The sequence below is a fragment of the Myotis yumanensis genome, unplaced genomic scaffold, assembly GCF_028538775.1.
Source record: "Myotis yumanensis isolate MYYU_CA2020_CCGP unplaced genomic scaffold, mMyoYum1.0.hap1 SCAF_4, whole genome shotgun sequence".
In the NCBI taxonomy this organism is placed as follows: Eukaryota; Metazoa; Chordata; class Mammalia; order Chiroptera; family Vespertilionidae; genus Myotis; species Myotis yumanensis.
Window position 1 is genome coordinate 54,894,906 of NW_027223755.1, and position 288,358 is coordinate 55,183,263.

General features: G+C 38.8%; 3 protein-coding genes, 1 long non-coding RNA gene and 1 pseudogene across 8 annotated transcripts; 3 read left to right on the top strand and 2 right to left on the bottom strand.

The window, feature by feature from the left end:
- Nucleotides 1-7,320: 7,320 nt before the first annotated feature.
- Nucleotides 7,321-109,836, top strand: LNPEP (leucyl and cystinyl aminopeptidase). Of its 2 annotated transcripts, none has more exons than XM_070412374.1 (18): nt 7,321-7,400; nt 45,570-46,410; nt 51,273-51,411; nt 53,964-54,095; nt 65,994-66,114; nt 66,993-67,147; nt 69,162-69,275; nt 70,775-70,906; nt 74,350-74,481; nt 75,162-75,322; nt 75,855-75,943; nt 82,954-83,137; nt 84,272-84,428; nt 95,325-95,509; nt 97,000-97,161; nt 100,038-100,178; nt 100,823-100,904; nt 101,533-109,836. In XM_070412374.1, the coding sequence occupies exons 2-18, from the start codon at nt 45,593-45,595 to the stop codon at nt 101,662-101,664; spliced, it is 3,036 nt and encodes a 1,011-aa protein (XP_070268475.1). In that variant the 5' UTR covers nt 7,321-7,400; nt 45,570-45,592; the 3' UTR covers nt 101,665-109,836. The 2 variants fall into 2 exon arrangements, with proteins under 2 accessions (XP_070268475.1, XP_070268474.1); XM_070412373.1 differs by lacking the exon at nt 7,321-7,400 and adding an exon at nt 11,349-11,436.
- An 8,883-nt stretch (nt 109,837-118,719) lies between these two features.
- On the top strand, nt 118,720-153,686 carry LOC139008777 (uncharacterized). 3 transcript variants are annotated; one of them, XR_011471212.1, is made up of 4 exons: nt 118,720-118,770; nt 121,779-121,824; nt 123,301-123,466; nt 152,958-153,686. It is a non-coding gene; the product is annotated as an uncharacterized lncRNA (long non-coding RNA). The 3 variants fall into 3 exon arrangements; XR_011471214.1 differs by lacking the exon at nt 118,720-118,770 and adding an exon at nt 119,152-119,215; XR_011471213.1 differs by lacking the exon at nt 118,720-118,770 and adding an exon at nt 120,149-120,289.
- On the bottom strand, nt 144,709-191,422 carry LIX1 (limb and CNS expressed 1). Of its 2 annotated transcripts, none has more exons than XM_070412376.1 (6): nt 191,105-191,422; nt 172,672-172,835; nt 156,745-156,885; nt 154,562-154,657; nt 147,584-147,661; nt 144,709-145,442 (listed from the first exon to the last, which is right to left on the bottom strand). In XM_070412376.1, the coding sequence occupies exons 1-6, from the start codon at nt 191,184-191,186 to the stop codon at nt 145,155-145,157; spliced, it is 849 nt and encodes a 282-aa protein (XP_070268477.1). In that variant the 5' UTR covers nt 191,187-191,422; the 3' UTR covers nt 144,709-145,154. The 2 variants fall into 2 exon arrangements, with proteins under 2 accessions (XP_070268477.1, XP_070268478.1); XM_070412377.1 differs by lacking the exon at nt 191,105-191,422 and adding an exon at nt 190,297-190,385.
- Nucleotides 191,423-195,450: 4,028 nt separating this feature from the next.
- Nucleotides 195,451-195,957, top strand: LOC139008125 (large ribosomal subunit protein uL24-like; annotated as a pseudogene).
- Nucleotides 195,958-201,670: 5,713 nt separating this feature from the next.
- On the bottom strand, nt 201,671-220,192 carry RIOK2 (RIO kinase 2). The gene is made up of 10 exons (XM_070412378.1): nt 220,062-220,192; nt 216,527-216,665; nt 215,678-215,794; nt 213,536-213,711; nt 210,860-210,948; nt 208,412-208,603; nt 206,589-206,681; nt 205,293-205,811; nt 202,989-203,085; nt 201,671-201,952 (listed from the first exon to the last, which is right to left on the bottom strand). Exons 1-10 carry the CDS (start codon nt 220,125-220,127, stop codon nt 201,788-201,790), a joined length of 1,653 nt encoding a protein of 550 aa, XP_070268479.1. The 5' UTR covers nt 220,128-220,192; the 3' UTR covers nt 201,671-201,787.
- Between the last annotated feature and the right edge of the window lie 68,166 nt (nt 220,193-288,358).

A 288,358-nucleotide genomic window follows, 5' to 3' on the forward strand; every position in this document is an offset into this window, starting at 1 on the left:
ACACTGTACCATAATTAGGAAGCCAGCAGTGTAAACAGTCATTTAGTCAGAACTTAAGTCAGGAAAATTTCCAATATTCATAGAGAGAAATGGTTTAGAAAGTCTAAGGAATATAGATTTACTAACAAGATAGAAAAACATTTCTGTCTCAATCACTTCTGCAAACTTTACTTTGCAACTGTAACTTCAAGATCTTTTGCTAATTTGTTCTTTCCCTAAAAGTCCTCATCTTCTATCATGTTCCCAGATAAAGAAAAAAAAAAGTTTTCTGTTCTCAGTACATGACTCATTAATTCTCATTTTTAGGTATTTAGACATATCAAAGTTCTTGCCTCCCTCTGTGGAATTATGCCATACTTCATTCTTTTAATACATTTCAGGTTCATGCTCCTGTAAGGACTACCCATGTAAACAATCTGGCATATCCCTTTAATCATCCAAACAATACCTCAGTCATAATTACAAATCTCATTTTAAAGTAAGCAGAGTAAATTGTCTTAAACAAAAAATACATTAAGGACATTGTGTTTTGAAACCTTATTCCCCTTTAAAATTATTTTCTAGTAAACTGAGTTTGAAAATTCTCACTCCTTTCTAGTATGTTGAGTTGGAGTTGAGAAAAGGATGGATAGGACATTTTAAAAATTCAAATATGGAAATAAGTGGATGGGGGTGGGGGAACTTTTTCTAAAAAGAAATAATTGTCTCCATGGCATAAAGCTGTTGGCATGTAGACTCAAAGACTAAAAGCAGGAATCTTAAAAGGCAAATAGAACTGTTAGCATATAAGGGTAAACAGGCAATGATAAGGTCAGGTCTGAAAGAGCTCTGCACTATCTGGGTCAACCTGACACAGTCCACAGGAGTCAACTCAGACTCAGGGGCTGAATTCGGGTCATTTCAGCAACAATGAGTAAGTTGTTGGTTAATGAAAGAGGATGGAAAGCATTTAAAGGTTTATATTTGTTTATTTTTATTCTAAGTTGTGCCTTATCTCTATATAGATAGTAGTCATGATGCTACTGATCAAAGCACTGTTTTGATAGCTAGTGTGGCTCAGTTAGTTGGGTGTTGCCCTGGGCATCCACAGGTTGCCCGTTGCATGCAGGAGGCAGCCAATGTTTTGCTCTCACATAGATGTTTCTCTCTTCCTTTCCCTCTCCCCTCCTCTCTCTCTCTAGAAAGCAATTTAAAAATCTTTAAAAATAATAAATTGTGTGTGTGTGTGTGTGTGTGTGTGTGTGTGTGTGTTCTATATTCTAGAAAAGCCATTACCAAATAGGAAAAACATATTCTTGTTTCAGATAACTGTTTCTTTGGGAAGCCTAGCTTTAAGGCCAAGGGGAGTATACTGTTGGCTCCTATGTCTCACTTGAGGACCTAGAAAGAAACAACACCTGCTCTGTTGACCTTGCAAATCCAAATTTAAAAAGTGCTGTCTGAAAAACAGATCTCATAGGTTTTGTTTCACAATACATCTCTCCTTATCCAGTTGCCTTTTCTTCTACCATTTTATCATTACAGATTCATTCCTTTGGGCTGAGAACATTAAAATATTAAATTACAATTTATTAATCATGCTTTAGTGTGAGTTAAAAAAATTTTGTTTTCTCTATTTGAGAAAAGGGCCTTAAAGGAGAGAGAAAAGACCCCGAGCTGGGGGAGAGGACTCGGGTGGGGGATAGATTCTGGAATGAGGGCAATACCTAGGTAGAAAGTTCTGGAGGGTAGTATCTGTCACTTATTCTAGGGTGTGCATACAGATGGCATTTGACAGATACTTGTTGACTGTGTGAAGCAGCATTTAGAAATGAGGGAGGAAAATAAAAAATGGGACCAGAATAACTCAGAGATAAGCCTACTTGGCAATTTTGCCTCAGGCTGGTCCTGCTAGAACGTGATTGTAGGCTCCTGTGGCATGTCTTATGCATTATGTGTAAATCTCATGTGCTTGTCCTGACTGGCCCAATGCCTTGTAAGTGCCTTAAAAGCAAAACTTCAGCTCTTGTTTTGTTTTTTGTTCTCTTTGGTGCTCTGTACACCAAAGGCATGTCGCAAATGTTGCTGATTGACTGACAGCCTGTGCTGGCAGGTATCAGCCAGGGGGAGGGGAAAACATCTGAGTCAGCCCAGAAGCAGCCAAGAATCACAGTCAAGTGTAATTTTCTGCATAAATATTATAGGACTTTCTCATGCTCAAAAAATGGACAAAAACCTGAAGGACACATTTTATGGCAATGAACCTTAGACAGGCTCTATTTCAGGATAGATGTAAGAAATAAAGGGAAATGAAAACTGAATCAGTATCTTCAGGAGTGGAAATGTCAAGAATTCCAGCTAGATATCATTTCTAAAAATATCTTTTATTCCTCCTGACTTTTATGCGAGAGGGCCTGTGATTGGTTTTCCTGGCTGGAGCAGAGCCCACCTTCCCTGCCTCTTCCTGGCCCAGCGAGGCCCCAGCTGACACAGGGCTTAGGCATCCGCTTGGCACCAAGAACTTGGTTTTCTCAGGACTTCATTATTTTAAGCTCTCAGGTTGGAACATGTCGGCATTATATAAATTTGTTTGCTCTTGCATTATACTTTGTGAGTCTAAACTTTTTTGCATGTGTTGGGTGTTTCCTTCCCACGTCCTGCGTGGGTCAGGGTTCAGGAACTGGAAGCAGAGCCGCACACAAATGAAAATGAAAAGACAAGAGATAATTTGGAAATATTGGGGGACCAGGAGGGCAAGTCCAACTCAAGGGGAAAGACTTCCACCTGTGCTTAGGCCTCACCAAGCTTTTATTGATCTAGGATGCACCCATAGCATAGCCCTTAGGCAGGCGACCCCATTAACAGGCAGACTAGCCCATCAGCAAGGATTTACATAATAATAAATGGGAGAGTAGTTTCAGCTACCACTGTCTGGACAAACAGAGGTGGTGCCTAACTCCGACCTTTGCTAGGGCTTCAAAGGCACCCAGCCTTCGGGGGATTCTCTGTCTATGCTTATCAGATAGTGAAGGCAATAAACAGTTTCCTACAGCATGTAATCTACATGGCACTGAAAGTTTCACAATTCACATTTAAAAGTACTAGCAAATCCATTTTTACAGCTTATTTTGTGCCAGTCTCTGTTCAAAGTACTTTCAGTGTGTTTATTCATCTTTTCCTCACAATAACCCTAAGATGGGGCACTTGTCCTTAGTTTATAAAAGAAAAAATAAAACCCTGGCAGGTTAAGCAATTTACCTAGTCACAGAGATGATGATTTTTAGCATCTTCACAGAGTTATGTACCTATCACCATGGTCAATTTTAGAACATTTTCATCACCTTAACAAGAAACCTGTACCCATGAGCAGTCACTTCTGATTCCTCCCTACCTTCTGTCCTAGGCAACCACTAATCTTTCTGTCTCTATAGATTTGCCTCAGCTGGATATTTCATATAAATGGAATAATACAGTCTATGGTCTTCTATAACTGGCTTCTTTGATGAACATTTACGTTGTTTATACTTTGTGGTCATTAGGAATAGTGTTGCATTAACATTCATGCATAAGTTTTTGTGTGGACAGAAATTTTGGTATGTACATAGGAGTGGAATTGCTGGATCCTACAGCAACTCTATGCTTCGCCTTTGGAGGAATTGTCAGACTATTTTCCAGCACAGGTGTGCCATTTTATATTCCCATCAGCAGTGTATAAAGGTTCCAATTTATTTACATCTTTGCCCACATTTATTAGTCTCTGGCTTTTTTATTCTAGCCATCCTATACCTGTGTGTAGCCATACCCTGAAGTGGTACCTCATTGTGGTTTTGATTTGCATTTCCCTCATGGCTAATGATATTGAACATTTTTTTCATGTGTTTATTGGCCATTTATATACTAGTATATTGCTTAGAGAAATGTCTATTCTGATCCTTTGCCCATTTTTTTTTATTATTTGTCTTTTATCATTGAGTTGTAAGAGTTCTTTATATGTTCTAGATACAAATTTCTTGTGAGATAAATGATTTGCAAATATCATCTGCCATTCTGTGGGTTATTTTTTTTCACTTCTTGATGTTATCCATTGTAGAGAGCGCCTGGGAAGGCATATGAACATTTCTTTAATTATTGTCAGCTGAATCCAGTGGCGTCGGCAGAGCCACATCCTGGAAACACACCTTGCCAGAGGCAGGTGTGTTGTCAGCCTGACCTTCAGCACAGGCGCCAGGGGGTGGGTTTCATTATCTAAATCCAGCCATGCACCAGGAACAAACACGATTATCCGGGCCCACCCAGAAGTGACGATTACAAAGAAGCTTCAAGAATGCACATAATCTCCTTTGTCTTGCGCTTTAGTAAAACTTCCTGGTATTTTGCTGTATAAGACAAATGCGCTATATCGGCTCTGGGTCACTGTCTCTCCATCAGAGGACAGCTGTCCCACCCGGCCCCAGCTTTTTCCTTCTATCTTTGTGTCTGTCTGTTTCTTTCATTTTCTTAATCCCCAGAAGCCCTACTCAGGAACCGACTGCTCTCTAGCCACGCTGGACATGGAAAAGAAAAACATTTACATTTGGCGCCCGGATCCAGGGACTTGAGTACAGGGGAACTCTCAAAAGTCAGGCAAGGGGGTCACTTCGAGAAGTGCACCGTGCAACAGGTTAAAGAAGTAAGGTAAGGATGGGATTGTTATAAGGTGTATTAGCTGGGTGTAAAACATGGGTAATTCAGGGTCTCAGGAAAGAGACCTCTATTCTCAAATGCTTAAAACTATGCTTAAAGCTCCAGGATGCTCTGTTAAGTGTAGTCAGATTCTTGATTTCTTACGTTCTGTTAATGAAATTTGCCCTTGGTTTCCTGAAGAGGGAACCATCAACTTCCAAACGTGGGAAAAGGTCGGAAAGCAGATGCATGACCGATACACAGCAGAAGGTCCAGAGAAGATTCCTATTCCTACATTCACACTATGGTCTTTAATTCGTGATTGCCTTGATCCAGCACAGGGGAGTTTAAGAATGTCTAAGCAGGGTGTAGCCATGGCTTTACAGCCTATAGTGGAGGGGTGAGAATCTCTAAAAATACCACTTCCCACCTCTGTGCCTCCTCGGCCTCCACCTGTCGCTCCTGCGACCGCAGTCAAGAGCCCACCTGATAAAGATTTACCTCATAATTATGAGCAGGAGCTAGAGTTTGAGGCAGAGCGGGACAAGCATCGCTGTGAGCGGGATGACTCGGTCTCAGACGATAAGAAAGGTTTTGCTCACAGCTGCCCAGCCTTTATGGCTGGATGCAGGTGCTCAGCCAAAAGTGAAAACGACTTCATATTTCATTTGCTGGAGGCTCAAACTCCCTGCACTGGGCTGAACCAAGTAAAAAGGAAGGATTAAAGGAATTTCTCAGCAACTGCCAATAATTCTTTATCTTAAAAAATCTTTTTCTTTCCTTCCCAGGCCACCAGAAACTCTTAGCTAGTTAAATTTCTTTCTATGTGTCTGTATTGTAACTTTAATTTGCTTTTCTCTGATTTATGATTTTATTGTGCTGTGTTAAAATTTTAAGATTCTAAGATTAATTTGAAAGTGTAAAATCTGTAAAAATTGCAATCCAGGGAAGTTTAAACAAAGGCCAGTTAATTCCAAGCATGCCTGTGATGCATAAACTCGCACGAGCCATGTAAATGGATGAGCGGTACACGGGGCTGATAACACAGGTTCTAAGAAAATTACCTTACCAGTGGTCGGCAAACTGCGGCATCCATTTTACAGAATCACCAAAAGACTATCAATGGGCTAGGGCCTTTTTTAGTTACTTCCTTCTGTCTAGGTCAGTGGTCGGCAAACTGCGGCTCTCGAGCCACGTGCGGCTCTTTGGCCCCTTGAGTGTGGCTCTTCCACAAAATACCGACTTCTGTGCATGGGCCACAAAGTTTCAATCGCACTGTATGTGTGCGCCCGCACCTGGTATATTATGGAAGAGCCACACTCAAGGGGCCAAAGAGCCACAAGTGGCTCACGAGCCACGGTTTGCCGACCACTGACCTAGACAGAAGGAAGTAACTAAAAAAGGCCCTAGCCCATTGATAGTCTTTTGGTGATTCTGTAAAATGGATGCCCACTCCCAGGAGTGTTATTTAAAGTCTCATTTTGCCATGTTTTTATTTCCCAGTCCATCATTTGAAATTTGGATAAATGAGACATTTCTCACAATTTAGGGATGTGTCTGGGATTTCTGTACTCATGACGAGATAAAGGCTAGATTAAGAGAAATGGCGCACCCCACCCGATTTTGGGTGGCTCTTGAACTGAGCCCCATATCTCTTCACGGATGCTATAGAACAGTGTTTCTCAACCTTCCTAATGCCGCGACCCTTTAATACAGTCTCTCATGTTGTGGTGACCCCCAATTTCATTGTTACAAATTGAACATAATTAAAGCATAGTGATTAATCACAAAAACAATATGTAATTATATATGTGTTTTCCGATGGTCTTAGGTGACCCCTGTGAAAGGGTCATTCGACCCCCCAAAGGGGTCGCGACCCACAGGTTGAGAACCACTGCTATAGAATAAACCCAAGACAGTTTTTCTTTAAAGGATGGCAAAAATGACACAAAGAAAATATACAGGCTGGACTTAGGCAAAAAGATTAGTGTTTCCATAATAATGGGTAGCTCTTGAATAATAATGGACCGCATTCCAAGGTTGCCTCACAGGTCCCGGGCACTCCTGTTTTTATAAAGGAAAATAAAGTAAAATAATAAAGTGACTGAAAGTCAGTAAGTTATCTCTGTTATAGAATTGGCCAAAGAAAATGCCTTGGATAATAATAATTGGCTTTAAAATCTCAAAGTTGTTAAGGCCGGGGTTCCCGGTGCCTGTGGGTGGCGGGGGTGGGGGTTTGGGGTGGGGAGTGAAGGGGGGGAAGCTGGCCTGGGTTCCGAGTGCCTGCTGGCGGCTGGAGGAGGGAAGCAGCCTGGGTCCCGGGTGCTGGAGGGAAGCCAGTGCTGGCAGCCGGGGTAAGGAAGGCCTACTCTTGCACGAATTTTCATGCATCAGGCCTCTAGTATGATATAAGAAAACTGATGCTAAACTCAGCACTCCTAAACTGCTTTGTCTAAGAAGCGGATCATGGTAACCCTGCTTTCATTTCCAGTGATTTGCTTAGAAATGTACAAAATACAGTTTTGGCAAATAAAACCTAAAGAGAATTCTAATGGGGCATTTCTGAGAAAAGTTTCCTCACTCTTAAGAAAGAGACACCAGAGAAAAGGTTCCTCCTTCCTCCCTCGATGCAGCCTTTTTGGCCGAAGGGCACTCAGTCTTTCAGAAAATTGCTCACAGAAGAGACAGAGCGAGAAGCTGAGATCTTGATGAGGTTGGGGAGCGGTGCCTGGAGTCTGCCTTATCTCTGGACTTGTCACGTGAGCTGATAAATTTCCTTATTTTTTAAACCAGTTTATCAGCATTTTGCTTTTGTGTTCCAAAGCATCCGAACTCCTATAGAACTATTCTTTCCTGATAACCTTTCACTTTATTTGGCTGAATCTTTTTGCTAATGTCTAAGCTATACAAGAACTCTGTTGGATAATTATTCTGTCGTTTTTTTTAGAGCTCTAAACATTGCTTAATTTGGTATAACCTCAAAAATCACTAATAGATGCTGAGCATGTCTGCTGCAAATGGGTTACAGGGTAATGAGATGCTGACTCCTTTGGTTCTTGGGATGGCTGAGTAGAGTCTGGTGTAGCTGGAAACCTCTTAGTGCTCGTCGTGTCCTGGCAGCAAACAGCATCCTTCATTTCCTTAAGAGTCCTGAACAAATATTTTCAAATGTGTACACTGAATGAATGTATTGTTTATTGCTTATTTCAAAATAATTAGAAAGTTTATTTAATAATGCTAAACCTAGAGTTGACAGGGAATATCAAGAAATTAAGTTGGAATATCAATTAACTAATGGAATAGCTGTCTAGTACTAGCCTGAAGTTAGTTGTATTTCTCTTTACTCCATATCCGTCTCACAGATTATTGTCATTGATCCTAATGTCCCTGTGGAAATAGGGAAGCAACAACAAACTTCAGAGCTCTGGTTTAGAACACAGACCCCCTGAGTTCCAGGCAATGTCTGCCACTGGACTGTGAGTAAATCCTCCAACCTATCTAGACTTCAGTTCCCTCACCAGGCAAAGTGAGGCTTGGATTAACTCATTCATGGCATACCAATTGCTTTATTTTGATGGGGAAAAAAGTTCCTATATTAATTGATTAGCAAGTCTGTTGCTTTTTTAAAAAAATAAATGTGGTTTGTTATTCAGGGAGCTCATATTTTTCTTTTTATGCTATTTATTATGTTATACTTAGCCTTCCAATTTTTTTGGTTTTCAAATCTTAAATGGTAAAAAGCAAGGATTCTGAAATAGTAAATGGGTATAGTAGATAATGTCTCTCTATTGCCTCTGATAATCAATAGTAACTTCTTAATAATTTAAAGTATTATGCCCTTAAACTAAAGAGGAAGTTCTGTGTGGGAGGATTGAGGCAGTTAAAGACTGAACCATGATAGGTTTCAGTAGTGAAATTGGCTTTATGAAATCAAATGTAAAATGTTATCTAAAAAAGAAAAGCAAAAACCATAATAAAACAAAACAAAATTCATTATTATTTGAGGGGAGGTAGAATCCTGAAACATTTTAAGTTTTTATACTTTTATCTCCAATTCCAAACCACAGGTCTTTAAATGCTCCTTAATCTCTCTCTCTCTCTCTCTTTCTCTCTCTCTCTCTCTCTCTCTCCCCTCCCCCCCTCTTTCTCCTTCCTTCCTTCCCTCCTTCTCCCTCTCCCTCTCCCTCTTGGCAAAGAGGGAATAAAGAAATTATTGTCTCTTTGCCAAAGAAATCACTGAAAGACATGATTATCCACCTATATTTACTAGTGCTATGATGAAGCATTTTTATCACAAGTCTCTGCGGAAATGAAGTATTTGACAAAACTCAGGATAAGGTGTTCCACACTTAAAAGCATGATAGACTCTCACTTACAGGCAAGGTGAGGGGATTTAACAAGCGGTGGAGTTTTAAATATCTCTGATACTAAGTACTTTGGTTGCAAAAATAACTCCAAAGGGATATGACATGACCTTAAATACAGGGGAAAGCCTCGTATCTAAACAATTACAATGTGTGGGGTACTTTTAACAAAATCCAGCCCTGCATATACTATGTAATATCTGAACACTGATGCACCACCTGGTTCACTTCCTATTTTCAGTTAAGTTCCCTTAGGTGGGGGTTGGGGGAAGCCTAAGGGCTGAGATGATCTTTAACAGCGGGGAGAGAGCAGCTTTGAGGTGTCATTTGATGAAGACACCTTCCCTGTTCTGATCACAAACACATCGTTCAATATAGAGATGTTCTCTGGGAGGGCGTTCCACATTGCAGGTGAACTAGAACTCTAAATACTGTTGCATCCACTCCCATATCAATTCGAAAACTATTTGCAGTTATCTGGGAAAATTATTGCAGTTATCTGGGAATACAACCCTTATACAGATAATGACCCTATCTGTTTCATGCCGCTTCAGTTCTTGAGAGGGAGGCTGATAATAATTAAGCAACAAACAAAAACATTGTTTTACAGCGTAATGAGTGCTCTAAGGAAACTAAGCAGTAGACCATGTTTCTGCTTAATTTCGATTGTGTGGTCAGGGAAAGACTCTCTGCAGAGGTGACATTTGAGGTGAGACCTTAATGACCAGAAGGAACCAGCCGGCAGAGTACCAGGCAATAACAGTTCTTGCAGGAGGAGCATGCTGGATGGAAGTTGGCTACTTCCAGGAACTGCAAGCAACCCTTTGTGGCCAGAGCAGCGAGCACGTGTAGGAGAGATGAGGTCCCAGGGCTAGAGTTTCGCTTTTATTCTAAGCGCAATGGTTAGCCACTGGAGGTTTTAAAGTGGAGTGGAAAGTGCGTGAGTGGATACAATTGACATGTCATAGGCAATATTGCACTTCGATTTTTTTACTTCTTTGACATCTAATTTCTAATTCCCGTGCGGGGCCAGGGACAGCCAGCCGCCCGTGTACCAGGCTGGCTGCGCTCCCGCCGGCGTGTGTGCAGCCCCGTCCCGCGCCACGCGGCTGACAGCCCGGGCGCAGCCGGTGACAGTTGGCAGGCGCCGTGAGGCTCCGCCGAAGCCAAGCTGCTGCAGGGGCTGGGGATGCTGAAGAGGAGGGAGAGGAGGTGGTGGCAGCGTCTGGAAAGGCCGAGGCCTCCACCGCGAGAGTGGCGGCGATGCGCATCCCGACCCAGGGATGAGGGAGCCGCCCCGACGAGCCTCGCCGGGGCTCCCGGGGCCCCCAGTTGCTCCATCCCCAAGACTTGCCAGGTCTGCTCGGATTTGACATCGGAAACAATGGTATCGAGGGGCCGGAGGCAAAGGCGCGAGTGCCGGGGGGCAGGGGTGACGAGGGGAGCTTCCGCTGCTCGGGTCTAGCTCCGCCCGGCCCGGCGGCGGCACCCCCGGAGCCGCAGGTGTTGATCTGGGGCTCGGCTCCCACAGGCCTCCTGCCCACATCCTGCGGCGACCGCAGGCCTGGAGCCTCCAGCGCCGGGTTTTGTGACTCGCCGGCCAGTAGGGGCCGCTCCCGAACCTCAGCCCGAGGGCTGGATCCCAGGGGTCCCCGCCTCCCCTGTCTCCGGGTCCAGCCTCTGGGGACTTCTCCGCGGGGGGCGGGCAGCCGGGCTGGGACGGCCCCAGCGCCTGCTCGTCGGAGCCGGGGCGCAGTGCGCTCCCCGGGGCCCTCTCCCCTCCTGGGGCCGCTCTGCCTTTCAGACCTGGGCGCCTCGAGCGAGGCCTCTGCACTCACCATCGAATTAGCTAGCGACCCCTCACTCTCCCCCCCGCCCCCCGATCGTATGCTCAGCGGGCAGTAATTCCGGTCTCGGGGCCTCCCGCGTTTGTTTGGAGTCTGCTGCCGGAATGTCCGCCCCACGAGCGATGCCCGCATTTTCCCGCCGCGGGGCCGGGTTCCCGGCGCCTAGGACCGCGCAGCGCGGACGCAGGAGGCCAGCACGTTTGCTGAGCGATTGACTGCGGTTCCAGCCCAGGAGGGGGGGGGCTGCCTCCTACCGGGCGTGGCTGCACCCCGGCCCTGCAACCGCCCGGGCCCTAGCCCTCCGCTCCCCCCCATTTGGCTGCGGGCTGCCCGAGCCTTTCCCTCCCGCCCCACCCCCACCCGCCCCGCCCCTCCCCCCGCCTGCTCCGCAGCTCTCGCAAAAACCCGGAGCGGCGGAGCCCCCGAGCGGACGGGCGCCGCCCCTCGCCGCCTCTCCGCACTGGCCCCGGGCCGCGCTGGGCATGCTCAGTCGGCAGGGCCGCCTCAGCTCTCGGAGTAGGAAGCTGGGGCGCTCGGGCTGCGAGGAGCCGGGCCGGGGGGGAAGATGGAGCCCTTCACCGGTGGTGAGTGGGCGGACGGGGGGCGGGGGCCCGAGCTCTCGGGGACCCCGAGGATCGGGGGCCGTCGGAGCCCGAGGGGTCGGCGTGCGGTCGCCCGGCCGCGGGTTTTCTGCGAGGGTTTGGGGGCGGGGAGATGGGTCTGGGGGAGGCGGCTGGAGGCTGGGGGGTGGGGATCGGGCAGCGGCCGGCGCGGGGTTGGGGGCTGGCGTGAAGGTCGCCGCCTGCCCCAGCCCCAGCCCGAGGCGCGGGGAGTGAGCGGGCGGCCCGCCCCGATGCTCCGCTGCGCGGCCAGGTGGGCGAGAGGCAAAGTTTGGGCTGCTGTTCGCAGAGGAGGGGGCCGCGGGAAAGTTGGCAGCTCGGGTGTGCCCCGCAGAAGGCGGTGTCCGCCGCGGCCCCTGCGGAGCCCAACTTGTGCGCGCACCGGGGAGCTGTCTCCCTGCCCTTCAGCGAGTGGCCGGCGTGACTTTTCCTAATCGGACGGGTGGGGGCGGGGAGCTGCCGGTTAATTGCGTGGAAGGAAGGGAAACTCGGGGGAGGCGTGCTGGCCCCGCTCGGTGCCCCGGAGGTGCCTGCCCGCGCGGCTACCCTCCCGCCGGCGGCCGAGGCACCGCGCAGGGCGCTCAGGCTCCCTTTCCCGGCTCCCGATCGCAGATTTCCCGATGAAGGGTCCTTAACACCGAGGGCCCGTCAGCGCGACATCGCTGTGACTTCCGAGGGGGGCGTCGGAGGGGGGGCCTGCAGGATGCCTTACCGGCTGCCACGGCCCGCCCCTGACGGGAGGGAGAGAATAAACCCCACCCCGATGTAGAGGATGGCTTTTGTGTGGAACACAAGTGCCAGAGTCACAATGGAAGGGTGAGATGGCTAACCTTTTTTGCGACGTCGAGTATATGGATTCTATTTGGGGATAGAAAGTAGGAAAACTGCCAGTAAGGGGTAATTTACTCTTAAGTTAGAGAAAATTCATTCTCTAGTTGACCTGTGTCTTCCTGCCGTGGTGGATGACTTCAGGTAGATGGTTTGTCATATTATTAGAAGCCCAAGTCTACCCCCCTGTTTGGGTGGGTCGTTTGTCACCCGAAAGACGGACATGGTTCACTAAATCTCCCAACCCTCACCCTGACTTTGTTGTATGTTGGGATTCATTCACGGGCCTGCGAACTACGTAATGGTCTTCTCCCTGTCCCTGGTTCAGGATGCTTTATTCTGCTGCCATCTTTCTGTCTGTACAGTTGAATCAGGTTTAACGATGACCACTTTAATTCTGAATCTTCTCATTCAGGTTCGATTTGTAATCATGAAGGCTCTAAGAAGAGTCTAGGAAAGTTACTAAAGCAATTAAGATTTGAACAGAAAGGGGCCTTAAAGATCATCTAAGTACTTTGGGTTAAATATGTTTCATATAAATCATTAAATCCTTTCAAATGATTATTTCAAGGCCTTTGTTCTAGTTGAATGCTTGGAGCTTCCATCTTTGTAGGATTTTGAATGTGAAATTTCATTTAACGAAAAAAAAAATCCCCACAAGGCTGAGTCATCATTTGGTCAAGATCATTGCTAGCTAATTGGCTGAACCTGTGTCTACAGAAATAAAGTACATTTTCAAGTCTTAAAAATTGGGGCCTTTTCTCCCCTCTTAGAACAGGCTCCCCTACATATGAATATTTAGGAATTGCCACATTTGGGAAGGAAGTGGAAAAGTCTTAGAAAAACAAAAAAGAAACAATCCTTCAACTTTCATGTGAAAAATTGGATTTCTGATCCTTTCCTCTCAGATTTTGAAAGTCTGTGTTGGAGATAGTTTGGCAATGCATCATTTTACTTAATGTTTTAATCACTCCTTGGAGCCTTAGCTAGCATTCTTTAACAAGGAGAATAGAAAGTACAATGTCTAAAGTCAACATGAAATTAGCTTTTTAGGTTTAAGGTGGACTGTTTTTTTATTTCAGAACTTTTGAAGGATAGCTGTAGAATTTTCTAGTGTCTTCAAACAGGACATCTTTATACTTAATCCTTTTGAGTACAAAGCATACGTTCATTTAATTCTTCTGCCATAGACCTGGGCGTTCTGATACAGAGTATTTCATTATCCATAGAATTTATGATTGCAGGAATTATTAAGCTTGGTATTAACTCTTGTTACAAATTCATGCTCTTTTAATAAAACCGTCACCACTTACACTTTCTCATAGATCCCGGTATATGGAAAGAATCGTGAGAACTTAACAAAGACAGTTTTAGTAATTCAGGACAACATATCCTTCAGTTAAAATCTTGTCAATGGTTTCACCACCCTCTGACCTATAAATTTGTAAAGGAGGCAAGTTTAGTTTCTGTTTTGTCATTCTGGCTTTCAGTACTCATCTAGTCCAGTAGGGCTTTCTGTATTTTCCCTGTTAAAACTTGCTGCTGGTATGGTTCATTTTTCTTGATCCCTGCTCTCTGCCTGCTGCTGATCATGTGAACATCCTATGTTAACCTGTCCAGGTAAGACTGCCGGAACCCATTTAATATGCACATTTCCAGAAAAGACATACAGAGGAACCTTAGTGCCAGGCATTCCCATTTGGCTCAGGTCTTGCCCTTGGGAGGAACTACTGACTCTTATGCCCAAGACTGGATATCCATTCTGGCTTTGGATCTTTGGTGACTTTTTTTATGGGGAGAGAGATGTGCTAGACCAACACTCAAGATTGTTTTAACAGTAATTATTATGTCCTGTTAGGCAGGTAGAGGTGAAACTATTAGGAAGTAGTGATTTATATTTTACCATAACAAACAAACAAACAAACAAACAAACAAAAGTGACGTGATAGGGCAAGTAGTTACTTGATGACTATCCAGCTTCATTTGTCCTCATGTGCTTGTAGGGTTGGGGTATTTCAGGGCAACTTAAATTCTTGTTAAAGTAATGTAAATGCCAGGATTCAACCCCAGAATCTGATTGAGGAGGTCTGAGGTGTTGGGCCTAGGAATCTGTGACTTCGTTTTGAGGATGTTAGAAGTATTCACCAGAGGGAGCAAATTCAGAATTTGGAGGCATATTGACAGAGAAGGACTTCTTGGCCTGCATGTGCCGTGTGTGTGTGTGTGTGTGTGTGTGTGTGTGTGTGTTTCCCCCTGTGCTTTCTAAGCCTGAAGGAAATCTAGAGAATAAAAAAGCATTGATATTTTGAAGCCCCAGAACTGAAAACATAACAGTTTGTCATTTTTTTCATATGAACGAAGCCCCCAGAAATCACTGTAGTACTGCCAGTATAACCTGGTACATAATCAAACAGGGGGACTTTCCTGTCTTACAAAATTATTTTTGTCGTGCTTTTTTTAAATTGCAATCCAATTGGAAGTATTTCCCAACTTCCAAAATGAGAAGTCTGTACAAGTTAGATATTCATGGATTGTAAGGCAGTATAAAATTGTGATTTCATCTTTTCATGTTATAAATAATAATTGTCCTACGGTATACATTTTAAAACATTTTTAGCATCATCTATCAAAAATGTGAACTTACCACATTTTGTTTATATATTTTTTTCTTTTTTTCTATGATAAATTACCACATTGAGAGAAAACCCTTAAGAAATGGAAAATCTGAGTGTTTTTAGTCTGTGATGGAATATAAGTTAAATTCTGTTTTTAATCTACCTGTCTTAAGTTTTTATTTTAGTAAAGGGAAATAGGAGCTATTTAGGAATTGAGTGTTAACATCATTTAATAGTCTGAGGTTGAGGTTGTAACAACCTCCAAAACAAGAGTGTCTTGAGACAAGATAAACAACATATTTTACATGCAATTAAAACCAATGATTATCATTTATCTGTAGATGATCCTTGAGAACTCAGCCTGAAAGCTATATAACCAGTAAGATTGGTTATGAAGAAATCATCATATAGAAAATAAGCAAAGGGTGATTTCCTTCTCAGTAATTCAGATGCTATTTTTCGAAAGCCCATTACAAGTAGATTTTCTGTTAGGCACAGTTTTAAAAACCCCACAAACCTGTCAATAGATAATGCAAACCTAAATGAGAGAAATGAAATGGAAGAATCTAATTTTGTTTTCATGCTAATATAAAAATACAGAAGTAAAGAAGCAATAAAACTTCAAGAAAGTTTTCTAATTATGAAATAAATGTACAGGGTTGTCTTTATAACCTGTTCATATAACATCTGTCACCAGTAATTTCACATTTCTACTGTGAATACTCCTGTTAGAAAGCAGTAGCATTTTGACCCTTTCCATGAAAGTGTTAGGAAATCCCAGAAGTTGGGATGGAGCTAGGTTTGACCCCTGGTTCGTGGTAGTTGACATGAGGACGGACAGCAGTGCAACCGTATTCTGTAAATTTGTTACCCAATGTCTTGAAAACTGCAGGAGGTTGGAGGTGACAATAATACAACTAAGCCTTTCCATAATACTAGAGGGACAACTAGAGAAAGTTTTTCTTTTTTTTACATTTGAATCCATAGATATGCATATAGCCTGATACATAATACAGATAAATGATAATATGAGTGTTCACAAAAAAAAAGGATTGGGAATGGAGGGAAATTTAGGAGCCCTTTTGATGGTACAGTTCCTTGTATATCTAGTGGCCTTTGTAGAGAAGGCTGCTCATTGTCCTAGTGTTTCTGTACAGTGAATGTGACAATAAGAGTTCCTGTGTCAATGGAAGAGTGGTTAGGATTCCCCTGTAACCTGATTCATTATTGGAATCCATTTGTGATTGTCCTGGGAGTTCCTTAGGACTTCAGCTGTAAAGATCTTTTGGGAAAATTGGGACTTAAAAGAATTAATGATGAAGATGCAAGCAATGTTGAGATGTAAGGTAAAGGAGGAAACTGATGGGCAGAGATTTTCAAAATGGTCATACTTTGAACCTTGCAAATCTTTTGTTCAGAAATGAGCCTGGTTTAGGGAGCATGATACTGTTGTGTGAGGTTGAAAGACAGAATTAGAGTTGGAAGGGGGCAGTAGGTGGATCTGGTCAGACAAAAGAAATGGAGGGGTGAGGGAGATAAATGAGTTAAGATTGGCATTTGGAGGCCGTAGAAGGAAATAGAAAATATTTGCCATGAGTTTAAACGTACGATGTACTTCTCTTTTTCATAGTCAGAAAAGTTATAGTCACTTGTAAGGTAGGACTGTTCATTTTCATGAAAGTTTTAGATTTCAAGAAAAAAAATTTAGAGGACTGTAGAGCCACTGGCCTTGTGGAACCTTCCTGATAGCAGTCATAGTTCTTTATTGCCTGGTTTTACCTCACTTTTGTATACTGATGCTTATGGTTGAACAATGAGCCAATTAACTTTTAAAAATTCCAACCTCAGCATCTAAAGCAGTCCATTTGCCAAGTAAAGAAAACTCAGGCTCCCCAGGGAGTTTGGAAACAGTGGAGAATCAAGTTCAACTGTAGAAGATCCTTTGAAGTTCTTTTCCGTTTAGAGTATTTTTCTTAATGAAGGGCTTCCTGGTCATTCCTTCCATGTATTTAAGAATGCAGTCACCAAAACATAACTCAAGCCACTTGTCAGGATTTCTGTAGGTTGGGGGGCTGGATGGTCCAAAGTCTTCTCCAGTCCCCCTGTGCTTTTGAGGGAGGCCAAGCCAGTGATCTGAAACGAAGGGAGTGAAAGACTTCCTGATGTTTCTGTGAGGAGAACTTCATAAGCTGTGCGAACAGGAGAATGGGAAGTGCAGTGAGAGAATTGTTCTCTGTGGTTGGGTGTGCTCCTTTTCTTCCTGGATCTCACAGCGATGATGACCAGGACTATGTGGCAATGTTTCCCAGACAGCTATTTTAGGTGTCATAGAGGAAGTTCTGGTGGGCAAGGAGGCCTTGGGCCATAGTATTTCTCACAGCTGAAACTGTTATTTATCTCCCCCCCCATATTCGTATTTCTTTATTTATTATTTTTTAATTGTTTTATTGCTTAAAGTATTACAAAGAGTATTATATATGTCCCCCCCCCTTTTTTTTCTCCCCTTGACCTTCCCCTAGCCTCCTGTACCCCCCAGTGTTTTGTGTCCATTGGTTATGCTTATATGCATGCATACAAGTCCTTCGGTTGATCTCTTACCCACCCCCCCTGAAACTGTTTTGTGTTTTTTTTTTAAATATATTTTTATTGATTTCAGAGAGGAAGGGAGAGGGAGAGATAGAAACATCAATGATGAGAGAGAATCATTGATTGGCTGCCTCCTGCACGCCCCCTACTGGGGATCGAGCCCGCAACACAGGTATGTGCCCTTGACCGGAATCGAACCTGGGACCTTTCAGTTCATAGGCCAACACTCTATCCACTGAGCCAAACCAAACCGGCTAGGGCAACTGTTATTTTTATAAGATTTAAAACAGTTGTTAGAATATTCATTAACTCAACAGCATTGTATCATCTCAAGATTCTCTTTAGAGGAAAAATGCATGGAGATTAGTGGGAGTGATTGAGTAGAGTAAATGTTTTAAAAGATCTTTCTTTAAGTTGTTTTTGGTCATGTGATTTGAAAATAGAAAGTAGTGTAGTACTTGTCTAGTTTCTTCTTCTCCTGTAATTGTTGAAAGGGCCTCGATGGTTTAGTAAGAGAGGCTGCTGTGGACCTTGGGGCTTGATGGGAGAAACTAGTGTGTCTTAGGTTTATCAAGATTATGTCCATGAGTTAGGGATGGTTCCCCCTTATATGTATTAGCAGTAGTTTTTCTGCTTTCAAAACTAAATTCTAATTCCTAACTCTTTGGGCCACTGGCATTGTCCTTGGCAGTACCTAGATTGGGTGGCTAGATTAAGAAAACAACTCAGAGCATAGGGTATTGGGTGTTAAGGGGAATAAGAAATGCATTGCTCTTTAAAACAGCAACCTCACTGCCATCTGCATCAATCCAAGCTCCAGTTGGAGGAAGCACACAGAGAAATGATTGAATGTAGAAAAGAGGGTCTAGTCCAGGGGTGGGCAAACTTTTTGACTCGAGGGCCACAATGGGTTCTTAAACTGGACCGGAGAGCCGGAACAAAAGCATGGATGGAGTGTTTGTGTGAACTAATATAAATTCAAAGTAAACATCATTACATAAAAGGGCACGGTCTTTTTTTTTTTTTTTAGTTTTATTCATTTCAAACGGGCCGGATCCGGCCCACGGGCCGTAGTTTGCCCACGGCTGGTCTAGTCTGACGTGGGGTTTAGATAATAAATATAGCGTGTTGAGTTAGACAGAAATAAGCACACATTCACTAAAGTGTAGCTACCTTTGTTTGAGTGCAGTTATTTGTTGCAGTTGTGTACATAGTTCTGTTTTAATTAATTGCCAATTTGGGAAATGCCGTAGAGCAGTGGTTCTCAACCTTGGCTGCACATCAGAATCACCTGGGAATCTTTTTAAAATCCTGATTTCTGGGCCTCTGGATTTTAAAAAGATTCCCAGGTAATTCTAATGTGCAGCCAAGGCTGAGAACCACTGCTGAAGAGAGAAAGATTGGAAGAAATCATGCATAGAAACTTTTCTTGACAGATAGTCGAATGACAGTGGTGATTGGTAGAAAAAAATGTGGTTATAGTCCCAGACTTTTGGATAATCATCACTATTTTTTTTTAAATGGGTTAATAATAAACTGACCCTTAGTAAGTTGTAAATTGATGGCAAAGTTTTTGCTATAGAGATTTAATACTATCATTTACTTGTGTTTTACCAGTTTGATGAGATCAAGTCTAACAAATATATTCACCAGTTGAAGTACTTTCTAACTCATAGCATTCTGTATACATTGAAGGGTTCTTATAAATGTCTTTCAATGATATACATTCTCTACTAAATCACTTATAGGTATTCATTAAACCTAATGCCATTTTCATTTTAAATAAGGTATTACGGTAGATTGAGATTATTTTGAAACTATATCCAGATAGTGGATGGAATTAAAAATAAACTTTTTAACTAGTTCTTTAAAAGGTATTTGCCTGAGAGATTAGTGAGCATAAATATTTAGGCATCATTGACAATTTCAATTGCTTTTTTTTTTTTTAATATATTTTATTGATTTTTTACAGAGAGGAAGGGAGAGGGATAGAGAGTTAGAAACATTGATCAGCTGCCCCCTGCACACTCCCCACTGAGGATGTGCCCGCAACCAAGGTACATGCCCTTGACCAGAATCAAACCCGGGACCCTTGAGTCTGCAGGCCGACGTTCTATCCGCTGAGCCAAACCGGTCAGGGCTCAATTGCTTTTTATAGCTAAATCTTTCTAAGCGGTACCATCAGGATTGTCAAGGACTATGGGACCTATGTTATGATGATTTTTAAAAATATTATAAACAAGTTTGATATAAATATTAGGGTTTTGTAATTTAGCCTAGGAAAAGCAAAGAAAATGGAAAATTAAGCTCAAATAATTTTATTTTGCCCATGAGGCTATTGGCTAACTTTTAAGTGAAAAAAATGGCATATCTGATCATTTTCATAATGATAAATATAAGGATAAAGGAAGCAAATGCTCTTAGTAGTCTTTACTGTTTGGCTGTATTCTTTAGTCCATGGAATATTATGTTCCACTTGTTAACTTGATGCTTTTTAAGTACCCTCTAGCCAGAAATTTAACTAGTGTATTTTTTTTCTGTGCAATCTATAATGGTTTTGAATGCCGACTGTAGAAATAAATGGTTGTTATTAGAACTTTGTCCATTGTTGTAAATTTTATCCTTCTTTTGATTCTATATTAATTCGATTGTGGATAACAACCAGAGAAAAGAAATGCAGAAATATGTATTTATTGGGATATATTGTACAAAAGTTTTTTTGAAAAGGAATGCCTTGGGCTCAGTTCTGTTTTATTGAAATCAGATAATAATGGGGTTTAAGTCTACTTAATTCTGTTTTTTTCTTCTTTTCCTCAGTTTTGTTTTTAGCTTCTTCCTTTTTCAACCATGCTAATAGTTTTTCTTTAGCTCTTATTTTTTTATCACCACGAGTAAACATAGAACAAACCAAAATTAGTTTTCATGTCGCCTTGCTCTATTTTTCTGTTGGGGAATCAGGAGTAGGGGGTCAGAGAAAAAGCATAGAGTGAATAGTTTAGTACAAATTCTTCTTGCATAACATTTTAAACTGCCTCAATTAACAAGTATTTTTTTTATTTGTTTTTGACATGTCCCCACTTACCTCTTTTTTAAAAGATAATAGTTTTTAAAAAGATCGCACCTTCAAATAAGTACATTAAAATACACACTAACTGTATGCTAACTTGTGCCAAACTTTGTTCTTAAAGCTGGAGTAAAAATGTGAATGCAGCATGGTCTCTGTTTTTGAGGAGCTTATAGTCCAGCAGAATTAATTTTTTTAAAAGATATACAGACATACAAAATAGTGCATTCTATGAGAAAATGGCCTGGCTTCCAGAAGCACAGGTCCCATCTTCTACCACTTTCCTTAACTCTTGGTTTTGTACTTTTGTTTTTTCATTTTGTAGATCTGTCATGATGATCTATCTATCTACCTATCTGTCTGTCTATCTATCTAACTGTCTATCTCATTTTGTAAGACTACTGCATAGTGTAGCATAATAGAGAAGAGCAGTTCAGATGGCAGCATTCAAATCCTGGCTCCTCACAAACTAGCTCTGTGATAGTTAATTAAGGATATTAGCAAGATGTTTTACTATATTTAGTTTAAAAACTAAAATGTGCATAGAAACTCAAACTCTTCATGTTATTAGCTGAGGTCAAAGATACATGGTGGTTTGACATTCCAGCCATAGAGATTTTCAAAATTGGAGAACAAATGGTATTTCTTGCATCTTGTTTACTAAAGGCTTGAGGCTAGTATAGAAGGATTCTTTCCATTTCATATTTATTAACAATTATCATGCACTTGTAACACTTTCAGGTAGGTGTTGTGTAAGAGTAGAGGAACTATTCATTTCTATATTCAATCTGATTCTGGCTTGGATGTGTTTTTCTGGTTCTTTAAGCAAATGTAATATGCAACACCTCATTATTCATACAAGTAGAACTTGTTTCAGTCTTAGATTAGGTATTAAATACATTTTGTCTGTTAGGTGGGGTTGAAGTAGTTAGGAATTTAATACAAAAAGAGGTAGTGTTAACATGAAGATATAGAGTAAGGTTATTTCATTAACTGGTACAAGGCCTGTATTTCATAGGTACCAGGGATGCAAACAAATACGTCTGTGTTTAAATTCATACCTATTTTGCTATGTTTTCTCACAGTAGGCTTAATAAGTAGCTAGTTTTACTAGTGAATTTGTATTTCTGCTAGTGACTGTGACAACCTTATTTTATTATTATTATTTTTGCAGAAGGATTGTAACTTGCCAGCAGCTTTTGGCTCTGAGAATCTGTTATGAATTATGGCAATTTGCCTGCTTACCTCCACCCTGCCAGGAGTCTCCAGAACTGTTCCTTTTTTTCCCCTCGCTAAGATAATACTTTCAACTTCTAAAACATATCAGGCAGTGATTTTGACCAAATAGCAAGCTGAAGAATGTAAGGAAAAATCATTCAAGTGGCTCTATGGAAGGATTGCATGGGAACAGAGTAAAGGCATTTCTCATCTTGGGCCTCATTTGTTCCTGGGAAACTTCAGGGTTAAGAAGATAGTGTTTTTCCACAAGAGTAAATTATTGGAGCCCATATTTCTGCCCAAAGATGCCCAAAGAAACATAAATGGTATGTTATGAAAGCAAACGTACCAGTTGTTTAGGACTTCATTTTCTAAATGGTTAAAACCACATTTTGACTTGTGTATAAAGAATGTATATATTTATTAGCTAAAAACCACCAATTACATAAAATAAAAACACAATTCTCTCATATTTGGTTGCTACTAGAGTTGCCACCTAACATAGTGTCCCACACATATTAAATGTTCAATAAATGTTATCTGAGGCTAGTATTACTTCAAATAACTCCGAAACAAATATTTAAATAACAATTTTATTTGTTTTAAGTTAGAGGTTTTTCTCTCCCCCCCCCAATAAAGTTGAATTTCAGTCCTCTTTTCCTTTTTCTATAAATTTCTCAATAGCAACAGAGTAAATTCAAATCACTTTTTTGGGGCAATATTCTTATCAGTGTTCATTCAGCTTCCCTTTTTACTGAAATGCATTTTGAGTGTTTTCTGTGTTTCAGACACAGCAAGTGCTTAGCACTGGAAAGATTGTGCTGCATAAGAAGTGGCCTTAGTGTTTGAGGGGAAGAAGATGATGGTTAATAGGAGGGAATCTCTTACTCTGAAGCATTTTCAAAATCAAAATTAAAAATGGCTTCACATTTCTCTCCTTTCTTCATAGCTAGAGAGCTGCTGTGCAGTTGAGTCTAATATGGTGCTGTTAAATCAATTTCTCTCTAGCAGTGTGTAGGGCCTTCTGCTGACCTGCTATTGGGGAACTTTTGCCCTTCTTTAGCCAAAAACAATTCCCAAACCAATTAGATTCAACTTTTAAAAGGGAATTTCCTAATATCCCAGAATTGATAAGGCATTCATTGGTCATACATAAGCATTTGTGTGACCTTATGGAAAGAGTAAAGGAGGTGAACTTACATCATTGCTGTCAATTAGGCAAAACCATTGAGAGGCAAGATTCTCTATTAGTTGATATAACAGAATAACTAATGGTATGAATTAGTTACAATATGAGCTGGAATATGAAAGCATGAAACTAACCAAGTGGGAAAATGTAGATGTTTCTGTTCTAATGTTAATGAAAGAATAAAAATTAAATAACATTTGGAGAAGAACAAAACCAATACAACTCTTTAGTGGCCATGTAACGTAAATTATGGTGTGTGAACTGTGAAGATATTAATTCAGTATTTTTCCCCTTAAACAAACAATCAAAAAACCCTCCATTTTCCCTTCCTCTCACCCAGTATATTTGTGAAGTACTTATATGGAAACAGGATATAGGCAGTGTATTAGTCAACTCAGGCTGTCATAACATAATACCAACAGACTGAGTTGGGTAGCTTAAACAACAATAATTTTATTTCTTTACAGTTGTGGTTTGGAGGTTAGGTGTTCAAGATCAAGGTGCTGGGCCTGGTTGGTTTCTGATGACTCTCTTCCTGGCTTGCAGATGTCCACCTTCTTGCTCTGTCCTCAGATGCCTTTCCTCTGTGCTTGCAGAGAGAGCTATGGTGTCTCAGATGCCTCTTCTAAGAACATCAGTCCTATCAACCTCATCCTTATAACCTCATTTAACTGTAATTATGTCCTTAAAGGCCCCTATCTCCTAATAGAGTCACATTGGGGCCTAGTGCTTCAACATAAGAATTTTTGGAGGGCGTTGGGCAAGGGGGCTCAATGCAATCCATAACAGGCAGCTTTCTTTATGGATAATTTGCTTACCTTTAGGTAAAGATTATGTTTTTCCATAGGAACAAAATATTGGAGTCTATGTTCCTGCCTGAGGATGCTCAAAGGAGCATATATTGTTAATTTAACTTCAATGATTTATTTTTGGACCCAGAAATCCAGGATGATCCCAAACCCCTTGTCCCTTCCTGCCCTATTAGAGAGTGATTTAAACCTCCTATATTTATTTTCCTTTATGTATTTATATACTGTTTCAAACAATATACTGAAACTTCCATTCTTGAATCAAGATGTCTGGAGAGTTTGGGAATTTTTTCTTTATATTTGAAGGCAAAATTATGCTTCTCAAACTTTTTGGTCTCAGAATGCCTTTAATACTCTTAAAATTATTGTGGACCCCTAAAAGTTTTTGTTTATATGAGTTCTATTTCTAGATCTTGGCTGTGTTAGAAGTTAACACTGAAATAACTTTTAGAATATTAGTTTATTACATAACAATAAAAAACTTTTACATATTAACATAAATAATATTTTAATAAAAAGTAACTTTTCCAAAACACTTAATGAAAGCATTGTTTTATATTGTTGCAAATCTCTTCAATGTCTGGACTAATAAAAGACAACTAGATTTTCAGATTTGCCTCTGCATTCATTCAGTCTGTTATATCACATGTCATGTATCTATGGAAAACTGCACTGTATACTCATGAGAGAATGAAAATGAAGATGTCAAATAACCTCTAATTATGAAAATAGTTTTGACCTTGAAGACCCGATGAAAGAGTATACCATACCCATACCACATCTTGAGAACTGTTAATTTAAACATTTAATCCTCCTTTTACAGGGACTGGAGAGGAATACCTTAGGAGTCCTCAGCAGGTAGAAAGTGGAGCTGTTGGAATTGGGCAGCAGGTTTCTTAAGATAGATCTAGGTCACAGGAGAAGGAAATGTTCTAGCCAGGCAGATCTGACAAACCACGTATCAGGTGCCTTGGTTGTATGAGGATTTTACAGTTATTTATTTCAGCCCTGGGTAGTTTTAAACTAGAGAGGACACAAAATTTTAAAAAGTGATTTAATTACCTTGAAAAAAGAATTGAGTTTTATCTATTTTATGTTTAAACCTGAAGAGTTTTCAATCTGCTGCCCCTCTTTCTTAAACCCCCTCCCTCCAACATTCACATAATATGGATACATCATTTAACTTCTCAGCCCTTTAGTGATTTCTTAGACTTATTTTAATGAATTCAAGGCCTACATGGTTAAATTCAATTATTTTTTTTACAACTTATTCTGACCTATGGAGTCCAGAATGATATAAAACCCTCTGTCCCATATCTGTACTACCTGCCATAGAGGGATCTAAACCTTTAAGAGAACTAGAATCAACCCCCCTTTTTTTCTAGTTCCATGAATAACTAGTATTGATCTACTTAAAACTGTCTTCCCCTTGAAAAATGTCTGTAGCCCCTTGTTCATAGCAGCATTATTTGTAACTAGAGGCCCAGTGCATGAAATTCGTGCATGGGTAGGGTCCCTAAGCCTGGCCGGCAATCAGGGCCAATCGGGGCTTTCCGGCTGCCGGCTGGGGCCTCCCTTCCCCAGCTGGGGCCTTCCTTCGTTCCGTGTCATCCCCTGGTGGTCAGCGTGTGTCATAACGAGTGGTCGAATTTCTGGTCTCCCAGTCAAACTCGCGAGGGGACACTTTGCATATTAACCTTTTATATATATAGATAGCCAAGACATGGAAACAACCTAAGTGTCCATGTTGCAATAACATGAATGGACCTTGGAGTCATTATGCTAAGTGAAATAAGTCAGAGAAAGGCAAATACTGTATTTGTCTTGCACTTGGAATCTAAAAAGAAAAAATAACACTGAAACTGCAAAAACATGCCAAACACATAGATAAAGAGAAAAGATTTGTGGTTATCAGAGGCAAGGTGTGGGGAGAGGGGCAATTGGAGGAATGTGGTCAAAAGGTATAAACTTCCAGTTGCAAGATAAATTAAGTACTAGGGATGAAATGTATGACATGATGACTGTAGTTAATACTGCTGTATGATACATAGCAAAGTTGTTTTAGAGTAGATCATAAGAGTTCTCATCACAAGGAACATTTTTTTTTCTTTTTACTGTATCTGTGTGAGATGATGGATGTTAACTAAACCTATTGTGGTAATCACTTTATCAAACCATCATGCTGTATACCTTAAACTTATACAGTGATGTAGGTCAGTTATAAGTTCAGCCAACTGAACTCATGTTCTATAAAAGTAGGTCACATACCCAACCATCCTAATTCATACATTTAAAGTACTTTGAAATACTAACATTATAAAGAATTAGTTCTTTACTCGGTTGGTCTTCATAGTAAGTGCCAGGAATATTTTTAAACAAGACCATTTATGGTTCCTTTGTGTGAGTGAACAAAAAGTAATTATGGAACAAAGGCCTGGAGTCTGGCATGTGAATGTACAGTAATTGTTCAAATGAATAAGCCTCTCAAATTGGCCTTTGTCTAATTAAAATCAGTGTTGCATATTCCTGATTTTGTGTTACATTTTTTAAACTTAAAGTCAAAGCAAAACAAAAAAACTACAATTTATCCCTGCCTCTGTCCCTAGGCAACCATTGACCTGCTTTCTGTCACTATAGATTAGTTTATGTTTTCTAGAATTTTATATAAGTGGAATTATCTAGATTTTATGTAAATAGAATAATATACTATCTTTTTGGCCTGGTATTTTTTGATCAGCATAATAATTTTGAGATTTGTCCAGGTAATATCAATATTTACTATTTTTTCTTTTTGCTTTTTTTAAATTGCTGAATAGTACTCCATTATGTGTATATACCATAATTTATTTACCCATTCACCTCTTAATGGAAATTTGTTTGGGGGTTATTATAAGTAAAGCTGTTCTGAACATTAATATACAAGTCTTTGTGTAGACATTAGTTTTTGTTTCTCTTGGTTAAAGTCTAGGAGTTGATTAGTTGGGTCATCTGGTAGCTGTATGTTTTAACTTTCAGAAACTGCCAAGTTTTTCAAATTGGTTTTACCATTTCACATTCCCATCAGCACCATAAAGCAGTACTTCTGCACATCCTTGCCAAGACTTGGTATGATTAATCTTTTTAATTTTAGCCAACCTAGTGGGTTTGTAATAGTAGCTCATCCAGTTTTAATTTGCATTTCCCTAAGAACTACTAATGTTGAATATCTTTTCATGTTTTGTTTGTTTGTTTTTTGCCATTAGTTAATCTTCTTTTGTGAAGTAGCTGTTCAAACTTTTTGCCCATACACTGAGTTGTAAGAGTTCTTTATGCATTCTGGATTCAATTTTACCCAAAGATATGTATTTGTGTAATGTAAAACATGTGTATTACACAAACACATATAGTTATATAATATATATGTCATCTCTATATATTAAAGGCTAAACGACCATCCGACTGTCTGACCGGTAGCTGTGATGCGCAATGACCACCAGGGGGCAGATGGTCAACACAGGAGCTGCCGAGCTGCAGTGACTTGGCAGCAGCAGTTCTCCGGTGACACACCCTGAACCAGAGAGGAGGGAGTCAGATTCCAGGGTGCATCACCAGAGAACAGCCCACTCGCAATCCGGGACCCCTCAGGGGATGTCGGAGAGCTGGTTTCGGCCTGATCACCGAAGGCCAGTCTGAGGGATCCCACCTGCAAGAGGGACCCAGCTCACTCCACAGACCTTCGAGCTGTGGCTGCTGGCCAGGAAGGGACCGAGGGAGGTTGGCTCCAGGGCATGTCTGGCCCGACTTGCTCAGTCCCCCCTGCTGGCCACCTTCTAATATGTTGTTGTTTTTTCTAGCTGGTTTCAGAGGGTTTTTTTACTTTTTGTTTTCAGCAATTTAATTTTTTGTGTCTTGGTTTGGTTTTCTTTGGGTTTATTCTTTTGTTGGGTTCGTTGAACTTCTTGAATCTGTAAATTTGTATCTTTTACTATATTTACAAAGTTTTAGACCATTGTGTTTTTTTTCATATAATTTATCTGCCCCAATATTATTTTATATGTACGTTAGTCTTTTTGATAATTGTCCTATAGGTCCTTGAGGCACTGTTCATTTTTTCTCATTCTTTCTTTTCTCCTTGTTATTCAATTTGAATAATTTCTATTTATCTTTAAGAAATGATTACTCTCTGATATGTGAATCATAATTAAAATTGAACATCAGTTGAACTTAGAAATCTCCTGAAAAATAGCTGTAGTAAACAGCTGCAGTGAAACTTGTTTTCAATGAAACACTGGTTCAATGAATAAATCTAAACTAAAACTGAAAAAAAAAATCTCATGCATTATGATTTGCTGTTAATTTTAAGTTGTTAGTTTAAATGCATTTAAGCAAATTGGCCAAATCCTAGGGTATAGGGTGCCATTTCCTATATTAGTACTCTTAACAGCCAAGACACTGAGTTCTGTGTCCCAGCAAGTAGCAGTGTAGTTATTATTTTTCAATGATAACCATACGTTGAGACTATTCTTTGTAAGAAGATGGGAAAGTAATAAAATTTCTTAGAATATTTGCATCAAAAACATTTTAAAAATTAGCAAATAAACTTTATCATTCAGCCAGAAAACTCTAATATTAATAATTATACAGATTCTCTCATCCTAAGTGTGACATTTTACTGTACCAGGATTCAGCTAGTACTTACTATAGGGTAAAAAAGGAGACAGCAGATACTTTTTTTCTCAAGAAATCAGCTATCATACAACATGAGAAATTTCTTTAAAAATAATAATTTTTTAATTATATCTGGTCTCTGTTTTGTCCAAGATCAGAATGGAACCATGTTGCTCAGCACTGAACTGTCAGTTTGCAATGATTTTTATTCTTCTAGTTTAGTCTTACAGTCTAGAGAATTCATTTTACTATAAAATGTAAAAACTCGTTTTTTAAATTCATATTATAGCTCTCTTTGCCCCTTTTAAAGGAAAAAAGATAACTAGAATAGAGTAATAACTTGTAACATAGATTTGCTATTTCAGTTGAGTGCTTGGACAATGCTAGGATGTTCTACTATCTGAAGAAGACTCATTAAAAAAAAAAAAATTGTCTACCACGGTGCAAGAATAAGTGACTTCTCTGAGGTTACTTAACCATTTCCTGTAAGTCTGAGAGAGTAGTTGTTTTCAAAATCACCGAACTGAATTCGGGGAGAACTAAACTTAGCTGAGCGATTCTGTGGGTAAAACCCACTCATTGTTTCATTTCCATCTTCCTGTAGAAAAGTTAAGATTTTAAAAAATCTCCTTGGTTCCAGTCACTTTTACTAACCAGCTGGATAACTTTAGACCAAAGTTAATTGTTTTATCTGTAAAATATAAAGGTGCAGTGGTTCTCAACCTTCCTAATGCCGCGACCCTTTAATACAGTTCCTCATGTTGTGGTGACCCCCAACCATAAAATTATTTTCATTGCTACTTCATAACTGTAATTTTGCTACTGTTATGAATTGTAATGTGAATATCTGATATGCAGGATGTATTTTCATTATTGGCGACCCATAGGTTGAGAACCACGGGAGAGGGTCTCTAGAAAAGCTGATAGTTTTCTAAAATAGCAAAAAATAAAAAGTTTCAGTAAAGTGGACACACACTGTGTTGTATTTGGATAATTTCATAATCTTAATGAGAAAGGGGGAAAGTCCAACTTACTGCCCATGATGGGGTAGTAATACAGTGAATGTAATTGGTCAATATCAGGCAGCACCTTTTGAATACCTACTAAGTGCCTGGCTGAGAGAATTGTGGAAACCGCAGTGTCAGTGTCTGACACAATGTGGTAGTTGTTTTAATCTCTGAGGCCATTCTAAACCTCCCTGCACCTCTTCAGTTCTGACCTACAGGTGGGTCTGTGACCACCCCTCCTCTAGAGGCTGTGAAGACATGAAACATTTGCCTAGCAGGAAGGAGGGGGCCTGGTTTGACACTCCTGGGCTATTTTAAGTGATATCATATGTTGTTGGAGAGTTTAGCTACTACAGTCAGAAAAATGTGGGTTTGGAACTGGGTTGTGCTACTTACTAGCAAGTTCTTTAACCTCAGACACTCTCACTTCATCCATAAAATGTTATAGGGATTAAATTAAATAAGTTCACACATGTAAAATGCTGATTAATAATACAGAAAGCTAATAATTATGAGCACTTAACTATGTGGTAGGCTCTGTTCTAAAACTTTTATACGTATCTCATTGAATTGTCTCAATTCAATGAGAGAGGTACTGTTATTATCTCCATTTTACAAAAGAGCAAACTGAGCTTAGAAAGGTGAAATAATTTGCTCAGGGTTACACAGGAAATGGCAGGGAATATCTCTGGTTCCAGAGACATTCTTAACTACTCTGCTGTGCTTAGCCCATTCTTAGCACATGCTAAAGCCCTCAGTGAGTGTTGGTTTTTATCATCACTTTCATTGGTGGTGGTATTGAAATGGTAATGGTGATGATGAACTTGGGTTTTACTTTTTCCAATGTCTAACCTGGTCCTCTTCTAGGAACCCAGCAGAGAGCATCCTTACATCCATTGATGAGGGAGGTAGAAACTATGAAGTCATGTGCATCAAGGCACTTGAGCTTTGGAGGAAAAGCCTACAGCTGCACAACAGTGTTTGTATAAAGAATGCAAAATGTGTTCCATTCTCTCCTAATGTGTTTGAGTTGAAGTCCAAAATAACCGTGAGACCCTGCATGTGTTTTAAAGATGCCACAGAATCATAGAACTGGTATCTATAGCATATATCAATTTTGTCTTAGGGGATACATTTGCCTATAAGAATAGTAGACACACCAGAATATTAAAGGTATACTGTATGGATGATGGATACATATCAGTCATCTATTGCTGCATAATAAATCACAAAACATAATGATTTAAAACAAGTGTCATTTTATTTCCCCATGCTTTTGTAGGTCAATATTTTGAATTGGTCTCAGCTGGATGTTTCTTCCACTGATTTTTGTCTAAGGTCATTTGTAACAGCCATCACCTGGCAGGTTAACTTGGAGTTAGAAGATTTAAGATAGCTTTGCTCACCTATCTGGCAGTTGGCGCTGATTGTTGGCTGGGCTTGTCTTTCCTTGTGGTTCCTCATCCTCAAGGAGACTAGCTCAGATTTCTTCTCATATGACTCTCAGGTCAGCAAAAGAGAAATGGTGAAAGTTATAGGCCCCTAAGCCTAGGATTGGAAATATTACCTCGTCACTTCTGCTGCATTCTACTGATTAAAGTAAATTGCCAGGCCAATACAAGGAGTGGAGATAATAGGCTCCACCTCTTAATAGTAGATCTCATGGGAGGTTAATGAGCAAATTCTGTCCTGGTATCAGGTTTTCTGAGCTTACTGACCAGGACCATTTCTAAGACATACCAACATTTGATAATTTTTCATTAATTTATTAACTTTACATCTTGAACAGATTAAAACATGATCTGTACATGTTTGAGTGTTTTCCTATTATTTAACATTAAAAAGAAAATAATAAAAACATCCAACATACCCACAACTTCATCTCAAAGAAGTATTAACATTTTTAACACTTTTATTTACAGTGTGTACATCTAGACAAATATTTATTTATTTAAAAATATATAGCCTGCCTCTCAATACTATATTTTGAACAACTTTCCATGTTTAAAATATATGTAAATAATTTTATGTATGCATAATATTTTATTGGGTATGAATATACCTATCCCCTTTCATTATACATTTAGGTTGTTTCATTTTTCTTGCTATGTAAACAAAACTGCTATAAACCTTCTTACATATAGGAGGGGCAAAAATTGGTTTACAGTTATTTGTATGAAAAATAATACAAATAAACTCAATTTCATGTATTCACAACTATAAACCTGCTTTTGCCCCCTACTCTGTATATAATTGTAGATTCACAGGATAAATTCCTCTTGTGGATTTACTTGGCCAACGGAGTTTCTTAGGCTTTTAACATGTATTGATGAGACATGATTTTTAAATTCATCAATGAGTATAATTTTGCAGAGCTAGGTTCTTAAGTACTTTAGTAAAATTATTCTTCAGACATGCACTTGTAAATGTACTCATTGTGCTTTTTGTTTGGAGGAACTTGGGTGTATTCTTTTGACTGTCAGGATGAACTCTTAGGTGTGGTTTACATTAGTTTCCCTTTAAAATGGAACATAATACTCTTTAAAACCTAGGTGAAAATGGAAACCATAAAAATACATTCCTGTAGCATTTCAAGTCAAAATGTATAAACTTAGTTGATAATATCATTTTATGGACTGAAGCTTTTATTTTCCATATGGGCCCACTGATTAGAGATCTACATCTTTCTTGTATATGATATGTGCTGCCCATGATACATCTGTAATTTCTGGGTCCTTTTTCTTCAAGTGGTTTGAGAACTCAAACACTTTGAAGCCTGGGTGCAAAAATCCTTTTAGAACCCTTGTCCCCTAATCTTTTTGCTTTTCTGGCTAATACTTAATTTGGTAGCAGTGTTATTTTGGGGTCTTACTTTTGTAGGGTCTTTCTGATACATAACCCAATTTTCATAGAAACTATTCATTTTTGTATTTTTTCATTTAATGTAATAATTATTACATAACTACAATTATAATTTGCACTAGCATAAACTGGCTTATTCTCGGTAAGAATGCAGCTGCTCTGCTGGGGGAATAAGTGCTTGGACCTTAGAGTAACTCTTTAGTTGTAGCATTCACTGAGCAGTTGGCATCAGAAAATGTCTTACAGAGGAAATGGAAAGCATTGGTTAGTTTGGAGGTTTGTTAAAAGAACATCCACCTTGTTTGTTGAAATGAAATATTTCCTTCCTTTATTGAAAGAAATGACTCCTCCTTTATTATTTTATTATTGTTTTAGAAGTTAAGGTTTGGATTAAACTGCAAGTGTTTGTTTCACTCCTTGATTTTTGACATTAAACTCTGTATCTGAAACATTTTATGCAGATTCTTTATGTAGCTACAGCTCTTGTTTTTGTTTGATACTCTCATTGGTCATTGACATTCTCTAGCAGAATGCCTCCTTTTCCTCTTAAATGTTCTTCTTGACAGATATTTAACACTTGGAGTGGGGGAAACGAGTTAAGTCGGCTCGCGTGAATTGCGCGTACTCCGCGGGAGCCGTCTTAACTCGGTTCATATAGATTTGCGGTGGAGTGCGGGAAACGTGTAAACTCGGGCCGATTGTAACTGCGTATTACCAAATATTTGTTTGTTTGCCGTTCACAAAGATACCTACCTGCGTATGCGAACCGTTTCATACCCATTGGGGTAATAGGTATCATAAAAATCCCTGATTTTGCGCGGGAAACCTAAATAATTGCCCGTGCCATCTTATATTTTGGCGGGAAATTCACCCCACACCGGAGTGTTAAAATAATATGCTTCACATCGACAGATTGTCAAAGTTTAGTGGGAAGGCAGGGGAGGGAGGCGGTTAGAGATCAACTAAAGGACTTGTATGCATGCATATAAGCATAACCAATGGACACAGGCACTAGGGGGGTGAGGGCATGTGCGGGGGGAAGGGGGCGTCAATGGGGGAGAAACGAGACATATGTAATACTATATGTAATACTTTAAACAATAAAAAAAAATAATGTGCTTCAAAGCTACAACATCAAACTAGCAAGTAGTTCATCTTCTTTGCGTCTTCCTCCCAGCACTAAAATGTTGATTTTTGCTCGTAGGAATACAGAACTGCACAGAAAATAGCAGCTGTGATTAGACAGAGTACATCTAATGCAGCGTAGAATTTGAGGATGGTGGAAAATTTATTGACTGAGTATTTTAGTTTGGTAAGGTAAAATCAATGTCTGTGTAAGGCTGCCCTTTAGGTTATTTCAACTAGAAAATCTTGAGCATTTTATACATTTAAATTGCCGTCTTAACAAATTGTATCTGTCATTTAATATGTTTTATTGTGTGAATGCAATTATAGCAAATGAGCATAGCCCTTAGATACACTAATCCCTAGGGATATTTTGAAATAGTTATAGTGTCTTTATAGTCAAGACAGCTATGGACAAATGTGTTAGAAGTCAGGTGACTTAAAATGTAAAACCTGTATATGAAAAGCTCTGAAACAGAATTATCTGAAGTTATCTTGTTCCACACTGCCTGAAGTCCTCCATGTACACCGCTGGTGCTGATTCTAAGAGACTTCAAGAGGCCAAACTTGTTGCCTGTGTTATCATTTGGTATTTATGGCGCAGAAGACAAAATGAGGTTTCTGGACTCTTATTTTATGGCTTTATCTACTGATAAGTGCTGTGAGCAACATTTAAGCATCATCTTTTACAGTTAAAGTTGTTGGAGGAAATTTTTCTGATGGATCTTAAAGAGAAGTACTAGTGTGCTTGGCTGAAAAGTAAAAGCGTTTGTTTGCTTATGATTTTGAAGCTCCTACCCTAATTATTTAATATATTAGCAATAAATTCTTTATTAATGTAGCACTAGTTTGCAAAGTGATGTGACCCGCTTATTGGGCAATGATAATCTAATAACTGGCAAGCCAGTTATTATCCTCATTTTAAAGTGAGAAAACTGAAGTTCCAACACACACTTACGTGGTGGTGCCAGAATTAAAATCCCCAGGTTTCTATTTATACACTTTATGCCTCCTAAACCATAATGAATTTAAATTATATATTGACTTTGAGAAAAGAAGAGGAAATGTAGTAAGAAGTCTGAAGAATCATTGTTCACTGGTGATGAAATGAGGCGACTCAGAGCCCATAATCACTGAACTAACTACTACACCCTGCATCACAGTAGGTGTTAGAAGGACTTTGATAACCTCATAGCTAGCATGTTAATTTTAACTTATGCAGATTTCAGTGAACCTGGGTTCAGCCCTGGAAAATTTATGAGCAGACGTGGAGATAATTTTCATTAATTAATACTGCCTTTTAATGTATTGGGTATTGCTACTTTGATTTCAACTTTTCAACACTTGTTGCAGGCTTCTTCCCCGCTAGGTACCAGAGATACAAAGAGGGATGAGACAAGAGCCCTGCCTGGAGGCATTGTCTAAGTGTGAAGCAAACTTTATAATTGTAGTTTACTTATGCAGAAATTCCCTTTCCTATGGTATACTGGGCCTTGAAATTTTTCTAAACCTCTGTCCTTCAGATTGTAATTCTTGAATAAGTGAAAAGTTACTAAGATTAAAATGTACCCATTAGTCTAGAAAAGTATCTGAAGCAGGTTTTGGAACTTAGTATTTCATCGTAAATGTGAAAGACTTGTATGAGCATGTAGTATGCACAGCTTCCATTTTCCAGGTTTCAGAGGCTGCCAGTGAGTGGTGTGTAGTGTGGAGAGAGATGACTCATAATTGGGGAATGACTGTTTTGATCTCTCCTGGTAGTTTCTGTAGAATATTGGCTGGGCAGCCAGCACAATGAACACTGCACAGTCTAATTATAAACACAGCTCTGTGGACAGCGGCTCCCGAGAAGCAAGCCTGCACGGGATAATTTTCTAACTTGGCAGAATTACTTTAGAATAATGACTAGATAATGTCAAGTTTACTCTAAATCAGGCTTTTCCTAGATTGTCCAAAGAGTTATCATAGGGAGGAAATAATATTTGTGATGTCTCACTGGGTTATTTTTTTCAGGGCCCACCTAAGCATTTATTTATTGCAGTCCTTCTAACTTTTTCATCCTCAGACAATAGATAGGCTTCTTAATGTTTAGGGGAGAGTAGTAGAAAGGGTCAGAGTGGGACCTTTTTTCAATAATAGTTGAATTGATTTTTAAAAGGTAAAAGAAACTAGGGATTTCAAACCATTACATTGGATTAGTATAATTAAAGAGGGAGAAAAGACAAATCTGTGGGCTGAGGAGAGTGAAGATGGTGGGATAAGGGTATGATGATGAAGTGGTCACAGCAGCCATGCATGCTTGAGAGAAACAGAAGTTTATAACATGTGTGTGGTCTCATACTAGTCAGAGGCAGAGCAGGCACTGTGTGTGATTGTGTGTCCTTTGGGATTTGCAGAAATGTGGCTGAGAGCCAAGGACTGATTTAGTTAGTTTATATATAGGTTTTGGTCATTGGGTCACTGAGATTCAGAACAGAGGTGCTAGCTGTGGAGATTGATTTCATATAATTGTAATCTGATCTATTGCAAAATGGTTGTATTTCTGCAGAATGAGCCTCAGAGTTGTGATTACCCTATGAAGTAAGCACTTTAATTCAAATGTTTAAAAATGAGGCCTTTTTTTTTCTTTTAGATTTTTCTGTTGAGAATTACTCGGTTAAAATTTTATATGAACACTTAAAATAAAAAGCGTTTTTCATTTTTTAAAAAATATGCAAAAATTTAAGTACAGAAATAGATGAGTTAAGTACATTTTTTTTTCTTAGGAATACTTTTTTACTTTTGAAGATATCATAATGAGGTTTCAAAGGAACCTGTCTGGTTCATTTTAAATACTTGCATTTACAAAACAAAAAATTCCCTAGATTTTTATTTAAGAGTACGGGGAGAAAATATGTATTTCTAAATTTGAGTATAACTAGCATTATCACTAGCTAAATGATTTTGTGTTTGCCAGATAGCCTTGAAAGAGGGACAGATAAGACTGTTGGGCTTGTAAAAGAGAGATTCTGTCTGTAGCCAAGGAATCAGTTCTGATTTGTCTCTTTAATGAACCTAACTAAATTTTTGAGGAGATATGAAAAATTAGTCTTGGAGATCTGCTATACTTGTTTTATGTGGACTTTTAGGCCAGTTTCTAGGAGAATATGATTTAGAGCCAATAACACTGCCTTACTGTCCTCCAGAAGCATTTTTTGTTCAATTAATTTTTTGTTGTTTCTCTGTTTCATTAATTTCTGCTCTATTCTTTATTATTCCATTTACTTCTATTTAATTTGCTGTTCTTTTCTAGATTTTTTAGGGTGGAAACTTATATCATTTATCTTAAACCTTTTTCTAATATCTGCACTTAAAGCAGTAAATTTCTCTCAAATTTTGATTTATTTCAAATATTTTTCTAAATCTCTGGTGGTTTATTCTTTGACTCATGGATTATTTAGACATTTATTTTTTATTTTCAAATATCTAGGTATCTAGATAATTTACTGTTATGATTTTTTTGTTTCCATTGTGTTTAGAGAAAATAGTCTCTGAAAAAAGCTAGGTTTGTCTTTTGAAATTTATTAGATTTATATTATGGCTCAGCCTATAATCCATATTAGTGAATGTTTTATATCTCTTCTATAGTTATTTGGTATAATGTTCTATAAATGTCAGTTAGACCAAATTGGGTGATAGTATTGTTCGGATAGCCTATGGCTTTACTTATTTGTTGTCTACTTGTTCATGCAATTATGACGATAGAGATGATAAAAATCTTTAATTATGGTTGTGTATGTTTCAATTTCTCTCTTGAGTTTTACCATTTTCTGTTTTATAAAATTTGAAGCTCTATTCTTAGGTACATTCTTATTATTTAAGATGAGTATCTTATACTGATGAGTTTCTTCTTTTATCATCATAAAATTTCATTCTATTTTAACTTATTTGTATATTTAAATTTAAAATGTATATCTTACAGCTAGTACATGCTTGAGTTTTGCTTTTTTTCTAATCCAGTGTGACAGTCTCCATCCTTTAGTTGGAATTTTGATCCACTTAGTTAATGTAATTATGTGGTTGTGTTTAAGTTCATCGTTTTGATATTGGTTTCATTTATTCCTTTTGTTTTTTATTCTCTGTTTCTCTATTAATGCTTGGGTTAATTGGGTGTTTTTAATATTTTATTTTATTTCCTCTATTGGCTTCTTAGCTATACATCTTTTAAATTACTTTTTCATTGGTTACTGTAAGGCTCATGATATGCAGTTTTAACTTATTAAAGTCTGTTTATAATCAATATTGTACCACTTAACATTTTACACTTGATCCTTCTCACTTTCTACTTCTCATTTTTCCTTCTCAGTTCACAAATACAATTTAATATAATTCCCCTTATTCACCCTCTCCATTTTTTGTGTTCTTGTTGTCATTTCTTTTATTTTTATATATGTTAAAAACTAACATGTTATTATTGCTTTAAGCAGGTAGTTTTAAAATATAGTCTTTTAAGGAAATTTTAAGAAGAAAAAAGAACATAAACTTTTGCCCTGGCAGGGTAGCTCAGTTGATTAGAGTGTCATCTCAATACACAAAGGTTGGCAGTTGGATCTCTGGTCAGGGCACAATCAATAAATGCATAAATAAGTGGAACAACAATGTTTTGCTCTCAAATCAATCAATAATTTTTTTAAAAGAATATAAATTTTATTCATAACAACTTATTTGTAATTTCTGCCATTTTTTTTCCTTCCTGAAGATCTGAATTTCTTTCTGGAATCATTTCCCTTATGCCTAAAGAACCTCCTTTATAATTTTTTTATAGTACTCATATGCTTGAAATTAATCTTTCAGCTTTCATTTATTTGAAAATGTCCTTATCTTGTTTTATTGAGGGATATTTTCATTTGGTATAGAATTCTGAGTTGACAATTTTTTTTATTCCAGCCTCTTCAAAATCTGTCTAGTGTTTTTTCATTACATTCTTCTTTTTTATATACACACTGTTTTCAGGCTCCTTTAAAGATTTTTCTCTTTCTCTTTGTTAGCAGTTTGACCATGATGTAACTAGGTATGATTTTCTTTGTATTTATTGTTTTTGAAATTTGATGAGTTTTTTGGATCTGGTAAATAGTGTTTTCATCAAACTTAATACAATTTTAACTCTTATTTCTTCATCTTCTTATGTATCTGTTAAGCCATCTGATATTGTCCCAATAATCCCTGATGCTATATTCATTTTTCTTTAATCTCTTTTTCTTTTTGTTCCTAAAATTGGTAATTGCTAGTGACTAGTGACCAGTCAAGTTCATTGACTCTTTCTTCTGCTATCTCCAGTCTTCTGCTAAGTCCAATTAGTAAGTTTTTCATTTTAGTTATTGAACCTTTCAGTCCTATGATTTTAATTTTTTTTCTTACCTTTCTTGTTGCTGTTGTTTGATTTTGGGTTTGTTTGTTTTTTTTTAGTTTTAGTTTCTCTCTGAGATTCCCATCTGTTCATATATTCTCTTTTTTTGTTGTTATTGTTATTTGAACACATTTTTCTTTACTCTTTGAGACATTTCTAATAGCCACTCTAAAGTTTCTACTAAATACAATGTCTGGATCAACTTAAAGCCTGTTTCTAATGACTTAGTTTTTTTCCTATGGATCACATTTTCTAGTTTCTTTGAATGTCCAGCAATTTTTCATTATGTATTGGACAGTGTTGATGATACATTATTGAGATACTGAATGTTTAAAAAATTTTCTTTCTAGAGTATTGGGTTTTGTTTTAGTAGGCAGTTTAGTTACTGGCTGATCAACTTTGTGTAAGCTTGGTTCTTTGTTTTATTAGGACAGATCTGTGGAAGGCTCAAGGTTTTTTCTCAGGCCCCTCTAATGTAGCAAGACTCATCCTCCAAAGTCTGTATCCCCTATGAATTTTATTAGGGCTTGGTTTTAAACTTTGTTAGTGTGGGGCTAGAGCAGACCTTATTATTGGGTGTGCTTTTGCTCCTAAAGTGAAGCCTTTCTAGTGTTTCAAGTTGATGCCCAGAGTGCTAATGAGTTCTCTTTGTTCAGTCTTGGGGTAGACTGCCAGTGTATTCCTGTTCTGCTTGACTTTTAGCTTTTCTATTCTATATTACCCTTATTACAGCCACCATTTGGTAAGCCTCATGTAGTTATGTCCTGCATTGATCAAGGACTCTCAGGATTCCCATGTACAAACCTTTTATGGTCCCCCCTCTGCACAGTTCCCTCCTCTCTGGTGCCCTGTCTCTGCCCACCAGCCCTACAGTTTAGCTCACTGTTCTACAATTAGGAAATTGTCCTTAGGCAGAGAATCAGAGAAAATATGGGCTTACCTTTTCCTTCTCTCAGAGGTCACATTCTTGTGCTGTCTGTTATCCAGTACCTCAAAATAGTTGCATCGTTTTAATAGTTGTTTACAAGAGGAGAAACTGTCTGGTACAGGTTACTCTGTCATGTTGGAGGTTCAAATCTCCAACAGTATTTTTATATGTGTTGTAGTGAACCATAGGGGTTTCATAAAAGGGAAAAATAAATCTTAGTCTCTCTTATACTAGTAACTGAAGAGAGTAAAGTGAGCTTATGGTGCTCATGAACTGAATCTTTTCTCTCTGATCTTCTTGCCTCTAACCCTCAGTCATCCATTCACTTCTTTCTTCAGAAGTGGGGAGAGGGGAACAGAAGAGAGAAAGACCTTACTTGAATCCTGGGTTATGACCTTGGGCCTGTCAACTGGAAAATATATGTGGTTTGTGAAAAATAATTATATTTTAGGGGTAACAGTAGAAATGCACACAAGACTTTCTGTGTTTGTGTTTTATGATACTGCTTATGCATTGAGATTTAAGGAAACAGGATGTGGGGGAAGGGACTACTTAGAACATCTTCAAAACTTAATGACTGCCCTTCAGATTCTGATGAGATGATGACATATCTAAACTTGTAACTTAATCATAAGCATTGGGATTGGGGTGGGTGGAGAATTTTTTGTCAGATTAGAGCTGTTCAAAAAAGTTACCTCCTTTTGTTCTAAATTGTAATCTTTTTCTTTTCTTTTTAAGCTTAAATGTCTTTAAAATAAAATCTCTTTTTGATGAAAGAAGATTGCTCATAGAGTGACATAGACAAATAGTTACTTTTTTTGGTAATTAGCCATCACTTCAGAAATTTAATGAAGTTTCCATTTGGAGATGATCTAGAAGATTTAAATGCTGTCTCAGGCTTGGAGTTTTTAGCTCTATTTAAATGTGTCATTGGGGCCTCAGAAGACTAATCTTTTATTTTTAGAGCCTAATTTGGTTGCTGTATTACCTAATTAAATATAGTAAATCTTGTATCGCCAAAGAAGCCTTATTTTTATTAGCCCTATTCTTGTAAAATTGTTTTTGGCTTATTGATTTGGAAATACACTCCATTTCATTTTCTCTGAAAATATGATAGTAATTTGAAGGAATTAAAGTCTGTTGGAAGTTTGCTCTTTTTAATTCAAATTCTTCACCATGTTTGCCATAGCTTTACTTTACTTTTACTTTTAACAGTCCTTTATAGGTGAGGAAAGTGAAACTAAAGCATATTTGGTAACCTGTTTGAGATCAAGCATTTAGTGAAAGAGCCAGGATTTTAACCTCTGTCTAAGTTAGGCCTTTAAAATAAAATAAAATAAAATAAAGTTAGGCCTTTAACTCTGTAATATGCTATTAATCAAATACCTTCACTTGGCTATCTGACAGATATTAAATATGTTATGTCCCATGTCCCATACCAAATACCATCTCATACTCTGTTCTCACTATCGACCCCCCCCCCCCGCCCCAATAAAACAAGAGAGAATGAAAACCTATATTTTCCAATCTCAGTGAATGGCATTCCTTCTTTCAGTTATCCAAGCCAGAATTGTATAGAGAATTGACATATACTTACCTCTATCTCTTCACCCTATAGGCTCATCCAGCCCAAGCTGGTGTCAAACAATTCCTGTGTAATTCTCCTTCAACACGACTTGTCATGTTCTCCTTTTTACTTCCACTGCTACTGTGACAGTTTGAGGACTTTATATCGACCTGGGTTGCCTTTATTGCAACAATCCAACTCATTGCTTCTCACATTATCTAGATGAAGAACTAAGGTTTCTTTTTTGTTTTTAATCTGTTGCAGAAATTTTGTAGGCATATAAAAAATAAATCCTTGGAAAACTTAAAATGAAAAAAGACATGGAATATAAGTTCCATTTTGAATTTGACAGATATAAAATTACTCTGAAATTTCTGTAGAAGTTTTCAATACTAATTTTCTATGTGTATCCTGTCACAGACAGATAACAAACAATTTGTGGATTGGCCCTGGTCCATAGACAACATTGAGGAACACCAGTTCATAGTATCTGATGAAAAGAAATGTCTTCAGCTTTCTCAGATTATAACCACATGGGCCTATGTTATTTAAAACTGAAATATTTCAACTAGGACATTCTTTGCTCTTGGCTTATGGAGAGCTTGTATATGTGGATTTAAGAGGTTTTACAAAATTTCCTGTTTCTTTAAGACCCCTTCTTTCAATGTGAATAAATCCCATGTGAGCAAGGGGTAGTCATGTGTTACATTATAACTTAATGCTAAGATCAAAGTTTACAAACTTCAGAATCTAAAGCAACATTTTCTTAAATAGGCTTAAAGTACAATCTTCATGGGCTACCTGTAATAAAAGTGATTTCCCCTCATTTGATATATTTAACTTGATATGATGGCACACATATACAAAAGTTTGTTTCTAATGGGCAGTAAAATACAGCAGATGGGTTGATGTGTTCCATTTATGAAAGATTAAAATTCTATATACGTATTAATCTGACTGGGTGATAAATAATAAAGTTACCTGGATTTTGACAGGCATCTGACTAAGTCCTTGTCAAAGTTTTGAAGTTGATGAATTGTGGACAGGAGATGCTAAAATGGTCAGACTGTGGATTATCCCTTGACTTGAAACAGGGCATGGCTTAGGAATCCAAAAACCCAAAAACGAAGTTCTAGAGGGATAGATGAATTCAGAGATAGAAATGCTCTAAATACTAAGCTGAGATCATACCTAGAGTTAGTTTAGAAATTTATTAAATGAAATCATACTGCCCAGACCCCATTATTGTCACAGAACAAAACACATGAACAGATGCCTAAGAGAACATAGTTTTCCTATGTGAGTTTTTTTAAAAAATCATAAAAGAAGGTCTTTTAGACATTTTAAAATGAAAAGGCAAATTTAAGCAACTAATCTGTAGCATGGCCAGGTACTAAAAAATTACCACAGAAGATTCTAACCATTAAGTGTTCGTTAAGAGTTAAAAAAAATTTTTTTAATTCAATTACAGCAATATTTGCTGTCAACTAGACTCCCAAACACGGTAAACTATCAAAACAAAACAAAACTTTGTCACAGAAATTGGGGTGTTATAGGAAGTTTATGAGACTAAATTCCCAAAGCAGGATGTTATAACTATCATCCTTCTTCCATTTCCAGATCATTCACAGGAGGTGGTTAGATGGCAACTTGCTAAACCCACACCTAGAAAGTGATTAAAAGTTTTATTCAAAGAAAACTTTTAAACTAGCATAGCTTTTGTAAAGTTGAGGTTGGAGAGGAGGGAGGAAAAGGCAACCTAATTGGTATTTCTATTAGTTATCCACCTCCCAAAGCAAAAACAGGGGTGAGATAAAGTGAAAGAATATGTATTTTAAAAGGTAATAAAGAAAAAATAAATAACTTGTTAATTTACATTGTAGCAAGTGCCGCTGAGTTATGGAATAGAGGTGTTCACCAGGTGGACTGGATGGAAAGGAGAAATGATGACCTTGTAGGCGAAGGGAACAGAGAGGAGAGAAGGCATGTGGAGGACAGCATGAAATAGCAGCCTGGCTTGTTCTCAGAGTAGAAAGCAGTTTGGAATGGCAGGAGCTCACCCAGGCATGGAGTGACTAGTGTCTCGCTCGGTGGTTCTCAACCTTCCTAATGCCACAACCCTTTAATACAGTTCCTCATGTTGTGGTGACCCTCAACCATAAAATTATTTTCGTTGCTACTTCATAACTGTAATTTTGCTACTGTTATGAATCGTAATGTAAATATCTGATATGCAGGATGTATTTTCATTGTTACAAATTGAACATAATTAAAGCATAGTGATTAATCACAAAAACAATATGTAATTATATATGTGTTTTCTGATAGTCTTAGGCGACCCCTGTGAAAGGGTCGTTCAACCCCCAAAGGGGTCGTGACCCACAGGTTGGCGACCCACAGGTTGAGAACGGCTGGTCTAGCTGATCATGGAGAAGGCTTACACCAGGGCTTCTCAAACTTATGGGCACTTAAATCAACTGAGGGTTTATTAAAATTCAGATTAAGGGAAGGGACTTGAGAGTCTGCTCTTCTAAAAAGCTATAATTTTGAGCAGCTAGCCTATAAATTTTGTCTTAATATTTATTGATACTTTGTTTCATGGATTATGAGTTGCCACTGTTTAGTTATTTAGTGTTTGTTGAATAGCACAAAATACAAGGCATTTCTGTTAAGCTAGATATTAAGTAATTTTATGTAAGTTTGCTGTGCTGATGGAGAAATAATACTCTTAGCAATTTCATTGACAAATACAAAATAAATAATTTATATAAAGCTCTCATCACTTATTGAATTAGTTGAGTAAGGGAATGCAACATTATAATGGAAAGAATCTAAAATTTGGTATCAGATTTTTAGAACTAAGCTCCAGTTTCAGTTTTGTGACTAAATAACTGTGACTGTAGGAAGATAAATTAACCTAACCCCTCTTTCTATTTTTTTCCCTTCTTGTCTGAAATAGGTATAATACTTTCCATTTCATAGAATTATAAGAGAAATGATATGTATAAAGTACCTTATAGGAAAGTTTAATGGGGGTTTCAATGATCAAACTTTTGAGATCCCTTAAAAGCTAAAATTGTGTGATTCTTAAATAAAGAACATTGAATGGGCCTAGCCAGTCCCGGGTTCAATTCTGGTCAAGGGCATGTACCTTGGTTGCAGGCTCCTCCCCGGCCTGGGACATGGTTGAGGCTCAAGCAGGAGGCAACCAATCGATGTGTTTCTCTCACATCAGTATTTCTCTCTGCCTTTCCCTCTCTCTTCTACTCTCCCTAAAAATCAATGGAAGAATATCCTCAGGTAAGGATTACAACAACAAAAAATAGAACATTGAATGTTCTGATCCTAGGAATTATTGATCTATGTGTGATTATTTACCCGTCTACTTTTTGAGTCTGTTTTTTTTTCTCAGTGACTCTTAGCAAGTTGGAGACTGTGGTCCTTTGTAGTTTATAAAAGCTTTTACCACTACCCAACCCCAAGATCCACTTATACTCATGGCGTATATAAAATGGTTGTTACAGAGGGGTATATGTTGTACTTCTGAATGTTCTGGAAGCATGAGCAAATAGGTTGGATTACAGTTTTATCTGATTATTACCATTCTTTTGTTTTATTTTTAGTATATCTTCATCATGGAAATTTTCTATATAATTTACCACTTTCAGTTTGCTGTGGAACAGGAACACTCTTCTTCCAGGAGGAAAAAGTAACCCAGCCTTTTGCTTAGCCATTATCTAAGTCTGTAAATGGCACATCAGTGATCCTCCGTAGGGAGTCAGAGAAGAGACCCACAGAGGCCCTAGACGCAGGGATTCAGGATTCTGGTGCCAGTACCCCCAGAAGGGGGACATGGACTGTGGGTGGGCAGGGCACATCTCTTTGATCTTATTGACTCCTCACCCTGGGGGGCAGGCACAGCCAGAGTCAGGCCAAAGCAGGGCCCTCTGAAGTTCAGGACAAGGGCCCAGGTTGTTGGGCAGGAGTGTATGAAGGAAATTAATATTTAATCTCAGTTACCTTTTTTTGATACTAACCTTTGTATTTAGCTTTCTTGTTTCATGACTTAGTATACTTTATTTATGCCTGTGTTTTTAATGGATACAAGAAAATTTAGCATCTTATTTAGTTCAGTAGCTCTGAGACGGAAATAAGTCTTAGTGATAAAAAAAAATTCTTAGATTAAATGCAGTCTTGCTAATAGACAATTTATTATGAGCTTTTCTTCCTAACTCTGTGCCTTGTCCTTATGTTTTGGTTTTTTAGATCGGCTTCCACTCCCCAGGAATATGATTGAAAACAGCATGTTTGAGGAAGAACCGGATGTGGTGGATTTAGCCAAAGAGCCTTGTTTACATCCTTTAGAGCCTGATGAGGTGGAATATGAGCCCCGGGGTTCACGACTGCTGGTGCGGGGTCTGGGTGAGCATGAGATGGACGAGGAGGAAGAGGATTATGAGTCGTCTGCCAAGCTGCTGGGCATGTCCTTTATGAACAGAAGCTCAGGCCTTCGGAACAGTGCAACTGGCTACAGGCAGAGCTCAGATGGGACTTGTTCAGTACCCTCTGCAAGGACCATGCTGGTCTGTGCTTTTGTCATTTTGCTTGCCATTTCTGTAATAATGGTGATTTATCTACTGCCCAGATGTACCTTTACCAAAGAAGGCTGCCATAAGAAAAACCAGTCAATGGGACTCATCCAGCCCCTTGCAACCAATGGAAAGTTGTTTCCATGGGCGCAAGTCAGGCTTCCCACTGCCATTATGCCTCTGCACTATGAACTCAACCTGCACCCAAACCTAACCACAATGACATTCAAGGGTTCTGTGACGATTTCGCTTCAGGCTCTTCAGGCCACATGGAATATCATTCTTCACAGCACAGGCCATAACATTTCAAGAGTGACCTTTACGTCAGCAGTTTCAAGCCAAGAAAAACAAGTTGAAGCTCTGGAATATCCATTTCATGAACAAATCGCCATTGTTGCCCCGGAAGCCCTTCTTAAGGGGCACAATTATACCTTGAAGATAGAGTACTCGGCAAATATATCTAGTTCTTACTATGGGTTTTATGGTATCTCCTACACAGATGAAAATAATATCAAAAAGTACGTAGCACTCTTAAGTAATTCTGTTTCTTTGCTCTGTGAGACTTCTGCAATATGGATTCCTTTGCCCACCCCCGAGACAGTAACTACAATTCTTTAACATTTAGGATGTTATGTGTGAAAGAGTAGTATGGTGATCTGGAAAAATGCTTTTTCTTTCTTAGTCAAAACCTTGAACATATATGTCATGGTGGGGGTGGGGACATGCTGATGGAAGGAAATAGATAAAGATTATACCTATTACAGTCTTTAACACAAAACGTATATTATTTTGAGTTTTTATATCTTATAAGATGAACCTAGTTTTCTGTCGCCTTACAGGATCTCTGTGGGAAGCAGAGTAAAGAAGAGTATGGATTATTCTTTAAGACCTATTTTCCTTATGTGCGGAACTTTTAGGAGGTGCTTAGTGAGATGAGAAAGAGAGTGTTAAGATGTGTGTGGTTACATATGTGATTTTTAGTGTCTTTAATCTTTGCTGGTTTTTTTGTTTGTTTTTCTTTGCTGTTTTTTTTTTTTTTTAATCCACTGGCTATTTTGAATTTGACCGAAATTTTTTTTAAAATCTAGGAGAGACTTAATTTGGTTTTTTAAAAAAATGACTCAAGCTTGGCCAGGTGTGGCTCAGTGGTTGAGCATCGACCTATGAATCAGGAGGTAACGGTTTGATTCCCAGTCAGTGCACATGCCCAGTAGGGGGCATGTAGGAGGCAGCTGATCAATGATTCTCATCATTGATGTTTCTCTCTTTCACTCTCCCTTCCTCTCTGAAATTAATACGAATATATATATATATATATATATTTTTTAAGTGACTCAAAACATAAAAGTACTCAGCTCCCTATTTAGACCATGTATTTTGCACTTTAATTGTAGTATTCATAGCATGTAGTTTGAATTTCCAGAAAGATGCAGTGTACACTGCATACAGGTTATTCTTAAAGTAGCAATAATGTCAGTTTTCTTATGTGCTCAAAGTCCTTGTTAGATCTGCTTCACGCAGCTGGAGCATTGTCTCATATTTTTTGTAAACCAGCATGTGAATTACTGATGCCATTTGGCTAATGCATGCCGGTGTATTGAGAAAAATAGAAAGAATATTTAAAATCTATTTGAGAAAGTTTTTTGATCTTTCTTAAATGGGGAAAGAGACAAAAGCAGGATCTGTAGCCCTATTCAGATAACTAATTCTTCTCTTTTTATGTAATACCTTTAAAATAAATGGCATGCTGGCTCTTCATGGGATCAGACATTAAAAGCAAATTTATAATTGCAATGGTAGCTAGGGCGTCTTTGCTTTACTTCTCCTTCCGTAATGTCTATCATTCTAGGAATTGTAGGATATACATTTAAAAAGTGCTCTTAGTGTGCAAACAAACCTATGAGGCAAATCCTTTATCATCTCTTCCAAGCAGATTATTGCCCTTGGAGTAGGAGTCCCATAGTGCCTGCTACTATGTAATGAGAGGGAAAATGTTATGTGGCAGAATAAATGATTTGAGGTATGGTCACTTGCTATGGGCTGGATTGAGGTGTGGAAAATGCTAGAAAAATGGAACACAGTTCCTTAAAATTAAGAAATAGTATTTTAAAATCTTAAATTACCAGTAGTCTGTGAAACTCTGCTGTTACAAAAAATATATAAATTCATTAACCTACTTGGTTAGATAAAAGGAGTGCCCCACAAGAATGCATATCTTGATGCAAAATAAAATTTTAGCAGATTATTTATACCTTTGAATATATCTGAAAACTATAATTCAAAGCAATTTTTGGGTCTTTTTCCCACTTTTAATTTTGCGTAGTTCTATTAGAGAAGTTTTTTTGTACTTTTTATCCCCTCCTAGGTTTAAGAAGAATAAGTATTTAAACAAGGAGGTAAAGTAATTAAGGGATATATTTCTTATTGACTGGAAAATCAGAGTATATATAAATGTCAAACATATATTGACACTGCTGTGGAAAAGGAAGCTTACCAGTGTCATCTAAGAGGTGAAGATGGCCAGTAAATCTAGAAGTTGTTGATGTTAGACTTAAGTTCTAGATAACAAACTGATGCTAAAGGAACTAGTAAACAAATTTAGGTTGGGGATGTGTTTTATGTCGTTGTCTTTCAATCTGTCAGTGTCTTTTTCTTGAACTCTTGAAACATCCTCTTAACTGATCTCCTGGCTTCTAATCTTACCACACTTCCCTCCCTCCTTTTCCTCCCATCTTCTTCAGTGTTGTCAGACTCGTATTTCTAGAAATACAGATCTGACCATGTTAGGATCCTGTAGCAGTTCCTCATTTCTAACATGATTTAGTTCAAGATCTGGCCCTTGTTTTTTCACAGTCATAGTGAACTTCATTCCTGAATTCCAACGATAACAGTAGCCCATATTTACTGAAAACTGAAGTGCTAGAAGCTGTTCCAAGCATTTTATATGTTTAGTTTTTTATCCTATTAAACCCACTAACAGCAGGATAGCAATATTTTATTTATTTTATGGATGAGGAGGCAGAAGCACATAGAGTAACTCATTTAAAATTTATGGTTAGCAAGTAGCAGAGGGGAAACTCAAACCCAAGGCCATTTTAACTCAGAGGCCACATTATTATTATTATTATTATTATCATCATCATCATCATCATCATCATTATTATTTTAATTGACCTCAGAGAGAGGAAGGGAGAGGAAGAGAGAGATAGAAACATCAATTAGCTGCCTCCTGCAGGCTCCCTACTGGGGACTGCGCCTGCAACCCAGGCATGTACCCTGACCAGGAATCGAAATGTGACCTCCTGGTTCATGGGTCAGTGCTCCACCACTGAGCAACACTGGCTGGGCTGAGGCCACATTTTTAACCACTGTGTTGTTCTGCCTCCCAAGTTCACACTCTTTTCCTTTATCCATTGTTATCCCCAGTGCTTTGAATTCTCTTACCTGACCCCCAGCTAATTCATAATTGTCTTCAGGACTGCTAGAGGTAGTACTCAAACTGCAACTAGTATTTCTGAAAGCAAATGCAGTCACTAATACAAAAATAAGCTTCAACGTACTGAACATAAGTAAGATAGATTATAAGTATCATCAAGCAGCAGCCTTCTCAAAGGGACTTTTATGTGAAATAGTTATTATTACATCTCTTTTAACAATAATTTAAGATTTTATTTGTCTTAGCATATTATGATCCAAGTTTTATCCAAAGTGATGGTCCAAGTAGACTCTCGTATATGAATAGTATGGCTATCATCAAACAAATATTATGGCTATCATCAAACTTTACCCCCCTAGTGGCCTTCCTCCAAAATCTTTTATTAACTGGGTAAGAATTTAGGAGTGGGGTGAAGAAATGTAGTGTTAGAAATGTAATATATTTAAATTGTTTCATTTAAGTTGATGGTTATCTTCTTTACAGTTTACCCAATAGAAATAATTATTTGGGCAAATCCTTACCAGAAAGAAAGTACAACAATTTTAACCGTGAAAGAAGAGTTATCTAGCATTTATAATAAACATCTATGTAGGACTTTATAGCATATCAATAGTTTTTATTATGAATAGTTTTATTTGATTCTAACAAAAACCCTAGGTGTTTGTCTGGAGATCCTATCTCAGTCCTAAATTTGATAAATGAGGAAATTGAGACATAAGTCATTTATTTGCCTGATGTCAAATGGGTGGTAAATTGAAGAGTTTATATCTTCTAATTACAAATCCCACTCTCTCTCTTCTACCTATCTTTTAAAAGTGGAAATTTAGCCCTAAGCAAGTGAGGCTATCATGTCTAAAGCGGCAGTTGTATACGTACCATAATAACTGGTACCTGAAATATGCACTCCAGGGCCACACTTGCCCTGATTATTCTGCAGCCATGTTTCCATGATTTCCCAAATGCAGATGTTTTATTCCTCTGCTTAATTGAAAACTTGCATTTCTCTTTTTCTTTATATACTTTGCTCCCAGTCTTTAGATGAGACAAATTCTCAAGTGCTGTTGCTGTGTTCTAGGAGGGAGAGGAAAATGTTAATTCATTTCTGAAGAGAGTAAAGGAAACAAACATACTATAGGACATCTGGTTTTTTTCAGTCTTCCTGAAAGTGTAAGTTTAAGGTTTAGCATTGTGAAGCCAGAGACTTTACAGATGAGTAATAGTAATTAATGATCACGCTTCATACAGATTTTCCATCAGAAGCCTTCTTATGATCTCAGTGGCCATCTCTAGCCCATTGGACAGCCATCCTTTTTTAAAAATTTAATATTTTTATTTATTTCAGAGAGGAAGGGAGAGAGAGAGAATAAAAAAACAGCAATGGTGAGAGAGAATCATTGACTGGCTGCCGCCTGCATTCCCCACACTGGAGATCGCGCCCACAACCCGGGCATATGCCCTGACCAGGAATCAGTGACCTCCTGGTTCATAGGTCAATGCTCAACCACTGAACAACACTGGCCATACAGAACAGCCATCCTTATTCCCTGAACATATACTGCTCTTTCGTTGTGCTTCCCATTCTTTCCAGATTGTACTTTCTTCCCTTCTCTACCTTTTCAAATATTCCTCACTTTTTAAATGCCCTCTTCAGATTTTGTCACCAGTTTCCTTACAATGTCTCAGCTGCTAGTCAGAATCTGTTCCCTACCCTTTGTGTACAGATGAGTAATAGTAATTATCCAGTGCTTTGTCTTCACTATTATGACATGATTTGCAGCCTGACAAGTTTTTATTCATTATATAACCTCTGCCCCTCCCAGTTGATTGTGGATCCTTTAATGAGTAGGACTGTACAGTGTTTATCTTAGTATCCCTAGTTCTTGGCAAGGTACCTCGAATAAGTAGTTGTTAAATAACTATTCGATGAATTTGCATTTGTTTTAGGTACTTTGCAGCAACTCAATTTGAACCTCTGGCGGCAAGATCTGCTTTTCCTTGTTTTGATGAGCCAGCATTTAAAGCCACTTATACCATCAAGATCATAAGAGAGGAGAACTACACTGCTTTATCAAATATGCCTAAGGTACTGTTCTGGTTCTTGATTATAAACTTTTGAGTGGATCTCTTTCTTTGTTGAGAAGACTTGAATTATTCTTTATCATATTGTTGAGAATGATTGAAACCTCATACATTCTTATTCTTTCTTAAAATACATACATAAAAGTTAAAATATATGTTGGGATCAACTGAGAAGTCAGCCCGCTGAGCACTTGAGGAAAGAGAAAGACCTGCTGGGTATGGAATGTATAGGTAGGAAACGTGAAGTGTGTGCTGTGTACTAACGATGTACAAAATGATTAATACTGTGAACTGAAGATCAGAGTGATATTTTCTGAGATGTGGTATATTTGCTATTCTAAACAATGATATTTGATAGTGTTGAATCATGATTGACCTGGATTTTTTATTAGTTATTTAAGTCAGTATTGTAAACTGGAGGTTTAACAAGAATGCAAACAACTTTCTTGTATGTAAGCTCTACATGGGAGGCAACGAGGATAAAACCAAGCAGAATTGTTTTTATGCCAAACAGAATGGAGGGGGTCCTTTTGTTGACACCTAAGGGGCTGTGTGCAGCTTGATAGGAGCCGCCCAGAGCCTATGTGGCTAGTGGAGAGGAATAGTCACATTCAACAGACTATGGACTGAGCCTTTTAGGCCAGAGAGGACATGATCTGTCCTTCAACGGGGACGTTACTTCAACAGCTCCACTCCCAGACATACTCTTCACCTTCATCTTTCTCTGGAAGAGGTGGAATGCCTGCTTGCCTAGTATTCCACAACATACTGCAATTCATGATCAGAAAATCCTATAAGATTGCCTTCATTCCCTCATCTTGTGGCTACTACAGACTTCTCTAATGATTTTAATCCCACTATACCTTCTTGGGATCATCTTGGTACTTTCTGAAGCCATTTTGATGCCAGAGGATTAGGGCCAGACTTCCCAGACACAGGTGGGAATGAGGCTCTTGGGATGCTACTGAAAGAAGCATTTTCAGAAGCCTCCATGGGAGGATGGGATGTGGAAGATTTTATTGGCGTGGAGTGACTTTTCTCTGGTTCCAGTGTCCCCTTTCCCCCAAGCCAGTCCTAAAAAGGGGGCAACTGAGAGTTCAGCAAAGCCAAAAACAGGGCCAGTGTCCAGAGTTTCTGTTCCATGTTGCAGCCAGGTGAGGTTCAGCATTCTGGCCAGATTAAAATCTATTAGTCCACGTGTGAAGCCCAACATGGCCATGCACCCTGCAAGCACAGGAGAGCACAGCCCCCTGCAGCAGGAGTCCCAAGAAGGCCCAGTGCCCTGGAGCCTAGAGAGTGAACTTCCTTTGTTTGGAAGTTTATTATTTAGATTTTGCTCGATTGCAGTGGTCACACCCATCCTGGCCAATTATCTATTTCCAGGTGTGATTGGCGGGCAGGCATTTTCCCATATCTCTCAGACCTTACTGGGCATGTGTCTAAACCAGTGGTTCTCAACCTTCCTAATGGTGCGACCCTTTAATAGAGTTCCTCATGTTGTGGTGACCCCCAACCATAAAATTATTTTCGTTGCTACTTCATAACTATAATTAATGTACTATTATGAATCGTATTGTAAATATCTGATATGCAGGATGTATTTTCATTGTTACAAATTGAACATAATTAAAGCATAGTGATTAATCACAAAAACAATTTGTAATTATATATGTGTTTTCTGATGGTCTTAGGCAACCCCTGTGAAAGGGTCATTCAACCCCCAAAGGGGTCGCGGCCCACAAGTTGAGAACCACTGGTCTAGCCCCTTCCCCCACAGTCAGCAGGGAACAGACTTAGAGTGTTCAATGAAGCTTTTTGGCAAAGCTGTATAAATGGTATGCCTATATCTAATCTTCCCTTTCACGCCTTTCCTGTTAAATAATAACCAGGCTATTACAATGGCATCAGTTTGTGGTGATATCCCAGCTTTAGCTTCTTCAATGAGTTTATTTGTAGCAATAGAGAGGAGCATGCTAGATCATAAGAAAGGATTTTGGTTTTGATGCTGTTTTAAAGGGGAGAAACAGAGCCAATGTTACTTATTATCTCTAACTTACATTTATTTATTTATTTATTTTTAAATATATTTTATTGATTTTTTTACAGAGAGGAAGGGAGAGGGATAGAGAGCTAGAAGCATCAATGAGAGAGAAACATCGATCAGCTGCCTCCTGCACATCTCCTACTGGGGATGTGCCCGCAACCAAGGTACATGCCCTTGACCAGAATCGAACCTGGGACCCCTGAGTCCGCAGGCCGACGCTCCATCCACTGAGCCAAACCGGTTAGGGCTAACTTACATTTATTTAAAGCCATCTTTTGAGACTAAAAACTCCTTAAGGATTTTCACTGTAATTAATATATCCTCATGATGAAGAATGGTAGAACAGACAGAGACTAAGGGCCATTAGTTTAGAAACCAGTCCTGACAGATTAAAATATGCCAACATCTTTGCTATTTATTTCCTATTTGAATTTTTCAGTTTTTCAGTTTATTTGTCACTGTCATTTATTCCCATAGTTATAGAACTGTCATCTTTTCCCCTTTGCTTGTAGAAGTCATCAGTCAATATGAAAGATGGACTTGTTCAGGATGAATTTTTTGAAAGCGTGAAGATGAGCACTTACCTGGTTGCTTTCATTGTGGGGGAGATGAAGAATCTGAGCCAGGACGTAAATGGAACCCTGGTATGTTGTTATGGTATTGGTCTTGAAAGAGGTTTAGAGGAATTCTTTAATTATTTCTGGTAACTACTTTATGGAGGATAACAAGGTTTTGGATCACAACTCTGACATCTTACAATTCAGAATTATTACTTTTTGCATAGTGGTTTACTGTTATCAATTGAATACCTGAAAGCCAATAATTTTCAAATTTCTTTTAATTTTACTTTTACAAGTAAATCCCAGTAAGACAATATACAGGGTGGGCAAAAGTAGGTTTATAGTTGTTCATATGGTAAACATTACAATAATTAATAAATAATTATACAAGACTGAACTATATGTTTCGCATACTCACAACTGCATGTATAATAAAGCTTCTAGAACTGTGTTGTACACTATGGTGGTTACTAGCTTAATGTGACTTTGTAGATTTTAAATTAAAATTAGACAACAGTATAGTGGCTGAATGAGATGTCCTTCATTTATGGGAAATTTTTCCATCCATGGGAAAAATGCCTTTGTGGAAGCTGTGGGATCCAGCACTATATGCCATGGGAGCTGGAGAAGCCTTGCCCACCTATGCATCAGCTATTAAGCATACAGACCTTGGTCCTGCTTGTGAACCTTGTAGTGGCATGTGAAATGGTTTCAGCTTCCTGACTATAGTTTGGGAGCATTTCAAAAACTGTCTTAGACCAGTGATTTTAAACCTTTTTCATCCCATGGCACATATAAAATAATTACTAAAATTTCGTGGCACACCAAAAAATAGATTTTTGCCAACCTGACAAAAAATAGGTATAATTATTTTTTTATTTACACTGGATAGCTATTGTTGTTTTTTCTGTTGTCATTTTTTTTTTATTTGTCAATCTATGGGAAAAGAGGTCAGTGCCCCTGACTAAATAGTCAGATGTTGCATGTTTTAAAAATTCCTGTAGAATACCAGTTGAACATCGCTGTCTTAGACAGTTGCTCTTGGACAAGAGAGCCTTTGTGGAAGTCCAGATTTCCAGCAGAAAAGTTCTAGTGTACTATTGGAGGGAAAAAAGTATGAGTTTGGATGCATTGGAGAGGACAGTTAGTAAAGACTGGAAGAGTTGACTGCTACTTCAATGTGAAGACAGTTACACAAAACATCAAGGGACATGAAAAATCAAAGAAACGTGACACCTCTAAAGCACAATAATCTTCCAGTAACTGATCCCAAAGACATGGGTACCCATGATTTGCCCAATAAAGACACTAAAATAGCTGTTGTAAGAAAACTTAATGAGCTACAAGAAAACACAGAAAAACAATTCACTGAAATCAGGAAACACACAAGCAAAATGAAAAGCTATAAAAATAAATTAAATTAAAAATAATAAAAAAGAACCAATTAGAAATTCTAGAGCAGAAGAATATAATGAGTGAAATGAAAATTGCAAATAGAGAGCATGAACGGCAGAATGGATAAAGCAGAAGAAAGAATATAGGAAAATTTGATATCTAGTCAGAGGAGAACAAAGAAAAAAGCAGGAAAAAAAGGTGAAGAAAGCCTATGTGCTTTATGGCACCATCAAATGAAATGATTTGCAAATTACTGGATTTTCAGAAGGAGAATGGAGGGAGAAGGGGGCAGAAAGATTATTTAAAGGAATAATGGCTGAAAGCTTCCCCAAACTGGAGGGATTTGGATATCCAAGTTCATGAAACTCATAGATTACCAGACAAACTCAGTTTAAAGACAAGACATACTGTAATAAAACCACCAAAAATCAAAGAAAAACTTAAAAGTAGAAAAATGTAAAAAAATCCTTATAATTTACAAGGAAACCTCTGTAAGTTCATTAGTGGGTTTCTCAACAGAAACAGAGGTCAGGAGAGAGTCGTATTATCTGTTCAAAGTGCTAAAAAAATAAAACTGCCAACCAAGAATACTCTTTCCAGCAAAGTTATCACTCAGAAATGGAAATAAAGACTTTCCTAGATAAGCAAAAGTTGAGAGAGCCCATTAGACCTACCTTACAAGAAATGCTAAAAGGAGTGCTTCCAGCTGAAATGTAAGGATGCTAATTAGTAACAATGAAAATGTACAACTCATTAATAAAGTTAAGTATATAGTCAAATTTAGAATACTCTAATACTGTAATATGGTGGTATATGCATCCTATGGGATGCATAAAAAGGAGTTCTAAGAGGGAAATTTGGAGTGATAAATGCCTACATTAAGATAAAATATCTCAAATGAACAATCTGACTTTACACCATAAGGAACTAGAAAAAGAAGAATAAATTAAACCCAACGTTAGCAGAAGGGAGGAAAGAAGGATTGGAGCAGAATTAAGTGAAATAGATACCGGGAAAAACAGAGAATGGATAAAAAAGATGTGGTATATATGTACTATGAAATATTACTCAGCCATGAGAAAGGAGGAAGTCCTTCCATTTATAACAACATGGATGGACCTTGAAAGCTAAATGACATAAATCAGAGAAAGACCAATACTGTATGTCATTTATATGGGGAACCTAATAAAACCAGACTCAGAAACAGAGAGTAGAATGCTGGTTGCCAGGGCTAAGGGATGGGGGAAATAGGGAAATGTTGGTCAAAGGGTTCATACTTGCAATTACAAGATGAATAAGTTCTGAGTATTTAATGTGCAGCATGGTTATTATAGTTATAATACTGTATTATATACATTAAAGTTTCTAAAAGAGCAGGTATTACATGTTCTCAACATAAAAAAAAAGAAATTGAAATGAGTTGAGGTAATGGAGGTGGTAAACTAATTCTACTGTGGTAATCATTTTTTTAAAATATATTTTATTGATTTTTTACAGAGAGGAGGGGAGAGGGACAGAGAGTTAGAAACATCGATGAGAGAGAAACATCGATCAGCTGCCTCCCACACACCCCGCACCGGGGATGTGCCTGCAACCAAGGTACATGCCCTCGACTGGAATCGAACCTGGGACCCTTGAGTCCGCAGGCCAACACTGAGCCAAACCAGTTAGGGCTGTGGTAATCATTTACAATATGTAAGTGTATCACATCAACACTTTGTACACCTTGAAGTTACACAGTATTTGTTAATTATATCATTGCAGCTGAAAATGAATTAAATTTAAAATTTACTTCCTCAATTAGTAGCCACATTTTTAGTGTTGGGGCTAGTGACTACCATATTGGTAAATCATCAATACTGAATATTTCTATAAATGCAGAAAATTTTATTGGACAGCCAGTGCTAAATCTAGAACATTGTTTAGACTTAAAAGATAGCATAAAAATGTAGTTCGAAGGAATACTCCAGGTTGTGATTGGAGTAATGAGTAAAATTGTTTAAGGGTCTTGTGTATCTGTAATTCATCAAAATTGATTATTTGTTCTAATTAGGCTTCTATTTGTCATTAGTGAATGACTGTAAATGAATTTTCTGCATTAATTTTAGAGTAGAGACCTAATAAAGCTGACAAAATAGAAGAAAAAGGTCCTTTAAAGCCAATAATGATTATTCTTCATGATAGAAATGTTTTTGATCCCCACCAGGGAATATTGTCTACTTTTGAACACATTCAATTGTATTGGGTTTCCTGTCTAAACTAAAGAGCTTTATTTTACTCACAGTATTCTTGGATCATATTATTTTGTTAATTAAAAGGGTATACTTCTTCTGTTATAAAAGACTAGAGGCCCAGTGCACAGATTCATGCACATTGAAAGGAAATTAATTAGAAGGTGGCCAGTGGGGCGGGACTGGGTGAGATGGGCTGGACACGCCCTGGAGCCAACCTCCCATGGTCCCTCCCCAGCCGGCTGCACCTGGGGTGGCACTGGGGCTCGAAGGGTGTCTGCAGAGTGAACAGGGTCCCTCCGGCAGGTGGCGTTCCTCAGCCTGGCCTGCGGGGATCGGGCCGAAACTAGCAGTCCAACATCCCCTGAGGGGTCCCAGAGTGTGAGGGGGCACTCTGCAAAGATGCTGTTGCTCAGCAGCTCCTGTGTTGAGCATCTGCCCCCTGGTGGTCAGTGCACATCATACCTACTGGCCAGTCACTTAGCCTTTTATATATATAGATTATCATGTCTACCCCATGATAACTTAGAATATAAAGACAGATATAAGGATTATCTGACTGTTTATTAGCAATAACATGGCATGCCTTTATGCTCAATGTTAAAGAATGGAGAATTATTCAAGAAGTAAAGTGAGTGTTAAGAGTAAGTGTAGACTGCATATTGAATAAGTGTTCAATATGATTTACTCACCTTTGGGTTGAAAGAGTTTTTGTCAAGTCTAAACCAAATAATTTTTCAGAATCCATTCAAAAGGATATTAAGACTGTTTTCAATCTGGAAAAAAAAAAAGAATAAATTCCCCTTCAAGTGTTGCAGCACAAAGCTAGCCCCCGATTTAGATGTTGTGCCTTGATAAAACCTAAAAGGCTCAGTCTACAAAGTCAGGTTTGCTTCTTCATGGCCCAGCGGGTGCCAAACCATCCTCTCTCCTTGAAGCTTTCCCACAGCTGGGCTCAGTCATTCCCTCTGATCTCTCAGGGCACTTCAGTTATGTCTCTGCTGCAGTTCCTGTCACACTGTTTATTATAAACCCCCCCCCCACACACACACACTTTTTATTATATTCCGAAATATATGCAGGCTTGGCTTCTTTTCCCTCTGTTCTCTCTCTCCTCCCCACTTTTTCTTCTCCCTCCCTCCATCTCTCCCTCCCTCCCTCCATCTGTTTCCTAATACATCCCTCTTTCTTTTTTTCTTTCTACTGCTATATTGGCTTCTAACTGCTTCAAATTCATCGATATTCAAGGTCCTCTTATAAATTAGACTATATTTCTAATTGCTCCAGTGTGAATTCTTCAAATTTTATACTTCATTCTGATAGGTAGGTAGGTAAGTAGGTAGATAGATAGACAGACAGACAGATAGAATTGAGAAACTTTTTTTGCTTTTTATCTACATGTTAGGAAGCAACATGGTTCATCATGGAATGTGGAGTCTACAAATCTTTCCTCTACAGTTTACTAGCTGTATGCCCTTGGCAGATTGCTCTGTGATCCTCTCTAAACCTTACCTTCCACAACTCTAGTACTATATTGCCTGACTAGCCTGTTCTCTCAAGGATTACATTTTTTTAAATTCCTGTAAAATGTTCAGTACCTCGCAGATAGTAATACACACACACTCACACACATGTGTGTGTGTGCGGAAAGTACAGTCTCTTTTTTTGCATATGTAAACATTATGAATTCCTTGTGTGTCTGTAAATATGAATAACCTTTATTATTTTTAATGCTACCCAGTAGTAAATGTGTTTTGAAAAATTTAACATTATATGAATAAACAATTTTTATTAATTTGATATCTTTTTAGTGAGAAATGGAGAAGAATCTAACATGCATGGAGTTACACTTTTTATTTTCTAAATCTAATGAGGGGGGAGGCATTAGCCCTGTGTTGCTGATGAAGAAACAGTATCACAGAGAAGTTTAGTAGTTGACTCAAAATTATATAGCCAGCAGGTGATAATCAGAATTGTACTGTCCACTACAGTATGCTGCCTCTTACACCAAATGACTTAAATAACTTCTGTAGGTATGGTGACCAGAAATTCAGACTTGGAGTCTACCAAAGGAGTTTTGTTATTTTAAAATGTGACAGTGTCTAGTAGGATGGTTTCTATTTTGTAATATTTGACATTAGGCCTATTTCACAAGATACAGGAATAAGGCAGTAGGGCTTTGCTTACTAATCAGTCTTACCAAACAACTGAAAATGTCAGAATTGGCTGTAGATTATTAAATATATCGTGTTCAGTGGTAGAGACTACTATGTTGTCAAAGGCCCAGGGAAAGAGGAACATTTGTTTTATTATTTCTGTCCGTTCTCCAGTGTTCAGGAATGCCAGAATTATGTAGGACATTCCAGGCCAGTTTTAAAATACACTGCTTTTATCTGTTTGTCTTGAGGTTTTTGTTTTGTTTTATTTTTCCCATTGCCTGACTTTGTTTTTACCATAGGCAGGTCTAATTAGTAGAATCAGAATTCAGTGGTGGTTAGTCAGATGTGGACTATTTAACATTTGAACAGAACCTTCAACAGCATTATCCATATGAAGTTATAATTTTAATTTATTCATATTCAGTCAGGAACATGGCTTAGTTCCAAATTTCTGCTAAAGCATTTCCACCTCAAGTATCTCTCCATCAGCCAGGGACATAGTTTGTAATTTATATCTTTCTCCTGAAGTCCCATCTAATTAGTTATTCTGGATAGACTTGATACTGTTTTTTTTGTTGTTGTTGTTGTTGTTTTTAGGAATATATATATATATATATTTTTTTATGTGTTCAGCTATCTGTTTAGGAAAGCTGGTATTCTTTTAGGAGGCTGCTATATTATTATCCTTTTGGGTAGGGAATGAGGTTTAGTTCTGGTTTTGTTTTTGTTTTATCTATTTTTTGCTTTTATTAAATTAAGGGACAGATTAATTTAAACCTAACAAATCTGTTACTCCTCAGTCTAAGAACCCTTTGCTCTGAGTCTTTAGTGGAGTCTTTTTTAGAAATCTCCTAAAGGTCTTCGCAAGAAATCTTGCAAGAAAGGTTTTAAGTTGTTAAGTCTTAAGGCCTGAGTGCCAGTTGAGTTCCATTTAGCAGTATTTAGAGTGCAAGACCAGAATGCTGGTCAACACTTTCTTTGTTAAACTAAATTGCCCTTTTTGTTTAACTTCTCACTGCTTCTGTTGCTCCTAAAACAAGCTTGATCTTAGTTATAAGGACCAGACAATTTATCTCTATTGAGCACTCATAGCACATATTCTTTTAAGGAAAAAGAAAAGAAGTAAAAATATACCAAAGTACCTTTTTTCCTAATTGTTGTATACCAGAAATGGGACTAAGTGGGTCTTGTGGTCAGAGTTCAGTTTTATTTTTTTTTTTTATTTTCCTCTTAAAGTATTACAAAGGGTATTACATAAGTATCCTTTCCCCCCCCCCCCCGCCCTTGACAAACCACTACCCTCCCTTACCCCCCAGTGTCTTATGTCCATTAGTTATGCTTATATGCATGCATACAAGTCCTTCGGTTGATCTCTTACTCCCCTCCCTCCTGCCCCCCAACTCTCTCTGGCCTTCCCACTGCAGTTTGACAATCAGTTTGAGGCAGCTCTGCCTCTGTATCTATTATTGTTCAAAAGTTTGTAATGGTCTTTATTATCCATGAATGAGTGAGATCATGTGTTATTTTTCCTTCATTGACTGGCTTGTTTCACTTAGCATAATGCTCTCCAGTTCCATCCATGATGTTGCAAATGGTAGGAGTTCCTTCTTTTTAACAGCAGCATAGTATTCCATCGTGTAGATGTACCACAGTTTTCTAATCCATTCATCTACTGATGGGCACTTAGGCTGTTTCCAGATCTTAGCTATGGTGAATTGTGCTGCTATGAACATCTGGGTGCATATATCCTTTCTGATTGGTGTTTCTGGTTTCTTGGGATATATTCCTAGGAGTGGGATCACAGGGTCAAATGGGAGTTCCATTTCCAATTTTTTGAGGAACCTCCATACTGCCTTCCATAGTGGCTGCACCAGTCTGCATTCCCACCAGCAGTGCACAAGTGTTCCTTTTTCTCCACATCCTCTCCAGCACTTGTCGTTTGTTGATTTGTTGATGATGGCCATTCTGACAGGTGTGAGATGGTACCTCATTGTTGTTTTGATTTGCATCTCTCGGATGATTAGTGACTTTGAGCATGTTTTCATATGTCTCTTGGCTTTCTGAATGTCCTCTTTTGAAAGGTGTCTATTTAGATCCTTTGCCCATTTTTTGATTGGATTGTTTATCTTCTTTTTGTTAAGTTGTATGAGTTCCCTATAAATTTTGGAGATTAAGCCCTTATCAGATATGACGTTGGCAAATATGTTTTCCCACGAGGTGGGTTTTCTTGTTGTTTTGTTGATGGTTTCTTTTGCTGTGCAGAAGCTTTTTATTTTGATGTAGTCCCATTTGTTCAGTTTCTCTTTAGTTTCAACTGCCCTAGGAGCTGTATCAGTGAAGAAATTGTTTTGGCATATGTCTGAGATTTTGTTGCCTTTGTATTCTTCTAGAATTTTTATGGTTTCCTGTCGTACATTTAAGTCCTTTATCCATTTTGAGTTTATTCTTGTGTATGGTGTAAGTTGGTGGTCTAGTTTCATTTTCTTGCATATGTCTGTCCAATTTTCCCAACACCATTTATTGAAGAGACTATCTTGGCTCCATTGTATGTTCATGCCTCCTTTGTCAAAAATTAATTGAGCATATTGGTTCGGGCTAATTTCTGGACTCTCTATTCTATTCCACTGATCTATATGTCTGTTCTTGTGCCAGTACCAGGCAGTTTTGAGAACAGTGGCTTTGTAATACAGCTTGATATCTGGCATTGAGATCCCACCTACTTTGTTCTTTCTCAGGATCGTTGCAGCTATTCGGGGTCTTTTTTTATTCCAGATGAATTTTTGGAGAGTTCGTTCTAGATCTTTGAAGAAGGCCATTGGTATTTTAATGGGAAGTGCGTTGAATGTATAGGTTGCTTTGGGTAGTATGGACATTTTAATGATGTTGATTCTACCAATCCAAGAACATGGTATGTTCTTCCATCTGTTTATGTCTTCCTCTATCTCTTTTTTCAACGTCCTGTAGTTTTCTGAGTAGAGGTCTTTAACCTCTTTAGTTAAGTTTATTCCTAGGTATCTTAATTTTTTTGGTGCGATGGTAAATGGGATTGTTTTTCTGATCTCCCTTTCTGAAAGTTCACTGTTGGTGTATAGAAATGCCTCAGATTTCTTGGGGTTAATTTTGTATCCTGCTACATTGCCAAATTCATGTATTAAGTCTAGTAGCTTTTTGATGGAGTCAGAGTTCAGTTTTATATAAACTCCCCCTTCCCGTTTACTTTTCCTCGGAGGAAAGATGCTTTTCACGTACAGTGATGGAAGTGGCCACATGGTGTGCCTGGCAAGAGGATGTTTAGGAGGAATCTGGGTGATATTGGGATAGCATCTTCTAGATGATTGCATTAATTATAACATAAAATATGTATGTTTGGAAAGAACAGGCAGAGAGAATAAAGACATCTCAAATTCCAAGTGATCTTGATACAATCATTTATAACACCACACTTTAAAAGAATATGTCAAGCTTTTTAATTTTTTTAGCAATAACACTTATTTCTTCAGAGGGGAAAGGATGCAGGAAGGGCACTTGTCAGCAGCATGAGCTTGAGTTCCCTTGGCAGGTAGTGACTGAATTCAATAAGCTGTGGTCATAGTCCTATACCAAGGGCTGCAGATGGTAGAGTGCTGGGCCGGTGAAGTACTCTTGGCCACATGCTGTGAGAAGTTACATTTCTTCCATAGTTACTTTAGAAAGCAACACATTTTTAATTGGCTAACTCTAGTTCTAGACCAGCCGTGGGCAAACTACGGCCGCGGGCCGGATCCGGCCCATTTGAAATGAATAAAACTAAAAAAAAAAAAAAGACCGTGCCCTTTTATGTAATGATGTTTACTTTTAATTTATATTAGTTCACACAAACACTCCATCCATGCTTTTGTTCCGGCTCTCCGGTCCAGTTTAAGAACCCATTGTGGCCCTCGAGTCAAAAAGTTTGCCCACCCCTGTTCTAGACACTTCATTCTTCCAGTAATTTGCCACAAATTTCTAGTCACACATATTTTTCCCATTTCTGATGGAACTCTATTAGTAGTAATGACAATAACTACCATTTATTGAACCCTTATATTGTGTCAGGTACTATTCTAAGTTCTATAAATGTATTAGCTCATTTAATCCTCACAGCTGCCCTGTGAGTGTAGGAGCTACTTGTATCACCATCTATACTAATAATAGAGGAATATGCAAATTGTTCAGGACGCCATCACAGTAACAACCGAACAGCAGGCTGAGTGGGGCGACAAGGCCAGCAGGGGGGTTAGTGAGGAACAACCAAACAACTGAACAGCAGGCTGTGTGGGGCGACCAGGCCGGCAGGGGGTCAGTTGGGGGTGATCAGGCTGGCAGGAGGGCAGTTAGGGGTGACCAGGCCGGCGGGGGGGGGGGGGGGGGGGGGACGGACACAGTTGGGGGCAACCAGGCCAGGGTGGGGGACAGTTAGGGGCGATCAGGCTGGCAGGCAGAGATGGTTAGGAGTGATCAGGCTGGCAGGGGGGCCAGTTAGGGGCAATCAGGCAGGTAGGCAGGTGAGCAGTTAGGAGCCAGCAGTCCCAGATTGTGAGAGGGATGTCCGACTGCCAGTTTAGGCCCGATTCCACATGCGGCTCTTTGGCCCCTTGAGTGTGGCTCTTTCTAAGCCTTAGGAGTACCCTAATTAAGTTAATAACAATTTACCTACCTATATAGTTTTAAAAATTTGGCTCTTAAAAGAAATTTCAATTATTATACTGTTGATATTTGGCTCTGTTGACTAATGAGTTTGCTGACCACTGCCCCAAGGGGTCCCAGATTGGAGAGGGTGCAGGCTGGGCTGAGGGGACCTCCCCACCGCCGGCAAAAATTTTGTGCACCGGGCCTCTAGTTTCATAGATAAAGATATTGAGTCATACAACTAGCAGAGACTTGAACCTGTCACTCTAACTACAGAGCCTGTACAATTGATGCCATGTGTCCTTCATGTTTCTGTGATTAATGCATATGGCTCTATAGACTGAAGCCCCACATAAAGGGAATTATGGCTTAAATCTATTTGACCTCTTAGAAATAGTTAACAGGTTTTCAGTCCTTTAATGGGAGACTAAAATTAATTTAAAATGAGAATTCACCAAATGATGAATTACTTATTGTCTCCATTTCCCACCTGATGAAATCTTTATTTTGAGGTTTTTATTTTCTGCCATGTCTTGTCCACATTCCCTTTTCCAGGGGAGTATAGAGGTTTTTGTTTTTTTCCAATCAATTAAAAAACAGTAAATATTGCTTTTAAAAAACCCATTGCTTTTAACATAATGGTTTACATTTTGTCTTTTGATACTTATTGAATAATATGTTTACAGTTAGTCACATCGTATGTGTTTAACTTATGCACTTAGAAAAAGAGAGAAAGAATAACAATTTAAGTAATGTGGTTGATTGCATCTGCCATCCCCCTGAGCGAGCATGTGCCCTGGAGTGAATGGGGAATGGGGGCATGAATTTATCATCCCCTTAAGTTGGCTTTAGTTACTATGTGCCACTCATGGAGTGTTTCACTCTTCTGGGCGTGATTATTTTTTTATACAATGTGGTCTATTTTTTTATACAACTGGAAAAGAGCAAGCCCTCCCAAGGCTGGAAGGAAACTGGCTGTGCCTTACTGAAAGAGAATGTGTTGGTTTATTGTTTTTTTTTTCTAGGGTAAGTTCAACAAATGTGCAATTTCTGCCTTACGTGTTTATTTTAGAATTAACTCACTCTTAAGATGCGATTCCTCTGTATCGAGTGCCTGCCTGCTCAATGCCAGGCACTGTGATAGGTATCAAAAGAATTAAAATTTGGTTTTGTCCTTTAAATAATTCACAACCTTGATAGCTCATAAGCAAGGGAGGGTAACTATAGGTAATGGGGAGGAAGAACAGAGTATTGTAAAATTAAATGGGCAAATGCTTATAAATTGCTGTAGTCTGACCCAAAATAGTTTATTTTGGATGTTATGTTAACTTTTTAAAAAAGGAATTGTTAAGGTTTATTTTTTTTTAACATCTTTGTATGCCTGGAAGTGATTTGCTAAACTCTGTGGGTGCTAAAAGAACTGTAAGCAAGGATTTTTGTCCGGAAAAATCTTGTAACTCTCTGCAGTTTCACGTATGCCAATCTTGACAGCGTTCACCTGAATAATGATTTATACCTGGCCTTACATCATACATAATGTTTCCTTCTAGGTTTCTATATATTCTATACCAGAAAAGATTGGCCAAGTTCACCATGCCTTGGAAACAACTGTGAAGCTTCTTGAGTTTTTTCAAAACTACTTTGAAATTCAATACTCACTTAAGAAATTGGGTAAGAATCAAACAGTGCCTCTGATTTTCGTTACCATTATAACCTAGAATCATTTTGAAAATGTTTTTTTAGAAAGAGCTCTTGCCAAAGTTATTATAAAAGAAAACCAAGAAACACAGTTAATGATTTAAAAATTGTTTGTATTTAAGATCATTTAGATTTCATGAGTGTATCTGAATGTGGAGCTTCAAGTTTATGGGGCTATTACAAAGGTGCTGTGTAAGTGGGAATGCACTTAGGGCTTAGTCTGGAGTTTAACTGATTCTAACTTCCTAAAAAGTTCCTGATTCAGATAATAAAAACTGAGTAATGGGCCTGGGCCGTGTGGCTCAGTGGTTAAGCTTCGACCTATGAACCAGGAGGTCACAGTTCAATTCCCTGGCAGGACACATGCCCAGGTTGCGGGGTCGATCCCCAATAGAGGGTGTGCAGGAGGCAGCGGATCAATGATTCTCTCTCATCATTGATGTTTCTATCTCTCTCCCCCTCTCCCTTCCTCTCTGAAATCAATACAAATATATTTTAAAAAACTGAGTAATGGAAGCTCTGGAAAGCAAGAGCATTTCAGTGCTCTTCAGCATGGAGCTGGTTCTGGGTAGAAGAGAGTTGGCCCTGCCCATTGTGAAGGAATTAGGTATCTCTTCTTTGCTAAGGAGCAGAGGAACAGTGACTCTACAGGGGTTTTATCAGGTTTTCATCAGCTGACCTAAGGTGAGGAGTATCCAGGGCTAGAGTAAGGAACATTCCATTTGTTAGGAGTATAAAATGAACTCTGCCTCCTGATCCACAGTGATAAAACAGTGGGTGAACGATTTTGATTTAACCAGGAAGTATCTTAAATGAGGGAAAGTTGATTACTTTTTTCCTGTTATGTCCAGATTTGGTGGCTATTCCTGACTTTGAAGCAGGAGCAATGGAAAATTGGGGTCTGCTCACCTTCCGAGAAGAGACACTTCTGTATGACAATAATACTTCTTCAGCAGCAGACAGAAAACTGGTTACTAAAGTCATCGCTCATGAACTGGCCCATCAGGTATTAGCAACCAAGGCTGTTTTATCTCATACCGGTGTTCTATTCCATATTCTAGAGCAGTGATGGTGAACCTTTTGAGCTCAGATTGTCAGCATTTTGAAAAACCCTAACTTAACTCTGGTGCCGTGTCACATATAGAAAATTTTTTGATATTTGAAACCATAGTAAAACAAAGACTTATATTTTTGATATTTATTTTATATATTTAAATGCCATTTAACAAAGAAAAATCAACTAAAAAAATGAATTTGCGTGTTACCTCTGACACGTGTGTCATAGGTTCGCCATCACTGTTTTAGAGTGTTAGAATAAGTTTAGATGCTAATAATAATCTAGCTGTTTATTGTAGTATTGCTTTCATAAGAAAGTGATGCTTTTGAACACAAACAATTTCAGATGAAAATGCCATCTAATATTTGTATAGGACTTTACAGTTTATAAAACATGGTCACATGTATGATCTCACTTTTCATAACTGCTGTAGGGCAGGTGAAAATCCCACTTACAGATGTGGAAACGGGACTTACCGTAAGTAAATGACTTGCTCAGAGTCACACAGCTAATGAGTGGCAGCACTGGGTCCTAAAGTAGCACTATCTCATCAAGATCTCTCTCTTTCCCCCACAACACACAGCTGTTTACCACTGACAAATGCCAGCTGCTCAGTATAGCTTTGTGGGGAAACATCTTTTTCCTAAGTTGCACTCTCACAACACTTGAGCTATAGTTGTCATCACTAGATTTATTTTTTCTCTCTTGCTAGAACTGGACTTTTTTTTTATTAATTTGAAAGAGGAAGGGCACTCTTTGTATGCCATGGAGAAAAAGCAAGAAAATTATACGGGTACATGAACCTCCCTCTGTCTTCCCCAGCACCTGTCTCTTTTGTATCCTTGATGAGGTGTCATCAGTGTTGGGTATGCTTTAGGGGTGTCATGTGGGAGGATGTGGAAGAAGAGTAGAACATGCTCTGGGCTGTTTACTCCCTGTTCAAACTCAACCTGAGCACGACTGTGTAGCCCTTCTGAAGACTTCAGTACAAGCAGGCATATGAAGCGTATACTCACTTACTATTATGGTGTTAGGCCTGTAGACAAGGGGTCTTTTAGGGGCTTTCCTATGGATCTGTTATTTCTGGGGCCTCCCACCATTACTTGGGGAGTATTTCTCTGTTAGTTCGTCTTTAGGACTTAGAAATCATCTTTGTCTGAAACAGGCTTTAGGATATCTTTGAAATACATATTCTGGTAATTCAAAAGTGTTTTGTTTCAGTACCTAGTAACCTTATTGTTTTACTGCTGGTTTGAGTCAAGCCTTAGGCCACACTGACTATTGCATGCCTATCACCACACTTTATTTCAGGCATTTTTTGAGACATTTTTAAAAAGAGTCTTCTTTCATTGTTTTCTTCTTACTTCCTCCTCATAGAAGAACGCATTTAAGATCTTTCTGATTTCATTTATTTACATGCATACCAACTTGCTTGAGGAATGTTGTTTGAATTCTGTTTTGAGTTGTGTAAATACTGTCCTCATCTTGAGTAACTGAGGAGAAATTTGAAGTATGGACTCTCTAACTATAGGAAATTGTCACACAGAAATTTACTTTTTAGTTGTCATGGGTGGTTGTAGCTACAACAGAAAAGAATCTTACTAGATATTAGAAAGTAGAAGAATTTCATTATCTAAGAAATCTCATTTTTAATGAGTTGTCTAAAAACTGTTATTTTACCTAATATGTAACATTTGTTAAATTGAAAAATATGCTAATTGCATATGTCTTGCTTGTTTTCTCATTCAATTAAGGTAAAATGTTAAAATTTTTATTTTACTTGTAAAGTAAATTTATACAGCTTTTATAAGTCTTTAATTTGAATATAGTTAATTTTAACTATAATGACTGTATTTTTATGTAATTATAGTCTAGTTATAGGTGATAAACCTAACAATTCAATGATTAGAACATTCTTGAGAATGTAACTATTGTGTTGGTTAATAGTTTGTTTTCCCCACAGTGGTTTGGTAATCTGGTAACAATGCGGTGGTGGAACGATCTATGGCTAAATGAAGGTTTGGCTACTTTCATGGAGTATTTCTCTTTGGAAAAAATATTCCAAAAGCTCTCCAGTGTAAGTACAGTGTTTTTTTTGTTTTTTTGCCTACTATGAGTGCTAAGGGAGAAAAGACTCAAATCATACTCGCCATGTGTTTTCTATGCATTTGCAGAAATGAAACTATTTCTAGAAAGAAACAATAAAATTGGCCTCTGTTACTTAAATCTGTACCTCTTGAGATCTGACAATGAAAGTTATGCTTTTATTTACTGACATATTTCATTGAAAGCTGAAAGTATGTGAAATTATTTTACATTTTGTTATTAGGATAAATATTTTAAATTGATTTGCTACATTTTATTTTCAAAAGTAGTGATTCTTCTGCTTGAAGGAATTTAAATATAATTGAAAGGCCTTTTTTGCAAAACAAAACATTTTATCCTGTTCATAAAGAAAGAAAAAAATTAAGATATTTTGTAGCAATACTGTCTGTTATCACTCTGATCATACTTATAGCAGTGATACAGAAAAATAATTTTCCCTTTTTAGATACAAACCATATTCTGTTCCTTTTCAAACACTTGGAACACTCTTTTGTTATAGAGAGCATAGTAATGCTGCCACTTTATTAGACTCTTTGGAGATGTTTGCCATCCTTAGAAATATTTTGACACGCTAGGTTATGATATGACAGTTATTGCCAAATAATTCAAGCAATAGGTGGGAAAGTATAAAGATCCCTTTCAATCCTAAAATTCTGCAACTTTCTATTAAATTTCCTGGCTATATGACCCAAGACTTCTTTAAAACAGGAATATTCTTAGAGCTTTCAATGTGAAATTTTTGTGTAGGGCCTATTCAAAAATTTCAAATGGCACAGAATGAACTCATCTTTAATTAGAAGACTAAACAAGATACTTTAAATCTGTGTATGCTCCTTAATTAAGCAGCGAGATTCACAGTTTCACCACTTGGTGGTGCCCAGAATGTTTAAAAGTTTCTAATATATATTCTAAGGGAGCTCATCTCCTGAGCTTTCAAAGAATTCTTTCTGTTTAAGAGTTATATTTTATTTCAAATGAACCCCAGTTAAAGGAAATGTATATTATCTTAACAGAAAAGCTGGATTATATATAATAAATTGGCTTAAGGATAACTTTTTATTTTAAATTTTTATTTTTTAATTTCAGATTTTTATTTTTGTTTTTTAATTTTAGATTTTATTTTTAAAATATACACTAAACTATTTATACTGTTCATCTTGAATAGCAGGATTTGGCATTTTTTTGTTGCTTTAGTAAAAGAATCTTAATTTATCCTTATACTGTTGTTGCATAAGAAACACTGTTTTCCATGTGGCCAGGAGGTTATAATTTTATCTTTAAATTTAAGGAATATGCGTGAATATTACACTTCCTATATTTTGCAAAAGCTTATGTTCTGAAGTTGAGTAAATCTGGTTATTTTTTTAATAATGTCCTTAAGCAGTAGTCTAATTTATATAAATAATTGCTATACATGCCTTTGCCTTTGATGCTGTTCATGATTTCCTAACCTGTCTCATTTTTTACTAGTATGAAGATTTCTTAGATGCTCGATTTAAAACCATGAAGAAAGATTCCTTGAATTCATCTCATCCAATATCATCATCTGTTCAGTCTTCAGAACAGATTGAAGAAATGTTTGATGCTCTCTCCTATTTTAAGGTATTACTATGCACATTAGTACCTGGAGTAGGTTTCAAATTAATTTCATATGTGAACAAGCTACATGGTTTAGATTGTTATAAAAATTAAATGAGTATTATTTACAGGCATCCTGTTAAAATTTAAGATCTTTGCTTCTATTTAAATTTTGAACTTAACTTTTTCTGGGTTGTTCTTTTTTTTTTCTCTGTCTTGTTTAAGTTCTCTGACTAGTATTCTGGGCATTTAACTAGATCTTATAGCAATATATCTTTTAAAGTTGGTTCATTCTTTAGATCTGTAGGTAGAATATGTCCTGGGAGGATTCTAAGCAAGCCTTTGGATGTATGATTCAGGATTGAGGTATATTCCAAAGTCAGAATTTCCAAAACAAGTAAGCAAACAGATATTAAAAGAATTGAAGTTCAGGAGATTCCAAGATGTCTACTGAGTAGGTGGAAGCTACTCTCACCTCCTCCGGCACCAGACCAGATTTACAGGTAAATCGTAGAGCTGTCAACCTGAATAACCAACTGAAGAACAGCTGAATAGATGTATTATAACCAAGGATTTACAGAAGAAGCCGCATAAAGATTGGTAAGAAGAGGAGATGCTGCAGCTAAGAAGCCGCAGGGATATCTTGGCTGCAGTCATCCCCCTGAAGAGTGTGGGGTCTCAGTCCCATGCCGGGATCCCCAGCCCAGAGCATCAGAGCTGGGAAGAGAAGCCTGCATAGCATCTGGCAGTGAAAATCAGTGGGGACTGTCTTCCTGGAAGAGGAGGGCATCTTCTAGAAACCCTGGTGTTCTTTTATAGGGCCAACACACAGGATCTTGCTTTCAGACACTCACCTGGGGCTCCAGTAGAGGGAAGATGACTCAGGGCTGAGGGAACCATAAAGAGAAGATCTGGGTGGCATGGCCCTGAGCAGAGATCTGGGAGGTCCAGCCAGTAAGGTCCCTGTGCTGAGTCCCTATCCCACACCGCACTCTGGCGCCATCTTCCCAGGGTCCAGCACTCCTATTCCTGCAGCACCAGCCTGTGGAGTGCACTAACCCAGACTTCCAACTACCAGCGACACCTCCCTACCAAGCTTGAGTCCTGAGGAGGGGTCTGTGGGCTGCACGCAACAGGGAACTTTGATGTGCTCTTTTTCTGGAGAAGCAGTTGCCAGTCATTGAGCCATGTGGCTTTGGAACAGGGGTTAGTCTTGCCCCCCTCCCGCAGCCTCAGCTGCCACCACCATCAACAGGAGACGCTTTTGATCTGTCCTCCTGGGTCCTGGTAGCCCTGCCTGACTGAGCTCAATTCCACAGACAGACAGGGAAGGGAGTGCTGCTCAGAGCTGGGACCTTTGAAGCCTGTCTCCCACCAAAGCTCTTGTCTGGGACTCTGTGGGGCGCAGGGTCGGTGCCTGCAGAGTGGGAGGAAGGAGACGTGTTTGCCCACCTCCTACAGGAGTGGTGGGCACCAGCCCCGACAGGAGACTCATTTGATCTGTCTTCCCAAGTCCGTGTCATCAAGAAACTCAAAGTTTAGGTGGTGGGTACTTGTGAAGCAATAAGAGATAATATGTGCTACAGGAATGGTAGAGTATTTTTGCCTGGAATTATGAAGATAGATTTTTTTGGAGAAAATGGAATTTATTGTAAAGGTCAATCCCATAGAATTTGCTAATGGATTACATGTGGAATATAAGTGAGGCATCAAGGATGACTTCAAGATTTTGCCTAAACAACTGGAGAAATGGAATTATTATTTGCTGCATTGGGGGAAACTATTGGAGGAGTAGATTTGGGAAAAGAAGAAAATTAAAAGTTCAGTTTTTGAGATTTGAAGCAGGCATTTGGGTGTGAGTCTGGAATTCAGAGGGAAAGTCTGGTTAGAGATCAACTATAAATTTGAGATCAACTGGAAGAAAATTTGGAGAGAGAGAAGAAAAGAGGTCTAAAGATTAAATGCCAGGGAATATCCAAATTTAGTCCTTGGGAAAGTGAGGAGGAACCAGCAAAAGAGACTGAGGTTTAGCCAGTGAATAGGGGGGAAATTTAGAGTGGTGTTCTAAGGCCAAGTACAGAAGGCCTTCAGGAGGAGTGATTGATAGCAAAAGCCACTTATTAGTGCTTGATAAGTTGAGCCACGTAATTGACGTTGGTTTGACACTATGAAGTTCACCTTGAAGAAACCTTGATAAAATATTTCCAGTGGAGTGATGATTGGAAGATGGCTCAAGAGAAAATGGGAAGAGAGCAAATGGAGATGGCAAATGCAGGCATCTATTTCGAGGAGTTTACTACAAAGCGAGAACAAGAGGTAACTAGAGGAGACCTGAGGTTAAGGAAAGGAAGGACATCTTTTATTTGTTTAAAATGAGGAATGTTACAGAGTCTGTGGGTTTAATGGGAAAGTTACAGTAGAGAGGGAAAGTAGGTGATATAGGAGAGAAGGGGAGATGTTGGAAAAGAGTGAGTACTTAAATTTATAGAACAAGTAACACCAGAGAGAGCAATAGATACTAAATTCAGTTAATGTGTGTATGGTAATCTTAATGACTTGACATTGCTACATTTTTATCAGAAGTGAAACTCATTCAAAAACCATTTGAATGCTTACTGTGTACTAGGCTTGTTTTAGTCATTGGAGTTGAATTTTTCAGTTTTCCCCTCAACAAGCACACATTCTACAAGAAGAAATAACTATATCTATAGCAGATGCAGGAAGTGATATAAATTGCTTTTGAAGATAGAAAAATATGATTTTTATCTCAAATTGGAGGCTTCACAGACGAGATGGTTGTTATTTTAAGAGTGGGAGTGATGACGTGTGCATCAGTGACTATAATGTGACTTAATAGGTGCATGCCTGATTTTGGATTATTAGTGTATACTTACTACCCTATACATTCATCAGTTCCAAACATATTGGAAGTGACTCTTCAGGGAGAAGAGAGATTTTGGTTACTTTAGCGACATGATATACTAACATTGGAAATTAATGTAGTCCCAGCAGAGAGACTTTTGAGAGCTCTTTAATTTATTGTCCCCAACAGAGTGCCCATGAATTGAACTGGTACCTTAAACATTGGGGATAAAAGTGGGGATGCCACAGAATATTTGGCATGTTTTTCTGTTAAAAATATATTTATAATTGCTTAGTTTCTTAACATTAACACTGAAACAGTGAGTAACTGACAAACCACACAAAATGGCTCATAGTAGAATTAATGCACATGGGAATCTACTCCATTAATTCTTTTCAAATCCTTTAAAATAATTTTAAGACAATTTGAACATAGTCCACATGTGGTTATATGAGACCAAGTAGCTGTGTATCATAACTAGGCTTTATATATGGAAGTATATGCTTAAATTGACTATATTTTGAATTTTAGATTCTCAATTCTATATATTGTATTCTATTATTTTCCTCCCTTTCTACTTTTTTTCTTCTTTCTTTTTGAATAGGGAGCTTCTCTCTTGTTGATGCTGAAAACATATCTTGGTGAAGATGTATTTCAACGTGCTCTTGTTCTTTACCTGCAAAAGCATAGCTATGCATCCATTCAAAGTGATGATCTGTGGGATAGTTTTAATGAGGTAAGTGGCTGACCTGGTGTTTTCTTGGGCGCTTGAAGTAAGAAGAGAGGAGTTCTATTTATATTTTTATCAAGTATATAAGTAAGTTGTGGTAACAAAGATAGTTATTTGAGAAAGAGGGAGATAGAGCTTGAGATATAAACATTAATAGAACACAGAATTGGAAAGAAATGGAAGTACTAGTCTTAATTACTGAAAAATTGTGTGTGGCCTTGTGCGACCATTTTTGTTCTACATCTTAATCTCCATTCCTACTTTGTAGGAAAATTGTCTTTTCCAAATTAATGTATATTACTATGTTTTCTTCAAAAATCTTTTTTCATTATGTTTTTGCAGTTTTTCAGTCTCCTTCAATGCTAGTCGTGTGGCCTGAAAGAGCGCTTATACCACCTTAGGGATTTTAATGAACACTTGGTTGATAATATCTACTGCTTTTTCAACATTGTGCCTCTCTCATGCTCTTTAATTATCACTTAGTTCTGTCCCAGGTCACTTGCTTTTTAGCAATTGCTCATTTACCTATATTAGAAATGTAAATTTAGCTCAGCATTTGTGCTGCTTTATATTAACTCTAAATGCAGTCTTCATAGAATGTGGTACAGAAAGAGGAAAAGATACAAACTGTTAAGTTTTTTAACTGTTTATTTTTAAGCAAAAATAATTTATTCTTTTACTTATAGGTCACAAACAAAACAGTAGATGTCAAGAAAATGATGAAAACCTGGACCCTGCAGAAAGGATTTCCTTTAGTGACTGTGCAAAGAAAGGGAAAGGAGCTTCTTGTACAACAAGAAAGATTCTTTTTAAATATGAAGCCTGAAATCCAGCCTTCAGATGCAAGGTACACGCCCACTTTCTCTGCCTACCATCTCTTTGGACCCTCAGGTTAAAGTATTTTTAAATGTTTTGTAATCATAGGTTCGTATATATTTTTGTAATACTCACGTGACGATATATTTTCCATTACTTTTTAGAGAGAGTGGAAGGGAAGCAGAGGGAGGGAGGGAGGGAGGGAAGGAGGGGGAGAGAGAGAGAGAGAGAGAGAGAGATGTGAGAGAGACATATCGATTGGTTGCCTCCCATGGGAGCCTCAATCAGGTCCAGGGATTGATCTGCAACCCAGGTATGTGCCCTTAACTGGGAATCAAATCAGAGACCCTTTGGTGTGCAGGCTGACACTCTAACCACTTAGCAACACTGGCCAGGGCCATAGGTTCTTACAAAACATTAACAAGATTACCCCTTTCTGGAAATACCTTGAAAATTTTCATCTTCCTGCCCCCAAAAAACAATAAAGGAAAAATAGACAAATTATGTGTAACTGACTAAAATATTGGAAAGTGTAATAATCTTTCAATATTTTCTTTTTATAGCTATCTGTGGCATATTCCACTATCCTTTGTCACTGAGGGAAGAAATTATTCAAAACATCAATTGGTATCATTTCTGGACAAGAAATCAGGTTTGACTTAACACTTTCTATATAAGAAATTGGAAGCAGCATATTTTTAAAATATCTGACTAAGCAGCAGAAAGGAGTTTACACTTTCCAGTGTACACACTCTCGAAGCTGGTTTTGTGAGTCATCTATACATGATGTGACTTAAATGAGATTGGGTCTATGTATCTACCATGTATAAAATTGGTTTGTCTTATTCATGTAACATAAGGTATAAAAAGTTGCACAGAAAGTGCTAACATTCCTGGTAGAAAATAACAAATGCTATATCTTTATAGCCTAGGTCAGTGGTCGGCAAACTGCGGCTCGCGAGCCACACATGGCTCTTTGGCCCCTTGAGTGTGGCTCTTCCACAAAATACCGACTTCTGCGCATGGGCCACGAAGTTTCAATCGCACTGTACGTGCGCACCCGCACGTGGTATTTTGTGGAAGAGCCACACTCAAGGGGCCAAAGAGCTGCATGTGGCTCGCCAGCTGCAGTTTGCCAACCACTGGCCTAGGTAGATACTTTATGTCACAAAGTAAGAAGTAAAGCAGTTTTTTTAAAGGATGCTCTGCTGTCTGCTATCTAGGGACAAGCACCCTAGATGATGCTTATGCATATTAAAGGTTGATTGATGACCTAGATTTATAGTAAATAATTATTACAGAATGTCCTATAGACATAGTATACATTTTTTGGTAATGAAAAACATGGGGCAAAGCATTATGCTTGCAAGGAAGGGGTAATAAAATGTAAAGATTGTATATGCTGACCCACAACGAGTCTATAAAAAGCAATTGAAATGTAGTTTCTGACCATCTGTTAACTACCTCTATGTATCCTGCCACATCATGTATCCTCTTAATTTACACCATGAAAGAATATATGGCTTCTGAGTTCTTCAGGAATCATTAGTGATACTCCAGATTTATGTAAAGGGAAAATTTCTTGTTTGAATTTGGATCTGGTGTTCAATTCCGTGTTTTTTAGAGTGCAGTGTAGCTTAGTGGTTAAGAGAACAGACTTTGGAGCCAGATTGCCTGGCTCAGTTGTATGATTTTAGGTAAATTATATGACCTCTCTGAACCTCATTCCCTCAGCTCTGAAATGGAGCTAGTAGTTATACTTACTATATAGTGTTATGATGAGGATTAATTGAGTTCAATTATATGAAACACCCAGGACAACAGCTGGCATATGTTTTGTGCTATATAAGGGTTGGCTATTATTATTGATGTTATTACTGAAAAAAAAAAAATACTTTAAACATAATATATCCACATTACAGAAAATCTAGAAAAAGAACAAATCTTCTCACCCTATCATTACTACTCTCATGTTATTTCTTTTTAGTCATTTAAAAGTATATTTTACTTAGTTGATGTCATTGTGTACATGTGATTTTTGCATCTTTTTTTAAGCTTAATATATATAGTAATTGACTTAATCTTTCTTTACTATTGGACACTTGATTCACCATTTTTTTGTTTGTTAATCCTCACCTGAGACTAATTTTTTTATTGCTTTTAGATAAAGTGGAAGGGGGGCGGGGGAGAGGAGAGAAAGAGAAAGAAGAATATCGATGTGAGAGAGACACATCAATTGGTTGTTTCTCACATGCACCCTCACTGTGGCCAGGGAACAAACCCGCAACCCAGGTATATGTCCTTGACTAGAATCGAATCTGGAACTTTCTGTGAACAGCTGACGCTCTAAGTCTAACCACTTAGAAATACCGGCCAGGAAAACAAATGAAATGAAAACAAATTTGCATACTTTAAGTGAGCCCTGCAAGAATAGTCTCTAACCTAAGAGAGAAGAAATAATCTCATTTCCCTGTTTGAAAGGGACCAATAAAGATATTTTGCAAACGTCCTGGTAATCTGTAAGTTTTCGGTGGTATTAGAAGTAATTGGACAATAAGATAACTGATTTATTAACCCTTTACTTTTTAACTCAGTTTACATGTGAGCCTTTTAAACTCTTTGAGATTCACATCCCCAAGTCTAGCTCATATTTTTCTTTATAGCCTTTTCTTTCTCAGCCCTTACCTGGCATTCTGTGTTTCCACCACACAAAAATAGTTTGAGCAACTCAAACAGGCCATTCTTCCTCTTGTCTCTGGGTGGCCTTTGTTTATGCTGTTTTGTCGCCTGGAAGAAAACTCTTGCCTCCCCACTCCCTTGATTTACTCCTATTCATTCTTCAGATCTAGGTTCACTCATTGCTTGCTCCTTTAATAACATTCTCTACTTCTCTACTTTTGTATACTTTAAGTACTGTTTCACTTATACTAGTATCTGTCCCCACATTAGATATGTCCCCTATTGAAGGTAGATATCATGATTATATGAATCAGTTTTGCAACCTTAACACCCAGTAGGCAGATAAACATTTATTGAATGAATAAATCTTGTCTATAGTGAAGTGACTCAATTTCAAATCTCACTGTAAAAACTTCTAGGAAAAGAGCATTCAAAGCCTAATGAAATTATATCTTCTGTTTCCTTTCATTTCAAAATACCTTTGGTACAGGAAAATATACAAAATGCACTATAATATAATTGGTTTAATCTAGAGCTGTAACTGAGCCAATACATGATGAAAGTGGTGTCTGTTGGTTCCTCTTCTCAACTGTGTGATTTCCCGTACTGCTGCTGCTGCTGCTGCTTTCATCCCTGGCATTTTGGATTTTGAGGGTCCACATTGAAAATGTTCTATCCTCACAAAAAAATGTTGGACCCTAAGGGACAGTTGGCTCTTCTTGGTTCCTGATACTTCAGTGAGAATCACTCTTATTTTAATTTTTTTAACTTTTTCTGTTCTCAAAAGAAATGTAGCTGAGACAGTGGCTACAAAGGCCTATTTTATGTCATATGACTTTAGTTATCTTGGTAGTCTGTTAAATCTATATTATAGTCCCATGTGTTACAGGGGTAGTCCATTAGTTCAGTCAAATATAAGAGTTATACTGTATTTGGTTAATATTTTTGTCACTTTCCTGCATACATGAATTTTGAACAATTAATAGTTGTGCAGAAGAAGGCCTGAAAAGGCCCGGCCGGAGTGGCTCAGTTGGTTAAGCATCGTCTTGTGCACCGAAAGCTGCTGGTTTGATTCCTGTTCAGGACACATATCTGGGTTGTAGGTTCAAGATCCTGTATAGAAGGCAACTGATCTATGTTTCTCTCTCACATTGATGTTTTTCTCTCTCTCTAATCATGTCCTCGGGTGAGGATTAAAAATAAAAAGGTCTGAAAGGGACCTTTTTTTTTTTCAAGCTACATATTGAGAAAATTATACTAAAAATGTGTCTCCCTCTCCCTTTTCTCCCCCCCCCCCCCACTTCTATCTCTGTCTCAGTCTCAATCCACATCTTACTCAGACCTCTAAGCTCTTTAACTATAGGAAGTTTTTATACGAAATCTAACTTGAAACATTCATGTTTCTAAAAGGATATCACTGTGCCAGAAATATTTCCCCGAAATTAAAAGACATGTCATTGTAGGGAGAGGCAACTGGAAAAAAGAAGAAGGAAAATCATAGAATTAAGATATTTATCATGTGCCTTTCTCTACTCTCGGCCCCCCCCCCCCAACCCCCGCTAATAAAATAAAGGAGAAGAAAGGAGCTTTGCAGAAAGGAATGCTTTTGAACAAGAGGGGATGCAGTTCAGCCCGTATGTCCTATGTCTTGTGCTAGTCCTCTGAAGCAAACTACACAGGAAATTTTGTGACTTTCTAGTAAAAACATGATTTTTGTTTTTGTGCTGTAATGTTTCTTTATAAAACAGTAGTTGATTTTCATAACTCATGGACACATGGCTTTTTAAAATCAATATTAGATTACTTCATCTGGGCTTCTGCCATTTAACATTGGAATTGCTCATTCTTTTTTACTACTCAATGGATTGTGAAAATTGAACTGTTAATCTGTTAATGATTATAATAAATTAAAAACATATGAGGGTAGCCGCATCCACATTTGAGCTACAGGACGTAGTTACCTCCCTTGTGAGCAAAGCTATTATTTTTTGATACCCGTGGTTTTAAGGATCTCTATTCTGGATCATTCAGAAGACCTGAAAAAGACTAACATGTTGACTCTTTATATGATAGCTCTCCTCTCTGTGCTGTTGGCTGTACTGCTTTATATTCTGTCATCGAGATGACAGTAATAATTTCAAGTACACTCCCAGCTGCATTTCTCCTTTCTACCATTTGGACTTGGCTAGGTTTACAACACGCAAGTTGCTTGCTTATCGGCCAGATTCTCAATATTTTCTCGCATCCATCCAGTGGGAAAAATGCCATACTTGTCATTACTTGCCTCCTTTTAAGAGAAAGGGAGAGTTGGAGCTCTTCATTCTTCCCCAAGGTCCTTTCTTGATAAAAGATCTGTAGAAAATTGTGTTTGGTGACCTGGTGAGTGTTGATATTTTTGCATTAGCTAATGATAAAGTTAATTTCTTTAGTCATAGTTTTGTTAAAAATGTCTTCAACTTGGAGCAGCTACTGTTGCCATCACAGTTATTCCTTAGAACTTCATTCTGCCCTAGAAAAAGGAATAGACTATATTAATATAATTGATTTTTCTGCTATATTAGCAATAAAACAGAAATTAGTATGGAATTTTTAAATGAAAAATACATTGTCTGAGATATGTCATGTTAAGACAAAATCAGAATGTAAGTCTTTTCCATCTTAAACATCTTTTGTAGTTTCAGTAGAATAAATAAAATATTAAGAGAATATGATCTGATAAATTTTAATAATTCATGCTTTTGAAGTTGATAGACCCTAAGATGTCATACAACTAAAGGATTTAAGTGTGTTTCTAAAATATATGTGCAAAAACCTTCACACAACATTATTATGATAGTGAAAATTTTAAAACAGCCTAACTGTTTCCAAATAGAAAACTCCTAAACTTGAAATAGGTCTTGAAATAGACTTATTATGAAGATTTGAATACTGCATAGGAAGACAATAGAAAAATGGCAGGGGGTGGAATCTGATAGATGAAAATGAAGTATAAAAATGAATGCATATATATAGATCCATAGTATGGAATATTACATTAATTAAATTGTGTATAGGAAAAATCTTGGCAGGAAATATACCCCAAAGTGCTATTATTATCTGAGTTTAGATTATTTTTCTTATCTCTCTAGTCCTCTTTCTCTTGTAATTTTTTTTTTATTTCATTGAGTTTTTTTTATTGTCTCAAGTTTTACATGTATCCTTTTCCCCCAATTGAGCCCCCCCCCCCCAGCCATTCCCACCCTGAGCAAGCCCCCACTGCCCCAGTGTCTGTGTCCATTGGTTATGCTAATATGCATGCATACAAGTCCTTTAGTTGCTCTCTAACCCCCCTTCCCCTACCATTTGTCTCTAGATCGGTCTATTCTTGTTCATCAAATTATGTTGATCATTATATTCCACATATGAGTGCGATCATGTGATATTTATCTTTCTCCAACTGGCTTATTTCGCTTAGCATAATGCTCTTCAGTTCCATCCATGTTGTTGCAAATGGTAAAAGTTCCTTTTTTATAGCGGCATAGTATTCCATTGTGTAGATGTACCACAGTTTTTTAATCTACTCATCTGCTGACGGGCACTTAAGCTGTTTCCAAATCTTAGTAAATTGTGCTGCTATGAACATAGGGGTGCATATATCCTTTCTGGTGTTTCTGGTTTCTTGGGATATATTCCTAGAAGTGGAATTACTGGGTCAAATGGGAGTTCCATTTTTAACTTTTTGAGGAAACTCCATACTGTCTTCCACAGTGGCTGCACCAGTTCTCTTATAATTTTTTAAAAATATATTTTTATTTCAGAGAGTTAGGGAGAGGGAGAGAGATAGAAACATCAATGATGAGAGAGAATTATTGATTGGCTGCCTCCTGCACACACCCTTCCCCCTGCCAGACCCCACCCATGCATGAATTGGTGCACTGGGCCTCTAGTATTCTAATAAATAGTAAACCTTAAGGCACTTAGAAGTATACCCTCAACTGTTATATTAAAATCATGTCCTTGTTGCAACTTCAAAGGACATTTCTTGATTAGTATTTTTAAGGACTTTAAAATTTATTACATATATTTTGTAGTTAGCTTTTGTAGTAATACATTTTTGTAGTCATATAGTCTGTTCCTCCCTATTAATTATAAATTAATTGAAATCATTCCATATAAATTTCTAACAATTCTGTCAGCATTTATATATGTAATGGTTTGGACCAAAAAAATGCAAATCACTTTTCTATTATTTTCACTCAGTTATTTTTTATTTGTGCGTGTTGAGACATTAATCCTTCCCTAAAGTTTATTTTGCTAGATTTGAATTATGTGACTTTTTAAAATGGCTTTATTTGTTCTTCCTTTGCTAACATAAAGACAAAGGCTGCAATGGAACACATTTTATGTAGTTCTCTCCTGATCTTCCCCTGCTGCCCCACCCCACATACATTTTCCCTTTCTCCCTGCTTCTCTCCTTTAGCCACAATGAACTTGGGAGCCAGTTCAGTGCATGGACACCATGTATACTTTCTCTCTGGGTTTTGAACACTCTTTTTACCTAGCTAACATCTATATATCTTGAAGTCTCAACTTAACAGTCATTTCTTCCAGGAAATCTCCTAACTTCCCTAGGGAATGAAGCATTTCTTCTATGTACTTCCATAGAATATCATATTTTCTTTTTCCATCAATAACATTTATATGAATTCTACCTACCTGGTTACAGTAAACTATAAGATCTATGCGAGAAGAGACATAAGTACCTTGTTCACCATTAAATAAATAACAGTAATTATTAAATGAGTGAGTGGTAATCTTTGTTAATGTGAAAATAACAGCATTAAAAGGCAGAGTTTTAGTTTCTTAGTAGGATAATTAAATATAAAAATATACCATATAAACTTTGAAACAAAGCATTTGTTTAATTTTTTTCTTACCCTATTACCCTTCTCTCTCTCTCTCTCTCTCTCTCTCTCTCTCTCTCATTTTTTTTATCTGTATTAGATGTCATCAATCTTACAGAAGAAGTACAGTGGATCAAAGTCAATACAAACATGACTGGCTATTATATTGTACATTATGCAGATGATGATTGGGATGCACTAATCAAACAGTTGAAAATAAATCCTTATGTCTTGAGTGACAAAGACCGAGCCAACCTCATCAACAACATCTTTGAACTTGCAGGGTAGAGTATTTTTGGTTTTATTTTGTTTGTTTGTTTTTTAAACAAGTGATATTGAGAAAAAGAGCATTTTAGAAAAAAAGTTTAAAAAAACTAGCATGTATCATGTATTGCCTGTTAGGTAAATGTGATTTTGGAGGAACTGGAAAATGTCAGGCATAGTCCTTGCCTTGAGGGACTTTATAATCTATAGTGAAAAATTAGCTACAAATATTGAACAGTTAAGTAACAAGATTTACATAACATTTCAAGAATATAGATGCCAACAAGCACGACCCATATTGCTGAATAAGTTGATGTAGTTCAGGCTTTGTTTTACTTATTGATAGAATTCTTTTCAAGTAGCACTTGGTTTGTGTGATGCTTAGTGCTTACTCACTAGTTTGAGGGGCAGTTCTTATATCTGGAGCCTCCTTATTTATGTACCACTTGCCTCCTCCATCACCTCGTGTGCTACTGGAATTCCAAAGCCAAGAATGGCAGAGACCTTGTGTATAGAGAACCTTCAGAATAGGAATATTACCAATTTAGGTTTTTAATGGATCTAGAAACACAAGGAATATTCAAAAGTGTTCCTTCTGAGTGCTCTTGACCTTCCTATTTTGGTTCTTTTTTTTTTTTAATGAAATGACATTATATTATCTCAGCCATCATTGTTATGATTTCTATAAAATGGTTGATTTTAAGGATGGACTCAGCATAAGTTAACAGTGGACCTCACTTTAACAAGCCTGACAAATAAATTCCCATATAAATAATTTTCTTTCTTTTTTAAATTCTCCTTATGCCACCTGTTCCCACCTGGTAAATATAAGAAATTTAAAAAGCAAACATAATTAGTACTTTGAATCATTTCTCATCTAAGATGTCATAATTCCTGAGTTGGCAATTTACAGGTGACATGGAAGAAAAACAGAGCAATTATTTATCATTTTTTTCTGAAATGTGTCTTTAACCTTGGGTCACACACATGAACTTAATCAAAGGTAATCATATTTAGTCTAACTTTACAGAATGACACTCTAAGCTTAAATTTTAGGTCTTCAAGACACCATCTGACCATAAAACTTCTCAGCATGCATACAATTCATCTGCCTTTCTCAGCATGTTTACTTTTTCTGTTCTTTTACCCTTTAGGCTAGGCAAAGTGCCTCTTAGGAAGGCCTTTGATTTGATTGGTTATCTTGGAAATGAGACCCATACTGCACCCATCACTGAAACCCTGTTTCAGACAGGCCTCATCTATAACCTCCTTGAAAAACTAGGTTATATGGATCTGGCCTCAAGACTGGTGGTAAGTCTGCCTTTTTTGCCAGCTTCTCTTTGTTAATTGCTTTTAATGTGGTTATTCAGTAATAGGCTTAAAAAGGAATGAAATTCCATTTTCTTCACTTTCCAAGAAATCTTTATTTTTAATCAAAATATCATTGCTTACCATGAAGAGTTGATAAAGGCTTAGCATGATGTGGTCTTGTTTGAATATCAACATATAGATTTCTCATACTGCTGTCACATGAAAAGAAACTTTTTCTTTTCAAATTTTTATATAGTAAATGCTTTAAATGGACCCTTTTGAAAAGCAGTGCTCCCATTAATATCCTAGTAGTCAATATTAAATGACAGTCATGTTTGTATTGGGATTATTGTTTAGGAGCCCTTCTGATACCTGTCTTATGGATGAGGATGCTGGTATTTCTCTGCAAAGCAGTAAGGGAGTCTTGGTATTGAAATCTGTTTTACCTTTTATAAAAAAACAGTTGCCTGATCTTAACAGTTGTTATTTTAGACACTTTCAGTGTTAAACTGTTGGCTGAGTCTTTAAAAGCTTAGAAGGGAGTGATGCATCCTTTGTTTTATCCACTTCTCTGAATCAGCACATTCTGACCACAGGGTTTGCTTTGTAAACTAGTCAGGTTTTCCAGGGACCAAGTAAAAGGCAGCTTTCAGGAAAAGGAAGAAAGTATTGGACCAGGAATTAGATTAAGTCTTTTAGGGTTTTGGTGTCTTCACTGGTAAAAGGAAGGGGTTGGATTAAATCTTTTTTTTTTAAACAATCTCCTTTCTGCTACTTTTACTGATCTACTGTGTATCCCTTATGATGAATTCTTATCACAGGCATGATTCTCAGTGGGGGAAGGGAATGTAGGGCAGGTGGGCCATATGGAGCTTGAAAAACACCGTCCCTCACAAGTTTCTGATCTGACTCCAAAGGAACCAGCCCCAGCCCTACCCATAAGTGAGATTCTTAAGTTAGATGATTTCTGAGGTTTCTTCTAATTGATAGATTTTTATCATTCTCCTATTTCATAAGGCTTTAACTGCCAGCCTTAATAAAAACCAGCTCCTGGAATGTGCCCCAGCCCATAGTGGCATTCAGTAAATGTGGAATGAATAAATGAGCGAGACACTCCAGAAACAAGTACATGTCAGTGTTTATTATATTCTGTACACCATGCTTAGTGCTTAGTGTTGATTACCTTGTTTGATCCTCACACAATGCCAAATGTATATTTCTACCTTCATTAGATAAATGAGGAGACTAAATAACTTCCCCAAAGTCACTTACCCAGTCAATTATAAAGCTGAGATTCTAACCCACATTTTACTTCAAAACCTCTTCTTTGCCTTACGTTGGTATATTTTAAACTAATTTGTATTCTAACAATGTCATCTTCCAATGATACCTTTTTGTTGGGAAATATCAAAGCTTTTTCTTTTTTGCTATCATTCTCTTTTAAACTCAGATTTTAAATTAAAACAGATTGAAAAGCTTGGAGACCATGTGCTTAAGGTTTAAAATTATAGACCCACATCTAGTTACTTTCTTGAAAATGAAATTGTCAACTTACTATATGAGATTTCTTTTATACCTAAAATGTTAGTAACAGTATTTTTTATAGTACTGATGTGCATTTCCAAGAAGTATACAGCTAACTTATTGGTCTCTTTGGGGCAAAGTTATAATCTGACACAGACTTTCTACTATTAGTTTATTAAAGAAACTAGGGGCCCAGTGCACGAAATTCGTGCACGGGGAAGGAGGGGTCCCTCAGCCTGATCTGCACCCTCTCCAATCTGGGAGCCCTCAGGGGATGTCCTACTGACGGCTTAGACCTGCTCCCCATGGTCCTCTGCTCTCTGCGGACCTGCCTGCTTGACGCCACCGTAGGCCCTGGTGTCTGCTCTCTGTAGGGGACTGCCTGTCCTTCGCCGCTGGGGTCAGGGGCAAGCAGTGCCCTGCTGTCTTCTCTCTGGCTTCCCACCGCAGGGGCAAGCAGGGCCCTGGTGTCTGCTCTCTGTGGGGCCCTGCAAGGGACTGCTTGCCCCTCGCTGCCACGGCCAGTGGCAAGCAGGGCCCTGCTGTCTGCTCACTCGCTGCAGGGGACGTTCCCACCCCGTTCCTGGCCGCTTGGGTGTGCGCCAGCTTGGAGTGCCTGGGTCCTGGGGATGTTCCCACCCCAACCCCGGCCGCTTGGCACCTGCAAGCTTAGGCCCGGCATTCCGGACTTCGGCCGCTCTGGGCCTATGCACGGGCCTACAGGCTCAGAGCGGCCTGGCTCCAGAGGACGCCTGTCCCTGTGACAGGGCTGTGGCCAGTTTCCCCTCCTGCTCCCAGCCACTCCTGCTGGGTTTCCCCTGCTGCTTCCAGCCACTCCTGCTGGGTTTCCCCTCAGCTCCCAGGCGCCGTGGCGGGTTTCCCCTCAGCTCCCAGGCGCTCAGGCGGGTTTCCCCTCCCACTCCCAGGCACTCAGGCGGGTTTCCCCTCCCGCTCCCAGGCGCCGTGGCGGGTTTCCCCTCCCGCTCCCAGGCGCCGTGGCGGGTTTCCCTCCCGCTCCCAGGCGCCGTGACGGGTTTCCCTCCCGCTCCCAGGCGCCGTGGCGGGTTTCCCTCCCGCTCCCAGGTGCTGTGGCGGGTTTCCCCTCCTACTCCCAGGCGCCGGCGGGTTTCCCTCAGCTCCCAGGCACCGTGGTGGGTTTCCCCTCAGCTCCCAGGCACCGTGGTGGGTTTTCCCTCAGCTCCCAGGCGCCGTGGCGGGTTTCCCCTCAGCTCCCAGGCGCCGTGGCGGGTTTCCCCTCAGCTCCCAGGCGCCATGGCGGGTTTTCCCTCCCGCTCCCAGGCGCTAAGGTGGGTTTCCCCTCAGCTCCCAGCCATTCCTGCTGGGTTTCCCCTCAGCTCCCAGGCACCGTGGCGGGTTTCCCCTCAGCTTCCAGCCACTCCTGCTGGGTTTCCGCTCAGCTCCCAGGCGCTGTGGCGGGTTTTCCAGCCACTCCTGCTGGGTTTCCCCTCCCGCTCCCAGGCGCTGCCGATTCCCCTCCAAGCCGCTGCCCCTCCTCGAAGCCGCTGTGGCTGGGCTTTCCCTCCAACCTCCCAACTCCCACCTCCGCAGCCTTGGCTCCATTTCTGTCCTCGAGGCCTCTACTTAGCTCCCTTCTGTACCTCCTGGCCTCCATGTTGTCCTCAGTCTTCCCTTGCAACTGGTATATGCAAATTAACCACCATCTTTTAGCTTCTGTAATTGAAACATTGTATCTTTTAGAGCTGTTCCTTCAGGAGCTCAGAGCCAGGCGGCAGCAAGCGGGGAACCTCGGCTTCCTCCGTCACTGGAGCAAGCAAGCCTCATGTTCCTCTTCCAGCTGCCTGGCTGCCAGCCGCCATCTTGGCTGACAGTTAATTTGCATATCGCCCTGATTAGCCAATGGGAAGGGTAGCGGTCGTACGCTAATTACCATGTTTCTCTTTTATTAGTGTAGATTGGCCATTTGTTAGCCAGTTCAGCTACTGTAGATGGACATTTGGGTTGTTTGGAGTTTGGAGCTATTATAAACAGTGTTGCTATGAATATTCTTATACATGTCTTTGATGTGTTTCTATGGGGTATGTGTCTGGAAAATGGAATTGCTGAATCAAAACATATGCATGGTTAATGCTGTACTACCAAATCATTTTTCAGAGTTACACCAATTTAACACTCCATCAGCAGTGTATGAGAATTCAAGATCTATTCTGGATCTATTATTTGTCAACACTTATATTAATAGTAACCTTTTTCTTTTAGCCATTTGGATGGGTGCACCATAGTATTGTAATTTTGGCTTTAATTTATATTTCCCTAAGTCAGCGGTTCTCAACCTGTGGGTTGTGACCCCTTTGGGGGTCGAACAACCCTTTCACAGGGGTCGCCTAAGACCATTGGAAAACACATATATAATTACATATTGTTTTTGTGATTAATCACTATGCTTTAATTATGTTCAATTGGTAACAATGAAATTGGGGGTCACCACAACATGAGGAATTGTATTAAAGGGTCGCGGCATTAGGAAGGTTGAGAACCACTGCCCTAAGTGAAGATGAATTCCTTTTGATATGTTAATTGACCATTGGGTATTCTCTCTCTTTTTTAAATTGAATTTTAGAGAGAGGAAGGGAAAGAGAGAGAAACCGATGTGAGAGAGAAACATTGATCAATTGTCTCCTGCACCCACTCCAACCAGGGGTCAAACCTGCAACCCGGGTATGTGCCCTGACTGGGAATCAAGCCCATCACCTTCTGGTGTATGGAATGATGCTCCAACCAACTAAGCCACCCGGCCAGGGCTGGATAGTCTCTCTTGAACCCAAGTCTTTCATTTGTTTTTCTATTGGATTGTCTGCCTTTTTCTTATTGATATGTAAGATTTCTTTTTTTTTTTTTTTTTTTTTTTTTTTTTGATTTTTTTTTTAATTAAATCTTTATTGTTCAGATTATTACATTTGTTCCTCTTTTTTCCCCCCATAACTCCCCTCCTTCCAGCTCCCACCCCACCCTCCCCCCTCATTCCCCACCCACTGTGTTCATCCATAGGTGCATGATTTTTGTCCAGTCACTTCCCGCATCTCCCACACCCCTTTTTCCCCCAAGAATAGTCAGTCTATTCCCTTTCTATGTCCCTGATTCTATTATAATCACCAGTTCATTCTGTACATCAGGTTATTTATTCACTTGATTCTTAGATTCATTTGTTGATAGATGCATGTTTGTTGTTCATAATTTGTATCTTTACCTTTTTCTTCTTCTTCCTCTTCTTAAAGGATACCTTTCAGCATTTCATATAATACTGGTTTGGCGGTGATGAACTCCTTTAGCTTTTCCTTATCTGTGAAGCTCTTTATCTGACTTTCAATTCTGAATGATAGCTTTGCTGGATAAAGTAATCTTGGTTGTAGGTTCTTGGTATTCAGCACTTTGAATATTTCTTGCCATTCCCTTCTGGCCTGCAAAGTTTCTGTTGAGAAATCAGCTGACAGTCGTATGGGTATTCCCTTGTAGGTAATTAAGCCTCTTTCTCTTGCTGCTTTTCCCTTCTGGCCTGCAAAGTTTCTGTTGAGAAATCAGCTGACAGTCGTATGGGTATTCCCTTGTAGGTAATTAAGCCTCTTTCTCTTGCTGCTTTTAAGATTTTCTCTTTGTCTTTTGCTCTTGGCATTTTAATGATGATGTGTCTTGGTGTGGTCCTCTTTGGATTCCTTTTGTTTGGGGTTCTCTGCGCTTCTTGGACCTGTAAGTCCATTTCTTTCTCCAGGTGGGGGAAGTTTTCTGCCATTATTTCTTGAAATAGGTTTTCAATATCTTGCTGTCTCTCATCTTCTGGCACTCCAATGACTCTGATATTAGTCCGCTTAAAGCTGTCCCAGAGGCTCCTTACACTATCTTCACACTTTTGGATTCTTTTTTCATTTTGCTTTTCCAATTGGGTGTTTTTTGTCGAATCTTTGGTTTGATTATTGTACTCCTCTGGTCTGCTATTGGGTATAATATTCTTTATTTCAGTCCGTGTATGCTTACTTTCTAATTTCTTTATCGTAGCATCGAGGGTCTCATTAGTTTTCGTGAGGCTCTGCACAAATTTATGGCAAGCCCTCAAAATTGCGATTCTTAGCTCCATATCCTCCATTTCTGTCATGTTTCTTTGTCTCCGCATCTTTTATGCTTTCTTGGTGCACCCCCTTGTGGTCTCTGTGCGCAGTCTTGTTCTAGCCAAGCCTTAATTGTTGTAGTTAACACTAGAGGGATTTGACCCCCAAGCCGGCTGGCTATAGGAATCAGCTGTACGGAAAACATCTGCCTTCTGGGGAGGCGCTAATCCAGCCTTTGCCTGAGGCGATCGGCAAATGGCTGTGTGCAGGCTTTGGGCGGGGCGGGATCCACAGGGCGGGCGGAGGGAGCAGTTATGGCCACGCTCAGTCCTGTTCCCAGAGGCTCTGCTTCTCAGAACCCCGGCAGCCGCTGCAAACTTCGGAGAGAAAGCTGCCCTCAGGTTCCAACTGATGCCGGATAATCCCGCTTCTCCCGTTTGAGTCTGGGTCCCTAGAGACTCGCCCGGATCTGGAGCCCAGAGTCTGAGACTCACTCCCGGCAGAAAACGACAACCGCGCCCTCAGCCACCAGCCCGCTTTGCGCGCGCACCTCGGTACCTTTGTATTTTCCACACTGCGCCGCCTCTGAGCCTCGATTTGCTGTTCTCTTTCCTTCTAGTTGTAGAGTCTCTCTTCAGCCAGCCTTCCTGTGGTTCTGGGTGATGTCCGTTCAGTCTTTTAGTTGTATTTTTGAAATGGTTGTTTGCGGCAGCGGTCTCCGGTGTTTACCTACGCCGCCATCTTGGTCTCCTCGAGTAAGTGAGATTTCTTTTTTTTTTAAAGACTTCTTTATATATTCTATTTCTGAGTCCTTTGTTTATCATGTATATTTGCAAATATCTTCTAAATAGCTTCTCCTACTCTGGCTTGCTTTTTCACTTTCTTAATGATTTTTTTAATTAACATAAATTCTTAATTTTAAGGTATGAAATCTGCCTAGTCCAATATATTCTCCTAAGTTTTCCTCTGAAAACTTTTTTTTACCTTTTATATTTAGATTTATGATCCATTTGGAATTGGTTTTTGTATATAGTGTGAGGTAAACATAAATATTACTTTCTTTTCAATATGGATATCTAAGTGATCCAGCACCAGTGTACTTCATTGTATACATTTTTTATTATAGAATTTCTATAACTACTTTGGGGTTATTAGTGCCATATCAAATCAACACTATTTGGGTTAATATATTAGTTTCCTAGGGCCATCGTAATAAATTATTACAAACTGGGTGTCTTAAAACAACAGAACTTTATTTTCTCACAGTTCTGGAAGCCTTAAATCAGAGTGTTATTAGGGTAAGTTTTGTTTCTTCCGAGGGAGAATCTATTCCATGTGTCTCTCTCAGCTTCAGGGGCTTGCTAGCAATCCTTGGCATTCCTTAGGTTGTAATTGTGTTACTACAATCTCTGCCTCTGTCTTCACATGGCATGCTTCCTGTGTTTCTTTGTCTGAATTTCCTCTTGCAAGGGCACCCATCATTAGGTTTGGGCCCACTATAATCCAGTATGACCTCCTCTTAATTTATTTACATCTGCAAAAATCCTGGTCCCAAATAAGGCCACAGACACAGGTTCCAGTCAGACATGACTTTTGGGGGCATACTATTCAACCCAGTATAGGTAGCCGTATTAGTATATGTTACTCACTTTTCGGTATTAAAGAACAGTGTTGGTACTGAATGTACTCTAAGAGAAGGCGGAATATCTATCTACTCTGAAGCTGCCCAGAAGCTACTCTTCCTCTGCCTCTCACCTTAACTCTGTTGAGGCCCAGTGTCAGGAAGCACTTGATAACTTACCTCAAGCTAGCCCTGTGCTGAGACTATAGATGCGAAACACAATTCAAGGAGTTAAGCCTTTTGAATATTTTCCTAATCAAGTAACTGCATCTTTATTCCTGATGATGACTTCCAGTGTGCTGGGCAGGTATGTGTTTATTAAGAACATACTTCAGAGTGGGGTCCAGAAGGCGAGGACGGGAGGCTGAGTATGTGTTTGGAAGACCACAGGCCCTTTTACTGCTGGAGAGTGCATACGCTTGATGGTTAGTTAAAAGGTTAGTTTCAGTTCATCCAGAGGGAGAAACTGTCTCTTTAAAATTCTTATTCAAATTTTAGGACATTCTTGTAGCATCAAAACTCTCAAAATATGAAATCTGACCCACTGTAGTCGTAGATTGGAATGGCAGACATTTCTGAGTCTTTGCATCCAATCTTCAGTAGTATTTATGATTAGGACTGGTGTCTAATTTTTATGTCATTGTCGCCAGAGCAGAATGTACATTTATTGGTCATTTTGTTGTATAGGCTGCACATACCTACGTAGCACATACCCATATATCACATTTTGTGATGTATGCTGTGGTGTTGTGGTGGGTAGGGGCTGGAGGCACACTTGAATTGTGTTAGATTGTTCACATATGATGTTAACATCTGATCCTAGCTGTATTCCTGTCTCATCACTTATAAGTCTGTCATTCTTGTATGTATGAGGGATTGGTGGGATAACCTTTTGCAATAGAGGCTGACACTTCACTTTTAAGAAGCTCAGTTGACCCACCAAAGAACTCCCTGAGCATATCAGTGTAAAATTAAAGTAGTAAATCAAAATGTAATACATAGCATAAGTGCCAGCATCTATCCTTGTTTTATTTTTTAAATCATTTTATGTTGTTGTTGTATTGTATTACATATCCAATGTTTGTAATTTGTATAACCCTACTTAAGTGTCAGAGGAGAAAAATATTCAAAAGGTTTAACTCTTTAAATTGTGCGTAGCATCTACATTCCCTCTCCCCATTTGCCATTTTCATTTTATGGAATCAGAGGATGGGATTCTAATGTTTAATGAGTTTAAATTTTAAAAATTAATTTAGAACCATGGAAAAAATAGTTTTAATTTTATTTGTAGAAGGCAAAGGTAATTCAAAGCACTTGTTATGGTTTGTTAATACTAAAAATATAACCTGAAATTTTCTAAAAAAGAATTAATTCTTTTTTAAAAAGGAAATATTTTACTTTTACTCTATTATGTTATCATTTGAAATATATTTCAAATCAACTATTTGGTATTCCTCTTGATGAACAGGGAATAACTAGTAAAATTTCGCCATGTAATTCCGATGGAGTAACTGCTCTGGAATTAGCCTATTCAAGGTTCATGCTCCTCTTGCCTCAAGTCCTTTCCAACGACATTTTTTTGTACTGGCTTCTTTATGTTTTAGTTAATTCTCAAGGAGCATTGGCATTTTTCTCTGCTGAACTTTTTTTTAATGTTTTTTATTTCAGAGATAGGAAGAGAGAAGGGGGGAGAGATAGAAACATCAATGATGAGAGAGAATCATTGAAGGGCTGCCTCCTGCACGTGCCCTACTGGGGATTGAGCCTGTGACCCGAGCATGTGCCCTGATAGGGAATCGAACCATGACCTCCTGGTTCATGGGTCGATGCTCAACCACTGAGCCACACCAGCCAGGCTCCACTGAACTCTTTAAAATAGTATTTCAAGCATGTGACTTTTTTTTCTTTCTCATCCCTTCTTTGTTTTTATTTGACAGTTATGAGTAGCTTTTAAGTTTCTTTTTTGCTTCAGTCACTTGGGATGGTTTTCTATTGTGATACTGTTGAGGTCAGGCCAGTGAAGACAGCATGTACCAAAGTGGTCATGTGTATCCAGGAGGGTCTGCATCGCTTTTATGTTTCCACTTCACATCCTCCCAATGACTCACAAGCTTACTCAGACATTCCACAAGGTGTCTGTTCTCCTTTTTATTACTTTTGAAGCAAGCAAACAATAGCAAGTTATCATGTCATCACACACTTTGAGTCCTCCTTGCACGGATTCTTGATTCCATTCTCATAGTTCCACAAGAGATTTATTCAGAGGTCTTCTGAGAAAATAGCCTCGCAGTTTACAAGTCTCTGCCTAGGATTCATTTTAAGTATTGACAATGGTGCTCTGTAAGAATATAATGCTCTATGAAGAACTTGAACTACTTTTCTGGGGTTGAGTTTTTGTATGTGGTCATCTGTGGTACTTGACTACTTGAGATGAGACGTGATAAGGGTGATGCTGTTAAAGAAGAACCAGTGGAAAGAAGAACTGCCCTTGCCCTAGACCCTGCGGGCAGTATGTGGCTGTAAATTTTTTTGATTTTGTTTCTTCTTATTTACAGCCATGAGGTTTTTTTAAAAATACCTCTAAGCATTTTATATTAAAATTTGTGTTCCTTTTAGTAGCATTCATGCATGCATATTTTATATGATGATTTTTTTAAAACCCGTGTGTCCTCACCCCTCCCCATGTACCACAGCTGGCAACATTGAAATATTTCCATATACTATGAACAGCTTTTACACTTTTGTTGTGGGAGAGATGAAAAAGAAATAGCTATATTGATTTCTTAATACCATAAGTATACATTTAAGAATGACATTTTATTCAGAAGAAACTATTAACAGTGGACTGAAATAGTGGATAGTATTACTGAATAACTGAATTTCTTTCAGAGTGATAATAGAGAATGTTCTTATTTCTGGGAGTTGCATGCTAAAGTATTTATAAATGAAATATCATAATATCTGTAACTTACTCTCATGGTTCAGCTAAAACCATAAAAATATATATGTGTGTTACATGCACATAGAAACAAAGCCAATGTAAGAGTATTAAAAAACAGTGAATCTAGCATATGGGTGTTTATTGTACTATTCTTGTAGCTTTTCTGTAGGTTCAGAATTTTTTTTATAAATATTGGGAGAGAAAATAACAATAAACAACTATACTTTCCTACAGTACTCATTTTCTCACTAATTAGATTAATTTGTTACAGCATCAATATTTGAAGTATTTATTTAATATTAGATTTAGAAACATTTAAACAGTAAAGAACTATATTTTTCTCTCACACTGCTTTTTGGATTTATGAATTCTAAAGTCACGTGGTCAGGAAGTTCCAACTTCCTTCTAGCAGTTGGTACTTTGGGTCAGGAAAATAACTTCTTGCTGAGTATACACTGGAGAAAGGTTCCTTACTGCAGAGAAGCCATTAATTCTTTCTGTGTTATGTCATTAAAAGTCCCTGTTGGCTATAGCAGCCTTTTGTATAAACTGTGTCATTGAATGGTTCATCTCAGCTATTTGTGGGCAGTTGATATTTAATAAGTAATATCTCTGTCCCTCTCCCTCTTTTTCTTCTTGGGTAAATGTTGGGAAAAAGAGATCTAGTTGTCCTGATTTTCCTGGTCCTCCTAATTATTATTATTCCATTGTAATCTATTTTGTCTCTCTAGGCCAGGGTATCTAAATTGCTTCAAAGCCAAATTCAGCAGCAAAATTGGACTGATGATGGCTCCCCATCTGCTCGAGAGTTGCGGTCAGCCTTGCTAGAATTTGCCTGCATCCACAACCTAGAGAACTGCAGCACTACTGCCTTGAAGCTGTTTGACGAGTGGGTTGCATCCAATGGAACTCTAAGGTGAGGTGTGCTTTTACTCAGATGAACTCTCTTCCTCCTCTTTACTTCACATCATGTACTAAAAGCAGGATCTTTTCATCCTGGGTCATACATGTTATAAAACTGAGTGTTAATGTGTGTGAACTCTAGGCACTTATGTTCTCAAATAAGCCTTTTTTTTTTCTTGTGGCAAATTACATGTAACATAAAATTTCCTATCTTAACAAATTTTAAATGTACAAGTTGGTAGTATAAGCATATTCACCTCGTTGTGCAACAAATCTCCAGAACTTTATCTTGCAAAACCAAAACTTCTTACCCAAATAAGTCCCTGCCTTCCCTTTCCCCCAAGCCCCTGGAAACTACCGTTCTCCTTTCTATTTTATGAGTTTGTACTGCTCTAAATGCCTCATTTATGTGAAATCATACAGTATTTGTTTTTCTGTGACTGGCTGTTTCACTTAACATGTCCTCAGGCTTTATCCATGTTGTGGTATGTGTCAGAATTTTCTTCCTTTTTAAGGCTGAATAATCAATCCATTGTATGTATATACCACATTTTGCTTACCCATTCATTCACTAATAGATATTTGGGTTTCTTCCACCTTTTGGCTCTTACCAATAATGCTGCTATGAACATGGATGTACATATATGTTTTTGAAGCCCTGCTTTCAGTTATTTCAAATATATACCCAGAAGTAGGATTGCTGGATCATATGGTCGTTCTATTTTTAATATTTTGAGAAACTGACACACTATTTCCCATAGCAGCTACACCATTTTACATTCCCGCCAACAATGCACCAGGGTTCCTTCCAATTTCTCCACATCCTCACCAATACTTGTTATTTTCTGGGTTGTGTGTGTGTGTGTGTGTGTGTGTGTGTCTGTGTGTGTTTTATAGCAACCATCCTAATGGGTGTGAGGTGTCAAAGAGTCTCTTTTAATTTAGGAATAAAACATAGCAGGTGGAGTTAGCAATTAGTAAAAACAGTTTGATGATGATCGGTTCTCTCTAGGTTCCCTATTGGGCATTATGGAAAAAGATTCAAGAGATTTTAATAATGACAGATAAAGAGATTTTAATAATGACAGAAAACTATGTTCCCTCCCCTCTTCTCATCCCTCGCTCCATATATCTACCATGGAACTTAACACACTGTATTGTAATGAATATATTTCTTGTTCTGTACTTTGTGATAGCCTGCGAGTTCCTAGAGGCAGAGATTGCGTCTCTTTCTTCCCCTCTCCATTATCCAGCCAGTCACCTGCTTGGTTCTTTGTGGATGCTCAGCAAATAGTTATTGTATTAAATTAAAGTCATATTTCTTCTAGTCCCACCAACTAGGAAAGTAGCAGCCACTAAATTAACTATTTTTTTCACTATTGGTTAGTTGTACAGTGAAGACTCTTTTGTACTGCTCTGACCCCTAAAATATCACCACTAGTCATTTCCTTACCTTTGAATTTAGGATGTTTTTGTTCTCACATTTGAGTACCTCTCTTACAGCCTACCTACTGATGTCATGACTGCTGTGTTCAAAGTCGGAGCAAGGACTGAGAGCGGCTGGTCGTTCCTCTTAAGCAAGTACATCTCTATAGGCTCTGAAGCAGAGAAGAATAAAATACTTGAAGCTCTTGCCAGCTCAGAGGATGTACGGAAACTTTACTGGTATGAAACCAACCAAGGAATAGGACATGTAGAAACCAAAAGTATGAAAGCATTGTGCTGCACGGGTGGAGAGCTCATTTCCTCTGGGATCTCCCTTTTCCTTCTTTTACTCGCAGGCCAGACCTGACTTGGTCAATGGGGTAAGGAGCCCGCATGTGCTGGCTTTCAGTTCAGGAACTGGACCGATAGGCAGAAGGTGCTTTGCCCAGAATCCCAGCACCCACCTACTTTCTGCTTAAACATGGCTTCGCCCCCTTGGCATGTTGTCTTCATTCCACAGTTAGTACTTCATTCTTCTGGTCAAGGCATTGCTCTGTCCAAGCTGTCATTTTGAAAATGCAAACACTACAGAAAAAGGTATTATGTAAAAGTGTATAGGCTCTACTTTCATATGAACTTGTCAGACATTTTCTTTCTAATATTGACCTGACAAAACCTGGAAATGGGAGTTTCACAGGCGAAAGAAGGGCAGTGAGCAGGGCCTCCTGACCCAGGAGCCAGCAGTGGTGGGGCAGAGGAGCACCGGGATCCAAGGGAAATATGAAAGGAGCTTGAGGGTCAGCGCTGGGAAGGTCAGAGGGAGGCATTGATGTGTCACTGCTTCTCTTGTATAAATGTACTCAGATAAATCCTAAGAGTGTCCCAGAGATGTCATCAGCACCGGCCCACACCTACTTTCCAAAGGATGTGCTGTAAATAATTATTTTCCTTAACGTAGTAGCCAGCCTCTGATCCAAGCAGAGAAAAGTTTGTTCTAAATTGGTAATAATTTTGTTTTAAACAAATAACACACTAATAAATTCCCATTATAAAGTATTTAAACAATATCTAAGAAAATGGAATAAAACATGAAAGTATCTCTCATATGATTCTCTCATAGGATCCTTACTTCCATTATTGTTCTCTCTGCTAACAGTGTCAATCCTGGTCTGTATATTTATATATCAACACTAGAGGCCCAGCGCACGATTAAATCGTGTGCAGTTAGAATCCCTAGGCCTAGCTGCTATCAGGGCCATGTCTGCCGCCCAGCATCGCTCCTCCACCTCCGTGGCCCCTGACCCGTGAACCTCCAAGCTCACAGCCCCCGCCCTGCGAAGCTCCTTGGCATCAGCCGCCCCTGCCCTGCAACCCTCCTTCATTGCCCCGCAAAGCTCCATGATCACAACCCCTGCCCGCCTCCACCGCCCTGTGACACTCCTCCGCCTCAGCCACCGCCCTGTGACACTCCTCCGCCTCAGCCACAGCCCTGCGAAGCTCCATACTGACAGCCCCCGCCCCGCTCCTCCACCTTGAGTCCGCCGCCCCTGCCCCGCAATGCTTCTCCACCTCTGCCACCCCGGGAAGCTCCATGCTCACAGCCCCCTGCCCCGAGGCTCCTCAGCCTCCACAGCCCTGCTCCGCCATGCCGTGAAAGCCAGACCTGCCCTTTGGTCATTTGGGCCCACAGCTCCCACTCCCTCAGCTCCCTAGCCTGCTGTTTGGTTATCTGTCCAGTGGTGACGGCACCTGGCTTTTTATATATATTAGGATAGTTTATACTATCCCCAGTGTTTTGTGATGGTCCTTTCAGCCAATAATCTTCTCTGAGATTTGCCGTGTCAGTTCATGAAGCCTACTTCATTTGTTTGCATGGGTGCATAGCATTCCATAGTAGGGCTCCATCACAATTTGTTTAACCCATCACAGCTTGATGAGCACTTGGGTTTTCTTTCTATTAAAACTATTGCTGCGCCCTGACCGGTTTGGCTCAGTGGATAGAGCATCAGCCTGCGGACTCAAGGGTCCCAGGTTCGAGTCCGGTCAAGGGCATGTACTTTTTTGCGGGCACATCCCCAGTGTGGGGTGTGCAAGAGGCAGCTGATCGATGTTTCTCTCTCATCAATGTCTCTAACTCTCTGTCCCTCTCCCTTCCTCTCTGTAAAAAATCAATAAAATATATTTTTTAAAAAGTATTGCTGCATTTTGGGGGGGAAATGTGTTTTCTCTATATACACAGATTTCATAGCGCAGTAGATGAGAACTGCTTGTGTTCAGATGCCAGGCTGCAGTATTTACTAGCAGTGTAACTGGGGCAATTACATAACCTCGGTTTCTTACAGAGTGGGCATAGGTAATAATTACCTTTTTTCAAGTGTTGTTGTGTCAGCAATTTAAAACATTACCTGGTACATATGAAATATTAATAAATAATAACTATCAATATCAAGAGTATATTCTGAAATGTGTCTTCATTTTCATATTATTTAAACAGCCCAGTTTTTAAAGAGTAATAATATACCTTATATTAAAATCAATTTTTTTTCTGCTAAGGTTTTTTTTTTTGTTTTTTTTTTTAAATATATTTTATTGATTTTTTACAGAGAGGAAGGGAGAGGGATAGAGAGTTAGAAATATCGATGAGAGAGAAACATCGATCAGCTGCCTCCTGCACATCTCCTACTGGGGATGTGCCCGCAACCCAGGAACATGCCCTTGACCGGAATCGAACCTGGGACCTTTCAGTCCGCAGGCCGACGCTCTATCCATTGAGCCAAACCGGTTTCGGCTTCTGCTAAGGTTTTTAATAGGAAAAAAAAAAAGTCTTCAGAATTATAAATTCTACCAGGGTTTACTTCTCAAATGTCTTTACTATATCAAGAAGTATGTATTATTATGTCACAGTATATTGAAGTGCTTATCTCATTGGTGAATTCTTTCTTCATTTAAAAAAAAAATGACAAGTTTTCAATCTATTAATCAATCTTAGACTAACCCAAAAGTGATATCCCTTGAATTGCTACAGAGCTTTAATTAGGAGACCAGCACTAATCTAAGTTCAGTCATCACTTCATCATGAATTGTTATTTTGGAAGCTAAATCTGTTCGCTTTTCAGGTTAATGAAAACTAGCCTCAGTGGAGATACCATCCGAACACAAAAGCTGTCATTTGTCATAAGAACAGTGGGCCGACATTTCCCTGGACACCTACTGGCATGGGATTTCGTCAAAGAGAACTGGAACAAGCTTGTACAGAAGTAAGTGTCAGAATTCCAGATCCTAGTGTTTCCAGTCTCTGCACTTGAAAACTATTCCCAATGTTGTATTGGTTCACAGGCCTTATGATTTGCTGTGAGAGGAAAATGCTTCAGTAACATTTAACCAAAACACTCAGAAATTTTCACATTTGTAAGCATAATTCCATAATGTGAATCACATTTGGATACTAATCAAGCCTAGCCATGCCCAACTCCAGGTCACTTAGCTTAGCATGGGCACGGCCTAAATCAGAAGAGCGGTTTAGTTATGTGTGTTGAAAAATGCCTCTTCAGTGCCAAGGGATCAGTTCAGAACTCACACCCAGGTAAACAGCACAGATAGGGTTTTTTTCTTTTAAAGCAATGATTACATTTCAGGATGTTTGCTATGATTTCAAATGGGTTAATAATTTATCTGGGTATTGCCAGCTCCTGCCTTTTGTGCCCACCTTTCCTTCCCACAGGCAGTAAGTGCATGTAGGACTTCTCCCGACTTCTGGAGCTGCTGTTCCCAGCAGAGGGACACGACTCTGCCTTGGCATACGTAGCTCTCAGGAAAGCATTTCCTTTGCACTCGGGAACTTAGCTTACCAACAGCTGCCTCACTTTTTGCTCTTTTTGCTCTTGTATTTGTGTTTCTTCAGGTTCCATCTGGGTTCCTATACCATACAAAGTATTGTTGCTGGATCAACTCACCTGTTTTCAACGAAGGCACATTTGTCGGAGGTTAGTTGTATAAAATGCTGCTAACGGAGATGGGGTATACCTTTCCTCTCAGGCTGCTCAGTTTAAGTCAGATGGTGGCTTTTCATGCCAATTCCTGTCCCTCCTCTGCCTTCATCAATGCTAATGATTCTGCATTGGGATGCATCTAAAGGGTGGATATACAGCAATGAGAAACAATTCTGGTGAGGAAAAACTCTGATTCCATTCTCAACAATATCCCCTTGTCTCCTTGACACAAATAATTTTGTAATTAAGACCAGTTATATGCCAAGTTTCTAAGTGGTAATGAGATTGTTGTGAAGAATGCAACTTCAAGGGTAAAAGTTGGGCACCAAGCCTAACTTTAGACTTTATCTCACTTACTATTACTTCGCTATTTTATTTTATATTTGAAAAACTCATCCTTATGGGAGTAAGGAGATTGCATTTTTAAAATTACCTCAGTTTAACCATACTTGATTAGTAACTTGATATAACTACCCTGGATATTAAAATACTTTTTGTTTCTACTTTTAAGACATCAACACAGCCAGAACTAAGTGAAAGTTTATTTGAAAAGGATATTCAGAGTTACCTGAGATTAACTGTTATTTTCTTCTTTTGAAATATTTCTGTGTGCAACTTACAGGTCCAGGCATTCTTTGAAAATCAGTCAGAGGCAACCTTTCAGCTTCGTTGTGTCCAGGAGGCTTTGGAAGTCATTCAGTTGAATATCCAGTGGATGGAGAAGAACCTTAAAACTCTGACGTGGTGGCTGTAGCATGCACAACTGCGCCTCATTTTGTCACTCGTTAGAGAGCTTGTTAACTTGGGCTCTGTTTGTTAACTTTTGCAAAAGCCAAGGTGAAGCCAAGGATCGCTGCTGAGTTGTTTGCACTCTTAGGAGTTGTAGTTCGCTCAGGGTCCATCGGTCTTTCTGAAACATCTTTGGGCAGTACGTAGTTATTTATTACAAAATTACATTCACTTATATGCCAACCATCTACAAAAACAACAAGTAATGTGTATACTTTGAAGATACCCAAATGGGGAATAAAATGGCTTGGAATTCTGTTCTATTTCTCAGTATCGGTAAAGTACTGGCCCAGTGAAACAAGGAAAGACCTACCATGAGAGCCGCCAGGCATCGTTGCAGGCTGCTGGTTTGTGAGCCATTTGTTGCTTCTTGTTGATAGAGTTGTTGAATGTGGTAACACTTCAAAAAGTATGGCAATCAGTGAAGTCGATGAAGCATGCAACTGTAGAGAGCTCATCTCAGGTGTGCAGATCTACTTTGATTTGGGGTTTTGATTAATCCTTTATTTCCTGGAAAATTTTTAAATAAGATCTACTATAACTATTATATTTTTTTCTGCAGAATAGCTAGGTGCTACAGAATTTTTAAATTTTTGTTATATTAAAAAGCTAAATAACAAGGCCAAAAGATTATATTTTCCCAATGTTTAACATTTTCTTTTTCATCTTTTAGGAAAATGTTTCAAACTAAGATAGCTTTAATTATAATTATTTTATTCATAAGTTTCAATATTCTCCGTATCTGTACACCTCTACCATTCCCTGCCCTAGATATACCTTATATAAATAAGTATTTTCACAGTTATGGCAAACATTTTGTTATACTGGTGTCTTTTATCATTACTTTATCACTGTTACTAAAAATATAGGTTGTTTTTAGATGCCTTTTGGCATGATAGATTTTAGACACTTTCTCTCTGAATCATACTCATGGGTGGGTTTTTCATTTTATATGATAGAGTAGCACATTAGAAACATTTTAAAGTAGGGCCTTGGAGAAATTGAACATTTTTATTTGAAGTTCACCATAGTACCTTAAAGGAATGAGAGAATGTGAGAAAGGAGTAACTTGATTCATATGGAATATGGTGGGCTTTGAATTTTTCCCCACTATCAAATACAGTACTTTTCTTTAGTTGAAAAATCATAGTTTTATTTTACCATGGCCAAACTAGCAAATTAAAGGGAATGTCAAAAGAAGGAAGGAAAGAAGAAAGGAAGGAAGGAAGGAAGGAAGGAAGGAAGGAAGGAAGGAAGGAAGGAAAGGGAAGGAAGGAGAAATCCAAAACTGTATGGCATTTTTACTCCTTCTAAAGGAGAAATACTGTACTTGAATTTTGTGAGCTCTGCAGACTTATATTTAGATTATGGTGTTTCTTTGATTCTTAGGAGAAAAGCTTTCTTCCAAATAATTCTTGTACTTTATATTGTGTTTGAAAACATATTTGTAAAAAGAGGATAATACCCATTTTCAAGCACTTAAAAACACTCCACAGAATCAGACAATGGGAAAGGTCACCTTTTTTTATTCAGCAAGTGTAAAGTGAAAACGTGGGATTGTGTATAAAACTATATTTTATTTTATGAAAATATTTTTATATAACAAAATTTAAAAGGCTGGCAAACTGAAATATAGCTTTCTTTACTCCTAGTATGTTTTCACCCAATTTAGTATTTTCTAAATATTTATCTGTCTGTTTTAGAATAGAAAACATTATATCCTGAGAATCACAGCATCATTTGAAGATGTCTTATTGAAACTGGGGTAACTGTAGGTTTTTATTCCTCTTGTGCTTCAGTAAATGAATGATAATTTAGTTGATAGTGAAAGTGAGTTTTTATATTTCTAGAGTGGGGAAGAATATTAAACTTTTGAGGTTTTTTGTTGTTGCTGGGTTGTTATTTTTTACCATGTTATATTACTAAATTCCACTTTGATACAGAGTTTAAATTTTGCTACTTCTCAAATTCAGTTAAGATGCTTCAGTTTTATCTGCCCATCTTCACATGGCTCCTGTATCATGTGTTAACTGCATATGGCAGATCTTGTCCTGAATTATATCATTTTTTCCTGTGAGAGTGTGTGTGTGGTATGGGGGTGTGTGTTATTATTATAAGTAAAACCTTATCAAAACTTCAGCTAAGAAAGAGGTAACTCACATACCATTGCTATCTTTGTACTCAAAAGCCGTTCATTCCCATGAAACCGGATCCCTACTATTTATAGTTGTGTTTGTGAGCCTCACCTCAGACTATTTGCAGTTTTAGTAGGTCTTACCTCAAGTTTTCCCACAGAATTCCGTAATTTTCATTGTTATGCTAATCAATCTATATGAGACATCTAAAAATTAACCTAAATCAGGAACATAAGGTTAAGTAAAACATGTAGTATAGTAAGTATAATTGTAGCTTTTGAAGTTTTTCCCCAAAAACTTTATCTTGGCCACTGAATTTCTGAGAAGTCAAGTAGACTGAAGCACAGCAGTTAGCCACAATATGCTTTTTTATATAAGCACATAGGTCCATGATACAATTGTTTAACAAGTATTATATTCATTGCAGAGAGACAGTCTGCTTGAATGTAATGTCAAAGACACATCTTGATCTTTAGGACACATAGAATGGAATATCTGGAGTTGTGGGAACACAAAACTTAGGCTATGAAAGTAGAAATCCAAGGAGTCCAGTTTGTTCTGTTAATATCAAGTGATTAGAAGTATTAAACTGCAAGGAGTGTCATCCTCTACCATAAGCCTGCACCTTCTTCCATCTTACTGATTTACATAAATCTCTTTAAGTGAATTTAAGTGTTCTCTGTCATTGTTTCAGTGTTCATGAACTTTCTTGCTATCACAGGTTCCACTTGACTCTAATATTCTTTGCCATTCATGTTTTCATTTTATTGTACTTGTCCATTGTAGGAACAAAAGAGCTGGCCGAAGAGCCCTGGGTACATAGAGGATGTTGAGCTGCATCAGTCTTACTGGGTACAGAATAGAATGCTTTCTGAATATTGTACAGTAAGAAATGAAAATTAAGTGCTGAGTTTGTTGGATTACTGATAGCCTGTTACCGAGTTGGATTTTAAAAACATTCTACTCAGACTAAAGCACCTGGAACCATAATCTGCAGTCAGATTGCTGACCATTCCCATAATGCCTTTGCATTTCATTGGGCTGCCGGGAAGGCCTATGCATCTCAGGAGATGTATCATCACCAAGCATAGCAGTTCCTGGGCTAAGTTTGCAGAATAAGACCTGAATTTCCTAGGTATGAGGTAGCTCTTCTCCCCTTTGCCTTTGTTTTTAGTGTTTTTATTGGAATTAACTCTCTTTTTAAAGAGCTTCCCCTCAGCCCCATTTTTATTTTTTAAAATAATGTATATAATTTTGCTGTTTTTTGCATTCTTGTATTGTGTGCTTCATTCTCTGTATTGGCAAGTAAGTACCAAATGAAAAGTGGAGGTCCAGAAGTATGATAAATCTCCTCTTCTCCCTTTCCCTTATTGCCGGCATGGGCAATCACTAGTAGAGTAGTGTTGACTGATTTCTTTCAGTGGCTTCTTGGGGGTATATACTTGAAATATGTACATAGGTGGTTTTGATGTGTTTTTATATCCTTTCATTTTGTACAAAATGTTTTTGCTGCTATTTTGTGGGTGTTGTTTCATTTTGTATTTCGTTCATCCTTCTCATGGATAATGAAGCGTGGAGATCCAGAAGTCGGACAAATGTCCCGTTTACCCCTTTCCTTGTTGCCTGCATGGACAATAATAGCTAATAGAGTAGTGGTTGCTGTTGTTTTGATCTAGGCTTAGGTATAGGGGGAGATGTATATCATTCTTTCAGGTGTACATAAATGCTATGCTACTTATTTATTTTTCATTTTATAAATGTTCTTTTGCATGGATACATTATATACTTAATGAAACAGGTTCAGAGAATGACAGATTTTTTTTCCTTATTGCCTCTTTGGACAGTAACTGATAGAGTAGTTTGCTTTGTATTGTGGTGTAGGAGAGAATGGGGTATGTACTTACTGTATCTAAATAAATTTGCTACCACTTTGTACTATTAATTCATTTCGTACAATGTCCTTCTCATAGGACATTTAAGTACCCAATGACATGTGGAGGTCGGATGTATGACAGTCTCCTCTGGTCCCCTTCCCTTATTGCCTATGTGGGCAATGGCTAGTAGTGTAGTTGTTGGAGTGGGTTTGGAGGGGGTGGGTGGGCAGGGAAAGATGGGCAGGGATGTGTACTTACTGTATATACCTGTTTTTACTACTGTGTTGTATTATTTCATTGGTTGCCCAGACTGGAAAGTACCTAATGACCCATGGAGGTCCGGATGTATGAGTCCCTCTTCTCCCCTTTTCATATTGCCCGAGTGGGCAATGGCTGTTAGTACTTGGTTAGTTTCAGGGTTCTTTTGTGGTTATTGGGATAAATGCTTTGTACTTTCTTATTATCATTTTCATTGGGCACCAATCCTTCACTTGGACATGTAGGTTCCTAATGAACCATGGAGTTCTGGATGTATAGCAATCTCCTATTCTCCCTTTCCCTTTTTATCTCTGTAGGCAACAATTTTAAAGTAGTTTGTGTTTTTTTTTGAAGTTTTGGGGGGTGGGAAGGGACTAAGGGCTAGATATATCCTTTTAACAACTGTATATATAGTGTTTGTTACTGTGTTGTGTTAGTGCATTCTGTACCCCGTCCCTTACTTGGACGTGTAGGCACCGAATGAGACGTGGAGGTCCGGATGTATGAAAATCTCCTCTTTTCCCCTTTCCTTATTGCCTCTGTGGGCAATAGTTTTAGAGTAGCCTAGATTATTTTTTTACTCTACCACTCCTTCCCCTGGGATGGTGGTAATATGTACTTTTAAAAATGTATATAAATGTTTTTGCTCTTTTTTGTTATTTCATTTTGTACCTAGACCTTTCCAAGAACAACTTAGGTACATGATGAAAATTAAGGTTCATTCTATGAAAAAAAACCTCCTCTTCTCCCCTTCCCTTATTGCCTGTCGAGGCAATGACTAGTGGTATAGTTGTTCAGAGGTTTGGGGGTTTGCTTTTTTCCCTTGCAGGGTTATAGGGGATTTCTGGGTTGGCTGTGTGTGTGTGTGTGTGTGTGTGTGTGTGTAAATGTTTGTTTGGACTTGTAGGTATCAAATGTAATGCAGAGGCCCAGATCCAGAGGTATAGTAAATCTTTTCTCCCTTACCCTATAGCCTGTGTTCATGAGAATACTGTAGGGTTTGGGTTTTGTTTTTGTTTGTTTTTTTGCTTATTGTTTGAGATTTTAATGGGGAATTGGCTTCTTGGGCAAGATATGTAAATTTTTAATTGCATATAAATGTTTTGCCTCTTTGTTCACTTCATTTTGAATCGAGTTCTTTGCATGACTGTTAAGGTACTTAATGAAAGTTGAGGTTGATTCTATGAAATATCTTCCCTATACCCCTTCCATCATTGCCTGGTGGGCAATGGTAGAAGAATAGATGTTTGGGAGCTTTTTTGGAGGGATAGGGGGGTGGTGTGTGTGTGTGTGTGTGTGTGTGTGTGCGCGCGAGCGCGCATTTTTAATGTATATAAGTATTTGCTACATTTGTGTATTATTTCATTTAGTACTCAGTCCTTTCCTGGGACTCTAGGTACATAATGAAACATGGAGGTCCAAACCTATGATAAATCTCCTCTACGCCCCTTCCCTCACTGCCGGCACAGGCAATAGTTTTATAATTTGGGTTTGGTTTTTAGGGGGAGGGATTATTTGGGTGGGTAGGGTTGGGGGAAAGGGCGGGGTATGAACATTAATATATATATGTACATATTACTGATTTTGTACCTAGTCCTTTGCATGAATGTATAGGTACAAATGAAAACTGAGGATCAGTGTATGACAGATCTCCCCTCCCCGGCCCCTTATTGCCTGTGTAGGCAATAGTGACTAGAATAGTTGTGTGTTGTTTACTGACTTGTTTCTTTTGGAGAGATTTATATTTTCAGCAGGGGAATATTTTTAATACATATAAATATGTTTTTATTTCTTTGTTATTTCATTTGTATTTAGTCCTTTGCATGGCTATGTAGGGGCCTAATGAAAATTGAGTTTCATAAATTGACAGATCATTTCCTCCTTTCCCACAGATTTCCTCGGTTAGCTGTAGCTAGTATAATTGTTGTTTTGTGGTTAGTTTGTTTTATTTTCCAGCATGTATGCCTTTAAAGATGTAAATATACACAGATATACAGAATTTGCTTTTTTTCTAATAATTTTCCTTTACTACTTAGTCCCTTGAAGAGCTCTGAATATACCTAACAAAAATAAAGTTTCACCAAGTCCCTGCCTCTGACTTGAAGGCATTGCATTGTGGTGATGTCACTAATGGCAGTGGGCATGTAGCCAATAAGATGGGAGAAGACACTTGGACATGGCTAATCAGTTTCCGCTTTTCCTACTTTCATTCAAACTGAATGAAATGGTGGGAAGGGACCTGAACATTGGAAATCCCAGAAAGGCAAGAGGACAGTACTAAGTGAAAGTATGTTTAAAGTTTATTGCTGGTTAATCTTTCAGTGACTGGTAAGCCAATAAAAGTGCCTTGAGAGTAGCTTCTTTTAAGTCTGGAATCCTATTCATCTACAGAAGTCTGTTGCAGTCCATCAATAGCATTTTCTTGTGTACCCAGTAAAAATTATTTTGGTTTTTGGAATGAAACTTTTGAGTTATTGCCATGGTTCTGGTGAATGAAAAAATGGGCAATAGTTTTATAACCCAAAAACTAACCCAAAAATAATTTGTGGGACAAGCCCTTCTATCTTTCAGCACCCACGTGTATGTGGAAGGGCAAGTTGGTCCTTTCCTACCCAGAGCTCTTCTGTGTGGCGACACCTTCCTCCTCAGTTCTCCACTAGCTGGATCATTCCTGTTCTTCCTTCCTTTTTTCTTCAGTGCCTATACCATTAGATGTTCTCTGCAAGTGCACTGAAAAATGTAAGCCAGTGTTGCCTCATTAGCTGTATGCTTTTGCATACATTTCATACATTCAGACCTGTATGTTTGCTTTCACCATTCTCAAGCATATATCACATTGACTCTTCATCAGTAAATATGACTCCACATTTGTCTGTATCAAAGAAAACACATGTGCAAAATCCACCCTCTGTCCCTCTCTTCCTCCCTTTCTTCCTCCCTTGCTTCCTTCCTTCACGCTTCTGAGCATCATTGGTTTATTGTGCACTTTATAATGAATATAATGCTGAAGAGTTGCCATATTGCTATTACATTTTTAAAACATTGAGTGATAGGAGTCCTAGAAAATTTCAGAGATTTTATTTATCACATCAAGCTCTCAGGCTCTAGTGTTGAAAATTAGCCTACACTTTGCTGTTACTTATACCTGCTGTTGTAGAAAAGAAATAAGAGCTTATTCATGACACATTTAACTTTGATCATAAATAAAAAAGAAGGGGCACCTTTTTAGAGTTAGTCATGGTAGTTAGTGATATTTCTGAACAGCTTTTAATTTAAAATACTTCAAAGAAAGTAAAGGTCATGGCTTAGCTGACTGAAATGCTCCAGAAGTTGAACTATATAAACCATTAGTACAATAATACACCAGTGTGTGTGTGCGTGTGTGTAAAATAAGAATTCCAAAATAATTGGAGCATTTGCATTAATCAACAAAACGCACATTAAGACAAAACTTAGTCTTACAGCTGTCTTGACTCAAGCCAAGTGTTCCATGTCGCTGTAAAGAATAGTCTCTTTCAAACACTTTGAAAAGTAATCACTTGGAAACTTGTAAAGGTATTACATTTTTGTATTAAAACACCTATGGAGATCTCCAATTCCTAGAATCTGAGCTTGTGGGTGGAATTCTAAATTTATATCATTATCTGTCTTTTGTGGATGTTTTTGAAAATAATATGTGTGTGTGTGTATATATATATAAAACATTATATATGCAAATTGTGTTGTATTACTTGTAAAGGGAAAAAGCTTATTTTTCTTTATACTTCTGATAACTTGTTTTGCATATGACCAGCACTGACTGAAAGGCATGTGTACTGCAAACACTGTTGCTTTTTGTGTGAAATGAAAATAAAAGTATTTAAATATAAATATTGTGTGGACTATTTGGATGAAAAAAACTTACAGGGGTGGGCAAACGTAGGTTCACAATTGTGAGTACGTGAAAAATAGTTTATTCTTGTATTATTTATTATTGTATTACTTATTTGTATTATTTGTCTTCTTATTGTTATTATTTCGTATCCTCAATTATGATTTATCTTTTAGGTAATGATGGCTGATAATTTAACCTACTTTTGCCCACCCCTGTATATAAAGGAGGTATTGTCTCAGATTATGAGCTCTACCAGGACAACGACCATATTTTATTGTCTTTCATAACTTGTTTCCTACCTTGCCAGTACCCCAGTATCCTTACCGCACGTTGACTCAAGGTTTCTCACACTGTGACATTTTGGGCTCCTATGCCTTGTGTGATGATTAGCAGCATCCCTGGCCTCTAATGCAAATAGCAACCCCCAGCCCCCAGTGTGACAACTAAAAATGTCTCCAGACATAGCCAGATGTCCCCTGGGGTGGGGAGTGGGGATTAAAACATTCAGTGGTTGCATGGAGCAGGGCTTGGTAACACATGAACTCCATCTAGGGCAATTATTTACTCTGTAGCTGATGTGATTCTTGGAAATACTCATGTCACTTGAGTAGCCAATTGATGCAGTAATAATTACCGTAAGTTCCTAAATAAATCTAAGACATAACTTCTTAAGCCAGTGAAACCAGGGAACACTCACTATCTTAAGTTGAAGGGGAAAGGACATTGGTCATCATCAGGGAAAAGCCCTGGACCTGACTAATCTGCAGCAGGGGTAATACTATACACCTTGCAGTAAACACATGAGGAATTAGTTCTATGAGAAAGACCTGGTACTTCACAGGTGCTTGGTAAATACTCCTTTCCTTTCCATTTGCCTGAAATATGCAAAAGAATCACACATGTCCAAGTCTCACTTCTAGCTAGAAAACATTGCCTACACCTATGACACTGAGAAATTGGCCAAATATAGGCTCTCTGAGTGCTAGAAGGAACCCTGCAAATGACCTAGTCTAACTCCCTCATTTTACAGAGAAAGCGAGGGCACCAGAGGTTGTGCCTAATCTCAGACCTCCATAATGTCACATGTTAAGTTTGTGTATGTGTTTGTAGTAGAAACAATTTGTGTGTATTACCTTTGAGCCTAATGATGTGCAGTTACCTGCAGGAGACTGTTTCCTTGGAGACACGAGGATTAGAATGTACTATCGAAAGTGTTGTTTCATTATTTTCATGTGGACTCTAAAGCTAAATTAAACTGTCCCAACATTTCACTTTTAAACTTGATGGTGTGAATCATCTAGATATCGTAATCCCAAAAGAGTGGCCTTTCCTGTATGCTCACTAGTACACTGAGTAGGTTGTGTTGAACTGCCTGTCTCAGGTGGAAGAGAACTCATGTCAGGGAGGTTTAGACAGACTTCTCTCACCCCAAAGGGGACTTCAGGAAGGAGGGAGGTGGGTTAATGGTGAGTAATGTGCTGTAATGGGTGAAGAACTGGATGGAAGGAACATCAATATCCAACAACTACAGGTAGAAGGTGAAATGAACCATTTTTCTAAGGTGGTTGAAGTCAGCCTGAGATGGGCCCTCTGTCCTCAGGTAGGCCATAGAATCTAGACCAGTGATTTCAACCTTTCCATCTCATGGCACACATAAACTGATTGCTAAAATTCTGCGGCACACCAAAAAGCATACTTTTTGCCGATCTGACAAAAAAAAAAAATAGGGAGAAACTATTAACACCAGATGGGCTATTGTTGTGTTGGCTATTGTTTTATTTTTTTATTTGACAATCTGAGGGAAAAGAGGTCAGTGCCCCTGATTAAATAGACAGGTATGGATGGCATGTTTTTACAATTCTTATGGCACAGCAGTGTGCTGAGGCACACTGGTTGAAAATCGCTGTCCTAGACCATGGGTGCAGACTGCTGTCCTTTCCTGCTTTTCAACAGAAAAGTCATTGAAACTCACAGAGGGGAGTGTGAGAGGGAAGTTACTCTTACATGCTACAACAAGCTTTATCTTCACTTAATATTTTCCTTCTCCAGAGCCTTTTATCTCACCATTTCTGGGTGATCTGTTCACCTACCTATTTTATCCAAAGTGTGCACGCACACACCTTGCTGACTGCTCATTCTTGCTCCTAGATATTCCCCTGAACTTGAAATGTCTCCTACATCCAGATGCACATGGCCAAGTGCACCAGGAACTCAGTGAGACCAATGGCCTGTAGTTAGCAGCTGGCCCCATGGTTTAGGACCAATCTGTGGCCTTTTGCTATTTGGACATCTTCCTTGGAGTCTCACCCCTCACTCCAGGCAGCTTATCAACTGTTCATTTCAAAGAAACACATTGTTCTCATAAAAGGGAACTATGTACCTCTTTAGGTTGATAACCAATTTCCTCCTAACTGTTTTTCTAACCTAATATGAAAATTGGCTTATAGTATCTGAGCACATCCTGGCTTTGGGTGAGAGAAAAACAGCCATAAATTGAACCAGTAGAAGAAGGAAGCTAGGCCATACTTTTAAGATGTTTTTCATGGGTCATTCATTCAATAAATATTTGCAATCCTCTACTATTCCCCAGGCCCTGTGCTAGGTGGGTCCATGAGGTTTGACTGTAATGTGAGCAGCTGGCTGCAGCTGGGAGAATGCCACCTGGGTTTTATAAACACTGCCTGCGTGGTGGGTGGTAGATCATTGAGGGCATTTGGTTTATGAGGAACAGAAGTAAAGGGTGTCACAGTGGGAGGTTGTAAGCTACGAGGCTGGTAGTGCTGCAGCCACTTCATAACAGCAACTGCCTTGAGTGGGCTGGGGTTGGGCACTCATTCCCCAGCCACAATTCTTTGTTGGCTCATTTGGATGTGCAGTGCAATGTGAGGAATGGGGGCCTTGCAACAGACGCTGCTTAAGTGCCCACATTTAATGCTTGTGTCACTGATTGGGAATAGAGGGCTTTTGATCCTCACCGAGTAACCACACAGGTATTACTTTCTAAGTGAATGATAAGAGGCAAGATGTTAATTTACTTCCTGTAAAGTTGTCGATTTAGGCAGCCTCGAAATCTTCAATGACCACCAAGGAAGTTTAGTTGTCCCTGAGCAAGACTTGCTGCAGCAGGAACTCTGGAAGGTGGTACTTTCCCAGGGCAGCCAGAAGGAGGCAGTACATGGGCTTGGTTGGAGGCCCTCTCACCCCAGGAGAGGAAAAGTAGTGCCAAGGCAAGAATCTCCTGTAGGATCAGTGAGCAGGGTCCGTGTGGGGTCGGCAGGATGAATGCTAGTCCTCATGTGTGTTGCATGTTTACCTTCCTGAATGAGCCCACAAGCCTGTTCACCCCAGACTGAGGCTGAAGTCATGACTGTTGGTTCACCAGGAAATGTGGTCTCAAGAGACATTACCCCAAGTGCACAGAAGAGAACTGCAGCTCAGCCTTCTCAGCTGACAGCTGCTCCAGGAAAATGTCCTTTCACTCCTTACCAGGCAAGCTCTGCAGATGGTTGTCAGAAAAAGATCAAAGGGGCATTCAGACCAGACAAATTTAGTAAGAGGGGTGAGTATTTGATAGTATTGGGCACTGGACTTCCGTGGGAAAAGGCAGTCTGGCAAACCTCTCTGTGATATTTGCAGCTCCAGTCTTCACAAGTGTTGGTTCAAGGTGATGCCATTTTGAGACAGGTGCTTCATGATTTAGAATACTCAGCTTATTGATGCTCCATGCACACTAATGGTCTGCTTGGGAAGACCCTCGTGGGAGAGTGAGAAACATCCTGGAGCAGTGGAGCCTCTCCCTTGCCTCATGCAGGCCAGCCAGTGGCTGAAGATGAAGTGGAGAGAAGCAGGTGGATCAAAGCTTCTAACATCTCAAATGTATGGAGCTGCCCAGTTCCTCAACTCCATGTGTATCACTTTTATCCCCTTTCCTACTACTGATACGAAATAATTTCTGTACCTAGAAAATAGTAGAGGCAGAAGACATCACAAGAAAAGGAAACTACAAACCAATATCTTATAAATGTTGGTGCAAAAATCTTCAACTAAAGACTAGCAAACTCAATCCAACAACATATATAAATGCTTATACATCATTACCAAGTGGAATTTATACCAGGAATGCAAGGTTGGTTTAATATAAAAAAATCAGTTAATGTAACACATCATATCAAGGATACATCATAGAATACAAAATAAAAGCAACATGATCATATTAGATGCAGGAAAGTATCTGATAAAAAACAATACACTTTTATGATAAAATACACAACAAAGAAGAAATGAAAGAGAACTTCCTCAATCTGCTAAAGAACATGTATGAGAAACCCATAGCTAATATCATCACCCCTAATGGTGAATATTGGAAGATTTCCTCCTAAGACCAGGAACAAGACAAAGATGTCTATGCTCACTATTTGTATGCAACATTGTACTGGAAGTTTGCAGATAGCATTAAGGTTGTTGATTAGATGACCTTAAAATTAGGAGATTATCCTGGATTTTCTAGCTTGGCCCAATAGCATCGAAAGGGTCCTTAAAAGAGGAAGGAGACAGAAGAGGAGATCAAAGTGATGCCAGGTGAGCAGGACTCCACTTGTTTTTGCTGGTTTTGAAGATAAAGGAGGGGGGCCACCAGCCAATGAATGTGGGTCCCCCCTAAAGGCTGCAAAAATGAAGGAAGTGCACTTTATGGAGCCTACAGAGAGGGATGCAGCCTTGCCCAGGCTGTGAATAACTGGCGAAACCCATCTCAGATTTCTGGACCATAGAACTGTAAGATAAATTTTATGTGTTTAAACCACTGACGTTTGTGGTAATTTGCTACAGTAACTGCAAAATAATGGGTGAGTGACTGCCATTAGAAAATTGGATCTGATCACTTGCTAAGAAACTAGCGGCTACAAATCCCACAATTTTTACCTCGGAGGAAGGAGCTCTAAGCTTCAGACAATTTATTACAAATGCAAATAGAGTTACCTGGCAACAAGAAAAAAACAATTTCAGAAGCAGCCAGCTGGAGATTAGAGTCACCATCTTTCAGGCTGAGTTTCTTGTGTGCTTGTGTGTCTTAATCACTTTACTTTAAAAAATATCAAGAGAGTAATTCAAAAGCTATGTGTAAATCATCACTCATGATTTTCTCAAAAATGAAAAATTTATTGAGTGATAAAAATGGAAGAAACAACGACTCTGAGGGAGTCCCTGAGTAAAGGTAATATCTAGATCAGCAAAGATGAACATATCTTAGGTCACAGACCCATTTGAAACTCTTTTTATTTTATTTTATTTTTCTTTATTAATTAAGGTATTACATATGTGTCCTTATCCCCCCCATTGCCCCCCACCCCCCAACTCATGCCCTCAACCCCTGGTGTCTGTGTCCGTTGGTTAGGCTTATATACATGCATACAAGTCCTTTGGTTGATCTCTCCCCCTTACCCCCACCCTCCCCTACCTTCCCTTTGAGGTTTGGGGGTCTGATCGATGCTTCTCTGTCTCTGGATCTGTTTTTGTTCATCAGTTTATGTTGTTCATTATATTCCACAAATGAGTGAGATCATGTGATATTTATCTTTCTCTGACTGGCTTATTTCGCTTAGCATAATGCTCTCCAGTTCCATCCATGCTGTTGCAAATGGTAAGAATGCCTTCTTTTTTATAGCAGCATAGTATTCCATTGTGTAGATGTACCATTGTTTTCTAATCCACTCATCTGCTGATGGGCACTTAGGCTGTTTCCAAATCTTAGCTATGGTGAATTGTGCTGCTATGAACATAGGGGTGCATATATCCTTTCTGATTGGTGTTTCTGATTTATTGGGATATATTCCTAGAAGTGGGATCACTGGATCAAATGGGAGTTCCATTTTTAGTTTTTTGAGGAAACTCCTTACTGTTCTCCACAGTGGCTGCACCAGTCTGCATTCCCACCAGCAGTGCACGAGGGTTCCTTTTTCTCTTCACCCTCGCCAGCACTTGTCATTTGTTAATTTGTTGATGATAGCCATTCTGACAGGTGTGAGATGGTACCATTTTGTTGTTTTGATTTGCATCTCTCAGATGATTAGTGACTTTGAGCATGTTTTTATATGTCTCTTGGCTTTCTGAATGTCCTCTTTCAAAAGTATCTATTTAGGTCCATTGCCCATTTTTTTTATTGGATTGTTTATCTTCCTTTTGTTAAGTTCTATGAGTTCCCTGTAAATGTTGGAGATTAAACCCTTATCAGTGATAACATTGGCAAATATGTTCTCCCAAGCAGTGGGCTTTCTTGTTGTTTTGTTGATGGTTTCTTTTGCTGTACAGAAGCTTTTTATTTTGATGTAGTCCCATTTGTTTATTTTCTCTTTAGTTTCCATTGCCCTAGGAGTTGTATCGGCAAAGATATTGCTTCAGCATATGTCTGAGATTTTGCTGCCTGTGGATTCCTCTAATATTTTTATGGTTTCCTGTCTTATGTTTAAGTCCTTTATCCATTTTGAGTTTATTTTTGTGTATGGTGTAAGTTGGTGGTCTAGTGAAACCCTTTTTAGAAAAATTTGCATACATACATACCTACACACACAATTTAGCATTGGTTTTTATTGGTTTTAAAACTCTGATGTTTATAAACTCAGGTTAGAAGCAGCTGATCCACTAGTAAACAGATACTGTCACGATGTCCTATTGGATGGTAGTGAGGGATAAGTTTCATAGCAAACATTCGTGCGATGGAGCACAAGTTCACATACAGAAGTAGCATCTTCTTTATTCTAGTTAACTGAGGGACTAGCTTCTCTTCTGGTTTTAGTCATCAATAGGATCTAAATCCAATACTTCGTTGGGAAAGGATGTGGGCTCTTAATGCCTTCAACTGTGAAGCTGCAGGAGTGATTTCTCAGTCCCAGGGCTCTGAAGTATCACTTTTGACAGAAGCATCTTGGGAAAGTCCACTGTGAAAAATGTGACCAAGAAGTCCTGAGGGAGAAGCTCCAAGATCACAAGAAGGTACAAGGGGGTGGATGTGGGTGGAAACATTGGGATTTTCTCCACTTAAAGCTAAAACATTCACGCTTTTAGTTGGTTGGTTTGGTTTTTAATTCAATTCATGGAGATTTATTAACAGAAAACTAAAAATTAAAATAAAGCTGGTGGCCACAGAACTGATGGTGCGATACAGTTAAAGGAGTGTCACCTCGTTGTCAAGGGCCCATCGCCCGGGGCTGCATGAAGGCCACTCAGCAGAATTCCCTGGACACAGTGTTATGCCAGGGCAGCTGCTGTTATTGTAATTATTGTTCCAAAGTGCTTGTGTAGCGGTAGGATTCTCACAATCCTAGAGTTTTTTACTCTCCCTGTGAATTTAGAGGTAGATTAACATACTTCCCTCCTGCCTCCTCCCCGTTTTACAAATGAGGGAACAAAGACCAAGTGAGGCGAAATAAGTTGTTCAAGGCTTGCAAAAACAACTAGGATCTCATTCTTCTGGTTTTATAAAACAAAACCTAGTGCTTTTTAAAAAATAGCTTTTCCAGCACTGTGGTTCTCATGGTTGACTGCCTTGTTAATCTACAGCAGTTTTCCATCCGCATCAAAAGAGCTAATGGGCTTTGCTATGAATGGGAATTCTCTGTGCCCATGCATGGGAGCATTCAGTGAGAAGTCCAATCAAGACCAGCCGATCTTCCAAATAGCTCTTCTAATTCCTGTGTTAAGTATTTACTTTTTCTCAGTCCGTTCATGACAGGTCAACCAGGGAGACAAATAAGCTCAACTGGGAAAATTTAGAAGAAAGGAATCTAAAACATATGCCTATAAAAATATCAAGCACCTGTAGGATGTGTTCTAAGCACTTGGGAACCGTCCTCTGTGGGGAGAACCACGAAATACAAGAGCATCACTTCACAGCCAGAACAAGAGGGCTTTGCAGATGGTCACACAACATAGAAACCATATTTTTATTTTCTCTCAGTGAAAGGCATTATGAGTTGTTTCAGGAACATGAACTTGAGAAGAAAGAGGATAAAACCAGGATGAAAACATTGGGATTTTCTCCATTTTTAAAAAAACAAAACATTCATGCATTTAGTTGGTTGGTTGCGTTTTTAATTCAACTCATGGGGATTTATTAACAGAAATAATTTATTACTAGAGACTCCTCACTCGTGGGGTGACAGAGGCAGAAGATAATTCTGCAGAGCCACATTTGAGGAGGAGGTTGGCGATACCAGGCTTTGTTCAAAGAGACAACACTGTTAGAAGCAAATTCTAGGAGCTTCCCATCAGAAGTGAGACAGAGTGTGGGGAATCCAGATGAGAGTCTGTCCATGTTAAAAATAACCACAAAACTAAGATATTATACCTTTTACTCCCATATTTATGATCTGTCCTCTAAACTAACTGGTGGTTGCTACTTTTAAAAAAAGTCCTTTAATAAATAAATAAAAATTTCCTCATAAAAATTTCCTCAGGAAACAATAATTGACTCTGAATACAAAGTATGTCACTGAAAAGTGATCAATTTTTTATGAACTGTCCCTAAAGAGAGTAGTGTACAAATTGGCTATTATGTTTTAAGCAAAAGACTCAAAGTGTCAAAAGAAAAGAAACCCAATCTTTTAATTGGCATAACTGATGAAACGAGGGACTGGGTATGCCCTGAGTGTTGATATAAGGTCTGTTATTATTACTTTTATTTCTGAGTGTGTTCTGATTTCCATTATGATTTCTTCTGTTGAGAAGGAAAATGGGGCAACTTTGGGGGCTTACAGCCTAGTTCAGTATCTAGTTAAACAGTAATCTTACTTCCCCATTCTAATTGACTTGGGCGGAGCTGCAAAGCCTGCCCCAAGGGGCCCACCACAAGAAGATATATATATCAAAACCTCCACACATTGTCAGTTCAGGCTTCGGATCAAAATCCCCTGGACTCGCAGCGCTGTGTAATAAAGGTAACTTTCCTGATTCCTCTGGGTGCTGGCTGTCGTTCTCTTGGGCCATTTGCCACAACACTGTGATCCATGACTTATTTTATATATATATATATATTTAATTTCTAAAAGTATGAGCTATTTTGGGCTATTTTGTTACTGATTTTTCACCTCATTGCATGGTAGTCAGAGAATGTAATCTGTGCAAAGCACTGGTCAGTTATAAAAGTTTCTTTGCTGTGCAAGGGGGTCAGGATATGACACCCCAAACTATGCAATTTGGCATGTTGATTATTTTGAGCAGAAGGCAATGGAGAAATAGTAGGTGCATGAACTCTCTGCTGTCCTCCTTTCTGACTAAAAGCAGCCATAAATCCCCTCCTCTCCTGTACCAGAGCAAGGTGCGCGGCCCTCGTCACTGAAAATCGGAGCCTGCACATGAGTGTGATATGCAAACCTTACTGAGGTAACCTTCACTTCCACTAGTCCCCCCATGGATTTCCTACTCACTTTCCCACAATTCATTGGCCCTAGTACCCCAAACCCCCTTTTCTTTGTCTAATCACGTCAGTTTTTTGTTCTTTGTTGAAATGGTACATAAGCCCCCAAGTCTAACTGCTTCTTTGGGTTTTCCCTTCTTTTCTGTAAAAGATCCTGTGCACATAAAAAAAAATCAACATCAATGCAATTTGTGTGGCTTTTCTCCATTAATCTGTCTATTTTCAGTTTCGCTCACATGCCTCATTGACTGAACCTAGCAATTCAGTTATTCACTTCCTTCCTGGGAAGGGTCTGGTCAGTCTTGCCAGCGCTTCTGGCTTAAACACTACATACCTCTGATGTCCCCATTAAAAAAAAAAGTACTAGCTTCTGATTTCTAGATGTTGACTCCGTTTTCTTAAAGCAGAGTTTATTTCTGAAAGCATCATGCAGACCAAAGCAAACAGTCTACAGGCAGTATATGGCCCGTGACTGACATTTTGAGACCTATAGAACAGATGGCTTAACTTTGAATTTTTTACCTTGGGATCATTTTATTGAAACTATCAACATACATGTTTTTCATTTAGAAACTTACAATGATTTAGTAAATTGGAACAAATATTTTTTCTGACATAAGAATGTCTATCTCAGCTTTCTAATAAACTCAGCCATTTCTCTAAGTCTGAAGGGAGTGAAGTCTGCTAGTTCACCTGATGCGCTATGTGCAGAGAATCTGTCTCTCTATTATCACAACAAAGAAATCCTGGTGATTAAGTGGACATAATTTGCATAAAAAATCATGTTCTTGCCTTAGAAACACACACATATATTTATGTGCAGGGAATATCAAATGCAGATCATTTTCTGTGAAGTCCATATGTCCACAGGATTCCCACCTCATAATAAGTTGGAGTGCAAAAGTCCCCAAGAACTACCGAGATTTTCAGAAGAAAAACTCTACGCTGCCTAGGGTACTCCCCTGGCTGCTTGGGTGGCTGAAATCCGCACCCTGCTCAAGCTGATCCTGGGTTGCTTTCCGGCCTCCTGACTGATCCAGGTAATCTGAGCTCCAGCCCTCTGCCTGGCCAGGCAGCCATAAGGAAGCTATTGCTTTCTCCTGGGGGTAGTGCACGTCAACCTGGCAGGGCCACATGTTCAAAGGCCAGCTTTGCCTTCTGCATGGGTGACAGAGCCTGCTAGGAGCCCTTTGAAATGCCAGGGCAGCCTGCAGGCTGGCGGAGCAGGCATTCAACCATGAGACAGCTGGAACCCATTAAGGTTGGCAATTTTTGCCCAAGGGACCAAAGTGCCTTGACATTGGCAGGGCCAAAAACTCGGCTCACACTTGACTGATATTTGTAAATGTTTAAGGGAATTTCAGGTGAAGGAGGTGAGCCTGTCCCCAGGGTCCTGTTTCATGCCTGAGCGACCTACCTGAGGAAGTAATTAGGTGTCCTGCTGATGGGCTCCCTGTCAATTAAAGACAATTCACCGTGTCCAAGAATTGTCCACAAAGTCAGGCATTCTATAAAAATTTCCATGAAGGAAAATGGCCTGAACACACGGTAAAGATCTAAATAACAGTGGTATGTTTTCCTATTATTATTATTTTTTTTAACATTCATACCATCACTACATACTAGCTAATCAGTATTTAGAATAAAATATACAGGACATTGTTCTGAGAGCATTTTATTCTGATAATTTTTCCATTCATTTAAAAATGCACACATAATTGTGATGAAATCATCTTTAAGTCATCTGTTTACCTAAAAGAAAAATATTACTTTTAATGTAACTCAATAGCAAATACAATTTATGAGTATGATTAAATTCTAGCTAAGATAGCTATGGTAAAAGCCTGAATATGAAACAACATATTATTTTCCTCTGCAGAGATAAGGCGTGGGCACAGAGCCAGAAATTGGGAGCCACAGTTCTAGCCCAGTCCTGCAAGGTAGTCGCTGCAAACAAGGGCCAATGATCAATTAAGTTGCCAAAATTCCGTGCTCTGTATTCTGTTCTGGAGATTGACGGTACACATTACCCATATTTAGAACTCTCTGGTTAAGAAAGCTAAACACTACATTTTCCATATCCCCTGTCACGGGAAAGAGGTTGCATCAATTCGTTGCATTGGTGCAAGGTTGAGTCCAGAACTGAGTGAAGTCAGGAGTGAGGCAGGGGGGACCGGGCACCCATGTTAGCTTGTCCAGATGGAGAGGACAGAATGCCTCTGAAGCCAAGAGTTCTGGTGATGACTTGTAGTTCCTGGATTCACCGTGGGGCAGGCTGCTTCTGGGATGCACAAGAGGCAGCTTCTTGATTCCTAGATCTCAAGTAAGGCAGGATGGTCCTGGAGCCAGCAGTTGTCATAACAGCTCTCTGATTGTAGATGGGGCAACAGCAAGCCAGTTCTGCAGTGTTATTCTGAAAGTCGTTCCTGAGAGCCCAGCCTAGAGCCTATTCTTCTAGCTATCCCAATGATTCCCTGAATTAAACTCCGTTCTGCTTGAAGTAACTGGAATCGTTTTTCTTACCTGCAGCTGAACGCTTCCTGGTACACTGTGGCTCCCTGTTGGGAATGTTGCTGTAAGTATACTGCTAGTGGTGTTTGCTCCCGTATCTTCTTCAGTAGTAAATGTTTTTCACAATCCATGAGCTTTCCCCTCTGGCCAAGCTGCTGTGTCTCTCTGAAGAGCCCGCCTGTGAGAGTCCACGGCCAGCGTGGCTTTCGCGGGTTCAAAGGCTTGGAGGAAGAGCTGACGCACCAATGATACACAAGATGAAATATTATTTTTAATACCGGGGGAACCAGAGGAAAACTTAACTATAGCAGTCAAGTTCTCCTGTTGCTCCTTTCCCAGCTGCTTTTATTAGCTAGAATACACAATTACCTTTAGGAATGCAAACAGACATATATCAATGGTTATGTTTAGTAAACAGTAAGATTGTCAGGTTTTGGGGGAGTTTGCGTTAGGCCATTGAGTCAGCAGCAGGTAATAAAATGTAGATACTCACCCTGTGAATATGAAAAGGAGTCCTGGTCAGCCTTCTGCCAGACTCCTCACATTTATATCAATTACTGTTGATCTTGGTCTCCAGCACCCCCGCCTCCTCCCAGGGCAGGCCAGGCCAGGGCAGGGCCAAGAATAAAAATGGCACGTGCTTGCTTCCTTGGGTGCTCCGCACAGTGCCTGGCTGAGTGAGCTGTGGAAACTCACAGCAGATTAACATACAATAAACGGCAGCCAGTTCAGAGCTTTGGAGTGTTTTCTGACACTCTGTGTCACAGGCTCCCTGAGACAGATTCCTTTTGCCATATGGACGTGATGATTCTACAAATCATAGGTAACAGTTTATTTTATTGCTCAAGAGCCTCCTCTTGCAACCTAGTTTTCCTTGGGTGCTGAAGAAGCCAAAGCTGTGCTGCTAATGACTTACAGTTTTGGCTTATAAAATTATATTTAGCAAGAGATTTGAAGTAAATTCTCATTAATTATAATTACAGAATATTTTATTAAAATCATCTGTGATCTATGTAGACACACAGCAAACTAACAGCCACCAGAAACATCAGTCATGTATGGTCCTAAATCTCATAGGTATACCTGGTGTGAGGGCCCCTTTGCCCGGACTGCGCCTCCAGCTGTTCATCAGGGGCTGCCATGTTGGAGTCTTGGGCTGGGTTGTGGGTCTGCAGTGTGAATTTCATTCATGCCTTCATGGATTCCTCACAATCCAGTTAGTGGCTTTCAAACAGAAAGAATCTGAGAACTTCTAGCTCTAAGTCTTTATAAGGATTTTCAGGATTTTTCCTGCAAACTATGCTTTCTTTTCCACAACCAGACCTGAATTCTCAGTAGACTGTGATAGATTATTTCTCCTTCTCCTGTGTTTTTTTGTTTTGTTTTGTTTTGCTTTTTCAGAGGTGAGGGGGGAGAAACTAGCACATATTTAAGCTATTCCACAAGGTTAGTAGACCCTAAACATGCTACAAGTTGAAATCTATGCTTCCCTCAAAGTTAGTTGAGGCTTTCCTCACATTATATCCTTTTTTCCTCACAGGGTGGTTCTTATAAAAGGGGCCTGCCATCCGAGGGTGCTCTGGGATTGACACTGTGCTATTCAGTGACGTGTTTGCCAATGTGAACCATTGCAAGAAACAACCAAGAGAAGTGTTGGATGCTCTGAGAGAAAACCTGAAGCAAACTTCACAGAGGAACACAGCTGGGTGAGTGTATTTCTGTGAATTCTTCTGTTCCACAGGTGAAAACACTGCTCACAGGAATTCTTAGCTCAGAACAAAAGAGCATTATTGAGTAATAATTACTTGTGTATGCTAAACATTACATTCTTGGGAGAAAATCTGAAGAGGTTGCCCCATAGGCATTTTTTAAAAGGCTTCGAGCTAAATTTTCAATGAAATTTCACGAATCTGAGATCCTATGATTCAAGGACTAATTATGTCTCTTCCAATGCACCTTTATTTAATTTCCATCCCCTCCGCTGAAATCTGATCCTGAGGAATGCAAACAGGAAGGGGTGGGAAAAGTGCCTCCCAGCACAAGAACCTTGGAGACACATTTGTCTGATAAACATTCCCTCCCATGGTGTCCTGGGGTCTCTTGCTGATGTGACTTTACTGACATTATACACAATGTCTCTTTGCCCCCAAATGTTGAACTAATCAGGCCTGGTGGTTTTCTCTCTTTCATTCTCTTTCTTTCTTTCAGTTCTAAAAAGAAAGAAAAGAAAAAACCTTAACATGTTGTTATTTATTTTCTTTCTTCATTTTTATATCTCCTGCTATTTTTTTTTCAATCTAGTCAGTTGTGGATGAAGAAAAAATGCAAATAACTGTGCTGTAAAGCGAGTAAAACTTTTTTAAAAAGAAAAACAGACCAAACTGTGTTTTTTTAATTCTAAAATAAGATAAATGTTTTAAAACAGTGTCCCAGAACTGTTTTTTAATTTAAATAATAGATTCATTACCAAGCCCTTGCTTCAACTGAGTCTAGAGAACCAGCTTGAATGTGTCTTTTAATGAAAAACACTACCTTCAGGAATACCAAACACCTACTAAATTGTGGTAGTTAGTGAAAGACGTCAGATGAATGGCATGATGGTGACTATAATGAAGCATGTTGGGGTTGGAAAGGCAAAAGGGGAAATGATGGAGTTTCACATATGATTACACTTTGGACAGGGAAAGACCACCTTTAAGAAAAAAGGGGGAAAAAAGTAGAAATGGGAGAATGTGTTTTTCATTTTTACCCATTGCTTCTTCCAAGTTTCCCCCATTAAATTTGTAAACTATAGGGTACATTATAGCATTGTTATTATTATTTATCAAAACAAGACAGTTAATGCACTCTAAAGGCACATTAAATATAAGAGTTAGGGTATACCCTTTCTATAGTGACCTTATTTGGAATCTAAATCTTTGTTCTTCATTGTTATGCCCTTTGCTACACTCCCTGCCCACCCAACTTCAAAGAGCCTTCTCGATGCACTCTCCCTAACCCTGTCCCCTCCCTGTGTCCGTGGCACCCTTATCCTGGGAGTTTTAATTTTGTTAGACTTCCAGCACAAATTTTGAAGTAGAACCCATGAAAAACAATAGCGCTGAAAACCTGGGTTCATTTGCTTTGATTGTTCCTGACTGAAAACATGTACACTCATTTTCTAACCTTTGTTCCTTCTCTTCTTTCAACTCATTAAATAATTTAATTAAAAAAGCCTTTAAAGTTGAACTGAATTCCCAGGTAACCAACATCCTTTCTTGGCACCTAATAAATTTGCCTGTTCCTTTTCTCTTCCTTGGAATGAGTTTTCAAGGGGCTAATGGTTTTAATTCAGCTTGGAATATATTTTATCCCATGTTTTGTTTTGGTGAATGGTTCCTGTGGCAAAAAGGGAAAAGGAGCATATTTGCAGAAGAATGAAATTTCAAGGCAGACTGGGGTGGGGGTGGGGGGTAAGGGGTGAGAGGGTGGGACTGAAGTCTGGAAAGGAGACAGATTGTCCAAGGTTTTTTTCTTGTACTGATATCTATATGCAGCAGTTGCTTTTTCTGGTTTTTTTCTCTGCTACTCAGAGCAACCAAGACCATACCATGATTCATTTGAAGGGAAAATTGAATTAAAAATGGAAAAGAAGCAGATATGCGAGTCTGACAGCTGGTTTTGACTCCCACCCACTGAGAGAGTAAAGAAGTTTATTGTTTCAGTTGATACCTGGTTTTTGGTGATATATTGTTTGTTGCTGTTATTTTTAAAGCTATTCAGTTACTTTACTTTGAAAGATGGGTGTGAGAAAGCCTTTCTTTTCCTTTGGAACTAGTCCATGTCTTAACCTACCGGTAACAGCAACTGTTCTGTGTCAGTCATTTTCTGGGGCCTGCTCATGAATGGAACCGGGAGACTTGCCCAGTGTGCCCAGGTCCCGGGAAGCACTGACATGCCAGCAGCACCGGGCTCCTCTCCAGTGTGGTTGTTATTGAAAACTACAACGGGAAAACACATTCTGAGCTTTGAAGGAGACAGTGCTGCAAATATATGTAATACCTACAACAGTTATGGTTATAATTGGGATTCCTGCCCATTATCTTTTATTTCTTATTGCTTTGAGTTAGAGGGGAGAGGATTGGGGGCTGCGTGAGAAGGGATTAAGCAAAGAAAAAATGAAAGACTCATGGACACAGACAACAGTATGGTGATTGCCAAGGGGAAGCAGGGTGGAGGGAGGTAGAAGAGAATAAAGGGGGGATAAATGGAACTTGACTTGGGGTGGCGAACACACAATGCAATATGCAGATTATATATTGTAGACGTGTATACCTGAAACCTGTATATTTTTATTAAACAATACCACCCCAATAAACTCAATTAAAAATAATAATTAAAAAATTAAATTAAAAAATTTTAACATGTCTACATTATTTCAATGTGCAGCAAGGTTGGAAAGCGACTCTTAGAGACTACTTTGTTCACAAAGGACTTTCCCTAATCTTTGTCCCGTCAGCTTCTGAGACTGAACCTTAATCCGTGTTGCCTCAGCCTGGTAAAACTCAGCAGTTCCTTTCAACTCTCCAACATATCAAGCAAATGTTGTCAAGGAAAAGCAGGTCATATTTTAGGCCCAATTCTTTACCCTTCCCTTTTCACCAGGATGCTGGTCTGTGAATCTTTAACACTGCTTCTGCCTTATGAGCTTTACAAAGTTCTGCTGGTTTCTTTAACCCCAGAAGCTTCCCTTTGGCCACCAAAAGTTCCTATTTTCAGCCTCTTGTCCATTTCTGAAACCAGCAAATGTCCCCTGGGAAAATGCAGCAGAATAGCAGTCTACTTTTCATGTTCTGCTGCTCCCTTTTCACATCAATGCCTTGCAAACTACTCCATTTTACCAGAAGGAGAAGTTTGATTTTTAAAAAAAATATATTTACTTAATCATATTTATGATTAATAGTACCTTGCATCAAAATCCACATTCCAATACAATTAATTTAAACATTATTTATGAATCACCTACTATGTGTCAGATACTAAAGAGAGCAGTGAACAAAGCAAACACAGTTCCTGCTCTTAAGCACCTAATACCCCAGATGAAAGAAATGAGCCAATAATATAATGCCAAGTGGTAATTAAATGCTATGAAGAAAAATAAAGCAAGGTAACAGGACAGGAAATAGGGAGGGTGCTCAAGTTTTAAAAGGTAGCCAGGCCCAACTGGTGTGGGTCAGTGGTTGTGACTCAACCTATGAACCAGGAGGTCATGGTTTGATTCAGGTCAGGACACATGCCCAGGTTGCAGGCTAGATACCCAGTGGTGAGCATGCAGGAGGCAGCTGATCAATGTATCTCTCTCATCAGTGATGTTTCTATCTCTCTCTCCTTCTCCCTTCCAATCTGAAATCAATTAAAAAAAAAAAGGCTAGCCAGAAAAGGCCAATGGTATATCAGAGAACTGAATGAAGGCAGGAAGCAGCACCTATGAATTATCTGAGACAAGTGTATTCCAGGCAGAGGAACAGCAACTGCAAAGATCCTGAGAGGGGAACACTCCTGGAATATTCAAGAAATTGCCAAGAGAGAAGCAGGGCTAGAGTAAGGGGAAGCATGGTTGAAAACCATCTAGTACTTTCCTTTGTTCTCTTTCTGTTGTCTTTCATGCCATATCATGTTTCCTTTTTAAGGATGCCAATGGGGAAGTGAACACCATTGTCTTTAAGGTTTAATTTTTTATGTACTGGAAATCTTCACAGTCATTCTTCTGAGATCATGCCCCACACCCTCCATAGGTGAGATTTATTTGTTTTGGTTCACAGGAAACTTTAAAAATAGCTGCTTATTTAATATGCATTTGTAGAGGTCTGGCTGCATCCAGACACAGTACTAGTATTGAGCGGGGCATACAGAATCAGGCTGCTTGCAGTAGAACTGAAACACGTAGTATTTTTAAGGAGTTGCTTTTGTTTTCCTGTAGTGCATAAGCACCATGCGTCCTTATGCCACCAGTTTTTAATTTAAGAGCTATGATCAAGTATTAATATTTGTCCAGTATAATAGAGTGGAGTATAAAGAGCACAAAAGAAGCATGGACTTGGCCTGCAAGGAGCTTCTTGTAGCGGGAATCCCAACTTGAGCCAGTTGCGTTTGCACAGGATTCAGCCACAATCTGGATGACTCAGGAAGGTAAACAAGTCTCCTCTAATAGAAAAGACAGGTTAGGAAGAGTTTTGATCCAAAGTCAACAGATCAGTGTTGAAGAGAGGTATTTAATATTCAGCACCAGTGGACTCATGCCTCTGTCTTTGGAAGAAAGACTTCAAAAATATTGAGTAAAAACCAGAAGAGCTATTTCCTGAATGTCTACTCAGGCGGCCAGAGCTCAAATTGGCACAGCTTTGCAGCCTGAGGGGTAGAGAGAAATTCTAGTGTTGCTGTATGAGCAGAGAAGAGGCCCGGAGAGCCTGGACAGCCTGGATCACCCTCAATCTAAATTGAGAAGATACAGGAGCAGGCCTGTCTCTTTGCTGGCCGGAATTCCCTGGCATTGGGAGGAGTAGTTGTGCCTTTGGCAGGTGTAGCCATCACTGGTGGCATTACCATTTTTGGCAGGACCGTCCATGCTTTTGATAGCAGCAGCCACGGAAGACATCAAACACAGAACAATAGAGCAGGAGAAGAGGAAAAGGCAGATGCCATGTTGTACAGAAACAAAGAGCCTGCAAGGACATGTGAGGTAATAACATCACAAGGACCACAACAATGTCATTCTAATTAGGTGGTTGTCTTTTATTGATTTTAGAGTGAGAGGAAAAGAGAGGGAGAGAGAGAAACATCAACTGACTGCCTCTTGCACACCCTCTACCAGGGATTGAGCCCACAACCCAGGCATATGCCCTGACCAGGAATCGCCCCTGCAACCTTTCAGTGCTTGGAGCAATGCCCAACCAACTGAGCCACACCGGCCAGGGTGGGAGGTTTAGATGAGGATTTGGGGGTGGGACCCATGATGGGATTAGTGCTCTTATAAGAAGAAGAGACACCAGAGCTTCCTCTCTTGGCCACGTGAGGACACAGCAAGAAGGTGGTCATCTACAAACTAGGAAGAGGGCTCTCACCAGGCACAGAATCTACCAGCACCTGGACTTGAGACATCCCAGCCTCCAGAACCATGAGAGAATAAATTTCCGTTTTTTAAGCCACCCTGTCTATGGTACTGTGCTATAGTAGCCCATGCAGAGGCCAGATGGCTAAGTGATTTATATAGATGTAAATGCATGCTCTGGAAACTTGGGGTTGAGTCTAGGCTTTTGCTGATTTAAAACACTGAAAATACTATAGCAATGTGTGAGCCAATTCAAGACCAGTCTTCTTACTCTAGCTTAACTGTAGGTATTAAGTATTTTCACTGATCTATTCATTTATTTATTTCATCCAATCATTATTTTGGAATATCTACTATATGCCATTAAATACTTACAATAGGTTAGGTAGGAAATCAGGTTTTTTGCTTTTTGGGGAGCTCACATTTGATAGAGGAGATATTCATGAGCCAATAACCTTGAAATATTTGCTATCTTCCAAAGCTCCATGCTTTCTCCTATCTCTCTATTTTTGCACAAAGTTTCCATTGATACCCTTTTCTTATTCCACACCTTCTACACTTTGCCTTGCAAACTCCTGCTTACTCTTCAACACAGCTCACCATCAGCTGAACTTCCTTCCTTAATCCTTCCTAGACCTGCCCATCGAATCTTCCCTGTGTCACTGGTGTAGCATGATCCTCTTACATGGTCACGTGCACAGGCTTGGCTTCCCACTGTATTTTGAGCTCCTTCCGTGAGAATAGGTTTTGTTTGTGTGCCTGTCACTGTATTATTCAATAAGTAGTTCCTTTCAGCCAGACTCCAGAGGAACGTGCTGACTTTCTTGAGCTAGTTAGCCGCTCAGGTTAAAATTCTCTTCTATTGTGCTATAATTTGTCAATATACATGAATTGCATGCCTTCCATGTTCTAAAGGACTGGAGGTACACATATGAATACGCCATGGTGGGGTTTATAGTTGGAAGGGAAATAGATCACATAAGTAGGTCACTTTAATAAAACATCATCTTGCCCTAGCCGGCTTGGCTCAGTGGATAGAGCATCGGCCTGCAGACCGAAGGGCCGCGGGTTTGATTCTGGTCAAGGGCACATGCCTGGGTTGCGGGCTCGGTTCCCAGTGGGGGGCGTGCAGGAGGCAGTCAATCAATGATTCTCTCTCATCATTGATATTTCTCTCTCTCTCTGCCTCTCCCTTTCTCTCTGAAATCAATAAAAATATATGTTTTAAAAATAAATAAATAAATAAAACATCATCTATATTAATACAGAGATATGGGGAACTCTGAGATAAGATAGGAGACTAGGAAGGAATGTGTGCATTCTTAGCTCAACCTGAGGTTTTAGTAAGTCTTCTTGGCTCTGGTAATCTTGATGAGACTATAAGATTATTTTTTAATGCTGTGATTTATCTGGCACCTGTCATGTGCCTTACATAATTCTCAAGGTCCTAAAATTAATCTGGTTAAATGAATCTTATTTAATCTGCACAAAAAACCTGAAAGGGAGATATTATTCCCAATTTGAATATTAAAAAACCGAGTCTTAAAAAATGTAACCAACTTGCCTGTGGTTATGTGCCAGTAAGTACAAGAGCTGGGGTGCAAATCTAAGTCCAGCTGACTGTGTAGGTCCTGGGTAGACTGATATGATGTCAAGATTTTATAGTGGAGAGAACATAATGGGCTTGAAGCCAAATCCCAGATCTACTTTATATTATCTGTGTGACCTTGGGTAAGTCATGGAAAACTCTCAAACCTCATTTTTTCTCACTTAAAAAACAGGGATAGGAAAGTTACCTCACTGGATAGTTGTGAGAATTAAAATATGATAATTAATTTGAAATCATGTACTTTAGCTCAATGAATATGTATTAAAAATATTTTAGTTTCCTTAGTGCTAGCCATAGACCCATGGTGCTCCTGAGTTTTTGCAAGATGTTTTCTCTCTCTTGTGTGCTGGCTTCAAAAGCACAGTTGTTAGCCAACAGCAGCTCCTGGGTCCTGGTCTTGAGAGGTTGAGGTTATAGCAGTAGCTTTGAGGACAATGTCTCCCAGAGGACAGAAGCCTGTTTTTACACTGGCTTCTACATCCTCTGAGTTCTTGAGCACAGCTGTGTAATGAATCGGAAAGGACTGAAATTATCATGTAACCCTGCTTCTCTCCACTGATGATGGGAATGGGTTGGACAGGAGACCAGCCACTCGCACAAGTCTTAGGATTCCAAGGAATTTTAACGGGCCACTAAATGTTGCTAATAATTGTCAGAGTAAGAGTCAGATGATCACATCAAATCTTCACAGGCATCTTAATGTTATTTCCTGCACAGCTTACATTTGTGCTAGAAAAGTAATAGCATGGCCCATGTACCACGACACAGCCCAGGAACGTGAGATTTGACAAGGTCATAGTTGACAACATTCCTGTTCCAAATATTATTCTCAGGTCAGCAGTATGGGAACTTGTTATAAATACAGAATCTTGGGCTCCACCCCAGACATACTAAACCGGAAACTGTATTTGTATCACTGATTTGGACCTAAACAAATGGTCCCATATAAAAGGACCATGCAGGTACTCTTAAAATCAGGAATCCAAACAAAGGCACATATGTATTTTTTTGGTAAAATGTATTCTACAAGTAAAATAAGGTTACTTGCCAATTAACTTTAAAATGTGCATTGTGGAATCTAAATTTGCCATGATTAACAAGTGTGTTATGTGGCAATTTAGTTGGGCAGGAGAATAGGTACATATAAGGATATACAAAATAGATTCATACGAGAATCTCTAACTGTGTCTAATTGGGAAAATATAAGTAGATTATAATAAAAGACAATAAACATTCATATATCATACATTTAAAATGAGCTCAATCTGAATTAATGATGTTTTATGATACTGTAGAACTAAGCTATAGATGATTATTTGATCATTCTTGCTTTTTAATCTAGTTTTCCTCCTTTATTAACCTATCATTAAATGAAATAGATTATTTGTTTTCAATTTGACCTAAATATGTCTTTTAAAATCATCTCCATCTTTATTAATATAATTAATTCCTTCAAGTGTTCAGGTAGTAGAAACTCTTTTGCAACTATATATACAAATAGTAATTTAGATAGTAAAGAGGAGGATTATATAGGTTATTGTGCAGACAGATAATGACATTTAGTTCATATGCTAGACAATATTTGCATAAAGTAAAATCTGCTGAGAAATGAACATCCTCTGCTGATAGAAAATCTCTCAGATTTTCTTATACCAGGGTTTGCTCAATTTGAACTGCTCAGGCATCAAACTGTTGACGCTCTCTAATTACTTGGGTAAATTGGAATAACTCTCCTAAATATAGAAAACACTTTTGTTTTAAGTGCTCAAGGTCTAATTAATCAGAGAAACATAGCTCATTTGTACCAGGGGAAACCAGAGAGGAGAGTGGGAGGAAATTCTCACAGTTGTCTTTGTTCCTTGGTGTTAACAGATTTAAAACTTCACCTTTACCGCAAACTGTCCCTCTACTGACAGTGAGGCGTTACAGCTGTGTGCCCTGGCTCTCCTGCCATGCCAAGTGGGTTTTGTCAAGGCTTCTGTTATGAGGATGAAGGAGCTCACTTGTTTAATGATATGTTGGTTCAAGACATCCTCAGTATAGAACCAGCACATGGGCACCATGTGAGCCTTTCTCCTTTTCGGTCCCTTTCTTCTTTCGGGCCCCACCTCTCTTTCCTTGGTAGTCAGAGGGGACATTATATGTAAGTGGGGAAGGACACACAAGGGCTGTTACAGAATATGAAACATCTGTATTACATGATTCCAAAACATAACATAATAGTGTTGTAGGAACCAAAACATAGAAACAAAAATATTCAGTGGCATAACCAAATGGATTGGTACGATGAAGAAAGGCACAGAGAAAGGGAAAGGGAACCACTAGTATGATTTGAATGGGGCGTTTACAAGCTTCAAGTGTTCCTCTGCTGCAGCCGGTTGTAAGGGAGCAGCGTTGTCCTCCAGGGGATGGGACCTGCAGAAGTTAATATGTGCATGTCTTTGTATCTTTCCTTCCTTTGGGTAGCAACAAATCCTAGTTCTAGTGTACGGCCGTGAAGGGATGTGAGGGAGACTCAGAGACTGGTTTGCGTATTTTAAGATACACTTTTCATAAACAGAGAACTAGAATATGTTTGTATGAATTTGCCATTTGGCAGATATACAGAGGCAGGGGGGTTTATTATAACATATTTATACAGCCACTTTCTACAAGGACTATGCCTTCTTCATCTTTGTATAAAGTTGCTGCTAATCTTGATTTGTTCAGCGGAATCCCACACTTTCCCTTTGCTCCTTGTATATTTTTGTGTTTAACAGTGACGATAACAGTCACTTTGTAAAAACATGCATTACTTCTATATAATTGCCTCCTATCTCTAAGCATCTCTAAACATTCCAAGGTTTTTCCTTATTTAATTGAGTAAAATTTATTAGTGCAAATCAAATAATTGAAAACAAAGAAAGTTTTTTACCTGAGTAGATTCTCAGTCAGATGACAGGTTTGCTTTTGAAATATAACACTTTTTTTTTGGTAGTGGAGCACATTTATAGGTTTGACATAGCAGAACAATAATTCTAAAGCTTAAGAACGTGGAAGGTGGTATTGTGGGACAATTGGACCACATACATTACTACATAGTAATTGGTTTTCTAATTTGGGAGAGTACTCTGGTAATGTGTATTAAGTATTTTTATGTGTTAAGGATTTTAAAATATTCAAACCCTTTGTCAAGTTAATTTCCCTTTTAGTAAAAAAAAAACAAACCCAAACAAACAGTAAAAAACATTTACTCATTTGGTTTCAGAAAAAGAGTTGAGACCACTTATAGTAAAAATCTGTCATAAAAATGTACTCAAAATAATTTTTTTTTAAAAGAGATCAGGAATACTTAGAGGAGCTGCACTTAGAGAAAATAAATCATGCTTAAAAAATATGTTCAGAGTGGTGCTACTAAAGATAATAAAAATTCCCCTGAAGAGTAAATAAACTTGTCATCTAAATATGCTGAAATACTACTCAAGATAAATTTGGGAAATATGGTAATACATATTATTAAATGACTAGAATAGAACACAGAATAATATGAACACATCTGAGAGATATGTAAATATATATTTTTTAAAGTAGTTTAATGTTTATTAAATCTTTTCCTTCCTCTAAATTTACTTTCATAAAATGTGAAGACCTTCCCAGCTTGAGAAGTTTTCAACCAGGGCTTCCTTTTGGTACCTGGAGCGTCAGATGTTGAGGTGCACATGGATTTTAATCTTGTGTCCACTGTTGCCAACCGTGAAGGAAGATTGTAAGAACTGAATTCTTCATAAACTGAAATCTGATTTGCTGTTTACCAGGACAAGATATTTTGTCTACTTTTAATTTTTTCTATTTCCTTTATTAGGGTAAAAACAAATGACAAATAGTAATAGTAAAAAACATTCTAGTAGGAAAAAATTTCAGGCTTTGCAATATATCATCAAAAGAGATTTTCATAGCCAATGAATGCCAAGGCAATACAAACACATATGAAGATGTCAACAAACATGAAAGGCTAAAACTATAATGTTGGTTTTTTTCTCCCTTGATTTTGTTTTTAATTTTTAGCTTTAAATTTTATTTCCCCTCCCACCCAATGTACATAAACTGTGATTTAAAAGACATAATGTAAAAAAAATGTTTCTCCTTCATCCCCAATCCCCACTTCTCCAACAATAGTTAGGGCATAGTCCTCCAAATTTGTTTTTTATACTTAACTAGAGGCCCAATGCATGAAATTTGTGCAAGAGTAGGCCTTCCTTCCGCCGGCTGCCAGCACTGGTTTCCCTCTGGCACCCTTCCCCCAGCTTCGTCCAAAAGGTCGTCCAGTCTAATTAGCATACTATACTGTTATTATTATAGTTTTTTTAAAATATATTTTTATTGACTTCAGAGAGGTAAGGAAAAAGAGAAACATCAATGATGAGAGAAAATCATTGATTGGCTGCCTTGCACATCCCCCACTGAGGATCTAGCTGGCAACCCGGGTATGTGCCCTGACTGCAACTTCCTGATTCATAGGTTAATACTTAATTTTTTAAAAAAACAAAAGCAAATGGATTTGCAATTTATGTATTGCTTTGAAAATTATTTCTCAATTAATCTATATTGTATCTTTTTATATCTGTACATAGAGATCTACCTTCTTTTAATGACTAGTACATAATACAGAGCAATGCCGGCTAAGAGAAATATAATGTGAGGTTCAAATATGAGTCATGTATTCAATATTATATATCCTAGTAGCCACATTAAAAAGGTAAAAAGTAATAGTTAAAATTAATTTTAATAATATATTTAACTCAATATATCTACAATGTTATCTTTTCAACCTGCACTCAAGATAAGAATTATCAGAGATATTTTACTTTTTGAAATATAAATCTTCAAAATCCAGTGTGCACTCAAGTCAGACTAGCCACAGGTCAAGTGCTCAGTAGCCACACGTGTCGAGTGGCTACCGTATTGGACAGGGCCGTGAGAGATGCATCACGAAACTAGTCTGCTACCGATGAGCATTTCAAAGTTTACTATCAGAAGCAATAAAATAAAGAACATACTTTAGTACATATCTTTGAACATTTGTAAAAATGTTCCTACAGAATGAATTTGTAGAAGTGAAACATGCTGGGTGATAGGGACAGAACATACCGAATTTTAATAGCGTGGACTCCAGAAAGGGCTGTATTGATTTACATTCTCATCAAAACAGTGTGAGAGTATCCATTTCCTCACAAACTCACCAGTGGTGGATATAGAATCCTTTATTTTTTGCCAGTCTGATTGGTGGAAATATTCTTGTTTGGTAAGGAGTGAGATTGAAAATAGAATTTCTTTTTTTTATAAATTGCCTCTTGAGCTTGAATCTTTCTCAAAACTGAAAAACCTGCCTTCATTTTCTGGGCTAATGGAAGTAAGATCAGCCCTTCATCCTGTGTGTGTAGATCCCGGAGACTATCTTTCTCTTAAGTGGAGGAGGCAAGTCCCACAATTTACATGGGACCTGCCAGAAAACCCCCTGTTCTTCAGCCTGGTGCAGGAATGAGGGCAGTCTTCAAATTTCTAGTACGATATTCCGAAATCGACATTGTTTGGCACAGACACTATTATCCTAAATTCCCCATTTTTGTAAAGGTTAACCAGAAACATAAAAGGTAACCCCTTTTTGATGCCTTTAGGATATAAGAAGCATGTTTGTTATAAAGAAAGACAGTCGGGAGCAAAATCTAGCTTTATTGGGATTCAATGTAAATGAGAAGGCCTTAATTACCACAAATTGCCTTCCATTAATTCTCACAGAACTTTAACTCTCAAGTGTGAATTAAGAGTAATTTGAATGAAATGAATCGAAAGTGACTATAAACAACAAATGAGAGGACACTGAAGACTGAATTCCTCGCTCCTTGCTCCTAGGTTGAAAAGGAAAAATGAGAGGGAGTTAGAGTGGGAGGGGCTGAAGCAAGTGGCTGTTTGCTATTGGGTATGATTAGTCCTCTGTGGACTTGCTCCCACCTTTCCCAGAGTCCTTTCCTTAACCCAGTTTCTTCTTTAACTCTGGCATTTCCCTCTTCTAGCTATAGGACAAATTGAAACTGCCTTTAGAAATGGACAGTTTGTGTGTGTGTGTGTGTTTTTTTAGACCTTTTATCTGAGAGCCTGTAAATCCTACTGTCAACGTGTATGACACCTGCAGCACCTGGGACGAAGTTGCCCAGGTGGCCAGATGCAGTCTGTTGAAGCCTCTTCTCAGCTGAGTGAGAGGGGAGCCCATAGGGCTTTTCAAAGAACTGGTGACTGGGACACGGGCACCCTGTCCTTGGATTTCTGTGAAACAAAAAGTATGTAAAACATGACGCCAATACGACTGCTCTGGAAGGAGACTTGTCTTCATTGAGTTTGCTGCTTTAATGGACCCAGTCTTTATCAAACATTTATGTGAGTCATCATTTCAGAGAAAATGTTTCAGACTCTAAGAGAATTGAAATACCCTCCCCCATTTATTGGATTTATTTGTTTAGACGGCCTTGTGACCAAAAAACATTTTTAAAAATCTAAGTAGCCACAATAACTAGATAAATAATCCTTTGAGAACAGATTAATGGAAAGGGTAAAATAGCTTCTACTTTTTAGTTTTAATTTATTATGGTTTCAGGTTGACTTTTCAATTCTCCTGTTATTTCATTGGGTCACCTGTGTTTTCAATATTTCCCTATGAATTTTGCACTAACTACGGCCTATTTACTCTCAAACAGCATCTAACAAATCACTACATGGAAACATGAAAATAGCTGGGAGATACACAATAGATTGACTCAGAATAAGTTCTTTCCAAAATCATTCTGTGACTGCCTGCTTCATGGCTCATGGACCAGAGTGGAACATGGTTAGGTGTGTAAGTCACTCAGTCATAAGGAAGGATAAATAAACTATCCAGGCTATTGAACTGCCCAGTTTTGCCACAACCCTCTTCAATTGTTGGGATCAAGTGTTTTCTTTTCTATCAAGGGGCATTAGCAGCCACTGATAATGAAAGCCAGGGCCCACCAGAAATCGACTGGAGGAATTTCCTGACTCACTTTCACAGCAACAATTCATCAGCACGGAAGATCTATGAAGTGTGACTGCAGAGTAATGCAGGCGATTAGGCTTCTCCGCACAGGGAGCTCTTACATCCTCAATAGTGACAAAATTTGTCCTCTGAGGGTAGATTTGATTTTTGGAAATGGTACCATGCATGCATAGTGGACATCTGGTGTGTGTTTTTTTTCTACCCAAAGATCTTTTCCCCAACTAATGGTTGGGGAGACTGCATTTCTTCTATTGTTCATTCTGTTTCTGAAGGCCCTGAAGGAGAAATCGTTTTAAAAATGTCTTGGAAAATGATCATGTTTTCCCCATTTGGGCAACGGAACCCGTATTTACCTCAGATGACTACTACCCCCCAGGTCTAAGTTTTTTGGGTGGACTGACTTGACCACCACTTAATTCTAGAATTTGAGTCTTGGGATCCAGAATGGTTAGATCAAGTCCTGGTTTGTGATTCTAGATCCAGATGTACTTGGAAAAAAAATTATCCCAGATTTGAACTGTTGGGAAGAGAATTTCTCATTCTGCTGTGATGTAAGCATGAAACTGCTGGCCACCATCTTGCTGCTCCGAGGGGAGGGCCTGCCTAAAAATGGACTCAACGCAAAAGCAAGCAGATTTGAGAAACAAGTCACGATGCACATGTATGTGCACATATGTATACATCTGCAGGATGAGAGAGAGCAACTCCTGGTGTGTGCTTTTGGACCCAGATGTACGTGGAGCAAAAGCTATCCTGGGACTCTTTTGTGTCATGAGTAAATAAACTCCCTTTAGCCTAGCAAGTTTGATTTGCGTGTCTACCTTACAACCAAGTGAGTCCCAATGAATCCTGTAGGACAGAGCCAGGTCTGGTGAATGAATTAACTCACCATGCAAGGAGTAAGAAGCCCCAAGACACTGATGACAAATTTCTAACCAAGAAACATTCATTGAGTGCAGGCTAAGGATTAGGCCTTATAGTCGAGGTGCTGAAATAAACCAGTCGGTTCAGGATCGCAAGGTGCTCTCAGCCACAAAAGAGAGATGGCTTTTCTTTCTTTGTTCACACAGAATCAGGGGGCCATTCCCAAGGAAGAGCTTGTGACAGGAATGTCTTGGGCAAAAACGGCACTCCTCAGCATTGTCAGAGCGCGACGTTAGTTTCCCAAAGTGCCTAGTTTATTTTTTTAGTTTTGTTATTTTTTAAAAAATATACTTTATTGATTTTTTACAGAGAGGAAGGGAGAGGGACAGAGAGTTAGAAACATCAATGAGAGAGAAACATCAACCAGCTGCCTCCTGCACACTCCCCACTGGGGATGTGCCCGCAACCAAGGCACATGCCCTTGACCGGAATCGAACCCGGGACCCTGGAGTCTTCACGCCGATGCTCTATCCACTGAGCCAAACCGGTTAGGACTAGTTTTGTTATTTTTTAAAAATATTTTTTATTGATTTCTGTGAGGAAGGAAGAGGGAGAGAGAGATAGAAACATCAATGATGAGAGAGAGTCATTGATCGGCCGCATGCCCTTCACTGGGGGGTCGAGCCCGCAACCCAGGCATGTGCCCTGACTGGGAATCGAACTGTGACCTCCCGGTTCATAGGATGATGCTCAACCACTGAGTCACACCAGCTGGGTGAATAGTTTTTTAAGACAACAATTATTTGAGGTTATGAATTCTGTGTTTTTAAAAATAAAATTCTATTTTCCCTCTGTGGCCATACCTCCTATGAAACATAAGAACATAGAAAAATCTGTGTAGGGGAGCAAGGACAAGATGGTTAGCACATAATACATAAGTGTGTTTCAGAGTTGGGAAGGACTCCGGACGGGTGAGACCTTACATTAGAGTGGGAGGGGCAGTGAGAGGGGGGAAACTTAACTCTGTCACCAGTTCTCAATCTAATTTTCCTAGCAGCATTTCTATCACTTGAGGTTCCTCCTTTTGCAGTATTTTTGGTCTGTTCTTATAGGATGAAAAGTTCTGAATGATCTAATGGGATTTTTCTCTGCAATGAGTAAATTGAGATTTCTTTGGTTGCTAGGTGTGTGACCCGCTCAGGGGAAGAATAAGCAAATTGCAGGGCATTTGGGCCAGCAGCTTTCACCATCCCCTTATGAGCCTCCTGCTCTTACCTTCTCCTGCGTCTCTGCTTGTCTCTGCATCTGCTATCTGAACCCCTTAGCTTCCTCTCTACCACCCTGCTAGCTTCAGGTTCCTACTACCTTATCCCTTCAGCCTGCACAGACACAGCATTCATGAACTTGACTCTTCTAGGTTCAGCTCCCAGCTTGAACTGGAAAATTCCTCCCATGTTGCTCGTTCACATTCCTAAGAGGAACAGACTGATCAGGCCAGTGTGTGATTTCAAGCCAGATTACCCAGAACTGGCGAGCTCTGGGGCAGCTGTGACCAGGATGGGGTTGTGTCATGTGGAGCCAAATGAGAACACGGAAGAAGCAGGAAGACCGGGGTATGGGTGAGCGAGGCCAGTTCCACGGCCAGCTTGACAACCAGCCTGCTCCATGTGCCCGTCTCTCCCCATAGAGCCTGGTGGAAACAGACTACAGAGAGCTTAGTAGCGGTCATTTGTAGGTCACGTGAATGTTCCTATCTCCAGTGATAACAACTCTTAGAAGTTTTCAAAGATTTGTAGTAAAGGCATAAAAAAAAGTCACCTCTTCTTTAGTAAGTCAGAAAGTAAAAGAAACCGTGATCAGAAGAAGCAACAAGTGATGGCAGTGGGTAATCTATGAGGGACAAAGAGAAACAAAGGGACTCTCCGGAGAAGCAGTTTGAGACAGAAGATGCCGCCAGGGAGGTCTTTCAATACTGTGCCCTAGACCAGTGATGGCGAACCTATGACACGCGTGTCAGAGGTGACACACAAACTCATTTTTTTGGTTGACGTTTCTTTGTTAAATAGCATTTAAATATATAAAATATCAAAAATGTAAGTCTTTGTTTTACTATGGTTGCAAATATCAAAAAAATTCTACATGTGACACGGCACCAGAGTTAAGTTAGGGTTTTTCAAAATGCTGACACGCCGAGCTCAAAAGGTTCGCCATCACTGCCCTAGACCCACAGCTGCCCCTTGTTCTACCCTCCTCTGCTCAGTCACAACCTGGACCTGGGTTAGGTCCCCTAGATCAATACTTTAGGTACCTTCTTGCTCCAGGGGCACATAGAGCAGGCTGGTTGTCAAGCTGGCCGTGGAACCGTTCTCGCTCACCCATACCCCTGTCTTCCTGCTTCTTCCATGTTCTCATTTGGCTCCACATGACACAACCCCATCCTGGGAAATTGGCCACCATTTATGACCTTGTTCCTGTATAAAAATGCCTCCTCAGGGGTGAACAACCCATTGGCTCACAAATGGACTTGTGGAGCATAATTGCTGCTCAAATGGGGAGCTGCCTACAAATAGAAACCTGGGACTTTCCCTTGGGAACCAATAGTTACCAGAGAATCAGCAACTCTCAGAAGGAAGCTTCCGCTCCCCTTTCCCACAACCTACTTTGTTCCCAGGAAGAGAGGCTCCCAGGATTTAATAAGGTTGAAAAAGTGGCCGTAGCCATGAGCTAATAGATGTTTTCATAGTTTCCTATAAGGGATTAAAAATAATTCCAAATATGGGGGCCAAAGTGATAAAAGAGTGGGAGCTGCTCTTTGGGGAGAGAAAAGGCAGCCATGTCTCCGCCCTTCTGCTTCTTCCTAGCTTCTAGGAGAGAGTCAACCTTCCCCTCTCCTGGACTCCTTTCTGTGACCACTTCCCCAAGAGCCTAGTTATGTCAGAAGGGTGGGGTGGTGCTGGCTAGTGAGGAATGTGCTAGGTAGCTTTAGGCCAAAAGAGCTCAAATTTAAATATGATCAGAAACACCTGGTGAGGTGGTAAATAATCCAGACCCTCCCCTGGAATTTGGTCAGCAGGTCTGGAGTGTGTGCCCAGGAACTTGTACTTTTAAACTTGTACCCTGATTCTGGTGCAGTTAGTTCATGTATCATATTTGAGAAAGAAAGCTGGGCCCTGGGGAAGAATTTGGTTCACCTGCAAAAATAAAGTGTATGTGTGCGTGCGCGCAGTTGCCCTGCTTTAGTTCTGGGCTCCAGGAGAGTCTCTTAACCAAGCAAAAGGAGTTGCTCTCACCTGGCTCAGAAGGGCCCAACGTTTGAGTTTGGGCCACGGCCAAGTAAGTAATAGCTCCCACTAGCGAGGCCACCGGCCTCCGCGCCAGCACTTCCTGGGTAGAGCGATGGTTCTCAACGTTACTGCACATTAGAACTCCCTGGGGAGCTTTAAAAAATACTGATGCCTGGGCCCCCCTTCCAGAGAGTCTGGTTTCATTGGACTGGGTACGGTCTGGACATTTAGGATTTTTTAAAAGCTCCTTGGGTATTTCTAACGTGCAGCTAAAGATGAGAACCACTGTGGTAGGGAAAATGACTTTTGCTTTCCTAGAGCCCTGGCTAAAAACAGTCTTATATTGCCTCTTTAACATGATGGACACCATGGAAGAATTCTTGATATTTGCATTTCTGCAAGGCAAAAAAAAAAAAAAAACATCAACAATATGTAAAAGGAAAAAAAACCCACACAAAACAATATGTAAAAGGTAATATTTTGAATTGTGGTTACCTAAGAACATAGTCAAGGATAATGAAAATATTCTTAGTATGACTTCCTTTGTCCTTTAGCAAGAAAGGCAGAGTATGGTATAAGTCATAAATCTCTAAAGTATTTCAGAGATAAAGTCACTTGCAACACTTGTAGGCTTGAAAAGCTTTCCCTAAAGAAATTGGAAAGTGTTAAACCTTTATGCCTTCTTTCTCTTTTTCCTGAGACCTGGCTGATCAGATTCATAGTTGATGTAGATACAATATTTCAAGAATATCTATTGCTAGAAATAGGTGAATGAATTCAACAGCAAATGCTATCAGTGGATTATAGCTTTTAAACAAATGGCCATCTGAGTTCTGATCACTAGAGGAACAATGACTTTATTAAATCTGTTATATTCTGATACACTCACACTAGCAACTAGTTTAAGCTATGTTTGTTATTTTTTTTGTAACAATTGGGTGTATTTGGATTTTGTGAAAATTAAACGTATCTTTTGTCTAAATACAGTGCAATTTTATATTTAAGGATGATGGCATTTATCTTAGAAATAGGCTCCTTGGGGCTATGTCTGAGCTAGGTTAGATTTTTGCTGAAAAGTTTATGAGACTGTGAGCATGTGTTCAAATTGGGGCTTCTTGGAAAGAGAAATTCATGGAAATTTGGGGAGGTTCACATACTCTCTGAAACTATTTGTCTAATTTTAAATGTATACACTTAGTTCCGTTTCTTTTAGGAGAAGGTCCATACTTTTATCAGACTTTCAAAGGGTTTATAACCACAAAAGGTTAGGACCCAGAGCTCCATGCACTTAAACTGAGCACCCTTCACTCTGATCCCCTTCAATGCAGTGTGCTATTGATAACAGGATGTAGACAAGGAAAAATAATATTACATGTTGCTCTTCAGCCCTGCTCTTCTCTGGGCCAGGGTTATAGATGTTTCTGTGAGGTACTGACAGCCATATGTCTTAGCTCAAGTTGATTTGCTATAAATGAGCATTGGAGGGACCAGCGGTGGCAGGGAATCTAAGTTTTGTTTCTTTTGCTGTAGCTTCCATGCCATTCCAGGAAGAGTGGGCAGTTTTGATCAGCCCAGAAAAACCGATAGTGGGTGCCGTTTTCTGATTACAGGCAGAAAGTAAATTTGATATTTTCCCAGCTGATTCCTGTTCCTGCATCTAATTAGATAGTGTCAGCTTGAGGGGGTCATTGTCAAAGGCTGCAAATGCAGTAAAGGTGGACCTTCCTTTAATTACACTCAACATTGAAATTGTGGCTTTTCTCAAATAATAGAGTGATGACTTGATAAAAAAAAATTACTTTAGATAGAAAGTTTCCTCAAAATATATTCAGCGAACAAATACTAACTCTAATTCCTTTTTGGGAATATAAGGAAATAAAGTTTCCTTCTAGGTGAGTGACATTTAGCCTCATTATGGGGAGGAATGCAATTTTTGTTAAAACAATAATTTTTAAATAAAACTTATATAATATTATATATTCTCATCTTTTCAAAACATTAATGTAGGGCAGTTATGTTGGTAAATTTTCCCCTGGTGTGGGAAATGTAATATGTGAAGTTAACTTTTTATTATTATGGCTAATTCCAAAATATATTACCAGCATACAGTAGTTTTCATGGGGATTTAAGGAGTGCTAAATACTTTTGTACATTTTAGATATAAGGCTAAAGTATCATATTTTTGTAAGCTTAAAGTAATAATAATAGTTTTAGCTTTCAGGAAAGTTAGTTTGCACTTGCCTAAATAAGAAGTGAAAGAAATTTTATTTAAGATTGAAAAAATAGTTTTCTTTCATTTGAATTATTGGACTCAATGCAAGATAATCCTTTTCATGTCATAGATATGGAAATACCTACATGTTTAAAATTGTCACTACTGCCATTTTTAAATTTGAGTGACCATCTAAAATTTAGTGTGTATTCGCTTTTGGTTTTCTCATCAGTTGTTTGACCCAAGCCCTTTTCAAAGAGAAGTGGCAATGTCTCATCCTTCTTTAAATAAGATTCCAGTCACTCAAACTTAAAAATGACAATAAATTAAGCTACTCGTGGCTTATGTTCTTGAACAACAAAGGCAGCTAAAGATTACTTCTCTCTAATGCATGAGAAACTAATCAAAGCAAACATCATTAACTGCTAATGATTTCTTCAAAATGTTTCAACTTTTAAAATCCCAATAACTTTCTCCATTATAGATATATGACTGTGGTGGCAAAAATAAAAACAAATCAATTCAAGTTATCTATTTGCAAATTATAAATGAACATGACTGATTATAGAATTTCTAAAAATTGAATATTAATTCTTGAGGAATTCTTCTTGAGGGTTCTATTGTAAGTGATATTTATCCCCATATGGAAGAGTGTGGATTTAACAAAAGTTATCACAAGAGCATTTTAAACCACATTAATTTTTTTGGTAGTTTCATACTATTACCATTTCAAGATCTTTGATAGTGGGATGTCCAGATAAAATCCCCCCTGTGGTTTTGGATTACAGCCTGTAGAGTGTATGCTCTTTTAGCTTACAAAGTTTAGAAAGAAATCCTGAAATTTGAATTTTTTTTTAAACAATCCATATTTTTATTTCATTCCAATCCATGTTTTTTATTTAATGAAAATTTCTATCATGCTTTCCCCCCTAGTCCTCACTGATGTTCTTTGGGGGGATGCTACCCTGACCCATTCTTTGAAACAACATATATAATCTAGCAAGTCACATGTCAACCAGCCCTTAGGTTGGAGCAAGCCCTCGCAAATATTTTTCAAACTACCTGTCTCCATTCTTTCCTTCTGAGGTAGAACTATTGTGAGTGTGATGAAAAACACTGCCTCCTAAAAGGGCCTGACTGCTCTCAGATTCTGTGAATGGAATGGGTGGAGAGGATTAGTACAGCCTTCAGGATTAGCTATAGGGGCTAAAGCCTCTGTAAACCTCCTTCAATCAGCTTCCTGATGTTAGAGTCTGGCCTCTGCCTGCCTCTGGTACTTGGACCCTGGCCTTGCTAGTGATAGCCACAGAGGGCTGTGAGGCTCAGCTGGTCATCACTGGGTGAGGAAGTGTCAGGATCGCTGTAGATCTGAGTCAGAGCTAAACTCAGGATTTCTTTCTTCTCTTTGTAAAACCGTAGTTCTTGTCCTGCTTTCCTGGCTTCCTCCAACTCCCTCAGAGCCATTCGTAGCTCTTGAGACAGAATTCCTGGCGACTCCCGCTCCTTCATGATCCAGTCCAGGGCCATGTGGCTGCGCATCTTTTCATCCAGCGAATACTGGGAATAGTAGGAAATAACTTCCTGGGGGCCAAGAGACAAGGTCCTGAGTGTCAGTAAAGAGCACCAAAGGCACCTGTGTTCATGGCCTCCCGACGCCTCTTTTCCTCTGCCTCCACCCCTCCTCCACATCCAATCACTAGGCCTCTTTGATGTTCACAAACTGAAGCCAAGTCCCATGACATACTTCTTACAGAAAATGAAGGACTAAGCTGGTACAGCAAAGCAAAGTTACTCCAGGTTGAGTCAAAACACTAACACCAGGAAGACTCAATAATATTCACAAAATAGAGGTCTGACCTCGATAGAAAATGTGTTGTTAGCATAAGGAAGATGACAGTCTAAATCTCTCACAGAAACGACGGTAATAGCTTTTAAAATGTATTATGGAATATAGGCATTCTCATTATTGATATAATGGTACCTTCATGTACATGGTCTCTTCTGTAAACAACTAAAAATTAGTCACTAACTGTCAATTCTCGTGTGAAAAATTTGCCAATGCATTGTAACATCATGTATAGGTTTGATGGAGACACTTTAAGAAGATCTTGTGGAGTGGATGCATTGCTTATTTTTATTTTCAGGAACATATGGTATTTATTTATGACCTTAACAAATTAAAAACAATCATGGAAAAGTGTTTATAACGAACCCCGGATATTTCAAAGGCCTTTTGTAAAATCAAAGGAAAAGGAAAAATAACCAAAGCCATTGTCAGCTACTCATTTCTTTTCCATCCTTGACATTTTGAAAGCCAGGCTTTCTACGCAAAGAACAACTAAAAGCTCCTGGGGCCGCAGTGCATGGTAATGCTTACATCCACCTCATCTTGCTGACTAGTAGAGGCTTTGTTCCTCATGCAAGTTCCTGTTAGCAAACTCTTAAAAATAAACTCCCATCTTTCAAAGTCTAACGGTGGGTAAAGAAAGGATAAATCTTGGAGGATAGTGGGTGAAAACCATTAAGTACACAGGAAGGAGTTTGCCTTTGCCTTTAAAAAAGGGGGTGGGGGAGGGAGGGCAGGGTGCTTCTCATAGTTAGCAGAGAAATAGTGAGACCCTGTCTCTGAAAAATAAGAAGAAATTTCCAAACCAAAAAGTTGGGGTGATTGGATGCCAGCTTGCCCACTTTTACAAGCATTTCTGTTGCCCGTTGGGGACTTTTGGTGGCTGTGAGAAAAGTCCTACTATCATCAACTTGACCTCCCCTCACTGCGGAGGTCCCCACACGGTGCACTCTGAGGTTTCCTTCCGCACTGCAGAGCGGAGGAGGGCGCACACTCTAACAGGCAGGGCAGGTACATGGAGTGTATTCCACAGTTGCCTTAGAAATAAAGTCTGTCTCAATGATCCCTTCATTTGGCAGCATTCAGTACAAGTGTCTAAATCAGTCTTATGCCTAGTCAATGTTCTTAGTATGCATATTTGGTCAGTGCCTGACTCAACTGGACTGATATATATATATATATATATGTGTGTGTGTGTGTATATATATATGTGTGTGTGTGTGTGTGTGTGTATCTATATATCTATATATACATAGATATATACACACTAGAGGCCTGGAGCATGAAATTCATGTGTGGGTATGGTCTCTAGGCCTAGCCTGCGATCAGAGCCATCTTCCCCAGCTGCCTGAAGCTGGCCCCACCCCCTGACACCACCCACCCCCAGTTCCCCATTTGCCATCGGGCGATCAGAGCCTGCTGGCCGGAGGTAGAGACCAAGAGGTTGGCCGTTCCTGCCCGCTCGCCTGCCCCACCCCCGCAGTGGGTTGTCCTCTCTGAGTGGGGCAACTGGCATGGCGGGGGCCTTGGCCTGGTGCTGCCCGCATCCCCTGCCACCCACCGCTGGCATCCCGTTCACCATTGGGTGATCGGAGCCTGCCAGCTGGGGAAAGGGACCAAGAGGTGGTCAGTATGCCTCATAGTGACTGGTTGAGCAGTCGTTCTGGTCGTTCCACCATTAGGGTCAATTTGCATATTACCCTTTTATTATATAGAATAGTTATGTATATTTATTCATGTGTCCTCTGCTCTTACTCAATAAACAAAGTACCAAATTTAACAGGAAAAAGTCCAAATAAAGGAAACCTCCTCGAGACATCATGGCCATCTGATCTGTCTGTTCAACACAAGGCCATTCTGGATGGTAAAACCTCACCTGTCGGGAACACTTTGTTTCGCGAAGGGCTTTTAGGCTCCCATTCCAGTGTAGTAGTTGGAAAATGGTCATCAGCTCCTACAAAACCCAAACACCTATCATTAGTCTCAAAGCAGAAATGTGAAAAAAGTGCCTCAGTGAGAGCTGAGCAGGGCGTGACTCTGACCCCCAACTATGTCAGGGAAACAGGACACACAAGGTTGTCAGGACACTTTGAGACTTTCAAACACCAGAGTCCCAGGCTTCTGGAGCCTTCTTCCTTCCCTCCCCTACTATATCCATATTTGCACAACAAAATGGCTTAATAATTTATAAATACCTTTCAACATTAAAAAATATCTAAATAGACCAGTGAATCTGAGAATAATTTATAGGCATCGCAACTTTTGAAATTGCCTGAGAACTGGAAATACCTCAAATGTTCATTTTTAAATGAATGGCTTAATAAAGTATTGAAGGGCAGCAGAATATGCCACCCAAAATATGAATTTAGAACATGACACCACAGAATATGCCACTTTGATATATTGATTATTTTGAGCTGAAGGCACTTGAAAAACAGCAAATGTAGAGAGAGAATCTCTCTGAGCTCCTCTTATCTGTCTAAGACACATCCTCCAAAAGGCACCTGGTTGTCATAACCCCCCCCCCCCCCCCCCTCCCCGGGGAGCTTCACTAACCTGGGAAGGCAGACTCATCACAGAAGAGGAAACTGGATGTCCACACCACACCCACACAGGCTTTGTTACATTTATTCTTCTAAGTGCCCATTTATCTTTCTTTAAAGTTACCTACTTTCCCTAAAACACCTACATCCCCTTCCTCTTTCCCTATTATGATGGTATTTAATCCTGAATTCTATGCCACCTCAGGAGGTACTCATTTTTCCCTGGGTCTTTCTCATGTATACACGGGGCATAATTGTCAATAAACGTGTTTTTCTCTTCTTAATCTGTCTTTTATTACAGGAGTCTTAGCTAAGAACTCAGAAGTGTTCTGGGAAAATTACTTTTCCTCTCTTACAATACATTCACACCACTGAATACGGTGCAGTCATAAAGAAAGGATGGGAAGGCTCTCTAGGTTCTAATGTAAAGAATCTCTGTGATGTATTGTTAAAACAAAACAAAACAAAACAAAACAAAACAAAACAAAACAAATAAAATAAAATAAAAGCAAAGTGCACATCCTGTATACTGTGTGCTACTAGTTGATAAAAACAGAATAGGAGATCTCAGTAAATATTTGCTTGCAAGTGCCTAGAAGAGTTCTGACAAGATACAAAAGAATTGGGTAACATTAGTTGCTCCTTGGGAGAGAGCAGGGATGCCTGGGGACAGGAGTGGAAGGGAGAACTTCCTCTGACATTCTTTTGCACCTTTTGAGTTTTGAATCATGTGACAACATTACATATTGAAGAAAAAATTAAATTAAAAAATCAGGACTAAAAAATAAATATAAAACATATTATAGGCAAACTATAAATACTGTAAAAATACTCCAAAATTTATAAATTCAGTCAAGAAAATTCCTTGAAATATGAACAATACAGTAGAACTGACATTAAAATACACCCACCATGGTGAGGGCCTGGGGTGGGAGGTGGGGGTGGGCTGGACGGAATCAATGGGGGGGGGGGAGAGGACATATATAATACTTTCAGCAATAAAGATTAAAAAAATTATACCCACAGTTTCCAATGGCCAGTGCTGAGCACAGCATTACACTTTCTATGAGCTTCATCCTTGCCCTGCACGGTATCAAGGGCAAGCTAAAGGGAATAACGTGCTGATGATTTTATTTCTCTAATGTGATTAGAACTGGCAGTCTTCCACTGAAGTTATCTGCTTTTCTCTTCTTTTCTTTCCTTTTCTTTTTGGTCAGAGACACATTTATTTTGGATTAATACCACAAACCACAACCCTATAATGATCAGAAAATAACAACACAATTAAGGAACTTCCTGGTCATGAAAACCAGTTATGAAAACCCTACATTTAGACAGATGTCCAACTGCCCATTCAAAAAGCTGACTTTCACTGTCTTTATCTCATAATAAAAAAGTTTTCATTATGAAAACCAGGAAGCCCAAAGTCATTCTGGGATTTCAGACATCTTAGGATTATTAGGTAAATTTTAAAGCTATAAGGTAAGCAGAAGAGCAAATAGCACCATTATCATGTTGAAAATTGCCATTAGAATGTAATGTGTTTCTTCTTTTCAGTTTGGGATCCAGTTTGGGATTTTGTTCTTCTACACAGTAAGCACCCCCAGAGACTTCAGTAAAAGCAAAACTATCTGTTTTTATTCATTAAATCTGACGTGCAAACCAGCAGAATTACTTCTGCCCCAAACACAGAGCCCACCACCGCCTGCCCAGGGCCCTGGGTCCAGTGCCAGGGAGGCTGCCCCTCTCATGCCTGCTCACCGCCACTTCTCCCTGCCCCACTCCAGACTTTCACTCCGTCACATCACTCTGCTAATTTGGAGAGTGAGAGTGGTTTGTTCTATAACCACAACCAAGTGTTGCCTAACCTCACTCACAACATCTATTTGTTGTTTACTTACTTATGCACTCATTGGTTGATTCTTGTATGTGTCCTGACTGGGGATAGAACCCACAACTGTGGCGTATTGGGAGGATGCTTTAACCAAAGCTACCCGGCCAGGTAAATGTTTATTTTTTTTAGAAGAAAATAAATACCACTTCCACTCCTCCACCTATGTTCCCCACCCGCCGTCTTCATGTAAAGTTGACAACCCAGAAGATACACTGAGTTTATTCCATGGCTTCAATAGCCCTGATGGCATTGTCCTTATTCCCTTGTAGCACAGTTTGAGAAAGAGCCTATTTCTAACAGGAATCTTATTCCATGTTCTGACAACTGCTGCCTTGACAACACATCTTCCTCCAAGGCCTACAAGGCTCTCACTCTCATCTTACACAAACCTCCTTTCCCGATAAATTCCCGTCATTCCATATGGCAATCCCCCTAAGACTTTAGAACCCACAAATTCTGCTGCAAACAGAACCAGAGACCTTTCTTACGTACCTTGGCAACCTACATCTCTCAAAAACCCCCAGAGACTTGAACTGTTTTTTGCCTGCAAGATGAGGGTCACCTTCCTCACCCGCTCTGGTTTATCTAAATTTCTGATCCATCACCAAGCATTTTTTTTCCTCTTCAAGTAACACAAGCCCCTCTTCCTCAGTGTTGCTCTTGTTTCTAAAATCCTTCAGGGAAAATGACCTTCTTTCTGCCTTCTTCCATTATGCTCCCATCTAATTCTTGCCCTCCTCGTAGACATATTAATCTTGCTATCATTATGTGGATAGTTCCACATTCTTTCTGTCCCAATTCTTTATTTCCCCTCATAAGACCAAATTCACTATCTTCAGATCTTCCTGAAGCTGCATGAGCCCTGGGCTCAACCCAGGAAATCTTTGTGTGCCTCCCATTGATTCGTTCCATCGGAAATCCTGGCATGACTGCAGACTGGCTAGGAGAGGGCCGCTCCCTCGTTTCACCAGGATTCCTTGCTGCCTGGTCTTCCAGACCTGTTTCCTACCTGTCGAAGTCCTGTCTCTTTAAAGGAAGCCTGTTCCATGAGCTCTATGTCCTGTTCCTCACAGGACTTTTCCTGCGGGGCTAACTGTTCTGTGGACTGATCTAGAAACCTGGGGATTCTGAGCATCTTGAGAGATAAACAAGCAGCTGGCCTAAAGGTTGGGTTGGGACCAGGGTTGGGTGAGTGAAGCAAGCTTAAGGTGAGTCATGCAAGTTCAGGGTCTTTTATTTAAAATTCTGCCATTATTTAAAATTTTGACATTTTGTCATGAATGTTTGCACGTTTTGACTTTATACAATATTGTGTTATACTACTACTCATCTTGATTACTGAGGTTTTTGACACTCCTTTAAATTTCGTGCCTGAAATGAGTGCCTAACTCTTCTTACCCGGTCTGGACCCTTCTCATGGGTCTGTCTCATGGTCAAGGCCAGCTTTGTGAGCTTGCGATCTGTGCAGTCACCTAGGATCTCGAGCTTGGCGTAGTGATCCACTGCCTTTAATAATTTATAAGTATCTTAGTAGTTTTTTAACAAAAGGCCCTGCATTTTCATTTTTCCATGGGCCCCATAAATTATGCAGCTAGTCCTGATCAGCAAAGTAAAATTAAAATAAAGTGGAAAAAATCAAGCCTTGTGTGTGTTTTTTTCTCTTCAGGGAAAATTTACAGTTTTCTTGGTTCATTTTGTCATTCATTCCATTTTAACCAACTACAACTGGGCTCTGTCCTCACAGTGCTTCCTGGTATTGCCTCCTGGTAGAAACACTGGCCCTTCAGCTGCTATGCGGGGAGGTGGGGAAATGCACACTGTTTCTCTCTGGAACTATGTCTGGGAGACTGGCTTGGTTCTGTGATTCATCAGAAATAAGAAAAACAAACACTATAAATGGAGAACTTGAAAAACAGGTGGGCACCATCTCCCCACCCAAGAGAATGGATTTAAAAGGAAATTTGTTTATGAGATGAGGTTTTAAAAAGCAACCTGGAGAATTTAGCAAAGATGTAAATAAACAACTCGTCCTTGGATTGCATTAGGCTGCAGAATAAATATATTAACCAGCGTCAGTCAAAGTCGGCCACGAACCTGACCTTGACAAGACCCAGTGGCTAGTGCTGTCACCATCCCTCCCCCCAAACATCAGGCAGTTTTCTCTAAGGCAAGGCTACCTCAAAACAGGCATCTAGGCTTCCCTCCCAAGTGAAAGTAAGCAGAAGCCTATCAGGTTTCCTCTGCGCCCTGCCTCCTTGACAGCGCCCCTGGAAAGCCTGCGGGCAGTCAGGAGACACCAGCCTTGTTTTTATACGGTGTAGTCATCTATGGGTAAGCACACATCTATTACCCACCAGGGGTACTGACTGCTGGGTCGACTGTGGTCAACTCCCATCATGTGCAGAAACAAGCTGATGCATTTAAGCCCGGCCACCAAGGAATGTGCAGGCCCCGCAGGCAATAGAGCTGGTGGGGAAGAAAGGGATGTCTGTGCTCCAGGCCCTCCTCCTGGGTTGCCAGCATCCCTACTGGGGAGGGGGATTTTGGATTTTTCCTGTCCTCACATCTTCCTCTTCTTTCCTCTGTACCCCATCCTGTCCCCAACCTCCCCTCTGTGAATTTATGAAGCATTTCCAGCAGGATTAAAATTATTTCACATATTTAAATCTCTTACAACATAGACCACACAAGAAAACACAGCCTATACCAAGGCGATTAAAGCACTACTGAAAGGTGGTTAGTATAGCCTTTCATAGTAGTTGGATGAAATTTTAAGAAATAAAAAAGAAAATCTTGCCTCCTATCTTTGGCAGACTAACTCAATGGCATTCAAAAATCATTCTTGGCACTGAGGGCGCGCCACCTGCCTCCTCACCTCCCCAGCCTCCTGCACTCCCTGCCGCTCCCAGCCCACACCATGATCAAGAAGCCCTCATCCTCTCTGTCTGCTTCTTCCCTGGATACTCCGACACCTAGATGTTGACTCAGACACAGACATTTCCAGTGACTCAGAATTACAGGCTGAACTAACACCAACCACTGACCGAGTCGCCGATGTCCTGATGGTGCAGAGTGGAACACTGAGGATTACTTAGAGAATACACAAGTTTGGGAATTGTCCACAGTGCGGAATCAAACACCTCCAGCTCTGTGGAAGAAGCCACTGAGGAGGCCGCGGTGAGTGTCACTGGTGATTATTTGGAAGAGCCCATGACTAGAGTGCCAGAGGAGCCCAGCACCTCCACGGAAAGCGATGAGGTCATCATCTCAGCGCTTGTTTAAAATGAGGCAGATTCTCCATTGGCTGTGATCTTTGCTCTGCTAACCACAACTGTCTAAGAAGATTCTGAGCTTCTGCACAAGCCTGCTACTCCATTGTAGGAGTGTGAATAATTGTAAAAGACTAGTGAGCCATAGGATGTAGCCAGCGGTACAGTGTAGGGAACTGTCCACAGACAGAGGGGATACATTCCTTAAACATGTCCCATTTAATATCGGGTCAATAAATATTCGTTTAAAATGAAAAAAAAATTATTCTTGATTTTCTGAAAATAGATACTAAATCATATACAAGCTACTAAGTACTGTGGCAGGCAACATTCATTCTATAACAAAAGAAATGCAATATTTTTTTGTCGGGGTTGATAGGGGAGAAACTTTTAAAAATGGGGTTCTTTGAGAAAATCACTATGCTAGACACTTTATAAATGTCATATTATGTAAGTCCCACAAAAATCCTATACAATGGGCATTATAATTCTTATTTTATACATGGAAAGCTGAACCTCATGCTAGTTCAGTTCACAGGTGGATAGTGGTAGAGCCAGCTTCACATACAAGTCTTTAAAAGTTTGTGTTCTCTCTCCTGTGTTATGATCCTCCCTTTATTATTTTTTTGTTTGACTTTAGATTGTTGCTGGGGGTAAGGGAAGTACCCTTTATAGTCCCACCTTTTTATTCTACAGCAAGGACCCTGAAATGTTCATGCAGGGAAGCGACCCTGTCCCCATCTGAAACCTTTAGTTTATATAAAATTGTCAAGAGAATCTACCCAGTAGCCTCCAACATAAAGCAGTCCTTCTTCAGAAAGTTATATAATAAAGGTTGTTAATCTTCATTGAGCATTTACAATATGCCAGGAACTGTTCTGGACTCTTTCTATATAGTCCCATTGGATCCTCATAATGGTACTGTGAGGAAATGCCACTACTATTATGCTCCCTGATTTATATGCAAATAAGGAAGCAGATGCAGAGGTGAGAAGACCAGCCAGGCTGAAAGGGACCAGCCCCCTCCAAAGCCTGGGCTCAGAACCAGAAGTAGATCTGGGAGACAGAGGATGTTCATGATAAGAGTGGCATTCTCCCAGGCTTTTAGATTGTGTAGCAAAATAAACAAGTGGCAGGAAGTCAGGCACCTGAAATTCCAGCATGGTCTTCCCCATATTGGACTCCAGCATGTAGTGATAGGCGCCAATGCTGGTGCTGGGGTCATCAGCATCGTCCAAGGTGCCCTTGGGAAGGAAGCAGAAAAGGGAAGTGTTATGGACGTTCCCTCCTCTTCTTTGGGTGATCACAAATTAATACCGTGGCCCTACAGTACCTTCTATTGGCCTAACACTGCAGGTATGTATTCCACAACCAAGTCTCCAGTTGATTTGGCATAAAATCCTTAATCTCTCCACGATTCAGAGGAAAGAGGATTTTGTAATCAATTTGAATCTGGCATTCCATTAAATTGTTGGCTGATTATATCCTCACTAAAAGAATAATTATCCCAAAGCAGAAATTCCTGTGTCCTCGCACAGGGTTTTGTTGATAGTGGCGTTAATGTTCTAGTGGTTGCCCACTTAGGCTGCCTGCAGGTGTTATTGGAATCTTGAAATCATGACCTTGTTCTGGTTCCAATGATAACCAGGCAAGATTATGTAACTGACAGGGAAAAAATTCTTCAGTTGTATGGACCATTCATATTTTACTGCCATGATTCTTAATGGGAGCTTTTCATAATATGCTGGTATTCAGCCTGGAAACATGGATCTTGGTTTATATTTTTTTACTTCCGGATCACTTAATCTTCAGCAATCAAGGTGGGTGGGTGATGTGTAGAAATGGAATTCTCCTTCAATTTGGTTAGGGGGAGTGGCAATAAAAAAGCTAACATAAGGTCTGGGGCCTGCCCTTCAATATCCCCTGGTCTTGGATTCCTGAGAAGGTGGGCAATGACTTTGTGAGGCCGAACATATGACTGCCAACATCAGATAGCAGCAAATTTATAGCTTTTGAATGCAATAACATTAACACTGCTGCTGAAATATTTATGTTGGCTTTTTAAATATCCCAGAGGAAATCCATCCAGAAGCCTGCAAATCTTATATATTTTCTTTCCTTAGAAATTTCCATGAAAAAATGATAAATTACATTTACACTGAGGGCCCCTCCCTGCTCCTAAGTAAATTCCACACATAGAAATCAGGCATCATTTTTCTAACTTCTCTTCCTCAAAGGCACTTGAAATGTGCAGGGCAGCGAAACAAAGGCTTCCTTTCATCTTCAGAGCAGATATGGAACAGAGCTCCTGAGGTCTCCAAGCCTGGTCAGCCACTCTCTGCCCCTCCTTCCCTCTCCTCTGTGTGATAAGAGCATTTATGAGGGGAAAGAAAAGGAGAAAAAAGGTAACTGCTGGTGTGATAATGCCTCCTTCATTGTCAACAGCTTCTCCAGAAAGACCGACCCTTTACAGTCGGATTGAGGGAATCAGAGAATGAAAATCTCAGGTCAGATTTATTCATGCTAAAGACAAGCCAGGAGTTGACTAGCCCCTTTGGCAATGCCAACTTCCTGCCCTTGGAGGACATACAGGGAGACAACTACCACAGTGGGGACCCAAGGCTTCCTACATGGCTTATGGTTTGGAGGTATCAAGGATCAGGAGCTCCACATAATTCATGGGGTAACTTGCCTACACCTGGATCACGGAGAAAACATCCTACCTAAATTTCTAAGACAAAGTGTTTTGCTCATAAGCACTTTGTATTTAGTTATGTCCATTACAAACATTTTCAAAGCCCTCTGAAAGAAGTAATTGATTAAGCATGACAATTCTAATAGTTAACAAATATTGGGCATACAGCTTTCCCCATATCTAAGCAGTCATGGGGGTTGGGGGGTTGGCATTTTTAAGAACTTCACATCATTTGTAAGATTAGTTAAGTTTCGGGGGAAATGAGCTAGTTTACCTCTAGAGTAAAGCAGTATTTAATTGCGTGTGGTCTCAGGCTCTCAAACAAATCAATGCTCCTCAAACAGCAAATATTCAAATAAAGAAATCAAGGCGGATCAAATGATCTGCCTTGATTTAAGGCTTGATTAATTGTGGTCCAGGAAGGTTAAAGAATATTACTGAGATGAAGAATAGGGAGCCAGTTCCAATTTTGTGATTTCCAATCCAAGGGTTCTTTTTGCTGAAAATTAATGATTTAATGGATAAAAATTAAATCTGCCCAATTCTTTAAAAATGTGCTCACTTTAGCATCTCCCATGATTCAAAGGCCTCAGTATTCTAAGAGCAGCCAGCTCCTCCCTTCCCTGGGGTACTCACGCTGGTGGAGGCAACTGCTTCCTGCACGCTCTCCATAATGAATTCCTTGGTGATCCTTCGAGAGGGCAGCTCATTGAACAGGGAGTTGATTAGGGCCACCTTAGCTGCATCCCGCCTGGCCTCGGCTCTACTTAAGCAGCACTTGAGAAGGGAAGGAGAAGGGGAGTCATTAAAGGATTCAGCATTTCACCATTTTGTCCCTACCTCAGTGGGTCTCTAGACATATCTGTTCATATATTTACTGTCTGTACCTCTTCTGTCACATCCATTGCTAATCCCCTGAAGATCATACAGATTTTCTCTCAGCCCTAGATTCCATGCAAATGTCTTGGTTGGCCTTCAAATGCTGTTTTTGGCCTTATTTCATAGTCATTGAATGGCTACTATGCACCAGAGGCTTTACATACTGTTAATAAATAATCACAAAAGTCATAATGGCTACTTCTATGTGCCAGGTAGTTATATTCATTATCAGGGCCTTCCTCAAATCTTTATTTTTGAGAAAAAAAAAATGTAAGGGAACTGGGAAGTAATTAAGGACAGAAGTTCTGGGGTCAGGTTGCTTGGCTTCAGGCACTTGCTAGCTGAAAGACCCTGGGCAAATTAGCCTCTCAGTGACTCCAGTTCTGCCATCTGTCAATGGGAATAATAATAGTCCCTATGGAATAGGTTTGAGGATAGCCTCAATTAGTTAATATAGGTAAAGTAGTGAGTCTACCTTACACATGGTAACACTCTATGAGCAAATTCCAGTCTTATACTTTTTACCTCCAGGTTAGGACAAAGGGGCTGCTGTCGAAATCTATTGTTTTTGCTTTTCCAGCATTTATCTTTCCACCTTCCCTCTAATAACAGTTCCTTGATTTTCTTGAGGGCCCCCTTTTCCACCTTGGTTTCCGTCCACACAGTTTGCGTCAACATTTGGCCTTCCTGAAGTTAGGGGCCATAGGCAGCCCATGATTAGTAACTCATTAAAAAAAATATTCATTTCTCCCAAATGTAATATTGCTCTCTTTCTTCCCAGCCTGGCGTTCCTGTGGCTCACACAAGTCTGCTCAATACATCCTGATTCTTTCCTGTTCTGTCTCTTTCCTTACCAACTACAACTCTTATTCCAGTTCTGGCTCGGCGTGGACCCTGGGAGTCCAGAGAGAGGGATGAAGTCCTATGGGAACTTCACTGTCCCCCGAGCCCACCCCTGTTGGAGGACCCCAGAGTGTGATGGCCTCTCTCCCACAGTTCCTGTGAACTCTCCAGGGTCCTATAGACTCTATGCCAAGACTCTTAGAGGAAAACAAGCCAGAAAGAGAAGCCCAGGCCCACGTCCTGGTCAACACGGTGGCCGTGCACCTCTGGCTCTGCCACTCAGTGACGGTGAGACTGGGATGCCAGAACTTTGGGGCTTATTTCCTAACTGAATAAATGGGGACGGTAGCCTCTTTGATTTTAAGGCTCCTGATACCTACAATGCATGATTCTCAGAATCAGTAGTGCTCGGTGACTGATGTGAAAGAACAGAGAAAGTAGCAAAGATCCCACCTCATGTTGCAGTTTCACAGCCTCAGTGGCTTGGTAGCACCACCGGGAAAAGGTCAAGCCCCTGTGGTTTGCTTGCAGCACATTGACCATCCCTGCACTGACCCAGGAACACTCCGAACTCACAATAGTGTGTCATCTAAAGGCCCAGACTCTCCTCCCCAACTCCACAAATCCAGATAAGCCTCCTGAGGTCAGGCCCTGGCCCCTCTGATTTCCTCCTAACAAAAAAGAACAATTAAAAACAACACAAAGAGATTTCCAATATCACCTCTAAATAAAGAATTACTAGTAAGCTGAAGGTCTAAAATGTATGTGAAAAGCAGCTTGGGTTTTTCTCCAAAGAAGACTTTGGGGTAGCTTGAGGCAGTAAGCAAAGCCATTCAAGGTTTAGACCTCTCCCAAGGTGTAGGCCACCTGTATTAAATCGTGAGGCATGGCTTTGCATTATGGACTTGACTGGGAATTTATGGGACGTTGAGTTCTGAGTCAGCAAGTATCTCACTAAAGCATGGGTGCCACCTCTTTTAGGAAGTCTTCCCTGATCACTCTTAAGGCGGGCTGGGAGGACCACTGTCTATGAGAGGCACTCACACACTGTTACATAATTGCCTGCTAGTACCTGCCCCCAGACTCCAGCCTGTGAGCAACCTAAGGGCAGAGTCTGTGGCTTAGTCATCTTTAAGTCTCTGGACCTACAACACAGTTTATTGAATGAATAACTAAATGCTGCCTAGGAAATCTAAACACAAATCACTAATGCACCTAATAAAATGCTCAAGAAATCCTCTTAAAGAGGAGAATTAAAGATACATATTTACTATTTTTAAAAAGTCCCTTTTAAAGATAGCCTGTGTACTATGCATAATCCAGTAATGTAAATATATATTAATACGTGAATTTCAGAGGGACAATTGGACATTAAGTTCAGACAATTTGAGATTACCATTTTTTTGTCTGAGTATAGGATATGTTTATTATTCTTTGGAAAATCAGTTCCTCATTAAAAAGCAGAGAAAGGTTCTGCAAATAGTACCTGACATCTATAGGAGCATCTCATTTAATAGGAATTTGCTTTCCAAAATCTATAATATTGCCGTTGGGGTTTCAGAACTTAGATTCAGACCTGTGCACTCTTAAGAAACTTTATAGAACTATCTAAATAATAGCAATTGAAAATGTCCTTCACAGAGAGAGACCCAGTAAACACTATTTAGATGAAAGAAGCTATCTATTTTAAATAAGCCCCGCTAAGTACCAGATCAAAGGCACCACATACACTTACTAGTTCAACCAAATGGCACTGCTTCTGAGATCAAAGTGCTGTGGGGCTGAGGGAAGGAAGGAGCCTTTACCCAGAAAGCACGGGAAAGGACTAGGTCTAGGAGACCGCACCAATAGCAAGGTTTTAAAGTGGACACATGTCTTTGCTTATTTCATTGTTGCAATGTACAGAATCTTCGGTTGAAATGGGGGAGAAAGTGTACCAATTAATAATAAGCACATACAGTACGTTCTGAGCCATCAAAGGGCTTTTCTTACAATGGTTCTTTGCATTTCTGAAAGACAAGTACTTCAAAATGTTTATAATGTTAACCAGCCGCTTTCTTCTAAGTTTTGGAGCTGGAGCTACAAATCCAAGTCAGTCAAGGCCGCATATTTTCTTTAAGGGATCTTTTAATGGGGCCTCTCGAACCTGAAGGACCTGTGTGTGGGCAGGACATTTAGCCAAAAGCAATCTGCTTGGCAAATCGGAATCAGAGTGTGGATTCTGCTGAGAGAACAGGCACGGTTAGCGTTACCATCAAACAGTGGGAAGAGCTGCAAGAAAATAACATATAGTAAGTGACAGAACATTTTATTGACATGTCCAAACCGGTCATCAAAGACATCAGTTGGAGAGTGAGCGAAGCATGGGGTTATTTCAAAGCAACTTCCTGCTAGAATTAGACTTCCCAGATCGTATGGTTTATTCTGTTTTCAGCCAGACTCCAATCATAAATACAGATTTGCAAACCGTGCCTTATCTGCTAACCATTCTTACTTGTTAATAGAGAGAGACAACTTCTGTCCTTTGCACTTTGTGAAAGTGCAGAGCTGGAATATTTAATAGCCGGGATTTTACTGAAGTCAGCTGTGGATTTCTTAGGCATGTGGAACCACATGCTTTTCAAGTGGCTAGCAGACCCCACTCAGACATTTATCTTGATGCTCAGATGCCTTTCATTTGCTGGTAGATTATAAACCACTGTAATCATTTCAAAGCCTCCTGGCTCTAATCTAAAATTAAAGCAAAAAAAGCACGTCTGTGGCATTGCTAAGGAAAACTATGTAAGGCAGTGGTAGCCAGCCTCTGAGAGAGCCCCCCCTCCCCTGGGATCTCTGCCTCCTGGTGTTCATACCCTCGTGCAGCCCCTCTCATGCTGTACTCTACCAGTAGAATATGGCAGAAGGTACAGCATGTCACTTTTGATATTAAGTTGTAAAAGCCACAGTGGCTTCTGTCTTGACACTTACTCTCTCTTGGAGCACTTGCTCTGGGGAAGTCACTTCCATGCTGTGAGCAGTCCTACAGGAAGGCACATGTGCTAAGGAGCCCATGCCTCTGGAAACGGATCCTCCAGGCCCCATCAAGCCTCAGGTGACTATAGCTCCCTGACCGCTTGACTGCAGCCTCCAGGAGACCCTGAGCCAGAGCTTCCAGATTCCTGCTCCTCAGAAACAGTGTGAGGTAACTTGAGTTTTGAGGCAATTTGTTACCCAACTGTAGATGACTAATACAAAGGCTTTGCTCACGTCAGGTAATAAGGAATTCTCTAAGCCAGTGGTTCTCAAACTTCTGGCCCTTTAAATACAGTTCCTCATGTTGTGACCCAACCTTAAAATCATTTTCGTTGCTACTTCATAACTGTAATGTTGCTACTGTTATGAATCGTAATGTAAATATCTGATATGCAGGATGGTCTTAGGCGACCCCTGTGAAAGGGTCATTCGACTGCCAAAGGGGTCGCGACCCACAGGTTGAGAACCGCTGTTCTAAGCCCACTGTGATGGAGAGCCCAATAATAGTAATCCTCATTGCTGAGCTAGGCACTTTATGTTTATTGTCACATTTAGTTATTACTACAATCCTATGAGGTTGGGTTTATTGTTATCCTTATTTTGCAGATGCAGAAACAGAGGTTATATGTCCCAATGGCTCTGTCCTACAAGACTGTCCCCACTGCAGACACCAACTGCAAGTCCAGGTTGTCACCTGCATTTCTGATCAACCAGCTATAAACGAGAGGTTCTTATAACCCCCCTTCTTCATCGTTTGCTAGAATGGCTCACAGACTCAGGAAAACAACTTACTAGATTACTGATTTATTATGAAAGGTATACCCAGAGGAAGAGGTACCATACACAGGGCAAGGTATGCGGGAAGGGGCTCAGAGCTTCCATGCCCTCTCTAGGCACAATCCTCCCAGCTCTTCAGATGTACACCAACCTAGAAACTCTGCGAATCCCACATTTAGGATTTTTATGGAGGCTTCATAATGTAGGCATGATTGATTAAATCTTTGGCCATTGGTGAGTAAGTCAATCTTTAGCCCCTCTCCCCTCCTAGGAGGTCAGAGGTCGGAGCTGAAAGTTCTAACCCTCTAATCACAAGGTTGGTTGCCCAGCCGCCAGTCCCCATCGTTAGGGGCTTTCCAAAAGTCACCTTATTGGCACAAACTCAGGTGTGGTAGAAAGGGATTTTGTTATAAATAACAAAGGTTTTTAGGAGCTCTGTGCCAGAAACCAGGCTGAAGAACAAATATATATTTCTTATTATAAATCACAGTACCATAATGGTAAATCCACTGCTGCTAACATCAAAAATGCTAATTTCTCACAAGGAAATATCTCAAGGAAAGCAGTGTTCAAGCTGAAAAAAAAAGTCCTTTATGACAGTTCTAAATTTAGGCCCTTAGGAAGTATATAAACACTACCGACTTAACTAAGGTCTCAATTTTCTTTCTCTGCTCAGTAGTTTCTATTTCTTCCATGATAATTTTCCAAAGTGCCCACACTATGCAATGAAAAAGTAACCATCAACCAAGATTAATTGGACCATACGCCACCCCCATATAGAATAGTGGCTAGTCAATTTTTTAGGATGCACAAAAGTTCTTAAGTTAATTGAAATACAATTTTGGTAGTCATGAACATGTCATAAGAATAGAAATGCATAATAAGAAACTGGTTTTATAGTTAATTATTTCTTAAATACTTTAAAATTATTGATGTGTGTTACTATTCATAGAAAAACCTTACAGCCAGACCAACACAATTTATACTCTGAGCAATTACTTTCCTCGTGGCCCTTATTTAATTAATAATTTTCCCCATGTTTTGTATTAGAAAATAGGTAGGATACATGCGTGGAGCAGCTGTTTCCTGACCCCAAGCGCTTACTGTACATACATCCCAACTGAAGTGCTTTCTTTAGGAAAGCAGGTGAAAAGACATTGATATAAGTAACATCTCTCCATTTTAAACATATGACAGACCTCTTAGGATTATTCGTATTTTAAAGACATCAAGAAAAAATAGGTCTGCAGATCCAAAACGTATAAAACCACGTAGTCACACTTTACTTAGTGCCTACTAAGGCTAGCCAGGCAGTTGAGAAATGGTCTATAAAGAGCGAGGCTTTTGAAAAAGAACAGTCATGTAATAGCAAGTGTGACAGATTGTCCCTACGTGGGAACTCAAAGCTGAAGATGTCCTCCCTGGACTCCAGGGCAAGTCAGTGTTATGTAGGCGGCATTCACTGGGCTCAAGAGCACATGGTACCCAAGGGGATCTCCTGAGCTGGGACTTTACAGGTGGCAAAACCAAATAAACTGACTCTGTGAGAGGTGAGAATTCTTGCCCAAATCCTTAAGGCTGTAGTGCCTGTCATTCAGGTGGTTTGTGACTCAGAGTCCAAGTCTCAACAAGTGACCTGACTTGTGGAGTGTGTGTGTATGGCCTGCCAGCTCTGGTCAGTGTCACCAACACCTCCGTTCCATCCTGACAGCAAGCCATCAGCACCAAGAATGCCACAAACCAGGCCCTGCTGCTAATTGTCCCCCTTTCAGTTCTTTAAGACCTTGTGTGCCCTCGTCTAAGCATGAACATTTGCATGTGCTCCAATTTATCTAATTGTAGATATATTAACATTTCCCCCCTTCCAGATGGTGATGTGAAAAAAGGGCAACCGGTGAAATGAGGTCACCCAAGTTAATATCATGTGTCTTTCTCTATAGGTCATGTTGGGAACAATTTGGAGTTCTGTGTATGCAGGGAATGGGGGCTCTTTGCTAGCTACGGGGGAGGGGAATGGTCTGAGAGTCCAATTTTCAGAGAAAACTCACCAGTTCCTGTCAACTGAAAGAAACGTTTCATGCACATGGCGGGTCAGAATGTTATTTTTCTAATACAAACCACCTGGCCTCCTCCTCATTTACCTCTGCCACACATGCTATTCTACACACATACCTAGACCAAGGGCCCTGGTAACTATTACAAAACCATGTTGTATTTTGCTCCTTCAGGTTTTTTCTTTTCCCTTTTTTCTTTTTTTCCTTTTCTTTTTTCAAGTTAGGGTGAAGACAAGATGAATTGATCAGGGCTCAGAGTTTTGGTTTATTTTTATAGTTGCTTTGATGTAAAGGGACTTGGCTCTGATTGCACGGAGAGGGGTGGAGGGGGGTTGGGGGAAGATGGAGTCAGCCTTTCTTCCTCATTCAGCAAGTCCTGACACAGTGAGCATCTTCCTAAAATTTGCCTCGAGGAGCTGGGAGATGTGGATGGAGAGCCTCAAGCCTTTATTTACCAAGAAGCCCTTTCCCAAGTGTTCCTTTCTCTACACTCTGCTATTCTCTTTGGACACCAAGCACCTGCATTCATTGTGCTTGATAAGAAAAGACATAAAATAAAGGGCTGGGGAATAAATATAAGGTTTCCTTAAAGTAATATGCACTTGCAGTTTCATGGGCAAAATGTTGCTGTTTGATCATTAGCTGACATATGATTTTCAAATGGGAAGGGATTACAGAAAATCTTCTTATCTTTGTGTCTCATTAGTTACAAACTAGGATGCTTTCCTGTGGAGATTTCTACCAAGAAACACCTCCTTTAGAAGTGAAGTTACAATGCGTAGCATGCTGTGCATCTGAGTCAAATAAACAACTCTAAAGACAGAGACAAAAGAGGTCATGGCTGATTTCAAATAGAAATACAGCATTAGTAAAGGGTAACAGTCTCAATTTTATGGCAGAAACTAACTCACTTCTTAGGGCATGGAATGTTAGAAAGAGGCCTTAGTTAATAATTGGTAGAAAGAGAGCATTACAATCCCATTAAGCCAAGTCCATGATTTAATCAAAGTTTCTCTTAGTCCTTCTCTCCTGGGAAAAACTTAATTTTATAAACTTAGCTTATTGTGATTTAAGTATCCTTTTACTTCCCTGGACTTTGAGAAGAATCTTTCAATGCCTGAAAGTATAAAATATGTGTTTTATATCTGATAACATAGGTGAAGTATGCTTACTGTGGTAGGTAAAAGTGAAACACCCTAGTCTTCTTTTAGCCAGTATGAGCCTTTGAAAGTAGTTTTTCCAGGTATCGTCATAGGCAAAGGCTTTGGTTTGAAAACTAAGTGGCATAAGAATTAAAGGCCTTTTAGAAACAGATCTTTGCAAGGAACTCGTCTGCTGTGAGGGTTCCATGTCACGTCTCCCAGCTGTGCAGTCCTGCTATGCAACACCAAACATTGGGTAAAAGCAAACAAACAAGCAACAAAATCAGTCAACAGGCTGCCTATGGCAATTTTACATCTCAGTTTCCTGTGGTGTCTGGTATTGTACAAATGGGCTAAGTACTGACCCCAGTGTGTAGCGCCTGTATTTATTATTGTGAAGCAATTTTAACAACAAAAGCTTGTGAGAAAGATATGACACCCCAATGAATTAGTGTCCTTCAAATAAATTGAGCTCTCACATCCATGTTTCAGCCAAGGGACACATTTTTTATTCAACCATAACTCATGCACATAAGTAATTGCATGGTCTACAATACCCAAAGGATTTTCTGCTTTTTATTCCAAATAAGAATAAAATTCATTAATCCAAACCACTCCAGCAGACTGTATGGAAGACCATGTCACTGGCTTGAAAATAAAACTTGAATCACAAACCTCTTAATAAAATGTAAAATAAGATAAAACACTCAATTAAGTTCCCCTTTTGGATTTGGAAACAAAACAGCTACTGAAACCATGAGCAGCTTTCCCTCTGAGTTTATCAAGAGGGGAGCCAGAGGTTGATCTGATGGCCCTTGTGTTGCTCCTATTGTAAAAAAATGGAAATAACTGCCAGTTGTCATGGTAATGATATGTGACTAGAGAAGGATTAACTGCCTAGATAAAAATGGCATTAAGAAAAAACATCCAAAATGCACAAATTCCTACTTAATGCCTGTAATATTAGAAGATGGCTTCCTTTATAGAAAACACAATTAATATTAATGTGTTTCATTATAACTTTCTAAAAGAAAAATAATTTAGTATCAATGGGTCATTTTATTTATTGTTTAGAAATTAAAAATGAATCACATGTTCACTTTTCTTTTCCTCTACTACAGTAGTTTATGCAGGAATGGGTTAAAGACAGGATTATGGCTGTTTTCTTTCCCTCTAGTTCTCTGTTTTTCGGGGGCTGTGGTGTCAAGACTAATGGAAAATTCTTTAATTAGTTGTCTTGGACACAGCTTCCATTTTACTTCAATAGGAGGTTTCTTTGCAGAAAACCAGTGGTTTGTGTCCATCAGAACCTTTTGACTGCTTTCCTTTCTATTAGCCAGAAAACGAAAGCACAGTCTGAATACCACTCTTCTAAAGAATGAATGAGTGTAATCTCTTATAGCTTTCATGAAACTAGAGGGATTAATGTAGTATGCAATCCAGTCCCATACTACACTTCAAGTATTTTCAATTACTTGGCACCATTGGAGGTGACGTCCACAGCTCAGTAAGAAGGCTACTGCTGGCATAACGGCTTCTCCATGTCTCAGCACATGGTCTTGGCATTAATAATCCATCGTGAAATGATTTGCAGTGCACAAGGGTGACATTTGATTACGTGAAAGGCCTTGCAGGAATGAGCATGTAGGCTCTCACAGGCCAAATGCTGGCAAAAACAGGATGAAATGTTATATGGTGAAAATATCATTTAAGATGGTTTCTGAACTGACAAAGAAAAGTGCAAGGACATTGCTTTAGGGGAAATTTTTTTTCTTTTTTTTTCCTTCCTGGTTTTTCTTTCTCAAATCATATTTGGAGGGCCAAATGGGTTAAGGGGCCAGATTTGGCAGTCAATCACCCAAACACAATTTCAAAACATATTTGATTCAGGAAATTCTGGATCTTTTAAAGCGAGGATGTTAACAATCCTCCTGAGAACCTTAAAATATGATGATTTAAACATAAGGAAAAGGAGACCCTGAAATGATCAGAGAGATCACCAAGACTCCTCCCTGCTGAAAAGTTCAGTTTTTTCATTTTGTTTTCTATTTTTAAAAGACCACAAAGAGGATGTTGAATGTACTTCCTAAAGGAAGTCCTATCATTTTGGGTAGAAATTTATGAGACAATTTAAAACTTCATAGTTCTCAAAGTAGCAAAAACAAAAACAAAAGCATAGAATGTCTTACTCTGATGCCTCTAATCCATTCACGGATCTGTCAAATGCATTATATTCTAGACTAGAGGCCCAGTGCACGAAATTCGTGCACGGGAGTGGGGAAGGTCCCTCAGCCCGGCCTGCACCCCCTTGCAATCCGGAATCCCTTGGGCAATGTCTGACTGCCGGTTTAGGCCCGATCCCGTGATTGGGCCTAAAACAGCAGTCGGACATCCCTCTTGAAATCCAGGACCGCTGGCTCCTAACCACTGGCCTACCTGCCTGCCTGTCTGATCACCCCTAACCATTTGCCTGCCTTCCTCATCGCTCCTAACCACTTGCCTGCCTGCCTCATTGCCCCTAATCACCTCTGCTTGCCTGCCTCATTGCCCCTAACTGCCTCTGCCTGCCTGCCTCATTGCCCCTAACTGCCTCTGCCTGCCTGCCTCATTGCCCCTAACTGCCTCTGCCTGCCTGCCTCATTGCCCCTAACCACTCGCCTGCCTGCCTCATCACCCCTAACCACTTGCCTGCCTGCCTGATTGCCCCTAACTGCCTCTGCCTGCCTGCCTCATCACCCCTAACCCCTCTGCCTACCTGCCTCATGGCCCCTAACTGCCTCTGCCTGCCTGATCACCCCTAACCACTTGCCTGCCTGCCTGATTGCCCCTAACCGCCTCTGCCTGCCTGCTTCATTGCCCCTAACTGCTCGCCTGCCTGCCTGATTGCCCCTAACCACTCTGCCTCAGCCCCTGCCTCCGAGGCTTTGTCCGAAAGGACGTCGGGGAGGTCGTCCGGAAGGTTGTTCAGCTGTCCAGTCTAATTAGCATATTATGCTTTTATTATTATAGATAGTTATAATAATAACTATCTATAATAGTTCATATATTATATATGAACAAATCTAATTATTTGTGAACAAATAATTATATATGAACTTATTATATATGAACAAATATAATGCATACCTGGGTGTGAGTATGGCCAAATTTTGGTTATTCGTGGTCATGGGTACAGAGTGGAGGCAAAGTTACTAATGTATAAATTAAATGCAGAGAGAATTAGAAGGATTTTTTTAAAAATCTTTATCCAAGAATATGTTTTTATTTATTTTTAGAGAGAGGAAGGAAGAGCACACCTGAGAGAGAAAGAAACATTGATGTGAGAGAAAAACATACATCCATTACCTTCTATACATGCCCTGACCAGTCATCAAACCCACAAACTGGGCATGTGCCTTGACTGGGAATTGAACCCACAACCTTTTTGGTGTACAGGACAACGCTCCAACCAGCTGAGCCACCTGGCCAAGGCTAGAAGGTTTATTAAATCAGTACTTCCAAATTAATCCACTTGCAAAACTTTAACCACAGATATGAGCTGACTTTAATGTTACTGACTTTTCCTTCTCAGCTCACTGTCTTGCAGAGTTAGGTGAAATATCTTAATTTATATATTAAACAGTATATAATAGTATATGCTACTTTGTATATCAATCAATATGTAAAAATGGACAAATATAAACTCATTGATTCTTGGGACTTGTCACTCATTCATTTAGCTACTCATTTAAAAAAATTTATTAGGCACTTACTATATACAAAGTACAGTGCTTAGCATCATAGAGATATAAGAATACAGACCCTGTCCCCGAGGCACTTACATTTTGTTATAGAGATAGAACATGCACATAAGTAGCTGTAGCCTATGGTAAAAACAAACCCATAAAATATTAGAAGTGAAACTGATATAACTGCTTTGGGAAATCAGAGGAAGTAGAGAAATCTAGCACGGGGTTCAGGGAAAATTCATGAGGGATGTGACATTTGAGTGGAGTCTTGGGAGTTGGGCAGGGTTTGGACATGAAGAGAAGGTGGCAACAGCACTCACGAGCAGGTCACAGTGTGAGTATGTAAGGGGCCAGAAGAGGTCAAGGCAAGAATGAAGAACAGTTAGAATGAATCACTGAGTGTCAGGAGAGGAATTCAGGGAACTAAAGGTGGAAAAAAATGTTAGGGACAATCGTATTATCTTTATTGACAGATTACAAAATTTAGTCTATACTAAGAAGTAATAGGGAACTATTGAGGTCTTTTTAAAAAAGAACTTTTTAGTTTGAAATGAATTTTGATTTACAGAAGAGTTTCAAAGATAATACAGAGAGTTCTCAGGATATTTCCATATCATTTAAGTTTTCATGTTTAAAAATATAATTGTTTATGTAGTATTCCTATATTATGTTCCTATAATTGCATCCCTTTTCTCATGCTTAGTATAGTATATGTGTTGGTTTTTTTCTTACTCAGAAATGCCAAAGATTTGTCTTCCTTATTTATCTTTTCAAATAAATAGTTTTTGGTTTTGTTGACCTGGTTTGTCAGTTTTTGCCCTACTTCATTAACTCCACCAAAGCTACCCTCATGTATATTCAGTCTATGTTAAAACAAACACATGGTTATATTAATGTACAAATGCTATATCAAATAAAGTCCCCTGATCCATCTTTTAAGCAGAATGCTGAGTCTTACACAGTCACAGAGCTAAGTGATTCTTTTGTCCTGGTTCTGCTTGGAATATGATTGACCATTTCAAAATAAAAATCTGTGCTTTTCTTTAACTCAAAGAAAATTGCTTCCATTATTTATTTCTACCTAGCTATTTCCTTTATCTCTTTCTAGAACTAATATTAAATTAACTAGAGGCCTGATGCACGAAATTCATGCAAAGGGCTCAGCCCTCACAGCCATGGCTGCTTCGGCTGGTCTTTGGAGCCCCCGCAGCCTTGGCCGGCCCTCACAGCCCTGGCTTCGTCTGGATGGTTGTCAAGACTGTCAGTCATTCTGCTGTTTGGTCTAATTAGCATATTAGCTATTTATTATTTAGGATTTTACCTCCAGATTTATCCCCATGTCTCCTGTACTATCTTTTTTAATCTCTTGTCTTGTGCTCTAAGTTCTAGAAGACTTACTTTACTATTTATTTATTTTTTTACTTTGTTATCTTTTACTAATTTGGCTGTGATCTATGTCCACTCATCTACTTACTCCTCTTTTATTTATTTATTCTTCTAATTTGGCAGTCATATTTTAAATTTCCTGTTCCCTACTTACTCCTTTTATCATAGACTAGAGGCCCGGTGCAGAAAATTCGTACATGGGTAAGGTCCCTAGGCCTGGCTGGCGATCAGGGCCAATCGGAGCCTTCTGGCTGCCAACCGGGGCCTTCTTTCCTTCATTCTGCACTGCGCCTTGGTGGTCAGCGCATGTCACAGCAAGTGGTCAAACTCCCAAGGGGACAGTTTACATATTAGCCTTTAATTATATAGGATATTTTAGGGATAAATATCTTCTCACAATTTTTTGAGGATACTCATTGTGATACTCTCTTATGTCCTTCACTACTTGAATGATTTCTGTTCTTTTGTTTGCTTGCCTTGAACTTTTCTCTTATTCTTTTAGTTTTCCTCAAATGTTTGGTGATCTTTAGTCCACTGACATTCATGGACAAAGAAATATATTTGTTTAGGTGGCTCTAAAAAGCCACTTGGTGGTGAGTAGGTCTGTTTCCCAAGGAGGTCTCCCCTGAAACAGGAAGTCTGATGGAGACTATTACTTTACTGTGGGCAGGCTTCACCTTAGAACGTTTGATGATGGTACTCCAGAGTCACATGGGTTAGAGAATCCCTTCTGCAGTGGCTGCCTTTCTTCCCCCTTCCCTGCCCATCATTCTTGTCTAAGTGTCTGGGGTTACAACAAGCTCTGTTCTGAGGCTTCTAGACCCACTTTCACATCATTCTCATTAAGCAATTCACTTTCATTGGCCAGAGGTCAAAATCCACTGGTGACTATTGCTCAAGGTAGAAGGCAAGACCTCACTGACTGGCTGGGTCAGCAGTTTTGAAAACAGTTTTTAAATTAGCCTTAAATTACCTTACTACTGCCAGAGTACTTTCTGAAACACATGTGAATATACCATTCTCCTGCTCAGAATCCTTGAGTGGTGCTGATTTTATATAGAATAAAACCTGTTGTCCTTTACAAAGCATGAAGATCGCTTATGGTTTGATATGGGTATCTGACCATCATCTCCCACCACTTCCCTGCCACAGACAAAGGAAAACTGAAAATTCTGAAAGTGCGTGTGGTTTTTGTCACTCCATGCCTTTGCATTCACCATTCTCTATGCTGAGGATGTCATCTCTCCTTTACCTACTGGCAAAGACACCCTCAACTGCAGATCTCGGCTTGTGATTGCATTCCTCATAAATCCTTCTTTGGCTTCCCCTAGGCGTCAGGTTTGTGTTCTATTTATTTAAACTATATTCTCTCCTCGCTCCACAAAATATGTAAAATAGCATAAAACAGAAACATGGTAATAGGATAAAATAAGTGAGACATACTAAGTTCAAAGGAACACTAGAGGTGGAAATATAAATAATATTAAGTATTACATGACATTAAGTTCTGTAGACTTACACTACAAAGAGATACACTGAAAAGTTGACTCTGGGCTTCCTGCTTGTCAAAGGTAAGAGGGAAACTTAAATGTTTATGAGTTTCACATTTTCCACAAACTATAATAAGGCATTTTGCCAGTTATTGCAAATTGAGAGATAGTTTACTGTACTAAAAAGGCACTTACAAAGGTGACTGGTAAACTGAGAAGTTCCTTCCTTTATGCTTTTCTTGACCCTCAAATACAATCCTATGTAGTTACTATAATATTTTTGTACATTGATTCCCTCAAGGTGTGAACCATATCCTCGTTACTTGGCCCGATGCTGGATACTTCCTAGTCACTCAGTGAGTATTTGTTACACACACTTGATAACCAGATGTTGATGAGGCCAATGTTTTTGTGTGAGTAGGTGTACAACTAGAAATGAATCATCATTTACACCCCTCATAAACATCGTAAAGATTTAACCACCTGAAGTCTTTATAATAATTATCAAAACAATTGGAATACTAAATAAATACATTGCATGTATATCTCATGGCTCCTGACCAATCCTGTGGGTATTGTTCCTTATCCCAAAGTTGAGGAGATCAAGGAGTTAAATCAATTTCCCAAGGGTTAACAGTTATTTAGAGGCAGAATTTGAACTTAGCACAAGTGCCTGAGCCCAGCCCTGTAAATCTTCATCTTTGCTGTTGGTTCATGCTTTGGCATATAGTAGATTGATTAGCACTTGATTACAAAATTCAGGAAAGTGGACACTATCTACTGGTGGAAGGGTCATGATGGAAGGACTTTACCAAAGTTCCTTTGTTCTTTAAGGTATATTCCGAAATATTTTCTGGGAAAAAGGCAGCAACTTTCAGGCAAATAAAATGCTGTAAAATTCACTTTCCATAAAGAATTATTAGGGGATACCTTAATGTAAAATATTTCCAGTTTAAAAAATTAAAATATCTGACCAATTTTTATACATATATACACATCCTATATAATAAAGAGCTAATATGCTAATTAGATGAACAGCAGAACGATCTTCTGGATGAAGCCAAGGCTGCGAGGGGCTGCGAGGGCTGAGCCCCTTGCATGAATTTCATGCATCAGGCCTCTAGTACATATATATAATGGAATATGACACAGCTTTTTTTCATTTCAACCAAGAAAACTTATAATGTTGCCATTTTATTAAAGGGCTTACTCTATTTTAACTTTCACTGACCAACGTATGGTTGCTTCTTACCTGAAAGTTGCCGAAACAGCTTCCCCCTGGAAGGGTCACATAACTCACAAAGGGAGGCCCAGGAGATGGCAGTGACTCATACACCACCACACCTTCACTGGGGAACGCAGCCCTCTGCTGCTGCTTGCTTTCCCAGAATTCCTGCAACATCGACACAACGTTCACTGAAAAAGACAAGAAAAATATCAGTTATTCAAAATGGACATACCCTGGCAAAACAAAGTTTTGTTTGTGGGGTGCTTTTAGTTGTGAAAGAAACAAATATTACTTAACACAAATGTGTTTATTTCTTCATGAGTATGGGTCAAGTGACTTGGTGCTCTAATTCTAACCACATTGCAGTATTTTAAATTGACTTTACAATTTAATATCAAATTTAAAAATCTCACTCTTTCTTCTTTGAAAATTTGCCTTAATAAACTTTGTCCAGACCTATAATTACCCAGGGCCTCTGCTCCCATTTCTCATAGATTCTTAAACCTGCAAAGTGAAAGCCAAATTTGAAGGTAAAGATGTAAGCAATGTAATTTTAACTGGGACTTGCCTATTATAAGGTTTAAGAGGAAAAAAGGCAGAAAGAAGAAAAGTCTTTCATGCTTCTCCCCACCCAATCTTAAGAATGAAAGGCAATTGTGTAATAAGCAGGAGGCTGGAAAAAGCCATAAGTGAAACTAATAACATGGAGACCTTGTTAAGGACCACGTCTGTTAGATGACTTCAGAAAACATGGTAATGGCTGGAGCCATGTGTTTTAGATTAAATGACCTGTGATAGCCTGCAGAATTTCCAGATCAAATTAGGTTGGTTTGTTTATCCTGTACTGCAAATTGAATTGTGGAAATTAACAAGGATAATAGAATTGTAGAACTTGCGGGTCATGCAGGCAAAGCTCTGCCTAATGCAGGAATTCCCTGCTCAACGCTACTGACAGATGCCTGTGCCTGAACACGTGGAGAGACCTGGTACTTGGCACACCTTGAGGCAGCCTATTTCAAGTGCTAATGGTTCCGACTGTGAAAAGGTCCTTTTGGGACTGAGCTGAAATCTGCTTTTCTGTAAAGTTCATTTCTGGGCCCCCCTAGGAGCTTATCCCCTTATCCACATGAGAGCCTACCACATAACTTGAAGGCAGTGAAGGGCGTCTGTTGTTTTTACCTGCCTGCCATTGGATTCATTCCTCTCTTTGTGGAAATAGCACAAAGGTTTTTCTTAAACAACTACTTTTCCTTCGACCATGTCTTCTCCAGGGCTGAGGGTGGGAATTTGACCAAAGCCACGTCATCTACCGCCGGTAAGTCCAGGAATTTTGTTGGAAATGTTGGAAGACTAGATTCTTCTTTTCTCACTAGGGTTGCTAGGGTGATAGGAGCTAAGTGTGCTGCTGCCCAAGCAACGGGGAATCAAGTTGACAAGAAAACCAACGGAGAAGGGCAGAACCAATAGATGGAGAAAGACTAAGTCCTGACAGCAGACTTTGCGCTCCTGCACCAACACATCCGCTTTTTTCTTAAACCATTCTGAACTGGTGTCTCTCACTTGCATATGAAAATATACTAATACAAACCACTTTTGATTTCCTTAAGTTCTGGATTAAATAATTTTTTGTTCTGCCCTGGCCAGCTTTGCTCAGTGGTTATATCATTGGCCTGAGAAGGGCTGAGGGTTCGATTCCCAGCAAGGGCACCTAAGTCCATTGTAGGTTCCCCAGCCCCGGTAGGAATGCATGCGGGAGGCAACCAATCAATGTGTCTCCTCTCTCTCTCTCCCTCTCCTTCTCTTTCTCCTTCTCCCCCTCCTCCCTTCCTTTCACTCTCTCTAGAAATCATTGGGAAAAAATATCCTTGGGTGAGAATTTAAAAAATAATTAATAATACTTTTGTTCTTTAAAGCATTTTTTGTGTAACATAGGGTCTATATACCCTTTGACATTCTCTGGAATTTCCTGGATGTACTTCAAAATGCTGGGCGTTGATACTTTTGAGGGAGTCAGGAGAGTCACACTGACCTGGAGGCAAAAACATTGCACAATCCCCTTTTAAACTGTTTCTAGAGCACCTGACTCCTTTACCTCACCCTAGGTCACAGATCAGTTTAACAGTATGTAGTTCAGGCAAATTATCGAGACATCTAAGGAATTGAAATCCTGTGTATATTTAAATACTGCAGTGTTTAGTTTTCTTTCTTTTCTTCCCCCCCTGCCCCCCGCTTTATTGAGCTATATTGTGCAGTGTTTAGCTTTTAAGAAGTGGTTTGTAAAGAAACTGGGAAAATGGAAGACTACTAGAGGGGATAATTGAATTAAAATATAAAATACAAGTTGAAGTGGTCAAATTGAGATTGGTCACCTAGAGCTTTTCCATTCACTCAAAAATATTTGAAATGATATTTTCTACCAGTTAATGTAATTCAAAATAGATTTAGAACATTTATTTTATAAATTATATTTCTTCTGTTCACCCCCCTCCTTCCCTCCTATTCCCCAAAAAACAAGGATTTTGAACTGGTTGATTTGTGTTTCTACTTGCATTTGACCTCCAGAATTCAGCAGAGATGTCTTGAAGATTGAAGCCTAAAACCAAAGCCCGTGCCTTGTTGCTCTGATAGTCAACAAAGCATATTAACCACTATTTTAAGTAAGTTCATTGTTGAATGATGTTCAGCTGAGAACTAGAGTAGGCAGTTGAAGACTCATGATTATTTAGGTGAAATGAACACAAGAATTTTGGCACATAAAGCTATGTGAATTAAAGAGTTTGAAGGTAGGTACTCAGTAAAATTTCTACATGAATAAAAGTAGCAGATTTCACATTTTTCATTCTGCAACCTTGGAATATTTCTTTGATGGTTTTATGTATGTCATCACCTCTAAAGAGTGCAACATATGTCCATGCACACACACAATCCATCTTCCTATTTCTATCTCCTCTGGACGACTGCAAAACCAGATGAATGGAGTGCAGAGGGAAGAAGTCCAGCTTGCTATTTGGAATTCCAAAGATCCAAATATCAGAGGATACTCTATTTATGAAAAACATGCTCCTCTATTTTTTTGAAGTATCAACAACAAGCTTCATGGACAATATCAAAGAAAATATGAGCAGAGGGTCAAGAACTGCTAAAGAAAACCACCCAAGTTTGAGAATAGGCCCTACATAGTTTAGAGAACTGCAGTTGCACCTTCAATGCTCCGCAATGAACCTGCCTTCATGTTACAGAACAAACTTGAGCTATCAAGCATGTGATATCTGGAGTCGTTCATCTACACAGGTGCCCACTTCCACCTTAATTCCTCAAGTCTCAAATGAATTTGTGCTGCTTCTCCTGGGCATTGTTATAGTAGTCATTGTCTTGACCTATTTTTTAGATGTTTTTTCTTTATGCACTCCTTCTCAGTTGCCATAAGTATGCTTAAGATGATGAATGAATGAATGAAGGAATTAATCAATCAATCAAATGAAACACTCAATATTGAGGCTATTTTTGGCTACTAATTATTAAAATTTTCCCATTATGGTCAAACTTCTAGAAAAAAAATATCTTATGTTGTAATCTATGTTTTCTTATTTTCCATTCATTTTTAACCTTCTACCATCTGGCTTTCCTTTATTTTATCCCACTGAAACTACTCTGGCAAATATCACCAATTCCTAATTTTCAGTCCTTATTTACTTGACTTCTAACTGCATTTGACACAACTGATCAATTTCTTCTAGACAATCTCCTATCCCTAGGCTTTTCTAATAGCAGTCCTCTTGATCTGCTTCTCTATATCTAATCATTTGTTCTGTCTCTCTAGTGGGTTTCTCTCCTTCTGCCCACCCCTAATGTTGATTTGCATGACAATCCTGTCCTTGTGTTTTGTTTTTTTTTTAATTAAATCTTTATTGTTCAGATTATTACATTTGTTCCTCTTTTTTCCCCCCATAACTCCCCTCCTTCCAGCTCCCACCCCACCCTCCACCCTCACTCCCCACCCACTGTGTTCATCCATAGATGCATGATTTTTGTCCAGTCACTTCCCGCATCTCCCACACCCCTTTTCCCCCCAAGAATAGTCAGTCTATTCCCTTTCTATGTCCCTGATTCTATTATAATCACCAGTTCATTCTGTACATCAGGTTATTTATTCACTTGATTCTTAGATTCATTTGTTGATAGATGCATGTTTGTTGTTCATAATTTGTATCTTTACCTTTTTCTTCTTCTTCCTCTTCTTAAAGGATACCTTTCAGCATTTCATATAATACTGGTTTGGCGGTGATGAACTCCTTTAGCTTTTCCTTATCTGTGAAGCTCTTTATCTGACCTTCAATTCTGAATGATAGCTTTGCTGGATAAAGTAATCTTGGTTGTAGGTTCTTGGTATTCAGCACTTTGAATATTTCTTGCCATTCCCTTCTGGCCTGCAAAGTTTCTGTTGAGAAATCAGCTGACAGTCGTATGGGTATTCCCTTGTAGGTAATTGAGCCTCTTTCTCTTGCTGCTTTTAAGATTTTCTCTTTGTCTTTTGCTCTTGGCATTTTAATGATGATGTGTCTTGGTGTGGTCCTCTTTGGATTCCTTTTGTTTGGGGTTCTCTGCGCTTCTTGGACCTGTAAGTCCATTTCTTTCTCCAGATGGGGGAAGTTTTCTGCCATTATTTCTTGAAATAGGTTTTCAATATCTTGCTGTCTCTCATCTTCTGGCACTCCAATAATTCTGATATTAGACCGCTTAAAGCTGTCCCAGAGGCTCCTTACACTATCTTCACACTTTCGGATTCTTTTTTCATTTTGCTTTTCCAATTGGGTGTTTTTTGTCGAATCTTTGGTTTGATTATTGTACTCCTCTGGTCTGCTATTGGGTATAATATTCTTTATTTCAGTCCGTGTATGCTTACTTTCTAATTTCTTTATCGTAGCATCGAGGGTCTCATTAGTTTTCGTGAGGCTCTGCACAAATTTATGGCAAGCCCTCAAAATTGCGATTCTTAGCTCCATATCCTCCATTTCTGTCATGTTTTTTTGTCTCCGCATCTTTTATGCTTTCTTGGTGCACCCCCTTGTGGTCTCTGTGCGCAGTCTTGTTCTAGCCAAGCCTTAATTGTTGTAGTTAACACTAGAGGGATTTGACCTCCAGGCCGACTGGCTATAGGAATCAGCTGTATGGAAAACGTCTGCCTTCTGGGGAGGCGCTAATCCAGCCTTTGCCTGAGGCGATCGGCAAATGGCTGTGCGCAGGGTTTGGGCGGGGCGGGCTCAACAGGGCGGGCGGAGGGAGCAGTTATGGCCACGCTCAGTCCCGTTCCCAGAGGCTCTGCTTCTCAGAACCCCGGCAGCCGCTGCAAACCTCGGAGAGAAAGCTGCCCTCAGGTTCCAACTGATGCCGGATAATCCCGCTTCTCCCGTTTGAGTCTGGGTCCCTAGAGACTCGCCCGGATCTGGAGCCCAGAGTCTGAGACTCACTCCCGACAGAAAACGACAACCGCGCCCTCAGCCACCAGCCCGCTTTGCGCGCGCACACCTCGGTACCTTTGTATTTTCCACACTGCGCCGCCTCTGAGCCTCGATTTGCTGTTCTCTTTCCTTCTAGTTGTAGAGTCTCTCTTCAGCCAGCCTTCCTGTGGTTCTGGGTGATGTCCGTTCAGTCTTTTAGTTGTATTTTTGAAATGGTTGTTTGCGGCAGCGGTCTCCGGTGTTTACCTACGCCGCCATCTTGGTCTCCGCCCTTGTGTTTTTTTTTAACTTCTCTCTGCTGTTCTCCTCCAATGACAGAACCTACCCCCCTAACTTTATCTACCATAATATGCACTGACAGCTCCCAAACATTCTCTTGTAACTCCAGCTTTGTTAATAAATACTTCCATTTGTATGTTGCCCAGATTTAACATATTCCCAAACTCAGCTATTTTCTTTTCCATCAACTCTTCTCTTTCTCCCGAATTACTCAGAGTGTGATGTCACCTAAATCAGAAACCTGGCAGAAACCTTCATTTCCTCTCTCTCTAGCTAAATAAATGCCCAAGATTTGTCAATTCCATATCCTGACATCTTCCATAGTCCCCACTTCTTCTCAGTTTATCCTGCCTTTGCTGCATTGGCTCATAGCTCACCAAGTATATCACAATACCCTTCTGATTCCAATCACCCTCTCATCCAACCCATCCTTTAATTGTTTCCAGGAAAATCTTTCTGAATCTCATAGCTGATCAAATCACTCACAGCTTCTTAAATCCTCCTGTGAGTCCCTCATTACCTACAGGATAAATAACTCCTTGGCAAGGCATGGGAAACCCTATGTCTTGATATTCTTTCTCATTCCAAACTTCTCTCTTCAAATGACCTTCCAGGCTTCCACAGTCCCATGCTTCTTATATTACTGGAAAGACCCATATTTCCATTCTCTCCTTGGCGTGCCCTCTTTCCACTGTCTGTTGTCTTCTTTAATGGCACCTATTCTTTTTTTTTTTTTTTTTTAAGATTTGCCCCCAGTATCAACTCCTAAGAAATAAAACCAAAAGAAACAAAAAAAAATCTCTAACTCCTTGCTACAGAAACTGCAGTCCTCTGAGAAACAGCATGGATATCACTTGGGAACTTGTTAGAAAGGCAGGATCTCTGGCCACACCCAGGCCCACTGTACCAGAATCCGCTTTCTGTTTTAACAAGGTTGCCAGGCAACCCGCTGCACGTTGAAGTTTGAGAAGTCCTGCTGTAGGAAGAAGTCGTTATTCTCCTCTCCCTTACCATGTACCCACTATATGCCAGGCACCATGCTTTTTCTCATTTAATCCTTACAATGTTCCCCGTAAATGGGTTTTTATCACCCACAACTTACAGATAAGAAGTTCAAGATGCTCAGGGTACAGTCACACAGTTACTCAATTTTAGACCTGGGATTTTAAACCTAGTTCTTGCCTAAGTGTATAATATATGCTCTTCGTTTATCCTGAGACACACCCTAATTATGATGGAATTTAGGTTGTTTTCATGTATAAAGAGACAGTTCTCTTCAGAGGAAGAATTATATCATTTTCCTCACAATGTCTGGAACTTAGTAGGAGCATAAACAATGTTAGCTGAGTATTTGAATGTCATCAGAGGAATGGGAAATATGCTGCATTTGTGAGGCTGTTGGTAGGGGAGGCATAGGAGGCTCTTCATAAAAATCACTTCACTTAGCTCTTCCCAGGGGCTATTTTTCTGACATTTGTTCTTACAAAGTCAAAGGAAGCAAGAGCTAATATTTTTTCATACAAGTGATATGACATGTTTCCAGGTTGGCACTGTCACATGGAATGAGCAGTCTGCGTGTATGTGGACAGGTATCCTGATGACCAATCTTCAGCTAGCACTTTGCTCTGGTTTAAAGCAATGGTATAAATATACCCACTGATTATGTGCTCAGAGGGGGTTGTGACTAGGCATCCCATTAGAGTACCTTCTTTCAAGGAAAGATGGCTAAAAGAGAGACCATAAGAGAAACAAGAGGAAATGACAAAAGACTGAGGAGGGTGTTGACAGGGGGGCGTTAGCAAAAGTCAAGGTCAGGTCTGTGTGATGGTGCCCTCCACCTCAAGGCCAGGAAGCTATAGTCTGGAATACATCATTTTTTGTCAGGCATTATTTCTCCCAAACCTTAGTAAAGTTCTTTTTCAAAAGTTTCTACTTTGTCTCAATGGACATTAAAAGAAAATGTCGTTATTCTAAGAATAATAGCATAAAAATCCAGTTCCTTTTTGTGAATAAGACACCGGAGCTTCCTCTCCCAACCATCATCTGCAAGCCAGGAAGAGGGCTCTCACTACATATCGAAGCTTTCAGAAATTTGAAGTTCCTAGCCTTAAGAACTGTGAGAAATAAATTTCTGTTGCTTAAGCTGCCCAGACTATGGCATTTTGTTACATCAGCCCGAGCTGACTAAGATAAATCTCTTTGGCAGTTTTAAATATTTTGTGTACTGACGCCAAGACAATTTGCTATGCAGTTTATAGACTATTTTGTGTGGCTATTTTCTTTTTCACTGTGTTTTGAAATTTCTTCATGACAGATTTTTCAGAGTGGTAATTAGATCCCCAAGCAAGTCTCTCATAAATGATGTTTTCATTTTTCCCTTCCTCAAGCTTTCTTTCTGATGATAAAGTTCAGCATTGAGGGATTCACAGGAGACATTAGACCAATGAAGACATCCAGCAATGTTAACCCCTTCACCATCCACCCTTGGACTCACTCTAGCAGGAATCCTCAATCAGCTTCAGCAAAGGCTTCAAGTCAGATTTGGCTGGACATCCTTCTGGCCAGAAGAATGAAACACCGTGTGATAGTTCATCCTGTAGAGCAGTTTTCTGGAAATTAACTCACAGCAGACTGTGAGAGTCTAGAGGCCAGGGACTCTGGTTCATTTCTTCTCTAGAGCTTCCTTGGTATCCAGCACAGGGCTATTCATCTAGAAGCAGTTGTTAAATTCATTTGGAATCTAAGAAAACTCCACATATCCGAACAGTTTGAGTGCAACTGAAGGAATGTACAGAAGGTAAGTGAAGTCACTATGATTCATGGAGAGATCAGCACTTCCTTCTGGAATGGCAAGTTTCATGTGTAAACCACCATGGTGCCCACACAGCATGGATGTGGTGGTAGCAGCCATTCTTCAGCTGGAGATGATGGAGTATATGCAGAAGGATGAAGCCTGGTCAGAGGAGACAAGTGATAGCTAGCCACTTGGCAATTGGGGCTTTACCTTCGTAATAAGTAGGGCTTAGGAAAATCCCGAATGGGGGATGATGAGTACTCTTGTCTCACAGTGCCCAAAATAATATATTCACAATACAATTGTGAACAAAATGTTAAAGTGCTACAATATAGAACAGAGATTGATTTTAAAGTGATTGACTTTAAAACTTAAAAATTGATGTACAATAATTAAGTCAATAGAATGAAAAAAGTAGATGAATTTGGGCTGAAAAGGTCAGGAAAAACCTGCATAAAAGTGGGGCCTACACTGAGCCATCTCAGAGACATGAGATGGAGACTAGGATAGGAGAAGAGAAACTGTGCTCCCAAAGGAGAGAGGGTGGTATTTAACAAAAAAGAGTAAGAAAACTACTAATGCCTCAGCTGAGGGATTGTATAAGGGAGTGACTGTATAAGGGAGTGAGGGATTGTATAAGGGAGTGATGGGAAAGGGTGCCATGAGGAAGGGTATGATTTAATAAGAGACGGGTAAGGGGACTTAGCTCCTTTTAATGATTGAAAACCAACCCCATTGTCCTGGGGTCCCAGCTATACCCAAGAGGGAGAGAAAACCAGGAGCAGAGAATGCCGTTTTTTCCCTTGCTAACATGACATGCTGCCTGTGGTGGTTCCATCCATGAAGAGGAAGGGCCCAGACACTTGGAGAGAACGTGTGGTTGCTCTTTTGCATCTGGGTTATCACAAGAAGCATGTTTCTCAGGAAGGAGCTTGGGCAAAAAAAAGTCTTTTAAGTGTGGAGGAGGTGAATCAAGCAAGGGAGTCTTGCTTCCTGGAAAGAGCACAGAGTCCCATCGAAGAAGGAAATCAATAACTGGCACTCAGAAGGCTTTTATCCTAATAATACAGCGCTTGCCATTTTCACAGACTGAACACAATGGAGATGCCGGTAGGGACACATGATCTATGTTTTCATACGGGAATTCTGCAAATGTAGTGGATGCAAATGCCCCATGGATTATGACTCCATGGAGTATGTCACAGAAGAGTCCTCACATAAAGGCACTGGTTCAAACACAATAAAATTCAGACCACATCTTGTCTCTCCACTTTTTATCAACAGGCAGGCAATTTGTTTAGTAGTTAAAATTATGGACTCAGGAGCCAGAATGCCTGAATTTGATTCCTGTTTCTACCAGTGTCAGGTACCAACCTAACTGCCCCAGGTTTGTCTGTAAATGCAGTACTTACATCACAGGGTTGCTGTAAGGCTCAAAATGGAAAATGCTCAGAATAGAGAGCTTTAATATAGTAAGCTCCAGAGTGTTAGCTATTATTTGTGGTAAGAGACGGTGAAGGAAGAAATGAAAAAGCCTGCTTATATACTTGCATGTTGCATCTTTGAAGTGGACTGTTCCTGGTTTAGAAACCATATCATTAAACATTCTAAAAATAGGCGATAAGTCTGAAAATTCTCTAATTGTATACATTGTGCTATTTAATTTATTTCCAAAATATGTGGAGAGTTCAGAGATGGAAAAGAGAAAGCTCTTTTGATATCACTCACCAGTAAAGTCAAAACTTCATTATAGTCAGAAAATAGATGAAATGGTACATGTCTCAAAATTGGAAATATGGATGTTTATCCCAATTTTTTTACTTTATTTATTTTATTTTTTTTAATTACATTTTTTTTATTGCTTAAAATATTACAAAGGGTATTACAGATGTGTCCTTTTTTTTGTTAAAGGCAATAGACCTGCTCTTAGCAAAAACTGTAGAAAGTATCTAACTTTTATTTTAACTTAATGTTTAATGACTGCTTATGCTTCAAGAAAGTAGAAATATTATAGTTCATTGCCCAGTTCAATTACCTAATATAAGTCCTGCATGGAAGATAATCATTTGGCTGCAAAAAGGAATCATAAAAGTATGTTATAAATCTATCAGAAAAGAAGAACCAATTTTCCTTATGCCTTATATGAGAAAAAATCCTAGCTGGGTAAAATGTACTCTGCCAAAAACAATTAAAGACAAATTGAAAAGGCTACCATTTAAGGATACATCATTAAGAGGCTTTCTCGATGACTAACATATTTTCAAATTGATTTTTTGCCTCCAAACAGATGGATTTATGTTCTGTAATATTTTAATATAACCTTTAATTAAATTAGCCTTAGCAGATGATATTTTAAAGTTAATTAGTACTTTCTATGCTTGCAATTTAATCATCTAAAACTTGTTCTTGCCAATGTGCTATTCTAGTTTTCTTGAGGAAAAAAAAAACAAAAACAGGGAAAGGACCCCCAAGTCATTTGGGTTAAGCTCAAGGTATGATGCAATTTGCCATTCATGCAAAATGGACTGCAAAATGGGGTACCTTCGCGTTGTGTGCTGGGCTTGGTGAACCACCAGCCAGCTGTCTAATCATTTATAACCATCCTCAGGCTTTACCATGTTTTGCCCACATAATGGAATCTTGCTGACACAGCTCGCATGTCGGGTACGATGTGTCGGAAACTTGGGCCTCTTTTTCTTTTGTGTAGACACTTTCTAAAGGTGGTCACAGCCACACAGCAGGACTGCGACGCTTGGAGTCCTGCTTTGCTCCCAGCAGAGAAACTGTCTTTTGGGAACACTCCTGCCAGTGCCCAACTCCTTCCTTCAGCGATGTCTCTTCTTTTGTTGGCTTTTTCTTCTCTTCTGGTCCCCATCCTCTACCCCGAACACTTTTTCAAGGGAATCATGATCCTTTACAAAGTGTTTTACAAAGTTAAGCAAATTCTCCAAAATATGCAAGAAGTATATCATTCTTTTTGGTTTAGTTTTCCTTTTTAGAATGTAAAGTTGCTGAACTTTGGTGGGAAGAAATTTAAATTAACATTTATTTTTCTGAATCTTTGGAAGTACATGGTGATATTTTTTAAAGGCAGAAGGGAGAGAATATGAAGGGGCAAGAGGGAGTTGCAAAGACAAATGAAAAAAAAAAGTCATTAAGTATAGCAGAAGTAAACCTCAGCAGCAAGTTGAGTTCCCATGTGTGGAGTATGTGTGCACCATAGGTAAGATGATGTCATATATCACAAAAGCTACGTAAAATAAAAACCTAATGTAATCTATTAACCAATCAGGAAGACTGTATCTTTTCGTGTTCCATCGGGCCCTGATAATGCTCTGTATTTAGGAGACTTTGTAGGACTGTTGATTTTAGATTACCAACCAAGGACTAAACAAACAAACAAACAGCAAAAAACAGAACAAAACACATTACTTCACTGACCAGTTCTGTTTAGTTAAAATAGTCAAATCTTTGCAAATGTGGCCGTACACATATAACGTATCATCCCTGGGAACAATTGTTATAAAAAAAGCTCTTCAAAACCCTGCCACAGCTATCTAATGAGGGTTTATGTTCCAGGAACAGAGTTTGGGCCAAAAGAGGATGGTGAAGGGCCTTTGGTCCCTCACAGTTGAGGGAGGGTAGACCCTGAGGGTATGAGGATTGGCAACCTGAGTCACCGTACCAATGCGGTTGGTATGTGGGATGATTCAGGCTGTTCTACCAAGGCCAACCTGAGGCAGTGCTCAGGGAAGTTGCCTGAGGGCTATGTTTATTTCAGAACCCCCTCTTACTCCATGCTCCCTCTAGTCTCATCTGACTGTCAAATTAACCCTGCATGCAAGTAGACTGTGATTAAGGTGTCAGGGGATGACGACTTAGAACAGTGGTTCTCAACCTTGGCTGCACATTAGAATCACCTGGGAATCTTTTTAAAATCCTGATTTCTGGGCCTCATCCTCCGGAAATTCTGTTTCTTTGTTATGGGGTGGGGCCACAACATTAGTAACAAAGAAACAGAATTTCTGGAGGATGAGGCCCAGAAATCAGGATTTTAAAAAGATTCCCAGGTGATTCTAATGTGCAGCCAAGGTTGAAAACCACTGACTTAGAAGGTCTCATTACGGTTTATTTCATCATAATGAACAGCACCTGACAATAGGAAAAATATTCCCCCGGTTGTGAAAGAGGAAATCAACCAACCAACAATCAGAACAGGTCTGTTGGGCACCTGCTAGGTACTGGTTCCATGGGAGGCACCTTGGGGGTTCCATGGACCTGCAAGCTGTGACTTTGCCGTCCTGAGATTTCCAACTTAGGTGTGGACAAAAACATGCCAGTGAGGCCATAACTCACAGTGCAGGGCCACATGAGAGAAATATAAACTACACAGTACAGGCCATAAGCGCCAAAGGAGTGGTGACTAAATGATGGGTTCCCACAGCTGCCTAACAGGATGAGATCAAAATAGGGATCAACTGATTATCATCGCAACAGGGAAAAAGCCCAAACCATAATTCAAACAGCATTCCATGGACACCAGAGAGAGAATGGCGAGAACTGCAGGGAGTGTAATAATTGCCTGTTTTGTCAATATTAAACTTTCAATAGGATTCTCTTTATTTCTTTTTCTTTTAAAATAAGATTGTCTTAACTACCTTAGACTAAACTTACATGAGCATTTGAACATGGAGGAAAAGAAATGAGTCTTTGGGGTTAAAACTTCACTGTGAAGTGTATTAAATAAAGAAGATTCTTTTATGAAAGGCTTCTAAAGTTGTCTTACATTTCTTAAATCAATCTGTAGCACATAATCAGTAAAACCGTATCATTTAAACAGAAAATTCATAACTTAGAAACTCACCCTTGGGCAGCTGTATCCTATTATGGGCTGTAACTTAACACATGAGTTTCAGAAGTTGTTAAAGTTTGAGTTCAGGCTAACAAATCTTAACTGTTAAAAAAAAAAGCCTATGTTAAGAGACAGCAGACCATGAAGAGGCACCTGATTTGATCACCGGATGAATGTCAATCACATTTTATTTTGATTTGTTAAATCTTATTTATACATTGAGAAATAAATATACTAGGACAGATATGGCCACTAAGTGCTCAAGAAGCCACTTAGTTTTTTTCCATTTAAAAAAATTTTCCTCTGGGGCTGAGACTTTCAGTATTTAAACTCTGCCAAATGTGTATTTACTGAAAAAAAGGAGAAGGGTGCTTATCCCAGTGATAACTGAGCTGAAATCTGCATTTTCAAATAAAAATAGTTGTTATTATCTCAGCATAAATTTTTAAAGTAAAATTGGCATCAGTAAACCAGATGTACACAGTTCAAATTATTGTAATTATGATGTAATAATTTCTCTAAAATGAGCTAGTGAGCAGTGAAGGTTCTTGTAACCATATTCTTCCAGACATACTTTACATGGTGAATTCAGTGCAATATGTGTAGAGATTTTACTGCACAAATACCTTCATCCCTTACATCCTACTCCATTCTTTTCTGTGAAATGCAAAAAACACACATGTACCATTAAATGTATAGATTTAGATAACTACACTAAAAAGCATGAAATGGAGAAAATACTTGACTCTTGAGCATCTTGCTCTTTCGCATTGCACACAGCCAGACTCATGATTACTAAGAGGTTTTTAATAGCTCTATAGTCTGGTCTAACTTTTCCAAAGGGTAAGAAATACTTTTTGAAGTATTCACCTATCTGATATAAATAAGACCTTTTATGCAGAAAAGTGTTTCCCCAAATGGAAGAGTTAATGCACCTCAAATATGTGAGATATTTCCTTCTAATTGTGCAATGTTTGGTAACGGGTCCATCTTATTTTATTCATTATACAATTTGGGGAAACATGTTGGTGAAATCTAACATGTCACTTTATAAATCAGTACTGGAAACAACACATTCTCATGGCTTCAATGACAACTCAGATAGCTTTTTAACCATCTGCTTGAGAAAGTTTGTCTGATTTTGGCCTTCAGACAGTGAATGTGGTTTCTCCCTACAGGCATGTTTACATTCACAAATCTTGCATCTTGCCGGAACGGGTAAAATAATTCTTGCTGTGAAAAAGCTGTAATTGTCTCCCCACTTAGTATCAGGAAGTGTACCTCCTACAGATGTCACTATAATCTTTTCCCCAATGCAACAGAAAGCCATAAACTTCCAGAACTAATCTAGGATCACTGTTAACTCCAATGGCTCCCAACTGCCTGCGCGCCAGGGTGACTCCACCTGCCTCAGCCTTGCCTCCGCCCCCTCCCCCCCCCCCCCCCCCCCCGCCCCCCACTCCTCCCGGCCCATGCATTGTTTGTATTGCCTGATCTGCCTTTGGACAAGCTGTTCTCGCTCCTCAAAAATGCCCTTCCCCTTTCACTCTGTCATACTGTTCAGATGTGCCCATTAAATGGGTTCCCTCTACACTTCCAGAAGAGTTCATTTCAATCCCCCCTGTTTTCCTGGAAGATATTGCCATGACATGATCATTTCACACCTCTGAGAGGCAATGTCTGGCAGTGACTAAAGGTGAGGAGTTGGAAGATAGAATTTGAATTCTGGCTCGATCACTTACTAGCTGTGTGACCTTGGGCAAGTCACCTTAACCTTCATGAGCCTCAGTTCCCTCATCTATAAACAACAATAATATCTGCATTACTGTGAAGGATTCATGTTCCTAGTATCGTGTCTGTCATGAGTTCTTGGCATCCTGGCATTACCATCAATGAAGAAAGGTCCCAAAGATGGCAGATAAGCATACTGTGTTCTTGTAATTTGAAGAGTTAACACTCAGAGTAGAATCTTACAGTGCAGCCACCTTGAAATCATGCGGTGATTTCCTTTGAGGAAGCATGTGAGAAACTGTCAAACAGTGGCAAACAAATAGGAAGCTCACACACACTCTCTTAAAAGACCTGACAGGGGCTGTGTTTAGGATAGCTCATCTTTGGTTGTGACACATGACACGAAAAGAAATGAGTTGTTGCAGGAAGCCACGAGTGGAAGGCAGCAGGGAGATATGCCCAGTATCTGTCTGGTGGTGTGGCGACGCCCAGTGCTTCTTGTTACACAGCGGGGACACTCAGGTATGGGGAACAGTCAGAGACAGCTTAAATGAGCAAACTGCACATTGAAAGCCCACCTTTTAAAAATGGCTTTCCATTATTTTTCATTTGAGGTGTAAAATAGGGAAAAGGGAAAAAATGTTGTTTTATTCTATGTTTATGAATAAAATATGTAAAGGAAAGAAAATGAAAAACAACTGACAGCAGCAGCCAGATGAACACCTTGCCTAAAACAAACGAGGGGTTTAATGAATTGCAAAATGCCACTTGGAAGGCCTCCTTGGCTGAGACATGCATTCAAATCTTATTTATTTAAACGACTGTAACTATCCCCATGGGCATTGGTCTCAGACCAGAAACTCTGGGTGCTTTTCCTCACCAATGTGAAGAGAAAATTCAATTTACTAGTGCTTTTTTATATATATATAAAATCACAAACCAACTGAGAGCAAGAAATTAATAAAATGATCATTTATATCCCCTCTATTATGTGTTTCTAAAGAAAAAAGAGAAAAAACTGCCTTTGCATTTATAGAAAAGAAATTTAGAAAAACACGTTTACAGTGTTGTTGGTTTCTTTTCTTTTCTTTTTTTTTTTTTTAACGCTCCTTTGTTCAACTGTGCTGGGCTTTTAAAATTCTTGGATTGCCTTTTCATCTTGCAGGAAAAGTAAGGTAACAATTTTTTTAAGCAATTGGCAGTGATGTGCTTAAGTGCTTAGCCTTTTCTTCTGCAAGGAAGAGGCTGGGCCAGGGTGGGGGATGAGGAGAGGAGGCTGCTCAGAACCTGCCATTCAAGGCTGGCGGCAGCGTTCTATAGGCTGTGTAAAAGAGAAAGGTGGTGGCAGCAACTTACAGGTGTGCCAAAGAAAATAAGTCCGTGTGCTAAACTCTGGCACGCACACGGGAGGTTGCCGAGGCATGGCAAAGGCCCAGGCGGACTTTTGATGTCCTGCCCCAGAAAGTAGTAAGCCTGTTCCCATTTATGCCAGGAGCATGGTGAGTGGCTAGATGTTTTGATGTTATAAAAACTCCTGGTGCAGAAATCTGCCACTTGGCTCACTTTCATTTGGTCATTTTTCAGATTAGAAACACCTGAGCGAGAGGATGGGTTGTAATATTCACACCTTTTAAGCAATGCAGTCAGTTGCAGAGTAGCAGCCCATTCTAGGGTAAGCAGGCAATGCTATCTGGTCAAATTTCTATTCTATGTTAATGAGTGAAATACATACAATGGGACATTCCTTTATTTTTCCATATAAAAGAGTTTCTGCAAAGACCTAGATGACAGAAAGAACATAATGTATGCTTTATTTTAACCCTTCTTCTGTTTTATTCTCTATGCTAAACTGTTAACAATTTTTGGGGTTAATTCATCTTAAAAAGTGGGCCATGATTTCAGATTAAACTTCCTAAATTCACAATGATCAATGAACTCAGTGAAAAACTTTCCCTGTATTTCTTTTTACTGCTTCCACTAACCAAGCCCTCAGCATAAGACCTCCTGGTCTTACACAATTTATCCAAAGCTCTGGGCAGGACAAGAGCCCTTTACCCTTCACTGGTGAATTCAGGGCTATTGTATGAGACACACATTCTTTCCTTCCCTTTTCACTAAAAGAAACATACCAAACCTGAATAGATTCCAGGCTAGATTGGGGTAGGGAGTGATTTTATTAGTCCTAACATAGCTATTGACACATGTTTGAATACAATATAAGGAGAAAGAAAGAAAGGAAGAAAGAAAGGAAGAAAGAAAGATCTTTTATTTTATGTCTTAAAGGGAAAATTAGTTATAATTTAATTTCTAAGAAGAAAAATGTATAGAATAAAATGGCCTAACATTTCTTTTTCTTCATCACACATATGAGAAATATAAACTAAAAGGACATCTGGAAACTAACATTATTCAGCAATCAGAAAGGAAAAATCCAAACCATTGAAGTTTTGATGGAGACAAACATAGCAAGATTTACAAAGAAGAAAGCTGTAACCTATTGAAGCACAAGAAAAAAAAATCCATATGCATTTTACCTTTTGGGCAGTTCCATAGCAAAGTTCTATTTCAGAAGCTCTTTGTAATATGAAACCCACTGTAGATAAGATACAGGGGGAAGATAGTCTGTTTTGCAGCAGCAGGAAATCAAATTGGTTCCAGAAACAAAGTTACATGACAAATGGTTTAATAGTACTGCCAGATTTGGAAAGCTTGATTGAGTTATTTTTCATAATCATTAAAAGAAGATTTTTAAATAACTTTGCCATAGCTGTTTAGATTTTTTAGAAGGGAAGGGTGTTGCAGAGGTGGGAAGACATCTAATTTCATTGGCCTTTTAACTAATGTGTTACAATTTGTTATCAAAATTTAAGAGCTCAGTGGTGATTTATTAACTTTTGTTTGCAACAAAAAAATTTCAGACAAGCACAATACTTGATTTAACATAAGTAATATATGTTATTAAAGATTAAACAGATTAGCAAGTATATATTTTATTATCACATGCAAGTTATTTTTAATTTTAACCTTAGTAGCAGTCTGCTTTATTTTACAAAAGCATCTGGAAAAGTTCATTAAGTCTTAGGTGAGCCTTAGATTTTTAAGAGAGACTTCTAAGCCGTTCGCAAGATGTATCACTGACAAAATAACCCGGCAACTAATACCCCGTAGGTAAAATGAAATGAAATCATTTTTCTGACTGAAGTCAGGAACAAGTTAAACATCACTAGACCACAGCACACGACTACAGAGGTTTAGAAGAAATCATATTTAAATAGGATGTGACTAGATGTTTAGGGCTATTTTCTAAAAAAAGTAAAACAACTTTTCCCCTTCAGTACTTACAGTCTTTGAAGACTAGAGCTGGGTCTCTGTGAGGCAGTACTTGGGCAATGATGTGTCTCAGGGATTCCAAGGTTCTGTCCATCTTGGGTCTGCCTGTGTGAGCCTGCTGCACAGTGTCCTCATGCCTGGGTTCTTGCAGTCCTGGACTGAATTTGTGCAGCTCATTGATGCACAGGATTACCAAAGAATCCCTTTTAACATCTGCCAATCAGACATTTCCCAGACTCTAAAGACCCCTCAGGGGGCCCTCCTCCCAGGCTCACTTATCTTTGTTGTGTGCTGAGCTAATTAGCTCTAAAGGCTGGCTGACAGGCAGGTTTCCATTGCTTCCTTCTGTTAAACACACCCACCTACAGGCTAGCTGGGGAAGCTCCCTAATCGTGGGAACAGCTTTCCTCTCCAACCAGCTTTTGCCTGAATGGCTTGCAGCTTTCTGACTTGGATATTTCTTTTGGTCCCCCATCTTCAAATGTGCTGTTCTCAGGCATGTAGAAGCAAGAAGGTTCTTTCTCAAGGACATTTCCTTAGTAACAAAGGAGATTCCAGCTCAAGGCTTCCAGCTCAGAATCAGTATAATCTAAATTCTTATTTGGTAAAGAAATGCTATAAAGGTTGTGAATGTAGCCAGGCACCAGATTATGCCTCTATTTGAATTCAGGAGCATCTATTTGGAAGCCTAGTTTTTAGTCCCCCTCCCCCACTCTTCCCATCCCCCGGCCCAAATTATAGTCACTTTAGCCTGATGAGCAGTGGCAAACAAAATCTCACGGACTGACTTTCGGCTTGCCTGGGAACTTTGTTTCCCTATTTATCCTTCAAGGCAAATCATTCCCAAGATTGACGTTAATGAATTCTGATATCATTCACTTCCTTTCATTTCATAATAATTACTTCTATTAAAAATTGCAGGAGAGTCACATAAGTACATTAACTTAATGGGTTCCAAATTTTCCTTTTAATAAAATGTTATTTTTTGCCATTTCCAAAGGGGAAAAAAATTGCAGAAGAAAAAAAATATATTGTTCAAGAGAATATAGGTAGTTATTAAAAGATCTTAAGAAAACAGATTCTTTTTCTGTTTATACCACTCACAGCATTCATCTTTCCACAGGAGACATAAATATAAGTCATGAGCTGCCAGTGCGATAATGAGGATTTGGACCAGATATAAAAGAACTGATTTTAATGGCTACAACCTACGTTAGTTGTTGAAAACTTGTTGAAGACTTCTTTACTTTTATTTAAAATATTTTTCCAGAGTAGACACAAGAGGTTGCTTACCAGTGTTCTTTCCAATTTTCAGATTCCACAATTATGTTGTATTATATGATTAACTGCAACCAGTCCTTTAAAGTCTATAAAAATAAAATGTTTTCCATGTGACCAGTTTCTTCAGCTAGTTGGTAGAAGGGTGATGGGCTTAATAAAAGGAAACCGAAGGAATGGGCTGTAATAATAATTATTATTATAATGACTGTCAGTTAGCAAATGCCCACAGCGAGTATATGCCACACACAACAGGCATGAGGCTGCCCCAGAGTGCACACCTATTATTATAAAAAAAAAACTTGAAAGAAGTAGCACTTGATGTTAAGAAACGTATTTAGGGTCCCAAAGTATACTTATCATGGGCTGTACCAAATAGAAAATAATCAATAGCTTTGCCACCAGTTTATCACTTAAAGGGAAATTGGATGGTTTGTAGACAAAAAACCCCCAAACTGTTATACATTGATTGGACACAAAGTATAAATGAATGTAAGTACTTTCAGTGTGATATTCAATTGGAAATCAAAATATTTAAGTTTCCCACTAGGGAAACATGAAAAATATGAATTCTCAAAGGACTGAGACTGATAATATAAAAACAAAAATTAGAAATGATTGATGCTGGGATTTCAATTGGTAAATGGATTTTTTTATGGGCTTAGATTTAATCCCAATTACATAAAAATATTTGGCTGTGCAGTGTAGATTTGGAAATATAAGATCTAGAATTTGACTTTTGTTACCTGAATAACTTTAAAGAAGTCACTCAACTTCTCTGGGCTCAGAGTCCATATCTAGAAAATTAGGGAGTTGAGCTGGATGCGCTCTCTCAGATCTAATATTGCAAATGAGCACAAATATTCTCAAATGTTTTCTAGCTTTCTGGAAAGTCATATATTTATTTCCTAAAAGCTGGACTGGTCTTCAAACAAATCATTTCTATTCCCCCAGTCGGCCGCATATCCATGCATCAATATGAGAGACACAAATTTATAGGGTGATTCAGAGATACCACTAACGCTAACTAAAGTGTAAGGCAAGAATTCATTAAATAAACCAGTCTTCAACCTCTACAAGATTTTTCTAAAGAAGGCAAATTAGAGAGCCAAAAACCAGCTTTGCAAAGATACTCTCATAAAAATATCATGTTCTTTAATGTTATATTTTAAAAAATGAAAATAAGAATTCTAGGAAGGAAGGTTATACAACATTACAGTCTGTTACTATAGTTTCTTTGATCTCATGAGGCCCTTTCATTCAGCAGTTTTCTGAAACCCTTTTTCTTCCTTGTCTACCCATAAAGATGTCTCATCTTAAAGTGCCGTTGTGAGACAGTCTAGAAAAATTCAGCCGTTTCTGACCATTCTCTTTGATGGAAGAACCTGAGAAATTCCTGGGCAGTGTGTCTATAAGGGTGTCCCCCCAAAATTTACACACACATTTTGAATAATTATAAAGGCAGTATTTATTTTATTTCTTAAAAATACATTTTTATTGATTTCAGAGAGGAAGGGAGACGGAGAGAGAGATAGAAACATCAATGATGAGAGAGAATCATTGATTGGCTGCCTCTTGCATCTCTCCACTGGGGATCAAGCCCACAACCTGGGCATGTGCCCTTGACTGAAATCGAACCTGGGACCCTTCAGTCCACAGGGCAATGCTCTATCCACTGAGCCAAACCAGCTAGGGCAAGGCAGTGTTTATTAAAATACATTTCATTTTCAAAATTGAGCTATCAGCCGTTCAAGTGTGTATACATTTTTTTGTATACCCTGTATTTTGGTACAGAGTCTACATATAATTCATATGTTAGATTTCAATGTCAGCCTCAATCATCTGTAGGAATGTGTCAAAAGCAAAATCAAAGTATTGAGACAAGGGTACATGACTACAGTGAAAACCAAATGATGTTTTTACAAATCCTGTTAGAGTACTACTCAGAAATATGAGAAACAGCGCCCAACTGACATATTCGGCGATCAAGCTGTCATCCCATGGTGCAAGGGGAAGGCTCAGTGCAGTAGCACACTCACCAAGCTTCCAGGAAGTACAGAACTCTTTGAGATGAGAAATCAAGGTGGTATGTTTTGTACCATTTCGTGCACAATGTAACAAACAGTCTATGGAAACATTAATTTTGCTGGTAAAGAAAATTCATTCTTATCATTGCAATGATATTTTTGTTGTCAAATAGTTCATTCCAGGTACAAAAATGATAAGAAGGCAGGGGGCACTAATTGAAATAACATCCAGAATGTTAGAAAACAATGAATGCACCAAAGAAACATCTTTAGTTAAAAACAGGAAGGAACGCTCACCATCCTCCTTGCCTCCCCACTTGCTAGTCCACTCCGCCCTGGAAGAAGAGATCAGGGTAAGTGAAGCAGGAGCGGGGCCAGTAGGTGAGGCTGCAGTGAGGTTTTGTGAGACTCCAGATCCCAAAGATCCCAGCATAAGGCATGCAGACTCCAAAGAATATGCCTGCAGTCACTGAGCCTGAGCCAATCTATCACTACTCATCTCTAAGGCATCAGGTGACTCAGGGAAGGAGAGCTGATGAATGAGATTTAGGAAGATTATCTTCCCTGAAATATCTTTTTCACTTACTTACTAATGCCTTTATTCTTAAAAACTAAATAACTTAAGATAAAGTAAACAAAATGAAAAAAAATTGAATTCATGCAGTTAAATAAACTAATACAGAGAGCAAGTAGTTTACAAAAGCAATGGGAAATGACTGACAGCAGCTCCCTGCAGATGCCAATGGGAGATGGGTGGAGGGAACTGGAAGGGCCTAACTGCTGATTGGCAAAGAAGGTCCAAGTGGAGTGTGAGGATGAAGAAAGGCCGTGGAGAAACTGACTTTGCAGAGGTAATGACTAATGACTGTTTAGTGTCAGCCAGGAAAAGACAGTAGAAGGAATGAATGGCTGCTTAGCATCAACTTTGTTTACTCTCAACTGGGAAGGGACCAATGCTAAGTTTGAATCAAGGTATTCTCATAGAGGGTCAGTTAGAAAGGCAACTTCAGATTAGGTGACAAAACAAATTTAAAAACACAGGCAACATAAAAAACAATCTCAGGCGGCCATCATAGGATCGCCAGCGGTCAAAATGAAGTTCAACCCCTTTGTGACTTCTGACTGGAGCAAGAACCGTAAAAGGCATTTCAATGCACCTTCCCACATTCGAAGGAAGATCACGTCGTCTCCTCTTTCCAAAGAGCTGAGACAGAAGTACAATGTTCGGTCCATGCCCATCCGAAAGGATGACGAGGTTCAGGTTGTTGAGGACATTACAAAGGGCAGCAAATTGGCAAAGTAGTCCAGGTTTACAGGAAGAAATATGTCATCTACATTGAACGAGTGCAATGGGAGAAAGCTAATGGGACAAATGTTCATGTGGGCATTCACCCCAGCAAGGTGGTTATCACTAGACTAAAGCTGGACAAAGACCACAAAAAGATCCTTGAACGTAAAGCCAAATCTCGCCAAGTAGGAAAGGAAAAGGGAAAATACAAGGAAGAAACAATTGAGAAGATGCAGGAATAAAGTAATATTATATACAACTTTCATTAAAAACTTAAAATGAAAATAAATAAATAAAAAAACAATCTCAGACATTTGTTCATTGATATTTCACTGTATTTAAGAACATGAATTAGAAATTAACAATATCCTATCTACAGATTAAAGAACATACATTTCCTCATTATTTATAGAAAACTATACAAAATGCTTTCATGAAATAATGTTCCTTCCCACCAGATAAAAACCGTGAGTGAACTGCCCTTTTCCCTTGCCAGGGCGTCAGAGTCAGCACTCTTAACCAGAAGGCATCATGAAAGCAAGCCCCTCCTTTACTTGAGCCTTCTATGTGTGGAAGGGGATCCTGAATAAGTTTCTGTCACCTTGACTGTGTTGTGTAAACAATTATCCAGGTCTGCCACTGTATTTGCTTTCCAAAGAGAAGTAAAATTGATTCTTTAAGAAACACTTTATAGATCAAAGATATCATTAAGGAAGGCTTAGCTAATATACAGGTTAACATTTTCAGGATAAACTCAGTTAAAGGTGGAAGAATTTGGATGCTCAAATTTACAAGATTGGAGATGATGATACTAAGCCTTTGGGTCATAAGATATGTGTTTGGTGAAAATTATTTATCATAACAATAGCTGGTTGACTTCAGCATTATATGTATTTTTTAAAAGAAAGTTTAAATTTTTGTTTTAGAGTGGATTTTGCCAGTGCCTTTACAATATTTTTTTTCATAAAAATTTATGTAATTATTGGTTCCTCTCCCTCTTCCTGCATTTTCTCACAAACCACCCCCACCCACCCACCAGATCCTACTGTCCAGAACAGTAATGTATTTTGTTGGGTATTCAGAAAAAAATATTATACAAGTTGTGGCTATAAAGTGATCAGACTGATCGTAAAAGAGGTATCTGAACTCTAGCTGAGTTGTTGAGCCACTCCTCAAATAAAGAGATGAGACACACACTCAGTTTTACAAGAGCTAATCAGAGTTACCTTTTTCCTTCTTTAGATAAAGTCATGTTTCTGAGGGTATGAATTGTATGAGATGTTTAAATATTTGCAATAATAATGAGCATATTAAAATGAAAACCTAGACTCTGAAAAAATTAATATTAGATTAAAACAAACCTAGGGAGAATGTTTATTGGTTTTAAACAAATGACTTAAATTTGAGGTTAGTTGATGGAAAGGTTAAGCCCAAGTAAGCCAGTAATTTCACAGCTCCATTTATTTTAGATGAAGCTTCCTGTAAGACTGCATCAGTGGTAGGCTCTTAATTCAATTCAGGCTACACTTATGGATATGCTTACATTAAGATAAAAGCCTTGTGCCATCCATTTCACGCTGTAAACTATAATTTCCATTCTACTTCCTATGTAGTCACCACCAGAGCACTGCACTTAGCATGCATCCTGCTGACACAGAAGAAATATGACTTTTCAAAATTTGTTTAAAGAAGGAGGAATAGGAAACTTCATAGAAAGACCTATTTTTCCACATATTGAAAACTGGAGAAAGACCAAGTTAGAGAATAATATATTTTTCTGATCTTCTCAAGGTACCTCAATAGCCTTGAGCTCAAAGAAAGAGAACTGCTCCCAGCACTGCTCTTCTCCCACCTCCCCACAAGAAACCAGCAATGTTCCACTCAGGGCTTCTGTTTATTGAGATGGGTTTTCTTGGGCCTGTGAGAAGATAAAAAGGCTTATTATAGGGGTGCAGGGGGATAAATAACCAAACTTGGTTTTCTAAAAAGGAAGGAAACTTTGGGGAGAGTAAGACTCAAAACCTGGGACTGGTTGTGAGGGCTGTCCCCTGTCTCAGGACCAGGACGACAGCCTGGACTTTGTGGGTCTGAGTGACTTTGAAGGGGCCCCAAAGATCCAAAGCACCTGACTGCTGGTTTTCCTACCATTGACTTCCCTGGAACATATCGATTCCATCTTTTCCTCCCACTCACTCCCAACCTTATTTCACTCTAGTGACTCTGGGCAAGTAATTTTATATCCAAAGGTATTTTCTCATCTCTAAAATAAAAATAAGGTAGCGAAGAATCTCTAGAACTCCAGAATGATATAATAGGATTATATTCCAGATTGTTTTAACCTAATCTTTAAGCTGACTGGGTGGGAAACCTTTTAGACTCTAGACCCCCTCCCATCAATCCATTGTCTGACAGGGATAGTTTCCTTAGTTCTACTCCATCTCCCTTTAAAATCAAATCATTGCACTGCTCAAAATTGATTATAGCTTTTTCCTGATACATCAAGTTAAAGATTTAAAAATGTTTTCAAAATCATCTTTAATTTGGTCCCTTGTAGCACAACACTCATTTCCCAACTACAGCATAACAAGCATTCTACATTCACTTCTGTCCTTTGCATTTTCTGCATTTCTCTTTGTCAGTATTCCTATTTAACCAAATCCCTCTTCCCCCAAACAACTCACCAAATCACTCTGGCCTTTCACTTATCCTTACAGTTTCCTCGGCACTAGATCAATGAGAGGAGGCTCTGTGGTGTACTACCTTGTACTGTCATGTAATTGCTGTCTCTTCAGAAGCGGTGGGGCTTTTAGCCAACAGAAATTTTACCTTAAAAAATCTGTGTACTCCCTCCCGATATCACTTTATACAACACCAAACACTTGGAGAACTGATGTGTGAACATATATTTTCTTTTAATGAAGGCCAAACCTCTTCTACCAACAGTAAACAATTTTTTAAAAAAAATTCAAGTGGTTCCTTTTAAAAAATGGAAGCAAATAATATTGTGACATCCCAAATAACATATTTGTATTATGAGGCATGTTTCTACTTACAGAATTAAGCCTACAATAATCTGATTCTAAATGTTATATAGAATTTTAATGTAATCAGTATTTGCAATATTAAGGTTTAAAAAACTTGCAATTTTTAAAATATACTATATTAGTCTTTGCGAGTGTTGTAGGCTTTGGAGTTATTCCCACACTCCTAGTTATTATATAGGGTGTCCCAAAATTCACGCAAGATTTGCAATTTGCAATTGAATTGAATTGCAAATCTTGCGTGAATTTTGGGACACCCTATGTAACTGTTAGCTCATGGCTATTCTGAACTTTACCTCATCCCCAGCCTTATACAGTTGGGTAAGATGGTTCTAGTACTTCATTAAGCAAATCAAGGTCAAACTAAGATATGATCTGATGTTCTCTAGAGATGTTCTGAGGCGAGGTGAACAATGATGAGCCTTAGCCCACCCAGAGTATTGAATGTGACAGAAAATAAATCTATACCTCAGGAAGTGCTCTCCTGACAACCTAAGAACTCATCCCTCCATCCTGTGGGAGTGGCTGGTAAGTCTGCAGGGCAGCAAGTTTATCTGCTGAGTTCTTTAATTAGGCAATTGTGTGTTTTCCCAGAAAATTTACTGAATACTTAACTAAAAGAATGATTACCTCAGCTGTACTAACCTTCTGGTTTGTACCTAAAGATCTTTATGGTTCTGGGGAAAGCCAGCTGTGTGGTAAAGAACAGAGCAATGGCTACCAAGACCACAAATCAGCACAAGAATAAACTACATGTCTTGTAGCAAAAGCTTATCTAATATGGGGGAAGGGGTCAATTGGGGAAAAAGGAGACATATGTAAAACTTTAGACAATAAGAAAAGAGCTTATCTAATAGAAATGGGCAGTAGATGATGCAAGGCTACAAGCAAAGCATATGTTCTTCTCTATAAAAACAAAAGCAAAACACCAAAAGGATCATAATTGAAATATTAGTGACCTTGAAAACAGGAAAGATGCCTTTGAAATCTCCCTTTTGGTAATCTTAAGTCATGTGATACATAATGCACATTTAGCAACTAATAAGCAAGTGTACATTATGTATCAGGCTCTGTGCTAAACTTCTTACTGATGTTATATTTCACTTAATCTTTATAACCCTAAGACAGGCACTTTTAAATGTCACTTTGCAAATCAAAAGGTGAGGTTAGGAGGCTACAGACAGTACCAGAAGTTTGAGAAGTGGTAGAACTAGGATTTAAATTTGGAACTCCAGGAGTGAAAAAAAACTTTGTTAAGGATCACGATACAGCCCTGACCAGTGTGACTCAGTTGGTTGAGTATTGTTCTATGCACCGAAAGGTCATCGGTTCAAACCCTGATTAATTTTGTATTTGTGCATTTGACTAATTTGTACTGTGATCCACAGAAAATTTTAGGCTATTAAGGGAAAGATCTGTTTTGTCTTCTAAGTCCCTCAAATAGTAGTAAGTTTTTTATGTAGTAGGTACCCCAAAGTTGACTGAGTCAACTCAGTAAAGCTGACAGGATGAAGTCATGTGTTTTATTCCCAACTCACTTTGACACTCTGAATGAGAAAACGTATTCCAAAATATATATTGCACAGTTCTATTAAGCTGTCAATATAATTTTGTTGTTAAAATGCTTTATAGACATATTATAAAAAATACATAAATTTAAATTCAAAGCTACGTACTTTCAAAATTAACTTTTCAAGGAAATGAAATTTGACATTTTCTTGCACTTATATCGAAGTGAACTTATCACTGCTACTCTGCAAATAGCCAGTAAAATTAATTTTGAAAAGGTGAAAGTAAATCTGTTGTCCTGATCAATCTTGAAAAAAAAAAAAATGTGCTGATATTGTTTCTGGTAGCTTATAATCACAGATGCACATAATTTAAGGACATCCTGTCTGGTAACTGTGCAGTGACATTGCCATCTAGTGGTCCTTTTGTGCTGCAGGTGATGTTCCTCTGGCCTCCTGGGCAATGCTGAAGGGACTTGAATACCATCAGATACGTATACTTAAGCACCCATCTTCAAGTCTCACTGTATTATAGTCTTTGAGGGAGGAACCATGTCTCACGTATTTTCTTTCTTGACTAAACTCAATAAACATCTGTTAATGCTGAAGTGAAATATGGTATGTTTTGGACCCATCCAGATAAGACTATTAGAAAGAATATTTTTACTCTTCCTTTTAACTTCCCCATGCTCCCCATACCCCTAACTCTTCTTCTTTTTAAAAATTTTTTTTACATTTTTATAAAATTTTATTTTATTGTTTAAGTTATTACAAATAGTCGTACATATGTCTCCTTTTTTTCCCCTCCCCATACCCCTAACTCTTCTACTTCTACTCAGGCCTGCATAAAAACTGGCAACTGTAAAAGCTGTAGTGGGATTATTTGAAGTTTCTGTTCCCATGACATTACCAATTTAATAGCAGAAATACAATTATGCATTACTGACTTATCCTTAATACTAGAGAATAAAAAAAAGATGGCAGTGAATTCTTTCAGTGGTTTAAATATAATGCAATCAAGTTAAGCAGCATTTCAGAAAGATAAACATCATTAAAATTATGATTCTAATACCCACACTTTACTGAAAACGTATCTTCTGTGCATTGCTTCATGTGGTCCATATAAATCTAATTTTAATAGTAAGAAAAACATAATGGTGAAAGAGGGAAGGAAATATGGCTTGCCTAAGGTTGTTTCCACTAGTGAGTGTTAAAGCTATAATCTGAAAGCAAGCAATCTACCTATTTTTGGTAGAGAACAAAAAAAAAAAAAAAAACAACAGAAACTACATTTAGATTTAAAAAAAAACCCCAAATACTGCTATTCAAAATTATTCTGAAAAATAGATTTTAGCAAATGTACCGGTCATCAAAATTATTTGGAAAATTGTATTACCATAATTATTCTTTAGAAAACATGTATTGAACAAGTCAAATTTATACAGGAAAGAGAGTCTGTTTATTTATTATCTACGTTGGTCCAAATAAGACTAAAGGTGGCTTAGAAAGGGGTCACAGTAAATTCTTGAAAAATATTTAAGATCTTAAATATATTACTCTCCCCAAAAGCTAGCTGCTTCCAAGCTTGACTTAATATTTTGCATATTTTCTCTCCGTTGCTTGGTGAATATATTTGCTTCTCCTTTCTGCAATCGACGTCTGACAGCTGATTTTTGCTGTTTTGTCAACTGACGTTTCACCTTCTGTTTCACCAATTCCTGGAAAGATTTCAATAATAAGTATCACTGATAATTAACCATTTTGATAGAAAGTAAACATTCAGTAAAAGGGCTAATATTTTTCAAATTTCTGTTAAAAGCATGTATTTTTAAAATTCCAAATACTAACAGTATTACAAATCAGCAATAAAAACCAAAACAGTTATGAAATAAATTACATTCCTAACAAAAATACATATTATAATAGTCACAATTCTTTGAAAAAAATTACTATAGTGCCACCTAGTGTCCATCAGGAAAACTTAAAGAAAAAAAAAACCCCCTCAAACCAAAATAATCAAAACAAAGAAGATAAAAACTACTTGTTCCTCTGCTTTTTAGAGGCATGTCTTTGCGGCACAAAATTATGTTTGAAAGCATTCACTGCTGGTAAAAATATATCAAAAATAGTTCCTTCATAACTTCTGGTATCGAAATGACCCAGCGGTTCTCAACCTTCTGGCCCTTTAAATACAGTTCCTCATGTTGTGACCCAACCATAAAATTATTTTTGTTACTACTTTATAACTGTAATGTTGCTACTGTTATGAATCGTAATGTAAATATCTGACATGCAGGATGGTCTTAGGCGACCCCCGTGAAAGGGTTGTTTGACCGCCAAAGGGGTCACGACCCACAGGTTGAGAACCGCTGAAATGACCTGATGACAGCAGTTACGCATGGAAAAGTCTACATACAGTTTTTGGGAGATGCTGAATGCTTTCTCATAGTGAATGACCATAAATTCAAATGATTTCTTATTACTTAGGACACAGGCTGCCAATGACTGCCAAGTCCCCCTTGATTTAAATTTCTATGATCTTATCCTTCAAATTCAAGCTAACTTACATGCTGCCTTTTTTCCTGAAAGCTTTGATCATTCCTATATTACTAAATTTGTACTTGTTATAATTTTATACTATTAACATGTGAGGCCCAAATGCTGAAACTGTCTTGAACAGCATGTAACCTTCACATGCAATCTGACTATAGTAGTGACCTAATAAACACTTGTAAACGTTGAGGGAATGGTTACCGGAGGAATTGTTGAACAGCTTAAAACACTGCCCACAGAAGTAACACTCAGAGTTCTTGTTCTATATCGATTAATATCTTCCATATTTTCTTCATCTCTAAAATTAAAACAGCACAATTCTAGTTAATTTTTATAGTTAACTATAAATTAATTATAAATATACTAGAAGGCCCGTGCACAAAAATTTGTGCACTGGCAGGGAAGGGGGTGGTCCCTCAGCCCAACCTGTGCCCTCTCACGGATCATGCTGCCACTCGCCCCGCCTGCCCCGTCCACCCCACCCAAGACACAGCAGGCCCGGATCTCGCGCTGGGGCAGCACAGTGGATCTGCCTGCAGTATGCAAATTAGCCGCCATCTTTGTTGGTGGTTAATTTGCATATCTCGCTGATTAGCCAATGGGAGGTGTAGCGAAGGTATAGTCAATTTCAATCTTTGTTTATTATTAGATTAGATTAATTAATTTATATCATTAATTTATATAATTCCATACATGATGATAAAACTTAAAGACATAAAATTCCTCAGAAATACCATTATATTTAACATTTCTGTGAAGGTAAAACTACCCACAACTCAGGCAAATATATTAACAATTTCCATTTTTCAGCATTCTGATAGTCACTACCAAAATTTCAAAATGGTAGACTATTTTGGCCATCAAAATTTATTATCACTCAGTCACAATTTATGTTTTTTCCCCCTTTCCTTTCACTTAACTATACACAAATATGACTCTTACAATCTAAATCCTTGGAATAGTTCCTTTACAAAACTGCAATGAGGCCAGTAGGAACTGTCTAATTTGTTTTATGCATTGTTCAAAGTTTTAATGTATAAGAAACTCAGATGATATTAATTCTTAACAGTCAATATTTTTCAGAAACACTTGTTATACTTTTATTTTGAATAAAAATTTTGCCCAACATGTTTTTAGAGAGTAAGAACAAATTATTCTGTGCTTAGAAGACTATTTAAGCTATGTAGATTTTCTTCTATTACTCCAAATCCTGGACCCCTGCAGCCTTAATATTAAGTTTTACATGTTTATTATGAAAGGGGTAATAATCCTAAGTCTCAATATACAGTTATATAGAAAAAAAACAATATTCTTTATTTTGCTTCATAATGAGACTAACAATAAAGGCAGCCTTAGAATGTAAGCCAGAACATGTATTGAGAAATGCCTAATAAATGTACTAATTTAATTTTAATTGTCATATTACTATTTTGAAATAAATAAAACTATATTTCATTAAACTAGTTATTTGATTCTGGATAAACTATCCCAAATCTAAAAATTAAATTTTAGATCATTCGCTAATCTATGCTGAGACTGATTAATATTTCCAAGGAAAAAAGTTCTCGAAAGAAAAAGAACATAATAACGTATAACATTGTTTTACATGAACAAATAAGAACAGAAGAAGGTTCAAAATACCAGAGAAAATTCACTGTATTTCATTATAAAGAGAGCAAATATTAGATATATAACTATGAAAATACTAGAGGCTTGGTGCACGAATTTGTGCACGGATGGGGTCACTAGGCCTGGCTGGCTATTGGAGCCAATCAGGGCCTGCTGGCCGGGGGAGGAACCACAGGAGGTTGGCTAGCTGTGAGAGGTTGGCTGTGGGAGTGCACTGACTACCAGGGGGCAGTTCCTGCATTGAGCATCTGCCCCCTGGTGGTCAGTGTGCGTCATAGTGACTGGTCGACAAGTCCTAATGGTCGCTTAGGATTTTATATATATACTAGAGACCTGTTGCACAAAAAGATTCATGCAATAGGCCTTCCCTTCCCCTGGCTGCCGGCACCGGTTTTCCTCCGGCACCCGGGACCCAGGCCCTTGCTCCAGCAGGAGCCGCCTTCAAGCCTTCGCTCTGCCGCTTCACGCCTATGCATGCAAATTAACCGCTATCTTTGTTGGCAGTTAATTTGCATATCTCGCTGATTAGCCAATGGGAGGTGTAGTGAAGGTACGGTCAATTACCATGTTTGTCTATTATTAGATAGGATAGATTCAAATAACTTATCCATTTAAAACATGATCAACTGAATGAGATCTGTATTAATTCTTTGAAAGTAATCAGTTTGTATAGACTGCTTAAAATTGAATCAATATGCTGTCTAGCATCAGGTCGATTGTAGAGGCTAATTGGAATTTTAACAAAAGGGTTATCTGCTTTCATTTTACACATAAAAGCCAGCTCAGAATATTTGCAAAAATACTCAGTTACCAGAATTGAAGAAAGTACAGGTCTCCAGATTAAAGTAAAAAAAATCAATCAACAGAAATCTATACCTGAAAGGGCTGAATTCTTTGTTTAATGATGACAAGGCGATCAGATGAGGGCATTCATCTTCATACTCTTCAGAGCCCGTGGGGCTTCCTCCATGACCTCTCTTGCCATCTTGCCTGGTATCATTTTCAGTGCTGTTTTTCTCCACAGAAAAATGAGTTACAGAACTGTTTTCAACAACCTGCCCTTTTATTTCTTCTAAAGCTTGATTGAATTCAGTCATGTCAAAATTGTGTGCATCAGCACTTTCCTCTGACACATTGTCTTCCTTTATTTGTTCAAGGTCTCCAGACAATCTGCCACAGCAGTCAACTGATTCATTGACAGAGTTTCGTTCACTTTGATTTTCTGATCTATAAACCTTTGCTTTTTCTGATACCTCTTCATCAGAAAATGAAAATTCAGATCCTTCTTCTGTTTCAATATCATCTGGACCTACTGGATGAAGGAGTTCATCATCTGCCTGCATTTCCTTTGTGTAGCCGCTGGCAGAAACCTCTACATCAAGAGAGTCCTCCCTCCTAGGAAAAGAAATGTCAAGCATTCAGGTGAAAATCTACTTGATATGGATAAATATTTATTACTCTGAAAAAAATTGTAATTGATAAGTGAGTTTATTTATGTATTTTAAATATTTTACTTTGCCCTAAATGTAATACTTAAGTTACTTAAGTATACAAATATAAAAAATATATGCTGGCTGTTATTTACAAATAAAATATGACTGTGAAAAGTAATAGATATTAATAGAAAGATCAAAGAAACTTGTTGGTTTTTACTGATTTAATAAACTAACTTTCAACAGGGACTAAAGATTTCTTCTTTTAAGTTATGTCAACCATCCCAAGCTAGAAAACAGTATTTTAACCAAGAGTGTAAAATAAATGAGAAAATTTGGCTTTCAGAACGTATTTATAACTAGGTTCCATGAATCAATTACAGATGGCTCCAGTTCTGAGTAAAGGAAAAACACAAATTCGGATAAACACTTGGCTTGATTCCTTACAAATGCATTATTCACATAACATTCCTACAATGAATAAACGTTCTTGAATTTATAAGCAACTAGGTGTGTTCTTTCCCCAAATTCAGTAATATTGTCTTGATGGATAAAAACCAGGTATTTTCTAGATTTTAAGTTTCATTTATATACCACACAGTTGATACTCAACAATGGTTACAATATGTCAAAGCTCACTCACTATCTTAACATCTTTTAGATGAGACTATTAACTTTTAAAACTAAATAAATCAGGTATTTAACAGAGTTCTAGTTTTAAGCAATGCAAAGTACAAACCTGATATCACTAAAGGTCGGATACAGTTCACTTTCATAGCTGAAACGTTTCATGAAGAAATCTCTAATGCATTTAACATCTCTGTCAAAATACCTGCAAAATAAAGAATCAATTTTTATACAGGTTTTCATTTTTCTTTATTAGTCAATGACAATATCCTTAGTATTTGTTGTTGTTATGACACTTCTACTCCTTACCATGAAAAAGGATGTTACTTAAAAGAAAAAAAAAATCTTTGAAAGTTTCAAGTACTAAAAGTAAAAGCAGAGGAACTAAGAAGAAATATAAGCTGTTAAAGGCATATAGCATTATGGTTAGAAAACTCAAGATTTTCCCATAATGCAACATGAGGTTTTCCTATAATGCAATAGGATGAATATATATATATATCAGAGAAGAAGACTATGGGCCTGTAATTTGGGAGCAGCGGGTATCCTCTGCAGGGATGGGGAAGGAACGTCCAGTCTGAGGGCCATACAAGGCTCACAAAATCATTTGGTCTGGCCCTGCCAAGGCATTAGGGGTGAGTTAATTAAATGTTTGACCGAATATGGCAAGTTAATTTTTAAGTTGATATTTTGTGCTTAACAGAACTCCTTCTCCCAATTAGTTGCCCATAAAAATTCAAATTAAATCACAATGTATTCAAGAATAATGCAGCCTTAACTTGGAATGTCATAATCTGTTATATTTCTGTCTCTAATTCTGTGGGTTCCTAGATGTTCCTTTACTGAGTGACTATGCTGCACCACTTTAATAAAATGGTAATTTGTCATTATCCAAAGATATATTAACCACCCAAGTGGTTAATATATTAGCATTGTTTTGTTGGGAATACTCTTTAAGTTTATTTTTAAATGACCTTTCTCTAGAGTAAGTGTAGATATTTTCTAATAAAAATCAGGAGGAAGAAGAGCTTCACTGAACACAAACTGGTTTAAGCTCAAACTCTGCTCATATTACGTAAGTGATAACAGTTATCTTTGGGGAAAAGGAGAAGCTTCTCACATTATAACTTGGAAGGAGAGGAGAAAAAAATACCCTTAATTGAATTATGCTCCACTGCATTAAGGAATACAAATAAAGAAAAATATTGTCATATTTCACAATTTGGCTGGTTTAAATGGTTAAGCAATGTGAGGAATGAAATTACCAGGGTATACAAAGTGGTTCTGCCCTGTGCCAGGGATGAGGTTTTATGGGAATTATTTTCTAATAATAAAACAAAAGCTAAAAATGACATGAGAGATATTATTGGTTTGGCAACTGAGTCCAATCCAAATCCGTAACTTTTATTAAGGCCATCACGATTATTAAGTTATGCTGGGTGAAGCCCTCTTGGAAGCAACCATAGAGAAGAGGGGAAAGAAAGGCAGAGAAGATGGGGTTCATCCCATGTCCCTACTTTTGTTTGTTTTAAAAACTGGGCTTCCACCTAAATGTTGGTTTGAATAAAGGGTTCATTTGACTTTTGAAAGTCTGTCAGATTATAAGAGTAATTCAAATTGTTTTAATGGTTTATAAAGGCAGGCAGTTTCTTCAGATGTTTAATACACAACTTAAGCTAATGAGCAGGTTTTAAAAACTGGATCAAAGTGCATTCCCCTTTAAAATAATGAGGAATAAGATTCTTTCAGGGGAAATATCTTAGTAGTTTGATATCATTTAATATTAAAAAACCCAGAATTTTAGACCACTGACATCAGCCACTTCCAAATAGTTATTGACCCAAATGACAGTATTACAAAGTTGGAAATTATGAATAAAAAATGACTGCATCACAGATAAGCACACCCACATTCACAATCAATTTCAGCATATACCATTCAGCATTGGGATGAGAAGTTGAAACCATTTGTGGAAAATCAATCATGGTGATGTGGTCATCTTTATCCAAAATGAGATTGAATTCATTGAAATCTCCATGAATCAATCCATGATTTGCAAGTTTAACAATTAGTTCCATGGCTTCATCATATACTGATGCAGGATCTTCAACATGGTGTATCTGACATCTGAAAATATTTTAAGTATAAAATAAGTTATTTGTACTCATTTATGATTTTAATGAAAGTGTGTGTATACATTATTTCCATTTGTCTCCCTAGAAGTTTTCTGTTCATTACCATCAGCATTTAGACACAACAGCGTCCATCTATTATTAAAAAAAAATAAGCCACACCCTGCATCGATTCTGTATTGTCTTTTCATTGTCACATCCTTTCTTTGATCTTCTTTACAGCCAAACTCCTCTACATGTGCTTTCCCCCGACTCTAACAAACCATTTCTTCATCCACTTTGTTCCAATAAAATAGTCCTTGTCAACACTACCAATGACTTCTATGTTGCTACATCCAATGGTCAATTTTCAGTCTTCATCCTTTTTGGTTTTCCCGTTAACTTCTTCCCCCTCCTTGAAACAGTGCCTTCACTTGACTCCTGGTATTCCAACTCTTTGGGTTGCCCTTTGTCCTCTTTCTACACTAATCATTTCTTCTTAGTCTTTTCTGCTAATTCTTTTTCCCCCCCCGACCTTTAAATTTTGGAGTTTCTCAAAGGTTAATCCTAGAGCCTCTTATTTTACCTATTTCTTACTTAAAATCACTCCTGGTGATCTCATTCAGGCTCATGGCATTAAACACCATATATACTGACTTCAATCTAGATTTCTCCTCTGAACTATTATGTATCTCAAACTTTACTATATCCCAAACTATAACTTTGATTCTGCCCCATCCTCTAACTTCACACTGTTCTTTAGGTTTTCCAGCTCAACTATAAATATCAGCTTTATCTCAATTACATCATCATTCAGGTCCAAAAACCCAGTAATTACCTTTGACTTGCACCTTCCTTCATATCAATATCCAATCCTAAATAAATCATGTTGGCTCTTCCTGGAAAACATCTCCAAAATCTGACCACTTTTTGTCACCTTGACATCTATAACTGATCTAAACTACCTGTCTCTTGACTGGGTGATTACAATTGTCTTAATCTGTCCTTAATCTCCTTTCAGTCTAGTCTCAATAGAGCAGCCAGCGGTCCTATTAACACATTAGTTAGGTCATATCTATTCTCAATTCAAAACCGTCCTATGGCTTCTTATCTCAATCAAAATTAAAGTCCTTGTGCTAAATATCACTACAATGGCAATCATATTACAATATATAAAAGTATCAAGTCAACATACCATAATTTTTATCATATGTCAAATATATTTCAATAAAAAAATTAAAAGGCCTTGAAATGACCTACAAATTCTAGTGATCTGATCCCCTGCTGTCTTTAGGATATTATCACTTACAATTTCTCCTTTACTCATTCATTTCCAGCCACAGTGACATCATCCTCACTGTTCCCTAAAATTCTGGGAATACCCCCACCCCATGGATTATTATGCACTTGCTGTCCCCTCTGGCTGGAATCTTCTTAGGTATCTTCATGGTTTCCCCTCATTTTATTCAGGATTCTTATCAGTGAGACTTTCCCTGACCACCCCATGTAAAACAGCGGCCTCCTTTACCCATCTCAGTCCTTCTTGTTCCCTTACCCTGCTTTATTTTTACCCATAGCATTTACTACCATCTGATATACACATATGGAGCAAAAGTAGGTTTACAGTTGTGAGTACCCAAAACAGTTTATTCTTTTTCTTTCAATTTTTTTAAATTGATTTTAGAAAGAGGAAAGGAGATGGAGAGAGAAACATAGGTCAGCTGCCTCTTGCATGCCCCCTATTGGGGATGGAGCTCGAAACCTGAGCATGTGCACTGACTGGAAATTGAACCTAAGACCCCTTAGTGCATGGGATGATGCTCAACCAACTGAGCCACACCAGCCAGGGCACAGAGTTTAGTCTTGTATTATTATTTATTATTTATTTTCCATATGAACAACTGTAAACCTATTTTGCCCCACCCTATATTTTCTTATTTAGCTATTTACTACATAGTCTCCTTACATCAGAATGTAAGCTCTGCGAGGGCAGAGATTTGGTTTACTGCTGACCCTGGAACAGCGCTTGGCACGTACTAGATTGTTAACAAATATTTGTTGAATGAATCATAGAGATAACAAAATACATAGTTAATGAAACTGCATTTTCAATTTACCTCTGAGTCTACTGCTAATATGTTAATTTCTAACCTCCCAGAAATAATATTCCATTTAGTTTTAAAAAGATTTTACTTTTAAAAACTGAACCTTACATTTGTTATGACCCACAGTTTCAATAATAATAATAATAATAATAATAATATATACTTACAGAGGATAGCCATTTATGAGTTCCATGACCACTGCATGGCGATTATAATCAATTGGCTTTGGAACTGGAAATTTCCTCTCATACAATGCCTAAAACATAGCAAATGGTATAAACTAATGGAGAGGTCAATAATTTTTAAGGAACAATGAAAGAAATATACCTGCTCACAACCAGAAAAAAAATCCAAGCCTTTACAAAATTACAGTTAACACAACACATGATTATTTGTATATGACTTATTCACAGCACAGAATGAGCTGTACATAAAAAAAAATTAAGCCAGTTTACTTAATTCACATTTTCACCAAATACTCATTTATTGAACATTTACTAAATATTTTACACTGTGCTAGGACTACAAAAGTGAGTGTGAAAAAAATCTCTGCCTTTAGGATATATCCTGTACACTTTTGTTTTCTGCCATTTATTGGAACACACTTAAAAAAATCAAATAAAAATATACTGTGACTTAGGAAGGACTCTGTCTTGTGACACGTTAGGAAATGAAATATTCCAATAGATTAGGCATTTTAGTTTATAGAGCACTGACCTTTCCTTCAGACCAAATATTATATAAATCTAATATATACACATTGTAGTAGTCGGAGTCAAATGTTACTTCAGCCCTGGCTGGTGTGCTCAGTGATTAGAGCATCCGCCCTTGCACTGAAGGGTGGCCAGCAGTACATGGGTTGCAGGCTCGATCCCCGGCTCCAGTTGGGGCGCATGCTGGAGGCAGCCAATTGAAGTGTCTCTCTCACATCAATGTTTTTCTCTCTCTCCTCCTCCTCCCTCCCTCCGTTCTACTCTCTAAAAAAAATCAATGGAAAAACTATACTTGGATGAGGATTAACAAAACAAAGAAAGTTACTTCAGATCATCCATAGATCCATCTTTTCTCCTATGCTTAGCTTTTTTTATCCTTTAATTACAAAGTCCTGTTATTACTTTTTTCAAAATGTTAGATTTATGGCCTCTGCCATTTGAAATGCTACCATTTCAAAGTAGGCTTTTGTCCTTGATACCCAATTACTCCAATGGTTCTAGCTCTTGCCACCATACCCAACCTTTATTCTGTGTACCAATAGGAAACTAAGATGCTTGTGTCAAATGCTCAGTTTTTAAAATCTACAATGGCTACTTGACTTGGGGTGGTGAATACACAATACAGTGTACAGATAATGTATTGTGGAGTTGTATACCTGAAATCTATAATTTTTGTTGACAATGTCACCCCAACAAATTAAAAATATAAAAACCTGCAATGGCTATAAATACTGATTTTAGTCTGAACAACTTTTTCTAGTTTTCAAAAATCTCTTTAATCCACTTAACCAGTCCTACTTTTCCCAATAAGCATTCTGGAGTGAAATCAGGACAGTTACCTCAGTGACTACTACCTAGACACACAGAGCTTACGCCCATATTGCTGTCTTCACCCAAAGTGGTTCCTTTGCAAAACGCACTGATTTGTCTTCTCTTTACCGCCAAATCATATGCATGCTTAACTTTACCCAATTCCCACTCACTTTATGAAACCTCCTTCTCTAAACACATATAATTTGATTTTTAAATTGTTCTTTGCTTTTATGTGTGTTCATGTTATCTTCCAAACTTTACGACACAGACTGCATTGGTTATTCTTTCGGTATCTAGCCCTATACCCCATCCTACTCTAGTACTTAATACAGTGACAGGCACACAGCTGATACTCAATATATACTTAAATTGGTTGCTTGGCTTAAAAAAATATTTTTTTCAAAGCAAGTGATTTTGAGCACTCCCTGGCAGCTCAACAGCATATAGTAATGTTAACTATTGTCATATTGTCATAGCCCAAGTACCGCAACTTAACCCTTAAGCTATAGCTCAATTTCATCTTATTCTGTTAGGAAAATATTAATGTATTTAAGAACATGTTTAAACACAATCAAGTTTTGTTGCTGTATCTTCATATACACACCTTGTGAATATACTTAATATAGTTTTGGGAAATTATGTAATGATTCCTACCAAAATGCCTACTTACTTATTGGCCAACACAGGATATTAAACCATTAGTATAAGATAAGAAATATATAACATGTATGGTATCAGTATCATTTATACTGTGTTGAGAATTTTCCCTCATGATCACTAAACATTAAAGCACATGAATTAAAATAACCTACTAACACCAAACTGAAACTTCCAGGAAATAGTGGTCATCCATTGGACGACTTTTAGTAGTTTAATTTTTTTAAAAATGAAGATGTTATAGCAAATAAATCCCACTAGTAATAAAAAAATGTAATGTTATCTGTTTAATTTAAATATTATTGAAGATATGTTATCAAATAAAGATAGACATACGTACAGTTTAAATAAACATTCACACATACACCTTGTGAGACTATCACATCATAAATGTATTTTACCTTACTCTATCTTGTTAATATTGTCAATTATATGTTGCCTTTATACATTTATAACAATTAAAACCTTCACCTAGAAAAACACCTAGGAAATCACCAGAAAAACAACAGAAACGAACCAGTAAGAGTTAAAAGTGACTGTAAGGATTGGGACTGGAGGTAGGGAGCTAGATATAGGGGCAGCAGACTGATGCTTGTCACTACAGCTTTTCAGCTTCAGGTATAATTTGGTTAAAAAAATGAACAATTATTTAAAAAATACCTTCATATAGGCAAATTCTTTCATGGCTGAGAGACGAGATAAATAAAGCCAAGACATGTTATGCCTGTGTTTATGGTAATCACGCTTGTTTTTCAGATTTCGAAAGGAGGTTCTTCCCAGTCTGTGAAGCTTTAATGCAAATTGCTGGCCTTCTTCATTTGCAACAATATAAATATCTAAAGCCAAGATTTAAAAAAAACACACATTATTATACTTTTATGCTAATAAGTTGAAACAATTCAAATTTTCTAACTTTGTCTGATTTTCTATGTATCAAATTTTATCTTTCCTAAATACCAGAAATACTTACCAGCCAGCAAATTTTTCTTTATTTAATTACAATCCAAAATGATATGATGGCATGTATTTAATATCTACTACAAACAAACAAACAAACAAACAAACAGGGATGCAATGTGTCAAAGGATATCATTTCTAAAGGAGATCAATGCTCAACTCAATTTAGTGGGAAAACATCTAACTGTTCTTTAGTGTCTTATATATACAAGAAGTGACTTAATAATAATGTTTTCCTGTTCAAAAATAAGTTCATTTCTACAATTGCTTCAATGAATAATATTCAGTTGTCAGAATATAATCCCATAATTAGATGGAGCAGATCTTTCCTTAAGTATTCCAACTGTCAAGACAAGTTATTTATAATATTAAAATGCAGAATATGTCCTAATTATTAATGGGAAACTTTATTACTGTATGTATCAAGAAATAGCCTTTTTCTTTCTTTCTTTTTTTTTTTTTTTAATATATTTTATTGATTTTTTACAGAGAGAAAGGGAGAGGGATAGAGAGCCAGAAACATCGATGAGAGAGAAACATCGATCAGCCGCCTCCTGCACGCCCCCCACTGGGGATGTGCCCGCAACCAAGGCACATGCCCTTGACCGGAATCGAACCCGGGACCCCTCAGTCTGCAGGCCGACGCTCTATCCATTGAGCCAAACCGGTTCTGGCAGCCTTTTTCTTACATTGGTGGGATTATAAACTGGTGCAAACATTTTGGAGGGAAATTTGGTAATATCACACTTTTAAAGAGTACCTAACTTTTAAGAATGTGTTTAACAACTAGGACTGGTAAAATCAATTATGGATTGACTGTATCACCCAGCAACTCTAAGAAAGGCAAATCTGCTGATGTGAAATATCAGGGATGGATCAAATGGAAAAGGATCAAGGTGCAGAATAGCAAGTACTGTTTGCTTTTACCTGAGATTAAAAAGATTATGTGACTGTGTACACATGTATGCTTAATACATTACAGATTTGTATTTATACAAATTTTTAGAATATTTCAAGAAGGATATGCAGGCTATCAATAAACAGTGATAGCTTTGGGAAGTAATAACAGGAGATTAAGACCTGGGTTAGGGACGAGATTTCCTTTTTATTGTACTCTCTTTTATACTATTTATCACTTTTAAGAACAATGAAGTTCTTTAAAAAAAAGGCCATTATTTTTTAAATTGAAAAATACTGGACATAAATTAAGAGAAAGTGTAGCTCAAAAGATATTTCATTTTCTCGTTTTATATACTGTATACACACATACACACACTGCTGTATTTAGCACTCGTTACTTATTAAATATATATCATAATCTGCATATTAATACAGAAGCCATACAAACCATCTGAAGTATATAGCAACCTCTTTTGGAGTAGGCTTCCTAATAATTCTTTTTATCTCAACTTTAATTTTCCTTCCTCAATTCAGATAACTATATAAGATAAACTGTATTGGATAAAAAAACAGTGTATAAGAAAATCATTCCCTGTTCTTCATTTCTACCTGTCTTCCACATAGAAAATACATCAGCATTTGTTCAATGCTATTTTAGAATGCTTTTCTGTGTTCTACACATACCCAACTTTGCCTTACTGATCATATTGCTGTGAAGAAAAAGTTTGTGGTTTTTAGATATTCAGTCTTCTAGTACTTCCTTATGTTATATATTTTAGCTATTGCAAACATCCAATTTAACAGATTAATATTTGACAAATATTTCAATTATTAGAGGAAAACTAATTCTTGGTATACTTAATTTTCAACGATACTTATGACAAAGTAATGATCCACTATACTCAGGGTAATGAAAATGCATTCAATAGTACCATTAGCACTTACCTGATTCTTTGCCAACACCCATCTGGTTTCCAACAGACTCAACTACCTGTCTAGAAGAAAGTGTTTTCAAAGCTAAGTAGTCATAGCCTGCGTTTGTCAACCGATAGCCCTGGACAGCTAGAGAAAAGCAAATGAGAAAGACCATATTTTAGTTACATTGTACCACTAAGTCACATCAGTTCAAGTCATGAGAATTTAAACATGGGAAATGTTAGCTGGAAAAGATTAGCTATCCAGTTTTACAAGTTTAGCATTTCTTCCTATAATATGTGTTTCTTCTCCAGAGTTGTGTTACTCAAAGTGTGACCACAGACTGACACCAGTCTATGTTACTAGTCTGTGACAAGATACAGAAACTGAAATGAAGTGGTTAAACAATTTTATATCAATTTGACCAAATTATTTTATGTCTTCAACTCTAATAAGGAATTTGTACCTACATTTTATCAGTTTCATTTTTCTAGTAATGACTTTTTTATTGTTATTTTATGAAAGTATAGATCCACGATAGGCTGAAAAATAGAAACTCATCCCTCACCACAAATAGTGTAAGAAGTAATGTTCTACAGAATCCTGTGGCAGAGTGTATTTTCCAAAGATGGCAGTGTCAATATCTATATCCTGCTTGCTCTTATGTGACTGGAATTGCTAATCCTCTGCCAGGAGGTACAGACTATTTTTCCACCCTCTTGGATGTGGGTGGGCCCTCTGATTGCTCTAACCAATAGACCACAGAAGTATACTGTGGAAGTTTCGGTTTGGCACCTTCCACTTCCTGTGTCCTGGAAGGCTTGCTCTGGTGGAAGCCAGTTACAATGAAAAATCACAAATGGTGCCTCAAATACTTACTTTTGGTTCGCTCCCAAGCTATGAGTTTATGTTTCACTAATTCTCTTAAAACTTTATTACAACCACCATGTTTAAGGCTGGCTATCGAAGCAACCAAACTGCAGGGAACTATTTCATGATTCTTCATGCCCATTTCAACCTGAAATTAAAGGAATTATTATGTAAACATAATCAACACAGAGCTGCTATCAAACTTTGCTAAGAAATTAACTTCTCCTTCAAATTTCTCTGACCATGCAGTTCCCCATCCGATTCTGAGACATAATTACTATGTTCTCTGGATATATGTTAAATCACGATTTGATATATAATCACTCATATTCATATTCCATCTCTCTACTAAATGATATGTACTTCAAAAGAAAAGAATGTGAATGCTTAACACAGTTACTGACATGTGGTAAATACTAAAATATTTGACATCCAAATATTTGTCTTTAAAAATTACAGATATTCTAGATATTTATTAAGAAAGAATTAATGAGAAAGTATCATATGTAGTATTGTAAAAGTTTAAAAAATATATAAAAATACTCTCCACCCCTGGAAAATATATTATCTACCTGTGGAAATAAGAATGTGCACGTCTAATTCTATTAGAAGGTAAAAAAGGAGGTAGCTCAGGGCCGAATAAGAATACTTTTAGCTGAGGGATCAGCTTCAAAAAGTAGCAGCACTTGAGACTTTGAGATACAGGATTATAGAAAAAGCAGACAAGGGAATACCAGGGAAAGACAATAAAAGATTTGGATATGGCATATAGGCAAGAAAATACAAAGCACAGGAACAGCTATTGCAGTGGTAGCTCAGATGGGATGGCATGCAGAGTTCATGAAAAGGCTGGAAAATGCTTTGGAGTAAGATATGGAAGGCCGTGAATACAGAAAAGAAGTTTTAGATTTTATACAGAGGAAAGTAGGAAACCCTTGAAGATGTTTAGGCAAGGCGGGTGTATGAAAGGTTATTTTAAGAACATTAATCTAGCACAGTGGTTCTCAACCTTCCTAATGCTGCGACCCTTTAATACAGTTCCTCATGTTGTGGTGACTCCCAACCATAAAATTATTTCGTTGCTACTTCATAACTGTAATTTTGCTACTGTTATGAATCGTAATGTAAATATCTGATATGCAGGATGTATTTTCATTGTTACAAATTGAACATAATTAAAGCATAGTGATTAATCACAAAAACAATATGTAATTATATATGTGTTTTCCGATGGTCTTAGGCGACCCCTGTGAAAGAGTTGTTCGACCCCCAAAGGGGTCGCGGCCCACAGGTTGAGAACCGCTGATCTAGCAGAACTATGCAAAGTGGTGAGAGAAAGCAAACACTGGAGGTGGTATATTGGAGAATTAAGATGACAGTCTAAGCCATAGGAAATAGACGCCATTAACAGGGAAGAGGTAGTGGTAATAGAAGGAAAGAACTAAAGATCTTTGAAAGCAATATGGAATTGGCATTGGAAGTGGGAAAGTAAGGAGATGAATTAAAGCTGAAGTGAAGATGAAGAGCAGGTTTTAAAATTATAATGGTAATAATTATTTAATGGAGCTTGGGAAAAGAGGGGATTGACAAAGTTGACAATGAGTTTGAGGTGTTGGAAGGTCCTTCAAATAAAGATGTTTAAGGAAAATTGGAAAAGCAGATCTATAATCAGGAATGAAGTCATAATTAGAGGGAAAAAACTGTCAATTATTTGATAAGGGTAAGAGATGAAGCCATGAAGTAGACGAGTTCATCAAGCAAGAGATTATGGCAGAAAAGGGAGCATTGAGGGGCAGAATTTTGGGGGAAGTTTACATGGAAAGGTTAAGGGCAGCCAGTGAAAGCATGATTATCGATAGAGGATGTGCCAAGGAAGACGGAGAGGTGCCACTAATACCAATGTTGGTCAGAGACAACTGAGACTGAAATATGATATTTAATGAGGTCATTCCTTAATGAGCTTCAAAAAAGAACTTAAATATTGCAGAGACAAAGTTTTAGAAGATAAATCTAGCATCCTGTTGATGCCCAAACAAAAATCTCACACTTTACACTTAACTCATCTTCCATGCTTTGTTCTATCTCTCCCAGCCTCTAAAATTCTTTCTCTTGACTCCCTTAGGGGAATAAGTGAATGTGCTGAGGTAGAGAAGAAAGTGACAGTAGGGCCCAACCAGTATGGCTCAGTGGTTGAGCACTGACCTATGAACCAGGAGGTCACGGTTCGATTCCTGGTGAGGGCACATGCCTGGGTTGCAGGCTCAATCCCCAGTGTAGGGCAAGCAGGAGACAGCCGATCAATGACTCTCTCTCATCATTGATGTTTCTATCTCTCTCCCTCTCCCTTCCTCTCTGAAATCAATTAGAGAGAGAGAGAGAGAGAGAGAGAAGTGTAGGTAGAGAAAGTCCAGCTGAATTGAATCTATTGGAGGAAAAAGAAAAGCGTCTTCCAAATTTCATTCTGAATTTGCATTTGAGAGTTTAGTAACAGCTCTTAAAATAAATGTATTGCTTTACTCTGCAAATGCCCAATCTATGTGTTGCTTTCTGTGCCAGAAACTAAGACCATAAAAACAGTTTTTTTCATTCCATTTCCCTGCTTGAAAACATTCAGTGGCTTCCCTACACTTAGAATATATCCCAAATTCTTTAGTAAGCCTGATTAGCCGCTCAGCCTTTCCCGTTACATCCCCAACCACTCAGCCTCTTGCCCATCATGTTCCAGCCACACTGGTCTTTCCATTCCTTAAAAACTGTTTCCGCCTCAGAGCCTTCTCACTTACTCCTGGGTTTCCTCTGCCTCCAGCTACTTCTCCTTCAGCTCCTGCTATTCTCCCATTCTTTCCTTTACTTAGCAAGCATTCATTCAGTACCCAACGAGCCCCAGGAACTTCTTTAAAAAGTTTGGTCACAACAGTAAACAGATGAGACTCTTGCACGCAGCAGCAGGTCTTCTCCAGCTACACAACAGCACTCGTTCTCCCGCGCCCCTAGCAAAGGCCCCTACCCCTTTATCCTGTTCACAGGACGTACTGTCTGATGTTATCTTTGTTATTTACTTATTCGTTTACTTGGTGATCAGTCTCCCTTGTCTTGTCTGTGCCCCGATGAACTCCCTAATAGTGTTACTAAAAACCCGACAAATGTGTTGGTTGAATGGATCTGAAAGGAGGCCATGAGCCTGAGTCTGTGCGTGGGGAGCTCAAGGCTATGAATTCTCAGGAGCCGTAAGCCCTTCTCGGCTGGTCGCAAGTCCGGGGTCAGAATGACTTCCCGGGCCACGGAGATGCGTGCGACCACCGCACAGGGAGAGCAGAAAGGAAGGACACAATCAGAAGAGGGGCCTCTGCCGTCCCTGCTTGGGAGACGATAAAGGCTTCCGAACAAAAGCTTTTGAAAAATTCTGCTCTCTGGTCTTCTCTTCCCCACTCCTAACCTCGGCCGCGTTCCACGGCCCAGAGCACGGTCCGCTCCCGGGAAACTTCCGGGAAAAGGACGCACGGCCGGGACGGGCAGGGGAAGGGGTGATCGGCGAGTTCCTTACCGCGGTCAGGACCCTGAAGTCATCCCGGCTCATGTACCGCAACTTGGCCACATTCACCTTCCCCATGGCGGCCCCAGGCTGGCGCCACAGCCTCAGCCGAGACAACCGGAGCACGCGAGGGTCGTGGGGACTCCGCCTCTCGCGCACGCGCCTTCCTTCCTTCAGGTCCTTGCTGATAAGTAGACATGCGACGCCCACTGGCACGGGACAGTAAAACGTCTTCTGGGTCTTATGGAGAACCTAGTATGGAAAAAGTAGAGTATATTTTAAAGTGTTTTTAAAAAATGTATATGAGTTGGCGGATTCTAAGTGTACGCTGAATAATGACGTTTATTTTTCATATCTGTCAGGACCCACCGCTTAAAGGACCTCTAAGCGAAACCCTAACTTAACTCTGGTGCCCTGTCACATATAGAAATTTTTTGATATTTGCAACCATAGTAAAACAAAGATTTATATTTTTGATATTTATTTTATATATTTAAATGCCATTTAACAAAGAAAAATCAACCAAAAAAAATGAGTTCGCGTGTCACCCACATGTCATAGGTTCGCCATCACTGGCATAGAGTGTTAATTTTTACCAAGTTTTATCCCCAAACAACAAAGCGAATTCCAACAGCAGAGGAGGAAAATGAACCCGAGCGGGACTCTAGACGATCAGCGTCCTGAAGTTAAAAACGATTGCAATCACACACGCAGTCCCGGGTCTCCCGGCCCGCTCCCGGCAGGAGAAGGCGTGGTGATCGCGGATCCTCTCGCACCTGCTCGGCTCAGTCAACCCTCGGTTTCCAGACCTCCGTTTATCGGATTTAGGATTTAAGAGACACATTTGTGGTCTCTATGTCATATGAACAAATTAACACCCTCTTAATTTTTATATATTTTAAACCAAGATTTGCTTATAACGAAATTAACGGGTTATTATTTTGTTATTAATCCACTGTTATTTTTTAAACAATTTTTAGCGAAGAGGCCATATGTTGGAAAAAAAACACTAGTAATTTCGCTGACCTAAACAAATATTACATATCGACTATAGTTTACATATTTAAATCCAAGCCACCTCTGGTAAACGATGTTCTGCAAATGATTAGCATGTGATCACACTGAGTGGCACGGGGATTGCCTCTGTGGTCACCTGGGGAGGCTTTCACACCTGGGCCCCAGGTGCACGTGCGCGGAGCCGCGCCCAGCACCCAGGTGACTGGTGGGTGCACGCGGTTACTAGGCCCGTCCAGTGTAAATTTAAAATTACAGTAATACAGGTAGAAAACTTCTCCGTGACATTAAACTTTTCATACATAATTTTTTAAAAAAATAGATTGTTATTGATTCCAGAGAGGAAGGGAGATGGGGAGAGGTAGAAACGTAGAAACATCCTTGATGAGAGAGGATCACTGATTGGCCGCCCTCTGCACCGCCCCCCCTTCGAGGCCCCTCCCCGCCTGGAGATCCCGCCACAACCCGGCAGGTGCCCGACTGGGAATCCATCCGCGGAGCCGCTGCCCGTATACATTCTTAATTCTAACCTCACAAAGGTGTCTGCATAAGTAGAAACAGGTAAACTAATTTGTCCATTTGAATTAGTCTGTTATATCAAGGTTTTCCTGTACCGGTTGTAAGTTGGTTCTCCAGACCCCAGAGTGCGCCTGCACCTGGTGGGGGTGGGGGGTTTAGTGTGCGGCGTGGAGGGCGGGGGTGTTGTCTTTGCTTCTCTGGAACGTTTCCAGAATTTTCTACGCATTTTGGTGGTTGCGAGCAGATCTAGGAGGTTTGGATCCTCAGGGCCTCAGTGTGTTTTAAGGGCTTTAGGAAAGAGCAGCCCACACTGGCCCTGGTACTCCTTCCGACGGCTACAAAAATGGCCATCCGAGCAGCAGTAAACAAAAAGGAAACTTCCACCGTCCCATACAACAGCAACGAGGATTACAAAATGTGTATGGTAGTATTTGTGTTTCTATTCTGCTTCATGAGTTATGTTTTAAAACTGTAAAAGGCAATTATTTTGGTACTCCTCAGGTGAGGTGTGGGTGCTGCATGTGGTCAGGGAGGTTTGTGCAGTCGGCTTCAGCTTCGATCTCATTTTCAGCCACTGATGTTTCGCCTCTCAGGGTCCAGTCTCAGAACTCCCAATGTAAACGTTGGAATTCTGTATTTAGATCCCGCCCCCCCCCCCCCCCCCCCCTTGTGGGGTTCCACTGACCTATGTGCTGGTTTTTCTTCTCTCCAAGGCCCTACTGAGTATTTTGTAAAACATGTACTGGAGTTAATTGTTTTTTTCTTTTTGGTTCTCTGATTGAGTGATTTTTTTTTCAGCTCTGTCTTCTAATTCGCTGATTCAGTCCTCAGCTTTCCCCAATCTGCTGAGTATTCCTTCCAGTACGTGTTCTTTATTTGTGCTATGTCATTCTTTCTTTCTGACTTATTTTTTTCATAGTTGCTATATCTTTTCTCATGCTATGGAGCATCTTTACCATCATTATTCTGAAGTCTGTCTCAGATAAATTTCTTATCTCCATTTCATTTATCTCTTCTTCTGGAGAATTCTCTTGTCCTTTCATTTGTGGGTTATTTTTTGTTTCCTCATTTTGGCTGCCTGTTTGGGTTTGTGCCTATGTATTAGGACCTGCTATGCCTCTCAAAACAGGCAAAGCCTCAAAGCCTCTGGAGACTGCCTCTGGCTGCAGACTGATAGGATTCCTCTGGATTGTCCCTTAGGCAACATCCACAGCTGTGGTAAGAATCTTTTTCAACAGGGTGGGATAACTGTTTTTGCCTGGAGGCTAATTGTTGTTCTCAGTCTCAGAAGGGGCAAAGTGTTTTCCAGTAGGGTGGGTCAGCTGTCTTCCCCCCAGGCAATGTCGCCTGTGTAGCAATTGTCTGGGTGAGAAGGGTTACCTCTGCATCCCGAGGGAATGGCCCAGCACAGGAAAGCCAGTGTCTGCCTTCTGAGCTCTAATCCCAGAGCCCTGGATCCAGGCTTCTGCTCACCCAGATCCAGTTCACTCAGCTGTTCCTCTGTTGGAGAATAAGATGTATTGCTCCACAGGGAATTTTATGCGTTGGCCCTTGAAGAGGGTGCCTGAATTTCCAGCCTTTGCTCCCTAGCAGACAGCAGATATTATGTGGGTGCACTTCTCAGTTCTGGTGCTGTCTGCTGGGCAGGGGAGGGCAGCTTGGGAATTAGACCCCAGAGTCTTAGTGGCAACCCCCTACACCTGAAATACCCCTCCAGAACTTCAGCTGCTGTCTGTGGAAGCCCGGCCAGCCCTTCCGAACCTCCGTCCCTCCTACCAGTCTCTATGTGGTTGCCACTTTTGGTCCTCAGTTATCAGGGTTCTTTCCAGTGAGACTTACCTTGATTATTCAGTAAGTTTTTCTGTATTTTAGTTGTATTTCCAGTTTGGACCTGGGAGCATGTCCGTGCAGCATCCACGTACTCCACCACCATTTTAAATCGTGTGCTGGAGTTAGAAGGAAGGCAGTTGAATCTGCTCTGCCTTTCCAACCAGAATAGTCGTACTCTGAAATCATTAATACAGGAAGCAGACCAGCCCTCTATCCCCTTTACACTACAACCTTGGTCCCCCCCCCCCCCCCCCCCCCCCCGTCCTCCCATGCAGTAAATCTTTAATGAGCTATGCTGGGCTAAATGAAATGAAGGTTGGTTTTTTCCCCCCTTATACTTCACATAGAGGATATGAAAATGAAAAGTTTTAAAGAAATCAAATTACTAACTTCTGGAGCAATGGAGAATGAGAAACACAAATCATTTGAATATCTACTTTCAATGCAGCACTTTAGCAGACATTGATAATCTATCATGGCATAAACCTTTTTTTTTTTGCTTTTCAAGTCTGCTCCAGACAATCTTCATAAATTAATTGGATTTGGCTAGAATTGCTGTCCTGGTTTTGGAGTAGTTTCTAGGGTTAATCAGACAGAGCTCAAATCTCTTATTTTTCAGTATTAATATTTTTAAAAATAAAATAAGCCTAATCAGACAGTTACTGAACTCAATGGGTTCACCTCTTTGAGTTCTATTCAAGAACATATAGTTGTTGCTAGGTAGTTTCATTTACTTGCACCAAATAAAGGAACTGGGTATTCACATTCCTAGCTCTGTGTCGGATAAGGTAGGCTTAGCCATTGCTTACATACTCCACTTGGTTAAATACATGTTGACTTCTTCTTTGTGAAACAGGAATTTTTAGGGGTAAAAAAGACAGGTTTAGGAAATTTTAGAAATTAAGGGGACCATGGAAGAAGCACAGGGCTGCAGAGCAGCAGAAGGTATATCTCCATAGAATAGGGGAGCTGAAAAGCTGCAATAGTTACATTTCCGTAGAATGAGGGAGCTGGGAACTGCAGAAGGTCTATATTTACAAAATAAAGGGAAGGAGGTCCTTATTCCAGAAGGAGAAGAAGAAAGCCCAAAGGGAATAGGAAAACTATAAGGAAGGAGGGGAGGAAAACCTCACAAGTCCCCTATGAGGCTCCACCTTTGAGCTCAGGAGTTACTATAATAATCAGTAAGGGAATAGTGACCAATCAGAGGGGACATCACGGTACAAAGACCTACAGCCTTTATAAGCTGTAGGAAAAGGAACTCAGTGGGACTCTTTCCCCCTCTGTGAGATTCTTCCCCCTCCCCATGTGGGAGTCTATACTTGTTCTTCAGTAAATTTCCACCTTTGCTATACCACCTTCCATCCGTGGATTCATTTTTCGACTCCTACGGACAAAGCATCCCGGGAACCAGTCTGCCCAGGGGAACACCATGTGTTCCAGTCCAAAAATTCCGTTTCGTTTGCAGTGGGCTGCCCGAGTTGGGTTCCTGTCAAGCTCATCCTCTTTATATCTGCCTCTGCAAAATACTGTGCTACATTTTAATATTTAACAAGAATAGTATTTAGTAAGAAATGTCCAGACCTTGAGACCCATATCCTATTTAACAAGACCTTTGAAGAGTAAAAGTGATTCGAGTGCTTTTAGGATTCTGTTCAACTCTATCATACCATGCTTGGTAATGACTAAAACAAAAAATGCAGTGTTCTCATTCTCTCATTTACGATTCATCATACAAATATGCCAGAAGTTTTGCTCGGTACTGGGGAAACACATTTCCAACCCAGAAGCTTTGTGGTGGAAGGAGATGAATAAAAAGTGAAAGAAGAGTGTGGCATAAGTATGCAAAGGATTTATCACATTATTTCCCCCTCCCAGGCCCCCACTCCCATCATGCACAAACTGTAGAGGATCTTGATTATCTACCAATGAATTTCTTAAAGTTCAAACTTCTTAGATTAGCATTCAAGATCTTTAACGATCTGCATCACTATTTATTTTCAAGTAGCATATATGCCTGCATAATTGAAGTACCTTGATTTCCTGTCTCAGGGCCTTTTTCTTTCACCTGTAATCCCTCCTCCTTTTCTTTTTCCTTCTTTCCAGTTACCATATATATGTAAATCCTACCTCTATTCTTCAAATGCTATGTACTCCATAAAGCGTTTCTTTATTATCCCTTTAATAGTTTCCTAGGGCTGCTGTAACAAATTATTACAGACTTGGTGGCTTTAAACAATAGAAATTTATTCTTTTACAGTTCTGGACCACACTCCTCTGCAGGCTCTGAGGGAAATCTGTTTCTTGCTTCTGCCAGCATTTGGTGACTGTTGGCATTTCGTGGGTTGTGGTTGCATCACTTCAATCTCTGTCTTCATAGTTACATTGCCTCCTCCATTTCTGTGTGTTTATCCAAATCTGTCTCTATCTTTAAAAAATACATATAATTGCATTTAGGGCCCATCCAGATCCTTAATCACATCTGAAATTTTTTTTTTTCAATAGAGAGCAAATTTAATAGATTTTAGGGATTAGAACATATTGCTATCTTTTGGTGCATGAGGAACATTATTCAACCTACCATAATTCCAAAAGGAAGTAAGCTCTCCCTCTAATCTTCTGTAGCCCTTTATCTTTAACTAGTAGCCCATTGCGCGATATCGTGTGCAGTAGCCGCCAGCTGCTTCCGCGGGAGCCGGCGGGAACTGCAGCGCCACTGGAAGCCACGCTGCTTCCACGGGAGCCATGCGCCTTCCACGGGAGCCATGCGGCTTCTGCGGGAGGCAGAAGTGAGCCGCCAGCGCCCACGGGAGCCAGGAGGGAGCCGCGCCACAGCTGCAGGAGCAGGAGGGACCCGCATGGATTCTGCGGGTGGCAGGAGGGAGCCGTGCTGCTTCCGTGGGAGGCGGGCCTGCCGTCTCCTCTCTGGGCCTGCACTTGGCTGCGGAGGCTGTGGGCCAGTCCCTCCCCCCCCCCCCCCCCCCACCAGTCTGTGGTCCCTGTCTGCTCCGGGCCTCAGGTGCGCCCACAACCTCCTTCTGTGATCATGACCCCTTATGGCGTCATGGCCTAATTTGCATTTTCTCTCTCTCTCTCTCTCTCTCTCTCTCTCTCTCTCTCTCTCTCTCGATGATTCTGGCCACTTTTTAAAATCCCCTATGGGTTACCATTTACAACAAACATGGATAAACCTAGAGGATATTAAGCTAAGTGAAATAAGTCAGACAGACAAAGAAAAATACCATATGATTTCCCTTATATGTGTAATCTATAGAACAATATAAATGAACAAACAAAACAGAAATAGACTCATAGATACAGGGAACAGACTGATGGTGGGGGGGGAGGGTTGGAGGACTGGGTCATAAAGTGAAGGGATTGAGAAGTACAGATTGTTAGTTACAAAGTAGTCACTGGGATGTAAATAAAATACAGCATAGAAAATATCATTAGTAATATTGTAATAACTATGTATGGTGCCATGTGGGTGCTTGAAATATTGGGGGGAACACTTTGTAAAGTATATGATTTGTCTCAGCAGTATTCTGTATACCTGAAACTAATACTAATATTGAATGTAAATTGTAATTGGAAATAATTTACAAATTTTAAAAAATATTTTAAAAAAGATTCTATTTTATGGTCTGTTAGACCTCCACAAGGAAATAAGTCAAAATCTTTATGGTTTGCCTGTTTTGAGATGTTTTCTTTTTAAGTACCTTAATTCAGAGAGTAAATAATTTGTGTCAGATTTTTGTCTTCTATTTCATTGCCTTACTTCAATTAATGAATATACTTATTTTAGTCCTGTGCTTGTTTTTTTAAAAATATTTTTTTATTGATTTTTTTTAGAGAGAGAGAGGAAGGGAGAGGGATAGAGAGATAGAAACATTGATGAGAGAGAACATTGATTAGTTGCCTCCTGCACGTCCTCTACTGGGGATTGAGCCCCCAACATGTGCCCTGACAGGAAATTGAACTGGGGACATCTTGGCTCATGGGTCAGTGCTCAATCGCTGAGCCACACAGGCTGGGCAATGCTTTTATTTATTGTTATACTAGAGGCCTGGTGCATGGAATTAGTGCACTTGGGTGGGTGGGGGGGTCCCTCAGCACAGCCTGCGCACTCTTGCAGTCCTGGAGCCCTTGGGGGATATCCGACTGATGGCTTAGGCCTGCTCCCTACGGACATCCTTAGCACTGCCATGGAGGCAGGAGAGGCTCCCGCCACCCCCGTTGTGCTCGCCAGCCGTGAGCCCCAGCTTCTGGCTGAGCGGCGCTCCCTGTGTGGGAGCGCACTGACCACCAGGGGGCAGCTCCTGTGTTGAGCATCTGCCCCCAGGTGGTCAGTGTGAGTCATAGTGACCGGTCATTCTGCTGTTCAGTTGATTTGCATATTAGCCTTTTATTATATAGGATTTGTTGTTTACAAGAGTTAAAAATAACTATTATTCTGGTAGTGAATTTTATTGAATAAGGGCTTTTGAGTTACCTAAAATAATATATGTAATTGTCTTGGTTGCAAATTAGAACATTCGACAAATTATTTCAAGTTACTCTTTCAAATGCTGGAATTTTAAATGTTTCCACACATTAAATTTTACATAGTTTTATGATTTTTTTCTTTGAATAATACATCTGGGACTTAAAAATATTGTCCAGACTATGTAGTATTTAACTGGCTCTTTATTAGAATTTCTTTTTTTTTAGTCTAAGCTACTGCCTGATTTCCAAACTTGGTTAAGTATTCTTAATATTCCCCTTTTAACATGGCTCACTTAATATGTACTCTTTAACATGAAAATATTATTTGCTCATAAGGAGTACTCATGAAAGTAGACTTTATATAAAATATGGTATTTAACTTTCAGTAGAAAATGGTCAAATAGAGAATATTAAAAATGAGGTATTCAGCTTAGCTGAAGAGTACTTTAAAATGTCTGTGGACATAAATTAAACGTGAAAATGTAGTTATTTAGTTGTGTTTATCAGTGGAAACATTATTATAATGAATAATCTATAAAATAATTTTATTTTCTGTATAAGAATGTATGTGATGGTTCAAAAATACAAATTCTTTAAGATTCAAATTGTGAAAGTACATTCTAGTTAAGCTTAATGAATGGCAGTAATTGTGCCAGACCTCCAAATATAGCAAATTCTTTTCCATAGGTAAGTTTATAAATACCCCAACGTGCTTGCTGAAAGCCCCACCTGAACAGAACAGTTCACATACTGGGTTCTTTCAACTTAGTTTTGAGAAATCACTATTTTGAGACATGTTCAAATGCTTCTGCTTTTATTACTGCAGGTGTCCCCTTTCAAACAGGTCTCCCAAGAATAAGATTGTTCAGTTCTCTTAGAATTCTCAACTTTTTAAGCTGCCACTTATAGTCAGAGGATATCTGGAAATGTTGGAATTAGCTTTTTAAAAAGTGCTGGGTTTTATACATAGGCACTATTACGCTGAAATTCCAAATTAATTTATTAACCTACTGGGGAGTTCTTGTCAAGGAAGTCAAAGTTGGCTTCAATTGATCTATGGTTGCCATAGTGAGCCATACAGATAAGGACCATGCAGATTAGAGCTGTACTCTGAGAGGATATCTGAAAAACAGGTTGGAAGGGCCCTGGGCCTAGCTGACCCCTTGGAGCAGGCTGCCTTCCCAATTCACTTCTCCTGCTACCTCTGAATGTTTTATTACAAACCCTATGGTTGCCGCCTGAACTGAATTGTTTTTCTGAACATATCTAACCTATATTAAGACTGTATGGTATAAAGCTCACACTATGTAGTTTGGCCAAAAATAACCTGAAAGCTGGTAATTTTTAGAACTTTCACTACTTTTATAAATATTAGAGATGGTGTCTTTTAGTACTTAAGATGTGGCCTCTTTGCAGTCTCTGGAAGAATTGATTATGTCGTTCGTGAATAAATCTTGGCTTTTTCCTTATGGATCTTCTCTAGGCATTTTCTACCTGTTTAACTCAGGGTAAGTGGATAAAAGAAAGTGAAGTGAAATGAAAATGATGCTATTTTTATTGTTGCTTTTATTTCATTGGCTCTGATAAAATGTTTCTTAATAGTCTGAAGGCTTTACATTAAGGGTCGTGGCTTATGTAAGGAACATTATTATTTTTTTCATTGTTTTTGCTATTTCTCTAGGTCACTGAAAGTTTATCTCCACATTAGTTTCTTAAATGTGAAATAGATAATAATTTATGCATGTTTAAGATATTTTAGGACTAAATTTTTAAATAAAATTATTTTGTTTTATTTTTTACACAACAGCCCTGTAATAAAATAATTTTTCATCTAATTTTTTTGTCAACAACTATAGTTTTTAATTTAAATTTTGTTTTTAATTACAAGTTGCATTCAATATTATTTTAGATTCGTTTCAACCATTTTATTTTTTAAAGTATATTCTGAATGTGTAGCATTTCATGTTAAACTATTTTAGTAATTTCTTTTTCAATATTCAGTGTTAATTTTGACTATTAATAAGTGATTGTTAGCAGAATCTGCTAGTTATTCCCAATGTCCATTAATTTTTTGTTTCCTTTTGGCAATAGAAACTGCTGATCTCCAGCTCGGCACGTGGCCCCTGAGCTAGAGACTGCATTTCCTAGCCTGTTAGAGCTAGATTGGTTAAATGTCTAAGTTTCTACCTATGACAGGTGAGCAGAAATTATAAATATACCTGAGTTTTGCCTTTAAAAAAATGTGTGTGCAGATCCCTCTATTTCATTCCATTCTTGACCATCGTGGTAGTGAGCCATACAGATAAGGACCATGCAGATTAGAGCTGTACTCTGAGAGGATATCTGAAAAACAGGTTGGAAGGGCCCTGGGCCTAGCTGACCCCTTGGAGCAGGCTGCCTTCCCAATTCACTTCTCCTGCTACCTCTGAATGTTACGAGAGAGCAATAAACTTCTACCTTATTTGACCTACTGTATTTAGGGTTTTTTATTACAAAAATTACTTTATATGGTAACTAATACATACAGATGGTGCTTTAATTGAAAAATTTCTGATGACTTTGAGTTTCAAAGGAGGCTCTGGAGGCCTAGGCTCATAGATACTATATATCTGCATTCTAAGTTTAAGCACTAGGCCATCTGTACAGGATTGGAAAAAGGGGCTTCCAAAACTCAATTCTGCTCTTGTTAACCTATCACCTCTCACCCTGCTATGTACTTTAAAAAAAAAGGATGTTTCCTCCCCTACCTCTTCCCCACAGAGAGGAGAGTGGTGTTGGTCTCTACCTGAAGTCAAATGATGGGGCCTGAAGAGACCCGTTTAGAGAACTTCATATGTGGCACTAGGGATTTAGGGTGTATAGAGCCTGCTAACTATCTCACTCCGAAGAATAAGTCAAAAGGCTGGTTGGAGGGGCCTACGAGTAAAAAACAAAAAGAGAGGGATGTATTGAGGTCATCCTTGCTTCCAGAGTTTGGTTGGGCAACCCTCAAAGGAGTTAAAGAACTTTGCCCGTTTATTGGAAGTGACTGACTGTGATGCCAGGTGGGTCTCTTTGTGGTCACCACCTGGTTGAGCATAAGCTTTAGGATAAATTTTACAGTATCATATTCATGGGTTGTGCATTACATTTTGTTGAGGACCATGAAACTATAAGGTGAATCAGTGAGAGTCTAGTCAAGAAACAGGAACTATACCAGTTGTTTTAATAGAGAATTTTTTATGAAGAATTCTTAATCAGGTGCTAGTGAATAGGTGTCCCCTTTAAGTTTGGGGTACAGAAAGAAAGAGGTTGGTATCTTTACATCATAGAGGCTTCAAGAAAGGGACCCTGGGTTGGGATGCAGAGCTCAAAGAAGGGGTCATTGCTTGATTAGTACTGTACTTCAGGAATATGGGTACTGAGCTGAGAACTCTGGGGAGGGGCAACAGCCATCTGGTATATCACTGAGGGACACAATGAAGGTGGTTTTGGGAGTGAAACTGCAACCCACTGCTGCGTTGGGTTAACTGTTTCTGCTGCGGGTAAAGTGTCAATATTGAGTGAGTCTGACAGAAATAGGAAGCATACAGGAAGGAGCATGCTTTTTCCTCACCTTCCTTTCCTGTAGTCTCCTGTGAGTGATCCTATTAACGGTATACAGTAGGGAACCAGATAGTCTTTTGGGATAAAATCCTGATTTGAATGAACATACCTACTGTGAGTTCCATATTTTGTCTTTAAGAGTCACACATTTTGATCAGCCATTGAAGGGGAGTGTAATTACTTCCCAGATGCAGCTTTGTCTATTCTGCTTTAGTTTTATTAGGAGAAAGTCATTTAAAAGATTACTGTGTTCTCCAATTACAGAGAATACATGAGAAGTTTTCCAGGTGTGTGTGTGTGTGTGTGTGTGTGTGTGTGTGTGTGTGTTTATTACCATATTTTTTTCCATGTATAAGACGCACCCTCATTTTTCCAACCCAAAATTAAGAAATCAATATTTTAAGCATTTTGCTGGTTTTCCTCTTAAGGTCTTCTTCTTTATTGGCATCTTAAGGAGTTGTTCTTCCTGTTTTCTCCGCTGTCTGATCATACACTCAGTGGGAGGAGTTCCAAATTGTCTCTCTGCAGCTCTATTTCCATGCTCTTTGCATAGCTGATTACATTCAGTTTGAATTTTGCAGAGTAAGACAATCACTTACCTGTATTTATCTTTTTATTTTTTGATATCTTTATGGGCTCAGAATGCTCCGGTTCATGTTGCATCTGCACACTCTCCACCTCCATCTCCACTTGCAATTAGGCATCAGCTGACGTCAGTAACAATAAGGCTTGTGATTGAAGGAAGCCCGTTTGACAAGGTATGGGCAGCTATGCATCTGTGCAGCTCCCTCCTAGGCTGACTCCCGTGTATAAGATGCTCCTTGATTTTCAGTCTAATGATTTTAGAAAAGAATAGCATCTTATACATGGAAGAATATGGTATGTTCCCTTTTCCCCCCTATTGACCTCTTCCATCCCCCTACACCACACCCCCACTCCCCAATCTCAGGCCTCCACCACCCTATTGTCTGTGTCCATGGGTTATGCATATATGCATACAAGTTCTTTGGTTGATCTCTTCCCACCTGCCCACCCTCCCCTGCCTTCCCTCTGAGTTTGAGACATGTAAGCATCAAACAGACTATCTAAATTCTTTAGGCAGTAAGGGAGACATAAAAAGCTCTGCCTGAGTCTTTAGGGCTTTGATTTTCTTTAGCTCAAAATAGTTGCATGTCAAGTGGCACACTCTGGAGAGACTTGTTTGGAACCCTCATTTGAAAGCACAAGTCTGTGCTTCTGCAAATCCTTTCTATAATTGCTTCCCCCCCGCCCCCCCCCCCGCCCCCCAAAAAATCTGAATACTAAATGACTATGGAATATCTTATATTACTTTGTGGTTGTTAATCCTCACCCGGAGATATTTTTTCCATGGAGAGAGAGTGGAAGGGCGGGAGGGGGAGAGAGATAGAGAAACATGGATGTGAGAGAGACACATCAATTGATTGCCTCCTGCATTCTCTGATGGGACAGGGAACGAATTTGCAACCCAGGTACATGCCTTTGACCGAGAATCAAACCTTTGATCCTTTGGTGTATGGGCCAACACTCTAACCCCTGAGCCACACTGACCAGTGTATAATACTTTAAAAAAAATTGCTTTTACAAAAGGTAGAAAAGGAGGGAAAACTTTTCATATCATTCTTTGAAGCTGGTATTAACTTTGATACCAAAACTAGATAAAGATGTTATAAGAAAAAAGACCTACAGATGAATATCTCTGTGAATGTAGAATTAAAAATTTATTAAAGTATTAACAAACTGAATCCCGCAAACATAAAAAGGATAATACACTATGATGAAGTGGGGTTTATCCTAGGAATGCAGGGTTGATTCAGTATACAGAACCCAATCAGTGTAATAGACAATATGGAGAGAATAAAGATAAAACCCCACAGTCATCTCAAAAGATACAGAAAAAGTATTTGTAAAAATTCCCATACACGTTCTTTCCTTTGGACTGTATGTTTATGAGTTGAGCATCTTTGATTTTAAACCAGTAGTTTTAAATTTTTCCCATGAGGACACAGTTGGAATTTTAGCTTCTTACTTTTATTTTGACAAAGTTATTGCACAGTTGCAAGTCACAGTTTCTATGTTGTTGGTAGTTTTTGAACAAACTTAATCTGTGGAGGGCCACCCACATTTGGTAGAGAACAGGCAGGATTCCAAGGAGAAGACCACCCTTTCAGGTGGCTCTGCAGTATGATGCAAGCTGCTTTTGACTTCCTCCTGGAATATCAGGCAATGCCTGTCTTTTCCATGGAAGCTTTGTTTTCTCTCCGGGTTTTATTACGTTAGCTCCCAGAGAAGAAATGACAACTCTGAGGCATAGGAGCTACCATTTTCCTATTTCCTACACATTTTTGATTTTCCCCCCTCCTTGGAGTGCTAGAATCCTTATAACAACACTCCAGGTAGCTATCAAAATGTTAGAGTTGGCAAGAGCATTGTGACTTTGAACATTCCTCATAAAGACACTTGGTTTATCGCTTCTATCTATGTGATGATGTCTTCTCACTGCTGCCTTATTCTATATAGGACCTAACTGTTGGATCTGTGTCTGACTGCAGCTACCATAAGCACCTTTGCCTTTATCATCTTTTAGCGTGCAGCCCTTGGCTCACTGCTTATAGCTACAGAGGGATTGACCTGCTTCATGTCTAGATGTGGGATATCTGCTCTGGTTCCTACTATTCTGTCCTCACTTTACCTAATTAATTTCATTCTCTTGTTGCCCATTTTCCCGATTGATCCTATCCAGTTCATCCTGAGTATCCTTCTTCAGGAGCAAATAATATAGGGAGAAACTGAAATATTAATTGGTAAAATAATATGAGATTTTGCTTTTAAATACTCCAGCACAACCATTAAACAAAAAGTAGTAGAACCAAAGATGAAAATGTCAAGATCAAAAATGGCAGAATGATGATACTTGTGAAAACTGGGTGATGGCTACATTATTATGCTGTTCTGTTTCTGTGTATGTATGGATTTTCCCTATTAAAAAGTGAAAAAAGAAAGCGAAATGGAGGAGTCAAACAAATTAACTTTCCTATAGTAGAAGTCCTGGAGAGGTGGGACAGGGATGTACAAAGCAATTGGGTGATGGTCGAAAAGAAGGTACCTTTTGTTTTCTTGACATATTAGGTTAATCATGTTGTCTTCTAATATAGCACCCTTTTCTGAGGGATTTTTTATGGAGATCACTATCTTTTGTTCTACTTGATCCGCTGTCTTGGTAATAGCTGATTCACCTAGGGCAGTGATGGCAAACCTATGACACTCGTGTCAGAGGTGACACGCGAACTCATTTTTTTGGTTGATTTTTCTTTGTTAAATGGCATTTAAATATATAAAATAAATATCAAAAATATAAATCTTTGTTTTACTATGGTTGCAAATATCAAAACATTTCTATATGTGATATGGCACCAGAGTTAAGTTAGGGTTTTTCAAAATGCTGACATGCTGAGCTCAAAAGGTTCGCCATCACTTACCTAGGGTGTGTGTGTCTTAAACAAAGGCATCTATCTGTGTAGCAGGGCATCTCATCCTGGCTGCTATTGACATTTGGACTGGCCTCCTGCACTCCTCCTACTGGGGATTGAGCCCACAACCTGGGCATTTGCCCCTAGCCAGAATTGAACCTTCAGTCCGGAGGCCGCAGGCTGATGTTCTACCCACTGAGCCAAACCGGCTAGGGCTGGACTGGATAATTCTTTTATGTGGGTGCTGTCCTATACATTGAGGATGTTTAACAGCATTCCTGACCTCTATCCACGTGATGCCGCCTCCCGCCCCCTTAGTTGTGATAGCCAAAATGTCTCTAGACATTGCCAGATGTCCTGAGGAGGGGCGGCCAGGGAGGCAAAATCACCCCTAGTGTGAAACACTGAAATACAGAGATGTGACTTTTAAGCTCTGCTCCATCCTTGTGGGTGCTGGCTGACTTGATTTGGGTATTCCGATGCCGTAATTTTTCCATGCTAAATTAAAAGGCTGATTGTAAGTATTATAAATAAATAACCTAAAAGTAATTTCAGGTCTCACTATATGTTTGTTATAATAATACCAACTTGTTTTAAGGTAAAAACCAGGTCCCCTGGTTTTTTATCTTTATCATATGCAATCTTGATTTTTTTTGCATAAAATGTTCTTAGGATTATTATTTCCCCAGTTTCTGCATAAGATACTTTATTTTACAAAATCTTTACACATTATTCTTTTCATCATTTACAGAATACCATTCTTACTATTTTTTTTTTTTTTTTTTTAGATACAATTATGTGGTAATAATTTTTATTTTTTTAATTAATAAGAATTTTATAGTGTATTTGGAAATGTAGCCTTTACTTGGATGAGAGAGTCTGAAAATTTATTTGATAAATTTTGTGGTTCTGGGCACAGTGTAAATGAAACATTTTCAGGTGCTACAGTATATAAATAAGTGAATGTTTTCCCTGGCTCAGTTTTGTACCATAACTAGCCAACAACTCTTGTATTAACTTCTTCAACTGAATGGAAACACACTAGTACATACTTCTGATTTAATAAAATCCTCAAAATAGGTTTTTGTGCTAATATATTTATAACATGCAGGTGTTTGACACAGAAATATAAATTACATGTACATAAAACTGGTTCAGGGAAATACTGAAATGGGCTGGGGAGGATATTAAAAAATATATATTTGAATACATATTTATAATTGTTAGAGGGTTTATAGTTTTATTATATGACTCATTTTTCTGTTACACAGTTCTAATCTTGTATGCTTTTTATCATTTCTCTATTTTTCTAGAAGTGATTTTATTTAGTCTGGTTGTGTAATTTCTTCTTTTTGGAGCACACACAGAGATCTGACTACTGAAAAATCCATGTAATTATTCCCAAGAATCTTATTAGCTCCTTTTATTATGCTTGAATTATGTATAGTTTATGGTTATTGAAATGAACCACAAGTCTGCTGGTCTACTTAGAATGACAGTCATATTTGTATGTTATGCTAAAAATATTGGTCATATTTTTAAGTGATTTTGGAGGGAGAACACTATTAAATGCATTGTTATCAAAAAGATATTTAGATGAAGGGTCATCTCTGAAATTTAAACAAGCTAATTTAATTTGTCTCTTAAAATATATTTATTGAAAATATGTTTATTGAGTGCTCACTAAATGACAGGTAAACGATGGTATTCTTTTAATTTTTTTAAATCATTATTTCTTACCAATTACCTGAAAGGGATCTTTCAAGTAAGAAAGAGTTATGTCTGTTCCTAAAAGCATCCTGAAATCTGAAACATCAGATTGAACAAAGAATGAGCATTCTCCTCATTTTTAGGTTATTTGCACATTGGTCTGTTCAAACTATTTGTGATAAATTAATTTATTAATAATTTGATTTTGAATATGCTTAATTTTTATCTGTTATTTAGTTTATCTTCATTAGAACTTTTTAAGGTAAATATTTTCATTCTTTCTGGATTGTGAACCAAGTACTGTATGTAGATGAATTCTAATAGGGAAAATTAATCATGACATTGCAGTATTTAATAAGAATTGGAATTTTTCATTTCAAGGTAGTATCCTAAGTTGCAATATACTAAGTGATATCCTTAGTTTTAGGATTACTTGATTTTTTAAATTTCATAAATATCCCATCTGTTTACTAGTATATTTCTGCAAGATAAGTAGCAGGAAGAAAAACTAAGGCATTTATTATCAGCGCTTGAATAACAGATCTTTGACCACTTTTCTCTCTTTCCTTATGTTTACACTAGAGGCCCAATGCATGGATTCGTGCACCAGTGGGGTCCCTCAGCCTGGCCTGCAGCTCTCCGACATCCCCCGAGGGGTCCTGGATTGCCAGAGGGCATAGGCCAGGCTGAGGGACCCCACTGGTGCATGATTGGGGCTGGGGACCACAGGAGGGCTCCAGGGCATGTTTGGCCCATCTTGCCCAGTCCCAATCGGCTGGACCCCAGCAGCAAGTTAACCTACTGGTTGGAGCGTCTGCCCCCGGTGGTCAGAGCATGTCATAGCTACCGGTCGAACAGTTGAACAGTTGCTTAGGCCTATATATATATATATATATATATAGAGAGAGAGAGAGAGAGAGAGAAAATAATGATCCTTTCAAAGTTTCATTTGCTTTAGCGAATATTGTTTTTAAAAAGACTTTTACATCTCTTATTAGTAGAATGTAGACCTTAAAGCTGGACTATTTTGAGCATTTGGCCTTTGACATCATCCAAGTACACAATTCTGATTGAATGTTTTGATAGAGTGTTTATATCTTTGCCTTTTTAGTATAGTTTACAATGAGAAGCCTCTCTAGTTTACTGTTTTTTTAAGAACCACATTAAATAATAAGGAAAACCCATAGAAGGGGGCATGAAGGATTTCTTTGCATGTGCACCAAGATTCTTCAGCCTGAGAAAGTCAAGGGTGAAGAAAAAATATAATCAAACATCTCGGTGGTTTTGAGAAGTAGTATTAATCTGAATTCTTTTTTTGTCTTTTTTTTTTTTTAGGGACGTGCTATGTGAGGGATGTGCTACCTGGGGACGTGCTGCGTGGGGGGACATGCTGTGTGGGGGACGTGCTGCATGGGGGGGAACGTGCTACGTGAGGGACATGCTATGTGAGGGACTAATCTGAATTCTTGAGTCCTGAATTCTTTAATTTCTAGCGCAGGGGTTAGAAAGAACTATAGGGTGGAGATTTTAAACAGTGAGTTTGTGTGCTGAATCTGGCCTACAGACATATTTTGTTTGGCCTGAATGGTGTTTTTTAAAAGTTGAATTAATGGTAAGTATTAACAGTTGAGAATTTTCGCCCCCAAATTCAGTTGTCCAGCTTCTGGAAAGTTGGAATATCTGACCATAATGAACCTGCTTCCCATAGAGCAACATTTAGCTGAGTTGGGTGGTGGTGTCTTTTGGGCCATACTCCAGTTGTCATAATTGCCACCACTCCCTCTTCTCATTGCATACTGACATGCAGTGTCAGTTACCACTTATAATTGTACTTGCACTGCCACTTTTTATTATATTTGGTCTGTAGTCATGAGTTTGTATCTCCTACCATACAGGGAACATTTTCCATGGAATGCCCTTTCCCGTAACCCTCTGACCAACATTCAGTGTCAGGCCCTCTTTTTCCAGTGCTTCCATAGCACTTAGTCCACACCTCCCTTTAATATTTACCATTTTAAGTGTTCACTTGATAACTTTCTTTGCTAGATATGAACTTTTTAAAGTCAGGATCTTGTATTATGTTGTATTCTCAGGGAATTCAATGATGTTTGACACTTAAAAAGTGATGAATTTACGCTTGTTGATAAATAACACAAATCTATCATCTGTGTTATTTCTGGGTTAGTTCTGAAGACTGATTTTTCTTCCCTTATGTCTTATACTATTCTGTTTCTTTGCCTGACTAGTAATATTTGATTAGATGACGAATACTGTGATTTTAGTTTCTTGGGTGTTATATTTTTCTGTATTTGTAAAAATACTCTTGAGCTTTATTCTCGGACTCAGTTAAGTTTCTTATAAATAGCTGCATCTTTTCTGGGTGACATGAACATTTAAGGTGGTGAATAGAAAGAAAGGAGACGTAAGGGAATAAAGGTATAGAACAAGAATTGTTTTGGAAGTCAAGAGATAGTTTTCAGAGAAAGTAAACAGGTCACATCCTGCTGATTGTTCACGTGGGATAAGGACTGAAAACAAGCTACTGAATAAGGTTGTTTATTTGACATAGAGAATATTCTATATTTTTGTGACCAGAATCAGTATAAAGAGTAGAGGAACGAGTGAGGGGATGGAATGGGGCAGAGTAGATTATTCTTCTCTTTCTCTTTCTTCTCTTGGATTCTTTTTATATTTTTTTTTTCATTCTCTTAACAGATTAACAGCCTTATGATGAAATATACTCTATTTAAATATACATATTTCTATGCATTATTCAGAGGATGAAATACCTTTACTCTAGGAAGTTAACTGATACCTATCAACCTTTATTTAATTGGGTATATTTTTAGGGCTTGGAAGAAAATATGTCTTTAGCTTTAGGTTTCAAATTATAGAGGAAAATTCTAAATAAATTTCTCATTGTTACTTATCTTGTGTTATTGTGAGCAACTTCCTAGTTCAAAATAATGGCTCAGTTCCTTTCTAAGTAACACACTGCTTGTTATAACCTTCACTGTTAGCAGTAAAATAGGGATTTGTGACAGCCAGAGAAGACCAAAGCATTCCTTTATATCTTTCCTCAATGCAAAATAAAACAAAATTTAAAACCGCATCGATATGTTTTCAGTTTACAGATAGGTAGAAGTAATACAAACTAAATTTAAAAACATTTTAGGGGAATTTATTAGGTGGGGTTTTCTTTTGATAAGACAACCGTTCAGAAAATTTGAGCATCCTATAACCACATAATAGGTGTTTTATTGGAACTTGTTTAGTAATAAATAAGTTGTGAAATTGGATTTACAGGTGGTAGAAATAGTCCTGAACGCATCATTAACAAGTTGGCTTCCTTTTTTTCTTTCTTTTTTTGAAATATATTTTTATTGATTTCAGAGAGGAAGGGAGAGGGAGAAAGAGATAGAAACATGATGAGAGAGAATCATAGATTGGCTGCCTCTTGTACGCCCCCTACTGTGGATTGAGCCCACAACCAGACATGTGCCCTTGACTGGAATTGAACCCGGGATCCTTCAGTCCACAGGCTGGTGCTCTATCTACTGACCAAAACCAGCTAGGGCTCTTTTTTTTTTCTTTTTTAGGTGTTAAGATCCTATGTTATTTATTTATTTATTTGTTTGTTTATTTATTTATTATAATTATTGGGATGACATTGGTTAATATGATCATACAGGTTTCAGGTGTGGGTTTCTATGTTACAAGATCTGTATATTGTGCTACTATCGCTCTTCTAATACTAGCCATGTGACCTTAAGCAAGCTGTTTAAATTCTCTTGCCTTTAGTTTCCTTATTGTAAACTATGGTAAACTTTTAAAAAATATATATATTTTATTGATTTTTTACAGAGAGGAAGGGAGAGGGATAGAGAGTTAGAAACATCGATGAGAGAGAAACATCGATCAGCTGCCTCCTGTACACCTCCTACTGGTGATGTGCCCGCAACCAAGGTACATGCCTTCGACCAGAATCGAACCTGGGACCTTTCAGTCCACAGGCCGACGCTCTATCCACTGGGCCAAACTGGCCAGGGCAACTATGGTAAACTTTGACCTCCCAGTCTCATAGGCTGGTCATGCAGAGCAAATGATAAAAGTGTGACATATAAAGTATTAGATGTAGTCAAGTATTTAAAGCATTTAATATCTCCAGTCATCACCGAGACTCATTGAGTTCTAATTGTTTTATTAACTTACTAGAGGCCCAGTGCATGAAATTTGTGCACGGGGGAGGGGGGGGTGTCCCTCAGCTCAATCTGCACCCTCTCCAATCTGGGATCCCTCTCACCATCTGGGACTGCTGGCTCCCAACCACTCGCCTGCCTGCCTGCCTGATTGCCCCTAACCGCTTCTGCCTGCCAGCCTGATCACCCCCTAACTGCTCCCCTGCCGGTCTGGTCACCCCTAACTGCCCTCCCGTGCTGGCCTGTTTGGCCCTAACTGCCCTCTCCTGCAGGCCTGGTCGCCCCTAACTGCCCTCCCCTGCCGGCCTGGTCCTCCCCAACTGCCCTCCAATGCTGGCTTGGTCCCCGCAACTGCCCTCCCCTGCGGGCCTGGTCCCCCCCAACTGCCATCCCTCCCCTGCAGGCCCAGTTGCCCCCAGTTGCCCTTCCCTGCTGGCCATCTTGTGGTGGCCATCTTGTGTGAGGGTGTTATGGTCAACTTGCATATTACCTCTTTATTATATAGGATTCTATCCTGAATAACATTCTGCTACTGAGTTTCTCCCCTAAAGTGTAGGACAGAGTTATTTTAAGAAAATAGTTTTACTTGAGAGAACTATGGGCAATACAGAGTTGTTCTGGCATTTACTATTATTGAGGAACATATTGGGACTGATTTGAGGATTTGGCCACATTCTCTAGATTAGTGATTCTCAACTTGTGGGTCGCGGCCCCTTTGGTGGTCGAACAAATCTTTCACAGGGGCCGCCTAAGACCATCCTGCATATTAGATATTTACATTACAATTCATAACAGTAGCAACATTACAGTTATGAAGTAGCAATGAAAATAATTTTATGGTTGGGTCACAACATGAGGAACTGTATTTAAAGGGCCAGAAGGTTGAGAACCACTGCTCTAGATCCTTGTGAGCAGTCACTTACAAAAGTGTATGGGAGTCTATACTGCATGCACTGCTGAGTATTAGTGCAATAGAAGTGTTGATTGTCTTTGCTTTGTTGCCTGTGTACATTCTGTGAAGAAGGGAGAAATAAGGAATAAATGATGAAATTAGAGCACTTTCTTAGCAAATACTTTGTTTTTGTGCTACATTTTGTAACACAGGATGTCCATTTTATACTATTTTTATTTTATTTTATCATGTGTACTTTCTAAAGTCTGTTCATTTTTAGTACTTTGCAATGTTGCAAAGAATATTTACTAAAAATGCAAATGATAAATTTACATATATATATATATATATATATTTTTTTTTAATATATTTTATTGATTTTTTACAGAGAGGAAGGGAGAGAGATAGAGAGCCAGAAACATCGATGAGAGAGAACATCGACCAGCTGCCTCCTGCACATCTCCCACTGGGGATGTGCCCGCAACCCAGGTACATGCCCTTGACCGGAATCGAACCCGGGACCTTTCAGTCCGCAGGCCGACGCTCTATCCACTGAGCCAAACCGGTTTCGGCAAATTTACATATATTAAATAGAGAATTTAATGTTACAGAAGAACTAGAATCACAGAATTTTATAAGGACATGTTTAGACTAGAAAACAACACTGGGATCACATTTATAGAGCAGCCCTTATATGTTAATTTATCCTATATAATAAAAGGCTAATATGCAAATAGACCAAACGGCAGAATGACCGGTTGCTATTACATGCACTGACCACCAGGGGGCAGACACTCAATGCAGGAGCTGCCCCCTGGTAGTCAGTGCGCTCCCACAGGGGGAGTGCTGCTCAGCCAGAAGCCAGGCTCACAGCTGGCAAGCGCAGTGGTGGTGGCGGGAGCCTCTCCCGCCTCCTCAACAGCATTAAGGATGTCCGACTGCTGGCTGAGGCTCGCTCCCCATGGGAAAGGGCCTAAGCCGGCAGTTGGACATTCCCCAAGGGCTCCCGGACTGTGAGAGGGCACAGGCCAGGCTGAGGGACCCCCCTGAGTGCACAAATTTTATGCACCGGGCCTCTAGTAGTAAATAAAAAAAGTGGATACTATTATGGATAATATGAATGGCCTATTTTGTATTTAGAACATTTCTGGGGAAAATATCCATAGTCTTTACCAAGAAAACTAAATTATTATATTGCTCTGGCAGCAAAGTGTGACTTTCATTTGATTTTTTTTAACATGATAAGGGCAAAACTCAGGAAAGCGTTTACAAGGCTATCATAGTACCTTGGAAGTCAGCAATAGCAGAATTTCACAAGTCAAATCAGATAGACACCATAATGTCAATATTTGTGTACTGATAAATGTGAGTTGTGAAACTTGGCTCCAGTTGCCAGGTGTGTAGCCTTGCAATTTAAAATTACATTAGTATTGAAAACTAAATGAACAAAATATTTCCATTTTGGAAAAAAACAGTCCTACACGACTTTCACAGTTTTTGAGAAAAATAACTTTGGGTAGTTTTGGCAACTGCTGATTAAATAGTTGAATCTGGTTTGTGCACATAGAGCATATTTTATCCATTACATTAACCACACAGTAAATAAATGAATACCACAGTCATTTACTTTGCTTAGAATAACTAAAAAGTTAAGAATTAAGTATACCATAAATATGTAGAAATGGGAAAGTAGTGAGGAATATTATACACAAAAACACAACATTCTTGTATCTGACCATTACATTTTTCTTGAAATTTAACTGAATAATCCTAATTTATTTCTTTTATAATTATGTAAAATGTTTTGGTTTCAAATATTATTTTGACTCATTACTTCATTTCCTTGAACTATTTTTTCATGCAGTTATTTAATTCCTCAGTCAAAACTTGTGCTTAATTGTCCTTGTCGATAAGAACAGTTTAGTCCAGCTGGTGTGGCTCAGTGATTGGGTGTCGACCCATGAACCAGGAGGTCATAGGGCACGTGCCCTGGTTGGTTGCAGGCTCAATACCCAGTAGGGGCATGCAGGAGGCAGCCGATCAATTATTCTCTCTCATCACTGATGTTTCTATCCCTCTTTCCCTCTTCCTTCTTCTCTCTGAAATCAATAAAAACATATTACAAAAATAACATTTTAAACTAATATTGAGAGAAACTTTAATTGGCTGCCAGTGACCAGATCTTTTCCCTTTTGATATAAAGGTATTCTAGATATTACTACAGATTTGAAGGTAAATAGACAAATCACAATTTTAACTTCTGTAAAAATAGTGCATTGCTTGAGCCTTAATCAAGTGGCACTTATGTAAGGGTTGTCTTTCCTTTTTTGAATGTTTTTTACGTTTTTTGGGTAGGGACAGACTGAAAGGAGTGAGAAGAATGCATTTGATAGGCATCTAGGAATAAGTAAGTTATTTTAGTCTTCCACTAAAACTGAAAATTTAGGAGGGGTCTATCCCTATTGTATCCATACCACATTTCCTCACTAGACTTTTGGAGGCATTTCAGGGAGTTGGGGCCTGTAAGCAGACTGTGTGGGTCTAACTCAGCTCTGCCACTCAGTAGCTGGCGAATTTTAGGCAGATCATTTAATCTGTCCGTGCCTCCTATCTGCGTCAATGCCAATAATGATTATACTCTTAAGATTGGTTAATTTACAAAAAGTGTTTTATAGTGTGTGACAAATAGTAACTACACAGTATATGTGGTTATTATCATAAAGGTGCATGAATAATATTTAATTTGGGGACCTTTGGTTCTCAATAAGAGAGAGTACCAGGCCTCGTTTCTCTCCACAAAGCTTTAAGTATTTTTGGAACTTCAGTACCTGTTCTGTACATTGTTTCACCTGTCATGCAGTCAGACAGACATAAAGTATTTGATCGTATTTATGGGGACTTTAACAAAACACACATAATTACATCATGAATATGACTTATTAAAGAAATTTATAACATTATTACATCTTCCCAGCTTGTGTGAAAGAAAATCATGTATAGGATTTGGATTGAGAGCTGAGTTCACTATTATCAACTAATTTTAAACATCTCTGTTTTAAAATATTTTTATATAGATGTTTCTGGGATAAATCTTGTTCTTCTTTAATTTTCTGTCTCTGCTAAATGTATTTCTGCTTAGTTATTTATATCAGACATATTCTTAAGTGAGAGAGTTGTTTTTAGGCCCCATTATATGAAGGCGAATTATTTGGCATTAGACAAAGACAAGGTGACAGGGTTAGAGCTTACCAAGTGGGTTTGGAGGAAACAATAGGGGAGGCTTGAGATGGAGCAGTGATGAAATTTGGCTAAACTGGATGGGCAAGAGAATAGAAGGGCTTCTGAAATGCCTGCTGATCACAAGCCCACGGTAGGAAGCAACCTCTGCGAGTGTCAGGAAAAAGTGGAAGAGACGTTCTGAACTTATTCAAGAAGAGTTTCATTTCTTCTGGGGTGGTATTGCCACGTGAGGTAGCTCCCTTGTGGAGAGGGATGAAAACAAGCCAGGATTGTGTGGTAAGCCTGGCCAATTTGGATTCCATGACTAAACGAGTACATGTAGTTTGTGTCCTAAAATTCCTTATGCCCTGGTCAAAGAATCTTTGCATTTAAAACAAGTGGCTGAGAATTTCACAATATGGTTGAATCTCAAGATGCAAAAAAGACTTTGGCTTCCAGATCCTATTCTAAGTTATAGTTTAATCCTTTGTTTGTGGGAAACACCAGAGGCAAACCAGAAACTTCCATTAATGAAAACTTCCATTAATAGTTCATTGAAACCTTTCATCCTGCTATTGTGTGGCATATTTATAGTTCTGCAAATGTACTGTGGCACTTAGGAGTGAGGCAGGAAGGAAAAGGGACATGTCTAATTATGAAAGTCAGTGTGAGATGGCTGGCAGGTATTCATTGAGGAAGAGAAATTCCATGTCATGCGAAGTAATCTGCATCAGCTGATGTGCTTCGATTCCCATTGTAAAATGCTCTTCTATTCTGTATCTTTTGCAAGAGTATTCTACAGTGCAGAATCTATGCTAAGAACATGTAATGCCCTACCCTGTTTTTATTTCTTTGCTTCAGGCTTGGGTTTGTACTTGGTATGATCTTTCATCTTAGGAACTCATTTAAGTCAACCTGACCCTTGCTGTTGCCACTCCTAGAAAGAGGGAGGGGGGGGGGAAGGAGAGAGAGAGAGAGAGAGAGAGAGAGAGAGAAAGGAAATAGATTTACACAATCCAAGAAGTGAATTTAGAGACCCTTTTACTCCCAATAGTTCTCAAGCTGCTTTTTATTCTCCACTTCCCTTCTCTCTTTTCTTCCTACCTCCCTTACTCCTTCCCTCACACCCTCCTAAAGCCGGGGACCATTTAAGTTTATATGGAATCCTAACAGAAAGACAAGACAAAGGCTGCTCTGGTGGAAGCATGGATGAGGCAGTGCCTCTACCTCTTCCTGGCTGTGGTTCTGGGGAGAATAATTTGAACAAAACTGGTTAATTATATTAAAAACAGAGACCCAGATGTTTAAGTCATTTGCTTTGGATTCTGGTTTTGATTCCTGGGACAATGTGAGCATGCTGAAAACTCTTCTGGAAATGGGGAAGTTCTTGACACGAATTGCCACAACTCGCTGTTAAAGTTTTAAATTCTCATCTATTTTTTACTTGCTTTTAAACCCTCTAAAAGTAAGTTTGAATATGATAGCAAAATTATGGGTCAATTTTGTTACCCATTTTTCTTTTTAATTTAAGTTCATATGTATTGTATGCATGGTTCTATGGTTGTAGTAACTTGGCGAAAAGTCTCTTAGATTTACATCTATATACTTTAAGAAAAACTAAAAACTTTCTATTTTCTGAGACAAACCTTTATTGCACAAGTGCAATGCAAATATATTATTTGAAGGTTTGTAAATTAATGTACCATAAATTAAAGTGTTTACCAAACTCTTGAAAAAGCCTATATTTACTTAAAACATTTTTAGTATTGTCTACAATGAAGCTATTTTTTTATGCTCTCTAGAACATAAACTTAAAATTAGTAGGACAGTTATGTGTACAGCAACGTTACATAATTGTGAACTAGTTGCATGCTCTATAAAGCTTTTGTTCCTCTAGAGGGCAGTGCTTCCCTTTACATCACGAATCCAGAGAAAATGTTAACAGCCTTTTTCAAGAGACTAGAAATGGTTCATTCTACTCCTTTTCTCTCCTTCTAAAAATATATTGTATAGCTAAGACATTTAACAAGACATGTTTTTAACCAGAAAATATCCAAAATAATTAGAACTTCCATAAACTTATATTTGATTTGTATTTTTAGGGAAGATTTCTTTGGCTTTCCTTCTTTATTTTCTAAGAAAGCATGAAAGAGCTTGACCTATGTTCTAAATTTAGTTATAATTGAGTTCTCTGTTTTTGAAAGATAAACATTATTTTCCTCTTAGAAAACATTTTTATTTAAGGTTCCAGATCTGTCAGTGGACTTGCTAAAAAGACAAAACAAAACAAAAGCAGAAATTCAAATTTTTTTCAGTTGCAAGAAATAAGATACCTTTCTCTATCTTTCCATAGAATATGTTCTAGACTAGTAGTAAACTTTTGTGATCTGGACATATTTTATTTTGTCTTTGTCTAATCTTTTTTGGTATAGAGATGGAAATTGGTGGAAAATATATAATAAAATGATTTAAATTATTGTTTTGTATATTATGATATGATCAAACAATTTAGGAAAATAGGTTTGTGCCTTCCATAATATTCCTATCAGAAGATATATTTTAAGAGTATCAACTTATTATTGGCTTTGTTTTAAAATGTTTCCCTTTAGAAATTATGTCAATAAATTAGAACTCGTTTTGTTTAAAGGTTTTGTTTCTAGCTAGTGAGAATGTAAACCATACTTTCTCAATTGCCATTGTAACTGCGTATTATTCCTTTGACAGAAACATATTGGAGATGGTTGCACATGAAAAAGATATTTGTCCTATGTAAAGGTGATAACAATTAGTTTGTGTTGCTAAAATTAGTATTCAGTGCCTCCTCATAGTAGCAATCTTACTAGCAGAAATGAATACACTCTGTGATAGAGAATGTAATATTGCAAGCATGATAGTTTCTCTTTAATAATTTAAAGTACCTTTGAAATGTATTTTTTAAGTGTGTGTGTGTGTGTGTGTGTGTGTGTATTGAAAGCTTTGTGGATTTTTGTTTAATTGTTTACTTTTCATTCTTTAAGGTCTTTTACTTGCAAACATTGATTTTCGCAGAATGTAGTTGTGATAACAGACCTCACTGATTTTAAGCTTTTCCTAGCTGAGCTAATCTTCCCTTGAGGGTTTCTTACATGTTAGTGTTTTAGCAGGTTAGAGTTGATGCAAATAGAAAATAGCAAAAAATACTTCTTTTTCTATAAATACTTAAAAGTAATTTTGGGAATTCTAACAAACATTCAAAGAAGATTAATACAAATCCTTCTCAAACTCTTCTAAAAAACTGAAGAAGAGAAAATACATTCTAACACATTTATGAGGCCAACATTACCCTGATACAAAACCTGGCAAGGATAACATAAAAAAAAAATACAGACCAATATCTCTGATGATTAAATATTGAAAAATCCTAAACTAGCAAATGGAATCACGCTCAAGTGGGGTTCATTCCACGGGCACAAAGATAGTTCATCATACACAAAATGATCAATGTGATATAGCACATTAAAAAAAATAAAGTATAAAAACCCTATAATCATATCAATAGATGCAGAAAAAGCATGTGATAACATACAACATACATTTATGATTAAAACACTCACTAAAATGGGTATAGAAGTAAAGAACCTAAACATAATACAGGCCATATATGAGAAACCCTCAGCTAATATGATACTCAATGGTGAAAAACTGAAAGCTTTTCGTTTAAGATCAGGAGTAAGGATCAATTCTTGATGTAGGAATTAGAAGGAGCCAAATAGTTTTGTACTTTAAACTGCAAGGATGGCCCTAGCTGGTTTTGCTCAGTGGATAGAGTTTCCGCTTGCAGACTGAATGGTCTCGGGTTTGATTCCGGCCAAGGGCACATGCTCGGGTTGCAGGTTTGATCCCCCCCCAGTAGGGGGCATGCAGGAGGCAGCCAATCAATGATTCTCTCTCATTGATGTTTCTATCTATCACTCTCCCTTCCTCTCTGAAATCAATAAAAATATATTTAAAAATTCAAGGATGGATTTATATAGGAAGCTTTAATTTAAAGAAGGAATCTAGGTTGAATTGATTTGGAGTGGCATGGCTGAGGAGGGAGCATTCGTAACAAAGATCCCTGAGGTTATGGTTATGATTGAAGACATGGAAAGGAAGGGCAGAGGAGCAGAGGGAATTACACCTTTTGTGTGTCTTTCAGATCAGGGACATTGCACAGAGATAGATACTCAAAACCAAGAGAAAAAACATGTTAAATATTTACTATTCAGAGAACAAGGGGTCATCGACCAAGTGAAGCAATTACATAATGAGATGGGCATTGTATTAGTTATCTAGAGCTGCCATAATGGAGTACCACAGAATGTTTATCTTAAAGCACAAAAATTTATCTCCTCACAGTTCTGGAGGCTAGAAGTATGAGATCGAGGTGTTGGCAAGGTTGACTTCTTCTGAGGGCCTCTCTGACCATCTTCTTCCATTGTCTCTCTCACAGTGCTCTCGCTCTCTCTATCTCTCTTTCTTTCTCTTTCTCTCTCCCTTTCTCTCTCCCCCTCTCTCCCTTCCCTTCTACTCTTTCTAAGAATCAATGGAAAAGTACCCTCAGGTGAGGATTTAAAATAAAAAAATAAAATAGGTGCACTTTATATTTTCCAGATATAATCTTGATTAGGAAGACTATGTTGCCAAACAAAACATGGTATCTATAATAATAAAAGCATAATATGCTAATTAGACTGGATGTCTTTTCAGTCATCCTTCTGGACGTCCTTCCAGATGACCTTCCAGATGAAGCTGGGGCTGTGAGGGAAGCCCGATTCCCGGGGGAAGGCAGTGCAGGCAACGGGGGGAAGAAAGGCCTACTCTGCATGAATTTTGTGCATTGGGTCTCTAGTAAAGTTATAACAGCCAATTTTATAACTATGAGCAATTAAAACCTTTTGATGCTCTTCAGTGTTTATATTTACCCCTACAAGCAATTGCTTTTCAAATTCAGTAACTTTCTTCCAAATGAAGTAGCTTACATTTCTATTAGTTTTATTTTTAAATTGCCAAGTCATTTGCCCAACTTTCTGGTAACGTGCCTAACTTGTGTCCCATAAGGCCTTTGAACATTGAGGCCTACTGGGTGCTTTTGCACATCCACCAAGATTAATTCTCCCTTACCTGGCAAGCGATGAGGCAGATAAAGTGCCTTTGCGTTTCCTGGGGTCATTGTGCAACAGAGCCTTTACCATTCTTTCCCAGGAGAAATGGTTGCCCATTGCAAAAAGGGAAGGAAAAGGAAATGAGGATAGTTCTATGCAGAGCATATAATCCCTTTTCTTTCTGGAATCTATATATTCATGCTATTTCAAAATATTTCTATTAGAGACAAAAACCCTGATTCTCAGTGTTCTGGTTGGGAAAACAAATGTGTCATTTGCAATCCCTCAGTTCCATAAAGCTGAAATGAAGTCCTTGGGGACAGATGTATTTCAGGGTCCAGAATTTCTTGGCTTTTAGCGAGTTAATACAGTAACTATACTAGCTATTTGTTTTGCAATGCTCTTCACTCAAAATTTCTAATCCCAGTTCTTGGACTTTAGGATGACTATTAGTGATTTGTTAACTTTACTTACTTGAGGTTTATAATTCTTAAGATGATTCTTTTAGAAACACATTTAACATTTTAATATTAAGCCAAGAGTTTTTAAACTTTCTAAACAAATACTGGAAGAAAATTCAGCATTACCAAAATGTGTAAAACATCAGCATTTTCATATATAGTATATATACTTTAGTTTAGCCTAGAAGGCTTAGCTATTTTAGGTGTAACCAGGTGAGTGAATGGGTGAATAAGAAAACACAAAGATTAAGTTAATAGTTATCTACTTAGTTTATTAAAGAAGGCATATATATCATTTTGGTGAACAATAAGTATTTTTCCCCCAAAGCACTTACATGAAATAAAAGTCAAAGTACTCTTACTCTTAGAGCTTGTATAGTTAAAAAAAAGTAAAAACTCATGTATGCAAGCAAATTTTGAGAGTAGTAATATTTTTTTATATTAGAAGACAAGAGGATATGTTCTCTTTTTTTAGCATTTGGGCTCTGGGTGTGGACATCATGTTAGATAATTCTAACTACTGAATTTTTATGTTTGCTAATGAACTTTCAGCCTTTAAACTGAGATTTGTCTCTGATCTTCAAAGAAGTTCCCAGGTGTTGACTTATGCAGAAGTGAGTATCTAGACAAAGTTTCCAGAAAATACATTTTATCAACTCAACCACTGTGTGGCCTATCAACTTGTTTCATCTTAATTTAGGGACAAAAGAGGAATGCTGCTCCGGAGGACACTAGCATATACCGAATATTTTCTCCTTCTTTGCCAAGTGTACAGTTCATTGTTCGGTCACCTGTGTCTGTCAATTTAACACATTGAAGGCAGTTCTCAGCACCCCCATTCTCCTCTAAAACTTACATGGAAGCTTCAAACATTATATGGCTCATTATTTCCCAAAGAAGGTTAAGCCCTTTACTATCAGACTGGAATCCTTCGCTAATTAGAGCCCTTGCTTTGGCACTGAACGTGTCATGTCTGTGAGCCTCCCGCTGTGATCAGGGGCTCACTGCTAGCTCACATAAGTGTCCAGAACCTGCAGCTTTCTGGGGAGGACTGCCTGCTGTTTTCTACAGGACGATTTTTAGCTCTCTAAAATTCGAACTCTTCTTTAACAGGCTCTAAGTAGGATTAGATGAGATATTCACCAGTTCACCAAGAAGAGTTTGCTCAATACTACCCTGTTTGTCCTCTTCAACTTTAGTGAAATTGGGTCTACACAAGAATAAGGAAAGCAATACTTTCAAATGTGGAAAAAAGTAACATTTCCCACTCTTTAAAAAAATGAATGTTTGTTAATAGTACTTAACTTCATGTTAAGTTAAAAAAAGTCTTGGTTCTTTATGATTTCATTAATAAGGAGAACCCAATATTGGTTTAAATTATTAAAATATTATTTATTTTTTTCTCGAAATATTTATTGTTGAAATTATTACATAGGTCTTCCTTTTTTTCCCCCCATAAACCATTTCCAGCCCACTCCCATCTCCCCTTGCCCAGGCCCTCACCACCCTATTGTCTGTGTCCACAGGTTATGCATGTATGCATACAAGTTCATTGGTTGATCTCTTCCCACCCACCCTCCCCTGCCCTAATTACAATATTTCCCTTGATTTATCTTTGTTTCAAGAGATACATAATTTATGGTTCCTTTTTCAGTTGATAGAATTTTACCAGGTACACAATAGAGAGACTGAATCACAGATAGAAGGATTGAATGGACTGGCAGGATTCATGCCTTTGAATAGTCAAGCAGTGCTTTTGGGAGTCAGTCAGGCTTTGATATTCCTATTTATAGGAGTGCTCCCTCTCTTCTGTTTCATCATTGCTGCTTTCTCCCATTTCCAGCTTTCCTTGGTTAGAGTGGGGAGCTGGCCTAAATAATGCAAGTACCTTGGTGTTTGCTTTCATTATGGGTTGGCTTCTTGAAGAAAATTCTGTACCATGGATATAGACCATGATCTTGTATTTGGCTGGTTCATTCACAGGTTAATTTTAGACACAAGACTAGCTCTACAAGCTTAGTGCATCTTTCTTTTTTAAAGAAAGGACATTATAAAAGTTTTTAAAAGATTACAGTTCACTTATTCTTGGGGAGTATGCTATGTAAGGTTATTTATAGTTCATGATTTAATGAATATAGTGAGATTTCATTATACTTATTCTATAAATACATTGACATATTAATTTTAGAATTTATGTTATCTTTGGGTTTAGTATCCCATCCACTCATATAAAAATTAAGTGAAGGAAAAAAGAGCAGATAAAGTTTCAAAGTAAAAAAAGAGTTATATGTTAGAATTATTGAAGGCCAGAGGAAATAAATTTTTTTTCTGAAAAAGGATTTTTAGAATAACTTCTGAAAAGAAAAGAAAAGCAAAAATTCAGGAAGCATAGAAAATTGTTCATAGAAAATTCTAAAATTATAAAAAAAGTAACACGCTTTCTTGTTAATTTAAGAATTTTTAAAAGTCCTTGTCATGTTGATACTTCTTGAAAGACTGCTGTGTTAAAGAGTCAGTGACTATTTTAAAGTATAAAATTAACTATAAACCATCATATGGATGAAAATTATTATCAAACTAGAGGCCCGGTGCACGGATTCGTGCACTGGTGGGGGGTGTGTGGCCTGCGGGGATCTGCCCATTGCAGGAGCAGCTGCTCATCCTAGGCAGCTGAGCGGCTGTGGACCTGCCCTCTGAGTGACTGCTCCCATTGTGGGAGTGCACTGACCACCAGGAGGCAGCCTGCATTGAGCGTCTTCCCCCTTGTGGTCAATGTGTGTCATAGCGACTGGTCAACCTATAGTTCTGGTCATTTTGCTGTTCGGTTACTAGGTGTGTGTGTGTGTGTGTGTGTGTGTGTGTGTGTGAATATATATATACTAGAGGCCCGGTGCACGAAATTCATGCGGGTGGGGGGGGCGGTCCCCTCAGCCCAGCCTTCACCCTCTCCAATCCAGGACCCCTCAGGGGATGTCTGATCCCCAGGATGGGAGGATGGGCCTAAACCAGCAGTTGGACATCCCTCTCACAATCCGGGACCACTGGCTCCTAACTGCTCACCTGCCTGCCTGCCTGATTGCCCCTCACTGATCCCCCAGCCAGCCTGGTCACCCCATGCAGCCTGTTCTGTTGTCCGTTCAGTTGCGATGGTCGCTTAGGCATATAGATAGATAGGTAGGTAGATAGATAGATACTTGTTTCTTTGGGAAAATTTGTTTTTGTTTTTACTGGGCTCTAAGTTTCTATATTTCTGTAGTATTGTGATTCTAAGCTTTACAAAAAAATGTATATTTGATATTTATACACATACATACTTTGGAGGGGTTTCTTTTTAAGTATTTTTTAAAAATTTAACGTGATAGATGTTCATTTTAGAAATTCCATAAGAAAAGAAAAGGAAAAAACCCCCACCAGTAATTCAATACCACGAGACAACCCATAGATATTAATTTTAGACAGTTGTTTTTCTTCTTTTAATAGTTAATTGAAGTTTCTAGCTCATTTAAATATTAGGATTTTGATGTTTTAAAAATTCTGTTTGTATGAGATGTGCATACATATATTTATTTACTTATATGGGAAAATCTATTCATTTTTTAAATTTCTTCATTGATTTTATGGTAACAAAGCCCATTCTGTGATTTATAGTCACTATGTTCCTTTTGAATGTTAGTAATTAGTTTTTAAATTTTTTATTGCTTTTGATTTATTTTAAATTACATAAATAATGCATGAATATATTCTTGGAAAAGATTCAGACAGTACCTGTGTTAGTTTCCTTTTTCCCTAGTTTCCAGGGCCAGTTTCCTACTGAATTTTAATCATGGTCACCAGTTTGGTGTGTCTCTTTCCTTACAGTTTCTTTGCATTAATGTATGTATTCGGCTTTTAAGTGGGACTTTTCTTCTTGTTCTGGACTAGGGGACAAAACTAAGGACAGTCAGTATCTCATATTCTAAAGGGAGCTGGAGTGCAGCAATCTCTTTAGGGCAGTGGTTCTCAACCTGGGGTCGCCTAAGACCATTGGAAAACACATATATAATTACATATTGTTTTTGTGATTAACCACTATGCTTTAATTATGTTCAATTTGTAGCAATGAAAATGCATCCTGCATATCAGATATTTACATTATGATTCATAACAGTAGCAAAATTACAGTTATGAAGTAGCAACGAAAATAATTTTATGGTTGGGGGTCGCCACAACATGAGGAACTATATTAAAGGGTCGCGGCATTAGGAAGGTTGAGAACCACTGCTCTAGGGGTTGTCTGCCATTCCCAACCACATGCAGCCTCTCCTTCTACTAAAGGCCCCCTCCACTGTGATAAGGGAATTTTTTGGGAGGGAGGGAGAGAGAGGGAGGAAGGATAGGAGAGAGAGGAGAAAGAGAGTGAGAATATTTAGATTCCAAGTGAATTGTTTATAAAAATAGTTGGTTGAGGCTGACTGGCTGTTCTACCCCCTGTGCCTATTTGAGCAGGAGAACTCGGGGAGAGAGGAAGCTGCAGGAGTAGGCATGTTCTATTTGACTTGGAGTGGTAGAGATGTGTGAGTGTCCTGTGGGGCAACTCGACTCCATGGCAGGTAGGGCTTAAGCCAGTGATGGCGAACCTATGACACACGTGTCAGAGGTGACATGCGAACTCATTTTTTTGGTTGATTTTTCTTTGTTAAATGGCATTTAAATATACTAAAATAAATATCAAAAATATAAGTCTTTGTTTTACTATGGTTGCAGATATCAAAAAATTTCTATATTTGACACGGCACCAGAGTTAAGTTAGGGTTTTTCAAAATGCTGACACGCCGAGCTCAAAAGGTTCACCATCACTGGCTTAAGCCATCCTGCCGGTATATCATCAGAAGGTAGTCTCCTGGGTGAGGAAAGCTTTGCAACAAGAGGTGGTGAGGTACCCACCTGACAACCCTGGTAGGGAGTGACACAGGGAGGAAGGGGGCTGGAAGAAGGGGAGCTGGAAGAGGTGGAGCTGGAAGAAGGTGGAGCTGCCCTAGATCTCCCAAGGTCAGGATCTACCACCTTCAGTGAAACGTCCCCTATCCCCACTGATATTTTTGGAGCTTTATATAAGAATTTAAAATATATTAAGATTAAAATACCACATAATATTTAAAATTTTATATTATATCATCTCATATTCCATATTTGCTGCTCTTATCTGACAGTGAGAAACTTGGCTTCCATTATTACTAGGCCTTTGTTCAGGCCACTTGTTAGTTCTTCCCCTGGATGTAAGCAATGCTACTACTCCCTGTGTGGATGCCTGCTCACCACGACTATGTTCCAACACCCCAGGCCAGTCACAGCATCCAGCACTGAGGCAGCAGTGCTCAGGGAGCACCTGACATCAGGCCCTTCTTCCCTCTGCTCAGGCCCAGACACTTCCCCCTACATACAGCCCCACCGCGTGCCCTTCTCACTGGCTTAGGCTCAGATACCCACAAATGCTCAGAATGGAGATGCCCTCATCACTCCATTTGGAATACCCTCCTCACTCTGCCTGGGCTCTGACACCTCCTGCCAGGGTGTCTGCCCCGTGGATACTCTCCTTCCCCAGCCAGGGCTCTGTCACTTGGAGCTCGGTCCACTCCATCTGTGAGTGCTCTTCACTCTCTGGGCTCTGACTCCCTATGCTGGGCTCCCACAGTCGATGGACTCCTTCTTCACCCTGCTCTGGCTCTGGTACCTGCTTGGGTTGTTCCTTCTGGGGGATCCCTGTGTCACCTACTTGGCTTCTGACTTCCTGCTCTAGGTTGCCCTGTCACACGAATGCCCTCCTCACCCCACTCAGGTACTGACATGCTAGGCGGCCCTCCTTGGACACCGTTCTCATCCTGCTTTGGTTTTGCACCTAGATGTCTGCCTTATTCTGCCCATACAGTAGTGGTCTGAATTGTTCAGAAAAGTAGAGAAGAAGAAAAAAGAGGAAGGGAAAGAGCTGTATTTGGTTTTCATATCTTCCTTTCTCCCAAATATATTTATTAAATGCAGTTAAAAAGCAAATAAGATAAGGTGCCCGCTTACAATCTGGAAGTGGAGACAGACATGTGGAGATCTGACCTAGAGTGTGCTAACACAGAGCTTTCCCTGGGGTGGGGGGTGGGGGTGGCAGGTTGGAAGGACACCTATCTCAGCAGAGAGGAAGTAGCCTGAGTAGCATCCACACTAACATTTACATAAGATATTTTAGAAATTTAAGTAAGCATCATATTAAAAATGTTAGGATCACTAGGAAAACACAAATAGATTTAATTTATTTAAAAAGCCTTTATAATGAGAAAAATCTCATTACATGACCATTTTGGGCTGTCTCTGCCTCTCTGCAAAATAAGGAAGTTGGTTTAAAAATGGAATCCTGCTGCTTTGAGGGCCTGGAAAGTGCCTGAATATGAATTATTGCAACCACTGAAAAGAATTTAAAATGAGGCCCTAAATATTTAATAATGGGAATGCTTAATTTATACTTGGAGTAAGCATGGCAAACCTCTGAATAAAAAGGAAAGGGAAGCTATTCTTATATATAGAATTCCTTGCTGTTTCTTTATAATTAAAAAAAAAAATCAGTGAGGAATATTATTAAAGAGGGTTTTCTCACTTATGGTGTCCTTGGGCTTGCTTCCATGACCCAGGCAGTACAACAAGAGGTCTGACCAGGGTCTGACCAGGTCTGACCACTCAATGGGCAAGGGAACCATGGCTGGGTATGAGCCTTGGACCTGATGGAAGGCTTAAACATGGGACTACAGATTCTATCCCTGGGGAATTTTGCGGGGGATGCACAGTAAGCTCTGTAATTGTCTTTCCCATGTATAAGAATTAGAATGTGTATATTTTTTTTCCCTGAAAGAATACTTATGCATAAAATAGTTCATAAAAATAGAAATTGAACTATAGACTATTTTTCTGAGAAAACAAAAATATTTCTAATAATGATTTGCAAGGTGGAATGTGATTGGATTATAGAATGCATTCTATGTTTTTATTTATTTTCAGAGTACATTGGAATTAGAAGTTCAGTATGGGGTGAAACAGGCAAGTTGGGTGGTGATCTTAGCTATTGATTGTGGTTGAGGCCTAGTTCTGTTGTTCACAAACACATGATCTTAGGTTATTACTTAACATCTCTCAATCTCAATTTACTCATGAGTATGATATAAATAATAATGTTGAGAAAAATTATGTTCTTTTCCCATAGCATATTACATTGCTTAAAGATTACTAGGTTGATGAGCTATAGAGATAATCCAGTTTCTCCACACACATTTCATGTCCAAATGACTATTTTTAAGGAAATTAATGTATCCAGTTTTTTGCAATGAGTGATTTTTGAATTAAGATAATTTTACTTAGCTAAAACTAAAAAAATTAAGCTTCCTTCAAACGGACATTTCTTTAAAAACAGAAAACAAAACCTGCTAGCTTTACCTCTTTGGTATTTAGGAATCACAGAAATAGAGATAATATTTTCATCTCTAATACAATGCCAATAACATAGTGAGAAATAGCTGCGTTGGTTGTTAATGGATTTGCCTGAAAATGATGCTTAAGTTACATAATATTATCTTTTAACTGCTCTTACAAACAGTGGCAGTGCTCCTTCCTTGTGTATTCAGATTACTTATGTTATACTAGAGGCCTGGTACACGAAATTCGTACACTCGCAGGGGTCCCTCAGCCTGGCCTGTGCCCTCTCGCAGTCTGGGAACCCATGGGGGATGTCCGACTGCCATCTTAGGCCCCCTCCCAGGGAGGAGCGGGCCTAAGCTGGCAGTCGGACATCCTGAGTGCTACTGCGGAGGTGGGAGAGGTTTCCGCCACTGCTGCTGCGTTCGCCAGCCATGAGCCCAGCTCAGGGCTTCTGGTTGAGCAGCACTCCCACTGTGGGAGCACACTGACCACCAGGGGGCAGCTCCTGCATTGAGCGTCTGCCTTCCTGGTGGTCAATGTGCGTCACTGCGACTGGTTGTTCCATCGTTTGGTTGATTTGCATATTAGCCTTTTATTATATAGGATTACTAATGTAAGACAGTGCAGGAAAGAGATAACTAGTTGTGAGATACATGGTTTTTTAAATCAACAGTAATAATATTTTCAAAGAAATAGTCTAATCATCATATTAGGGTCCAGACCACACACTTCTGAGAAAACTATTTGTAATAAGTTAGGGTTCATTCCTATAGCTGCTGTCTAGATACTGAAAAATATTTTGTTTTGGCAATTTCCTTTTAAAATATTCTAGGTTGCAGTGTATCATTTCTGTTTTCATGGCTGCTTTTATGATGTGTTTCTGCTAAAATAGCAAGTGGAAATGCTATCAAACTTTAATAGTTAGTGAAAATAAGCATACTTTTAAATGTAATTTAATTTTTTCCATCACCATTTATTCCCTCTATGCTCTCTTTCACCTCCCCCACCCCCAATCCCACCATCACCACATTGTTGTCTATGTCCATGAGTTCTCTCTGTCTTTTTTTTTTCTTTTTTGTTCAATCTTCTCCCCAGGAATCCCCGTACCAGAACTGTGAGTCTGTCTCTATTTTGAAAATAAGCACACTTTTAAATAAAATAAAACTTCTGCAGATTTAGTTTGATTTTTTGAAAACAAATGCCTAATTTTTAAAAATGGAGCTTTTAACTATAAAAGCATGCATTAAAATGCTTTTTCCCTTTGAAATTACTTATTTTCTTTAGTCACAAAACACTAGACCGAATTATGTCCTATCTATAAACCTGAGGTAAAAGGTAAAGCTAATTCAATGTTCTTAAGAAAGCATACCATCCAACACTTTATGAAAATATAGTAAAACTCCCAGAATGCACAATTTAAAAGGATTGTGTCACTTTAGGATTTAGAAAGTTATCTTTCCTTTATGGATCTCAATAAATAACAAACGATACATAACTATAAAACATTTTTTTTGGTCACAAGTGATTTTATATTTGTGGAGTTTGGAATTAAATGAATGTAATTAAGTACTCACCATTGTTAGCTTAGTGTTTAGAGAAAGTATTCAGTAAGTATCTGTTGAATGAATGAGTTTTAATGGTAAAATATGTTAATTATTGTGATCATATTTCAAGTTTGTTTTGTGAAAATATAAGTGATATAAGCTGGATATACCTCTTTTGTTTTTAAAAAATTAATTACATCATCTTGATTAACAAAAGACCCCTCACCTAAGACAATAAATTCACAGTGGCTGCTATGTGGTATTAAGTTTCTTTTTCCAACAGTCTATACTGTGTTACACTAATTTGGGTTTTGTGTGTTAGTGTGTGTAGTTGTGGATGTTTATAGGCTTTTCCAGGTTAAAAAAACGGTGTTTATAATTATGTTTTTCTTCCTAGAATATAAAAATTTGGTGAATAAAATTTCTTTTAGAAGTATTTTGGAATGGGGAAGTTTGGTTGAAAAATGTTAATGATTGATTCTTATGCCTTTTTTTTGAAAGTTCATAAAAGTAGCATTTTTTTTCCAGTTCTTAGGGTAAATAAGAGGATTGAAACTGAGGAAATTATTCTGTGCCTAAGGCCTATGGAATTCCCGGATAATGAGTGATTGTTCACTTGTCAGACATATATGGCTATTTTCTATCATTTTGAAAAATAATGACAGTTATTTCTCAGGACACCATTTATTTTGTTTGAAATATTTTTTTTCCCCTAATTTTAACCTTTAGTAGTTGGGTTGATGCTGAGGTACTAATTTTGAGTCATGTTATCTTGGTTTCTGCACTTTGTGTTTGAGTTGGTAGGTAGGGGGACATTGGGTGACCTGGCTTCCTATTAACCGTGTTGATTTCATGCCAGATGTTGACCTCTTTGATTCTTATCCTATCTTGGCCTCAAGACCTCAATTTCTGATTTAATTGCATGCCTGACACTTGGGCATGCTTAGTCTATCTTAACTTCAATTAACCTGGTTAGTTGTTCAGTAGTAAGGGCCCAAACCTCCTCCCTAATATCTAGAAACAAGCTTCTTTAGTTTACCTTGTCATTTGGCCAAAATTAGTTTTCAAACTGCCTCTGTAGAAATTTTTTCATATTGGCTTTTTTTTTTTCTTTTCTCACAATAGTCCTTCAAAATGTTGACTGATTTGTAGAAAATTTCATATATAACTAGCAAATTGTTTTCCAAATGTTGTTCTGTACAGGCTCCGGAAAGTTCCTGGGTCATAAATGTGTGGAAAACACTATATAATTTTCCTCTTCTCTTAAAGATTCATGGTACTCATTTGTTCCACAATGAAGGCATTTGATAAAATTTTTAGCATAGCACTAAGTTTATGAGAGACCAAGCTTTGGCTCTTGTTGACAAGCTCTGAAGTCATTTTTTTTTCTGTGCCCCAGGAACTTAGAACCTATTGAAATCTTCTTCTTTAGGAGTAGACCTGAAGCTTCTGCAATGTCCATGTTTGAAGTCTGTGGTCCACTAAACTGATACTCTTGGCAAATTTCTTTCCCTTTGGAGAAAATCGGATGAGGGATGGTGGAATATTTTGGGTGAGTGAATTATAAGAGGCTGGTTAAATAAATGAGATAGATGGCTTGCATTTTTCACTTTGATAAGTGAGTAGCCCTGGTGCCATTTCTCTAAATAAAAGCCTAGGCAAGCTTCCTTGGTCAAGGTCAGTGGCAGGTGGCAGAGATGTGAAGGAGCAGCTATGTTATCTGAGAGTCTATTTGCTGAGCAGGGACTACAGGGGTAGCTACATGGGTATGGGCTGAGGAGTGTGAAATTGTGATGAGCTTTGATAAACAAGACTTTATAGGGCTGGCATGACATTTTCATACTATCATTTAGTACATTTATTTTACTACAGTGCCTTCTTCTTACACCTGTTACTTATAGTGGAGTTGATTTTATTTGGACCTTTGGTATAACAGAAATTTCTTAGTAAATCTAAACTCCTCGGGTAATTTTAAAAATATTTCAATTATTCTACAATGAAATAGTACAGTTTTGCCAAGTTGTTTGAGCTTAGAATTCTTTTAGTGCTTAATACCTATTATTATCCCACAGAACCAGTGTACTATGAAGCATGCTTTGAAAACTGTTATATTAAAAGTATCTAAATATACCTGGGACTCGCCCTAGCCGGCTTGGCTCAGTGGATAGAGCGTCAGCCTGCGGACTGAAGGGTCCCAGGTTCGATTTTGGCCTAGGGCACATGCCTGGGTTGCGGGCTCGATCCCCAGTAGGGGGCGTGCAGGAGGCAGCCGATCAATGATTCTCTCTCATCATTGATGTTTCTATCTCTCTCTCCTTCTCCCTTCCTCTTGGAAATCAATAAAGAAATATATTTTTAAAAAAATAAATATACCTGGGACTCATTTTGTGATTTAGCTAAAATATAGGAAATATGTTTTAAATTGAACATTATTTTTAAAAATCATATATATTTGCTTATTTTTGACACCTGGGTAGAAATTCATAAAATCAGTTAAGTAATATATTTAGTTCACAGTCATTGAATTAGTTTGCTACTGTTGCTCTAACGAATTATCACAGATTTAGTAGTTAAAACAATACAAAATTATTATCTTATTAATTCTGTAGGTCAGAATTCCAAAAATCAAGTTGTCAGCAGGGCTGCATTCCTTCTAGAAGTTCTGGGGAAGAATCCATTTCCTTGATTTTTTTTTTTTTTCTAGCTTCTAGATATCACCTGCATTTATTGGCTCATGTCCCCTTCCTATATCACTCCAACCTCTGCATCTGTCATTGTTCTTCCCCTCTTAGATGCTGACCCTCTTACCTCCCTCTTAAAAGGACTCTTATGATTATATGAGAGGCCCGGGGCACGAATTTGTGCACCAGTGGGGTCCCTTGGCCTGGCCTGCGGGATTGGGCCGAAACTGGCTCTCCGACATCCCCCAAGGTGTCTCGGATTGCGAGAGGGCGCAGGCCAGGCCGAGGGACCCCACCAGTGCACGACTGGGGTCTGGGGAGGGACGCGGGAGGTTGGCCAGCTGGGGAGAGACAGTGGGAGGGCTCCAGAGTGTGTCCAGCTCGTCTTGCTCAGTCCTGATCAGCTGGCTAACCTACCGGTTGGAGCGTATGCCCCCTGGTGTCAGTGCACGTCATAGTGACTGGTCGACCGGTTGACTGCCCCCTGGTGGTCAGTGCACATCATAGCGAGTGGTTGAGCTGCCTTAGCATATCATTAGCATATTATGCTTTGATTGGTTGAACGGCCAACCAGTCAACCGGACACTTAGCATATTAGGCTTTTATTATATAGGATTGAGCCAATCCACATAATCCAGAATAATTTCACCATCTCAAAGTCCTTAACTTAATTACATCTACAAAGTTCCTTTTGCTATGTAAGGTAACATTCACAGGTTTCCAGGATTAGGACGTGAACATCTTATGAGGGCCATTATTCTGTCTACCACAGACATATAGTTCCATGAAATATAAAACTACTAGTCTCTAATCTATAGCATCTTATATTAAATTAATTTCATCATTGGAAATCAAACAATCTTTCTTACAGATTTTTTTAAGGAGCATTAACTGTTAAAACTTACACAGGGGAATATTATTTAGAATATGTTTATTAGATGTTCTCTCTCTGTCTTAACTATTTATTTATTTTTGCTGATGTCATGACATCTTCCACCTAAATATAGCAGTAGAAATCTCTGAAATATATGAAAAGTGTCCTCTATAGCCTAAATAACAGTCTTCCTTTTTACAGGAAAGTTGTTACAAATCCTAGCAGGTAGAATGTATTAGATAACAATAAGTTTTCTTGAGCAAATTATTGTTGTTATTGTTATAAGTAGTAAATAATATAATTGACCTCTTTGTACTGACTGCTAGGATGCTTAGAGCAAGTTTGTGACCCACATTAGCATTAATATCTTTATTTTTTTCTTACAATTGCTTTTATTTTTCTCCTGTTTTCCTCATTTATGTTTTCCTTCCATCTCAATGTACTATATATATCTTTATGCCTCGCCTCAAATCTTTTTTGGAAGTAAGCCATGTATACATAAATAAGAAAACATTTCCTGTTAGTACTTTGCAGTAGTGTGTTCTGAGGAAGCATATAGAACCTTTACCCTTGCAAGTTTTTAAATTTAGTTAAAATGCCATCAGGATACTTTGGATTGGAATTCAGTTTAGAGAAGATTTAAACACCCATTGGCATTTCCCCTGATTCCTCTTACTCTCAAGAATAATGGAAATATGCAAAAAATTATTTTGCCATTGGGTTCTATTTTATATTTTAAAGGAATAGAAGAACTTTTTCAGGATCACTGAAGTCAGATGTCTCCCATTTGACTCAAAATATCCATCTACACTATTCGACTGAGAGCACCCAAATGAAGAAATTCCAATTTCTTCTGAGAAAGAGTTCACAAATATGAAAAAATGGCAGAAAGGGGGTTCCGATGGTAGCTAGCAATTCATTTTCAATTTATTTTTGATACATTAATAATAAATACTATAATACCCCAAAGTTCTCTCTCCTTTATAATTTTTATCTGTTTTGCTCAAGAGTCCAAAACTGCCCTGAGGAAGGAAGCATATCATTTCCCTTCCCTTCCTCCGAGTTTTCTGTTTAAATCCCGCTGTTGCCAAGTTTGAGTGGAAAATCATTCCATTGCCATTTGGCAGTGTGCATGACTCTTGGCCAAAAAGAACTATTTAAGCAACTTTGAAATCTGCTTGGATTTTAGAGCTGTGTGTGTGGTGTAGCCCCAGTGCTCCTGGAAAACACGAAGAGGCCTGCCATTCTCCCTGACATGCTCTCAAATATGACATAATTCCATGTCACGGGTACCAGCAAAACAGAAGGGCCCACAGGAGGGTCTTAGCTCCATCTTGTGAGCTTTCTGCCATGAATCTGAGGGGGACTATTACTACCGTTAATAGTGCACATTAATTGAGCAGTAACTCTAGAGCTAGGAATTGTGATAAGCCTTTAAGTGCATTTTTCATTTAATTCTCACCACGGTCCCCCAAAGGAGTTGCTATTATTACCCCCACTTTATGGGTGAAAAAGCTGTGACTTAAGAAGTTAAGTCACTTGCCCAAGATCACATGGTTTGCCAGAATTGTGCTTAAAAACATTTGTATGTTTGATTTTAAAGTCCACAGTGTTAACCTTTATGCTGTGATCCCCACATTTAAGTTTGTGTGTATACAGGGAGCCAGGCTATATTGTTGCTAAGAATGAGCTTATATTTAAAAAATTTTTTGATATAAGAGTAATATGTAGAATTGAACTCTTTAAATTTAGAGAAAACATCATTTAGTATTGTTTTTCTTTTTGCTGTCAACTAGAAATTCCCTTTGCATTCTGAAAGGAAATATAACTCTAATATTACCTTGAGATTTATGTGGTATCATTGAGTCATAGCATTAGGGGAAAAAGAATAACTTTAAATCATTTTGATGGGAAGCAGCATAACGGGCAGATGTAATGATGCTAGGAGTGAGGAAATGAATCTTATATTCTGGTTCAAGTTTGACTCATATTATGCTTTTGGAGAGCTACTCAGCGTTTTAATAGTTTTGATATCTTTTCCTTAAAATGAAGATATACATAAATATAACTATATAATTTATGGTAGAAGATTTGAATTGTCTTTCTAAAGTAGGTTGGCCAGCAACTAGATTCTAGGTTGATAACATCTAAGTAACCCATATGTGGCACCCAAGCTGTTCTTGTCCATGAATAGGGGAAAAGATCATTCCTTCTCAGAAAGGGAGGAGGGAAGCCCAGACCCACCTCTATGATCCATAAGTCCTTAGTCTGCACCTCCTTCTTGCCTGAGTGGACCCTCATTCTGACTTGAGAGCCCAGCTTTGGGTTTGGTTTCCATTTTGGCTCTTTTTCCAGCTCACTCAGTCAACTTGTATGTTGCTTAGACTGTGTTTGCTACACTTCTTACCCTTGCCCAACTCTCTGATTTTGGATGTTGCCTTTGACCCTCTCTCATGGGCTTAAAAGCACATGCCATTGCAAGTGCATGTACAGCGTTCCAGCTCTTGTTGCAGTGAGCTAGGTGCTTGTCTGAGAGAGTCAAGTGCTAGAGCGCCAGCTGACACAGGGGGTCCGCGGGGGTGAGGCCGAACGGAGTCCTAACGAAGCATGCCCGACTCCGGGGACGGTTCAGTGACGCAAATCCAACTTTATTGTGTGAGTGCAGCAGTATATATAACATTCCAGACCAATCAGAAGTTTACAACATCCATAGGGCAACCAATAGTAGGAAAGATCAGGGTACTATGTAGGGGCTCTAGGAGGTCAGCTCAGGCGGGCAATGCCACTTCCTGGTGTGCCGAGGAAGCTTGTGCAGGCGGAGTGTGCTCACGCCATTGCATCTGCCACAGCACTGAGATAAATTTCCTGAGCTCTTCCCACAGATGGCTAAAAAGTACTATAAAGGAAAAGGTTTTAAAATATTATTTAATATTCAAAATCTCTATACTTAATCACAGAAAGGTACTACTTTTTAAAAGAATTTTTGAGCCTGCTATGCTATGCTTACTTACTCATTTCCTCCTTTCTTCCTATTTTCCTTCTTCTTTTCTCCCCCACTTCCCTCCCCTCCCTTCCCCTCTCCTCCCCTCTCCTCCCCTCCCCTTCCCTTCCCTTCATCAGTCACAAAGACCTGATAATTCTACCTTAAATATTTTCTAGAATATTCATATTCTTTTATCCCCACTGCTACCAGTTTAGGCTAGAGAGCTGCCATCTCTCTCCTAGTTTATGCCAAAAATATTCCAATTGGTTCTCTGTCTTAAAGTTTTCCAGTTTCAATCAATTTGCTATAGAGTAAAATGAAAATTTTACTGGGTCATCCTTCTTAAAACCCATAAGTGGCTCCCACTTACCTTAAGGCTGAAGTCCAAACTCCTTGGCATTCATTACAAACATCTGTTCCATCTGTCACTCATCTTTTGCTACCCCTTCCCCATTTTATACTCTTTTCCAGTTTCTTTATGTATCCCAAACTTTTCTGCATCCTTTTGATTCATGGGTTGCAATGGAGTGACCATAATTTGCTGGAACCACAGCAAACTGATGAAGCTCTGACAGGGAAGAAAATTCTCCAAAGGCAAATTAAGGCCTTCATCAAGCATGTCAAACTTGCAGCCTGCAGGCTGCATGCCTTGTTTATTTGGCCTGTGTTTGAGTTTGACATGCTTGGCCTTCATTATCCTGCATGAGGATGATTACAGTAGTTTCCTAACTGGTATTTCTCCTCTGGTCTTCCCCAGTCTACCCTACAGTTTGTTGGCAAAACCATTAAAAAAGTACAGGTCTGATGATGTTATTCCTTATTTAAAACTATTTAATGGCTCACCTTGATCCTGAGGATGAAGTGCAAATGTTTTCATTGTGGCTGAGTCACCCCTTGGTCTGGTCCCTGCTTCTCTATCTCCTTATACTCTTACTCCTTGATTCAGCTGCCCAGGTGCTTGCACTTCCCCTTAAAAGACACACGCGCCCGTGTGTGTGTGTGTGTGTGTGTGTGTGTGTGTGTGTGTGTGTCTGTCTGTCTATGTTCATTCCACTTATTTGATCTTCTTTTTGTTATTACTATTTTTTTATGCTTGTTCTGACTTTCATATAGAGCTTGAATGACTTAGGTGTCTGAGGCATAGGAACTATGTAATCACCTGGTTTTTGAAAGACTGACTGATTGACTAAATGATGAATGAAAAGGTAAGCATGTGGATTCCATTCCCTCTTAGAAACCCAAACCCAAACCCTTTCCTCATGCTTATTCTTTGCCCTCACCCTATTTTTTTTCATTCAGTGACAACTTCTCAAAAGAATGATCTATACTCCATTGCATGTATTTATTTACTATTATTCCTTAACTCAATATTCCTCAATATTGCTTTTGTCCTCATAATTTTACTGATATTATTACTTAGCATATGCATCTATCCCTTTTGCCATATTCAGTAACTTTATTTTTATTTTTTATAAATAGACAGGTTAATGATGCATTGTTCTTCACACAGGTGCCTGCAGAGTCTTTAACTAAAATCCAGGAATATGCAAGTAGGCAACATAGACCGTGTAACCAGATCTAAAATAAACTGGCTTCTTATAACTACCCTGTAAACATCACAGCTCTTCTTCCGTCCAAAATGAACATAATCTCACATGAAAACAGTTAATGTAGGGCCAAAAGTTTTGTGGCCAAAAGCAAAAACCAAAGGAAAAATAGCAATTTGGTGGTTAGTTGGTGAAAGCAGGGAATCTGGAGCCCTTCACTGTGCTGCTTTGCTCTTCTTACTCTTGCTCTTTTTGTCCCTCTTCTTCAGCCCATCCATGTTTTCTCTCAGTAGGTTTGAATAAGCCACCTGAAACTTATTCACTTCTTTGGAGCTCACCACTGTGCTTCTTTTTCCCATTAGTAGCTCTTAACGGACATTTATTGTCTGAGGGCTCAAAGCCCTCCACTGAGACTTTCCTTGGAATGGGTTTAGTTCGGCCATCATACTTCTTCAGGGTGATGAACACACTGCCCGACAGCCGGCACTCCTGGAAGAGCCTGGTCAGCTCCGCCAGGAACTGCTCACGCTCCAGCAGAACCACCCGGCTCCACTGGCCCCACTCAGGCCGCATCAGTGACTTTATCTTTTGTATTCTCCTTACCTTCTCTTCTTTTGCATATCCTACCACCATTTCAAACTCAGCATGTCTAAAACTAAGTATTTTAATATTCACTTCATATCAAGTCTCCACCTATGAACTTCTTTCTACCAGTTGTAGAACGAGTCACCCAATCTCAGATTCTTGATGTTATCATCCCTCTCCTTACCACTGAACTGTTTGATTTCTTCTTTTGTAATATTTCCTTCCATTCTACTCCATTTGTAGTTACTATACTAGACCACAATTTCATCATTTCATTGATACATGCTTCCAATAAACTTCTATTTGTCTAATAGAAATGTAATGTGAACCACATATATAATTTTAAATAGTGTAGGAGCAACATTTAAAGATGAAATTCATTTATATATATTTTATTCCAATATCTCCAAAATATTAGCATTTCAAAATGTAATTAACAAAAATTATTAATGTGATATTTGATATATATTCTTTCTAGTCTTTGAAATCTAATTTGTATTTTACACTTGGGGCACATCTCAGGTCAGACTAGCACATTTCCAGTGCTCAATAGCTATATATAACTAGTGGCTAGTTATTGGACAGCACAAAGCCTAGCTGATTTCCTTGACTCCAAATTTTAACTTTTTTCAATGGAATCTGCATCCCATCATCAAAGCAATTACCATTCAGCACAATTATCATTGCAAACATGAAGAAGAAAATATTCTCTGGCTACTTTCATTTGGGTTCAATGGAAAGACCTGACTTCTTTGATTTGATTCAAGGACCTCCATAAATTCCTTTCATGCATCCCACATTATTTTTATCTTATCTACTATTATTTCAACTTATTCAACATTATTTTCACCAGACTTCAAAGTATACCAATTGTTCCAGTTATATTGATCTTTTCATTATTCCATGTATGGGCCTTCCTCATTCCTACCTTTACTCACATGATTTATGTTACGTGGCTGGTTTCCTTTCTTCTCAGCTCTCAATTCCTAGATCAAATTATTCTTTCTTTGTAAAGCCTTTCCTGACTGATACAACCAGAGGGGTAAGTGTTGCTGTAAGGATGTGAACATATCAATAAATTGTGTAATTAATAATATAATTAAAGTATAGTTTGTCATGCTTTTTTGTGTGTCATGCTTTCTTAATAAAATTATGAAAAAAGTGGTCTTTATTATGGATTTAATTATAGTAATGATATAATTGTAATTAAGTTTTAGCATTTTTTTCAATTACAATTTACATTCAATATTGGTATTGGTTTCAGCATAGTGGTTTGACAATCAGATACTTTACAAAGTGGTCCTCTTGCTATTTCAGATACACATCTGGCACTGTACATAGTTATTACAATATTAGAGGCCCGGTGCATGAATTCATGCACCAGTGGGGTCCCTTTCCCTGGCCTATGGGATTGGGCTGAAACTGGCTCTCCAACATCCCCCAAAGGGTCCCGGATTGGGAGAGGGTACAGGCCAGGCTGAGGGACCCCACTTGTGCCGGGGAGAGATGTGGGAGGTTGGTTAGCCAGGGAGGGACCACAGGAGGGCTCCAGGGCATGTCTGGCCCATCTTGCTCAGTCCCGATCAGCCGGACCCCAGCAGCAAGCTAACCTACTGGTTGGAGCATCTTCCCCCTGGTGGTCAGTGCACGTCATAGTGAGCAGTTGAGCAGCCTTAGCATATCATTAGCATATTATGCTTTGATTGGTTGAATGGCCGACTGGTCAACTGGACACTTATATAGGATTTTTATATTATATAGGCTTTTATTATATAGGATTACTCATTATATTCCCTATGCTGTACTTTACATCCTCATGACTATTTTGTGACTACGAATTTGTACTTCTTAATTCCTTCACCTTATAATTATATTTTAAATTATTATGAGCTAACACTGATTGTTGTTTACTGTGTACTAAACACTATGCTAACTGCATTATGTGCATTATCTCATTTAATTCTCACAAAAATACGGGAGAGTTTCTATCACCCTGTTTTGTAGACAATACATTTGAATTCCATAAAGATTGAATTGTATAGGTCAACAATTTTCAACCTTTTTAATCTAATGGCATGCATAAACTAATTACTAAATTCTGTGGCATACCAAAAAAATAGGTATAATTTGATTGATTTACAAAAAATAATAATAGTAATTACTTTGGTTCATGGCATTTGATGGATTCCTTCTCTGTCTAGGCATCTATGTACAAGTGGCATGTAGATTGATAAGTCTTTCTATTTTCCAGTTGGTGGTGCTAAATCCCAAGTGTTTTTTTAGTTCTCTTGCACTTCTCTGGCTTTGCAGATCTCTGTGGGGTGGTGGGAAATAGCCTGTGCTCCATGGAAAGGTGGATGCCTTCTCTATGATTCTGTCACTCTGGTCTCAGGGGACCAACCCACAGGGGAATGCAGTGGGTGATGTAGTTCCAAATTCATGAAATCCCAGTACTGTTCTCTACAATCAGATACTACCCACAGTGTAGCCTTGATTGTAGGGGGTGGGGTGAGCTGAGGGATCCCAGTCATCGGTTATCTCTTTTGTTGCTTTTCCCCCCCAGCAGTAGTGACTAGTTGACTTCTGTGGTGTTTTCCCCTGCGCCTTCACGGGAACCTGAGATTAGCCTGTTGCTTAGGGGAAAAAAGTGAATCTGTAGTACCAGTTCTGGGGCTTGCAGATAATATACTAGTACTCTGTAACCCGGCATATAGGATGAGTGGAGGTGAGCTCTAGGAGGTTAAGGTGTGGCCAGGCACTATGGCTTTGTTTTTGTGTCTGGTTGCCAATTGCCAGACAACTGCGGCTGCACCTCTGTGCTTTGTTCCTGCCCAGGTCACTGGGCTCAGCTGGAGCTCATACTGCCCGCTCCTGCAGGAATGTTCACTAATTCTCTTTGCTCCTTTTGGCTAAAGCAGTGGTTCTCAACCTGTGGGTCGCGACCCCTTTGGGGGTCGAACGACCCTTTCACAGGGGTCACCTAAGACCATCGGAAAACACATATATAATTACATATTGTTTTTGTGATTAATCACTATGCTTGAATCATGTTCAATTTGTAACAATGAAAATACATCCTGCATATCAGATATTTACATTATGATTCATAACAGTAGCAAAATTACAGTTATGAAGTAGCAACGAAAATAATTTTATGGTTGGGGGTCACCACAACATGAGGAACTGTATTAAAGGGTCACGGTATTAGGAAGGTTGAGAACCACTGGGCCAAAGGGAGTGTCAGCTACACCTGATTCTTCCCTTCTCCAGGCTGATCCCCTCTGTGAACTCCCAGATCCAGGGCTGCATCTGTGGCTCATCTCAGCTTTTCTCCCATTTTGGTTTCCCAGCTTGCTCCCACTTGCCCACCTTCAGATGTTTCAATGCATGGATCTCTCAGACGTGTTTGTGCATTGAGCAGGGAATCTTTTGCTGAATTATAGTTGTTCAAGTTATTGAAACTTCAAGGGGATAGACCAAGGGGATGGCTCATGTTGCCATTCCTCTCCATGTAATGTTTTTTTAAATATTATCTTCCAAATATTATCAAAATACATTCTTTAATATAGAGATGAGTTTTTCAACCTGTTCCATTTTCTTAATAAATCCATCAAAAATGTCATAAAAACTTTTCTATTTTGAATCCATTTTCCATCACCTATCCATAAATGGACATATCAAGAAAAATTGATCTCTTTTACACATTTTAGAAATACTCCTCTTGGAAAATCTTTTCTCTGTCTTTTGTCTACCCATTGGATAAATATTTGGTGTGTGCTTTTCATGTGTAAGGAGGTGTGCTAGTCAAAGGTGACACATCCTAGGCTTTGTCTTTGAGAAACTTCTCACCTTTGAAGAGGTTTGTATTCTTCTCTTCCAGGGATTCTGACTTTCATTCTCCGCTAATTTGTTAGTGTCCTTTATAGTGTAGACTCTTGTTCACCTTACTCCTGCTCTCATTGAAACTTATCAGAATATTCATATTTTTCTTAAAATTAGAAGCTAGTACTAGGGCTTGGCATGTTTGGAGTTTTGCCTAATAACATAAATGAGACTAGATCTCAAGATTCCCAATTCTAATTTTCATAATTCCTGACCCCACTGTGTTTTCTACAAAAACTCACTACCTTGAATATACCCACAAATATGCCTTATATTCCTAAAGAGACTTTTAAAGAGAGGTAGTGAATTCAGGACCTACTGACCTGATTCTACCCACAGATATATTTTGCTTGGCCTGCACAGTGTCTTACATTTTTGGAATTAGTTGTTTGGCCACAAGTGGATGAATTACTCTCTTGAAATGGAGTGTATGTTCTTCTTTTGTTCATAATTTCCACTATCACCAACCTACCTAGCTTGCTGACAGTGAGACTGATTCTGTTTTCTTTTATTTTGCTAGCTTCACTTATTTGTGGAACCATCCTGGACTCTTATCAACTGCATTTGTGACTCCAGATATATAGAGTAACTCTGATGCAACTATTAGAAATTTGGCTTTTTAAATTAAAATACTTCCCCACTTAAAAATAATATATACTCTTTATCAGGGGTAAGTGATAATGTAAAAAATAAAATAAAAAGAAAAAATAGTTAAATAAAGTGAAAAATAAATATGACTTGTAAAGATATCACCTATTTTGGTAACCAAGACTCACATATATAATATAATCAGAGAAGATTTAAAAATAGTGTTTCTATCAGTTGGATCTTTTATATTGCAAGTTAAAGAAAACATAACTCAAACAATGAAGAAAATTTAATGGCTCATGTTTCCAAAAGTCTAGAGGTAAGACAAAAACTTTTTTTCTTATAAGGTATCATATGCATGTCCCATGAGGACCTGATGTTTTTGGGTGCCATTACTCAGTTCACCACAATAACTTACTCATTATTATGAATATTAATGAATTAATACATGTGTTTAGAACATGCTATTAGGTACCGAGTTTCATTATTGTTGTTGTTATCATTCTTTTTGGGCCATGGAACCACTGCATATTTTACTATCCCTGGTATAGACAGATTCTTGCTCCCTTGGGTAACAAGACTCCCATTAGGCCCAGCTGCCATAGGTAAAACAGGAGTGAGCAAATATTTACCCTCTTTAGTAGTATGTATGTAAATCTGTTGCCCTAGCATTCTCCTTAATTTATGGATGCTTATTCTTCATGGAGTTTGTCATCTCAGACTGTAGCTCAATATTTAAACATTTAACATTTATGAATACTGCTACTGACTTCATGTGGGAAGGCCTGATATTTACTTGTGCTTATATTTAAATTGATTTTATATTTATTCAATTGCTTTAAGTTGGATCTTTTGCTTTAAGGTATATATATATATGTATATATATATATATTTATATATATATATATATATTTTATATATATATTTTATAATGCCATAGTATTCATCTGTGTAGGTCCTAAAACCTAGTGGAATAAAATTTGTAACTATTTTCTACTAATTTGCAAAACATTTTGGCACTGAAGCTGTATTAATTGATTACATAGGCTATATTATTTAATTATCTAGTTTTCAAGATTTATACATCATTTAGCCATGAATACAATAATTGAGTACTAGAGTAATTTTGTGTTTATGATGCAATACTAAGTTTTCTCCACTTGGTGGCTTCAGTGATTAAAGTTCTGATCAAGTTTATCTTGAGAACTTCATTTATTTTAAATTGAAATTTAATTATCAGAACTACGTTAAAATTCTTTATTATTTATGACAATATTTTTCTAAACATATCACTATTAGCATTAAATAGGTTATATTATATTCTTGGAACCACATTTTAGGGAACTTTTTGATATTGACTTTAAAATATTGAAAGTTTCTTTACATATAGCTTGACAGTTGAATTAAATTGCTGAAAGTAGATAATTTATAATTTTAGTTTTAAATAATATATGAATTTTCAAATTTAATTTAAAAAACATTTTTATTGATTTCAAAGAGGAAGGTAGAGGGAGAGAGAGAGAGAGATAGAAATATCAATGATGAGAGAGAATTATTGTTTGGCTGTCTCCTGCAGGCCCCATACTGGGGATGAAGCCCAAAACCCAGGCATGTGCCCTGACTGGGAATTGAACCATGACCCCTGGTTCATAGGTTGATGCTCAATCACTGAACCACGCCAGCCAGGCTCAAATTTAATTTTGTGAGTAAAAGAATATTCCGCTTAATATTTTAACATTGTAAATGTATGAAAACATCAGTTGAGTGCTCTAGAACTTGTAATATTATTTCTTGTGCTTGCTTCTTTCTGATAAGTGCATATTTACTTGAGAGCCAAAAATAATTTCATAGAATAAACTCTGAAGGAAAATCATGTCAATCTAATGTAAAGTGAATTCCTTTCTCAATTTAGCTCTAAAAAGGATATTAAACACTAAATCTTAAATCCTTCCCCATACTTTATCATTATGTATACTGTCTTCAGTGACACATTTTTCTGCTCTCATGGCATGTATTTCTAGAGTTACATATTGCTCTAGTTGAAAGATAATGAAGGAACTTTAGTAAATATAGAGGCAAAAAGCTCAGTCAGAGTTGAGAGAATTTTATATACTTGAACAGACAAGCTAATTCACGAGAGGCTTGAGAGGAAAGCTGTCTGAGGAAGACTGCTGTTAACTCTGATAGACTTTAGATGAGGAGAAATAGAATAAAGATGGGAAAGGAAGAGTTTAGTATGCACATATTAAGGTTTAAAGACTATGGCAAGGCACTGATGTGGAAATACGTGGCACCCAGATGAACTGTGAAAAGATTATTATGGTCAGTATTGTGTTGGGCTCTCCAGGATCATGAGGCTATTCCAGTCAGTGAAGGTTCCCGGCGGCACATGGAGCGTATCTTAAACACATCCTCCTTTCCCTCCTCTGGAGACTCTGATATAGTTTCTCCTAGGTGAAATTTAAGTGTGATGAATTTTATTTCTATACCTTAGTTTTTAACTCTCCTACTATTAAGAGATAATAATTTTGGATGGGTGTTGTATGATGACCTTGAGATGATCTGATCTTGGTTGGTCCTTCTCTTGCAATAGACATAGCAGCAGTGGTTGCAGAAAAGGGATATACTTTTCAAATTCAAAATTTCTGTTTTTCAAAATTCTTACTGTATTTTGATACATTATCTATATGAAATGGATCTGACTTGACTAAATACATTAAAGATATTTTTTGAAAAAACAACTTGATTCTTCCCATTTATCTAAAACTAAAACCTCCATTTAGATTTTAAATTGCTCTCAATTACTTGTTAATGTATTTTTTGCAGTTAAATTATATGTATTTACACTGTCATATTCTGAGGATTACTAAACTTTGATATGTCACACTGATAGAGGCAAATGCAAGCCTTATTTTATTTGTAGAAGACAGCAACCTAGATTTCAAATGGATTTCCCAAGTGAGTAAATAATCGACTTTGGAATAACACTTTAAATTTTAACATACATATGCCTTATCTTCTGAAAAGCACCTTGTAAGCAAATACTGTTTGCCTCCAAACAGCAAAATCTATATTTTCCTTGGGCAACGCAGAGTTAGTGAACTGAATGAAAGCAATCTTTTTCACTAGTTATGTTTTTTTTTAGGGTGGTGTCTTGTTTGAGAAGTAATTTTCAGGATTAATTATTTAACCATGTCACCTTTCCTGCAAGTATTTATGTAAAATTTTCCACAATACAAAAAAAGTGAACTTAGTGACAGCGTGAATTAAGACTTGATTTGGTGAGAGAGGGAAATGAGCCAAGGGTGTTCTCTTATATAGTTTTGTAAAGCTGTTTTGACTCTTCTGCTAATATCACAAAAGAAATTGGAGCTAAATACCATCTGATTCCTCAAGGTTAGTGCCTTCTTAGAAACTATATTAGGACTTTCATTTGACTTGTTTTATAACTGTCATTTTTAAATAGATTTACTCCTATCAAAAAAGGATATATTTACTGAACACTGGGAAATGCAATTATACTGTATATTATTTCCCTGGTTCATTAATTAATTTAACAAACATTTACCTATCAGTTACTCTGCCCTAGGCAAGTAAGTCATTATTTTGTTAGAGTAACATAAAGGTACGCATTGCTTTGATAATTCAAACTGCTGCTTTCAGAATGTCTGTAAGACTTTCATTTTTTTGAGATTAATGCCTTGACAGAATTGCTGAACATAATATTTCTATTTTTAGTTTATTGGTTGAATAATATATAAATCCTGAGCATACCAAATCAATTTTATATATATTTAATGTATATGCATATATAGGAATTTACATATATATTACATGTATATATTACTTAATATCTGGTATTTGATATCTGGTATTTGATATCTGGCTTAGGTGAAAGTCTATAATTATTGAATAGTAAAAATTGCCAAATTATTTCTAGTTTGAACCTATTTATAATATATACATATTGTATTATTCTAATCTTACTATCTGTTCCCATTTCCCTCCCCTTTCAGCAAGAGAACACTCTCACGTGTTTCAGTAAGGAACAGTCATTTCTTGTCTGAGAGTTCTTGCTCATAGTAGTGCCTTTATCAAGGGTATTTGCTTTGCAAATATTCCTTTGTTAGAAATTTGTTATAACAATATAAATGATACTAATAGTTATTAAGTACTTCATTTGGGCTGGGCAACATGTACAACTTTGAATTTATCATTATAAACAAATAAACATAAGTCCAAGGTGGCTCTGTTGTATTCAGGTTCATTAGTCTGTGGACTCTTATTGTTTCTTAGCAATTTATTTGTTGGTTATTGTTTGAGATTATACTTTAAAGCCTTCTTATAGTTTTTCCGTTTGTTCTGTTAAGAGGGAGATTAAAAACTAATAAAGTCCCCCGATATTGTTTTTTATTATCCTTTGGAGAGGATCTTCATGTGTGCAAACCAATTTAGTGTTTTCCTCCTCAACTATGTGACAGTGACAGTGATGGTCCCTGTTCTCCTTGGCCAGCACAGTGACTGTGCTGCTGCTGTGCCTTCCTCTTCTTGCCCTTGCTCTTTTGAGAGGTCTGGTAGTTTCAGGGACACTATTATTGCATCTAGACTAGTCCTTTGTTCACTCCTGACTTGAAAAGAGATGTTTGAATGGCTCAGTTTCTCCGGTTTATATGAAAAAGAAACAAGGCTAACAGTTTTATGGAAACCTTAATGCTGCAGTTTGAATGAATTTCATGATAAATGCATGTAATCAAGGTAGTATTGACATTGTCTTCTCGTTTGGGGGCCTAATACAAATTGTAATCCTTCTCAGAAATTATTGAATTGCCATGTCAATAAATCTTGCTAGATGCCTAAACAAGAAGTCAATATTTATTGGATAGACACAATACTGGGACTTAGTCTTCTGTATGTTCACCCTAAAAGCTAATATGCTGATGGTACTCAGCCAATGTAAATATTATTCATTAAATGCTCTTAAATTGCCATAATAGATTATACAGAAACATTAATAATTACTAAATATGGCTGGAATCCATTTCAGTTAATCATGGAATTCTATATCTTTCAAGGAACTTTCTATCAGTAACTGAATTATACCACAGTTTAGCATTCTCAAATAGTTTTCCTTCAACCAAATGAGTTATGTTCTTCTCTGGATGATGTAAACAAATGACGACTCCATTTGTAGTTATTTGTGTGTGTGTGTGTGTGTGTGTGTGTGTTCATATGCATGTGTGTATGTGTGTGATGACAAAATATTTAAATTTTGAAAATTAAAATGAAAGTTTCAACTGGATATTAAGCTATAATTTGAAATTAAAAAGTGAGATGAAACAATAAATAATATTAAAGGAAAATTTCCATGATTATTGACCTACTTCAGACAAAATCACCTGTGAACACCTTCTGAGAAGAGTTCCTTTCTGCAGGGCTAAAAGGAGAGGTCAATATATCAGTCCTATAGTTGGTATGCTGAGGTTTGGCTCTGCCTGGAAACCATGAAGATGAGATTTGGGATGAGAAGCTGCTTTGACAGCTGAGCCTGGAGAATGCTGCTATGTGGGATCAGCCCCTATGATGAGAGTTTGGCTAGTCAACATATACAGGAATGCTTCCTACAGATGTGACCTGAATCAAGTTGGAGAGCAGGCATGCAGCAATCTGGGGTCTTATTCAACAGGGCCTCTGGAGGATAGAAGGACCACTTCCACAGGGAAGAGCTGGACCTAGAGGCTGAGGAAGGCATGGCAAGTGACCACCTGGCATAGAGGTGCATCTGCGTGGTTGCAGGTGACATAGGAGTGAGGGATCCTGCAAGACAACTCAAACGAACTTGAGTGTAACACGTAACACAAAGAGGTTAATGTCCACCAGTCTCAGGGAGTGGAAAGCCAGCCTAAAACGGTGTTAGTTTGTACGACCACTGCCAGCCAGAGAGGAACTGTGGAAGTGGTTGCCCAGCTAAGAAAGCAGACTAGGAAAAAAACGAGAGAAGGACCATCCCCTTCTGGCTTCTGGTTCTGAAACAGAGCAGAGCCAGGGAAGGGGAGATCTTAGGTACAGTTGATTAAAACTTTGGAATTGACCTTCTGTTTTGGAATTGAGACTCATTGGGACTGTTTGCCACTGCGGAACTGTTCTTACTAAAGAAGAAGGTGAGAACTCAAGGGGTCTGCTATAGTTTCATGGAGACAGGCAATATTACTCTTACTGAAAGCATTTTTAAAAGGGAAGAAGAAGGAATGGCTGAAATAAGCATGTTTAATACAAGGCATTCTAGATTTTTAATTAAACCTCAGTGGTGAAGTGTATTAGAAAGGAAAGAGATTTCATGAAGAGAGTTGAGGGGTTACTACAGGATCTCAATGAGAAATATTGAATGTGGGTGCTTCATTAGTAAATGGAGAAGAGACATGGTTAACACTACCTGTGCAGTTTTCTTGGACAGGTAATGATTGGAATCAGATTTAGCAAGAACCAACTCATTCAAAAATAATCCTCTGCTTTTTGGGTGGAATAATGCCTACTTAGCTTCATGGTTAAAGGATATATAAAAACACTTTAGTAAGACTATAAAGAAATTAATTCTAATAATAATAAAATATTGAAATTTTCTTGTGTACCTCATAGACTATTTTTATCTTCTACAACATTATCTTTGAAATGACTTTATGATCAGGAAAGAGGAAAATATCCACATTAAATTATTTTGTTTCATTTAGGATCATAGATAAGATGGGATTTGTAATTTAGTCCTTCTTCCTGAATGGAAATAAATATTGAAGTAATTACTGGGTGAGTTTTAGATATACATTGGTAGATGTGTTCATACTATACTTGGAAAGCAAATAATCAAATATAAAATAGACACTTACCCTAGCCTGTTGGGTTCGTCAGCCTGCAGACCGATGGGTCTCAGGTTCAATTCTGGTCAAGGGCACATACCTCGGCGGCAGACTCGATCCCTAGCCCTGGTTGGGGCACTTGCGGAAAGCAGCCAATCAATGTGTCTCTCTCCATTGATGTTTCTCTCTTCTATGCAGTGCTTCCTTTACAGCAGGCTCCCATCACCTTCTCCTTCCAAGTGCTCTTTCGGCTTTGCTTAGGTGAATTAGGCATGTGTGTGTCTGCCAGAGATATATAGTGGGCACAGGGAGTGCTTTATTATTCTCCTCGTGTCTGCAATTTGAAAGTTTCTTGCATGTCGGAAGATCACACAGGGGTTTTATTTTCAGACTGCATATGTTCCTAGAGCAGTTTCCACCTCTGTTTTCTCTTGCCTTTAGTTTTGAGTATAGGTCAATGAAGTAAATGAATGAGGAAAAATGCACAATAGCATGTACAACCCTTCTTCTCCCTCTTTCACTCCATGGAAATATTTTAATACTAAAACAGAATAATAATTCAAATTTCCTGTGTATTCCTTACCACCATTTTACAATTAATAATTGTAAAATAAATTATACTGATCATTTTTTTGCTAAAATAATTAAAATAACCTATTCAAGCCTGCAATCTGAACAAAAGTTAAAAGAAGGAAAATACTGAAAAGTGCATTAATTTCATAATCTTTTGTTTCCTAATTTTAATATATACAGTGGGGCCTTGACTTATGAGTGTCCCAACTAATGAGTTTTTCGAGATACGAGCTGTCGGCCGATTTTTTGCTTTGAGTTGCGAGCTGAAATTCGGGTTACGAGCCAGCTTCAGATACCTCACCGCTAGTTGGCGCAGCTAACGTCACAGTGAATGCCACAACATCAGCCCAGCATCACGTGTTTCACTCGTTCACTTTTTGATTTGACATACGAGTAATTTGAGTTAAGAGCTCCGTCACGGAATGAATTAAACTCGTAAGTCAAGGCCCCACTGTATGTATTTTAAAATACAAGCTTTTGGAAAACATGGTACTATGTATTTTTAAAATATTTTTTTTCATATTAAAGCTTTAATTTTTAGTATTAGGACTGACTTACAAAGCAGCCTTAAAGTAACTGTATTAAATATTAACTAACTAGAAGCCTGATGCACAAAAGTTTGTGCACTGGTGGGGGAAAGGGGTGGGGGGTGGGTCCCTCAGCCCCACTTGTGCCCTCTCACCGTCTGGGACCCCTTGGGAGATAACCACCTGCTGGCTTAGGCCTGCTCCCCGGGTGGCAGATGGCAGGCCTGATCCCTCGGTGCCTGCCCCGCCTCCCCGGGTCATGCACACAGCAGGGCCGATCTGGGGGTTGGGGCGCCACCCCGGGTTGGGTCGCACACAGGACCCCCAATCGCTGCTGCCCCGCCTGGCCACCCTGGGTCAGGTCACACACGGGACACCCGGACGGCGGCTGGGCGGGCCTGCCGATCCCTGCTGCCCCGCCCAGCCACCCCGGGTCGGGTCGCACACGGGATGCCCAGACGGAGGCCGGGTGGGCTGGCCGATTGCAGCTGCACCACCTGGCCGCCCCAGGTCGGGTTGCACACGGATGCCCGCCTCCCTGGATTGCAGATAGGCCTGGATGGTAGCAGGGCAGGTGGGATGGCACTGTCCCGCCCCACTACCCCGGGTTACAAATAGCAGGCCCAGATGGTGATGGGGCAGGCGGGATGGCACTGTCCTGCCCTGCCTGCAGTATGCAAATTAGCTGCCATCTTTGTTGGTTAATTTGCATATCATACTGATTAGCCAATGGGAGGTGTAGCGAAGGTATGGTCAATTACCATATTTGTCTATTATTAGATAGGATTCCTTTTAAGGGAGTAGATTTATGAATTATTGTGAAGTAAAATGTAATGTGATTTGGCTTTTCCCCATATTTTGAGCATTTTAAATGCTGGAAAATTTTAGGTGATGATTTAATTGAATGGCCATTTTTCTGCTGAGATGGAGTACGGCATATGAACATGTAATATACCTCTAATATGAACATTAGAAAACATGTTGTTATCAGTAACTATGAGGTAGTGGGTACCCCATTTTTAGTTATATCTATCATTTGCTTTTTGGTGAGAAATATAGAGAGGGGTGTATATGAGGTCACATGTTCATTTACGGTGAGCATTGGCCACTGCAAGTATTATTATCATTGTTAAAGATGGTTAAAGACTTGGTATAGTACTAAATACCAATAAAGCAACCACTTACCTTTGTTGTGCCATATCTTATATCAGTATATTTCTAAAGGATTATTTGGTTTTATGAATGTAATTCTGACACTTTTTGAAAAATGGCCTCTGAACTTAATCTTCTATTCCTATTCCAGGCTTCTTCCCTAAAGGAGGAAGAGCAATCTATTTAAAACTTAGGTCAGCTCATGTCACACCTGTATTTAAAACACTTCAATGATGTCCCATCACATAGAGAGTAAAAGTTCAAATTCCTTGCCATTTTAGTTTGTAGATGGGAAGAAATGGATCTTATATGAAAGTGAGGGGATAATTTATTACTTAACATATTTATTCAACAAACAATTTTTGAGTGCCTGGTATGTGTCTGGCACGGTTCTTGGTACATGGATGAACAAAAGATGATACCTGCCTGCATGGATCCTAATATCTAGGAGTGCAAGACAGACATTCAGCATAACCACCAGGGGTACTTAACTCTCCATACTTCTGGAAGGCAAGGGAGTTTTTGTTTGTTGACATCATTTAGAAAGAACAGTAATGATACACAAACTACATTTTCATCTGTCAACTTTTGGCAGAAATATCAAAAGCAAATGGTATTTAACACTTGGAGTGGGGGAAACGAGTTAAGTCGGCTCGCGTGAATTGCGCGTACTCCGCGGGAGCCGTCTTAACTAGGTTCATATAGATTTGCCGTGGAGTGCGGGAAACGTGTAAACTCGGGCCGATTGTAACTGCGTATTACCAAATATTTGTTTGTTTGCCGTTCACAAAGATACCTACCTGCGTATGCGAACCGTTTCATACCCATTGGGGTAATAGGTATCATAAAAATCCCTGATTTTGCGCGGGAAACCGAAATAATTGCCCGCGCCATCTTATATTTTGGCGGGAAATTCACCCCACACCGGAGTGTTAAAAAAAGCTTTGGCTTCTAAGCTTTGGTCATAGCTGAGATAACAATCCCCATGGCTATCAGCATTGAACAGTGTAAGAAATATAATCACTGGGCTTATGAACACAGTTTTATACTGTTTTTATGCAGAATTGAAAGCTGAGTTCATAAAGTATCTATTTGAGGTCTATATTAAGAAGTATAGGCCTCCCTTTAACACCAAGCTATTTTGGAATAGGCCACTCTTTATAATACCTTATAATATATATGATGTGTAGATTTTTTTGCATTATCTTTGTTTATGTCTCTGCTTTCATAATATTATGATCTATACATTCCTATTCTATATTATAAATCTTGGAACTGTTTTCTTATCTTTTTTATTAGGCGCTATTATCAAAGAGCTTTCAACCACTCTGGGTGATGTCGAGGATACATTTCACTAAAACAGTAATTATACTTTTGTACCTTTGCCTGGCCAAGAGGAAAACAACATATGTGGTGAGTTTATTAAATTATTATCCAGCCTTTTCCTCAGGTTTCTTTTTTTTGTATCTACAGAGTAAGGTAGTCAATAAGGTACTAGATTTGAATGAAGACCTTCTGTTTGTCAATAATCTAACTTGCTACTTCCTGGCTCCTTTTGAGTAACATTTCTGCGTCTTCTTTGATTTTCCCACACTAAAGCTAATAGTAGTACACGTAAACTCACTTCACACTTTGCCTTTTGCTAAGAAGGTTGTCCATGTTTTGAGTCTTCGGTTTCTTAAAAATTATATGATAATTTTGACCTGAATATAAAGATAAATGATCACCTCTGTTTTTATGGCAGTATTGTGTACATTATTTATGCTTATTAAAGGCTAAATAATATTTTATTTTCAAATTCTACAGCTAATTTGTGTTTTTTAAAAATATCATAAACAGAAATTTTGCCGCAATTTTCTCATTATATGTTTCTCTTCATGTAGATTTTAAACTACATCAATCCATGTCTTTACCTACTGTAATCCTGTTGGCAGTGATCTCTATATGAATCTGTAATAAGTAAGAAATACCTTTAGTCGCCCTAACCGGTTTGACTCAGTGGATAGAGCATCGGCCTGCGGACTCAAGGGTCCTAGGTTCGATTCTGGTCAAGGGCATGTACCTTGGCTGCGGGCACATCCCCAGTAGGGGGCGTGCAGAAGGCAGCTGATCAATGTTTCTCGCTCATCGATGTTTCTGACTCTCTATCCCTCTCCCTCCTCTCTGTAAAAAATCAATAAAATATATTTTTTAAAAAAAGAAATACCTTTAGAAAGATTTCTCATCTTAATGTCTGCGTGATTTTAAGAAACTAGGCTGCAATGCTACTTTATGTGATGAGTTGGTTTTTTGCCCAGGGCAATAAAAATTCAATAAGCATTCTCTCACAGATAACTTTTATCCTTATCCTACGATCCACTATATATGTATAAAATTATATACAGCCAAAACTGGTTTGGCTCAGTGGATAGAGCGTCAGCCTGTGGACTGAAAGGTCCCAGGTTCGATTCCGGTCAAGGGCATGTACCTGAGTTGCGGGCACATCCCCAGTAGGAGATGTGCAGGAGGCAGCTGATCGATGTTTCTCTCTCATCGATGTTTCTAACTCTCTATCTCTCTCCCTTCCTCTCTGTAAAAAATCAATAAAATATATATTAAAAAAAATTATATACATACATATATACACACACACATATGTAAGAAATTAACTTTGTAATAAGCAAGTTATTTTCATTTTGTAATCAGGATTCTTCATTGCATGCACGGGGATTCACTCTAACTGGTTTAAACAGAAAAGGTATTCACAGGATCATTGGGAAATCTGAAGGAACAGATTCAAAGAACTAAACTGCTAAGGAACCCTGCTGGAATATTGTATAGGTGAAATGTCCTGGCTCTGTAACAGATGAATAATAAAGAGAAGGAGGAGTAACCTAGAGATAAAAGAGACTTCAAAGACACAGCAGATTTTTTAAAGGAGGACAAAATTAAACTGTGATGTCTAGGCATGCGGACTGTTACAACATGGACTGAGGCATTCACACATTTTAAGTTTATTTGAGCAGAAATCCACTTCAACTGGCCAGCACCAATGGAAAGTAAAGAGCATTCCACTGACAAGAGCTTGGGGGAAGATTTTAAAAGAGAAAAGGCAGAAGCAAAGTAAGGAAATTATTGATTGGCTATATCTTAAAGCCTAGCTAGCTATTTGTGATTGGTTGGTCTTAGGTTTCAATTTTGTAACCTTGAGGCATTTAGGGGCTTAGATTTGGTTTGCTTACATAAGCCATGGCACAAGAGTCACTTTAGTCTAATGTTTAATTAATTTAATTATACTAGGTGATAAAACTGTAATGCAACAGAAGGAAGTGTTTGCTATAAATGGCAGGATAGTGGTTACGTTTGGGGGAGTGAGGGACTTGTTATTGTGGTGGGTTATATGCAGGGGCTTCTGGGTCGCTTGCAAAATTCTGTTTTATGATATGGGTGGTAGTTATATGTGAGTTCATGTTAAAATAACTCAGTTTTTTCAAATCTATGTTTTATTTTAAAATAAAAACGTTGAAAAATCAAATTAAAAACAAATAACATGTCAACAATGTGTTAGTAGTATCACCTTCTTATAGGAGGTAGATTACTTTTAAAAAATGCTGTGTTTGTATATATGTATGTTTTTATTAGAAGAGTTATATTGGATAACTTTTAAATTGCCATACCGAAAAACTACTTTAACATTAATGTATAGCACAAATGTACTCACACTAATATAATGTAAAGCTTTGCTCAGGCAAAAAACAAGTACATACATTTTTCAAGGTGTGGAATGTTAAATACCGACATATTGAAAGTTTACATGTACTATATAATGAAAATGAAAGACGATAAAGATTATTAATTGTCAAGAGCAGGAAGTCTTGGCCCAGGTAAAGTTACCTGAAATCCAAATGTTGGTTTCTTCATATCTTTTAGGTGTGGCTGACATAATAATTTGATAATGATTTAGATTTAAAATGAGAGATTATGATGAAGCTCTGCTTTTGGAAATCTGTCCCACAGCTCTTTCCTTTCTTCTCTGGTAACCACCCCTTTCCTTTAAGGAACTGGCTCTCTCCTCCCATTTTGATTTGGGATGACAATAATCCTGGAAGGTGGAGTTAGCTACATAACTTAGTTGGAATTCTGAATGGCTGATTTGTCTATACCTCCCACTTATTTATATACTAGAGGCCCAGTGCACAAAATTCGTGCATGGGAGAGGGTTTCCCTCAGCTCAGCCTGCACCCTCTCCAATCTGGGACCCCTTGGGGAATGTCCAACTGCTGGTTTAGGCCCGAACCCCAGAATTAGCAGTTGGGGACATCGCTCTCACAATCCAGGACCACTGGCTCCTAACTGCTCACCTGCCTGATTGCCCCTAACTGCCCCCCCCTGCCAGCCTGATCACCCCTAACGGCCTCTGCCTGATGACCTGATTGCCCCTAACTGCCCGCCCTGCTGGCCTGGTTGTCCCCAACTGCCCCCCTGCCAACCTGGTCACCCCCAACAGCCCCCCTCTGCTGGCCTGGTCACTCCCAACTGTCCCCCCTGCTGACCTGGTCGCCCCACACAGCCTGCTTGTTCAGTCGTTTGGTCATCCCTCACTAATCCCCCTGCCGGCCTGGTCGCCCCATGCAGCCTGCTTGTTCATTCGTTTGGTCATCCCTCACTAACCCCCCTGCCGGCCTGGTCACCCCATGCAGACTGTTCGGTCGTCTGTTCGGTTGTTTCTTCGGTTGTTTCGGATGCGACGGCCCCTGGCTCTTTATATATATACAGATTCACTAATTTATATAGATCTGTGCTTTGGTTATAATGCAAGCCTACTTTATTTTATCACTCAAATTGTTCCAGCTTTGGTCATTGGGAGCTCTGTAAGTTGGTTCCTGTGTCTTTTGACGTAGTTACATAATTTTGTGTGTTGGTGTGTGTGTGGGGGCACTTCCTTACCTTCTGGAAGTACAAGATACTGCAGACTCATGGCTCCTGGAGTCCTGCTTCTTTTTATGGGAGAATGGTTTTTATTGAAAACAAGGTCTGGGGTGTGGTATACCATTGTGACTGGGGTATCACTTCTTGTAAGCACTCTCAACTGACAGAGCAAGGATATATATGTGTGTATAACAACCTGTGTATGTACATATATCTATAAAATGTTTCTTTGTATAACCATCAATATCTATATTAAGCTAAACACCAGTTCATGCTGATGTCTCAGACTGTAATCCATTTCCACATGATAGCCTAGATTCCTCTTCTTCCTTATCCATAACCTATCACTCTTAACAAGAAGCCTGGCCCCTGCTATCCACTGTCTGTTCACTTAATTATTATTTTCCAGTTCACATGCATAGTAGTAGTAGAGATATTATCCCAAACCCTATTGGGCTATCATTTTATTAACCAGAGAACAAATGCTTATATACAGTTTCTTTTGCCTTTAATTTTATATACTCCACTTATTTCCAAAGTTACTTAGCTCAGTACCTCCCCCCCCCCCCCCCACACACACATTCTTCAGTGAGGTTGTTTCTCACACTTGTAGTATAGTTAGGTTCTTTTGTTACAGTCTATATTATATTTTGGGAATCATCTGACTTCTTAAATGATTTTTCAAAATATTTGCACACATTAAAGTTCACTATTTGCGATGAAAAGTTCAAATGGGTTTTGCATTCACCATTATAATAGTTTCACTTATTTAACCCTTTTCATCTACTTGAACCTCTGGAAACCACTGATATGGTTATTATCTCTGTAGTTTTGTCTTTTCCAGGTTGTTATATGAATAGAATCATAATGTAGACAGCCTTTTCAAACTAGCTTTTCTCAAATAGCATTACACATTTAAGATTTATCTATGACTTTCCATGGATTATTAGCTCATCTTTTTTTTTTTTTAATCCTCACCTGAGAGTATGTTTTTATTGATTTTTAGGAGAGGAAAGGAGGAAAGGAGGGAGGGATGAGGGAGGGAGGGAGAAAGAGAGAGAGAGAAAAACATCAATGTGAGAGAGAATCCTTGAACAGTTGCCTTCCCGTACATGTCCCAACTGGGGATCGAACCCAAAACCTAGGCAAGTGCCCTGATTGGCAATTGAACTTGCAACTTTTTGGTGTAAGGGATGATGTTCCAACCAACTAAGCCACCTGGCCAGGCTTAGCTAATCTTTTTTTAATCACTCAATAATATTCCATTATAGATATGTGTCAGAGTTTTATTCACTTACTGAAAAACATCTTGGTCACGTACATCTTGGTTTGTGATTATGAATTAAATGATATAAACATTTGTGTGCACATTTTTATATGCATGTGTTTTCAAATCAGTTGGATAAATACCCAGGAGTGTAATTTGCCGGATTGTACGGTAATAGTATGTTTAGCTTTCTCTAAATTTAGATATAATTGACATATAACATTTTATTAGTTTCAGATGTACAACATAATGATTCCATATTTGTATATATTGTGAAATGATCACCACAATAACTCTAGTTAACATCCATCACTATTGTAGTTATAATTTTTTTGTGATGAAATCTTTTAAGATCTATCCTCATTAGCAATTTTCAAATGTAAAATATAGTATT

Bases quoted from the DNA above. Each gene is read 5' to 3' on its own strand.
- LNPEP (XM_070412373.1), top strand. The intron at 51,412-53,963 runs GTACTGTTCTGG...CTTTGCTTGTAG, and splicing joins CTTTATCAAATATGCCTAAG to AAGTCATCAGTCAATATGAA. The intron at 74,482-75,161 runs GTAAGTGGCTGA...TTTTACTTATAG, and splicing joins TGTGGGATAGTTTTAATGAG to GTCACAAACAAAACAGTAGA.
- LIX1 (XM_070412376.1), bottom strand. From the start codon at position 191,186: ATGGACAGAACCTTGGAATCCCTGAGACACATCATTGCCCAAGTACTG. The intron at 172,836-191,104 runs GTAAGTACTGAA...TGTCTTTTTCAG, and splicing joins AGCTCTAGTCTTCAAAGACT to TGAACGTTGTGTCGATGTTG. The intron at 147,662-154,561 runs GTGCCTGACTTC...TGGGTTTTGTAG, and splicing joins AGACCATGCTGGAATTTCAG to GAGCTGATGACCATTTTCCA.
- RIOK2 (XM_070412378.1), bottom strand. From the start codon at position 220,127: ATGGGGAAGGTGAATGTGGCCAAGTTGCGGTACATGAGCCGGGATGAC. The intron at 208,604-210,859 runs GTAAGTATATAT...AAATATTTTCAG, and splicing joins CTCATAAATGGCTATCCTCT to ATGTCAGATACACCATGTTG. The intron at 206,682-208,411 runs GTATATGCTGAA...TTTATTTTGCAG, and splicing joins TCTCATCCCAATGCTGAATG to GTATTTTGACAGAGATGTTA.